The 231,728-nt window shown below is 41.2% G+C and overlaps 1 protein-coding gene across 4 annotated transcripts; it reads left to right on the plus strand.

Annotated features, from left to right (window-relative positions):
• The first annotated feature begins 26,931 nt into the window (after window positions 1–26,931).
• Window positions 26,932–203,059, plus strand: OSBPL3 (oxysterol binding protein like 3). Of its 4 annotated transcripts, XM_076006360.1 has the most exons (23): window positions 26,932–27,231; window positions 110,410–110,649; window positions 131,840–131,956; window positions 132,122–132,175; window positions 133,368–133,481; window positions 137,457–137,624; window positions 138,231–138,354; window positions 140,119–140,222; window positions 140,428–140,520; window positions 141,645–141,801; window positions 150,580–150,710; window positions 154,084–154,191; window positions 161,418–161,552; window positions 162,339–162,432; window positions 166,539–166,789; window positions 169,607–169,744; window positions 182,106–182,169; window positions 185,138–185,216; window positions 186,278–186,422; window positions 191,522–191,666; window positions 193,943–194,069; window positions 196,018–196,140; window positions 199,279–203,059. In XM_076006360.1, the coding sequence occupies exons 2-23, from the start codon at window positions 110,554–110,556 to the stop codon at window positions 199,373–199,375; spliced, it is 2,664 nt and encodes an 887-aa protein (XP_075862475.1). In that variant the 5' UTR covers window positions 26,932–27,231; window positions 110,410–110,553; the 3' UTR covers window positions 199,376–203,059. The 4 variants fall into 4 exon arrangements, with proteins under 4 accessions (XP_075862475.1, XP_075862477.1, XP_075862476.1 ...); XM_076006362.1 differs by lacking the exon at window positions 154,084–154,191; XM_076006361.1 differs by lacking the exon at window positions 140,428–140,520.
• The last annotated feature ends 28,669 nt before the right edge of the window (window positions 203,060–231,728 follow it).

Raw genomic sequence — 231,728 nt, forward strand, 5'->3', positions numbered from 1 at the left:
ATGGTTCAACCTACATTTTATACAGTTGAAATCACTGAACCTCACTTATCGTGCTGTGGTAGCGTATTACATATATGTGGCAGCTCATTTGACTTCACGTGGCTATATTGCATGGCCCTTCACTCCTCCAAATATTAAATCCATAGGTACAAAGGATATTCTGTATTGGCGTGAGGGAGAAAGAAATAAAAATATTTACCCCTGATTGTTTGTACCATGGCTGATCCTAAATTTCTTGTTCTGGAAAAATGATTTGAACACTTGTGTGGTTCACGAGAATACCTGCCTGGGACCTGGCCCCATGAGCTGAGGTGGGGTAGCAGCCACTAGCCCTTCACCTCTATAAAGGGCTCAGCTTGCGTCTTCACTGTGCCTCACACAGCCACTTGCCAGGCACATTATTTGCTGTAATGTGACAGACACAGAGCTAGGATTCCCCCACCTGTGCAGCTGCAATGGGAGTGCTTCATAAAGAGACGGCAAGCACAGGTGGGGTAGGAAGTCAACTGCTTTGCCCAGGTTGAGAGGCCTCAGGAAGACCCCTCTTCTGGGTATTTTCCCCTCTACTCATGTGCTAGAGTTCTCAACACCCACTGTTAGAAATTAACTACTTTTGTGCTAAATAATCCTGCTTCTCTTCAGATATCATTTATACGTAAATTGGTTTTGGAGGTGTAAAGTCATTAGCACCTTCCTTGAAAATAGTTTCTCAATATTGAAGAAACTGAGACAATTTGAAAGCTCTAGCTCTGGGGGGATGGAGAAGTCCTCTGAAAAGAGGGAGAGGCAGGAACAGGGAGAGACAGGTAGAAAACAAACTGGCTATTCTGTGATTTTGCCAGGCGTAGGCCTTAGGCATAGAACCATTGCTTCATATAAACCATACATATGTTTATTGCTGTTATTTCAAGATATTTTATATTTTCAGTTAACATCATAAATAGAACTTCAGAAATTTTTCTCTCCACTTGTTTTAATTCCTCCCCTACCAAGGATTTATTGGCTGCTATTACAAATCCTTTATATTTGAGAAGACTAATGTATTAGGGTTCTCCAGAAAAACAGAACCCATTGAATGTGTGTATATATTTGGAAGGAGGGATTTATTTTAAGGGTTTGGCTCATGCAATTATGAAGGCTGGAGACTCAGGAAGAGGTGATGTTGCAGTTCCTGTCTGAAGGCCATTTGCTGACAGAATTCCTTCTAGTTTAAGGGTCATTCTTTGTTCTATTAATACCAAAGCCTTCTACTGATGGGATAAGGCTCACCTACATTATAGAGGGTAATAAGTTTTATTCAAAGTCCACTGATTTATATGTTAATCTCATCCACAAAAAGACACCTTCACACATGTATCCAGAACAATGTTTGCCCAAATATATGGGCACCATGGCCCAGCCATGTTGACCCATAAAATTAACCATCACAACTAATTTCCCAAGTCCTACTCAAATTTTCAAATTTAATATAAAGCATATACAATTCAAATAAAAAAGCCCTAAGCTTGCCTGAGCTAAGGATGGTGGTAAAGGCCAAACTCACTCATTAACTAATAAAATGATACTGTTTACCATAAATTCGGAACCATTTGTATCTCTATTTGTTAGACAAACAGTTCTCAAATTTTTTGGACCCAGGACCTCTTTATACTCTAAAAAGTATTGAGGACCTCAAAGAACTTTTGCTGATGCAGGTTAAATTGTATGATATTTGCCACATTGGACAATAAAACTAATAAATTTTAAAATATTTACTAATTCATATAAAAAATCAAACTCAGTTAATGTTAATATAAACATTTTTATGTTAAATAACTATATTTCCACAAACAAAAAAAAATACCAAGAAGAGTGGCATTGTTTTATGTTTTTGGAAATTTGACTTAATGGAGAGCAACTGGATTTTCATGTCAGCTTCTGCATTCACTTTGCTGCTATCTGTTGTTTTGTTTGAAGTGGATGGGAAGGATCTGGCTTCATACAGATGTGTAGCTGGAAAAGGAGAAGTATTTTATTAGCCTTTTCAAATACTTGGATAATCTTCTTCTGTACTATATACTGCCAGATGCCCATTGTTCATCAGCCTGTAGTTCTTTTAAGTAAAATCATGTTTCATGGGGGGAAAACAAACAGACAAAACAAAAGTCTAGTTCTGCTCACAACTCAAACAACGGTGCATAGTCTGGAGAGCACGCTGGGGAACACTATGTAGTCCTGGGCTCGAAGGAGGGTACGGGGTCGTGGGGAGCACCTCTGAGGAGGCATGTGGAGGACACTCAGCCCATCCTCTTTAGTGTTGTTTGAGGATTAAAAAGGATGGGTGATTAAAAGTCTTGTCACGCTGTGGGTGATCAGTAGTGTCCCCTTTCCTTGACTTCGGACCCCAGAGTGTTCTTTGACACTTTTTGACCTTTTGGCTTCTATCAACTGCTCTGCTCAGATTCCAAGACGTGCTCACCAGGAATCTGACTTTGAACTTGGCCTCTTCATCTGGTTTGGGGGCTTCGTCCAAGCTCAGAGCACTACTGTGCTGGTCTCAAGTGTGCCCAGCTTCTGCCCCTGGGCATGTTCCTCTCTACAACAATGTCACTTTGAGTCTGATGTGCTTACACTTTCTTTGGTTCTAAAGCATTTTTTTTGGTAAAATTAGTGACCCAGCAATTGCAAAACATGTACTTTTAGAACTTTCTCTTTTGAAATAAAAAGGTAGCTCTAAATGTGAGTGTTTCCTATTTTTTAATCTTAAAATGACTAAACAAATACCTACTATATGACATCTTTGGGAATGTAAGAAGAATCCTGCATTTCAATGGAAAATATGCATTGCCTACAGCATATCTTTCTAAATTATCAGATCCTAGTGGTGTCTTTGAGCCTGTTTATCATCTTTGTAAGCTGTAATTTAACTGATAGACATATAAATTCTATCTTGTCAGGTAAAATAAAATTCCTCCTTCTGTGGAAAAACCAGTTTTGTCTTTATTTGCAGGTATTCTGTGAAATAATAAATGTTCTTTGTTTAAATTGAGTTTTCTATTATTTGTGGCCAAAAGCCTCCAAAATGACATATCCCCTGTGAATCAGGATTATTAATACTGTCCTGCCTGCCCCACAGGGTTGTTGTATGAAAATTCTTTGAAATGTGTTTGCTAAAACTTGTTCTAAATGATGACACATGGGTCCTCAGGTGACTGGATGCTTAAATATCCACCTCTGAGTCCAAAAATTAGAAAAGATTTTCATTCATACATACTCACTCTAGGCTTTAACATAGTCACAGTTTTTGTTTTTGATAATAACCTACAAAACCAGGTCTTACTTGCCTATTAACACAAACTGGAAAATGGCTGTTGGAATTAGAGGAAAATTGGGTCAAGTAGAAAGGCCTTTAGAGAATGGAATATTAATAACACAGTGATCAATACTACAGGGTTTAATTTGCTGCCCTTACGTTTCATTGCCAGCATGTCATCTGTTGATCATTTGTTTCAGTGCTGCAGATGGCTGAGTTTGGAGCTCACCACAGAACTGAGTGCTAGTTTCTAGCAAAATACCTAAGACATAATGAATGTTACTTAATTGCAATTTGGGCAAGTTCTTAGTACATAAGCAAGCGACCATTTATAAATTCTCTTTTGATGATTACAGTTACTATAGAACTTCTTTCCAACTATAGAATTCCCCTGCCCCCATCCAAATACACAGGTGGTTGGAAATTAAGAGTCTAATTTTTTTTTTCTGTTTGTCTAAGCACGTTCTGAAAATTGGGTTCCCTTTTAGGGTGATAAAAATGTTCTGGAACTACATAGTTGCTTTGTTTGCACAAAATTGTGAATGTGCCGGGCGTGGTGGCTCACGCCTGTAATCCTAGCACTTTGGGAGGCCGAGGCGGGCGGATTGCTCAAGGTCAGGAGTTCGAAACCAGCCTGAACGAGACCCTGTCTCTACCAAAAATAGAAATAAATTAATTGACCAACTAAAAATATATATACAAAAAAAATTAGCCAGGCATGGTGGTGCATGCCTGTAGTCCCAGCTACTCGGGAGGCTGAGGCAGTAGGATCGCTGAGCCCCGGAGATTGAGGTTGCTGTGAGCCAGGCTGATGCCACGGCACTCACTCTAGCCTGGGCAACAAAGTGAGACACTGTCTCAAAAAAAAAAAAAAAAAAAAAAAATTGTGAATGTACTAAACATCACTTAATTATACAGGGTTGCACATTGGTTGTACATTGTGACTGGTTAAAATGGTAACTTTACTATTATGTGTGTTTTATCACTATAAAAAATAGCTTACAAAAATGAAGGGAAAAAATATTGCAATGATTTGAATGTGTAGCCAGGTTTGAGAACATCTGTGTGAGATATGAGATATGGGGGATATTTAGCTAAGAAATACCTAATTCTAAGAGAAAAGATTTGAGGTATCCAAGCCTGACCTGTAATTCAGAGAGGAGAGAGAGATGTGGTCACGCAATGGTTTCTTCACCAGATGGTCCTCTAGCCAAGCACTTTTGGGTATGAATCCTAAAATAGGTAATCTTCGATAAAATAGCAAACACAAGCTAGAGGATGTAATTCACAATGTCAGGTGGAGCAGGCATTGACTTCCTCTTCGATTCCTACTGAAGTACAGAATGAAGATGAAAACCAGTAGACAAAACAACACAAATAAAACCTAATCAGCAGCAGAACAGAAGGATGGACTCAAGTGAAAATCACGTCAAAGGAAGACTTAGGTGAGGGTTCTCAGAGAATGATGGAAAATAAGAGAAAAAAATGAGTCATGAAGAATGAATCAAATGTTTTTAATAACTTTATTATAGGTCATCCAGAGATGTAGAAAAGGTAAAAACAATCAATGGAATGTTTTTTAAAGTCTTATAGCTGAATAAATGATAGTCTTCAGTTTTAGAAGGGCTCACTGAGAACCAAGCAGAGTTAGTAAAATAAATAAATAAAACCAGTCCTTGAAACATCCTACTAAAGGGGCTGAACTGCAAGAATAAAGAGAAAATCCTGAGCGCTTATAGTCAGGAAAAAGGGAACAGGTTACCTATATTGAATCAGAATCACCAACAATAGCTCTTTGGAGAAAATGGAGCAATTCTCTACCTATAAATCAAAGAATGAGAGAAAAATAAAGATATTTTCAGATATACAAGGACTTGAAAAGTTTATCCCCCACAGACTCTATATGAAGAATTATCCAAGGTTGAATGTACCAAGACAAAAAAAAATTCCAAGAAAGAGAAAAATATAGAATTCAAGGAAAAATGAACAAAGACACTAGTAAAACTTATATTTAAGTCCAAAGAATTTTTGATAATATAAATGAAAAGCTTAAGGCAACTGTTAAGAAATTATTCCTAAGAAAATAAGGACATTATGTTAAAAATAAAAGCTACTATCACAATCCACAGTTGTACCTGTTCAATAGAAATATAATGCAAAATACAAATGTGAGCCACATATGTAATTTTAAATTTTCTAGTAGCCACATTAAAAGAGTGAACAAACATAAAATTACTTTTAATAATATATTTTATTTAATCAAATATATTAAAATATTATCATTTAAAAATATAATCAGTATAACAATTTTTTTTTCTTTTTCTTTTTTTTTTTTGAGACAGAGTCTTGTTCTGTTTCCCAGGCTGGAAAGAGTGCTGTGGCATCAGCCTAGCTCACAATACCTCAAATTCTTGGGCTTCAGCAATCCTCCTGCCTCAGCCTTCTGAGTAGCCGGGACTCCAGGTGCTCACCATCACACCTGGCTAAATTATTTTGTTTTTATTTTTAGTTGCCTGGCTCATTTTTCTATTTTTAGTAGAGACAGGGTCTTGCTCTTGCTCACACTAGTCTTGAACTCCTGACCTCAAGCAATTCTTCCGCCTTGGCCTCCCAGAGTGCTAGGATTACAGGCCTCAACCACCATACCCGGCCTTAGTATAAGAATATTTAACATTACTAATAATATTTTTTAATACTAAGTCTTTGAAATCCAGTGTAGGCTTATACTTAGAGAACATCTGAGTGCAGGCAAGCCACATTTCAAGTGCTCTGTAGCCACATGTGTCTAGTGTTACCATATTGGACAGCACAAATCTAGAGCTGAGAGTTCAGATGACTTTAAGAAAATAAAGATATAGATGGGAAGTCTTGTCTTTTTCTCAGAGTAGTCAGCAAGATGAAACTTCTGACAAACATGTTAAAAATTAATATTAACCAATACAAATACAATGTGTAAGTTGTAAAACACTGGAGGGAAGAGTACAACCATGCAAACAAAAGGCAGAGAGTGAAGAGAAAATCAAAGAAAATAAAGAAGAAATCACAGCTGAGGCTGGGCGCTGTGGCTCTCGCCTGTAATCCTAGCACTCTGGGAGGCCGAGGTGGGCGGATTGCTCAAGGTCAGGAGTTCAAAACCAGCCTGAGCAAGAGCGAGACCCCGTCTCTACTATAAATAGAAAGAAATTAATTGGCCAACTGATATATATATTTAAAAAAAATTAGCCGGGCATGGTGGCGCATGCCTGTAGTCCCAGCTACTTGTGAGGCTGAGGCAGAAGGATCGCTCGAGCCCAGGAGTTTGAGGTTGCTGTGAGCTAGGCTGACGCCACGGCACTCACTCTAGCCTGGACAACAAAGCGAGACTCTGTCTCAAAATAAAAAAAAAAAAAGAAAGAAAGAAATCACAGCTGATAGGTAAAGAATTATAGTCCATCTAAACTTTTAAATAGTGTGCCATAGTTAAAAAGAATGGGTTATAGTGTATATTTGTGGTAGGTGGTCTCTAGTGGCCCCCAGTGAGCTCTGCTTACTGGCATTTATTCCCTTGTATGATCACTTCCTCTTGAATGTGGGCTGGACTTGCTGATTCTCTCCTAAGAAACAGAGTAGGACAAGTAATGAGATGCCATTTTCAAGATTTGGAAGGATTTGGTTTCCATTCTGGGCACATTCTCTCTTGCTCTCTCTTAAATCACTTACCTGGAGGGAGGCCAGCTGTGACGTCGTCGTGAGGCAATCCTGTGGGGAGGCACAGGTGACAAAGGACCGACACCTGCCAACAACCACATCAGTGAACTCAGGAGAAGATTCCCACCTCACTTCCAGTCAAGCATTCAGATGAGACCACAGCCTCAACCAACCGCGTGACTGCAACCACATAAGAAACTCCGTGCCTGGGTCACCTTTGTAAGTTCCATCACCTGGAACTCATCCATAGAAACTTTGAGATAAAAGTTTGTTGCTTTAAACTCCAAAGTTTTGGGGGTAAATTTTCCCACAGCTATAGATAACTAATTCAATAGCTATATATTAAGTATAAAAAAAGGAATTTCTGTTTAGTTCATGTAAGTAGGATCCCATATATAATAAAAGCACAAAAAATAAAAATGCATGGGAGGTAGGCAGAATAAGAGTTACCAATATGTGATTACTCCTGCCTTTCCCCTCTCCCCTATTCTCCCTCCACTAGAGTCTTTGCCTTCCCCACCCCTTATAGATGCTGAATCAAGAGAATATGTATAAAGAGAGGTGCCTGACGGAGGGAGGAGGTAGTGAGAGACCAAGCTGGTCTACCCAATAAAGAACTGAAGGGGAAGAAGAGAGAGGAGCAAAATAGGCACAAACTGAGGCTTGAGAAAGTGTTTTGTTATTTAGCAGCTTGAAAACTGTAGTGTGTGGTGTGAATTGGGGCACCTTTCAGGGTTTTTAAGAGATCAGTACAAAGATTGGAAATGTTTTTGAACTTTTTTTTTTTTTTTTTTTGAGACAGAGTCTCACTCTGTTGCCCGGGCTAGAGTGAGTGCCGTGGCGTCAGCCTAGATCACAGCAACCTCAAACTCCTGGGCTCAAGTGATCCTTCTGCCTCAGCCTCCCGAGTAGCTGAGACTACAGGCATGCGCCACCATGCCCGGCTAATTTTTTCTATATATATATATATATATATTTTTTAAGTTGGCCAATTAATTTCTTTGTATTTATAGTAGAGACTGGGGTCTCACTCTTGCTCAGGTTGGTCTCCAACTCCTGACCTTGAGCAATCCTCCCGCCTCAGCTTCCCAGAGTGCTAGGATTACAGGCATGAGCCACCGCGCCCGGCCTGGAAATGTTTTTGAAATGAACATTTTGTTAAGTGGACTCTAGGTCTTTGCATTTAACTTTATTTAGAGACTAGACTATGTGGAGAATAGAATTTATTAGGGTTGTATGTGTAGATAGGTAAATATTGATGTATAAAAACCTTGTAGGGAAGCAATGAAAATCTTAGTCTGTGTTCTTCTGTATCTGGAATTTCAAGAGCAAGCCTGTGTTGATGAAAATCTGAAGCAGCTATTTCACTAAGGCCTCTGTGAGATGTTGACGGCACAAGACAGAGTCGTGAGATGCGACCTAATCTGCCCCAATGGCTGGGACACAGGCACCGACCCGCGTTGGAAGCCCCAGCGGTGACATGAGACCCAGCAAGAGAGGAGAAGTGGTGGCTACCACGGTAACTGAGAGGGCCTTGCTGTGAACACACGTGAAACATCCAGAATTCAGTAGAGGAACTTTGAGGGGTGCTAAACCCCAGCAATTGTGTGTTACGGGAGAGTCAGAAAAATCCTGTTCCCTGACTGACTTGTGATCCCTTGAGATTGTGACGCCTGGGGAAATAAGGATGAGACTTTCATAAGATTACTGACAACTCTAATCATCCCCTAAACCAGTGGTCCCCAATCTTTTTGGCACCAGAGGCTGGTTTCGTGCAAAACAGTTTTTCCACGGACGGGGGAGGGGTGGGCATAGCTGCCTCAGCTCCAGCTCAGATCATTCGGTGTTGGATTCTCATGGGGAACATCCGACCTGGATCCCTCCTTGTGCAGTTTGCAGTGGGGTTCGCGGTCCCTTGAGGGTCTGATACGCAGCTGGTCTGACGCGGCGCAGGGCTCGGCAGCGACGCCCGGGGTGGGAGCGGTGTGGGCGCAGGTGGGGCTTTGCTCTGCTTGTCCTCACTCGCCTCCCGCGGTGTGGCCCGGTTCCCCACAGGCTCCGACTGGTGCGGGTCTGTGGCCAGGGACTTGGGGACCGCAGCCCCAAACGATGCTCCAAAAACTGTCAGCAAATTAGGTCAGCTCCACAGTGCAGAGAAACAAGGAGTCTCCAGTACTGCTGATGAGAGTATAAATTGGCAAAAGCAAAACGACTTAGCAGAGGGCAGCTTGTCTTTTAAAACGTCTGAAGAAAAATAGTTCTTCATGCATTCTCTCACTCCCATGTTCCCCAAACACCTTAGTCACCCTTTGCTGGCGATAGGTGTGCGACCCCCTACAACCCCTCCCCATCCCCGGGGCATTTTGTTTGCTCTGGTGTAAAAATAACTCTGCGCTTAGCCTGTCCCAAGTGCCTGGCGCTGTGCTAGAAGCCATGGGGTTCAAACAGCCTACACCGTATGTCCTGCCTATCAGTTCTTATAATCTGGTCAAGCAGAGGACACACACCCAGTGAACAGTTAGTGACAGCATTGGGCACACTGAGACTATACACTGACTGTCAAAGTACAAAACTGCAAGTACAGGAAAGCCTTCCTTTCTTTCTTCCCTACCTCTATCCATCTAGTGTTTTAACAAATGTTAATTGAGCATTTACTGTGCGCCAAGCTCTGCACTAGGTCCTGGGGATTAAAGATTAGCAAAAATCCTGGCATTCAAATATCTTGACATAAGGGAGACAGATCAAATAATCATACAAGTTGTGAACTGAAGTATAATTTTAAGGCCCAACCCCCACCGGCTGACTAAATGGACCCCCTCGTGGCCAAAGGAATATCTTCAAATTAAATTGTCTGCCAGGAGGAGGGAGGTCAGACAGGCCTCATCATGGACCCCCCTCCCTTCTTGGGGACTTCCTTTGTAACCCATTAACAGGCCTAAGGGCATGCAAGACAAACCTGTAGGTCTTCAATTTATATAAAAAATCTATGTCCAGTGGCTTATCTCTGAGAACAGCTCCTTATGTTAAAACATTCCAAGCCTTTAGACAAAGGTTCATGTCTTTAACCAAATACTCGCCAAAGATTCTTTAAATCCATCTATAACCTGTAAGCACCACCCCCCAACTTCAAGATGTCCCACCCTTTTGGGCCAATCCAATGTATGCCTCCCACGTATTGATTTATGACTTTACCTGTAACCCCTGCCTCTCTGAAATGTATAAAGACCAAACTGTAACCCAGCCACAGCGAGTCCACTTGCCCAAGGCCTCTTGGCAGTGGTTCCAGGTCATGGTCCTCAAATTTGGCTCAGAATAACTCTCTTTAAAATTATTTTACAGAGTTTGTTTTTTTTTCCTTGACAAAGTAAATATAAAATTATAATTTTGGTAAAGTTAAGAAAGAAAACAACATAGCACTATGAGACCATATAACTTGACCATGAGATTTAATTCTAGTTTGCCTCCAAATTTCCTGCTCCTCTTACCAACCACCTTTGCCTCCCACAAAGCAGCCAAAATTCCATCGTAAACATTATATTACTCATCTTGCTTTTAAAATTTCCATTTCTCTTCTGAAACTGTTAGGATAGGTCCCTGTACTTGTGTCGCAGTTGTCATTGCTGTGGTGTAGCGACATGTCAGACTTTGGATTTCTGAGAGCTCCAGTTTCAAACTTACTTTGTTACTTTCTACGTCTGTGACAGTGGCCAAGCCATTAGACCTCTCTGAGGCTCAGTTTTCTCACCTGTATATGAGAATAATGGTACACATGGAGCACATGGAACATAATACTCATTAATCTATGATTGTTCTTATTGTTTACAACTGAGAATGTTATTGCCTGAAAATATGGACTCTTAACCCCAGGGAAATAGGATACTTTGCCCAGCATTAGAGTGATATCTGACGTCTAAATTAGAATTTTGTAGCTTTAGTTCATGAAATACTTTTTGAGATAAGAAATAAGTGTTGTTTTATGAAAGAAAAGCAATAGGTATTTTATATATTTTATATGTCCATAAAAGAAAAAAGGCTTTTGTTGTTTGTGTTTGTAGAGCCATCATTTTCTGTTAAAGAAACCCATTTGAGTAAGAAGCTTCCATCTAAAGCACTTCAGTTGCATGTTTTGGCAGCTGCAAAGGGAGTGGTGTTAGGCTCTTAAACACTCTGTGTTTCTGGAAAGCTGGAGTCAGGGCTTTGTTCCTGGAAGAGTGATGTGAGATTGTCCATTTACATCCAGCAAGTCTATTATCCACTGATTGTAATGCATCGCAACCCTCTGGAGATATTTGGGCATCGGTTCTATTACAACCTTGGCTCCTGGCTACCACCAGCTTTTGACACCTCAGCTGTATCCAAAAGTGCAAGCTGTTGCCAATGGATCTGCATAGTTCTGATCAGTTCTTCGGAAGTAGGCCATGGGACCGCAAGTGACCTGTCCCTCTGAATGGTCAATGGAGCCCTGCACCCCTCAAGCTGGAAGCTCAGAAGCATGTAAAGGACAGCGTTTGGACTAGGTCCTAATCCTGTTTGGCTACTCATTAGCTGTGCAATTTGAGCTGCTCACCGACCTCTCTGAACTTCACCCTCTTTGCCTTGGTTTCCTGTGTCTGGCATATAGCAAGTGCTTTTAAAAGTGTTTTAGGTATTTCCACTGTGGCGTAGGTATTATTCTCCCCATTTGCAGTGGGAAGATTGAGTGAGATTCAGAGGGGTGAAGCTCAAGGCCATGTATTTGGTTGGCAATGCAACCAGTGTTTAAACCAGGGTTTCTCGATCTGGGCACTATTAACATTTTGGGACAGATAATTATTTGTTTGGGGCAAATCATTATTTGTCCTGTGCATTGTTTGCTGACAATGTGGAGTCTTCCTTTTTCCAATATGAACATTGTAGGATATTTAGCAGCATCCCTGGCCTCTACCCAATACATGTCCGTAGCATCTCCCTTCCCTGTTCCCCTAGTTGTAACAGCCAGAACTGTCTCTGCACATTGCCCGGTGTCTCCTGGGGACAAAAATGGTCCTTTGTTGCAGGTGAAGAAACAAAGATTGAAGCCAGGTCTTTCTGACTCCAAAGCCCAGAGCCATTCCACTACTTCATGTTACCATTCATACATTCCACATAATTCCTCTATTTTTTTTTTTTGAGTCAGAGTCTCACTCTGTTGCCTGGACTAGAGTGCCATGGCATCAGTCTAGCTCAGAGCAACCTCAAAGTCCTGGGCTCAAGTGATCCTGCTGCCTCAGCCTCCCGAGTAGCTGAGACTACAGGCATGTGCCACCATGCCCGGCTAATTTATATATATATATATATATATATATATATATATATATATATATATATTTTTTTTTTTTTTAGTTGGCCAATTAATTTCTTTCTATTTATAGTAGAGACGGGGTCTTGCTCTTGCTCAAGCTGGTTTTGAACTCCTGACCTTGAGCGATCTGCCCCCCTTGGCCTCCCAGAGTGCTAGGATTACAGGCGTGAGCCACTGGTTCCTCTATTTTAAAAAAGAAATGTCAACAAACTTCTTTTTTTCTCCATTTCAAAAAAATGACAGTCATATATTTTTACTAGAAATTTAAACTTAATTTTGAAGTCAGTAAATCGTGTCATTTAGTTACACAGTTACCTGCTTTTGACCTTTTTATCTTTTAGTGGTTCCCACTTTGTCTTCCTCTCACTCCCCCATCAGATGCCCACTAATTTTATGGTCTCCCTTCTCTGTCCTCTTTCCAAATCAGGGGCAACACTCCCTGTGCCCATATGGCCAAGTTCCCTGCCACCCCACCGTGGATGTCTCTGCATGTTTGCTGACGATAATGGAGTCTTCCGTTCTCCAATATGAACATTGTTTGCAAATGTGATTTCTTCCTCCATCTACAAAGGCAAAAATGGACTTGTTTTCTTGCTTCTTCTAAAATATGGGCAAGTGCTTAAAAATGCATGATCACCTTGATTTACATTTTTAATGATGATTAGTGACACTTATAGGGGGAAAAGGAACTGACAAGATGGGGTGTGAAAATAACATATGCTGTAGAAGAGTCAGGCTCTTTTAAAAAAATTGTAAATAATCTGCACTGACCTATATGCTAGCAAGTGGACACATGCGAGCATTTGAAATGCAGCTAGTCTCAAGTGAAATGTGCTCTAAGCAAAAATTATGCATCAGATTTCAAAGACATGGCATAAAAAAAGACTATAAAATGTTTTATTGATATATTTTAGTTGGTTACATGTTGAAATGACATTTGGATATATTGTATTAAATAAAATATGTTATTAACAATAAAAGCAAAAACCATAATGGATACATGGACTCATTACTATTTGATTGGACCCAGGCTTTACTGCCATGTCTGCAGCACTGTTTGAGCAGCCCCAGAATGGTTTCCATTGGTTTCCAAGGGTTCCAATGGCTCCAATGGTTTCACCAGCTCCCTCAGTCTAACTACACACATTTGCCAGCAGAACATTGCTTCATTTCCTGCAAAAAGCATGTGGGGTCTTCCATGAATACACAGCCAGGACCGTAAAGGGATCCTTGAATATGTACTTGCTTAGTCTGCTCTTAAGAAGAAAGGAATGAAGTTCATTATTTCAAGGGGGTTAGCACGGAATAACACTTGGAATAGAGAGAAGATGAGCGGACAGGATTCATGGCAGGGCTAAGACTGCAGTCCTTAGAAAGGCCTGCTTGCAAGGTTGGTCCTTGGCTGCCGTCTGGGAACTCAAAGATAGGGAGGGTTCCCACAGTTTCCTAATGGGTAAGAGTGGCCTGAAGTGTTTGTGCAAACAATGTGGTTTATGCTGAACACCTGCCTTCCTTCTACATGTGCTAATTGAACTCCACTTTTTTGTTTTGCTTTGTTTTTCAGATATGAACTCCATGGTCTGAACCATTCATGGCAGAAATTTTGACTTGGCCAATCATTGCTGTAAGTATGAATGGGCATGACCAGTGAAGATAATTTGGGGCCTTGTGGGAGAGGCTTTCTCACTTATGTTACAGAATGTGCTCAAGGAAGGGATATTCTTTCCTGCCTCTGGGCATGCCTGTTTCTGAACATGATATTGATAACTGCTGCATCTATAGCACAACCAGACTAAGGAGGAAACCCTCGTGGTAAACTTGGAAGAACAGGAACAACCTGGATCTTTTGCTGACATGTTAGAGCTACTGAATGAACCCATCCTGAAGTCACTGTATCTTCAGACTTCTTGCTGTGTGAGATAATATATCTTCTTCAGTAGTTTTTAATTGAATTTATCTTATTTGCAGTCAAAGTATCCTAGCAGACAATAGGAATATAATTCTACTCACCTTGTCAAATGAATTTAGAATTGTAGTTCCGAAGAAAATATATTTATCCATTTCTTCAGCAATTTATGGAATGTCTTTTATGTGCTCTGTGAAGGGAGGACACCCAAGAAGAATAAGAGCTTAGAATCCAGAAGGGAATAGAAAATAAGTCCCCAAATGAATATAGCATGAGGTGTTGTAAGTCACATGAGATGCCACAACATAATGCTGGTATTATGTAAGCTATTTTATACAAATGTTATTCTGAGCTCATGCTATTCAGGATACAATTTATTCCAAAACCCTCAGCAGAGCTATCTTTATGTCTCATTGTCCAGAATTGGAGCATATGCTGTTCACACTCAGAGCAGGCTCTGACGAAGGCACACACCCGCCAGGACAGATTGAGCTCTGGAAGCAATCTGGGCAGGGCTGGCGAAGCTGAGGTCTTTTTAGTCTGCTTCCCACCTTGAGAGGGGTGTGGATGTCAAGGATCTCCTGTGCTCAAGCTCCTTAAGGTAACAGCTGCCTGTGGTTCAAACTCACTCTAGCCTTCAGCTGTTAGACACAAATGGTCTGTCCAGGGAAGAAGGTTCAGCCTTTCAGAGCTCAGGTTCTTTCAGAGTGTAGATTTATTATGGTTTTCTATTTTCTCTTAGTTGGGAAGAGGTTGCCCAGGTACCGTCCTACTGAAGGAATAAGTGATTCAGCTGACAGGATAAATAAGCAGGTTTTCTGACTCTTATTTGTTCATTATATATATAATTATTATATATTTCCCTAAGGAATGCGGCTCTGTTACATGGGAGAATGGACAGCAACTCCAATTAGCACAAAGCTCGGAGAAAGTAAACTTTTAGGGTCATAGTCAGGTCACATCTTTTAACCCAGTTTAACTTCATTCTAGAAATTTCTCTAAGAAGGAAGTAATGGGAAGATAGATGCTTCATTGTAATGTGATTAAACTAGAGATCAATTAGATTTCTTTGAGAAAGGGAGGCTTATTAAAAGGGATATTATTCAAAAAAATTTTTTTATAAATATCTTCCTTTCCTTGAGGACCTACCTTAGCTGGTCATATTATTGCTTTCAATCCCTTTAATAACCATAAGGCAGCTATTAAGAATTTCATTTTAAAAACAAAGAAGCAAAAATTAAGAAAGGTTAAACTACTTGCCCAAGATGAAAGAACTACTAAATGGAAAAAGTTGTATTTAAACCTAGTTCTTTGTATTTAAAATTTGGTTATTACTGTTATGGTACAAGTTTAATTGATAGCATACATTTTCAGGGCTTTTTGCAGTCTTCATAATGATTATTTTAATGAATTCATAATATTCTGTTGCTAATTATGAAACAGTAATTAGGAAAACATATATAATATCAAGTAAAAAATAAGACCAGGCATGGTGGCTCACACCTGTAATCCCAGCACTTTGGGAGGCTGAGGTGGGAGGATCCCTTGAGGTCAGGAGTTTGAGACCAGCCTGGACAACATAGTGAGATTCCATCTCTACAAAAAATATTAATAGCAAAAAAGTTAGCCAAGTGTGGTGGCACATGCCTATAGTCCCAGCTAGTTGAGGGGCTGAGGTGGGAGGATCACACGAGCTTGGGAGTTTGAGATTGCAGTGAGCTATATTAGTGCCACTGCACTCAGCCTGGGTGACAGAGCAATACCCTATCTCGATAAAAAAAAGAGAAAAAAAAACCCAAACAAACAAACAAAAACACAGAATTTAAGTGTGTATTTATCCTAAAATTACATGGAAAAATACTAGAAGGAAGCATTGAAAATAAAAACAGCTTTTGTTTTTGCAGGTAGCATTATAGGCAATTTAATTCTTTATTCTTAACATTTATTTACATCTATTAACATCTATTCTTAACATCTTTATTCTTAACATCTATTATTATTATTAGTGGTAACAGTATTTTGGAGATAGGGTCTTGCTATTTAATATATTGCCCAGGCTGGAGTGCAGTGGCTACTCATAGGCACGATAATAGGAGAGATAGTACAGCCTCAAATCCCTGGGTTCAAATGATCCTCCTGCCTCAGCCTCCCCATACCTGAGACTACAGATGCATGCCACCGTGCCTGGCTGATGTTTATTATTTTTTGTTTTTGCTATTGTTTTCTTAAATACTGTTTTTGCAAGAAATACTGGTATAAAGCAAACACCGGAACGTCATTCTGTCAGAATCAGACTTTCTTCCGCATTTCATAGTCCCAGCAAGTTGTACTCATTTTAAGGAGAAAAAGAAGGACTATATAGATATTGATATGCTTTCTTGTAAGTATATATTCTTGCTCGACAAGTTTATTTTCAGTTCCAGGAATTCAGTTCATTATTTTATCAGTCTGTAAGAGCCAGAGCAAGATAGTCGCAGCTTCTTCCCTGAAGTGCTAATTTCCTCTGAGTGTGATATTCCAGTTACTGAGGATCAGCAGGGAATTGCGTGTGAGGAATGAGCATGAGGGCACAGGGCACTTTCTTTTGATGAAACCACATGGTACAAGACCTAACGACACTGTGGAGAAATGAAGAGGCTAACTAACACAAAGGTGAAAAACTCACTTCAAGAAAAGGTAAAAACAGATGCATTTGTGGAGAATTCCTAGTTTTCATTTCTGTAAACAGGGAAAGGTCTGTGGGAACCAGGCTGTGGTTGGATGGAAATAGCTAAATGAGGCCCACCTCTGAGTGGCTTTTGATACATTTGGTGCAGCTGGTGTGGGAATTCTAAAGAATAGGGAAATATACTAAAGGGTAAAAAGATCAAATAAAGGGCAGGTAACTTATGACTGGCAAAATGGTAATGTTAAGGAGGCAGCATCTTTATTAGGTCAAGTTCCTACAAGATCACTTCTATGACCTGGACACTGAGCAGTCTCTGCCTGAGCACCCACCTCCTACCCCCTGAACCCCAGCCACCATTAAAATTTATTCTTTGGGATTCCCTTTATTCATTCAACAAACCTTTGAAGGCCTACTAGCTGCTGGGTATTAAGACAGGCATTGGTAGTGTAAAAATTGTCAGAATCAAAATGGAGTCACTTGTGTTAAAAACCCTGACAGAGTCGGGGAAGGCCATGAAGGGAGGGTTCTCATGCATGAATGCCTGATAAAAAGAAACATTCCAAAAGACTATAAAAAGCATAACCTGCCACAAAGGCCATCACAACCTTACACAAAAAAAATACTGCTGTGAGGACATCTGCCCAGCAACTGCCTGTCCAACCTCAGACTGGTGCCACCCTTGTTATTGATCCTTGTAGCCAAGGATAATTGTCTCAAAACAATTATGTAATCCTTCTCACTTTTCCTTTAAAAGCCTTTGTCTTCCCTTACCTCCCTGAATACGCACATAGTTTACTGTGGCACATGTATTCCCATTGCAATGCCCAATGTGTGAATAAATAATCATTTTCTTTTAGAAAGCCTCTCTCAGTTGTTTAAGTTGACAGGCGATTAAAAACATATACTATGATCCTCACCTTGTGGAGCCTACAATCCAATTAGGAGACAGAAATTAATTAGAAAATCACAAAAATAAATATAATTAGAACTGTGATGGGTGCTACCAAGACAAACAAACAAAACAACCAAAAAAACAAAGAAACAACTCAGTTTCAACGAAAGCAGTGACAGGCTGAGTTGACCTGACTGTGGAAGTTAAGTCATCTCTTCCCTGAGGAAGATTATTCCTCCACAGGGAAGAGATGACTGAATGAGATCTAAAGGAAGAGTCAGTGTTAACCTACTGAGGAGAAAGGAACAGCACATTCCAAGCAGAGAGTGGGAAAAGCATGTGCAAATGCCCGGTGTCAGGAAAGAACCAAGCCTTGGAAGCTGGTCAGTGTGGAGAGAGGTGCAACGAGGCACGGGATGAAGCAGGTTGGACACCAGACCACGTGGACCTCGAGAACCACATAAGTAGTTTTTTCTTTACCCTAAGAGCAATGGGGAACTGTGGAAGGGGTTCATTATCAGTTTTGGGTTTGTTTGTTTCTTTTTTTTTTGAGGAGAAGGAAAGAGGAATTTATCAGTGTGCCAACAAATGAGAAGGATGGAGATGCCTGTGTAAAAATGCCGTCATCCTAATAATAAACAGAAATACAGAGCTTTTAAAGAGAGGCCATTCAGCTTCAGACAATTGCTGTTCAACTACAGTTGATGATCTGATCATCCCATTTCTGTCCTATCTCTGCTGAGGACAATCCTGTGACCTCTGCCCCAGGATCTCCACCTGGACAGTTCAGTTGACCCACCTCCTTTAGCACAAATAACAAAAGGACATTCCCCTATCCCTCCCAACCACAGGCTTAAAGGCAGGGATGCAGGTTTCAGTTCCCAAAAAGGGTGAGTGAGCTTTTAAAGAGACAGAAAACATTTTTGCTATTTTTTTCAGGCCATTCCATTTGTTACATATTCCTCCCTGTCAATTTTACCCTTCCATATCTATGGGAGGAGGGGCGACATAGTCATTGAGCTACTTCCTGCTGAACTGGGGCAATGTTTCAGATGGAAGGTTTATACGATGGATGCCATTGCAAAGCTTTGGCACTATGTTTATGGCAACAGATTACCAGGTGGAAAAAGTCATAAGCAACAGCTACAACAGTGAAGACAGACAAGGCAAAATGGACCACTGGTTTGTACACAATGTCTGATACAAGGGTAGGTTAGAAAAGAAACGTGGGACCTCTGAGCCAGAGCTATTAGTTGCACCCTGTAGGTGATCCGAGAGACCAGCTTCTGCAAAGTCAAAAATCATATACAGAAATACTTGCACCAAACAAGGTTTAGGATGACAAACCCAACAGCATGACAGATGAGGCGACAGCCCAGGGAAATCCTCACTAAGGAGTTGTCTCTCTATCCTATAGACAGAACAAATAACCAAAGAAAGGTCAGTGAAAATATTCACATTTTCATCTTTCCCTTTTCCTTAAACAGATACTTTAGATCGCCTACCAGCTGGCCCCTCCACTGGGGGTTTGGGTCCTCTTCTTCTATGGGACATCTCTTTACTCTGGTATGATGGACCCAAGTTTTCACTTCTGACAATTTCAATGAAGTTTGAGTTACTAGAGGCCATTTGTAGGGTCCTTTCCACTTCTTTGTTTCCAACCAGGGTGGGGACTGAAAGAGGCAAACTCATGCAGAGTGGTTAGCACCCAACCCACTCATGTGACATATTGCTTTACTCTGCTTTTATAATTTGTGGTTATATTACCATACTTACTGCTCAGAGCTAGGAAAGGTCTCTCATAACCTATTTCTAGGGGCTTAAGTTAAGCCTGATTCTGAGGGCTACCTTTGTCTGAAGGAGGACAAGCTTCAATACCCTCTGCCCCTTTCCTGCGTCAGTTTCAGGATGCATGTAGTTTCTATTCTAGATGTAGGGCTTTGCTTATTTCCTGGGTTACCTCTGATTCAAAAGAGTGTCTATTATCACTCTGTATGGAGGAAAAGGAGCCTATGAACAGCTCGATGGGTGACCCGTGGGATCACTGAGTCCACCATGACCAGCTTCAGAGAAATGGCATACTGCGTTCCAACTGGGGGAGTCTGCTTGCAGCTCTTAGGTGACTACAGGACTTTGTGTAGCAGATCAAGGTGCAGATGGTGGGAAGCAACACCACCATGGAGTAGTCACCTTGCAAAATGCCCAGGGCTCTGTGGGCTCTTGGGTCCTGTTGACAATGGGGCTATCGGTCCAGAGACTGAGCCAATAGTTAGAAGCCAGGGTGGCAACAAGAAGGTGAGTCCTGGTACGCAGACAGCTTGACCTTCCCTACCTAAGTCTCATCTGCCCCCATCAGCTTCCAGCCCTTTCTTTCTTGGCCCCAGATTTCTGCAGCCCGGCTGTGCTTCTGTGGTGCCTGCAGATTTTTTTTTTTTTTTAAAAGAAAATCACTTAGGCTTCAGAGTAGAGGAAGGCTTACAGGAAAGCAAGGACAGTTTCTGGTCTGTTGTAGTTTTCCAGGCAAGAAATGATGGTGGCTTGGATTACAGTGGTGGCCCTGGTGGATACAGAGATGGGAAATTAGGGAGGTTCGTGAAGGATTAGGTCCTCAGGGTTACTCTATAAAAATGGAAACATACCAGAGAATATAACATATAAAACTTTTTTTGCCAACATATTTGTTGGAGATTGGGAGGAAAAGATATTGTGGATGCTGTGGCTTGGCTCACCCAACTTTGAACTCTGCTTCCATCTAATGTGCAGAGGGTAGAACGATCAAAATTGCATTTGCTAGCCTTCCTTGCAGTTAGATTGGCAGATGTAGTTTGGCATGTACCAATCAGATGCACTTAAGCAAGAAATGAATTTGGGAATAAGGTAATAGGAGAGAGAAGCAGGATTTGAGGCATATATTTTGCTGGTGTGGCTTGTAACAGAAAGGGTACAGTTCTGGCAGTTCTGCCAAATCTTTATGATTTGACAGGCAGACTTTGGACAATAACAGGAGCAGCAGCAACTGGCAGTCTAGTTTGGCAGTGCCTGGCACATAAATGCTTAAAACATGTTGGCTGTTATTATTATACTTGGGGTTTATGGCAGATAATAATATAGGATGTCTATGTAATATAGAGATGGTAATTAAGGGATAATGATATGCTCATCCTGACTTCTTTATTTTTTTTCCAAAGGTGGTGTAAGCGTTCTTTGTTAGTTTTTTTCAACATCATGTCATGCCATTTGTTTTATCCATCATCAAAATATTTATAGTGTCAAAGCAAAATTACATCAGACAATATTAAACAAGCAAGGGAGATGATATTTAAGGCCATCGCAGTACAGGGAAGAAGACAGAACTGAATGTGAGTTCAACTCTGTTGAGATAAGAGGTGGTGGGTTTAAGAATCAGGGTAAGATGGACATGACAGGCATCTGTGTTTGCTAGTTGGTATCACAACTGGAGGCAAGGTGCTCACTGAGGTGAGGTTCCTACCCTGCCACAGGAAATGGGGGATAGAAACTCTCATCCTTGATTACAATTTGGAGAGATGGCTCCCAGGTCCTTAAGAAAGACATCCCTGGGTTGTAAAACTAGCAGAAGGCTTTTCAAAAATTATATCTCAGAGGATTAGAGAAAGGACTTAACATTGCAATTTTCTAAAGTAAATGCTCTAAAAGACAGGAGGTGGGGGAAGGGGTCTATAGTCAGGAAGAAGCCTGTCTGAAGTTTAGTCAGATGAGGAGTATGTTATGGCTCTCTCAATCCCCAGTCATGGCTGGAAATACAAACTTGGCTGTATTAAAAATAGCAACTCAAATTTCTTAGCTTTTTGCACTCATCTGCACATTTGTGGACATCAAGTTCTCCTTGAAACAACTTGAAAGTTTTTTCTTTTTAAATAGTTTTTTGTTTCCTACATGAGCATAGATTCTACAAAACCCCTTATACACACACACACACACACACTTTCTCTATCCACTCATGAATTGATGGGCACTTAGGTTGATTCCATATCTTTGCAATTGTGAATTGTGCTGTGATAAACATTAAAGTGCAGGTATCTTTTTGATAAAATGACTTCTTTTCCTTTGGGTAGATATCCAGTATTGGGATTGCTGGGTAGAATGGTAAGTCTACATTTATCTGTTTGAGGAATATCCATATTATATTCTATAGAGGTTGTACTAATTTGCAGTTCCACCAATAGTGTATAAGCATTCCTTTCTCTCTGCATCCATGCCAGCATCTATTGTTTTTTTACTTTTTAATAATGGCCATTCTGAAAGAGTAAGGTGGTATCTCATTGTGGTTTTGATTTGCATTTTCCTGATGATTAGTGATGCTGAACCATTTTCATATGTTTGTTGGGCATTTGTCTATCTTCTTTTGAAAAACTTCTGTTTATGTCTTTTGCCCACTTTTTGATGGGGTTGTTTTTTTCTTGCTGAATTGTTTGGGTTCTTTGTAGATTCTGGATATTATCAGATATACCATTTGTGAATATTTTCTCCCATTCTGTAGGCTGTCTGTTTATTCTGTTGATTATTTCTTTTGCTGTGTGGAAGCCTTTTAATTTAATCAAGTCCCATGGATTTATTTTTGTTTTTGTTGTATTTGCCTTTGGGGTCTTAGTCGTGAATTCTTTGACTATGCCAATGTCTAGGAAAACATTTTTCCTACATTTTTGTCTAGAATTTTTATGGTTTCAAGCCTTACATTTAAGTCTTTTATCCATTTTGAAATAGTTTTTGTACATGGCAAGAGATAGAGGTCCTGTTTCATTCTTCTACATGTGGCTATCCAGTTTTTCCAGCACCATTTATTGAATGAGGCTTCTTTCCTCAGTGTATATTGTTGCCTTGTTTGTTAAAGATCAGTTGGTTATAGGTAGGTCTTATTTCTGGGTTCTCTATTCTGTTCCATCACTCACCCTGACTTCTGAGGTAGTTCCGTTCTGAAGGAAATATTGTTTCATGGTTTAACGTATATGACATTATTGTCCTTAAACCCCTATTATGTTCCTTTTTATAAGTAGTCTGCGGTCCCACAGTGTAAAATGCTAAAAATAAAAAACCAAAAACCTGCTTCTGTCAAATGCTTGGGAGCAAGCTAACCTGTTGGAACTAAAAGTGAGCAATCTTCTAGAAAAGCCCAGAAATTTTAAACATCTGATGAAAAATGACTCAGAATGATTTGTGACCTTCAGTTGCACAGAGAGTATTCACTTAAAACTAAGCAGAAGCTGTATCTGAAACAGGAAAAGTAACAATGTTACAACTTCCTCTACAAGGATAACTTTACTGTAATAAAGAAGAATTTTTGATCAAAAGTTAAAAATGTCAACAAAGACACGCAGGAAGTGACACTCTGCTCCTAATTCCAAAATAAGTTCTCCCTTCTCTGAATACGTTTTTGGTACCTCTCTTAGGACATTTTCCATTTTTTAGTTTGTGTTGTAGCTATTTATGTCCATGTCTGATCTGCTCAATATAGAAAACTATAAAAGCACTGAAGGCAGAGACACCCACTGATTCATCTTTATTCACTTTAAAAGTGCTTGCTAAGAATGGTCTCTTATAAAAGGAGGCAGTTGATCTATATTTAATGAAGGAATTGGTGAATTCTTGAGCAACCCTTGCCGTGAGCTCACTAACACTTGTGAATGAATGCTTACAAGGTGTTCATAGGCAACTAAATACTTCGATTCATTTTCCAGACAAAAATGAAAGAGGAAGATGAGTCCGAATATACAGGGTGGGGAGAGTGGCAACACTGCTTTAGACAAGTGTTTTCTCCACCTCCCGTAGGTGGTGGACATGGCAAAAGATGGCTGTGTAAAAGGGTTGGAGATGCAGCTTCTGACCCTCATAGGCTGGTTACCGTCAAGATGTTGGAACTCTCAGGGCCTTATTTTCCCATCCCTCTGTAAAAGGACTTGATGAGTTGATGAACTATAGCTCCTCCTCACTTACAATCATTCCAGAAGATCGAAGCTATTAGGAATCTTAAAGGTCACATAGCCCTAGGATGGCAACTCAGCATCAAATTGCATGCTGATCCTGGTCTATCAGTAGCAGCTTCCTGAAGCACTGTGCTGAGAAGGATTCTGAGGCCCTATTTGGTCTCAGTAGAAAAGACAGCCTTGACTTATAGTAATAATGATGTCTGCCCTGAGGCAGAGAGGGGAGTGGAAACAAATAAGTCAAGATATGTCATCCATGATCTAGCCCAGTGCCTTCCCGTCACAGGAAGAAAATGAGACCAGAAGCTCATGTTTTGAGCTTACCATGTGCCAGGCACTGTGCAAATTGCTTTTACATGCAAACTTGTATTTAATCCTTAAACAACTTAAAAAAGTTAGCATTCTTATGATTCCTGTTTTATAGAGGAGGTTTAAGGAAGCAAAATTTGCCTGAGGTTCACACTCCAGAAACCCATATCCTTGAGAACTTCCTTCCCTATACTGACTCCTAATCTGCAGGCACTTACTATGTGTTACACCAACAGTTCTCAGGTAGAGGCGATTTCGCCCCCCAGAGGACTTTTGGCAAAAGACTGGAGACATTTTGGTTGTTAAAACCAAATGGTTTTGACATTTGGACAGGCTGTTCATCGCATCTAGTAAATAGAGGCCAGGAACGCTGCTAAATGCAGAGGGAAGCACCCTATCCTCTCCCACACCTCCAGCAGCAAAATATTAATAGTGTTGAGGGTGAGAACTCTGTGCTAGGCTACGTGGTAGTTGTTTGCAAACAGATGATCAAACTCTGTAGCCCAGTAGGCACAATAACAATCTCCATTTTACAGACAAGGAAAGGTGTTCTCAGAATGAGGAAGTGGTCGCAACAAGACAGGAACCCAGGTAGTCTTGATTTTAGAGGCCCCCAAAGTTCCCTGCTACTACACTCCATTAGGATCAGCTTCCTTTACTATCAAAACATGCAAACTGAAGTAGCACCTGCTTACTGTTTTGAGATTTCATAAGCCAACCGTAAAAAATTCCCACTGTGGTGGGTGTGTCTGCAAAAATAAGAAGTATTTGTTCCACAGTTCAAAGAAGAGGGTCTCTAGAAACTCTTACTATGGAACCACTGATCTTTCTCTAGTAGGCATTCAGATGATTTCTTTAAAATAAAACTGCAGGAGAAAGCTAATTTTAGAACATTAACCAGCTAGCTCTGCGTGGGTTTCAACTTTCATTTTTTTTTTCTTTTGATTTTAGGAGCTGGAGAGCCTGGAAGCTTATTTAGAAGAGGAAATGAAACTATGAAAAGACACAGTAGATTCCTCTTTTTCTTGGAGGCAAGGCTTGATCTGAATATGAATAACTCTCCCATCCTGTTCAATTAACCGCCTCAAGAACAAATAGAGAAAATATACACACTCTATTTTGATTTGGAAGAAATCGAAGAAAAAGCCAAGAGTTGGATGCTAGTTTAAACAATAACGGCCTATGCAAGTAATTTCGTTTCGGATAAGGCTTGTTCCTTAAAGAAAAACCAATGCTCACGAAGCAGTGAGGGTGAAGGTGGAGAGGGGGAAAAGAAAAAAAGAAAATAGCTTGAATGAGTGAGGGGACGGACGGGGAGGGGGAGGACAGAGCAAGCTACTCTCTGAGAGGAATTACTGAAAAATGGAAGGAGGTTTGGGAAAACAAAGTCTGAGCTGCCCAGGCAACCTGGGCTGGGCGTGGGCACGGTGCCTCCCTGAATTCCGAATGAACGGCCCGCGTGCCCGCCAGACACGTTCGTCCATCTGGTGCTCGCGGGTGTTGGGAGGTGATTTAAGAACCGCGGAGTCATTCGATTTCAAATCTTCTCCAATGAGGTTGTCCGTGTGCCGACGCCGGCCGCACGGCGGTGGGCTAGCTCTGCAGCATCTCCGGATCCTCCCGCCCTAGCCTGCCAGCCCCAAAACAGACAGCCCCAGACATTCCGCGACGGGGATGGTTCCAGAAAGCAAAGGTCTGAGCGTGATGAATGAAATGTGACTATATAGAATAGCTCCAGAAAGAGCCTAAGGATCAGTTTGGAAACTGGAAATGCGTTGAGTGCTGCAGGTGGCGGCTGGCACTGGGATTGGGGCCGAGCCTATCGAGCCACACGCATTGCCTGGCTCGGTGAGGTCGTCGGGGAGGTGAAATGCCTCACATTTGCTATTCTCCATGCCAGGACGCTGTTCGCAAGACTAGGGTGTGGCAGCCCCTTTTCCAGTCTCAGGAATGTGCGTAAAAGCCACCTCCGCCTGGAGGCCCTCGAGGAGAGCTGATATCACACACATCGCCACTTTAGGAAGCTCTGCTTAGCCCCAATCTCAGTACCAGTAGTGCATCGTCATTTCTTGTTTGTTTAGATATGTGTGTTCTCTTCTCTGTTTATTGTCGTCTCCCCACCAAAATGGTAAGCTAGGTGAGCATGCACGACCACAACTGCTCCTGGCGCACAGCAGGCGCTCACTAAATGCTCATTCCCTCCCCACCCCGCCACCTGCTGCACTCGACGCCTATGCGGGGTGCAAATTGAGCCCCGACGATCAGCTGCTTACTGAATTCCGGCTCGGATCAAAGCAGGCCGCGGAGCGAGCCGGCACGAATCGGGACGACCGCCTCCGGGCCCCGCGCCCACACCGACTCTGTCTCCGTCATCCCGAGCCTACAGTCCTCCCTCGCCAGGGATTTCCTCCGTGCCCGACCCCTTAGCCTCAGCCTGACTTCCTCAAGAGGTCAGGTTCCCTTCTCCCGTTCGACCGCAGGTGTCCGCTAGAACCTTCTCACTAAACCAGCCCCTCCCGCGCCACCCTTACTTCTTCCTTCCCCGGCCCGGAAGCGCCACTCGGCGGACATCTACTGAGCGTCCGCGGCGCGCAGGCACCGGGCAGGGCCGCCGAGGGCCCCTCCCCAGCCCGCTCGCGGCTCCCGCCGCCCTCCGGCCCCCGCGCCCGTCGGGATCCCAGGGTCCCAACTCTCCCACTGCGTCACGGAATCCGCCAGCGGCTTCCACGGGATCGCCCCACCCCCTTCTCCAGAGGCGACTCCTGATTGGTGGGAGCGTGGGTCACTCTGCCTTCGCTCCCGCCCTCCCCGCGTGGCCCCGCCCCCAGGCGGACGGAGGCCCCTCCTCCCCCAGGCTCCCGCCCCCGGCCCCGCTGCTCTGGCTAATCGCCGGGCGGCGCGCGTCGGGAAGTTCTGGGCAAAGTGCGGGGAACTGTCCGCGCGATCGCAGCGCCGGCGGGCGGACCCGGCGAGCCGACCCGGGCGCGGGGCGGCCGGTGCGCGGCGCGGGCTCCGGCCCCGCAGTCGGTCCGCGAGTGGCCGTCCCCTCTCCCGACTCCTGCGGCTGGTGCGGGAGCTGCCAGCGGCGCGCTGAGGGGGATCGGAGCAGCGGGGTTTGCCTTCTCCTCCGGTCCGTGCGCGAGCCCCGGAGCCCGGCCCCGGGGAGCCAGGCGCGTCCCTGGAGGCAGAGCGCTCAGGTAAGCGGCGGGCGCCGTCTGAATGGTGCCTGGGCGTGGCGGGGCCCGCCGGCGGCGCGGGCTCGGAGGGCTGCAGTTTTGGGGAACGCCGCCAGTCTCCGCAGGACCGAGGCTGCCTCCTGTCGCCGGGAGAAGAGCCGGCCGGTGGGGCAGCCCCAAGCCGGGGAGATCGCCCTCCGTGCTGGCTCCAGTCCCCAGGGAGGGAGGACCCAGGTGCGCCCAGCCTAGGGCTGCATCCTTCGAGGGACAGCTCGGCCAGGACTGACGGCCAGAGGGAGCCGAGCGCAGGGGCCTGGGTGCGGGCGCGGCAGGATGCGGCGCGGAGGGGCTGTCCTGGGCGGCGGGAGGCGCAGCGCCGAGGCGGGAGGCACAGGAAACCTGTCTAATTGGGCCGAGCGGGAGGCTTCACCACATCCGCGGGACGGGGCTCTCCGGGGAGACCCGGCAATGCTCCGCGGTGCAGACGCCCCGCTCGCACGCCTTCCCCCCGCGACCTGCCCAGCTCCCGGGTGCCAGGCTGGGTGCCAAGGCACTCGCCCCTTCGGGCTTCCCGGCGCCTGGGGAGTGTTGGCAGCCTCTGGAGCCGCTGATGGGCTCTGTCGTAAGTCGTCCAGATACTCTAAGCTGGGACGCGTCGCCCTCCTTCGGCAACTTCCTAGGTGCCTTCTGCACACTTGTACTCATCCTCTTTCACCTCCCAAGCCACCGGTCTTCTCCGTCAGGACTCTGTGAAGTTGTCACTTTCCATGTGTCTGGATACTGCACTGAGGCACTTGAGACCCCCCAGATGTTGCACTGACGCTCAGTTTGAGTGGTGGGATAGGGGCATTTAGAAATACTTTAAAGGAGAGCTGCAAAAGAGATACTTGCACAAACAAGTAAAAGCGCAGGCCTGGCTTCTGATCATCCGCACTGTATCCCCCCCCCCCCAGCATCACACAAGGTGAGGTCCCCCTTCTGGCCAAAGGACACCAGTCAAGCAGGCCTGGGCCGAAATGCGTCAAGCTAAATGACCATCCCCTCCGCCAACTCTGCACAGGTCTGTTTCCTGTTCCTCATGGAACTTCTCTCTCTCTCTGAAATCATCTCTTTGGGTTATTAGGTTATCTGCCTTCCCCCACTAGAATGTAAGTTCCAGGAAAGCAGAGACCTTATCTGTCTCATCAATCACTTGACCCTCAATGGTAAGAACACACAGTAGTTTTGCAGTAAACATTTATGGAATGAATAAATGAAAATTTCGCTGTAAATGTGAGCAATGGTGATTTTATAGCAATTTTTTAAAAAATAGAGATGGTATCTCACCCTGTTGCCCAGGCTGGAGTACAGTAGCTGGATCATAGCTCACTGCAGCCTCCAATTCCTGAGCTCAAGGGATCCTCCCACCTCAGCCTCCTGAGTAGCTGGGACTACAGTGCCACAATGCCTGATTATTTTATTTTTTGTAGAGACCAGTTCTTCCTATGTTGTCCAGGCTGGCCTTGAACTCCTGGCCCTAAGTGATCCTCCCACCTCGGCCTCCCAAAGTGCATAGCTCATTTTGATTTTCACTTTTATCCTTTTTTTTTTTTTTGAGACAGAGTCTCGCTTTGTTGCCTAGGCTAGAGTGAGTGCCGTGGCGTCAGCCTAGCTCACAGCAACCTCAAACTCCTGGGCTCAAGCAATCCTTCTGCCTCAGCCTCCCCAGTAGCTGAGACTACAGGCATGTACCACCATGCCCAGTTCATTTTTTCTATATATATTAGTTGGCCAGTTAATGTCTTTCTATTTATAGTAGAGACAGGGTCTCACTCTTGCTCAGGCTGGTTTCGAACTCCTGACCTTGAGCAATCCACCTGCCTCGGCCTCCCAGAGTGCTAGGATTACAGGCGTGAGCCACTGCACCCGGTCCTTTTGTTTTTTTCTACTGAAAAAATTAATAAATAGCAATAACTACCGATTGAGCACCTAAATACCAAGATGTATACTAGGAACTTTATATAGATTGCCCCGTTAAACATTCCAGTAGTAGTCTTTTTAGCTAGGTAGTTTTAACCAGATGGGAAACTGAGGCTTCAGCAGGTTAACACATTTCCCAAGACTATCCTGGCAGAACTAGGATTCCAGCCCATTTTGTTTCTATTGTGCTGGGCCTCTTCCAAGAAACTAAAATGTAGTTTCTATCATTACAGTCAATAGACATTTAGATTTATTTGTATCAAAAGCTATTGCTTAGCTAAATGATTTGTGGTTTCATTATTTTGTTTTTTATTTCTTTGAGACAGAGTTTCACTCTGTAGTCCTGGGTAGAGTGCAGTGGCATCATTACAGCTCACTGCAACCTCAAATTCCTGGGCTTAAGCGATCCTCCTGCCTCAGCCTCCCAAGTAGCTGGGACTACAGGCACCTGCCACGATGCCTGGCTAATTTTTCTGTTTTTAGTAGAGATGGGATCTCGTTCTTGCTCAGGCTGGTCTCAAGCAGTCCTCCTGCCTCAGCCTCCCAGAGTGTTAGGATTACAGGTGTGAGCCACCTCACCCAGCCTTGTTTAATTTTTGAGCTATATTTTCAGTAATAGCTAATAGTTATGTTGCGGGCCAGATAATCCCAGACTGCCGAAGGCTGTATTAGCTCATTTAATTTTCACCATCTTGATAAACAGTGTTGTGAGGCTATCTCTGTTTTTCAGGTGAAGAAACAGAAGCCTAGGTCCAGGAACTTGCTCAGAGTGGCTAGTAAATTGCTGAGCTAGATTTTTGTAATAGTCTTTTTGACTGTAAATCTTAGCTCCTGCTACTACTCCGTAATGTTTCTTGTCCCACTATTTAATTAGATGTTGATTATTATGATAGACTCCAATGATGCAAACGTTAAAACCATGTGAGCTTGGGCTATAAACTTTCTGGGCCCATTGTCAAGTATCTAGTTGTACTGTTTTTGAATTCTTGAGACACTTACTGCCATTGATTTTTGTGGTTGAGTTTATGGTTTGTGGGCCTGGTAGATTGGGAACTTTTAATATAGGGGGAAAGGAAATCTTCCTTTCACCTAAATCTAAAGGGAAATCTCATTGGTTTTACCCACTGTGGTAAGTGAACTCTGAACAGTAATACTCCATAGTTCTTGAAGAAAGTGCTGGAAAGCCAGCTAGTTCCTCTGCTCTTTTATGTAGAATGAAGAGTTAGAAAACACTACCAATTCCAAAAGCTTCTGCTTTTGTAAACCTTGTAATAAAATAACTACATTTTAACACTTTCCACTCTTGCATTGACACTGAGGTTGAGGAGAAGTTGAGGCAGAGTGGTATGGTGACCAGCTAATGGGTTAATAGCAAAATAGGGATGGGCGAGGAATTATTGATCCCTTTTTTCTTCTACTTTATTTTTGGGCGTGGTGTAATGTTTTTCCCTGTGATTCTCAGCAGTACTATATTTTCTTAATTGTTAATTCCATTTCAGGAGTACTCCAGGGAATGTTGGAGAGCCCTCAATCCAGAAATGCCCATGAAAGTGATGAGGGTGTGGGACACTAAGGAAGATGGAAACTATTGGGTTGAAAGAGCCTTCCATGCATAGTTGAGAATTGTTTATGGTTCCCTGCAAATTCCTTACCTATCTAAATCTACTTTTTCATCAGCTCTTTGGCCTTTTCTTCTGGAAACTTTCTTCTTGATTTCCCAATTACTACTGTTCAGATCCTGTTCGTGCTAACTCCTACTCTTGTCTCAAGGTCTTTCTCATTGGTCCCTTCCTATTGCCCCTGCAACATCTTAGTACAGGGTCTTAGGGACTTCTGCAGTCTGTCCTAATATCGTCTGTGGTAGATTTTCCTACTTCAGTCTCTCCTTCATGCTATGGTTAGGTAAATTGTTTAACTACTGTTGTGAACTTGTTAAAAATTCTTGAGTGGCTTATATAGCTAATAATAGTATTAACTGCTGAACTTTTATGTGCCAGGTGCTGTCGTAAGTGCTATACGTGCATTAATTGCATTTAATCCTCAAAGCAACATCAAAGCAGGCACTGTTATTATACCCCCACTTTCCAGATAAGACTAGGAAAAGTTAATTAAGTTCACAACTACTTTGCAATGCATATTTTGTGGATCTGAGACTCAAACCCCCGGTTCTTTTCTCTACTTATTTAAGCATAGATTCCTTAGCCTAAAGTCAGGATCTGGCAGACTAGCTGTTAAAAAAAAAAAAGAGAGAGATGATCAAGGACATTCGAACATGGATGAAATGCTAGGATGGATTTATTGCAAAATAATCTGGTGTCAGGAGGGAGTATAGACAAGTAAACAAGTAAAGTTGACTTTATTTGTAAAGTAAACAAGTAAACAAGGCTATCTGTGAGTAGATGATTACTGAAGGCTGGTGATGAGTTTTTGGGGTTTTTAATGGTATTTTCTGTCTGTGCTGTTCAGTAGGGCGTCATTGGCCACATGGGGCTATTGAGCACTTGCAATGTGGCTAATCCTTATTGAGGTATGCTGTAAGTGTAAAATACACACTGAGTTTCAAAGATTTAGAATGAAAAAGAATGCAGAAATATCTCAATTTTTTAAATAACCACATCTTGAAATAGCAATATTTTGGATATATTATGATAATATGTAATCAAAACTAATTTTACCTGTTTTCTTTTACTAATTAATTGGCTGCTTCACATTAAAATTATATGTATGATTTGTATAACATTTCTGCTGGACAGCACAACTCTCTCTATTTTTGTACATGTTTGGAATTTTTCATAATAAAAAGTTTAAAAATATCAAAGACATGATTTTTAAAAAAATTCTGGAGTATAGTATTTTTCATATAGGATTCTCTGATGTGACAAAATTGGGAAATACCTATTTGTTCAAAAATGCTTCTTTGCAGAAGTTTCTAGCAGGCAGGTTGTAGCCTTCCAATCTCATTCCTGGGCTTATTTTATCTGTATGAAAATTTAAAAATTATTTTATAATAAATGGAATAGAAATGTGAGGAAGTAGAGGAATTGCACCTCTAGTTATCCGATTCTTTCGTTTTGAAGTTGATGAACTATTTCCTTCATCTTGGAAAAATATAGAAAACTCAGTGATAATTTCCTTATTCTTAGTCACATTATTTATACCACTGAAATGGAATTTTCCCTGGATTTGCTTTATAATTGCCTCTCTCTGAATCCATTGTGTGTTTGGGAGCAAGAATATGATTGTTTCTAGACTCCCCAAGACCCCTTGAGTATGAGTGGAATGTGGTTCTCAAGTAATAACAATGTGCAGATACAAAGCCAAGAACACATTTCTTTTGTAAAAATTTTTTTAGAGGAAACTTTATGTTGCTGTCTAGATGTCTATGTTTACTCACTAAATGATATCTGAGCTAATAAACCTAGTTGTCTGAGAGTGTGGGCTGGACAGACAACCTGGAGGATAGTCTCGTCTGTGATTTCTGAGATTGTATGAGAGTGGACCTCAGTTAAAATAAAAAAACAAAACAGCTTGAGTGTAAAGAAAAACAGAATCAAATTGCAAAGAGCAGCCCAGCGAGGCTTCAGAAAGCAGAGGGTCAATGACTGTCAGTATAAATAAAGTTTGCTATTTTGTTTGCTCTCTACAGATAAAATACTATTTTTTTTAATGTTGCGTGGGTCACTTTGCTCAATATAACATTTCTCCACTTATGTATTAAAATGAGGTGCTAGTAAAGAATTCCCATACTTGTTTCCTGTCTTTGTATCAACTATTGTAATATTCAAAAGAAATTTAGAATTATAATTTAAGTCTTATAAAACAAATTTTCCTCCCCAAATCATTTGTGATGGGCAGTGATCTGAAATGTTTAGAAACAAAAGCTGAATGATATATATATATATATATATAATCTCATGCACATTATTAAACTTGAAGTCAATGCCTCCCTAGAATTAAAGCATGCACTAAGATTTTTGTTCACACATTTTGTGAGTATTTATTGAGTATCTGCCATGTGCCAGGCACCGGGCTGGGTACAAGGGATATGGTAGTGAATTAGATGTGGAACCACCTTTCAAGGAGCTTACAGTCTAGAAGGGGATACAGACATTGAAGAGTTGCAGAGAATTCATTAATTAGAATGGGAAGATGTGGCTCAAAGGGACTGAGTCTGGATTTTAATTGGGACCCTGGAGAGAAAAATTTTATTTTGTGTAGGTTGTGATTCAGGCTGCCGACAGACAGTCTGTAGAAAGAGAAGAAAAGAGAATGTAGCCAGGGGAATCCTCCAAGGAGGATGAAAGAGTCCTGCCCTTTTGTGTCTTTCTGCCATTGCAGGAGGCTGTGTGGAACAGAGTAGGATGAGGGTGTAACTTCTTTTCTGAGGTTTTGAATTTCTCTCTGTGATGAGACACACAGATTTGTTGATTTGCTCATGGGAGTTGAATCCAAAGTTGAGTTTTTACCAAAACCTTTATAACTGAAACAGAATGAGATCTAACAACCTGTCCTCCAGCATAGCCCTGAAAGTAGCTTAAAATAACTTGCAGGCTCCAATTGTAGCGTAGCTCAGTTGTCTAGCATCTGAGATGAAGTGAGTTAGGGGCATTTGAAAGAATATAGGGCAAGCCCACTGGGGTTTTTCCTCACAAGCTCAGAGCTGCTTCAAGCAAATTTCTGATGTATATGGAATTAACTGAGGTTTCCTTTGGACCTCGTTGGAGTCATTAAGGAATGGGGGACCATCCTGCCTTTAAAGGTGGTGATAATTAGGAAGAACAATAATGTTGACAATGGCAGCCAGTAACTGTTGAGCACTTATTTTGCCCGCTTTATTTATACTACCTCACTAGATCCTCTTATAACTGATGAGGTGGTTATTATCACCATTCCAGTTTACCAATGACAAAAAACATAGGCTGGGGAGCAGTTACCTGCTCTTTGGTTTAACAACATCCATTTACCCTTCCTAATTCCCATTTGAGAAATCACTTCTTGCCTTTGATTATAATCTACTGGGACCAGAACGAGGGGTGTGGGTGGCCCCACGAGACAGGTGGGTCAGACGCCACTTCCTGGACTCTGGGTCATGGAGCATCATGGAGATTCTGCTGCCAGGGCGAGTTCTGACCGGATCATTTCTGCCCATACAGCACTGTTGTGGTCTGGCTTTGCATCCCGTGGAGCCGTGCCAGGTCTCGCCTCTGCCTCTTCTTAGTTCCTTGAACTGTTTTTTTCCTAATACATTTTTGGTTTTATTTGTCACATTGGTTTTTGTTGCTTCCACCCAAAGAACCGTGAAATATTGGAAAGTTGGAATGACAGCCCCTAGGGACTAGGGCTTGAGGGTAGGTGTTGAGAGAGAAGACAAAGGTGATTCCATGGAGGGAAATAAATGATGTTGGTATAATCAGCCAAAAAATGAAGTTGGAACCTTATGTCACACCTTCCACCAAAGTAAATTCCACGTGGATCAAAACTTTGACATTAAAACAAGGGAAAGAAATAGCGTTCCATTTTTAATAATAGAGATGGAAAGTCCTTTCTAGATATGACACGAAATCCAGAAGCTAAAAGATGGAAAGTATTGATTCATTTGACTACATACAATTTTTGAAGTGAAAAAAATTTGAAACTATGTTAAAAGGCAATCAATGAATTTAGAAAAATAATTGCAATTCATATCACAAAGATCTACTTTCATCAATATGTAAAGAAGCCCAATAAACCAGTAAGAGAAAAGCCAGTTACTGTTCAGGCAAAGAATATGAACATACAGGTCACAAAACGTGATAAAAATGACTCTTAAACATATGAATACTTTAACCTTACTCATACAAAGAGAAAGGCAAACAAAAACGTTAGTGAGATGCTATTTCTCACTCATCAGATTGGCAAACATCATAAAATGTGATAACAGCTATTGGCAAAGATTTGAGGAAACAGGTATTCCTACATTGTGGATGGAAATTATATTGGCCCAAACTGTGGAGAGCCATTGGCAGTATCTATAAAAATTGCAAATGCATGCACTATTTGAATCAACAGTAACAATTCTAGGAATTTTATCCTATAGTTATGCAAATGTAGGAAATGATGTATGCAAAATTGTTTATTGCAGCATTGTTTGAATAAATAAAAGGTGGCAGGTAACTTAATTTTCATCAGTGGGTACTGGTTAAAAAATAATGGAGTGGTTAAAAATGAGGCAGCTCTACTTCTGATATAGAAGGATCTGAGAGATTTATTAGGTTAAACAAAGCAAGGTATACAATACATAGGTATGTGGTATACATACCATGTATATGAAGATATGTAAGGTATGCTTTCATTGAGTAAAAATATATCCATTATATAATATTTTATAGATATATATACACATACATATATTTATGCATATAAAAACTGGTAGCCTGAAGCCAGCTTCCACTAGCTTGTGAGAAACAATTGTGTGCATCACTTTGAACTTGGCCATGGTGGGATTATTTACACCATGGAAATCAGCAAACACAACAAATCAGGGAATATTTGTTTTTGTTTTTCCTGAGAGCTGGTTGAGAAACATTTGCCAATACCCATGTGTGTATGTGATTATAAAATATCTCTTGAAGGATACACTAGACATTGGTAATAGCAGATTCCCCCAGGAAGGGGTAATGGGAGGCAGGAGGATAGGCATGAGATTGAAATTGTACCGTCTGAATTTTGTCCAGGTATTACTTATTCTGAAATAAATATATAAAGCAAACCAAAACGTAACTGCAGAATTTCAGGCCTGTTGTGTTTATGTTACTTAAGGTGCCATTGACCACTGTTGGGGAGAAGAGAAAAGATGAGTAGATCTTAGGGAAAAAGAATGCTTTTGGTTTTGAATGTACCTAAGCTTGAAGTGGATGGTGACAATCAGTGTGGCGATGTCCAGCAGCAACTCAGGAGAGAGGGCAAAGCTGGTGATCCCTTCTGGGAGTCAGAGGTTTAGTCGAAATGGTGACAGTTGAGGAGGTTCCCAAGGGAGGCCCAACCTGTACAACCTTTAGGGCAGGTCTCAGGAGAGAAAGGGGGATTCGCGTGGTATCTTGGGGGATGTAAGCCAAGAGCTAGGTGGGGGAGGGTAACTAGTCACACAGGTAAGAGGACCATAAAATCGTAATAATAGTAGCTTTTTAAAATGTATATACACTATCTACTAGAAGTGAGACGTTATTCTCTGTACTTTTTGAAAGAACATCACCTGATTTGATTCTCTGGGGTGGGTACTGTTTCCATGATAACCGTTGCGTGGGGGAGGGTAGTTTCAAAGAGTAAACCAGGGGAGATTGCAGGGGAGGGAGGTTACTAGGGCAGGATCTGCAAGTGTGCTACAATTTTGAAAGGTGGAGGAGTAGGGAGAGAAGGTGGAAAGAAGATTATTCTTTGTAGCTGGAGGGCAGTCATTTCCAGGAACCTGAGGGTGGTGCATGACTAGTCCTTCCTGGGGCGGTTGGAGAGCCACACGATGTTTTGAGCAAAGGAATATCTGTTTATCAGTCCAACTGGTTGTCAAATGCAAAAATTAAATGTTGCATTAATGGCGTCCGTACTCTGTTCCTTGTGGGAAGGGGGAGGGTAGGAGACAGGAAAAATTACCATCAAAATTTGAGATAGATAATATAGATGGCCCTTAAATACAGGTGTTTGGAGTGCCTGCAGCAGATACCGTGATCGTGAAGATTAGGTCTCTTAGTTGGCTTTTTGGCTTAAGCTGCATTTTCCTGGGTGGCAGTGTATTATCTTGTCAGTAACTTATGGGATGTTTTCCATATATTTGCCCTACATTTTCCAGAAGACTGTGAATGGGGAATAACAAAGTGAAGGCGAATAAAGAAATGATTATTTGTTGGCATATATTTATGTGAATGTGATTTATTTATGAAGTGTGCCCGGGAGGTAATGACCCAGCCTTGCAAGGCACACACGTGTCCAGCCTCTGTAGAGATGCTGTGGTTGCACCAGCAGTTCTTCTACCTGTAAACCTGCATATACACAAACCCAGTGTAAAATTTCACCCTAATTCGGTTTTCAGCTCAGTCTTTCTCTAGGCTAGTGTTGTGTTAAGTTTGTTGTGTGTGTGGTTAAGGAGTGATATCAATAATAAGGTGACAAAGAGAATAAAGGCTGTGGCCCAAACATGGCTCAGAAAAAGGACTACATGGACTTCTTTGTGCAAACCTTCTAATGCATCATGTGCCTGGCTTGTAATTCCTGTTTTTCTAGTCTTTGATACCAGGGGCCAAAATTGCATTCCAGCTTGTTTGTTACTTTTGGTTCTGCATCATTTGTTCCTTCATTAAGGGCTTGGAAGCCTCTTTTGTTCTGTGGGTTACAGAGGTCTTACTTTTGTAGGTGTGTATAGATAGTGCAGAAAGGTGTTTATGTAAGATGACTGTCTTTTCTGACCCACAGATCAAGACACTTTTGTCTGGCAATTGCCAGGGACCAGAAGGACAGGATGTGGGAATTTGGGTTCCCTCGGTAAAATGTAAGGAGTGCGGTCCTGACAGGTGCTCCAGTTTTCCTTCATTGCTGAGAACATCGCAGACTAGTTGGGAAAAATAACCACGATCTAGGAAGTGAGCTACTTGGGTTTTACTGTCGTTAGTTAACTCATGCAGAGGTCTAGCAAGTCACCGACTTCCTCATGTCCCTGTGGACAGCACTGTTCCTCCTTCCCCCTGGCAGAGGGGTTGGGTGGGGCTGAGCCAAGCGTTAATGGGTGTGAAGGGGGTTCCGAGGGAGACAAGAGCCAGCTGGGGGGATGGGACCAGGTGAATGGGACACAAAGTAATGGGTTTCTTGGTGGTGGTTCTAAATTTTCATGGGACCGAAATGACTTGGATAGCCTGTGAAACACAGATTGCTGGCCCCCAACCCCAGTCTCTGGTTTAGTGGGTCCGTCCTAAGGATCCCAGATTTTGCATTTATAACAAGTTTTCAGGAGATACTGATGCTGTTGGTCCAGGGACCACTTTGCAAATGCAAGCATTGGTTCCCTACACACAAAAAAATCTGAGGTCAAGTTGGCTCTGATTCGGGGAAGAACCAGAAAATTCTGGTTATCATTAGACTCTTATAACCCCCTTATTTTGTATAGCATTTACATGTTTGTACATAATTTTAATACGCTTTGCTTCTCACAGCAAAATAAACCTGTGAGGTAGGCTGGGCAGATATTATCCTTGTTGGACAACTAAAGAAAATCAGATTGAAGATATGCTTACCCTAGGGGCAGATGGATGAGCTGAGACTTGTATCTAGATTTTCTTTTACTGTAAATTTAGTGCTCCTTCTACATTGCCTTTTTTTTCTTGGAAAATATTACATTTTATTCAAATGCTTTTTCGAAGAAACACAATTAGGGGGATGTAGAAATCTTTTGCTCATGAATTCACAGTAAGTATTTTTTGAATGCATGATGCATGGTATGTACATATTGTTGAATGAATGGTTTCCATAACTCCCTAAGTCTGTTTCTAAACTCACGCACTTTAGTGGTCCAATAGTGTCAACTGAAAATAATTTTTTAAAAGCATAATCATTGATACAATAGTTTAATAAGAAAACTCCCCAAGACATTCCTTCTAAAGCTAGCAAAAAGCTGGCAGATCACTGATAACACTCAGTGTTTATCAAAGTTTGCTTGTTTTAATCACACCCCCAGCACAAAAATAGCTTTTAAATTTAGAACAGTTTTTATAGTTAGAGGAAAGTTGTGAAGATAGTACAGAGAGTCCCCATATGTCCCAAACCCAGTTTCCCTCATTACTAACATCTGACATCAGTATGTCACATTTGTTATGATGAATGAACCACTATTGTTGCAGTATTATTAACCAAAGTCTATACTTCATTCAGATTTCCTTAGTTTTTCCCTAATGTCCTTTTGGTCAAGTATGTTGTAGAATGTCCCTCAACTGGGATTTGTCTGATATTTTTTTCTCATGATTGGACTGGGATTATGGTTTTGGGGGAAGAAGATCACAGAGGTCAAATTAGATTCTCATCACATCATATCAAGGGTATGTGTTAGCAACGTGATTTATGTTTATGTTCGTGTTGACCTTGATATTCTGGGTGAGGTAGTGTTTTTAGGTTTCTCTGCTGTAAAGTTACTCTTTTATCCCCTTTGTATACTATACTCTTTGGAAGTTACACACGGCCCACACTTAAGGATTGGGGAGTCATGCTCCACCTCGTTGAGGGTAGTGTATCCATACAAATTATTTGGTATTTTTCTGCATGGCAGATTGGTCTCCTCTCCCCATTTATTTTTATTTTTATTATTTCTTTGAGACAGAGTCTCATTCTGTCACCTTGGGTAGAGTGCTGTGGCATCATCATAGCTCACAGCAACCTCCAACTCCTGGGCTCAAGGATTCTCCTACCTCAGCCTCCCGAGTAGCTGGGACTACAGGAGCCACAACGCCAGGCTAATTTTTTTATGTTCAGTAGAGACGGGGTCTCACTCTTGCTCAGGCTGGTATCCAACTTCTTTTTTTTTTTTTTTTTTGAGACAGAGTCTCACTCTGTTGCCCAGACTTACAGTGCTGTGGCATCAGCCTAGCTCACAGCAACCTCAAACTCCTGGGCTCGAGAGATCCTTCTGCCTCAGCCTCCCGAGTAGCTGGGATTACAGGCATGCGCCACGCCACCATGCCCGGCTAATTTTTCTGTATATATATATATATATTTTAGTTGGCCAATTAATTTCTTTCTATTTTTAGTAGAGACAGGGTCTCACTCTTGCTCAGGCTGGTTTCGAACTCCTGACCTTGAGTGATCCACCTGCCTCGGCCTCCCAGAGTGCTAGGACTACAGGCGTGAGCCACCTCACCCTGCCAGCCCATTTATTTATTTAGTCAATCAGTATATTTATCAGTATGGATTCATTGATATTTATTTTATACTTTGCGTTATAATCCAATAGTACTTTATTCCTTTTTTTGTTCAAGTTGTTCCAGCTTTGGCTATTAGGAGCTCTTGCAGGTCCCTGTGCACAGGCAGTCAGATGTGAACTCAGCTGAACATGCTACTGTCTGTCCAGGGCAAATTCAGCAAAAAGGGGAAAGGGTGCCGGCCAGATTTCTTGTGGGGGCTGCCATAGTGAGTCTATGTTATCCAGTAGGAATGGGGCTTTGTAACGGTGGACAATTATAAAGCCACATAATGTGACTGCTGACCTCAGCACTTTGCAACTGTGGTTGACCACACGCCTGGCCTCTGTTTTGTGGGTAAGTGTGCAGAAGAAAGGCTTGTGGAATCCAATACATGCTTCTTTTGGGTTCTCCTTTCTGTGGGGGAGGATGAATTTAAGAAAGAAGTGGATTCAGGCAGCAAAACCTTCAAATTTCACCTTATCCTGTGAACTCTTGGGATCCACAAAAATGGAACTGAACAGACAGGTTTTCATGTTCTAAAAGTTCAAACAACTTGGTATTAGGATCAGATATAAAAGATCAGTTACACCAAGAAGCTCATTTTCCTTTCTGAGAAGAAATAATTCAGTCATCAAAAGGTTCCTAGGATACAGGGGACAATAAAGGACAAACTTATTTCATATTCATTTCTCAAAATGTTTGTTTTCAAAAGATATTAAATTTTTTTTTTTTTTTTTTTTTTTTATAATTGAGAGTAGGCACTCTGGCTCAAGAATTATTCCTGTAAAGGATTTTGAAGGAATAAGGCAGTGGTGCTATATTAGGGTATTTGTTTGCCAGTGACAGAAACCCTTCCAGCATAAGAGAATGAAAGAGTATTTATTGGCTCATGTTGCTAAAAAAAGTCCAAGAGGAGGGGTAGCTTCAGGCATGGCTGGACCTAGGAGCTCAAATCGTGTCATCAAAGCCCTGTTTCTTACCATCTCCTAGGCTGCCCTTCATATGGCTTTGTTCTCAGGCAGGCTTTCTCCATGTGAATACCTCTTAGCAGCCATATGGCTTATTTCCTACATACTAAGCAACTCTATTAGTTCTACAAATGCTTCTTGGCTCTGATTATTCCTGCCTGGGTCATACACCTAACCCGGAACCATTTACTGAGGTCAGAGTTATCAGGGCTGCCACTGGCCAGGCATGGGCCTAGTGACATAGTCTTTCATAGTGTTCCTATGCAACCACAGAAAGATTGAGGTGCTGATACCAAAAGGGTAGTTGGCTGGGCAGACAAAAATAATGGATGTCCATCCTCTGTGGTGTTGTGAGCACTTGGAGTAAATGCTTGATGAGTGAGTAAATGTCCATATGTTCCTTTATTTAGTTTCTTACCAAGCTTTTCATTTGTTTTGTGGGTTTTTGAGTTCTTGTAGAGAGACTTCCTGGTCATTCCTTGATTAACATACTATACTGACTGCCATGCCTTGTTAGGCCCTGTCTTAGTCTTTTCAGGCTGCTATAACAAAATACCATAAACTGAGTAGCTTATAGGAATTCTTTTTTTTTTTTTTTTTTAATTTTTTTTTTTTTTGAGACAGAGTCTCGCTTTCTTGCCTAGGCCAGAGTGAGTGCCATGGCGTCAGCCTAGCTCACAGCAACCTCAAACTCCTGGGCTCAAGCAATCCTCCTGCCTCAGCCTCCCGAGTAGCTGGGACTACAGGCACGAGCCACCATGCCCGGCTGATTTTTATATTATATATATTAGTTGGCCAATTAATTTCCTTCTATTTTTATGGTAGAGACGGGGTCTCGCTCAGGCTGGTTTTGAACTCCTGACCTTGAGCAATCCGCCCGCCTCGGCCTCCCAGAGTGCTAGGATTACAGGCGTGAGCCACCGCGCCCGGCCTATAGGAATTCTTATACACTGTTGGTGGGACTGAAAATTAGTACAACCTCTATGGAAAACAGGATGGGGATTCCTCAAATAACTAAAAGTAGATCTACTATTTGATCCAACAATCCCAACAGGTAGTATCTACCCAAATGAAAAGAAGTCATTTTATCATAAAGATGCCTGTACTTGAATGTTTATTGTAGCACAATTCCCAATTGCAAAGATGTGGAATCAACCCAAGTGCCCGTTAATTCATGAATGGATTAACAAAATGTGATATATGTGTAGCATGGGGTACTACTCAGCCATAAAAAGGATGAATTAATGCCTTTTGCAGCAATTTGGAAGGAACTGGAGATCATTATCCAAAGTGAATTATCTAAACAGTGGCAAAACAAACACCACATGTACTCGCTAGTAAATTGGAACTAACTGATGAGCACACATGTGCACAGAGGGAAGTAAAATGCAGTGGAAATCAAGCAGGGGTGAGCGGGAAGGAGGGAAGAGGGGAAAACCTACATAAGAGGTACAATGAATCCTGTTTGGGTGGGTGATGGGCACCCTTACAGCCATGACTCAAGCATTATAAAAACTATCCATGTAACCAAAAACATTTGTACCTCCTTAATATTTTGAAATTTAGAAAAACAAATTTTAAAAAAATGGAGTAGTTTATAAACAACAGAACTTTTTATCTCACAGTTCTTGGAAAGTCCAAGATCAAGGCACCAGCAGATTTGGTGTCTAGTGAGGGATGCTTTCTTATAGACAGCACCTTCTAGCTGTGTCCTCACTGGGTGGATGGGGCAAGGCAGCTCTCTGGGGCCTCTTTTATAAGAGCACTGATCCATTTATGAGGGCTCCTCCCTTATGACCTAATCACGGTCAAAGGGCTGCCACCTCCCATCACCTTAGGGGTTGAGATCTCAACATACAAATTTTGTGGGGACACATTCAGATCATAGCAGGTCCTCTGTAAATACTGCTTCTTGCTGTTCCTGTTGCTCATTTCAAGGCTAATTTCAGCTAGTCTTGGCTAGATTATGGTGACTCTTGTCTTCTCTGTTAAACCAGGTCAGTATGAGACAGTTTATGTTTGGTTTTGGCTGAATAGTCAGCATAGATGTCTTTAATAAATCTGCTTTGCTTTTGGGGGAAAAAAGGTAACTTTTGATGTTCCTTTTTCCCCCAAGCCTCTATAAGGGGAGAAGAATTTTTTAAAAATCATTACACAAACCAAGAATTGTTAAGTTCCAGATTTTAAAAAACTTATTTGAAAGTTTGAGTATTCAAATCCCTTTCTGGCTTTTCTTGTGTTTACCTGCTTTCTGCAAATTTCAGTGTTTATTAGCACCCCTGCCTGAAGGTGGACAAGATAAGGTCAAGGGGTGTAATTGAAACCTTGACAGTATCCCATCTTTTTTCTTATTTTTCCTTGGAGAGGCGACCTACTTGGTGAAGTTTCTGTGCTAAACCAGTTTTGTACATTGACCAGCATGACCTCTGATGGATTATTTGTGAATTTCAATTAATCATCTTCTTGGTGTCTCCTTTTACAACAGGAAGTTGAAAGTCGCCTAGACTTCAGATCTTTTTCTTTTGCCTTCCTCTTGAGTCCTGTCGGGATTGAGTTAAAAATGAATTAATGTCCAATTCAGAAGAGGGTAAGTGCCTGGGTCTGTCTGTCAATCTCGGAGTGCCTATTTGTTATTTTTATATTTCACAGCCAGATAGAAAAGATTTTTAAAAATCTGTCTCCATTAGCACAGATAATTGAATTTACTATACATTGATTTTGTGTTGCCTAGTTTCTGTTTTATTTTAAACCCTGCTTGACGAGTTCAGTGCCATCAATTTATTTTTCTTGTTTTTAATCTCCAAAGTATTTGTATCTGGGCTGTGGTCAAGATTCACAAAAACCATTTTGATTAGGTTTCTCATTCATTTATACACCACACAAGCAGGGCATGCCTTTGTATTATGGGAATATTTTTAGAAGACTAATGAGGTGGAAGGATTTGTGTTTCATTTCCCTTATTTTCCCTCTATTCAGACACCTGCATTTTGCTATTAATTACCACTCTCGTGGCACCCTCACTCTCTCTTTCTTTGTCTGTTGTGCGATGTTTTAAAATAATACTGGGAGGGAAGCTGGGTGCTGAGGCCTGTGTCTACATTGGAATAAATAGTTGTTTTTTCTTGGTAGTTTAACTGAAGGTTTATTTTAAAGTAATAGCTATTTTGGTACCATTTTAAGGAAATTCGTTTCATCTTTTTCTGCAATCTTTGCTTATCTCAGTAGCTTATCTCCTTTGGTCACCTCATTTTTTTTTTTTTTTTATCAAGAATTTGAAAACCATTTGTGACTCATGCATTGTTTCAGAAATAGAAAATTGTTTTGCCCGCAATCTGTTTTCAATAGTAGGCTCTTGGGTCAAAGTAGTGCAAGTCAAATGGGTTTTGCAAATGGCTGATAATCACCACAGCATTTAGCAAAACATTTATTCATGAAAGATATTTTAAAGGAAATGTATTTTCTTTTGGAGGTTTAACTTATTGATTTATTTTAAGAAAATTTTTATTAAAGTGAAACATACATGCAGAAAAGTATACAGGGCATGGTGGGTCCTGCCTGTAGTCCTGGTACTTTGGGAGGCTGAGGTGGGAGGATCACTTGAGGCCAGGGGTTTGAGACCAGCCTGGGCAATATGGCAAGACCCCTTCTCTACAAAAAACACAAAAATTGGCTGGGCATGCACTTGTAGTCCAAGCTACTTAGGAGACTGAGGCAGGCAGATTTCCTGAGACCAGGAGTTTGAGGCTACAGTAAGGTATGATCACACCACCGCACTCCAGCCTGGGCAGCAGAGAGAGATGCTGGCTCTAAAAAAAAAAAAAAAAAAAAAAGGAAAAAAAGAGAAGGTTAGTAGTATAGAAAGCATAAGTGTATAGTTTAATGAGTTTTTCACAAGATGAACACATCTACATAACCAGCATCCTGATCAAGAAACAGATTGTCACCAGCTCCTCAGAAGTTCTGTTAAGGCAGCACCCATGCCCTGTCCCTACCCTCAGTGGGTAATGACTTACAGTGCCAGCCATCACATCAGCTCTGCTTCTTGTGATTTATATAAATGGAATCATATAGTAGACTCTTTAGGTCTGTGTGATTCATTCATATTTTGGTGTGTAGTAGTAGTTTGTTTATTCCCATTGCTGGTAGAATTCCATTTTATGAGTATGCCAAAATTTATTTTTCCATTCTACTATTGACAAACATTTGGGTTTTTGCCATTTTGGGCTGTTACGATGAGTGCTGCTGTGAATGTTCCTTTATTTTTTTAATTATTTAAAAATATTTTTTTCATAGAGATAGGGTCTTACTATGTTGCCCTGGCTTGTCTTGAAGGCCTGGCCTCAAGCGATCCTCCCACCTGGGCCTCCCAAAGTGCTAGGATTACAGGTGTGAGCACTATGCCCCACCTACTGTGAATATTCTTGTACATGGTTTTTGGTGAACATACGTGCGCCTTTTTATTGAATATATAGCCAGATTGAGTATATACTTAGGAATAGAATTGCTGGTTCACAGCGTTGACATATGTTAAGCTTTACTTGATTCTCCTAAATTGGTTTCCGAAGTGGTAGTGCCAATTTACATTTCCTCCAGTCGTATATGAGAGTTCTAGTTGTTCTACATCCATACTTGTTCTTTTCCATCCTTTTCATTTCAGCCGTTCTGGGGAACGTTTAATAGTATCTTGTGATTTTTAAATTGCAATTCATTGATTAGAAAAGAAGTCAGTCCCCATTTCCTAGGCTTATTGGACATGAGAATATGACTTTAAAAAATCATTTGATCTTAGTTATGGTCTTCAGTCATTTAAGTCACAGCCAGGATTTCAGTGTTAAACAAATATTAAACTAAACACTTAGAGGAAAGATTTATCAGTATTTATTAAGGCATGATTATGAACTTCTAGGCCAAAGAACACGTCTCCAGATCTTCAGTTTATTTTATTGTCCCATCACTAGATTTGCAACATTGTTTTATTTATTTTTTATTTTTTAATTTTATTTTTTATTTTTTTTTATATTTCGGCATGCAACATTGTTTTGAAAGTTTAGGGACACATGTACAATTAGAAATTCACAATCTTTCTTTCTGATTCATTCTTTTTTTTTTTTTTTTGAGACAGTCTCGCTTTGTTGTCCAGGCTAGAGTGAGTGCCGTGGCATCAGCCTAGCTCACAGCAACCTCAATCTCCTGGGCTCAAGCGATCCTACTGCCTCAGCCTCCCAAGTAGCTGGGACTATAGGCATGCGCTGCCATGCCAAGCTAATTTTTTCTATATATTAGTTGGCCAATTAATTTCTTTCTATTTATAGTAGAGACGGGGTCTCGCTCTTGCTCAGCCTGGTTTCGAACTCCCGACCTCGAGCAATCCGCCCGTCTCAGCCTCCCAGAGAGCTAGGATTACAGGTGTGAGCCACCGTGCCCGGCCTTGATTCACTCTTTTATCCCATATTAACTGAGTGAATGTGCTGGACATCACAGGGGACGTTAACATGCAGAATATAGTCTCAACCTTTAAGAGGCTCATCTATGTACATAGCAGAGTGAAATGATGCTATTAGGAAGCTTTAAAAATGTACCCAGGAAGAAGGGATTAAGTCCTGTGAGAGGAATACAGGACCATTTCATAAACCTTGAAATGCCTTTGAACTTGACTGTCAAAAAATTTTGTAAGTGAAGGTGGAAGGCATGGGCATTTCCCAAAATGTGGCCCATCTGGGGAATAGCAAGCAGCTCAGAGTGGCTGGATTGCTAGGATGTGCAGAGTGATATAGAGGAAGAAAGTTAAATTGTCTTCATATTCAAAGGAGACTGTCAATCAAAAAAATACCAAAAACCTCATTGGAAAAAGCAAATTAAATCATATGGAGATATCATTTTTTACTAGCCTATTGACTGAGATTTAACAGTAATGTTTGTTAAGAGATTATACAGATAAGTGTGGAGAGTAATAGTCTCCATTTATGGCTGGTGGGAGAATAAATTGCTCCAGATATGTGTGGAGGGCAATTTGGCAATGCAGGTTTCAAAAATTGAAAATGTGCATACTTTGTGACCCAGCAATTCTCCTTTTAGAAATGTACATTACAAATATGCTTATATGTGAGCAAAAAGCTGTAACAGCAAAAGATTGGAAATAACCTAAATTTGGGAGAATGTTAAATAAATTATGGTCTACTCATTCAGTGGCTTCCCATGAAGCCAATAAAAATGGGGGAACTTCTTCTATACTGATATATGGATAGGCAACAACCTCCAAGATATATTGTAAATAAAAAAAAGAATGTGTAAGATAGTGTATTGTATGGTAGTATTTATGTAAAAATTGGGGAGGAATGCATAGATATCTGAATAAATAAGTGTACAATTGATTATATTAATTGCTTCCTGAGAGGAGAATTAGGAGGACAGGAGTGGGAGGGAAACTTTTTACGGTATACCCTTTTGCCACTTTAGAATTCTGAACCATGTGTAAATAAAATCCCCCTTTCCTAAATAAAAGGAATGGGATCACAAGGGATTGTGAATTATAATCTAGCAATTATATTTTTTAGGGTTTATAAAATTTGTTCAATGTTCTCTCCCCCTTACTCCTTACAATAACCATGTAAGGAGTGAGGAAGCCGTTTTTATTTTTGTTTTACAAATGAGAAAACTGAGATTCAGGTATTTAAGTAATTTGCTCAGAATCATTCAGTGGTTGATACTAGATTTGAGAACATCAAGTATGTTATTTAAGAAATAATTTACATTTTCTGTACTTTTGTTACTAAAAATACAGAAGGAAAAATAGAACTGGAGTATTTTTAGGCAGAATGAATATATACCAAATAATAATAGTTGAAGGTTAGTGATTTGGGAAGTGTTTATTAGCAATTTTTATCTAGATATTTATCTGTGTACTCTGTTGCCATCATGATCAAGTCTTAGCTATTCAGCCTACATTAGAGCTTGGTTCAAACTCTCTCTCTCATTAAGAAAGAGGTAGTTGGAGGCTTGATGATCTTTTGCTTAATGCAATATGCAGATTCATTTGTTTTGGGGGTTTAGAACTGCAATCCTGTGTTTTTATTGATGGGAAGGGAGACATTGGATTTGTTTCTCAAGTTTTAGATTGACGGTGGTGAATTTTTTCTTTTTTGTCGTTCTGCTGCATCTCAGCAAAGAGTGGATTAATGTGGTTTCAATAGGATTGGCCCTCTTCTTTCAGAGTATTAAATTCCTCCTAGTAGAATCAATGGGCCTGTTCAAGTATAGAGACTGGAACTTTCTAAAATGGTTTAAATAGCAGTTCTACCTACTTGATCTTATTTGACCTTATAGCACTAGGCCAGGCAGACAGAAAATGACTTAACTCCAGTTATACTGATGAGCAGACAGAACTCATGGATGTGAAGGGATGTGCCCAAGATCTAACTGCTTTAATTGATGGAACAGACTATAGATTCAGGAACTAGAAATTCAACAGAACAAAGAGAACCTATTTTAAAAAGGAATTTCAACAGATCAGAGAAACTCCATAAGAAGAAAGCAATGGTTGAAGAGGGTTAAAGGAGAAAAAAAAGATGAATTTTCCCATAGAGAAACAAAACAGTATATCTTCATTGGAAAATGGAATTTTATTATTAAAATGAAATCACAGTAACTAAAAGACAGATGGGAGAACCACAAAATGTAGAAAATGGCCAGTTTCACAAGGAAGAATACAAAGAACCCAAAAGTTTTAAGTGTAACAGTGAGACCAACTTTATAAACATAAAGCCTTCTTTGAGAAACATATGCACTGTGTGCACAAGACAAAGCTAAAGGGAGATGCCCATTTGGTAGTTAAGAGGACATGTGAAAAATGGCAGCAGATGTTATAGTGTTTTACTCTTCAGTTCTTCGTAACAACAAATATATGGAATGGGATTGTGGGAGATAAAGCCAGAGTAGAGAAAACTGATGCAGGATTGTTTTTTAAAAATTATCTGTGTTATAATCGGAGTGGCCTGATCCCATAGTGAATAAGACAGTTCTATACCCTGGCATATTGTGCAGATGTGGGAATATCTCAGAAGAACAGGAAAGGGTTGGTTAACTGGGAGCCAGTTGGTACCCTTGAGGCTGAATCAGGGAATGCCCTGGGTCAGGCTTTGCAATATTTCAATCATAGGGCTGTTTTGTTGAAGCTTTCATGACTGAGCTGGGTTCTTGGATGATGGGTGTCAGCCCTGAGTCACATCCAGATGTTGGCTGTGGGTCCCTGTCATCCTGGGAGGAGTCAGCAAGTGTTTTCCATGGAGACTGAGCCAGGTCCTGGTGGAAATGGACATTTTCGTTGGTGATCTGGAATATGAATGGAAATTATACCCTATGGTTTGAAAATGGTGCAACTAGTTGGTTAAGTTAGAGGTAGTGGGATAATAGCCAGATCTCACAGTTACAAGCACACAGTTTTCAGAGCAGGACCAAGGACTAGTTTGAGTGAAAAAGATCTGTAAGGTCACAGTGACTAAGCTGCACAGCAGTGGGTGTGCTGAAGGAGCTTAATACTTTTGTGTTTTAAAAACATTCATGTTTAATGGGTATCTGCTACTGATGTGTCAAGCCCTCTTATGGGTCCTGGGATTACAAGAATGAACAAAGTCCTTGCTCTCATGAAGTTTGCCTTATAAACAAATATATATTATAAACAAGTATGTTATATATTTATTTGTTTATAAAGCAAATATATGCTACATGATTTTACATAGAATGTCAAAGTCCTTTCTGATAAGGTAACGTTTGAGCAGAGAGAAGGCGACATTTGAGATGAAAGAGGGGATGCACAGACTACACACTGTCTGGGGAAAGTGATCTACATAGAGGAAACAAAGTATAAAGGCCCTGAGGTCACCCAATAGCCTGTCCTTCTTCACAGAGCAGCCAGGGAGGGTCACTGGAATGGACGCTCTATGAGGACAAAAACTCCCTCTGTCTAGTCCACCACTATATCCCCAGCACCAGAAAAATTCCCAGTGCCCTGTAGATATTCAGTCTGTTTCTGTTGGTGGAATAAATGAATTGCTGAATGACATGGTGGCACCCGATCTCTTTATGGGAATGGTTTGTTTTTGCCTTATTAGTGGGGAATTTAACTGATAAATTAATCTGCTGCTGGCTTTAAGCAAATTCATGAGTGATTGAATTGTAACAATTTATTAATTAAAAAAATAATGTATTGGGAGCCTCCTGCGTGCCACTGTTCAAGTGCTGGCAGTATGTATAGCAGTGAACAAAGCAAAATCCCTGCTCTCAGGAAACTTGAGATATGGCTAACTCCTTGGCAGAGCTGGCAAATGGTTGGATATTGAGAATCAAGAAGCAGCTAAGACACAGTATGGATCTTTGAGGTCATGATTTTGGAGGGCACCATCATGTTGTCCTTATCTGCCCTGTTGCCTCACCCTTTCTTCTAGTTTTCGATCTATCCCTTTAGTGCTACAAGAACCCTTGGCCACAAGGACCACTTATCAGACTCTGAGTGATACTTCTTAATGCTCTTTCAAAAAAACTCTTTCAAGGTGTCTTCCAGCCTTATAATTTCTAGGTAACATGGTTTGGTTACTATATTCCTGCTAAGAATTTCCAGGTTTGAAATTAAAGAGAGAGTGTCAATGCAGAATGACTTTTTGTTTGTATGTTTGGGATCCAAGTATTTAATTCTTTTTACTGTGCTATTGGATAGAACCTAAGTTTGTTTTCAAGAGACAGGGTAAGGAGGATTGCAGAACATGCCTGTTTACACCCACCCTTTCTCCCCTTTTTCTTTTGATTTGTGTGAGAGAATTGGCCAGGCAGTACCGAATAATAGGGGGTTGGAATAGAGAGAGTACTGTTGGTCTAAAGGCTTTCTTTGGAGTAGAAATGCTGAGGTGAAGTGGGTCTCCAGTGGATGTGTTTATGTCAATTCAAGTAGTGTAAATGATTCTTGGCATAAGAGTAGCAGTGACAGCATTCATAATTATGCAGAACTTTTAAAGCTATTTTGGTTTGATGCCTTGCCTTGGAACTAAAAGATTTTGACATCCTATGGAGAAAAGATAAATATTAACAGTCTCTTTTGGTGCAGAGAATAAATAACTTAATGTCTAAAAATATCTCAATTTGTAAAAAAAAAAAAAAAAAAAGAAAGAAATTAATCCAAAGTGTTTGACTAGACAGATTTTTCAGTGGTTAATAAATCAGCTAGATGACTCTAGGGCTCAGGTGAGTATTTTTTTTTTTTTTTTTTTTTTTTTTTGAGACAGAGTCTCACTTTGTTGCCCAGGCTAGAGTGAGTGCCGTGGCGTCAGCCTAGCTCACAGCAACCTCAAACTCCTGGGCTCGAGTGATCCTTCTGCCTCAGCCTCCCGGGTAGCTGGGACTACAGGCATGCGCCACCATGCCCGGCTAATTTTTTTATATATATATCAGTTGGCCAATTAATTTCTTTCTATTTATAGTAGAGACGGGGTCTCGCTCTTGCTCAGGCTGGTTTTGAACTCCTGACCTTGAGCAATCCGCCCGCCTCGGCCTCCCAAGAGCTAGGATTACAGGCGTGAGCCACAGCGCCCGGCCTCAGGTGAGTATTTTTGCTTGAGTGACTGTATATTTGGAAATTATTGCTACTTTCTTTTCTTAAAGAAATTATTGCTACTTTGTTTTCTTAAACTGTAGTTTTTGGAGAGAGTGGAAGAATGGAATACCACAAAAGACAAGAAAGGTCTTGGATGGAGAACAACTTCATGTGGACTATTTGGGGCTGGTACTGCCCATGTACCCAGACCCTTTCTCTGAGTAGTCTAAGGTTCATCTAGTGACTGAGGAAGTGTTCAGACCATTTATCAGTGTTGTTATGTTGACTAGCATGAAGATTATTTTCTTCATGAGCTGTTTTATTTCATAAAACATAGCTCAAGAAAGCTCAAGAGCTATCCTGGGATAGATGCCGCATCTTTCTATTCATGTTTTTGAACATTTAATGGAGTGTCAGATGGCATTGACCATTTATTAAATGTAGCTTCAGTTGTTCCTTGGTCTGAAGTGACTTAGAGTTTTATTTTCATCCATTCATTCAGCATTTACTGAGCACCAACATGCCAGGACTTGAACTATGTAGTGGGTACAGCAAATCTGCAACTTCTGCTTAAAGTGAGCTTCCTTCCTTGGCTGTGAACTAATTGATCAGTGATGCAATCTGTTTCCTAATGTACCTAATTCTTTTCCTAATAATCTATTTGGTTTTCGTCCTGAGAGTGATAATAAGTGCTCAATTAAGAAACTTATTTAAGATGAATATTGAAAATCTGGTCATAATTCAGGAGACATGCAATACTTTAATGAGAGATTTAAATCCAACTTCTGGAAATTAGAACCTGCTGGTTTAATTTTTCCTGAAAGAAATTCTGGGGAAGAGTTGCTTTGTTTGTAAAGATATGGTCTAACTCGCTGGCAGAGCTGACAAAGGTTGCTTATTGAGAATCGAGCTATAGATGGGTTGCCAGAATAATTAAAAAAAAAGCCCAGTGTTATTTTAAGTGAGGTGGGAGAGGAGAAGGGATGGTGGGGAATTGTGTGGGGAAACATTTTCAATCTGGGAACCTTTAAACAATGGTCCTCTTGTTTATAGACTCAGCTAATGGCTTGCATATTGGTAGGGCTGGGAATCCTGGAAATAACCTAACCATAATTTCCACAATGATGATGTAATGCACAGAGTTAAGAACATTGTGGGAATGTGCCTGTGAATTTGCATATGGCTGGGTGAATTGCATTGACTAGATGAAAAATGTGAGCACCTGGCCTCCTGGGGTGGCTCATATGAGGGTCTTTCCTTATTGGTAGAGCAACATCTAAAATTTCATCCAACTTCAGGTTATTCGTTAAGGATATTAAAAATAATTTTTTAGATAATGGAGGATTAGACCGTACTTTCTGAAGTTTCTGAGGTTTCACTGTGCTGCAGTGCATTGTGTTGAGTGTCAAGCGACCTAGATAAACAGGTATATATATATATGGTTAAACAGGTATATATATATATGGTTAGTGGTCATGTGACATTGAGCAGAACTTAAGCCTTGTGAGCCTCAGTTTCCCTGTCCGTTAAATAAAAGGTTGGACTACTTATGTTTTGGTTAGCTCTTTAATTTTTTTTCTTAATTCTGTTTAGATTATAGATCCTAACCCACATCACATATTAGCCTGTGGAACAAAATTTTGTGCATCATTCCTGTGTCTGGGCAGGTCAGGTGCCTCCTGACTTGTATCCTAAGACTTGACTTATATCTGAGCTCCTTCCTCCAAGCCTCGAAAGCATGGCCAGGACGAGGCCCCTCCACATTCATTCCTGTCCTTCCTTTTAGTTATTTGGTGATATAATCCAGTTAATAATATCCCTATGAAGTGTTGCTATCAACAATACTAAAGCTCTCTGCAGTCTCATTCATGTTTGAATAAAATGATCCCTTTTTATGTTCTAAAAAAATGGAAACATTTGAGATCTCACTGGAAGTGTTTATTCATTCAAGCTGAAAGGTAGACCGTGGGTGTTCTGATTTGGAAGAGCTTTTGCAGCAGGTTTATGTCTAGAGTGTTTTGTCCCTGTTTATTTGTGTTTGTTTAGACTGAAATTAATAAGAGTTTTTCTTGCAAGCCATGAGGATCATCAAGACAGGTTTCTCCCCTGGGGTGCATTTTGTCAGCCCTTACATGGAAGAAAGAAATAAAGAATATTTTTTTCTTTAATCTCAAAGCTTATATCTTTACCATTAAATTGGGGAACTTGGGAAAAGAAAAAGAACATCCTTTGTGTGTTGTGGGCGTGTGTGTGTGTGTGTGTGTGTACGTGTGTGTGTACGTGTGTGTGTGCGCGCAGAATAATAAAGCTTAAGTCATAAACACTAATAGTCTTCTGGCTTTGTAAACCAGATTTCTTTCCTGACTCTCAAAGTGTTTTTATTTTTTGTATCATCACTGATAGTCATGGACTTTATGTATCTATATATAATAACAATCAGTGATTTTTTTTGGGGGGGGGTGTTTGCCTTTACTTTTCATTTTTCCCTGTTTTTGACCAGAAGGGATATGAAGTTAAATATAAATTCTCTATGCATAATTGAGAAAGTGGTTTTAATTTACTTTTTACTTGAGCAAGGAGTTGCTTTTATTTGAAGACATTTTTGTTAAGAAACTTGAAAAAAAAAGGCCACCTAAGGATCTCTATATGTTAGGTCATTAAAAAAGGTTTTTATAAGATTTTGATTGATTTCACAATCTAATTCCATAATCCTAGGTTTCTTCATTTTTCTTTTCCCACTTTCCATCCTCTGATACTGCAATCATCAATAATTGGTGTTAGGAGAGCCTTTCTTTATTGGGGTTCGTGGGGCAGGAAGGGAGGGAGATTGTTGATTTGAATATTAAATGAGAAAATAATTGTGGGGCTTGGATATAATTTCATATTAATGCAACTTTAATCTATTAATTAAGATTTAAGGCTTAGCTTTATATAAATAAGAGACTTAAAAATTTTTTTTCAACTCAGATTCAGTCTCCTTTGTTTTTGTAGCTTGACTTTTAGCTGTTGGGCATTGATTTTAAATAGTCCTTTGCGGTAACTTGAATCCAAATTACATAACCACTTTAATTCTGCACAAACTTGTTCTGAATGATCCTATTTCTTTCCCCAAGAAGCTTTACATGTTTTATGTATTAAATTAAATTGTTTCTGCTTTTCCCCTTTTGAGGATTTTGATATATGTAACTTTTTCTATCTTGGATCTCAAGTTATAAGTTCTAGTTATAAGGACTTAAATGAATATTGATACAGCCATTTTGATTTTCTAGAAATCCTCTTTCACCACTGTGTATGTGTGTGTGTGTGTGTGTGTGTGTGTGTGTGTATTTGTGTGTACACATCAAGGTGAATGGATGTTTGTTCCTGGAGCCTTGATTGCATTACTAATGTTTTTTCTGGTAAAGAAATGCAGTGTAGCAAAGTTTTGTGTTTCCTTAGAAACTTTTGTGCTGGCACTGAATGCTGCTACAAATACTTTTTATGACCTGGCTTGAGAACCGAATCATTTTTAATAGCATTTCTGTGGGATTGCAAATCCAAAAACAGATCGCAAATTCCAAGCAGTTGATTTACGAACATACTTTGAAGCATAAAGCTTTGTTGCGATGGGGACTGTTTAAATAATCTGCTAAGGCCTGGGCTCAGTTTGTGTTCCCATGAAAGCAGACCCTGAAGCAAGGAGATGGGTACAGGTAGTTTATTTGGGAGGTGATGGATCCCAGGAAGCAGGGGTGAGGGAGCAGGGAGAGAGGCAGGGAAGGAGGAAAAGTCAATATCAGAGTGTGTCCTGAAGGTGCGTGCTGTAGGGAGTCCCTAAAGAAAGAAGTTACAACCTTTACACCCCTGCCACTGTAGCCCCCTGCTTGGGGCTGGGCCCTGGGCCATCCATGCTCCCACCCTCTGGGCTGCTCTTGCCTTCAGGCTGAGTTGGCCCAGAGCTTCAGAGAAGGCCCTGGGGACAAAAGAGATAGCTGTGCTACCCTACTCTGAACTCCTGCCTTAGAGATGGCTGAAATCAGAGCTGGGCTGAGGAATATGTCAGGAATATGCAGCGGTTATCTGCTGCAAACACCCAGAACGGATTGATTATATACAGTACAGCCAATCTATTTCATTGAATAAAGACTATATTAATTGTAAGAGCCACCGTTAATTTACATACCACTAAGAAAGAAAACTGTACCACTGAGGAATAAAAATATGCTGCCGAGCAAACTATGATGGCCATTAAAATGTGGGACACACTTAATATCAGAGATATTAAAGACGTGGGACAAAGCATGTCCTAGAATTGGCGGAACCCCGTGAAGCTATGCTGTAGGTCTGTAAGTCCTATTATGGAAAGATGTGTAGAATAACATTGTTAAGTATTCCTGTAAAGTAGAACCTGAAAATTGTAGGTTATACAACGGTATGTAAAAGGTGATTCATTAAGAGGAATAAACAGATTGATAAATTCTAGGCGGATTTACACCAAACTGCTGACATTAATAATCCCCACTGTGGTGAGATTAGTAATGATATTTTCATGGTGAGGATGTACGTGGTACAATGAAATTGACAAAGAAGAAATAAAGAAAGAAGTAGAGGCCCCGGGAAATCATGTTTTATAGAGTCTTTTTGTAAGTAATTTTTGTAAGTCATCATGAAGGTCAGATCTAAAACCTTCTGCTGGAAATTGGTCAATTAATTACTGTTTCTGTTGACTAGGGAGCAGGATTGTGGTTAAGAACAGCTGGTTTCCTACAATGAATCATATGCAACCATAACCTTTGTATACACACCTCTAAAGGGATTTTTCTTAGCTGAGTCCCCCATCTACCCTCCCAATTAAGATGCTTCTAATCCTTTTCCCACCCTTGATGACAGAGGCTTAATGAGACTTGCTGGCTTCACTATTAGCCTAGGTAGACAAATACCAAACAAAGACGTAGAATTTAGGATCCTGAGACCTTTAATAGATGATTTGGGAATTATTTACTCAAAGAAAAGATAGAGACTTCCTATGTCACAGAATGGATAATAGAATCTTACAGTTGGAAGAAGGGATCTTAAATATAATCCAGTCCAATGCACTGAGTCTGTAGTTTGCTCCACAACTTTGCTGACAGATGCCAGCCTCTGAAAGGTTTTTCAGTGACTCAGTACCATTGCATGAAACCCATTCTAGCTGTGAGCTATTGAATTGTTAGCAGGGTCTTTTTTAATAAGGTAATTCTGCTTGCTTTGACTTCTACCCATAAGCCTCGGTCTATCTACCTTCTAAGGTAGAATAAGTCTGATGTCTTCTGCACAGCAATACGTTAGATATTTGACAATAGCTACCCTGTCTTCTCCTAGGACTTTCTTTTTTAGGCTTTCATTCCCAGACTTGAAACCACTTGAGAGTTTTCTGTCTGTCTCTGTCTTCAGTAGCTAAGGGAGACTGTGATTCTCTGTAATCTGCCCTTGCTGTTAGCTCCAGCCCAAGGGATTTCTCTGTAGGTCTGTGAGATTGCCGTATGGTATTTGATAGGTTTTCTTATTTCCATTGAAAGATTTAGAAGTGAACATTGGATTTTTTTTTAATCCTTATTATTCTTCAAGTTTAGTCTGTGATACAGTCTCTTGCATCTTTGACACACAGGGAATGGATGGAGATCTTTGGGGCCAATCTAGTATATGGGTAGTATGCAAGGAATATATATATATATATAAATTGATTTAATTTATACATGTATACTATATTTGCACACATATGTATTGCTTATGTTAAGATTATAGTTTAGTTTATAGCTTATTTCTATTGTTCAAATTTCAGGAAATACTGTGCTGTCTACTTAGACATAGTGACTCCTAGATATTTTTGGCAAGATTTGATCTCCTCCCTCCCCATATATTAGTAGATAGTTGTTGGTATGGTTTTGGATAAAACAGTATGCTAAAAATGTGACTTTGAGATTCATTTCTTGTTAGTGACCGTGGAAAGGTATTTTCTATGAAATAAGAGTTATGTAACTTTCAGGGGCAGCCACTAGGGGAACAAAAACAATGGTTGGGAATGTTGCTCTGGAAGTTTCTGGTGCTTCGGGAAAGCCAGATTGCATGGGTGCTGTGGGCTGATTCCTTTGGGAGACCATTGAATTATGCCTGGAATAGCTTTACTCAGAATTTCCTAGCTTGCTTTTATTCTATTTTAATACATTTTTGGAAAGCAGGGGATATTTTGAATAGTAACTTCCTACACATTTATAGGAATTCAGTTTTGCTTTTATTTTCTAAATCCTATTTTACAGAATTATAGAAGTCTTTCTTAGAAGAGACCTTAGAATCTTTGAGTCCAACAAGACCATGACCTAACCATTATTGAGGATAGGGAACTTCCGGCTTTGTTTTTATTACTTATTTATTTATTTTGAATGAGTCCTAGAGATATATTTTAAAGATATGCAAGTAAAACAAGATTTATCCTTAAAATAAAAAATGTTTTATAGATAATTCATAATTAATACTCTTTTTTCTTTTTCTTTTTTTAATTTCATCATATTATGGGGGTACAAATATTGTTAAGGTTGCATATGTTGCCCTTGCCACTCCTCCCATCAGAGCTTCTAGCACGTCCATCCTCCAGGTAGTGCGCATTGCTCTCATTACCTGAGTATACACCCATCCCCTCCTCCCCTTCCCACCCGCCAGTTCTAAACCTTACTAGAGCTCAGCAGTCCAGCCTACTGTGGTATAGATTGTGTTCCTTGTTTTAGCAATTTATAGATATGAAAGAGGCAAGAATAATGAACAGTAACGCTCATCCTTTTTATTTTGAGCACCAACCAAACAGCAAACCTTTATTGACGCCTGCTGTGTGCTCTTATGATAGAGATGGAGTCCATTTCTCTTTCTCTCTCTTAACCGCTGCCCTCTCCCACACCCCACACCTGCTACTACAACTCATGAATGCAAAGTGTGTTGCGAAAAGTGCAGAGAGAAGAGGAGGGAGGAATCTTTGCCACCTGGAATGGTGGCAAAGGTGGACCCCGAGTCTGCCCTTAAGAAACGGGCAGGGCCCTGGTGCGGTGGCTCATGCCTATAATCCTAGCACTCTGGGAGGCCGAGGCGGGTGGATCACTCGAGGTCAGTAGTTCGAAACCAGCCTGAGCAAGAGCGAGACCCTGTCTCTACTAAAAATACAAAGAAATTAATTGGCCAACTAAAAATATATAGAAAAAATTAGCCGGGCATGGTGGTGCATGCCTGTAGTCCCAGCTACTCGGGAGGCTGAGGCAGGGGGATCACTGGAACCCAGGAGTTTGAGGTTGCTGTGAGCTAGGCTGACGCCATGGCATTCTAGCCTGGGCAACAGAGTGGGGCTCTGTCTCAAAAGAAAAAAAAGAAAAAAAAAGAAAAAAAAGAAATGGGCAGGGCTCCTATGGTTGTGTGGCCTTTTGTTGCTTAAGAGTCCAAAGTCCAAAAGTTGTTCAATAGTAACCTTCTTGTTAAGCTAATCAATTAATTAAGCTCGGCATATTTAATTAAGATATTAGTACTAAGCAAAATAACAGATAATTTCCCTCGTAATATCTCAGATCTAGAATATAGTATTTTACTCAACCACGATTCTTAACTAATTGAAACTTATCCATTTAAGTACTATGGGAGATTTGACAGATGGCCAGAAGTTCTCCCATGGATGGGTAGGGTCTGTGTACCCTCTTCTCAGATATGAGTTTGTTTGGGTCTGCTTTAACCAATAAAAGTATGGCAAAATAACACTATATGACTTCCAACACTAGGTTGTAAAAGGCCATTCAATTTCCACCTGCCTGTCTTGGGATATTAGTACTGAGGAAGCTAACTGCCAAGTAGAAATACAACTACTCTGAGATTTCCATGCTGGAGAAGCCACGTGCAGGCGCTCCAGCTGGCAATCCCAGCTGAGCTCCCAGCTGACCGCCAGCATCAACTAACTACCAGCCCTGTGGGGGGCCTTCTTGGATACCCACTTGGCATCTGATCGTGATCACATGAGAGACCCTGAATCAGAACTGCCTGGCCTAGCCTTTCTTGAATTCTTGACCCTTGAAGTTATGAGTCAAATAAAATGGCTGTTTACAGCTACGTTTTGGGGTGCTTTGTTACTTAGCCATAGTAATTGGAACAAGTACTAAGAAATGAAAATATTTAAAATCAACCATGTTATACATATCTCTAAAATGTATTCTTCACTGTGCTTTTTCTCTGAACAGAGCCTAAACATAATTTGGACCTCTTGTGAATAAGCGTCTTACATCTTATGTTGTAGTTAATGCCATGTCCTCAAACTATAAAAAGGGACTCTAGACTGCCCAGCTTATCAGAGTCTTATATATACTTTCAGTGTTTTTTTTTTTTTTTTTTTTTTTTTGAGACAGAGTCTCGCTTTATTGCCCAGGCTAGAGTGAGTGCCATGGCGTCAGCCTAGCTCACAGCAACCTCAAACTCCTGGGCTCAAGCAATCCTCCTGCCTCAGCCTCCCGAGTAGCTGAGACTACAGGCATGCACCACCATGCCCAGCTCATTTTTTTCTATATATATTAGTTGGCCAGTTAATGTCTTTCTATTTATAGTAGAGATGGGGTATCGCTCTTGCTCAGGCTGGTTTCGAACTCCTGACCTCGAGTGATCCACCCGCCTCGGCCTCCCAGAGTGCTAGGATTACAGGTGTGAGCCACCGCGCCCGGCCTACTTCCAGTTGTTTTTTATATCCCTTGCTGCCAGTAATCATTTCACCCTATCTGAGTGTGCCACCTTCAATATGTTAAACCACGTTTGGAATCATTGTGTTCAAATACAGGTACTACATTTCATGAAGGATGTTTTCAACAAATACTTGGTGAGTGCTTACTTTGTGTCTGGCCTCGTTCTAGGTGCTAGACAAGATGCTAAGCTTCAAGAAAGCAGAGATTTTCGACACAATGTGTCTCTAGTTCCTAGAATGATACCTGGTGTTCACTAAGTCTCTGCTGATTAGAACACATGCTCACAATGAAGTCTGTTTTTAGAAGAATGAATAGAATGATAAAGGAGCTGGAACTCGTGTTGTAGTGAATTAAATGGAGATGTTTAGCTTGGAAAAAAAAGGGAATTGATTGAAGGAGGGAAGGATTATCATTTGGAATAGAAATGGTTCTAGATTGGAAATAAAAAGTGTTTTTCTTTTTGGTCTCTTTATTATGAAGTAATAAAGAGTAATAAAGTCTTAGGCGGAATTTACCATCAAATTACAGTGGTAGTGGTGGTTTTGGTTTAAGAATACTGCTTGCTAAAAGACAAGAAAAAAACCTAATCATGGAATTCATCAGAAAAAGAAAATCAGATGTTGACTCCATTGGGCCAGAATTATTGCTTGGTGTTTTGTGGTTGATAAAATATATATATTTTTGACAATGACGTGATACATGTAGGGTATTCATTCATTTAAAATGTTGCCATTAAAGAGAATAAAGAGGGCCTCATGGAGGAGTTACATATCTTGCCAGATGAGAAAAGTATAAATACCATTTTGTGGTACAAACCTTTGGATAAAATTGTGCATACAGAAGAACCTTTGGCATGCCTGTCTTTTGAAAGAAAGTGGCGGGTCAGATGTATTAAGGTTTTAAATTCTTAAATGTTGCCATGGCATTTTTAACAACTGGAGTTTCTTCTTATTAACATCACCAGCTGCAGTCTCAGTAATTGATCAAGTAAGTTTAATGCAAATGACAAAGCAGACATGTTATAGCTACTTTTGTAACCAGATGTCATAGCTTAGAATACAAAGAAGCCAATAATCCCTCAATGTCAAGGTCACTTTATAATTTTTGGTTTCTCCCTAATAAAATTCTTAAAGTATCTTTGACTTTAGATTTGCAAATTCTTAATTTCTTCCTTGGTTTTCTTTGCCTATTCGTGAAAATTATTGACTTATCGTCTTCTATCCATGCTGGGAAGACTGATTAAGTAAAGGATTCTTAATTCAACTATTATTGTTTCTTCCAGTTTGTGTTTAATCTGAAACATAGGGTAAACTTCACAAATTGACTCCTCTGGTGGAGTGCAATGATGGATGTCAAGGAAGTTTCAGAATGTACCAACCAAAGGCACATTATTCTTCAACAGTCCATTCTGATTTAGTCGTGTCATAGTACAGGACATAGCACTAAAGAACATGCAAGCTTTTCTTAGAGTCACATTTCCATTTTATTAAATTCTGCTTGCCTGATTTGTTTCAAAATTGAATCTATTCCTTTGCATGACTCTAATAGTGGATAGGTTTCCTTGGAGATATGTATAGATTCAGAGTTACAGTGTTAACTTTGATCTTATCTAGTTTAATGGAATTCTTCTTTAGAAAGATATCCTCTTATTTAGGTCATTAAAACATCCCACAAAAGCAAATACAGAAGCTATGCGGATAAGATTTGAGGTGATCAATTTCTGGATGTGAATGTGGTGTCTCATTGCAGGGGTGATTTCAGAGTTGGGGCTGGGGCTGGGGGAAATGATGGCATTTTCAGGTATCAGTCCAGATAGCCTTTCCGAAAGGAGAGACCATGTGGATCAATGTACGTGGCAAATCCCTGTGCCAGCAGTTTAAGGAATTTGTATTTATTAATATGAGGTAAAAGATTCTGCTTTTTCAGTTGTAAAACTTTGAAGACTTTAGAGAAGTGTAGAGGGAGCCTGGGAGGGAATTTGTGACATCTTGTTCAGAGAAGAATTAAGCCTATTTATTTCCTCTAAACTGTGCCAAATTCAGGTGTGCCTTGTTATGCTGAAACCCGATCTGTGGGAATGCAAACTCCCATTCTTCATACATACATAATGGAACAAATCTGACATAAACACTCGATAGCTATGTTTACAGTCTCCAGGCTGTGTTCTTCAGTCATGCATTTCAAAGAATGTGTACCCAGACTGCTTTATTTACGTCTGTGTGTGTGCACATGCCCCCTTATGTCCTGCTTCATGTTTGCTCACTTCCTTTGTTTTTTAAATGTTACAGCAGTGAACCTGGTGGTTATTAAACACCACTTTAGCTTTCCCAGAGGGACAAGAAACTGGGACCCAGGAATGTCATCATGGGCATGTCCTCTGGCTCCAGAATCTTTGGAGAGGGGCCTGACTTAGAAGCTAGAAACCATGTTTGTTATTTTGTTTTGGAATGAAATGACTGAATGAACAGACTAATACGTTTTATCTTTCCTTTAAGCCTCTAAGATGGAAGCAGATAGGTACAAGCTGCCTCATGGCTTGAGCATTCTTGTCTTTGCTCCCTGTGTCATGGTTTGCTGGAAGCAGAGACTATAAAAATGAGAGGGTTGGATTCCTGAGCATGAATTTGGCAGAGAGCACTGCGCATGGCACTGCACCAGGGCAATCACTGAAGGGGCATAAATGGGTTAAATCAGAAACCCCTGGTCTGCCACAGCCAGGATGGACTTAGTGATTAAGAATTTAGTGATCTATAGCATAACTTAATGGAGGGAAACTGAGGTTCCATTTTACCCAGATGTTTCTTCTAGCCCCGTGCTGGTGTTCTCTTTGGAAAGGACAACCTTTGCAGGTAGACATTGCCACAGCATTTTGTCTTTGCAGAAAGAGCAACAGTACTGTTCAATTCCTTGCACTCCCATGTTGCACAGTTTGTAATATAGTCTTTTATGACAGTTGTGAAATTTGAATGGTGACAGGTTGTTTTGTTTTGTTGGTGAGCTCATTTGTTTGCTATTCATGATCTTTATCTAACTTAATAGGGATGTTCATACATGCAAAATATTAATGTTTGACTATGAAGTACTCCTCTAGGCCCTGCTTGAGGTGTTATAAAATACATGATATATGTACCATGTTACCCTTATTAAATTAAAAATATTCTGAATATTTTCTAGCCTCAAAGGTTTTAGAAAAGGGACTGAAAACTTGCTCTTAACAGGAAGAAAAATGGCCATGACCATAGAAACAAGGAAACTTTCGTACTTTGCATTTGCTCTAATTTAATATTTTAGGAACTCAAATACTCTATGGTTAAGTAGCCAGCAGCTGATACTAGGATGCTCCTATTTTGTTGGTGATCAGTGTGGAATGTGTGGATTATCATGGGACAGAAAAGAGGCTTGTGAAGGATCTAAATCCAGGAAAAAACAGAAGCAAAGTGTCTGGACAGACATGGCTTCAGTCACCCCTGGCTATGAGTGCACTTAATGCTGTGGTCAGCAGCAGTGGCTCTTAGCTGTCTTAAGCACTATACATTCATTATATTAGTTGTATAAAAGAATATCTATGGTGGCACTTGCCTGTAGTCCTGGCTACTTGGGAGGCTGAGGCAGGGGATCACTTGAGCCCAGGAGTTGGAGGTTGCAGTGAGGTATGATGATGCCACTGCACTCTACCCAGGGTGACAGAGTGAGACTCTGTCTCAAAAAAAAAAAAAAAAAAAAAAAAAGAATATCTATACGTAGATTGCCTATTTAGTAAATTTGGTCTAGTTCATTTCATATTGTATTGTATTCCATTGCTTTCAGGTAATCTCACTGCTTTCTTTATAAAGTTCTGAGATGAAAAAGAAATCCCTTAAGATACTGTTAAGGGAAGGCTGCTTGAATCAGTTGGACCCAATATACATTTCTGGAGCTTCCCAAAAGTGCATGGAGCAGATACACAGCAGACCTTAAGGAACAAAGCTTATTCCTTCCTGGTGTGTTACATGTTCCAAAGAGAAATGTGAGCAAGATACAGCCCTATGTCCTTAGAAGGACACTAAAGTGTGGCTATTAACACCTGTGAAGCCAGCCCAGCTTGCCTTGCATTTAGATTAAGTGGAGTAAAGTGTGAGTGTTAAAGGGGGAAGGGAAGATCAGAACTTGGGAGGGCCTTGAATGCCACCACTACATAGTTGGAGTTTGTGCATCATTGACTTACAAGTTCTGCATGTAGAATTCCATGCCATGATGTTCTACACTTCAAATAATTAAATGTATTATTTTATGCCATGTTAGATATCTCTTCCACTAGATGCTGTTATGGACAAGTGGGAGTAGGTGTTCAAAGTTATCAAAATTCAAAGGGAGAGAAACTGAAAATGGGGGAAAAATATCTGTTGTATCTATTTTTTTTTTCTTTTGGCAATTTGAGAACAGATTGCCTTTGTTTTTTGTGGTGAGAACACCATGACTGGTCAAGAGCTTGGCTTGAAAGCAAGTGCTGTGGCCCAGGGGAGTTGCTGCAGGTCTTCGCAGAGAGGAGTGATGGGTTAGAAAGGTGCTCTGGGAGGATTAGTTTGGTAACCGTGTATGGGATGGTTTGAGTGGGGAGGAGCAAGCTGGGTAGGTGCTATTGCAGTCATCTAGGCAAGAAACAGTAATTGCTGCCTGAACCTGGCAGGTAGCAGTGGGAATAGACTTTAGCAAATATCTTAGATGCATTTGATTTGTCTCCACTTCTCTCATTTTATCCCTCAAGGGCACTTGTAAATTGCTTAGAAGGAAGATTCAATTAGGAGCTGACTGGGTTTTCTAGGACTTTCTCAGGGTTCAGGGCAACATTTGTTATGCATATGCAAAAGGTTATCTGCCTAAAAAGCTTGCTAAGGCTAAGAGAATTCTTATTCTTAAAATGAAGAGATGTTCAGAAGGGTGGCGTGGGACCTGTCCGCTTTCAGTTCGTAGTGGTCTCCTGGTGGCCTTTGAGCTCCTGGCCTGCTGTGAGCCTTGCTGTGCCCATACTGGGGACTCACCCTGGCATCCTTGTTCACCGTTCCTCCTCTCCTTGGTCTCAATGACCTCCCACACCACCTCGGCAACTGCTCAGGGGCCACACCCTAGTCCTGTGACTTCTGAGATGGTTATTTTGCCCTTGTCATAGCCGTCTTTCCCATCTGCTTTCTCTCACTGAAACTGTTGTTCACATGCATTGTGAATCTATTCCCTTGATCTGCACCCTGTTTTCTCAGCTGGTCTGGGCTTTGCACCCCATTCTCCTTACTGTTCCCCTGGTGTCCCTGGACTGTGCAGTCAACCCTTTGGGTGACCTGTCCCTGGTACCAGGGAGCTCCTGGCCCCGACTACTCATTTCTCTCTCCGATGCTCATTCAACACAACTCTATTTTGTCTGTCCTGGTACTCAGTCTATAGCTCTGATCATTCGCTCCCTTCCAAATGTACGATTTTATTATTAACAGAGCCCTTTGACATTACTTGGAAATATTTTTGCAGATCTAGAGTTTATACCTTTTCTCATTTTCTTTAGCAGTTACTCCATACCTTTCTTATTCTCTTCAAGGATACAGATTTCTTCTACAGTCTCATTTTCAGCATTTGAATTTGTCTTCATTTTATCTAGAAACAAAAGTCACAAGGAAGAAATCCTCCCAACTTTATTTATAGCCCCCAGACTTATTGATTTTTTTCCTCCTCTTCTCAGTGATTGAATTGGGTCATTCCATTCTAAATCTTAACTATCTTTTAAGGCCTCCTGATGACATCCTGGCCTGTCTATAACTTTTGATACTGTTGACTATTATCAGTTAGGTTGATGTTGGCTTTAAGTAACAGAAAACCCAAATAGAAGAGGCTACATAAAAGAAGTCTGAAAGTAGGGCAGTTCCAGAGTTGTTTAATTCAGTGGCTTGACAGTGTCATCAGGCACCCAATTTCTTTAGTCTTTTATCCCTGCCAGTTATAGCATGTTAACTATTCCCCCAGCCCCCAATCTTTCCCTGAGATCCCATTGGCCAGGATTGTTTCATAGGCACTTGCCTAAGCCAATCAATAGCAAGGGGAATGGGCTTACCTGATAGGTTTAGAATTGTTGAGATTTACAGCTGGGGTGAGGGAGGAGCCCAGGCTCCCAGCAGGCAGATAGCTTCCCAGCGGCTGAACAAAACTGGAGTTCTGTTAGCCACAAAGAAGCACAGGGAGAATGACTACTGAGCAGATATTACCAGTAGCTTCCACAAGCTCCATCCTGAGAGACTTTGCTCTCTTGCATTAGGGACACAGATTTTCTTCCTTCTCTGAATGTTCTCAATTTCTTGCTTCCCTTCATTGACTTTTTCTCTTTCTTCCTCTTAAATCTTGGCTTTCCTGGTGTACTCACCTCACCATCTCTTTTTGCTCAGTGGTGTTTCCTTGGGCGATCTTAACTATTCCTATGATTTCATATGATAACTCTATGCTGAAAATTCTTAAATCTTTATTTCTACACCGACCTGTACCTCTTGAGCACCATTTCCTTTCTTCTCATTTGTTCTTGAGTTCTTCATCTTGATTGGTCCCATCATGTACTATGGCAAATAATTTTGCCTTCCATTATATACTTTTTCCTTGGGAACAGAATCTTTTTTTTTTTCTTTCTTGGGCACATTATCTCAAAAAACAAACACAATAACAACAAAACCTCATTATCCAGTTTCCCTTGCAGGAAACTCGTAGATGTGGCCACGTGCCTAAGTTCTGGCCTGAGTGTATTACTTAGGAGTATTATATGGGACTTCCAGAAAGGCTAATAAAAAGAATGCTGTTCAGCTAGAAGGTATGCCTTTTTGCCCATCAATTTTTCCTCCTTCTCGCTTTCAAATTTGAAAGATAACAAGAGTTTTGAGCCATCTTGGACCCTGTGGTGATCTTGAAAAGATGGACCCTGGGATAGAAGGATGCTGGGTCCCTATGACCATGGAGCCACCATATCAGCTTTGGAATGTCTGCCTCTGGATTTTTACATGGCAAGGGTCTTAGTCCGTTCAGGCTGGTATAATAAATACCTAAACTGGGTAATTTATGAAGAAATTTATTGCTCACGGTTCTGGAGGCTGAGAAGTCTAACATCAAAATGCTGGCAGATTCAGTGTCTTAGGAGGACTCTCTGCTTCATAGATGGTGCCTTCTATGTGTCCTCACATGGCAAAGGGCAAGATAGCACTCTGGGGACATGAGCAGAGAGCACTCGTGACCTAATCATCTCCCAAAGCCGCACCTTTTAATACCCATCACGTTGGTGATTAAGTTTTGATATGACAACTTTGGTGGGATGCAAACATTCAGACCATAGCAGCAACTAATCCCTTGTTTATTTAGGCTACCATTTGGCGGCGAGGTGTTGGGTCTCTGTTAATTGCAGCTAAATATAGTTCCTAACAGATATTTTCACTCTTGTTTCCCAAACAGAATGCTCCATAGTTTTCCTTTCTCTCCCTCATTGTCTATATCCTAATCGTGGATTATACTTTGGAAATAGCTCTTGATCTTGGAAGCATAACATAGAATCAGAACAAGAGTATACGTTCTATTCTCACAGATTTGTTCAACTTAAACAATTGACTATATACCAAGTATAGACAAGGATATGTAAAATGGAAATTCTTATTTTATTAATGGGAATATCACTTGGAACAACCGATTTAGAGAATAATTTGGCAATAAATGGTTAGGTATGAAAGGTTTCATACCTTACAGGACCATAAGCCTGCAGTTACTTACAGACATGTAAAAGTGTTATGCACATGTATTGGGAAGTATGTGTGCTCTGTTCACTGATGTATTGCTTCTTAGAGCAAAAAATTGGAAGGAACCTAAGTGTCTGTGAATAAGATAGATAAATAATTGTGATGTATACAGTCAATTAAATTCTACAGAGCAGCCAAAATGAAAGGGCTAGAACTACTTATATCCTTATGGGTAAATCTCAAGAATAATATTTAACAAAAAAGTCAAGTAGGGGATTATATGCAGTATGATACTGTTTATATAGTTAAACAATTGAAATAAAACATTTATATAGTTAAACAATTGAAATAATTGGTATCCTTCTCTATGACAGCTGCTGCTGCTGCCTCTACTTAGAGCCTCATTATTTTTCACCTGGTGTACTGTTAAGAGCTCAATAATTTATCCTCCGGTTTCATTCTCTCCATTCCAACTCACTTTTGATACTGCTGCCAACCTAGTCCTCTGCTTAAAAATGCTTGGGTTTCCTACTGCATATAGAAAAATGCAGGCAATCTTTTATCATGGTCTTCAAGATTGTTTCCAGAATCATCTCCCTTCACATCTTCCCTTAACTGTGCATACCTGTTCTTTATCAGACCCTCAGAGTCCCTCTGCCTGTAGACAGTCCCTGTGACTGGAGTGACTCTCCCCAACTGCCACTTTCTCTTTGTCACCTGAAGGAAGCCCATAGATAAGCCTTCAAGGTCCAGGACCAGGTTCTTCCTTTCTCTAGAATCCTTCCACTCTCCTACTCCTAGACAGAATTGGTGTTTTACTTCTCCATATACCCCCAGAACTTTATTCTCACTGGTGGTGTAAGAACTTAGCTCATCGTATTGTATTCCAGTTTTGACCTTGTTATGAATGGGATCTTTGTCTTGTAGATCTAGAGGTCCTGGAGCAATTTTGCATAATTTTAGCACAGAGTCTGTGGTCAGTAAAGGTTGTATTGGAAGAAAGTATGCCTTTTTGTAAATGGTGAAAGGAAAAGTTAGCCCTAAATTACAGTCTGTATTCACTATCTCAACTTCCTTTGAAAAAGTCACACGTATTCTAACACCTTGAGCTTCACAGGGAATGCCTTTTCAAGTTCATCTTTTACTGGAACCAGTAGTTAAGCTCCTTCATTATAAAGTTGATAGAGATTGTGTTTTAAGGAAATGATAGAAAAGGTTGTACTTTTCAACCAGGAGAAATCTAAGAATGAATTAAATGATGATGAAAAGATTCCTACTTTGAGAATATAAAGTACATACCTTTTTATTTTTTGGTCTTTTCCTCTGCTTATTAAAGTAATTCTCACTCATTGCAAAATAACTATCAGAAAATGTGAAGTAAAATTTGTAGAAGAAAATTAAATGTTGGTGTTTGGGGGGGAGAGGATTTTTTTCCTGGGCACATAAAGACACATTATATAAAAATAGAATCATGTTTTGTAACTTTTCTCGACCAAATGTGTCATGTCGACCAACTGAGCTTCATCATCATTCTTTTACAATTGAGGCATAATTTATAATCTAAACTATATAAACCTGAAATATACAGCATAACCACTACCCAGATCAAGATACAGAACATTTCTAATACTGCAGAAGGCTCTTTTGTAGTTCCTTTGTGGTAATGGGACAGTTCTGTATCTTGGTTGTGATGGCAATTATATAAATTTTTTTTAATAAAAATTTTATAGAACTATGCACAATACACATACATGTACACACACAATGAGTACGTGTAAAAACTGGTGAGTTTCTGAGTAAGCTCCATAGTTTACTGTAATCTGAGTAAACTCTTACTCTAGTTAATTGTATTGTGCCAATATTAATTTCCTGTTTTTGACTATGGTTATATGTAAGATGATACCATTAGTGAGTGCTAGGTGCAGGGTACACTGAAGCACTCCAAACTATTTTTGCAAATTCTTGTGAAAACTATAATGTTTTTAATGAAAAAGAATCTCCTTCATGCCTGTTTTATTTTAATGAATGTCTTTCAGGTTATTGTATAGATGTAACATAAGTTATTTCACCAATTTTCTATTCATTTAGATATTTTCCTGTCTTTTATTAGTACAAACAACATTGTATTGAGAGACTGTGTACCTATTTTTCAAAAGGCGTCTTGAAAAAGCCACTACAAGGCTCTTAGGAGTCATTTTCGGTGGCTACATGGAATTTTTAAGATCATACATTACATAAAATGAAGCAAACCTGTGCAATGGGGACATTAAGTACCCCAGAAGGAGGAAGGCATTACAGCAAAATTGTAATTTCTGGCTTTTCCATCTGCCCGTTGCCAAAAATCCAAGGGTATTGAGCCCTGAACCAAGGGGTGGAAGACGTAAATGAACCGTTGGCCTAGTTTGAACTCAGGTTATTACCTTGCTTCTCAACAGTGAAATATTTCTAGAAAAGATTCATTCAAAGGTAAGCTATATGGCAAATTCTGTTTTACAGGATAAAGCCATCTAAGTAGTTATGCTAAGTTTCCCCCGGTACTGTTCATCCTGATTTCTAATCCGATTTTGAGAAGACCAGCCTGGGTTGCAGGCCTTTTGAAACTGTGATGTACTTTTTGCTACTACTTAGTGGCTGGGGGAATGTTTTTTGGTAAAACAGACATTATATGAGGGTTGTTTCCCATTTGGGCACAGCAGGTACCTTATTCTCTAGCAGTTGAAGAAGGTGTTTTGTTTTGTTTGGTTGACAGATGCTCAATTCACTTGTATTCTATTACTGCTGATTGTGTCTTTGATCTAAGGAGCTCTTCGCATTAAAGCTTATAATTCAGACACATGAAAGGATTATAATGAAAAGGTTATTGCTTCTGAGACATTCAGCAAAGAAGATTTACACTTGTCAATAAGATTGGTGTTGAGCACGCTGTGTTTATCTGTGTAATATTTGAATAAAAATTTGTTGAGATGATTATTATTGGTGTTTTTCAGATGAGGCCTATATATTGAAGTGATGAGATTTAACTTTTTACATAAAACACTGCTCTCATATGACCTTATTTTCTATCACTTTCAAGCTTTAACTCTTGGCTCCAGCTGAGAAAATTAACTTTCAGCTTCTCATTTTAGAGCTATTACACATTTGGTCTAACTGCATTCTTCCATGGGCTCCACCACCTTTCATCCCTTCCTTTCAAACTTTGCTTTTCTCTTTTTATCCATGGAGCTAAATTATAGAGTAAAGTGATGTAATGCTAACAAATCTTAGTATTTATTGTTTTATCCGTTCTATTCATGCATATAGTATAATTCTGGTGTATATCTTGTTACAGGTATGTTTTACTGGATATTTGACTGAAATTTCAAATTTTCATAACAAAAGCACATATTTACTTTGTGAATCAATCATTGGTTTACTTTTCTTATAACTATTTTAACATTGACTTCTGATCAGAACTGGAAGCATAGGTGAATACTTGACTCAACTGGAATATAAGATAAATACATTATGGAAAAGCAAAATTTCCTTCCTTTTTACATAAGGTGAAAGTTCTACTCAACTACTAGTTTTCCTTGGGAATAGAAGTAAAACCAGAAATGTCATTCATGATCTAAGTGTTCTGCATGGTAGGGTGAATCTAGTTTGGGTTTTAGACCGGCCTGAGGCTGTGACTATATGTTTAAGTTCTCTGGATATTTTTGTCCTCCTTCTCATGTTCTGCTTCTTTTTAATTATTCATAAACTTAAGATAGTGTTATGTACATGGAATTATTCAGTAAAATTGGGGGCCAAATCGGAGTCCATTGAGAGAAAAGACATTCTAAAGAGTGTGTGTCTGCAAGGTTGCATTTTACCTCCATGGGTCTGTTTCTTTTCTTTTTTTTTTTTTTTTTAACCCTAGGACAGTGTTAAAAAATGTCAAGCTGAAATGCCTCATGTGGCTCCCTTTTTGGGAGTGTGCAGGTGGTGCTAATGATCTTTTCTCCCTTGAACACGTGTAATTGAATGTCCCTGTCCTCTTTATTCTCCATTTTAACCTTGAGCAGTGAAACCCCCTCTCAGCTGGGCCTCAGTTCTGCAGGCGTCTGCGTGCCGGGCCTGTTATTACTCTGTGAATCATTGCTGGCCTTATTAAACTATTTTGGGCAGCAGCCCTTCCATTCTCCTCCTGTGAACCGTGAAGGCTAGAGTTGCTGCAGTAGCATCAGATCCAGTGTGGAATTAGAATATGAAGGGGAGGCGGTTCACTGGTTTGTAACGTGCCATCCTACCTCACAGAGTGGTGGGTGTGTGCCCACCGGGGCCAATTTGGGCCTGGGAAATTTTCTTTTGTTTTAAAAAGTGATCTCGGAAAGGTCATTCTTGACTGCTCAGCATTTAAGAATGCTTGAATATAGAACCATTTTGTCTTTGCCCCTGTCTTAATTTTTTTTGGGCTGCTATAACAAAATAACACAAACTGGGTGACTTTATAAACAACAGAAATTTATTTCTCACAGTTCTGGAGGCCGGGAAGTCCAAGATCGAGGTGCTAGAAGATTTGGTGTCTTGTGAGGCTTGTGTCCTAGGTGGTACCTTCTTGGTGTGTCCTCACAGCGTGGAAGGGACAAGGCAGCTTTCTGGTGGCTCCTTTAGAAAGGCACAACTTCCATTCATGATAGCTTGTCTTCGTGGCCTGATCACCACCCAAGAGCCCCACCTCCCAATACTGTCAAGTTGGTGGTTAGGTTTCAACATATGAATTTTGGGGGGACATAAACATTCAGACCATAGCACTCCCCTTTTTTCTTTCATTTTCTCTAACATATTCATGATCCTGATATGTGATGGTGGTGCTCTCTTGCTCTTGCATCCTAGCCTACCTCAGATCCAGGCACCCACAGTGTGAGCCTTGACCAGGAAAGGCGCAAATGCAGTGAAGAAGGTGACCTCCAGTGAGATGGGCCTGCATTCAAATGCCAATGATGGTGGACAGATGACATAACCTTGTTAAGCCTTAATTACCAACGCTTTTTTTTTTTTTTGAGACAGAGTCTTACTCTGTTGCCCGAGCTAGAGTGTCATGGTGTCAGCCTAGCTCACAGCAACCTCAAACTCCTGGGCTCAAGCAATCCTTCTGCCTCAGCCTCCCTAGTAACTGGGACTATAGGCATGCACCACCATGCCTGGCTAATTTTTGCTATATAGTTTTCGTAGGCCAAGTAATTTCTTTCTATTTTTAGTAGACACAGGGTCTCGCTCTTGCTCAGGCTGGTTTCGAACTCCTGACCTTAAGCTATCCGCCCTCCTTAGCCTCCCAGAGTGCTAGGATTACAGGTATGAGCCACTGCACCTGGCCAATTGCCAAAGCTTTAAACTGGGAAAAATGCATCCAACCTCACAGGATGCTATAAGGATTAATTAAGACAAGACATGCAAGAGTTGGTTTATGGGAAAACTGGTCACCGGTTAGAACTAATCTGTCCGGAAAGCCTCCTGGCCTTTGTTAAGTAGACATTATAATTCATCTGGTCTCCATGTTTTGTTTTACAGATCAGTCACTGAGACCCAAAGAGGTCATGCTTGCCTAATGACACGTAGGTGCATGTGGAAGAGTGGGCACGAGAACGTGGATTTTCTAACTCCTAATGCTTTTCCATTAAGGCTCAGCTTCCTTGTATGTTGTTGGCTCAGGGCCACATCTGAGACATTCTGAGTAAGTCTCATTGGTGGAGGTATTTGTTGTTCATCAGAAAATACTTTTTCCATATGCTGTTTCATACATACTATCCTTCGTTCCTTACCCTTCCTTTTTTTTTTTTTTAAATAAAAAGGAAAGTGTATTAATTTCCTTTTGTTGATGGAACGAATTAAATTGTTGTAGGCCACTAAGTTTGTGGCTCGAAACAACACAGCTTTATTCTTTTATAGTCCTGGAGGTCAGAAGTCAGCAGAGCTTCATTTCTTTTGGAGGCTTTCATGGAGAATTCACTTCTTTGCTCTGTCCCTCATTCAGAGAGTACCTGCATTCCTTGGCTTGTGGCCTCACATCCTATCTTCTTTTCTTCCTCTGCTTCTGCCATCCCATTGCCTCCTACATCTCCTGTCTCCCTCTTATAAGGAATCTTATGATTAGACTGGACCTCCCTGGATAACCCAGTGTGACCTCACCATCTCCAGGGCTTTAACTTAATCATATCTGCAGATTCCCTTTTGCCATATAAGGTCACATTCGGTGGTTCTGGGTATTAGAACATGAATGAACCCAGGGGCTGTTAATCTGCCTACCGCAGACAGACACCTGACTGGCAACCCAGAATTCTCAAATTATCTTTTTTTTTCACCTGTAGTTCTGAATTTTTCCAAATCAAATGACATTTATATGAGTCTGCTCACTTACCTTTTTGCTAGCCACTCACTCTCCTCCCTCTGTCCCCCACAATGAATACTTCCTTTTAGAATGGACCTGTTCTAGAAATGGAAGGAACTGACACCACCCCCTCAAATGACTGTTCAGACTTCTTGGCTTACCCTGAAGTTAAGGAGGCAATGGCTGGGGAATGGATGTCTGCGAGCATCTGTCTTCCCACAGCTCACTTTCTGCCTCTGAACATGTACTTCCTGTGAGAATGTTAAATGATTTTTGGAATTTAAAAAAAAAATGACTTTCACATTCTACCATATATGTATTTTGGCATTTGGGGTTGGGGAGAGGTTTGCCTTCTTGTTTTTGGATATAGGTCAAGTTTGAATTATTGTTAACAGAAATCTCATTGGTGAATTCATTTAATCAGATGTCCATCATCAGAATCTAGTCTCCACTGAAGGTTTCAGGGAGCTGGACCTCTTGGAGCCAAGTGAAGCCATGTGATCCTTTTTCTGGAAAGACTGACCATAACTCTCATTAGATTTTCAAGAGATTAGTGACCCCAGGAAAGGTTAATGACCAACCGAATTGATGGCTTTATTTTCCATTTCCCCCTTAGGTAAAAGGTCCTTGGGAGTACACTGAATATGTATTTTTAATACGTGATCTTTTTTTAACTGCAGCTCAGCTTCCCCCGTTCATATTGAAATAGACCTCCCACTGAAACCCATGTCTTTTTTGCTGTCAGCAATAAAAGCTTTGTTCTGTTTCTGTTGGCATATTTTGAGATATCTTTACAATAAGATATGGGAAACCTTTGTTAAGTGTAATCTGAGTCTTGGATAGGCAATGTGTAATTTGTTTGTTTAGACAGGAATTGAAGATAAAAAGTGTTTCTTTTTCCCCTGTATCCCCACAAACACCAGATGTTTTATTTGCAGATTTTTTTTTTCTTTCAGTGCATATTTCTTTGGAATTGAAGAAACTAATTTCCACTTTCCTTCAGTGTACTGCATGCTTTTCTCCCTCACCTCCTATCACTGTGTACCCTTGCTTCTAGCTCCTAAAGTTTACTCATAAAGAATGTATGATGTTTTCCTTCCCTTATCATTAACTTTGCCTTCACCTTTGCCCTTACTTGCCTTACGGAAACGCAGAGCGATGGCCACTGACTTTGGGGATTTGCTTAGTTTTCTTACGGTGCTGGATATGCGATTTGGAACAACACTAAAGAAGTATGGTAGAAGCATAAGGCAAAATATCAAATGAAATCCAAAGATTTGTTAATTGAGTCACCCCATACAAGATAAAGCTTAGTCCGCAAAACATAAATGACCAAAGATGATTATTTATGCTTTTTGAATCAGAGAGGTTTGTAAAAGCAGGTACAATTTGGAATTAAGCTCAGATGACTGCAGAAGGGAAGGCATTCAGGTTCACGTGATGGTTCACAATTTGGCAAATGAGCTTTGAACGCCAGGCAAAGAGGGAGCCATATGTTTAATGGACTCTCCTTTCTTGATGGGTTCTTATTCCTTTTTTTGTGTGTGTGTGTGGTATTTTGGAGAGAATTATGGCATTAAATAGTATATATACAAATTCTCTTTGAAGACTGTGGGACATTTTGCAAAAAGAATGCTTAACTATTACGAAAGGACTGTGATGCTCTTGAGAGAATTTAAGTTTCATGTGGCCCAACTTAACTATTTTATCAATCGGGAAAAAATGAGGTGGGATCTGTGTAGCATTATGCATCATGCAAAGTTGGTGATATAATTTAAGACTCCAGATTCTGAGCCAGTGGTCTTTCTTTATGCCATATTGTCTGTGCTCCACAGAAGGAGGGAAAGGTTCTGCACTGAACAAAATGGATTTCAGACCTTGTAAACTGAACTGTAGAGTAAGGTGCACCTACACACCCACCAACATCACTAACATTTAAAAGACCGACAATACCAAGTATCGGCTAGGATGTGGCACAACTAGGGTTGTCAGGAGTGGCCGGTGCGAGTATGAAAAGACACAGCTACTTTGGAGAGGAGTTTGGCAACTTCTAAAGTTAAACACACTTACCTTGTGGCCCACCAGTCCTGCTCCTTTGCATTTACCCAACAGAAAGGCCTATTATTATAGAACTGTTAATAACAGCTATAACCATTGAAAACTGGAAATAACTTAAATGTTCAAAAATTGGTGAAGAGATCAATTGTGATATATTTATACAATGGGATACTACTCAGCAATAAAAAAGAAAGGACTACTGATACAAGCATTGAGGGGGATGAAACTCAAAAACATTGTATTGAGGGCAGGAAACCAGACACAAAAAGAGCATGTTCTGCGTGGTTCCATTAAAACCCAGTTCCAGAACAGGCAAAACTCAAAGGAGCGAAGGTCACAATTGACTGCAAAAGGACATGAAAAAGCTTTTTGGGTGAGGAAATGTTCTCTGTGTTGGTTGAGGTGGTGGTTACATAGGCAAATACATTTGTTCCAAACTTGTCAAACTGTACACTTAAAAGGGGTACATTTTATTGTGTATAAATTATACCTTCATAAACATGATTTTTTTTTAACAGAAAGAGATAGGATAGCGTTGAACAGCAAAGCACAGTTGATATTGGTATAAAGCATAAAATATTTTTAACATGCATTGAATTTTCTGTGGTCCTATTTTCTCTCTCTCAAAACTGTGGACCTTCTGTCATTGTGCTCTTGGCATTTGTCTGAGAACACAGGTATAACTGTAAGCAAGTGTACCGCTACCGTGAAAAACTGAACAATCCGCCCATACACATTTCCATGAGCAAGTCTCTTCGGTGCCTGGGGATATTTTGCCAACTTAAGTAGTAATCATGGGAATCATTTAGAGCTTCAGTTATTAATTCTTCTTTGGCTACCAAAATTTTACTAGCATAACTATATATGTAAATCAAATAATACCCCAAGAAATGCCAAGTCCTTTTCTGTTCTCTAAGAGGAAGTTTGGAGGATTTGTAGACTGAGTAGGTTGAATTTATTGCCATATTCTCTGCTAAAAAGTCTAAAAATAAAAACGTTGGCATCACAGTTGGTGTTCTGAGTCATATTTTAAGTCCTGTGAGCCTGTAGCTTAGAAAAATGCTATTCAGAAAACTCTAAACTGCACATAAAATAGATCTTCTCCTTGTCAACTCCCCTGCAAGTCCCTTTCTTCTGAATTTTCTTCCAGCAATATCTAGGACTAGAACTGAAGGCATATGAGTCCCCTTGAAATGAGTTCCAGACGTAAGATGAAAGCAGCATTGCTTCTAACTGAGTCAAAGATCCCTGAGCGCTTTCTCCTGTAGCATGCTTGAGGGTGATTAAGTTACTCTTGGCTCACTACAGAAAAACTAATTGAATAAAAATTAGTGATTGTATCCATTCAAATTTTCTTTTGCTCAGCCAAAACAAAATAATGCCAGCAGTCTTTTTCTTACAATGTCGACTACATTGCTTTCACGTGGATGTAATTATTAGTTCATGCATCAAAAATTTATTGAGTACCTATCATATGACAGGTGTTTTGCTAGACAGCAGCAGGATATGAAGATCCAAAAGAACAGTGTTCTCCAGGAACTCACAATTCAGTAATGAGACAGGCATACAAACAACTGTTTATTGTAATAGTTGCTGGTATCAGATACATGCAGAGGCAGTCTGGTGTACACCAGCCCGGGACTGTTAGGCAGGAATGGATAGAAGGCATCGTTTGGGCTACAGCCTTGGATGGTGGCCACTCTACCGATGCCCAAATAGGGGTGGACGTGGCTGCTACAGCGGCTCAGAGTCAGTCCGTGGAGAATTGCAAGTGGATTGGTGTGGCTGGAAGGTGAAAGGTGAGATGAGTAGCTTGTGTGTAGCACAGAGACTTCCTCTGATAAGTCGGTAGCCCTCAATCCTGTGCATGTAATCATCTGGAAACAATGTCCATCCCTAGATCCCAGGACCATCGAATTAGAATCTTCAGGAAGAGGACCTAAGCACGTATTTTTCTTTACAATGTCCATGGATATTCTGATTTGTAGCCAGATTACCTATCATCTGTAGGTAATTCATAGCCACTGAAGAAATTTGGGCAGGGGCATGACATGACCTGATAGGTTCAAACTGAAAACTGAAAAGCTTTCAATGAAATGGTGCCCGTCTTGTAAATACTGGAGGTGCAAATAGGTCACTATCATTTTCTTCACTGCAGAACACCTTTGGGGTAATTGTTCTAGACATAAAGAAATAATAGTATCCAATTATCATGGCATACCCGTCCCTGTTACAGGAGCCCACCTAATAGTCGTGTCTGCCTCTTCATCACACCATTGCAAACTGGGAACTGGTACAATTTCATTCTTTAGCTATTTAAGAATCCTTTTAATGAAACGGAATAAGCTTTATTTTTCTAACTCAGGTATGCCATTCTGTGTGAAAAGTGATCTGTGGAAACCCCAAAAGCTATCCTACTTAACTTTTTCCATGTCACAAATCTGGGAAAAATATGGCTATGGAGTTGTACATGTCCACACAGCCAGCTCTCTTAACTCTATAAAGGAGAAAGCCTGCTTTAAATACACCAGCACCTCTATTCTTGCTTTTCTCCTTTTATATACAACCCAGTGGTTTTGTTTGCTACAGTGATAGTGAAAAGCAGTGAAATGTTCCAATCAGAATAGGAACTGCTAAACGCATGTTTAGCCCCGAGAAGCTATAGAATGCTCTTGCACAGAGGTATGTCTTCCTTGGCAGTTAAACTTGGAAGGAAAGCCATCCTTATAGAACTCATTTTTTTTTTTTTTTTTTTGAGACAGAGTTTCACTTTGTTGCCCAGGCTAGAGTGAGTGCCGTGGCATCAGCCTAGCTCACAGCAACCTCAATCTCCTGGGCTCAAGCAATCCTACTGCGTCAGCCTCCCAAGTAGCTGGGACTAAAGGCATGCGCCACCATGCCCAGCTAATTTTTTTCTATATATATTAGTTGGCCAACTAATTTCTTTCTATTAATAGTAGAGACGGGGTCTTGCTCTTGCTCAGGCTGGTTTCGAACTCCTGACCTTGAGTAATCCGCCCGCCTTGGCCTCCCAGAGTGCTAGGATTACAGGCGTGAGCCACTGTGCCCGGCCTGTAGAACTCATTTGAGACATTTCAGTACCTCTTGCTTTAAGCAGGGCTGCCCACTGGCCACTTGAAGGAAGGAAGACAGATTTTGTTGTTAAATGAGGGCCAGGAAGGAAAGATGGGGAAACTGTATTGGGTCTTTGAATGTTTGGGCTGGAATTGGGATATTTCTTTTATTCTTGAAAAGGCATCTGGCCACGCATTTCTATAGGTAGACATCATCTCCAGCGTTCCAAAGCTCAGACGACAATAGCAAAGTCAGACGAGCATGCCGACCTCAGTCCAGAAGGCTAACCACACACCATCTACGCATGCTTCTGGGGTGGGTGTTGAAAAGGCTGAGGGGAGTTTGTTATCATAGCTATAGGTCCAGAAAGAGTCTACCAGGATAATTTGTTTCAGCCGTGGACACTTTTAATTCAATACTATGCTCACATACATGGTATGGAAAACACTGAAGTGCAGGGTCATGTCGCTTAAGTAGTCTTTAGTATTTTTTGAGTGTTAATTGTATATATAGTTCCATTGTGCTCTTACATTATAAAAAGCAGAAGACATATAAAAATAATTGTTGGGTTTATTCCAGGTGGGAACCCAAACAGTATGTATAGGACAGAATGTGGTTAATGCAAAACTTAGGCTTGTAAAACAATAGCCGCAGGACTCTGGGAAGTCCCTGGACTTTGTAGATCTAACAGACAGCTGCAGCCAGCATTCCTTCCCCCTCCCTCCCGGATAGAGAAGAAGGTTATCTTTCCCTAGCTCTCCTGATAAGGACGATGCCAGCGCAGAAGGATGGATGTGACTGGGACAAAGGGGTCGTAGGGATTGGTTGGTTGAAGAAGAATTTACTACAAAGAGCTGTCCTGCCCACCGTCCTCCGCACTAGCAGGAAGCCATTCTCCACCTGCCAGTTTGGCCCAGAAAGAAAGAACTGAACAGGGCAGGTGGGAGGGGGTCAGCTATCCCTGTTTATAAAAACCCTCACTAATAAACCCCCTTCTGTGCTGACTCTCTTTTCCGGACTCAGCCCACCTGCACCCGGGTGAATAAACCAGCCATGTTGCTCCCACAAAGCCTGGGTGTGGAAATGTGTCCTTCAGGTCACTTGCCCTTTCATTAATGAATTACTGTGCCTTCTCCATCGTCTCCTTTTTGTATATACACATAAAAAGGACATGGAAAAGAGGACACTCGTAACAGCTATATATAGTTGACTTGTATGATCCCTAAAAAAAGGGAAAGCAGACAATGTGAGCCAGGACAGATCTGATCCCTGGGCAGAACAGTGAGCAGCTGTAGGTCCAGATATCGCAGGAGAAAGGGGAACTAACTCACTGGACTTCAGACGGCCTTCTGACTGCTTGGCCTCAGGACAGCTGATTAAGTTGGAGATAATTGATATCACCAAAACATTTACAAATGGAATTGGTTGCTTCAGAAAGTAGTAAATTGCCCATCAGAGTATCAACAGCAGTTAAACTCAGCCTTGTGCTAAGTGAGTAGGCATCAAGGAAATATTTACCAAATAAATGTCGCCATGACAATACTGGGAAGAAGCTTAGTCAGATGATTGCTGTTCTTAGAGTCAGTCATTTGATGTAAGGAATCCATAACTGGGGGCTAGGCGTGGTGGCTCATGCCTGCACTCCCAGCGCTTTGGGAGGCTGAGGTGGGAGGATCACTTGAGGCCAGGAGTTTGAGACCAGCCTGGGCAACATAGCAAGACCCCATCTCTAAAAAAAAAAAAAAAATAGCCGGATGTGGTGGCATGCAGCTGTAGTCCCAGCTACTCGGGAGCCTGAGGCAAAGAGGATCACTTGAGCCTAGAAATTTGAGGTTGCAACGATGAGATATGATCGAGCCACTGCACCATACCAGCCTGGTCCACAGAGCAAGACCTTGTCTCAGGAAAAAAAAAAAAAGAAACCATACTGGGTTCTGTAGCAATAGGAAAGTCACAAGTTCAAAAGTATATAGGGAATAGACTCTCACAATTTTTTATTTTATTTTTTTTAGTAGTTAAATATATCATCTTGAATATATTCTTATTAGAAAAATGTTGAAAATACAGGAAATTAATAAGAAAGAGAGAGAGGAAAACCTCTTTCATTTGCCATCCAAATGTAGCTTCCTGTCATCTCTTTGGGTATTTCCTTGTGTTCTTTATTTTCAATAGACATTTTTACAGAGTTCTGTGTACTTTTATATTTACATTTTTCTCTTAACCATAAATATTTTTAGAGGCAGCATTATTCGATATACGAAATAAAGTATTCTGGTTTTAATTTGCTTAACTTTTCTTCCACTGTTGGGCATTGAGGTTGTATATACTTTTCCCCTATTACAAATATTGAATCAAAAGGTAAGAATATTTTATAAAATTTTCATAATGATGGCTAAATAGGTTTCTCAAATATTTGTCCTTATTTATACTGCTCTTTGGTATATGTTTCAAAATTGCCAACCTTCTTCTTATTGGGTGCTGACATTTAAAATTATTTTTTCTAAATTTCCTAAGTGAAAAGTAGCATTTGAAACTGGATCAGGTAAGAGGGTTTTATTGGAATGATGCAAGGGCGTAGCTCCCGGAGCCCCGGGCAGGCGGCGGGAAGCACAGCTGTGACTCAGGAGGCCCCCAGTGTGGCAGACAGAGCCCCCAACAGGTCTTCCCTTCTCCCCGCCAGGACCCCACCCCTCTCGGGCTCTCCAGCTCGCCTCTCTCTTTGTGTGTTTGTCACTTTGTCTGCTCTGCCCCTGTCTCATCGCACATGTGTATTGTCTGTCTCACTCGGCGTTTCTGAGTCTGTCTGTCTCCTTCTCTCTCTGCTCTGCCATCCCATTCTCATCTCTGCTTCCCCTGTACGTGGTTAAAAATAGCTGCCCCCAGGAGTCCCACTTGTCTGCTAAGTTCAGTGGCCATCAGGGCCTGCCTAGGTCCCTGTGTGTAGCTTCCGAGGAAGAGCATGTGGTTGGCACAGTTAGGTCAGTACAGTGGCTGCCCTTGGTCGGGGGTCACCCCAGTGGCCGGGGAGGCAAGTGGCACAGGCCTGGACACTGAGCCCACCCTGAGAGTGGGAGGGACTGCTCCTTGGAGCAGGTTGCTGAGAAGAGATGCGCTTCTAGATGCTGTGAGAAGACCACGTGCGGTCCCGACTCCCTGGTCCTGATGGGCAGCAAGCGTGCCCTGTGTCCTTTTGCAGGCCTAGTGAGGACTCTCTCCTGATAGACGATCTGTCACAACTGATGGAGACTGTCTTCTAGGTCTAGATTTGCAGTTTTAAATTGAGGAAGGTTTGTGTAATTGGTCCCATCCCTGGTACTGTGTGTGCTGGGGCGGGGGGCGGGGCGCTGGTTACAGTGTAGAGTATCTCTGTTGGTCATGCTTATATGTTTGATTTTTCTTTCTCTCTCTCACCCTCCATTGACCCTAAGTTAAGTTGCTTGCTTTGGATGCAGCATTAACGCCGAGGAGGTTAATTCCCAGGTTCTCCCTGAGGAGGGTGATCCATCACCCCTCCAGGGTGGAGGTGGAGGGGATAAGGAGGGACAGAGATCCTTGACCTGAAAACCTGGAGCAGGGCTGGGGATTAGGTGCAAATAGCAGGTTGACAGCGAGGCTGTGAGTCAGAAGCAGGTGGTCAGGCTGGAATGAGGTCAGCCCGAGGATCGGGGGCAAAGCTGGCAGCTCAGTGGGAGTCGGAGGAGAACCAGGAGAGGGGGCGAGGAGATGGTGGGGAAAGGCTGGGAGGTGGCCAGGTGTCATCGCACACTCCCCAGCTCTCACTTGGGGTTTATTGTCATGAGGAATCACATAATGCATTTTGTTTCTTTGTTTAACAAGAGATGCATGTTCAGGGAACTAAACTCAAAAAGCAACCAGGGTGTGCTCTGAAACCTTAATTTCTCTCCTACTCTGGTCATTCAGCGAGACAATTTCCTCTTGAGAGGGAATTAGTCCTTGGTTGAGGAAATGAGGCACAAGGAGGCAGATTTGCTCAAGGTCACCCACGGGCAAGGGCATGCCTGCCTTCCTAACACCAAAGCTTGTGCTCTCCCCAGGCCACCTCACTGCTCCCTGCTGGGACTTCTCATAGCACAGTCCAGACAGTACAGTATTTGTGGATAGTTATTTTTTAACCACTTATTTTTTATTTCTCACCTAAATTATATTATTCCTGAAGCCAGCCCAATCCTGTTAATCCCCATCACACTATATGTAAATTACTCTGCACTATTTAAAACATAAATTATATGCACGGTACTAACGATGTTACAGGTACAGAGATTCCACAAGTATTTCTGAGGTGGCTGCTCTGTGCCAGCCCCTTGGCCAGGTGCAGGACATAACAGTGGTGAAAAACAGAATTATGTGTTGGCCATAGGAGATGGTGAGATGTTGCCAAAAGCTACCGACATTACCTAGTCTACTTTGCATGGAACTTCCCTATAAAATATATATTTAAAAAACCGAGCAATTTGGCTTTCAGTATGAATGCATGTAGTACTTCAACAGAAAGTTCTTAAAACTCCCATAATCCGTTTGCTTTCCTTTTCAAATAAGCAGAAATGTACTGAAATTAGAACTTTGGGAGAGTAGGAAAAAGTCACGGGCCCTTCCAGACTTGGTGATCCCTTGTGAAGGATTTGGATGTCTTATGTGAGTAGGACGAGTAGAATGTGACTCCCAGCTTGGACAGAGCCCTGTATCTGCTCTTCCAGGAGAGATGGGAGCAGACAGGGCGCCCTCTGTCTGTTTCCTGTTGCTGCAGCCAGGATGCTGCCCCTTCGGAGCTACCTTCTGGAGTTGAACTTGGAAAGTATTTTCCCTCTAAAAGAAATATCATCAGTACTCTGCTTCGAGTGCATTGTGCAGGCCTCTCTGGGCTGGCCTGGCCACATAACCACAAGTTAACAAATTTTTATGAAAAGATGTGTTTTGAGTTGCTTCAAAGAGACAATTTACAATTAGCTTTTGGAACACAGCCTCTCAAAAGTTGGAATCATCTATGCTTGCTGTTTCTCTTACTCTTTTGACTGCAGACAGTGGAATTTAGGCTTTTCATTAGCTTGTGCTGTCCTTTTGACTCCTGATGGGTTGGTTTATGTGAATATAGGCATGCATATGTGTATCTATTTTAACCTACTTAGTGGTATTTCTGAGAATTAGAGGAAAAAAACTTTTTTTTTTTTTTTTTTTAATGTGGGCCTGAGTCACTGCTAAATGTAAGGCAAGCATATAGAGCAAAGATCAACCAGTTGTTTCAGGGTTTAAAGGTCATTTTAACGTCACATCCAGATTCAGCTTTTAGTCATTCTGTAAAGGTTTTTATTCTAATTAGACCCAGGATTGCACATAACTAGGCCCTCAGGGATCTAAGCTGGTGTTGCCTCCTAGGACAGAAGAAAAAATGCCTTGAGATCTTGGAAGACCCCAGGTTCATTTTTGGATACGATTACCATTAACCTCTCAAGTGAAGAGGAGTCTCCGTGATGTATTTGTGAGTTCTGGAGTGGCTAATGTGGTACCAGGGCTGACGAGTCTTGTCATAATTTCTAAGGGTGTTTCCACGTGTTAAGGTTGACTTTGACCTTTGGTTTTTTGCTATTTCATTCTTTCCTTTCCGTGAGTTGACTAGGTGATACAGATTCAGGAGTCTTTATGTGGACCGATCTGAAATCATAGGTTCCAACATTGATATTATTTTGCTCATTTGTTCTCAACTGACAATGTTATTTTAAAGCAGTTTTGGTGAGGTTTTTGGAAACTTTCCTATTGGAGTTATCAAGGGGTTTTAAAAAATTGAGATATAATTCACATACCACAAAATTTACTCTTCTAGAATATATTTTAGTGGTTTTTTTTTAGCATATTCACAAAATTATGCAGCCATCACCACTATCTAATTAATTTCTATTGCCTGAAAAGAAACCCCATACTTCTCCATTTCTCTCTGCCTCCAGCACCTGGCAAACACTAATCTACTTTCTGCCTCTGTACATTTGCTTATTCTGGACATTTCATATAAATGGAACCACACAACATATGGCCTTTCTAAAAATCTGTCCTCCTTCACTTAGCATAATGTTTTCAAGGTTCATCCATATTGTAGCATGACTCAGTATTTAATTCCCTTTTATGGCTGAACAATATTTCATCATATGGATATTCTCATTTTTACTGATGCACAGTTGATCAGTGTCTATCACCTGTTGATGGACATTTGGGTTTTTCTCCCTTTTGGCTATAATACATTGTGCTGCTATGAACATTTCCTGCACAAGATTTTTTTGTGGATATAGGTTTTCATATTTGAAGTTTGGGTATATATCTAGGAGTGAAATATCTGGGTCAGGTGGTAACTCAATGTTTAACATTTTGAAGACTTGCCAGACTGTTTTTCAAAGTATGCATTCCCAACAAAATGTATAGGTCCAATTTCTCCACATCCTGATAAAACTTGTTATTGTCTTTCAATTAATTAATTTTATTATTGCCGTTTTAAATGATGTGAAGTGATATCTCATTATGGTTTCGATTTGCATTTCCCTCTGGTTAATGATGTTAAGCATTTTTTCATGTGCTTTTTGGCCATTTGTGTGTCTTTGGAGGAGAAACGCCTATTGTAGTTACTTGCCCATTTTAAAAGTCGGGTTATTTGTTTTTTTATTATTGAGTTGTAAGAGTTTTTTTAATTTACTTCAGATGCTAGACCCTTATCAAACATATGATCTGCAAATATTTTCCACCATTCTATGTGTTGTCTTTTCATTTTCTTGATGTTGTCCTTTGAAGCATAAAATTTTTCCATTTTGATGAAGTCCAATTTATCTTTTCTTTCTCCCTTAGTTTCTTGTGTTTTAGGTGTCGTATCTAAGAAACTATTATCTAATCCAAGGTCAGGAAGAGTTACTTCTATGTTTTCTTCTAGCAGTTTTATAGATTTAGCTTTTATGTTTAGGTCATTGGTCCATTTTGAATTAATTTTTATATATGGTGTGAGGTGGGGGTCCAACTTCATTCTTTTGCATGTAGATACGAGGTTGTCCCAGCACTATTTGTTTAAAAGACTATTCTTGGCTCATTGAATTGTCTTCGTATTTTTGTCAAAAATGAACTGACCACAAATATGAGGATTTAATTTCTGTATTTTCAATCCTACTCTGCTTATCTGCATGTAAATATGTACAGTCTTGATTCCTATAGCTTTGTAGTAACTTTCAAAATCAGGAAGTGTGAGTCCTCCAAGTTTGAAAAGACTATTTTTTGATATGATGTTAACATCCACCCTCTACCTCCCGTGCTGTCATATATCTTTTCTCTGTCATCATGAAGTCATATTGGAAGTATTACTTTGAAGTGGTCATGAATACAGTTTTGGATCTAAACTCACTATTTTTGTGTAAAAGGTACAGATTTGGATGTAAACAGACATTCCAAAATTTGGCCAATGGCTCTTTCTTAGTTTTTTAACTATAAAATGAAGCTTTACCAAATCAAAGGATAATCCTGGGGATTAAATAATATAACTTATGTAAGAGCATCTAGCATTGTACCTGAGAAATGTTAGGTACAAAATTTATGTTCGTTGCCTTTTCTAGCCCCTTCTTGTGGATGCAAAGGCTTTCCTTGTACCTTGTAATATGATTCTAAACTTTTCCTTCAAGTCAGCCTTCTTCCATTTAGAAGCTATTTTCTCCAGAGTCATCAGATTGATTGGTATTACTGAATTTTCTAGTCTATTCTGTGACATTGTTTGTAGTGTAGTGTTTCAGATTTAGTTCACTGCTTTATTTCCAATGTCTAGAACTGTGCCTGACCAATAGTAAGTGATCAAAGAACATTTGTTAAGTGAATACGAAATGTTGATCCCGCATTCTCATTTGCTTGGGTAAATATAATGCTAATTGCTTTTACATATGTTTCTATATAAGCCCACATAACAATTGTGTGAATATTTAATTACTGAGATATTTTCCACAAGATTTTTTTCAGTGGTCTACTTAGAGTTTTAATTCTCTGGAGTGACACTTCTTTCTTCTAAATTTTCTACTTCCCATCCAGTTGCTTTTTCTTTAGGGTAATATCAGACTGAAATAGAAAAGGTTGAATCTGAGTAGGAAACTTCTGGAAGCAGGTGGAGAGGGAAATGGGGAAGTTGGGTATGGACAAAGATATGTGATGGTGAAGAACCAAGGAGGGAATTTTAGGGAGGATTGGGTGAAATAGCAAAGCATGTCCCTATCCCTAGTCTCTGAACATAGCTTATGGTCTTTGTGTGATTACGGTCGTAGTTTCTCATGACTCTCTAGATCTCTCAAGTCTAGACATGAAATTGTACACAGAGAGTATCTGGGTGTTATTACTGGCTGTTGTGAGACTGATTCATAACCAAGAAATGGTGACTGTGCTTGTTAGGTTATTATGTGCATCAAGAATAAGCCAACCTTTAAAGGTAAGAGTTCAGATTATTTCATAGACTCATAGGATAATTGAGTTTGAAAGCCAGATGTGGTGGTCAGGATGAAGGAATATTGGTAAGTGGGTAAGTGTTGCCTCAAAGAATGGATTCCCTTGTCAAATGGGTTCGGAATGTTTTCAACAAAGTTAACAGGTTTGGATTTTGTTGTTGTTATTTGTTTGAACTGCAGGATTTCTCAGAGCTGTTAGTGTGCCAACATATATTACATAATGTCTTTAAGGGGGAATGTAGGAGTAGCACTCCCCAAAGATGACTGGTTTGTGGGGCTTTATGTTTTTCCTGCATAGAGAGTTGGGGGACTGGTATTTAGCAGGGCATATTTTGAGTAATTATGATCCAAAGTTAATGCCTTTATTTTTCAGGTATGAAGTCTGATTTTTTAGTCTTTCTGAGTTGCTGTTTCTGGAAAGGGTTATGTCTGCTGGTACATAACACAGGAGTTGGCTATGTCTGTTGTCTTATTAAGAACTGTCACAAAAGCGAGGGCTTAAATTAGGAGTTACAACCAAACTCATGAAACTCTGTGCATAGGTATGTATAACTTATTAAATACCTTATCTTCCAGAATATAAATATTTGGAGTTTTTTAAATCTGTTACACATGTAGCTTGGTCTGTGTGGTGCCTAATAATCTTTAATCTAATGAACTAGAAAATGCAATTTCTGCAGCTTTTGCTCTTATGCACACCCCCTTAAGATGGAGGGCAGGAAGGAGGACTCACAAAAAACATTATTATCACTGACTTCTGTTATAGACAAGACAAAACACGGACAACTATCTTTGCTGGGGTAAGCTTGCTATCACCAGAATGCATTCTTGGAGTTCTATGGTGCAGCAAACTGTGTCCATTTATAAATGTGGTTACAGACCATTCTATATTCTTAAAAATTCTTTCTTTTACCCTCCTTTACCTGTATACTTCCTCTTCCTTACTTCTTCCAAGTCATCTAGTAGGAGTTTTTATTTAATTTTCTTTAAAGAGAGAGAGAGAAAAGGAGAAAGAGAAATGGGGAAAAAAACAGAAGGCGTCTCAGTGGTATAGCTGCCCTCACTTACGGTAAATCCAGTTTGTGTGTGTTGGTGTATGTTGCCACTGTGGTGTAACCACAGCATGGCTGGGATTGCCAGCGTGGGTGTGTCCTTTCCATTCACACCTCTAGTGAAAAGACTCAGGCATCACTGTTTTTCTTATCTACGGTCTTGGGAGGTTTCCGCACCTCCCTGGTTGATGACTGTCTGGAAGGGTGATCATTGGGCAGATTCTCTCACCTTGGAGCATGGCTTATAATGTTTCTCGAACAACTGAGACACAACCAGAGAATGGAGGACCAGAGAATAAAGAGGACTGATGGAGCCATTTGAGTCAGAATCTGAGGTTGATGAGTGAATGAGAGAAAAAATGGATCATTTGGGAAAAAGAACCATATAAACCAGAAAAGTACTTAATGTTTTATTTTTATTTCAGTGGTATGTCTGCCTAACTTTTAAAAAACCAAGCAAATGAAACAGAGGCTTAAAGGAGAAAGTAAAATATTGTCCCAAAATCTCAACCAGAAAATAACCAATGTTAACATTTATTTCAGACAGAGAGATGAATGGAAGGATGGCTAAGTAAATGATGAACAGAACCAATTGTGTAAGAATGAGTTCAAACACAATATAGTCTTAGATGTAAAATATTCAATTTGATCTTACTTAGATTTAACTAAAGGAAAAGAAATTGCCAATTTTCTTAGCAGTAATTCTTCATCATCAGAGTATTTGTTCTCTCAGATTCAGAAAAAGAGATGAAAACTGCCAAGAGGTTGGGAGTCAGGATGGGGCGGGCATCATAGGACAAGACTGTAAACAATCTAATGCTTTTTGCTCCAACCCTGCCCCACTTTCAGATGTTTGTGGCTTATTTTATTTTATTTTTTTAGGATTTATATTTTCAACACTCCATAGGTCTCATTTCTCCTGCTTGCCCCTCCACATGTTTAATCCTAATCAATGCCATGTTAACCATTGGTCTTTTTACCGCGGCTTATCATTTTTGATAATTTCATGTTTGGTGGGTTTCATGGTCAATATTTTTTATTTTACTTTTTTTAAGAAAGAGACTTTGGGTGGCATATTCCCTGAGTTTGGTAATATTTCCTATTTGGGAATTTCATGTTTAGGAATGTTTGCCTATTTATTGCCTTTATTTTTGAAAGACCAACTTTCCTATCGCCAAATTGTCTTCTAAAGAGGTTGTTCTGATTTATAGTCTACTAGCAATTTATAAAAAAGCCTGTCTTAATTGGGGAACTTTTAAGGCTGTTTGCTTGAAATGGTGGAATTATATTGGGTAGTGGCGGAAATAAATTTGAGTTGGTAAATCAGGGGTCAGGTTATGGAAAAACTTAAATGCTGATGAGTTGGCTGTTTTCTTGGTGAGTTTCTCATTTCTTTGCCACAGTAACAACTTTCCAGCAGGCCCAATGATAGCTATGGAGCAGCTTTGTGGAGCTGTTGCTGGGCTTTATAAACTGAGTGGGAACCCTTTTAAAAGGCTTCTCACCTTCCCTCACCACTCACTGTAAAAAGGCACCTGGTTGGCTGGTGACAGGTTCTTGTCACCATTTGAAGATAGTAGGAAGTGGCACACATTTTTATCTACCCCCACATTGGCATCAGATATTTCTTTGAACCCATAACATTTTTTTTTTTGTTGCAAAATATGGTCTTATGCCTCATAGGCTATTGCCTTAATACTGCACAGCCATTATAAGCCATTCCTAAATGACACATGAACTTCACATATTTTTCTGTGACATTCCAATTGGTTTTCCATTGAAGCCGTATGAGCTGGAGGGTCTGCTCATTGTTGGGCAGCTCCTCTCTGTACTGACACAGATTGAAGTAGCTGTAAGTTCAAGTTGAACTCGTTACTGAAAATTTCTGCTGACCTCATGTGGAAAACCAACAGCCTGTTTCACACTTTATTTCATTTTATTCAGACAAGAGAGGGAACGGGAAAGAAAATTGTCCGGATGTGACTTAATACCCGTAAGTTTTGGCCATCATACTTTGTGGTGACTCAGCTGTATGTCAGCCATTGACTTTTTCAGAGGAGGCAGAGGTGAGAGCACGCCTGGAAGATTTTAGGAGGCAGACATGTTCCTAGTGTTCTCATTTTGCGCTACAGGAAAAGGGGGAGAAAATAAGCGGTGTAGAATGGTACAGGAGAAAACCGCGCTCTCCAGTGTGGTAGCTGCCGGCCATTCACAATTCAGTTTCTTAGTTGCACCAGCCACATTGCAGGTGCTCAGTGGAGCAGGTGTGGCTAGAAGCTACAGTATCGAACAGCATCAAAATTTCTGTTGGCTGGCCGTGGTCGACGTGCCAGTCTGTTCTTTCCATGATCATTCAGCGTTCATTCCAGCCCTGAGAGTTGGTCTCTTGTCTCTTCTTCCTTTCAGTCATTCTCTCCAACTCACATGATGCATCCCTGCTTTCCACATTGCCTTGTTGGCATCCTTTGTGGTTTCTGGGCACAGATAGTCCTCAGGGAAGCCCGTGTGTGGCTGGGACTAGATCTTTCTGCTGTGACATTAATCAAACAACTCTCTGGCAAAGGCCCAAGCGTTCGCATGTTCTTACCAAAGGATCGAATGGTGCTTGGGATTTTGACTCTCACCTTAAATCTGTTTTTCAGGAATATTTAAATGTGCACACAGAACGTTTAATGTAGCTGCCTCTTCCCCTTGTGGATGGATGTTCTTGGCAGGGAGGACAGTCCTCGGTTCCCATCCTAGTTGTACCCCTCACTGACTGACCGGGTGACCCTAGGAAGATACTTAATTTCTCTGTGATTCAGTTGCCAGTTGAGAATGCTCCTGCAACCACAGCTAAAGCTAGTTTGAAGATAAATGCCCAGTGATAAGTGAGAAATTTTGAGGTCTGGGTTGAAAGGTATATTTACAGGGTCCTTAAAGGGTTTGTTTGTTTTTCATCTTTGTGCCATTCCTAGATTTCCGATGTCTCATTTGTGGTATATCACTATCGGACACATACCCCTTTTGATCAGCTAACTGGTCCCCATGCTGGACCATGTCTGCTTTGTGGAAGTGACTTTATAAGGGAGTCTGGGTTTGTTGGCCAAGGGGCCCTCTTCCAAGTCTGACCTACGTGACAGGAGTGGGAGGCTCTGGTAGCAGGAGCCTGCTGGCCTGAGGGTCAGGAGAAGAGGGCACTCCTGTGACTTAACTAGGAGGCTTTCTGACCCCATGCCCTCCTGCTTCCCAGCTGCCCAGCTTAAAGGGTTGCCTGGGATTCTTGGCTGGGGTTTTAGTTATCTAATGCTGTGTAATAAGCAACCCCAAAGCTTGGTAGGGTAAGACAATGACAATGACTTGGCAGGTTAATGGCAGCATTTAGCTCTCAAATCTGCAAATTAGGCAGGACTGGATGAGGAGAACTGGCTTCTGTTTCACTCAGTGTCAGATGGGCTGGGGAGAAGCCTGGGAGGCTGGAATATTTGAAGGCTCGCTCGCTTATGTGTCTGGGGGTCTCAATTCTTTCACAAATGGCCCCCTCCACATTGGCTGGCTTGAGCTTCCTCACATCATGGTGGCTAAATTGAAGGGCAAGCATCCTGAGGCAAGAGAGTATCAAGTGGAAGTTACATTGCCATTTCTAACACAGCCTCAGAAGTTGCACAGCATCACTTCTGCTATGATTACAAGCCCACTGAGATTCAAAGGATAGGACTGTAGTCCCCACCTGTAGATGAAGACATGTCAGTGTCACTTTGTTAGAAGAACACATGGGATGGGATACATATTGGTGTGGTCATCTTTGAAAGATATGTCTTCTACACCCGGTAATGATGCATAAGAATTGGCATCAGCTCACTCCGAGCCATAAATAAGCCTTGAGTTCTGCTTTGGGTCTGGAGACTGGGTGCTTCTCATTTTTAAGAGATGTGATTTTCTTTGCTGTGTGCTGAGACTGCTCTGTCTTTGAGTGTGAGGGTGGGGGAGTTGCCCTTTGCATAGCTTTGCGTAGGAGTTCTTTGATGAAAGATGCTAAGTACAAAATGGTGTATTAAAACACCCTCCATGTGTTAAACTCTAATTCAACTGATGTCTGCAATGAATGTACAATGTAGCACAATATACAGGGAAAAATCAGGGTCCTGGTTGCTGAATTTGATTAATTTGATGGACTCCAACTAGAGTTTTAACGTATCATATACATTCCACATTTTGACTTAGATTTTCTTATTTGTAATTTCTCTTACCTATTTCTGTTTTGTAATATTCTCATTAGATATAAACTCCTGAAGAATTAGTATTCATCTTTCTACAAATTTTTAAAGTTTGATAAATTGATATTTTAAAATATTTCTTTTCCTACTTTCGAGATAAAACAAGTTTTAGTAAATATCTTTTTCTAGCTGCTAGTATGAGAGGGAGGGGACACAGGTCATCACTTTGGTAAACAAATAACCTGCCACTTACCAGGTGGAGACTAAAAAATGAAAACTAAAGAAAGACAGAAGTCTTCAAATTAGTTCTGATCTACACAATCTACTGGAGATAATAAAATAGCCACTGCGTTGTTAGCATTAGACACAGAGGTACTTGGCTTATGCCTGTAATCCTAGCACTTTGGGAGGCCAAGGCGGGCAGATTGCTCAAGGTAAGGAGTTTGAAACCAGCCTGAGCAAAAGCGAGACCTCGTCTCTACTAAAAATAGAAAGAAATTAATTGGCCAACTGAAAATATATCTATAAAAAAAATTAGCCAGACATGGTGGTGCATACCTGTAGTCCCAGCTACTCAGGAGGCTGAGGCAAGAGGATTGCTTGAGCCCAGGAGTTTGAGGTTGCTGTTAGCTAGGCTGATGCCAAGGCACTCTAGCCCGGCCAACAGAGTGAGACTCTGACTCAAAAAAAAAAAAAAAAAAAAGAGAAAAAAGAAACAGAGGTACTTTTAAGATTTTCTTGCTCTTTTGGGTCTAGCCTACCAATGATCACCCCACCTTTTAAAAATCTGTTTTCTCTGTCTTTTACTTTTCTCTCTCTCTCTCTTTCAGTTTGTACTTGTTTAAAAGTGTCCCATATTCAGTATCTTGCGGCAATCTTTCCCCTAGGATTGACTAAGACTCCTATTCCTTTTTCTCTCCATCTACATTCAGTAAATTAGTGATTCTCTTATAGGCATTGTTCATTATTGCCCCTGTGATTTTAATTAGTAATTCTCTTACAGGCATTGTTCATTATTGCCCCTGTGGTTTTGGAAGGATGCCCCCAAATAATCCCGGGAATTTAGTTTTATAGAATTTGGTTTAAGCTTAGATTCTCAGTCCTAGGGTTATTTTTAGTTAGGTGGACAAACCAGCTGGAAGTGTGTACATCTGATACATTAACGGCCAGGGTATTTGGTTTCTTGTTATTTGAGAGTGTTTGGGTAGCACTTATGGCGCATTATTCATTGTTAGCTGAATGTTTACATTTCTGAAAAGATGATAAGTGGATTTTTATAAGAGATAGAGACATTTTGAAAATTCACACTCACATTTCATAATGACTCAATTGATAGTCTTTTTAGATAAGTAATGAAATGCTGTCTGTGGTTGCCAATTGTTCGAACTCTACCCTACTTCCGTGAGCGGTTGTCAGTTAGAGGAGGGTAACAACACCCACGCATAAAATTCAAACCACCAGATGTTATTTTAAGTTCTTGGGTGGTGCTATCTTTTCTTACCCTTTAAACTGCTAAATCACATCCTGCTTTGCATTTTAATTTGGTATAAATTAGATACAGCAGACATAGGTCTGGCATTAGACACTCAAATGGAATTAAATACCAAAATAAAAGAAGGCGGTTCTGTGGAGTAAATCTTTCTATCTTTGCTGGAGGCAAGGTTTTTTGGGGGCAGCGGCTCATTCCTGGCTGTGCATCAGAGTCACCTGGGAAGCTTCTCAGGCTGCTCTTGCTCCGGCCTCCCCAGGGTGTCTGTCTGGACAAATTGGTATCAAGTGGGGCCAGGCTTGGCAATTTTGCAGAAGCTCCTTGGGATGGTCCTGTCCTGCAGCTGGAGTTGAGAAGTGTTGCAGAAGGTGCCCCTCCCTGCCAGGGTCACGCTGTGCCTTCCCTGGTCCCCTGTGCCTAGTCAAGTCCTAGGCACATCTCCAAGGTGCCCCACAGGCCACCTCTTCCAAGTGTTGGCTCCCAACTCCCGCCCCATGAGCTCTTCCCTTGTGACTGCCCACAACACCTAGTAGACAGCCCACTCCAGGTTGTGTTCATTTGTGCACACCTTATCTCCTTGATCAGCTTGGTTTCTTCCTTGGCTTAAGCTTCCTCACTTAGTTTCCATCACTGAGGGGTTAGCATGGCAGTGGACACGTAGTAGGTACTTTATAGGCTATGTACTGAGTTGAGTCTTTATGGTGTGGCTATTTTCCTTTAGCCTCCTATGTTTTCACTATAGCTTCCTTTATTAGCCCACATTTATCCATAAGTGTTTCTTCCTTTTAAAACATGGAAGGACAAGTGGGAGTAGCTAATCTGCAGGAGGAGGAGGAAAACTCAACCTGTTTCTGATTTTCCCCTTGAGGAGTGGAGGGATTGTCATGTGACCTGTGGACTCATCCCTCTCCAATCAGAACATTCATTCACTTTGATCTGTAGCTTTTAAAACCAGGTGGATGAGAAATGCAACATGAAGGAGGCTGTCCTGCTGGAGAAGATGAAAACGATTTAAGGATTGGATCTCTACTGTCAGTCCTATTTGGAGATTATGGGATCATTTCAGCAAGGATAATACGCATCTAGAACTTGAAAATAGTAGTGTTCCTTGTTTTGTCAACCAACGAAAAGGATTCTTATTGTCAGGGGTTCCTGTTTCTGGCACAGGAAGCTGGCCAGGGCAGAGGTGGTTGGCAACTTTCTGTTGAGGGGCACAGAGGTGACTCAAGATTCCTAATTTTAAGGTATTCCAGTTTCTTAGGGCCTACATTATTTGCACTAAACCTCTGTTTCTGAGAGAACCCCAAATTAAGTGGCTTTAGCAATATTGAAATTTATTTCTTTCTCATGTACCTATCCTAGATATGGTTATTTCTGGACTGGCATGGTGACACTTCCATCCTCAACTAGTGGCTTTCATTTCTTGGTCAGTTATCACTATCTCCCAGCCTTTAGGAGTGGAGAAAGGACAGGGAACACATGCACATCTGTTTTTAGGATTATGACCTAGAAGAAGTACAACTTTTGTGCACATCCCATTGGTGAAACTTAGTCACAAGGCCCTTACCAGGCTAGCAAAGAAGGCTGGAATGTAGCCTCTTATTAGATGACCACGAGCCCAATTAAAACTTGAGAGTTCTATTATTAAAGAAGGAGAGAATGGATATCAGTGGACAACAAGCCAAGGCATGCACAGTACCATTTACTGGTTTGGATAAAAATACACTAAATGTCAAAAGAAACCTCAGATGCATCACAAGTGCTGTGAAGTCATGGTAGGAAACTGAAAGACTCCAGGAGATGTGTTTCTACCCTTAGGGGAAAGGTAGACTATGAGGATATGGAAAGTGTGCAAATAACTATGTGTAGCAAAGGTAGCATTGACAAGCAGGGTCTGGTTTCCCATCTTTTTTTTTTTTTTTTTTTTTTTTGAGACAGAGTCTCGCTTTGTTGCCCAGGCTAGAGTGAGTGCCGTGGCGTCAGCCTAGCTCACAGCAACCTCAAACTCCTGGGCTCCAGTGATCCTTCTGCCTCAGCCTCCCGGGTAGCTGGGACTACAGGCATGCACCACCATGCCCGGCTAATTTTTTTTTTTATATATATATCAGTTGGCCAATTAATTTCTTTCTATTTATAGTAGAGACGGGGTCTCGCTCTTGCTCAGGCTGGTTTTGAACTCCTGACCTTGAGCAATCCGCCCGCCTCGGCCTCCCAAGAGCTAGGATTACAGGCGTGAGCCACAGCGCCCGGCCTGGTTTCCCATCTTTTGAGGACAAGTATGTTTGGAATAGATTTACTAACCTGATCAAGAGAGTTGAACTGAAATTTGATGGGAAGGAAAAACCATTAAAACTTGATTGGATGGAGAAAAATAGGCATAGCAAAGATAAGAAAAGTAGCAGAGGAGGAGAACTTCAGTAATTTGTTAAAAATAAAATACCCGAGAAGCAGGTTGGTGATGATACCTGCAGCCATTTGCCATTGTGCAGCCAATGGGACTAAATAAAGTAAACTTAAAACATGAAAACTTAGAGAAAGGATCATCAGATCTGTCTCACCAAGAAGGTTAGAGTGGCTCTCGTGATTAGAATATGATTCTAGAAGGGGGTTGGTTTGCTTTAAAGAAGCAGTCCTGTGGAAGTTTAGACTCTAAGGATGAATGCCTGGGTAAGAGGGTGAGGTGGACAGTGGGGAACAAATGTTGTAGGAGTATCGATATTTTGGGTTGCCAGACAGAGACTGTGGATGATGCTTTCTTCCCAGAAACTGTAACTTTAGAATGGATACCAAATGTGCTGATCAAAAGGAGATTCAGTCAGATAATTACCCACTGGAAGTTTTATTCTGCTGACTTATGATAAACTCTTGACTTGATTTGTTGATCATTTAATTTTCAAGAAGATTGAGAAAATGCTGCAGGAATGATGTCTCTGGGTTTCTTTTTGAACTGACACAGAAGCACTGGCCAGTGATGGAAAGTGACAGGAAACAGGAGGGGAAATCCCCAAAGATGGATGCTTTGGGCATAGCCAGGTACTCTAGAAACATTTCAAACAGGTCAGAGAAAAGAAAGAAATGATGTTTCTGGTGGCCAAAGACTTCAAATTATAAGGAGATCTCGAAGGGATAGCTAAAATAATCTGAAATTATATATAATCCCAAATGATTCCAGTGATCAGGAAGGAAGAAGGATCCAAGGGAAATACATAAATGTGCTCACACAGAGAACTTTCCTGGCTCAACAATGACTGCTGTCAGTCTTTGTACATTACTTTTCCAGAGAATGTAAGAATGAGTGACATGCAGTCCACTGAGTGAGATGTGGACCCAACACCTAGCAGCTGGGATACGAAGAGTGAGTCAAGATGCAGGAGACATGGCTAATGCTTTCAGGCAGCACACAAGTGAAGCTGGGGTGCAAAAGGAAACAAACTCATTTGGAGCAGGGGGAGGCTTGGGAAAGGTTTCATGGAGAAGACGATGCTTAAAATCATCTTTGGAGGATGGAGGCAATTTCCACACATGGAAGAGATGAAGTGGGTTAGCAGGGTGTTCTGCCAAGAAGAACTAGCTAGGACAAAGGGAGAGTGCAGAATATATGGTGTGCACATGTGAATTACTAGAGATGAAGTTGGAGAATTAACAGTCAAAATATAATATATCCGAGTGATGTCTGCCAACGACTATGCTGAGTGCTTTACATGCGTCATTTCAAAAGTCAGTCCTCACAAAGCCCTGAGAAGTGAGTACTGTTGTTCATGCCTGTTTTCACATGAGGAAACAACTCTGAAGTTTAGTAACATATACAGTAAGTGATAGGTAAAGCCAGAGTCCAAAGCCAGATAAATGTAGCTGTTTAGTGAAGAGTTTCACATGCCAGGCCTTGCAATTTTTTATTTAATCCTATAAGCATTAGGGATTTGGAGCAGAGGAGAGAGGCTGGAGATGAATTGGACTGGGCAATATAAGGTGAACTGAAGTGATGAGAAAGAAAAAGTAGAGTCCAACACAAGGCCTAATAGCTATCTAAAATGGATTGGTGGCTTTAGGAATAGAAGAATATAAAACAAATTGGGGGGGATGAGGTGAGTGTCAGAGAGAACTGGAATCTACCAGTATTGGGGGATGTGGGAGAAGGAGTTGGCTTGGATTAAGAGAGGGTGGGTGTCTTTCTCGGGGTTAGGGAAGTCAGCAGCAGGCATCAGGGAATGATGCTGCACTAGGCTCGTGTTCCGGTGATGAATCCAGGGCCCGTCCACCAGCCTGGGGACAGACGGGAGGGGAAGGACCAGAATGGCAGACAGCTGCCTTGCCCAAGTCACGGGCGCAGGTAAGATGACCAAGAGCTAAAGTGAGTGGACAGAAGTGGATGAAGGACAGAACTTCAGCGAGTGCCTGCGCCACTGAGCCAGTAAGCAACAGATTAAAGTTAAGAGATACAAGCACTTCGCGTTCAGTGAAGCGCCGTTTACAGCAGCCAAGATGTGGAAACCACCTAAGTGTCTGTCGCTGGATGAGTGCATAAATAAAATGTGGTAGGGACAGAGTGGCCAGTGGCTGGCAGAGCAACATGCCCAAGTTTTACTGTGACTACTGTGACTTCCTGTGACTTTTGATTTGTGCAAAAGACACGCTGCAGTGGGAGGAAACACAAAGAGGAAGTGAAAGTCTGCTGTCTGCTCCTCCTCCTCCTGCAGGAGCGATGATCCCGCCTCCCCCTAGGCTCCTGGGTCTTCCTCGCCCTGGTCTGATGCCAGCACCCCATATAGGGGCCCACCCACGATGCCAGTGATGGGCCTTTGTCCTTCTGGGATGATGCCAGTGGGACCTGCTCCTGGAATGAGGTCACCATGGGAGGCACATGCCAATGATGCCTGGGCCCCCAGTGACGAGCCCTCCCACTCGTCAGCCCAGAATGACTCGACCAGACTGATAGGATAGAGAGAGGCCTCTTCATGTCAGTTTTATATTCTTTGTTCTACTTCACCAGGAGATCATGGTGCTGTGACTCGGGGCGTTTTCTTACCAGCATGACAAGGAAGCCTTGGTCCCCCTTCCTGTCAAAGAGGAAATGGTTTTAGAGGGGGGCAGTAGGACAGAAAAAAGATGCAGTTTTCATTTGTATTAGGAAATGTGAAAATAAAATTGCCAACTCTTTTAGTTAAAAAAAAATAAAGAAAATGTTGTATATGCAGTCAGCCCTCCATATCTGCATATTCTGCATCTGTGGAGTCAACCAACAGCAGATCAAAAATATTTAAGGGAAAAAAAACCCAATAAAAATAACAATATAGCCAGGTGCAGTGGCTCACGCCTGTAATCCTAGCACTCTGGGAGGCTGAGGCGGGTGGATTGCTCGAGGTCAGGAGTTCAAAACCAACTGGAGCAAGAGCGAGACCCTCGTCTCTACTATAAATACAAAGAAATTAATTGGCCAACTAATATATATAGAAAAAACTAGCCGGGCATGGTGGTGCATGCCTGTAGTCCCAGCTACTTGGGAGGCTGAGGCAGCAGGATTGCTTGAGCTCAGGAGTTTGAGGTTGCTGTGAGCTAGGCTGACGCCACGGCACTCACTCTAGCCTGGGCAACAAAGTGAGACTCTGTCTCAAAAAAAAAAAAAAAAAAAAAAAAAACCCAATATAACAATAAAAATAGATAAAAATACAGTGTAGCAACTATGTACATAGCATTTACAATGTGTTAGGTATTAGTAATCTAGAGATGATTTAAAGTATACAGGAGGATGTGCATAGGTTATATGCAAATATTTTACCATTTTATATCAGGGACCTGAATATACATGGAGTTTGGTATCCTCTGGGATCCTGAACCAATCATCCATGGATACTGAGGGATGACTGTGTGTACAATGGAATATTACTCATCCTTAGAAAAAGAAGGAAATCCTGCAGTAGACAATAACATGAATGAGCCTAGAAGACATTATGCTAACTGAAAGAAACCAGTTACAGAAAGACAAATATACATGGTTCCACTTATATGAGATATCAAAAGTAGTCAACTCATAGAGGCAGAGAGTAGAATGGTGGATGCCAGGGGCTAGAGGGAGGGGGAAATGGGAGATATTGACTAATGGGCACAGAGTTTCAGTTTTACAAAATGAATGAGTTCTAGAGATCTGCTGTACAACACTGTGCCCATAGTTAACAATATTGTATTGTATGCTTAAAAGTTGTTAATTTTATGATAACTATTCTGGCCACAATTTAAAATGTATGTGTGTGTGTGTGTGTGTATATATATATATATAAATAACATACATATACATACACATACACATATAACGTTAAGAGGATATAGAACAGTGCCCCGTCAGGCTCATAATCCAGGAGAAACACAAGAGTGTTGCACAAACATGCTAGAATAATGTTTATAGAACTGACATCAGGACTAAGCCAAGGTTTGCAAACAGTGGTTAAAAGCTAGAAAATGGACATATATTCACAGCCAGATGCACAAATAGAACAGCATCTAGGTATAGGAACTTTCTCTTCATAAAACATCAGGAGTCAAAAGGACTTTCTGATCCCATTTATGTTCTGTCTCTTTTCTATTAATAAAAGAGAGTGCTGACTGGAAAGAAGAGAATAACCACCAAGAAGAGGGAGTTGAAACCCAGGACAGTGAGGGGATAGGAAAGGTGCACCCAGCCCCTGTTCAATGGGTTCTGGCACCAGCTCAAAAACACACCAGGGGACTGAATTGCTTCGGTCTTCATGGGACCTCTGATCGTGAACTGTGCCAGAGGAGGGAGATTGAGATAGATATCTAAGCCTAAAAGTGGGTAGATGCTGTGAAGATAGTATTAGAAAGTAAAAGGAAATTTCTGAAAACTCTAGACCAATTATTCTCAACCCTGGCTGCACACTGTAACCAACTGAGGAGCTTTTACAAAATACTGCTGCCCAGGCCCCTCCCCTAGAGGTCATGACTTAAGTGAAATAAGCTCCTTAGGACATTCTGATAGACATTGTGTTTGCCAGGTGAAAATCATGAGTCCATACATACTGATGAGTTCTGTCGACCCACTGCAAAATTCTTTGAATGTAATGTTACTAAACAGGTAACAGCTCACATTTAAGAAAGGAGCCAGTTTCATTTCACTTAAGACAAGACATGCTTAATTACCCTAGTTTCCTTTTGTGGCTAGGTTACTGGCTCATAGAAATACCACAGACGCAGTATATCTTGTTTCGACTAGCTTATACCTGAGGATTGGGGGAGGAGCACTCGCCAGCCCAGGAACTTGTGTCAGGAGGGGCTGGGGTGGAACAGTAGGTGAGAGCCACAACACTGGGGACCTGGCAGGAAGTCTGTGTGGCAGCCCATGGGGAGGCCACAGCCTGATGAAGTCAGTCCAGCAACAAAGTCCACGATGCCGAGGGAAGCCTGTGGTTAGGGGTAGGAGGCAAGTGCGAAGAGTGGATCCCATGCACCAGACACGGGAACTCATGCGTAGCAAGCTCCTTTCCCATTTTTAAAAGAGGGTGTCAGACTTCTGAAAGGCCTAACTGAGGTATCTGTCAAGGTATCTATCCTGTGCTATCCTTGTGAACAAGGTAGGAAGTCAGGATCTGAGCCAGTAGCTTTTCTTCTGGTGAAGGATAGGATTAAATTTTCCTAATTGGAAATCATCTTTCCCTGCTTTCCCAAACCTGCCTGCAAGTGTCCTCTCGCAGGGATCCTCCCAGCTTTGAACTGTCCACCTATGAATTTCAGAAAGGCCAGTCGTAAGCAACTGCGGCCATTCAGGTCTCAGTCTTTTCCCTTCACTAACGAGCAACTTTGCCATGTCGCTTTCTGATTCTGTGAGCTAGGAGTTATCATTTGTGAGTCCATCCTTCCCTTGCTCCTCTTGTTCTAAGGCTGCGTGTGGCAGTTATTCAACAGAACTGGCCAGCTGGGGCCAGGAGCCAGAGGGGTCACCCGGAAGATAAAATGAAAGCCAAGTAGAAAACCACCAGCACCAGAATGTCTTGTGAACAGCCCAGCAGCACCTTGTCTTACGTTCTAACTTAAAAATAAAAAAAAAAAAGAAAGAAATTTATTTAAACGTTGTTTTATGCACAAAGTATGTGAAGTGGTTTCCAATAATACATGTACTACACAAGGAAATTGCTGGTGGTTGAGGGCATTGGGGCATAGTGACAATATAGGTAAATGGAGCATGCAGAAGTGCTCATCTTCCACTACTGGGGACTATCAGCAGCAAGCCATGATTTTGACCCTCTGTCCCTCCTAGTACCCCAAACTCAGGGATATGCTCTCATGTACAAGTTCTCAGTGTCTAAGAGCTAAGAAGCAGCCAGCCATTCAGGAGTGACACTCAAGAGTTCTTTAAAAGAAACCCTTGGTATTTGGTAAATGAGGAGTGTGGCCACTTTAAAGAGCAAATTGTAATACCTAGTAAAACTGAAACTAGCCCTACCTCAAGATGTAGCCATTCCGCTTATTTGAGAAGATCACCAGCACAGCCTCAGAAGGAACAGATTCAAGAGTAATCACTGCACCACCATTTTTATTAGCAAAAATCAGAAACAAAGGAGACCTTGAAGGAGGTAGATCTGGGTGCTTTGAGAAATTGGACCTGACCACACGGTTATGAGGATTTACAGTGGGCTGGCAAATCTGTGCCCAGAAATGCTAATTAATGACAAATTAATGTCAGGCGACAGAGAAGATTTCAGTGCCCTTGGTGCTGTTCTGCTTAGTAAAGCTCCAAGTGTGATTTATTTACTCGGGTGAGAACAGAATTCACAAGCCTCTGCAATCTGTGGATGCTGTGACAAAGGGAAAGTCAGCCAGTGACCACTGGTCTCCAGAAATAACTTGACATGGGTCAAAATTAAGATGAGCTCATTTAATAATGATAATAATAGAACAGTCAACTCCCGAATTCCAGTTAAAGGAAGAAGTAAAGGGATCCTGTCCAGAAAGAGGGAAGCCTGGGTTCTCAGCAGCTCCTGTGACCTGACAGTTCTAGGTAAGGACACTGAGGGCAGAGAGGGGCGTGGCTACTCCCAGAGCTAAGGCGAACTTGGCAATGTTAACAGTTGCGATGTGTTTGAGGCGAGGAGGGTGATTGTTGTCTTCTCATCTGCTCTGACCGGACCACAGCTGGAGATTGTCTTTAATCTAGACATCACTGTCAGGGAAGCATAGACAAATTGAAGTGTAATCAGATTCGGACATCTGGGATCCTAAGGGCTCTGGATCCACGTCCCGTAAGAAATGGCTGCTGAAAATGTGGTGGTTTGGTCTGGAGTAGAAAATATTTGTTGGATGGGAGGTGAGGATGGTGGCAGTTTCAGTGCAGGTTATGTGGGAAAAAAATAATGATTAATCTTGTTTTCTGTAGTTCCTGAGGGCACATCCAGGACCAGTGCATGAAATCATAGTGAGACAAATTTCAACTCTAAATATAACAGACTGCCGAGAAGAGAATTTTTTAAAAAACAAATGGAGTCCCCTGTTTCTATCAAGGGAAGTGGCCAAGCTGTGACGATCGAGCCATGTTAGAGAAGGAATTCTTGCTGTGGGTTAAAAGTTGGGCTAGAGTTCATCCGTAGGCTCCACGGTTCTGCGGCGTGACTGCTATTTTTGCACTCTTTGTTCTGTTCACTCAATGGTGGCAAATAAATGGTTCAAGCAGAAACCGACAGGCTGGCGCCTCTGTCCAGCTTTTAGTCTCGTGGAAGCCGCCACGCTTCACATCTGCATCCACGTGCGTTTCTGTTGCTGGAGTGAGCTCTGAGCAACCTGCAATGTTCCCTGAAGACATGGACTGTGAAGGCCGTGGAAGGACCAGGGGTAGAAGTGGACACTCTGTTTGAAGGGGCCAGAGTAAGCATTTGAACTTTTAGGCTTCTTGAACCCCGTCTTCCAAAAAGAGAAGAGAGAGAATATAATAATAAATAATAATAATAATAATAAATGGTTTGTGGAGGAATTGCTTGCCTTTAGAGAATGACTTCTGTGGACTCTGCACCTCGGAACTCATACCCTAGAAACCATCAGATGTTGGTGCCCTGGGATCAGGCCACTTGTCCAGATACTTAAGACAGATTGGCCAGCACTTCAGACAGAGGTCCAGGATCACCTATTAGGATCTGATGAGAACTTGCTTCCAGAAACTTCTCATCCCGAATCTCTGGTGTGGTGCTCAGAGCCAAATAACCAAAGCCCTGCTTTTGGTCATGTACCAATTTTGAAATCAAGGTGTTTCAGAGGATGCCATTTCTAAAAAGATGCATATCCAGGATTTGAATGATTTCTTTTACTGAAGACCAGAAATAGATATCCCACTTAAAATGTCTTTAGTATTCATTTAAGACATAATTTATTTATATATTTCACTTGGAAATTGCAAATTATTTGGAACTATGTGCCATCTGGCCTTTATGAAAGTTGTTTCTACTATGGAAGCAAAACCTGTTTCTCAAGCAAAACACGGCCAACGTGTCTGAGTGCCGACCCTCCCTCGGGTCTAATGGATTAATATGCCTCTGTTCCCAATCCACTAGTCAATATTAAGTTGTTTCTTGGACAGCTAGGGGTGATGAAGTGAGTGGCTTTTATCTTTCTGTATTTATGTTTTCTTCCAAAGTAAGCGCACCACTTCAATGATTTAAAAATCATCTGTTTACACGTGTGTTATGGATTTTGGGAAATGTTAGTATGTTGAAAGACACAAATGTTTTAAGATTCTGTAGAATCATTATTTGTTTGGGATTGAAAGAGTGGGAGAGGTTCTTATCTTGTGCTGTACATGCCATTTAAGGAAGCCAGGAGAGAGAGGAGGAAATGGGACTTAACATGCGTGGAGTGTCTATTCCACTCAGAAGCCAGACACTGTATCCCCATTTTCTCATTTAATCCTCACAATTCCCTGAGAGGTTGCTATTATTATTCCCTATTTTATATATTTTTTTAAAAAACCGGAAGATCAGAGAGGTTAATACATACATCAAGGTGCACAGAGCTCGTAATACAAAAGCACCAATTCCAACCTACCCCTTTTAATGCACAACTGTGGTGTGTCCATGTCTCTTACATCTTTTCCCAAATTGTGTCATCATTTCTAAGCGAAACCTCCTAAAATAAGTCCATAAAGTCAGCCTTGCTGCCAAAATGCTTGGCAGTGCCTTAGTCTTTTATTTTTTCCCATTCTTGGTAGAAATCAGAGTTCTCTTTTTCCCGAATGGAAGCCCCAAGATGGCGTATGCTTGCATGCCTTGGGCCCATTTGATTTCTAGCTGAAACACTGGCTTTTCTTCTGGGCCTGACCCATCATCAGCCTCTCACAGGAGAGGACCCACCCCGTCTCAGAGGCACAGTGGGGCGTGTTTGAATCGACATATGTGCGCCTGGCGTTGTGCGCCTGTCAGACATGGTGGCCTCCCTGATTTAGCGGAAGGGGAGAGCCCCAAGTCCTCTCCTCCTCAGCCTCACCAGCGGGGGATTTGTTGAAATGAAAGCGGGTCCCAAACCGAACTCTGCCACACACCAGTCTTAGGTGGAACGCTCAAAAGCAGCCATAAAACCCGTTCCCATGAGCCGGGGGCAGTCCCAGCTCCCTAGAACTTGCTGGAGAGATTTCCTCAGGGACGGAGCTCTGCAGGAGGGTCAGCTCTGGGGGACCCAGGAGCCTCCTCAGCGGGCTGCACATGTTCTATTTTTTGGATCCAGGTGATGATTGTACGAGTATTTATGAGTGTAGACTTCTGTATGTGCGTTTCAGACGTGGGCACTTTAGTGTATCTAACGTACACCTCAGTAAAAAATAAGGCGGAAATAAATTATTGTCCTTATATTATTCACATGGTATGAGCAGAGAAACTATTATGTATTGTTCAAACCCCCCAAGAACCCCTTGAATGAGAGGTTTTCCATGGCAGGGTCTCTGGGTGGGGTGAAAGCACCCAGGGGTCTTTCATATGCACCCAGCTCATCAGTTTCTACACCTTGGCATGAGCCGGGCCCCTGGCCCCATATCCCTCTTAAGGAATTTATCTTCGCCATTTTCCTAGGTCAGCACAGTGAGGCCCGCTAGTTGGAGTAGAAGACACCCCTCCATGGAGGCCTTCTGTCTTGGGACTTTGCCGAGGGCTTCTCTCTGGTGACACCAGCCCATCCCTGTGGAGTCCCCCGGAGTGGATGCAGTAGCTGCCTCCGTCCAAGTGACCTCCTTGGCACCTGGGGTGCCTCAGTCTTGGGCTGCTTGTTGCCTTCATCCTTTTAAGTACAGTCATCACCGCTTAATGACGGGGATATGTTTTGGGAAATGCCTTGTTAGGCAGTGTCATTGGTGTTGGAACGTCATGGAGGGCACTTACACAGACCTGGAAGGCACAGCCTACTGCACACCCAGGCTACTGTACGGCTTATTGCCCCCAGGCTGCACCACTGTACAGCATGTTACTGTACTGGGTACGGTAGGCAGCTGTAACACAATGGTATTTGTGTATCTAAACATAGAAAAAAATGCAACAAAAATAAGGTATTATAACCTTATGGGGCCAACATCATATATGCACTCTGTCATTGACCCAAATGCCATTAATGGTGCATGACTATATATTCTTTTCTTGGAATTTGATTTCTTTTGCCCTTTAAGCTGTCCTTGGTAATTTTAACTAAATTTCTGAAGAAGCTAGGCAGGAAGATTCTATGGGTTGAAATAAATATATTTCCCTGGGCAATATTCCCAGACTCTGCCCTGGGGCTGGGCATAGGAGGGGCTTTGGATCACCCACCTTTATTTCCCATCAAGGGGAAATGAGGCAGGGGTACGGGCTGCCACAGGGTAGTGCTGGCCGAGGTCTTAACCCCAAGTGCGAACTTGAGTAAGCATCAGATTTGGCCTTACTAACAAGGCTGTTGCCTCCGAAGTGAAACTCGGCAGGGCGAAGCTGTGAGGATGGCCTTCATATCAGTTGCCTCTAGGACAGGGTTATGGTGCTTCTGATTTGGCACAGTTTTAGAATTCCTGTGACTCTCATTTTATTGCCTAAGTTTCTCTCCCTTCTTCATATTTCACATACACACCTCTCATCCCAGACTCTTGTTTGTCGGAACATCGGCCTTAAAAAAAAAAACACAAAACACCAGACACAACAAAAAGAAAACCTTGCATACACAAACAGAAATCCTTTGCTGGTATTCCCAATGCACTGTGGAACCACTTGTCACAGCAGCGGCTGCCCCCCACTCCCCATCATTTGGGCCTCCCATCAGGTTGTTTTTCTTTTTTTCTTCCCTTTCTTCAACAGCAACAGCCAACACTGTTGGAAAACAAACTATTAATAAATCTTTACAGCTCTCTTGGCAGTTTTTAGCTGGATTGCATTTGCTTTTAACTTCAGGTACACTTAGTCATGTCCCCGTAAGTAGAGCTAACTTTATGAAGAGTAAGGTGGAGGTTTGCTTTTAGTCTGATTTATTGTTGGCAATACAAAATGAATAAAGAGATTTGGGGGGTTATCTGGGAGTAACATGGGAATTGAGCTCTGTGGCTCTTGGTCCCTTAATTTCATTTTCTGAGATTGCGATATTCTTGTTCATTGTTTTGATTTTAGTTTATGGCTTTAACATACTCATTTTTAAAGAACTGAGTGTTAGTGAAGGCATAGGAGATTTGAGTATTTAATAATTAACCAAAGGTTTGATATCTTATCTAACTAGCTGGCTCCTGGACAATTATGTAACACTCTTCTTTTTAAAATTAGACTGTGTGAACATTAAGAACCAAATGGATTGGATGTGATTTTTATTTATATGTTGTTAACATGCTGTGGAATGCTGTAAAATTGACTTGAACTTAGCGTGCTGAAGTCCTGGCCTTCTGAAACCCAAACCAAACACGTTAGTTACCATTAACCCAGGCCCACGTTTCTCCTCTTGTGAAAACTAGGAAGCCCATCATCAGGACAAGACCCCCGAAGAGCAGCAGGGATGGCAGGTGGCTGCCCAGCTGACTGCTTGTAGGGGGTGTCCCTGCTTCTGCCCTGGTCGATCCCCTCCCCCACCATCCTGGAGATTGGAGTGTGCTGCAGAAAGGAACAGGGCCTTCCCTCTTCAAGGCTGTCTTGATATTCTCCCTTCTGATTCTTAAGGTTGTAGAAATGGGGCAATAGCTGTTATCACCAGACCTGGCCACTAGGGGGGTGCTAATTCCCAGTGCTGTGATTAAAGGGCTGGCAAATAACCCTGATTCAGCCTCTTACCAGCTGTGTGACTGGCCAAGTTCCCTGACTTCTCAGAGGCTCAGTTTTCTTCTCCATAAAATAGAGATACTAATCGGAGGCTGATAAAATGAGACAATGCTTGTGGGAATTCTTAATATAGTACTTGGAAGTAAGTAGTATGTACTCAATAAATCATAATTTTAATTATTAATATGCTAATTAGATGATATGGAAAAGCCTGCTTCCTCCTCTCATGGTTTTTTTTGTCACATCATGTTACAGGTTTTTGGAAGATGTTTCCAGAAGCCTTTGGGAGAAAAATATTCTCTACCCTACTCCCCAAAAAGCAGAAAGGGATTTTTAAAAAAATTATAATAAAATACACATAACATAAAATTCACCTTTTTAACCATTTTCAAGTGTGCAATTCAGTGACATTTAGTACACACACAATGTTATGCAAACATCACTATCTAATTCCAGAACATTTTCATCACCTCAAAAAGAAACGTTGCAGTCCCTACCTCCACCCCCAGCAACCACTAGTTATTGGCCTTCTGCCAACCCTGGATTTTTCATATAGAAACATATTATATGTTTCTATAAACATATAATATGTTTCTATATGTTCTGTATGAACATATGTTTCTATATGAACATATGAACATATAATATGTTTCTAAACATATAATATGTGGTCTTTTGTGCCTGGGTTCTTTCACTTAGCAGGATGTTTTCAAGGTTCATTCACGTTGTAGCATTTATCAGTACTTCATTCCTTTTAATATGTGAATAACATTCCGTTACATGGATACAGCAGATCTAGTTTATCCATTCATCAGTTGATAGACATCTGGGTTGTTTCCAACGTTGGCTATTGTGACTAACACTGCTGTGAATATTGGTCTACAAGTTTTTGTTTGAACACCTGTTATCAATTCTTTTGGCTCTATACCTAGGAGTGAAATTGATGGGTCCTATGGTAGTTGCATGTCTAGTTTTTTGAGAAATTGCCAAACTGTTTCTACCATGGCAGCATTATTTTACATTCCTACCAGCAATGTCTGAGGGCTCCAACTTCTTTCTCCACACCCTTTCCAACACAAGCTCTTTTCCTTTTAAAATTATTATTATCGTTATCATAGTAGATATGAAGTGGGATCTTATTGTGGTTTGGGATTTTTTATAGTGCTGATTTTGTATGTGTCTGGACTCAAATTTCCATATGAATGCTCTTAAGCCTGTGATATTGCAAAGTTACATGAAAAACCACCTGTACAAAATTTCCAATAAGGGAAAGGTGTAAAGTGTCTTTTCCTTCTTAGCCTCTGCTAAGCGTCATAGCTCATAGTTTAAGCCACTTGCAGACAATCCATAGTTAATTAGAGATGATGTCTGATGCCTCCGACCTTCTCTCTTAATTCCTCTTTTTTTTTGTTTTTTTGTTTTAGGGATTTCCTTTGGGTCACCCAAGATGCTTTTTAAACATACTAGATAAGAGCTGAGCTACCTGCCCGCGTGGGACTTCCGTACTCTGGGCTCCACTGTCTTCTGATGGCATCTTGACCACATCGAGGCCAAGTGACTAGCTGTTCATGATGAGTGATGAGAAGAACCTTGGCGTGTCCCAAAAATTGGTCTCACCTTCAAGGAGCACAAGTAGCTGCTCCTCCAAGCAGGGAAGTCGGCAGGTAAAGTTTAACTCACACACATTTTAAGATGCAAATTTAAATCACCAAGTTTGCCAGTTAAAATGTGCACATTTACTTGGGAAATCCTACGTCTCAGTTTAAGAGCATTTGCTTTCAGTCATATGTATCTTAATTATATGAGGAGAGTAAATTCTAGATCATTTCAGTTATGCAGCTTGAGTGCCTACCAGGTGGGAAGAACTGCATTTGGCTCTTTGTATTATTTTATTTAATCTTTGCAACTGCTCTCCAGCGTAGGTATTAATATCTCCATTTTCTCCATGAGGAAGCTGACTCAGACAGACCAGGTCACTTGCCCAAGGGCACACAGCTAGTAAGTAAGAGAGCAAAAAAATCAAAGATCAGTCTGTTTGGTTTCAGAGCCACCTTTTCCATTATACCCTGCTAACCAAACCAAACCAAAACAAAACAAAAAAACCTCCCAAACAATTGCTTTTCCAGTAATTTAATATGATATCCACCCCTACTTCCTTCCCTTCACCAACCCTTTTATGACAGCTTGTACCCACAGACTACCCTGTTAGTAACTTTGTTTCTTTTGTTTTTTTTTTTTTTTTTTTTTTTGAGACAGAGTCTCGCTTTGTTGCCTAGGCTAGAGTGAGTGCCATGGCGTCAGCCTAGCTCACAGCAACCTCAATCTCCTGGCTCAAGCAATCCTTCTGCCTCAGCCTCCCAAGTAGCTGGGACTACAGGCATGCGCCACCATGCCCGGCTAATTTATATATATATATATATATATATATATATATATATATATATATATATATTAGTTGGCCAATTAATTTCTTTCTATTTATAGTAGAGACGGGGTCTCGCTCTTGCTCAGGCTGGTTTCGAACTCCTGACCTTGAGCAATCCGCCCGCCTCGGCCTCCCAGAGAGCTAGGATTACAGGCATGAGCCACCACGCCCGGCTCTTATTTTTTAATTTTAATTTTTTTTTTTTGAGACAGAGTCTCATTATGTTGCCCAAGTTAGAGTGCCATGGCGTCAGCCTGGCTCACAGCAACCTCAAACTCCTGGGCTCAAGCCTCACGAGTATCTGGGACTACAGGCATGTGCCACCATGCCCAGCTAATTTTTTATATATATTTTTAGTTATCCAGCTAATTTCTTTCTATTTTTTTAGAAGAGATGGGGTCTCTCTCTTGCTCAGGCTGGTCTCAAACTCCTGAGTCAAACGAGCCAGTCACCTCGGCCCTCCAGTGTGCTAGGATTACAGACGTAAGCCACCATGCCCGGCCATGATAGTAACTTCCAATATTACCTACTTTATTTCTCTAATGGTTAAGGGAACCTAATCAACAGAAAAGTGGTCAAAAGAATTAAGTAGGAGGAGGAAAGAAGTGACACAAAGGACTTAAAAATGAACTCCTAAGCAACCGTCAGTTAATTATATGTTGTTTCTTGGTTTCCTTTCTAATAAATCTCCGTTGGAAGAATTTACTGGCTTTAGATTGATGGCAGTAAATGCATATGCATCTTTATAATTCTTCCCCCTTCAGTTAGAGAGAGAGTGGGCTGTCAAAAAGCTGAATTTACAACCGAAGTGGTCATGGAGCCATTTCAGGACCTGCTGGCTCTGTTGGCATTCCCCGATGAGGAGTGCTGGCCCGGGAATCCACCCAGAGTTCCTTGGTTCCAGATTTGGAAGCAACACTTAAGCAACCTCCCACCTCAGGCACGTCCACACATTTATGACACATCATCACGGGGTCTCTCCATTTGAAAGTTGCCTGGGATGGGGAGCTTGCATGCTAGGCAAATTAGATTTTGCCACAGGCCTGGCATTTGGGAAGCCCTCCAAGATCTCCCTGGAGGGGTTAAGAAGAATTTTGTGAGCACTGCCATCACTTCCTTCTGTGATTTAAAAAAAAAAAAGGTGACTCATGACTCCCTGGAGTTCCATTTTCAGGAGGGTACCTATGCTTTTCCTCTTTTCCTTGGAGGTAGTTTTCTTCCTAAACCAAAATTCTAGTTGCGATTAGAGCAGAATGTGCGATGTTCCCCACCCACACCGTCCCCTTTTGCACCTGTAGCATCTATTGCTATTCGATGGAGGGAGAGAACATGACTCACTTAAGTATAATAGAACATGATGATGACACCATAGGAATTGGAGTATTTCAGTGAAATTCTCAGGTGAAATACTGCAGGAACTTTTTCAGATGTGTTATTTGAAATTGATCAGGTTTTCACAAAGCTTTTTTTGAGGTTGCATCCTACAGGGTAAGAGGAACGTGCTTGATGCTTCAACTTTTTTCTGACCTGGAATGCTTGATCAGTCATCAAATGGTCATCTTTTATATTTAAGATCGCCCACTTTAATACATATATAGTGTTTCTTTATAAATGTAAACACTTATTAATAGTCCCTCTTTGGAGAATTGAATAAGTTTATTGCAGCATTAGCCTGAAATGAGTTGTAAAGCCCATGTTTAATTTTTAAGGACCATTTTCTTAGGCCATCTGCTTTCCCATCCTTCTGTTCAAAAAGGTATTCTCTCCCAGGGTAGGCTTAGCATGTCCATCCATGTAGTCCACCTTAGCAGCTCATGTCCATTCGCCTTTGCAAACAGGCCCAAGATTGTGTTTCAGTCATTAAAGGTGCTGTACAGGTACAGGAGCCTTGGAAGCTGTCATGTCCCAGATCTGGTGGTCTCTCGGTTGCTAAATATAGAGATGACACTGTGTTTCCAGTCACATCACTGGAAAGTACAAGTTAAACACTTAAAACCCCAAGATTTATATAGTAAGAAATTTAATTTGAGGAATACTAAAATATAACTGAAGATAATCTGTGCAAATACCTACTTGTTTCCAAAACTCCACTTTAAAATCATTTTCAAGTGGCTCTGTTCTTTTCCTTTCATCTGGAGGGGGTACATCTGATATTGACTTTATTGGCCTTCTTTCTTAGTGCTAGCTTTTCTCATGTGCTTTGGAATCATGGCTTAGAACCTCACCTTGAGTTTGTTTCCCACATGCTCTTTCTCTGCACTCTCTGCACTCACCCTGACCCATGTAGGGGTTTGCTGTTGCCTACTTCCTACCTCCGAGAAGCCAGAGCCAAGTCTTCTATTTGCAGGTAGGGGCTTCTGTTCCATGATGTCGGAATATCCAAATCCCACCACCAGCCCAGCAGGCAGCACGGCCCAGCTCCTGGCTGTGAGGCTGTGTCTGCTTCCTCTCTTCCTCCCTGGGCAAGTAGATTTTTCAAGCCCCCTTTCATTGTGGGTTGGAAGCTTCCCCCTCTACATTCTCTGATTTCCAACAGTGAGCCTGGCTCAGGTCCTAGCCTTTTCCTGGGGACATTTTTAGCCCCATGAGATCACAGAAATAGACTAATGGACACCTCTGTCTATGGTATACTTTACATTTCTATTTGGTTTCTGATCCATGGAGATTTTTAATCTTTTTTCCCCTGCCATATTCCTTTTCCCCCCAGCTTTATTGAGGTATGAATGACAAATAAATATTGTATATATTCATGGTATACAACATGATATGTACACATTGTGAAATGATGACCACAATCAAGTTAATTAGTATATCTATCACCTCACGTAGTTACCTTTCTGTGTGTGTGTGGTAAGAACATTTAGCATCTACTGTTGTGGCAAATTTCAAGTATACAATACAGTATTGTTAACTATAGTCACCATGCTGTGCATTGGATCTCCAGTACTGATTGGTCCTGAGTAACTGAAAGTTTGTACCCTTTAGACTAACATTTTCCATTCCCCCTCCACCCCACCCCCCTCATAACCACCATTCTACTCTCTACTTCTATGAGTTTGGCTTTTTTAGATTCCACGTATAAGTAAGATCATTCGATATTTGTCTTTCTGTGTCCTGCTTATTTCACTTAGCATAATGCCCTCCAGGTCGATCTACGTTGTTGCAAACGACAGGTCTTTCCTTTTTAAGACTGAATAACATTCCATGGTGTATGTATACATACACATACACACACCACATTTTCTTTGGAGATATTTAATCTTGTTTTTTATCACACAGGCACAAAAGAGCCCTACATGTTTATACTTTTGTATTTTTTTGCTGTGTTTGGAGTAGGGGTGGTGATAGGGAAGGGGCATTAAATGCATAAACTTAAAACGCCATCTTGGCTTAAGTCATTTTCACTTACATTCTCACCCAGTGCCTCCAGGTGATGTTGAGAGTCTCTGTACTCCAGCCCCAGTGGTTTACTTTCAGTTCCTGGAACTGAATTTGCCCTTGTCCTTGTTTCTTGAACTGAACTTGGATTTGAACTTAGCATTCCTGTCCCAGACCTACCCATATGAAATCTCAAGGAGCTATGGGTTTGTGTGTAGATACTCCCCTATCTATGTATCTATGCTAAAAGAACTTGCTTCTTTGAAGGAGAAAATGATTGAGATCTGGTTGTTAATTATGGTCTGTGTTGTCACTTTTACATCTGACCTAAGACAAAATGTACAACTTAGGGCCGTGAGAACCCTAGGAGAGGGTTCTGTCATATTTTAACTTAAATACTGGAGCTTTTGAGATTTTAAAAACAGCGTGCTGTACTTTGCCCGTATAGAAACAACCTGAAAATAAAATTTTATCAAGATAGTTTTGGGAGAAAGATATGCATAGTAATTAGAACTTGAACTCTCCAATCTTGGTTCCACCCATTAATTGGTTTTGTGACCTTAAACTCTCTCAACCTTGTTTTTTTCATAATAAAATTAGAATAATAATAGTTCTTATAGGATTGTTGTAAGGATTAAAAGTAAAGCACTTAATGCAGGGTCAGATTAATGGTAGGTGCTGAGTAAATATAAACATTCATTTTTACTTTATTTATTTATTTATTTATTTATTTATTTATTTATTTATTTTTATTTATTTATTGAGGCAGAGTCTCACTATATTGCCCTGGATAGAGTGCCATAGTGTCAGCCTAGCTCATAACAACCTCATACTCCTGGGCTCAGGTGAACCTCCTGCCTCAGCCTCCTGAGTAGCTGGGACTACAGGTGTGTGTCACCATGCCCGGCTATTTTTTTTTATTTTTGGTAGAGATGGGGTCTCACTTTTGCTCAGGCTGGTCTTGAACTCCTGAGCTCAAATGATCCTCCCGCCTCGGCCTCCCAGAGTGCTAGGATTACAGGTGTGAGCCACCGTGCCCAGCCTAAACATTAATTTTTACTATTGTAGTTAATATTAACTTGAACTTCATTCTTATTTGTGAAAGGCCTGAAAGTTCATAGTTAAATAATTCTACCTTTTGCTTTCCCCACAAACTTTTATAGGCATCATGCATGTACCTTCCCATACCTCAAAATTGTACAAAAGCCAACAAAAACATATGCTGTATATATGAATATGTACTTTTAAAATAAAAAGTGACTTACTTTACACATTATCATGATGCTTTTGTGAAGAATATAATAGGATGTTTAGTAATTGGGCTACATTTGATGTCTTTAACATCTGGTATAACCTGGACCTAAAAGAGGCAAAAGAGGTTGGTGAATTCTTACCCTGTTCTATTCTACGGGGCCTTGTCCTTGCATGGGCAATAAATGATTTTCACCTGTCACTCCCATTCCAGCATCTGTCTATTGGTAGCCGCTGTCAGAGCACTGTGTTAAGAACTCTGCAATCAAGTCTGGGTTGGGGGAAAGAGTACCATGATTTTAGGTGTGACTTATGGGCATAAGACAGTGAGAGCAGCAGTGTGGGCATCACATTTGTCACCCCTTAATGGGGAAAGCTGAAATCAAGAGCTCTTTGCTGCAATCTTTATACTTTTGTTATTGGACAAACTTCAGGCAAGTGAAGTTCTCCATCCATTAAATGGAGAGAAGACTTCCCTCCGGCTTTCTTCCCTGAAATGTGGTGAGAGAAAATTGAGTGTTTTCACTGGCTAAAAGAGATTGAAACTCTCTGGATAAAAGTCCTCTGTAAATTGAAGAAACTGGTACAATTACAGATGCTGCCTCTACTTTGGCTAGTTCCAGAGCCAGAACTGAGATGGTCTTATTTCAAGAACCCTGACACTCTTAGGCAGGTGCGGTGGCTCACGCCTGTAATCCTAGGAAGGCGAAGGTAGGGGGGACCATCACTTGAGCTCAGGAGTTCGAGACCAGCCTGGGCAAGAGCGAGACCCCGTCTCTACTAGAAATAGAAAAAATTAGCCAGGCATGGTGGTGTGCATCTGTAGTCCCTGCTACTTGGGAGGCTGAGGCAGGAGGATCACTTGAGCCCAGGAGTTGGAGGTTGCTGTGTGCTATGACGATGCCACTGCACTCTAACCCAGGTGACCGAGTGAGACTCTGTCTTAAAACAAAAACAAAAAACCCTGATACTCTGCAGAAGAAATGGGTCTCTTTGAAGTAGCCCACTTTTCAGATATGGTTCCTTCACCATATAGGAATCTATTTTTCTGGTAGGACATTCCCGTCTGAAGGGATCCAGCTTATACAAAAAATAGGTTGTTGGTTCCTTCTGACTGTCTTAATCATGCCCTATTATTTGTGGGGTTCTCAGTTGATCTTGTCTTCAGTGTTCTTTCCCATCCTAGGCTTTGGCTCAGCTATTCCTTTAGCTAGACGATCCAAGTGAAACCATACTGCCCTTTTGAATTTTGTCATTTCCTTGGCAAGAATCTTCTATTGCTGTAAAACTTTTAAAAGAATTTTTATAAAAATAGTATATGCTCATTATAGGTCATTTACAAGGAATACGTGAGTTGTAATACTTTAATTAAGTTACTTTTAAATGGCCAGTGATAGGTCAAATAAAACGAAGCCTGAGAATGACTGTGGGTTGTGGAGGTCACTGGTGTCAAGTGGTTTCCTTGCAGTGCTGTGGGGGGAAGGCTGGTTAGAGTCAGTTCACAAGAGCCTGGGAACAGAGGAATGGAACACCCCAATTCCTCCAGGCCCCTGGACAGAGTTTGACAGAGCCCTGTACAAATGATCTGCTTTGGGACCTTGAGCTTGGGGCTAAGCACATGCTTAACACTGCAGTCCTCTCTCCCTGTGTGGTCAACTGTTTTGATCAATTCATTGATTAAAGAGTATATGGTTCTTTGAGTACTGGGCCCTGTCAATGTATCTTTTTACCTCTCACAGCACCCAGCCCCTGGCTTTGCATGTGGAAGATACAAATTATTTTTCAAATTATTGGACTGAATTTCTTGAACACCAGCAGCAAATATCCTTTCGTTGGGGTAGGTTAGAATGCATGGCCAGGTACACAGGGGAGCACGTAGGGGCAAAAAGCCCACGGATTCTTAAGCTCCCGCACTCCAGGGACATATGTGAGGACCTGTTAAAAAAGAAGAAGAAGAAGACCTCTCCATTGAGTTTATTCTGGCAAATGATGAAATCCACAAATGTTCTTCTATGCCTGTGGTCTGCGAAGGAACTACCTATTGAAAATGTGGAAGGAAAGTAAGGACCATTGAAACTGACCTGTGTTCACATCGGCTCTGCTTTTTGCCTGCTGGGTGACCTTTATTTAACACCTCTGATTCTCAGCTTTTTAGCTGGGAGATTCTGACAATTGTGCTTACTTTTGAGAAATAAATAAAATAGTAAACATGAAGCTCCAGGGCTGGGCTCGCATGCGGAGCCATTGAGTAAGTGCAGATGCAATGAATGAATGAATAAGCGTGCAGTTGCTAGGTAGAAAGATTACTATTCACAGAGCTCTGCAGATATATTAAGTGGGTTGAAGGATATCTAAGTGGGAGGGAGAATTGCTTTTTAAAAACCTGTAAAATATGAGTAATTGCAATTTCCTCGTGTTTTTCCCACTGCCCCCTTAGATTTTCTTCCTAGAACTTTCAAAGTAACACATTTCAGAGGCCAGATTGAGCTAGATAAAGATGAATGAATATATTTTGTCTTTATTGAAAGAGTCCTATACCCCTGAGTTTTATTGCTTTAACCAATATCTATTAAGAACCTATTATTTAAAGGCCCTGAGCAGGGAGATGTGAAGCTATGATAGCCAGACAGTCCATCATGAATAAGAAATCAGCTCAGATTGGTTGTAAAGAGAGCATGGCCTCCATTGTTTTCTTTATGTGTTGTTAGCATTTGGCAGGAAAGTCAGAAACCAGAAAGGGAATCCTGCCAAACTAATGACAAGTGCTTCACTCACAATTGCAGGGGATTTGAAACTGAAAGACCTATTGCTAGGTGAGTCCCCATATAATTATGCAGTTCACTCTTGTCACCCTGCTGTCTCTGGGCTAATCTAAGGTGGCTTGAGCTCTGTCAGGGTCATCTGAGAGTTTTTCTATGCAGGCTATTAGATTATGCTGCCTTCCAGAGAGCCCAGCCTGGGCTTAGCGCCAGAACCCATAAGATAGGTGAGTTTAATGGGGGTGAGTATGCCAAGGAGAAAAAAGTGAATTAAAGCTATAATGTTCAGGTGTTTGTAATTTCAGCTGCCTGGGTATTGAAAATGCTTAGTCCCATTTATTTCTTTTAATTCATCACGTCTTTAGAGATACTGAGATTTACCAGCTGCCTTTTGTAAGTAGGGGCTGGATAAACAGCCCTGGAAAGACCAGTCCAGGAGGAGGAGGGGCCTTGGGAACACCACGATTGTGTCACATTGTCCTCTGATGGTCATAAAAGATGAAGGCAGCAAGCGTGAAGTCTGGAGCTAGATTGCCCTTGAATCTTGGTCTGTTTATAAGGTATCTGACCTTGTGCAAGGTATACACCCCTCTGTGCCTTGGTTTCTTATGCGTTGCAAATTGCTTAGTTGGAAGAGAGCCTGCAGGTAGGAAGTGCTATGTAAGTGTTTGACAAGTAAACATTCACCTTCCCTGAGCAGGGGAGTTCCAGGAGCCCTCAAGCGGGTACTACAGCCACGTTCCTGCTCCATCCTTCCAGCTGCGCAGCAAGCGGCACCCACCGTGCAGGGGCAGGCCGGCCGCATGGCTTCTGTCTAGGCTGCTCTGAGAGGAAGGGTCGGTAAGGGACACTGGAGGTTAAAACTATCCGATAGCATCTTTGCAGCTCATAATAGTCATTTACTCCATGCTTTAGAGTCTCAAAATAACCCAGTGTGGTCTGTGTTGTTTTCTCCACTGCAAAAAGAAAATATGGCCCAGAGATATGCATTGACTTTTCAGAGTCACAGTGGCTAGTAAGTGGTAGGGGACCAGGCTCACCAGCTATTTAGAGAGCACTGGGTTTCTTTAGATGCTAGGAGACTTCTTCAGAAGTTAATTCAGGTTCCATGTGCCTTACACACCAATGGTGGTCATCTAAACCAGCCTCCATCAGCCAACACCTCTGTGATTGCAGGACCAAGAATAACATGGGCCAGCGAGGCAGCCTTCCTGACCCCTGTTTGCCCGGAGCTGTTTTTTTCTGGTGGGCCCAACAGAGAAAAATCATTAACTATATATTTCTCAGAGTTTAGTTTTCCAGATTCTCATTTTCTGGCCTTTTCCTTTTCCTTACTGCTGTTGCCCTTTTAGCCATACCTATGGTTGTGACATTATACCCTGAAGGCAGGAGGGGCAAAGAAATCAGACTCAGTTCTCAATATGTTTCCTTATAAGTAAGCCTTATAAAGCAAGAAACAAACATTTGATATCAGAAGAGGTCACTGTCACAGTGACCTTTATTAAAAGAATTTGTTCTGTAATATTTGGATTTAGCCAAAAGGCCAAACTCAAGCATCCAGGCCTATAATCCTAGCACTCTGGAGTCCGAGGCGGGCGGATCGCTCAAGGTCAGGAGTTCAAAACTCAAGGATCCAGAAGGCCCCATGTAGCCCCAAGGCCTCAGATTCCCTCCTGCACAGGGGGCTTCTTTGTTCTTCTCCATGTCCACAAATGGCAGGCTGTCAGCTACCCTCCTCACTCTGAAGAGCAGGAGAAACTGAACTCTTAATTCTGGAAGTTGCTGAACTGTCCATACTGTTTGGCAATTCCAGAGCAAGCCCAGCAAATATATTTGAGTGGGTTTTAGAACTATTACTTTGATTAAAAACTATGTGGGATGCCTTAAGAAAATAAATGGATTTATTTATGGTTGGCAGTGAGCACCATGCCAAATACAGGAAGGCAGAAACCTGGCCCCGATATTAAGGACTATGCTTCCAGCTATGCAGATACTAGATGCAACGGACTCAACAGTTCTTTCCTGGAAAGAGGACAGTCCACTAAAGTCATTCAGTGATGTTAAAATCCTAAAGGCCAGAAGTGACATGTAAGAAGTAGGATGGAAAAGCCAGAAGACTTCTCTAGAATAATCTGGAATCCTTCTAAGCCTCTACCTTGGCCCTACCATCGAGTACAGCTGTGTTTCTCTCTGCACCTGTACACAGCTGCACTCAATAAAATCACCCCCCCCCAGTCTGTTCCTACTCTACATCAGTCACCTTCTTGGCACGTCCCTGTCCTAGTGGTCCCTTTTGCCCTGCGTGGTGGGCACATCCTAATCCCAGAACCTGCGAATGTTACCTCGTTTGGAAAAGGGGCCTTTACTCGATGCAACCAATTTAAGGATGTTGTGATGAGGAGAGCATCTGGGGTTAGAGCCCTAAATTCCTTGACAAGTGTCCTTATAAGAACCACACAGGGGAGAAGACAGACACAGAGGAGAAGGTGATGTGATGATAGAGGCAGAGGTTGGAGCGAGGGGGCTACAAGCCAAGGAATGCTGTGGAGTGGCGGCAGCCATGAGAAATGGGAAGAGGCAAGGACCAAATTCTCCCTTGGAGCCTCTGGATCAAGCGTGGCCCTGCCAACACCTTGATTTTGGACTTCTAGCTCCACAGCTATTGAGAACAAATTTCTGTTGTTTTGAGCCACCACATTTGTGCTAATTCATCAGGGTAGCCTCAGAAAACTAATATGCTCTGCTTCTTGCTGTGTGTCAACTTTTCTGGGAGTCCCAGCTCACGTCCTTAGTGGTAGCTCAGGTGGATCTAGGCCTTGGAGATTGCGCCTGCCCGAGCTCCTGCAGTGGATTGGTTTGAGTCTCCCCTTTGGCATTTATGAATTTTGAACCGTGTGCTATGTCTTTATTTTTAATGTATATTAACTCCTTCAGGGAGTGACATCTTGATTTTACATCTTTGCATCTCTAGTTCCTGGTGATGAGCTTTACAGCTTTGAGTAGGGGCCAAGGAGAAGCTGGGCTACAGACTGGCTATAACATACCTAGCACTAAAGTTGTTCCTTCTTTGATTTGTAAGGTTATCTGGGATCTTAACCTGTCACTAGGTTCTCAGTATGAGAAACAGTTATTCTTGTGTAGTATTGTGAAAAATATTTACTGCTGATTTGGATCAAGGATAAGGATGAGTTTACTGTGCTATATTTCTGCCACCTACTCCTGTGATTCTAATCATATATGCATTAATTACTTGAATGTGTCTCTGATTGCAGATTTCACTTAGCTTTGAAAAACTATTCTGAGCATACTGTAAGAGAAACCCTGTTACCAGCTGGCAGCACCCAGCAATGGGGAATGGGGTGGTGTTTTTTGTTTTTTTTGTTTTTTTTCCTTTCTTTGAACACGATGTCACTCTGTACCCTGGGCTAGAGTGCTGTGATGTCTTCATAGCTCATTGCAATCTCAAACTCCTGGGCTCAAGTGATCTTCCTGCCTGAGCCTCCCAAGTAGCTGAGACTACAGGTGTGTGCTATCACACCCAGCTAATTTTTCTATTTTTTATAGAGATAGTGTCTCGCTATGTTGCCCAGGCTGGTCTCAAAACTCCTGGCCTCACGTCGGCCTCCCAGAGTGCTGTGATTACAGGCATGAGCCAGTGCACCCAGCCTGTTTAAAACAGAGCTGGAAAATATGAAGTGAAGAATAAAATTATCCCCACCTTCTCACCTCTGGTCCCGAGCCATTCACACGGGAGTCTGGGTTGGAGACTTCCCACTTCCCGTCTGCCGCTGTGGAAACAAGCACTTCCTAGGAAAGTGGTCACAGACGGGGCACCGAGTTGGCGTCAACAGGCCTGAGTCCTGGTCCTCAGAAGTCCCTCATTCATTTCTGTGGCCCCGAGCACACAAGATGTGTCCTTACTCACATCTCTAAAAATGACAGAGTTGGGTAGATGACTTCCTCGTTGTCTTTCAAACGGAGGTTTAAAACAAATAATCCTTGACTCTGTAGGGAAAAGCCAATCATTACAGTATGCCCTGAAAGAAAAAATAAAAGCCCAGAAGAGACCCCTGAGTCCTTCGGGTGGATGGGGCTGTCCTGTCTCCACTGCCAGTACCCATGCGCGTGGACAGCAGGGAGATGCCGTCAGAGGCAGGCTTGTTCTGCTGGGGGAGAGAGCAGTGCTGGGGTGAGGGGTGGGATTGGTAGGGGAGTAGCTGGCCCTGGGTGGACGCAGCTGAGTGCCCGTTTACTTCTAGACGATCCTGTCCAGAGCAATGTTCAGCTGTGAGGTTCTGCTGGGATCTCCAAACTCAGTCCACAAATGGGTTCCACCTCTTAATAGTTTACGATCGTGGTCAAACTACTTGGGAGGTTCACTTTTCTCATCTGTAAAATGAGGGTAATAATCCTTTCATTATAGAATCACTGCAAGGCACACAGTATTTTAAAAATAGTAGTTGTTATTTTTATTACTATAACCATTACCATAATAGCAACCATAAAACATTACTACCACCCTGGTGGGCTGCATGGCTGGAGCAGAATGACTTTTATGGGTTGCATGTCTTTATGGGTTGGAAAGAAAAGTGCATAGAGAAGATGCTGTCTATAGCCTTGATACAATTAGGGGAATATTTAACAAATATTAAAAACAAGTTCCAAAGTAATTGTAGCCATAGATGTTGATTGAGTGATCGACAGGGTAGGTGTAGTTATTATATGTGTGTTGAAATGTTTTTATGCTTTCTCTCTGTACTGTTTTAGTTATACATCCATCCGTGGTCAGTACAGTGGGAAAGTATTTTTCTCTTATTTGGAAACTCAGGATGGGAATGACCTTAGGTGGAGCCACCGACAGAGCTGAGAGCTCTTGTGTTTTGTGTCCCCGTTGTCAGTATCAGCTGCTGGCAAGGACTCCTCTCCCTCCCTCCAGTGCTTTCTCAAGGCATCACTGCCAAGACGGGGGGGACTATTCTCCCATTGTCTAATTCTAAGTAATTAAGGCACTGGAGTTTTTGGTGTGTGGCTAGCCAAGTCATAGCACTTGAAACGCTTTGGGAGCCTGAATCATCTGGTCGGTGAGCTACATCCCAGTGTGAGGGGAGAGGAAGGACAGAGACGGGACGGCTGGCAGCTGGGGACTGCCACTCCCATGTAGCCTTCAGAATCCGAGTGGGCGCTTCCATTGCTCAGTCTCCTTTTTTCTTTGATCTTCTCACTTATTGCCCAGAGTCAGGGATTGTACCTGAGGTTACTAAGCAGAAGCTAATGCTGCTGTTTAATAGGACATGAGTTTGTGATGGAAGATTTAGAAAGGACCTCATAGCCTCACTTATTCTGACCTCCCTCCTAGTCTTGGAAGGCCCTCTGGGGTATCTCTGCCAGGTGGCCAATGGAAACGAGGGAATTTGCTCTTTCATAGAGCAGCCATGTCGTTTTTGTCATTTTTCACAGCACTGACTATTAGATAATCAGACAATCCATCTTTTATGGGGAGCTGGGATTTCAGGTCCTTGTAGCTCCCACCCCTGGGTCCTGGTTTTGCAAAGTCTGTCAAGTCAAACCCCAGTCCTTCAAGGCAGCCTGGTCTCCTGGACCTGGCTGCTCTGTGTGAGCTGGTGGTGCAGCAGCAGTGGCCTCATCTTTGCTGGCGGAGAGTCTCAGGCCTCTCCTGCCCTACTGAACTGAAATCTGCATTTTGACAAATATTTAGGTGATTGACATGCACATCACAGTTTGAGAAGCACTGAATGAGATCTCATACACAACTCATTTTTTCTTTTTTTTTAAATTACTGTTGAGGCCTGCTGGTGCTCCAAAACTCTTAGTTGCGAAAGAAACATTTAACAAGAAACAACAACTCCACCTCTCAGTGATTGAAATATAAGTACAGAATTGGTCTGACATCAGTTAAAGCTGCCATTCTATTAATTGGAAACCTATTGACATGCACAATCATAAAAGGTAATAAATGATCTTTAGCCTTTCTTCACAGGCTCTCGGAGATCACATGGCTTTAAAATCATTAAAGACTGATTAAATTATACTCTACGTGATTTAGGGCCTGGTATTGCCTTGTGATTTTTAAAAACTTGATAAACAGACGAAATAAGTAATCAGAACAACCCACTTTCCACTCATGCCAGATAGAGGCAGCCACAAAATTTCCTTCCCCCACGTTTCTCAGCTGCAGGAAGAATGAAAGTTTAAATCGCTTTCTATTTCTGACATCACTGCAAGGGCAGTGACTGAGGATCCAGCATTTGAAAGGTGCCTGGGAGATGCGCACCGTGGAAACAGCTGTGCTGGGGGGAAGTGCTTTGCAATCGTGCACTCAGCAATATGGAAATGAACTTGGCCCACTCATGTGCATGAGTAAAATGCTAGCTCCCTTTCCAACCACAAAGCAGCTTTCTATCTTTGGCACATTTTAGACATTCAGTAAAACAGTCTGAATTTAACGCCAGATGACAGTGCCAGACTATCTTCAGTTAAACGCAAGCAAAATCCTTAAGAAGCCACTTCCCCCAGCCCCTGCCATGTTTCTCTCTCCATCTGATATTCATGGTGACCTTTAAGCCTGACAACCCGAGGGATGGGACATGAGCCCAGCTGAGTGGGGCTAAGTTAGCGGGGCCCTGATCTCCCCAGGGGCCCAAATCTGCCCCGTACTGTATTTCTCAGGATATTCAGCTACTCCCGAGTCACTGGGTACATGGAAGACAGCAAGAGCCACTCCCTGAGACCTGGTCCTTTGAGCCGAGAGAAACCAGCCTCTCTCTTTTTCTCTGTCCCAGGTACCAATTCACTCTAATCCAGCTACGTTATTAAAGTCCCACACCCTGAGTGCCTTCAGGAGGACGCTTTTTATACCCACTTGCTCGGAAGAGTCAATAAGTAAATATACATTCAGGGCCCCTATTTCCCAGGTAACGGGTAAGGTGCAGTCTCTATCCTCACTGAACCCACATTCTGGCTCTTGAGGCAGACAAGGCCAGGGAGGCTTGTGTTAGTGCTGACTGTCGCCAGGGAGGGACAGAATTTCTGCCTGGAGCAGGAGGTTCGGGGCTAAATTAGAATTCACCAGGCTGTGAGGTAGATGGGGCAGGCATTGCAGATATGAAAAAGCAAGTATGCAAAGACTTGGCAATGTTAAAGTGCGCAGGCTGATTTCCCGTCCGTGTTTGGTGGGACTATGGGATAGGAAAGATGGCAGCTCTGTGCAGAGTCACAGACCTTACCTGCCTCCATCGACACGGCACTGCTTCTTCACTCCTGGTTGTTTCAGGGTCTGGGCCACTTCCTGCGTCTGCCCACCACTGTCTCCCTGCCCATGGGATTTACTCCTTGTTCATTATCAGAATTTGCATATTTAATCTCCAGTAAAAATGCAATATGCTATCGTATGCAGCAGAATGATTAAAAATGTAAGTTCTGCACTTGGGTGGCTTTATCATTTGGTAGCTTTATAACGTCAGGTAAGTTATCTGCATTTAAAAATAAGGATACTAATAAATTAAATCTTGAAAGGTTGTGCAAAGATTAAGCATGAGAATGCAAGTGTGGTATTTCGCACACTATTCGGCATAAAGAAGATGCTTAGCTGGGCACGGTGGCTCACGTCTGTAATCCTAGCACTCCGGGAGGCTGAGCATTGCTTGAGCTCAGGAGTTTGAGACCAGCCTGAGCAACAGCGAGACCCCGTCTCTACTAAGAATAGAAAAATTAGCCAGGCGTCATGATGTGAGCCTGTAGTCCCAGATACAGGCTGGGAATGAGGCAGGAGGATCCATTGAGCCCAGGAGTTTGAGGATGCAATGAGCTACAATGATGCTACTGCACTTTACATGGGGCAGTGGAGCAAGACTCTGTCTTAAAAAAAAAGAGAGAGAGATGCTTAATAATGTTAGCAATTATAATTGCTTTGTTAATTCTTTCAGCATTTATTAATATCTATGGTGGGGCCGGGCACGGTGGCTCACGCCTGTAATCCTAACTCTCTGGGAGGCCAAGGCGGGAGGATTGCTTGAGGTCAGGAGTTCAAAACCAGCCTGAGCAAGAGCGAAACCCCGTCTCTACTATAAATAGAAAGAAATTAATTGGCCAACTAATATATATAGAAAAAATTAGCCGGGCATGGTGGCACATGCCTGTAGTCCCAGTTACTCGGGAGGCTGAGGCAGTAGGATTGCTTGAGCCCAGGAGATTGAGGTTGCTGTGAGCTAGGCTGACGCCATGGCACTCACTCTAGCCTGGGCAAGAAAGTGAGACTGTCTTAAAAAAAAAAAATCTATGGTGCACTATTTTAAGGAGTAAACAAGAATTTTGTCTTGTTCAGCTAGAAAGTGCTCTCCAATCATTGTACATTACTATTGTTTATATTGTTGTAGTTATGTATTGTTTCAATTGACCCTACTTGATAGTATGTCCTGAGGTGCTATTCTTTCGTGTTCTAAATGGCACACCATGCAGAATTGTGGATACAGCTTAATACCTCCTTGTAAGCCAACCCCCTTGTGCCATTTACTTAGTTGGACACTTGAACAATTATAAAACCAGGAGAATTCTTTTAGTACCAACTATATACTTAGTACTTCGCTGGGGTTCTGAGCAAGCAGAAAAGATAATCCCTATGATGGTTTGGGAAGAAAAGACCAAAGCACTAGAGATAAAAATGAAAAAAAAAAATCACAAGTTAATCAAATGCTCAATTATGTGCTAATGGACCATTATACTACTGTAATTTACAGGAATATGTGACTGATGTGGTTCAGATAATTTAGGAGTTTTGTGGAAGAAGGTAGAAATGGAACTAAAATCCTGAAGAGTTTTCATGGGTGGAAAAAATAAAAGAAGATTCTGGGAGGCTGGAACAATATAAGTAAATCACTGAAGTGGAAATAAAAACGAACATTTTGTCATCTGCATTTTTATATTACATGAGGTATAGGACCTGTGGCCCTGTCAACAGTCACTGCCTGTGGTAGAAGTGGGGAATCAGTGGGTGGGAGCCTGGGTTAGGGTGACGGCTGGGGAACAGAGAAGAAGAACTTACACATTTTGAAGATGAGACCAGCAGGACTTACTTATAAGAAAATATTAAAGTACTTCCAGTTTTCAAAGACATTCACCTACAGTGCATCCTGGCCTGGTATCCTTTCTCACAACAGTGCAGAGAATTTGTGCCTGGATCATCTGCGGTCCCTACCCCATCATCCCCTTAACCAGTGTCCCCTTATTAAGAACAAATATTTTAATCACTTCTTTACTGTCCTCAAATGAAATTCACTATTAATTTAATATATTTAACACATAATTTTGAAACCGTCAATGTCATGCTTTACTGTAATATATAGGAAAATCCAAAGCATATGGTTAATATTAAAACATATATTTCAATATGTAAAAGCCCAGACATGACTACACTGGAAGACATAACGGAGTGGTCAGATAGAGCTATACGTGGAGGCAACAGCTGTGAATGCAGGCAGTACAGGTATGTTGTGTTAATAACACGAATGGCGTCGTGACCTTCAGCGACACTGTTCTCTAAAAGGGTGGGCGACACTTGGTAAAGTTCCAGAAAGAGCTGAGTCTCCCCTCAGTCATTCAGTACTTGCATCCCCAAGAATTCAGAGTGTAAAAAGCTATGCAAAAACACTTCAGTATACGTGCAAGATAGAGTTCAGTACACTCAAGTGATTTTAAGCACATTTTTAACCTGCAAACATGTCTAATAGCACTTTGGAAAGTCTTTCAGGATGTGGGACAGCTTTTTCATTGTGACTGAGGCCTTGCGGGACAGCTGGCATTCCTGGCTCTCAGCCATTAGATGCCAGAGACATCCCTCTATCATTGGGGCACCCAAAAGTGCCCCCAAGATTCCATGTGCCTCCAAGGGAGCAGTGCCAGCGCCACTGAGAACCACCAGGCTGGATGTCGGCTCTCAGGTTTCAGCCTCATGACTCAAGGGCAGTGACAGAGAGGGAGGCTGGGAGGGAGAAGATTCGGATGAGTCCAGAAAAAGAGTTGGCTGTGCTGCTTTCCTCCTCGGCCAAGGGCAGCCTTCACCTTCTTAAATACTTCAAATCTGGCTTTTGCAACCTGGAAACAGTTTTCAAGTTCTGAGCCCAGGTGGAAGATAAAATGAGGAAAACATGATATTTTGTAAGAAAAAAATCGCAAACCTTTTTTAGCTTAAAGCCCACTCTAAGTCCCTGCCTTTCGTGTTGGCCTATTGGTAGGAATGTATTGTGTGTCCAAGAGTTCAGCACAAATCCAGTTCAAACATGAATGCTTGAAACAGTTTTGAGATTTAATTCTTGTTTTCCTTTATACTACAGGTATGATCTCATCTATTTTTTTTTTTTTTAGTTTGTAAAGTATGTAATAACCTCTAATCTCTCTTGGCATTTGCATGGTACACAATTGAATGCACTGAGCAGATGTGCGTGATTGTTTAGTATTAGTGCTCAGCAGGTCGCTTCTGCCTGGGAGTCTAAAAACAAATGAAAAGGGCTTGATCCACTTTGAATGCTTTCCAGAGGATTTTGAGCCTTGGATTTTTATTTAACAATGACAACAACAACACACACACACACACCCCTCTTTCATATGAGCCTGTTGTATCAAATTTGTAAAATGTCATTTGGACAAAAGATACTGGGCATACTTCAAATGCATGCTGATTTATGGTACTCCATGGATATAAATCTGTTTGCAGCCTTATTCCAGGATGAGGTTTATTCATTTGTCAGTCGGATGCTGTCACAGGACAGCAGGTGAGGCTTTGTGAGAAAGTCAGAACTAAACTGGACCCGTCATACTCTCAAGTAGCCTGTTGTCCAGTAGGGATGAGAAAACCTCATGGACATTATCAGAAGGAAGTGGTGAACCTTTGGAAAATAAGGTGGCAAACTGATGGAATCTCTAGGGATGAAATAGTACTTTCCTCTGGAGGAGGTGGAATTTTTAACTCGAGGACCTTAAAGATTCATTAACGTTTAGACAGGTAAAAACACATTAAATTTTGAGGAATGGCTTTCTGGGCTAGAATCAATTTGAGCAGGATTTTTTTTTTGTTAATAAGTGATGGGAAGTGTGGTGTGCATTCTCTATTTATTGTCTGATTGTAATTATGTGACTTTGAATAATAAGTCATAATAGCTATAAAGAAGTCTCATTCAACATTACTACCTTTCTGAAAAAAGAAGTCTTCGAATTTAAAAGCTGAATCTTTCTTCTCACCTTTGCACTGAAGAAATCCCTTTCACACCTCCAGGTCTTAGGATGCCTCTGTGACATTTCAAAACTCTGGAGTATACCTTTAATTCCGTTCACAGTAAGTGCCATCAGAAAGAAGGCAGGTCTGTCAGGATCATTATATAAAGAGTTCAGTTGCTAAAGTAGGAAAGGTTCTTGTTACCAGGTGGGTCCCATGTATTGAACTTAAGAATAACACAGAAATCGAGCCAGAGCCACCCAGGACGCCCTGCGGTTTCCATGCCCTCCCTGTTAGACTGCCTGTGTCCCAGGACTTGAATCTAACTGCCTTCTGCTTCCTGGCACCTGTTCAGCCTTACCATCTCTCACTCATTACTTTTGGCGTTTGGTTGTACCACCTGCTGGTAGGCGGGAGATTTGACTCATAGCAAGTTAGTCAAAGTGAAATTTTGGCCAAAATGTCATGCTTGTCAAAACTTAAGTACTCTGTTTCCTTCTTTTTATGCTCTGTCACCCTGGGTAAAGTGCAGTGGCATCATTGTAGCTCACAGCAACCTCAAACTGCTGGGCTCAAGGGATCCTTCTGCCTCAGCCTCCTGAGTAGCTGGGACTACAGGTGCCAGGACACCTGGCTAATTGTTCTGTTTTCAGTAGAGATGGGGTCTCGTTCTTGCTCAGGCTGTTCTCAAACTCCGGAGCTCAAGTGATCCTCTGGCTCCAGCCTACCAGAGTGCTAGGATTACAGGCGTGAGCCACCGCACCTGGCCAACTTAATTGCTCTGTATTGGAAATGTTTTACATATGATCTGTATGGTCGTTAACTCAATGTATATGTGTATAAATAAACTCGTTGAGTTGTACTCTTACAATTTGTGCATGTCATGTACATTGCATCCCAATAAAAATGTAAAAATAGTAACAACAATGAATACCAACTCTCCCAGTCACTATTCCCAATTTCGGTTTATCTTGGGGAATGTAGCAATGATTTATGCATTTTTAAGTATTTTAAAATAAATTTTCAGAATTTTTAGTATTTTCCTTTTTTATTTCTTTTAAAATTCTTTTTCAATTAGTTGAAATCACCTAAATAGCTAACAAGGGACAATTAATTGTACCAACTATATAATAACTGACCAAAAATGAAAAGTTTTTGAAACAAAAGAGGATAAAACCAAATTTCTAGGAAAAGAGGATGATACTTGTTATAAAACCATCCTTTTAGTGCTTCAAGGTTTCTGACACTTGAATACCTAGAATTTGTGGATGTTATTTTTCAACTGAATTATTATTTCAACCAGGTTGTCATGTTTACTAACTTGCATCTAGTCTCATCTTTTCAGCCAATTCTTAACCTCCCCCAACACACACATGCATGCACACACAAACACACACACAGCTTCCATTCTGATGTCTATAGCTTTTGGTTAAATTTCAGACCATAGCTTAGCAGTGAGTGAACAGAAGTGCATGATGATGTCAAAGTGAACAAAAATAGAATTTATGGAGCTTGTGGTAAAATCTTTACCTTTAGCACTGGTTGTCAAGTTTCAAACACCAAAAGAGAGAAAAATATTCTCTTCTAAAAGACAGCTTTTAAAAAAGAAAAAAGAAAATTGATGCCACTGAATTATAGCTTTTAAATCTATAAAGTCAAGGAATTATATAGAAATTAAATTTGAATTTCTTCTCCCCAACAAACCCAGCCAACTCACCATCTTGGATGGATTTAGTGATAGGATGAAGTGCTTCTTAACATTATTGTGTTTTTTTTCCAAAGGTAAACATTTAACATGAACTCTTTTGTTGGAACAGGACAGCTGGGAAGTGGTGGAAGGACTGAGGGGGGAGATGAATTATACCCAGGAGCCACCAGTCCAGAAAGGATTTTTGCTGAAAAAGAGGAAATGGCCCTTAAAAGGCTGGCACAAGGTAAGACGTTTGCCTTGGCCTTGCCTTTACTTGCACCCATACTAACTTTACTAAGTACCTGGTTCCTAGGCACTTATATTTAGTTTGAAGTTGAAATTTGAGACCCAAGGATGTTTAAATGGAATCTTCTAATGACTAGTACTTTCTTTACTTTCTTCCCCACAGAGATTCTTCTATCTGGACAAAGGAATCTTGAAATATGCCAAGAGCCAAACCGATGTAAGTCTTCTTGTGGGTACAATGTGCTTCTTTAAGAATTTGGGGGCGGGCGCTGTGGCTCACGCCTGTAATCCTAGCTCTTGGGAGGCCGAGGCGGGCGGATTGCTCAAGGTCAGGAGTTCAAAACCAGCCTGAGCAAGAGCGAGACCCCGTCTCTACTATAAATAGAAAGAAATTAATTGGCCAACTGATATATATATAAAAAATTAGCCGGGCACGGTGGCGCATGCCTGTAGTCCCAGCTACTCGGGAGGCTGAGGCAGCAGGATCACTCGAGCCCAGGAGTCTGAGGTTGCTGTGAGCTAGGCTGACGCCACGGCACTCACTCTAGCCTGGGCAACAAAGCGAGACTCTGTCTCAAAAAAAAAAAAAAAAAAAAAGAATTTGGAAGGGGTAATTGTTGTCAGTTCAGAGATGAGGTTGTGACCGTGGATGACTACACCTCTCCGACCTAGAAACCATGGAGGGTCGTAGTCTCTCCAGGGGGGACAGAGGTGCCTGCTCTTGCTCTGGGATCTGGGTAGGCTCAGTTGCCCACCTGGGAAAGGTGCGGGGGCTCCTCCAGCACCCAGTGAGTACCTGAAGGTCTGTTCTGGTCTTGGAGTTGTGCCCAAGGAGTTCCCTGGGTGGGAGAGGACATCCTCACAGCTGGGGAACAGGAACAAAACACAGGGCGAGTGTCACTCCCACTCTGACAGTGACTGCGGGTCATTGAAGGCCCTGGGGAGAAGGAGAAGGTTCTCTTCTAGTTAACACTGGGCAGTTGGCCTGTGAGGGCCCTGCCCTGTGTGGGGCTCCTTCTCCCCTCCTTCGCTCCTCGCCTAGCTTCCCTCAGCCTCTTTCCCGTACTCCTCCTTTTAAATCACTTCTAAATGAAACTAATTCAGTGGGAGGCAGTGCAGTCAACAGGTAAATTCACTGCCATGGGAGTCAACCATGGGATCTGCTGTCCTGCTCCCCACCGTGTAACTGCTTGCTACTTACCTCCTGGTACCTCCGTGTCCTCATCTGTGAAACAGGGAGAAGGCTTCCTGCCCCAGAGATGAAAGAAGCTGGTGCATGCACAGCACTTAAGTCAGTGCAGGTTCCCGCTAAGTGCTTGATAACGTGAGGGTGGAGGAGGGGGGTGTCGAGGATAGGGTGTTCCTTTTAACAGCGTGGTTCTCGAGTGCCCTTATTCCTGCCTCTGCAGATAGAGAGAGAGAAGCTGCATGGCTGCATTGACGTTGGGCTCTCAGTGATGTCTGTAAAGAAGTCATCGAAATGCATAGACCTTGACACCGAGGAGCACATCTACCATCTGAAGGTGAGGCTGCTTCCCGCTGTGCAGTTTGTTGGTGCTGGGAAGGGTTTGCCGGTTGTCACACTACTGGTGATGCCTTTTGGGTCTTTAGCCAGCGTGTAGAAGGTCTTCATTACCAAATGTCTCTGTTTCTAACAGACAGCATTGATATTCAGATGGGACAGGTCTTTGCTGTGCAGGACTGTCTCTCACACTGCTTGAAGGTTTAGCATCCTTGTCACCTCATGTGCTAATTACCACCGCTCTCCCCAGCAGTTGGGACAACAGTCAATAACAAAAACATCTTCCTGTTTCCAAACCAGCCCCTAAACCAGGCAGCAACATCTTTTTTTTTTTCTTATTTTGGCATATTATGGGGGTACAGATTTTAAGGTTTCGATAAATGCCCATTCCCCGCCTCCCCCCACAAGTCTGAGTCTCCAGCATGAACATCCCCCAGATGGTGCACATCTCACTCATTATGTATGTATATACCCGCCCCCTTCCCCCTCCCACCTGCCCAATACCCTATTACTGTAGTACCTATGTGTCCACTTAGATGCTGCTCAGTTAATACCAATTTGCTGGTGAGTATATGTGGTGCTTGTTTTTCCATTCTTGGGAAACATCACTTAGTAGTATGGGTTCCAGCTCTAACCAGGAAAATATAAGATGTGCTATATCACCATTGTTTCTTTTTTTCTTTTTCTTTAACTTCAGACTAATGATTGGCACAGAAAAGGCAGTAACATCTTTAGTGAAGAACCATTGACCATAGGTTAAGTTATGTTCCCTGAAATACAATATAACATTTAATCAGTGGAGCCCTGTCTTATAACGTAGGCTAATTTTATAGAGATTCCATTAAAATTTCCATATTACAGTGAAATGTCAGGAATTTTTTCCCTAAGGTGTGGGTCTCCATCTAGTACCTCTCAAAGCTGTTTTTACCCTTTCTGCTCTCTCTCCCATAGGTGGTAGAGATAGTTAAAAGCATGAAGCATGAGATCTAGATCTGGTTCAGATCTTGACATGGCTGCTTACTAGTTGTTGGACTTTGGCAAATTACCTAATCTCTAAAAGTCTCAGTTTTCTCACCTAAAACAAAATGAAAATTATTATACTACTCATCTTGTAGCGATACATGTAGGAAACTTGGCATAATGCCTGGCCCACATTAAGTTCAAGAAGTTTAGTTATTGTATATGATTAGTAAGTGGTACCTGAATGTTAGAAATTATTAAGAAAATGCTAAGATTCTCTTCTTTTTTTTTTTTGAGACAGAGTCTCACTTTGTTGCCCGGGCTAGAGTGCCGTGGTGTCAACCTAGTTCACAGCAACCTCAAACTCCTGGGTTCAAGCAATCCTCCTGCCTCAGCCTCCCGAGTAGCTGGGACTACAGGCATATGCCACCATGCCTGGCTAATTTTTTCTATATATTTTTAGCTGTCCAAGTAATCTCTTTCTATTTTTAGTAGAGACGGGGTCTCGCTCTTGCTCAGGCTGGTCTCGAACTCCTGAGCTCAAACGATCCTCCCGCTTCGGCTGCCCAGAGTGCTAGGATTACAGGCGTGCGCCACCGTGCCCGGCCTAAGAGTCTCTTCTTACTCGGGCAATTTACTTGCCATATTGGGAACAGGAGCTGAAGATTAGGAAAATGGAAGTGTGAGATCGTGAGCTCCATGTCCTAATGTGTCCCTGTCCCTGTCCATAGCATGTGTGTGGATATCGAACAACACAGGCCTAACACGCACAGGTAGCTGGTTGAATAGCCAAGACAGCCGAGTCCCTACTATTTCCTAGCTTAACTGTACCTCTGGGTGCAGTTGATTGTACAAAGCAGGGCTTTTCAACCTCGGCACTGTTGGCATTATGGGCTGGGCAACTCAGTTGTGGGGGGCTGTTGTGTGCGTGGCGGGATGGTGAGCAGTGTCCCTGGCCTCTGTCTTCTCCCTAGGTGCAGTAGCATCCTCCCCCAGTTGTGACAACTAAAATGTCGCCGGTGGACCCTGGGGGGATAAAGTCACCCCTGGTTTAAATGACTGGTTTTAAGTAAAGGAGGGAAGAACCCATAATCTTAATAGAAAAATTTGAGAAAAAAAATACTACTCCCCTACCCCCACAACTCCTATTTCCATGTCAGTCTCCATTAGAATGGTTTAGGTTATATCTCCATATACTTCCAGTGACTCTTAGTTCTTACATTCTGACATGGTCAGGAAATAGTAAAGTTCTTGTTCATCCACTATTGTATTAACAGAATTATTCATTCCTGTATAAGTAATTATAATTCCTGTATAAGTAATGAGTAAGTAATTATTCATTCCTGATTTTTAAAGAGTTAGAATACGTTAAAATACATTGAATGCTAATATCATGATAAATGCAGTTTAATATTTTTCTGTGTGATTTGCTTTAAGTTCTGATTGGTTTCTTGTTCATGCTTTTGAAATCAGCTGTGACTGTTAGTGTAGGTAAGTGTAGTTGTCTGAGGGCTCTAGTTATTAGCCTCAGAGTCAGGCAGTTTTTTTAAGGTGAGCCATTGGGCCCCATTCTCTTTATAGATGAGAGATCTGGGCAGCAGAGAGGTTAAGTGACTGTCCACCTATGGCCCTAGAACTACTTGAGGGGCCAGAACAGAGCCCTGGTCACTTATTTCATAAAGTGCTTTTATTCTTCTGCCTCGTTTAACTAATTAAAAAAATGAGTCAAGATGAGTGCTTGGGCACTGACTTTTAAGGGGCTCTGAGAATAGATCAGTGCAGAAGATGACACAAGATTCCTGTAAAATTCCTCTTAGCCACATCTGGGAAATGAAATACATTTCCAGAAAGTAATTTGAGGTGGACAAATAGATGTTGAGTCTGTCTGTACTGCTTTTTCCTGTAAATTACACATTACATAGCACCTGTAGGGGTTTTCCGTCTTGTAGGTACCCCTGCTAATCAACACAAGGGTGGCCTAAGAGTTCCTCAATGAATGATGGTGGTGACATTTATTTGCATATCCTAGCTCTCAGCTGTGGCTTTAGTAAAGCTTTTCATAGGATTGACCTGGATCTTTCATCTTAGAAGTCAATCCACCGTGCATCCTTTTGAGTTATTTTAAATTGCAGCTTCCTAAGTCTTTGTGTCCTAATATATAGGTATCTATCATTTTTCACTTTGAAAATATTAATACCCTCTCATACATGTGCAAAATTATTGACTCTTAAGAAATATCTGTGGTATGTGTTTGTTACATACTTTTTGGTTATTTTCTAAACATTCGAAATATTTTCTAATAAAAATTACTAGTTACAAACATTATTCTTCCAGGAAATTAGAAATTGATAGTCATTCATCTATGGAAGGAATGGCTAAATGTGAGTGATAACAATAAAAGTTGAAAAAATAATATTGCTGTATAATGCTTTATCCGATTTTTTCCCCATTTCTGAGAGAAGAAATGTTCTTTTAAATAACCTGCACATTCATTAACATATACTCCTCTGCCTTGTATTCTTTGTCAAAGGAGATGAACAAGGTTAAATATTTTAGGAAGAATTTACTAATTCATTCTAGTTCAGAGAAGATTGATCTGAAATGTCTGAATAATACAAGGGTTTAAAAAGAAAAATGGTGGTAATATTTTCAGTAGGGATAAGAGAAGCTGGGATTAAAGAACTTGGAAATGCTTTAGGGACAGATAAATATAACTTGCAGTTCATCTGTTGTTTAATATAACTGGCACTGTTTTGCTTTCTTAAAAATAGCATAACAATCGGACTCTTTCATAGAAAGCCTAAATATATGCTTTACGAAGATCGTTTTTACTCTCCATTTCCTCCTCAAACTTGTTCCTGCAGACCACGCGCATGTAAACCAAGTCAGCATGAGGCTATTTCTATATGTGCCAACTTAAAAAAGAGGATGTCAGGAGTGACCTCAGTTTGATGAATAATGGCTCCTTCCAGTGAGTGACTCTCTTGTTTCCTTCTCTCAACTTAACACGTTTCAGGTGAAGTCAGAAGAAGTCTTTGATGAGTGGGTATCGAAACTCCGTCACCACAGAATGTACCGTCAGAATGAAATCGCCATGTTTCCACGTGAAGTCAACCACTTTTTCTCAGGGTCCAGTGTCACAGATTCTACATCTGCGGTGTTTGACGCCATTTCAAGTAGGAAGGTATTAATAAGTGTTTTGCCGATAATGAACGTGAAAGAAGGGGGGGGCTTAGTGTGAGGGGGGCGTCCCATCTTGGGAGCTGCGCCTGAGGCAGGAAAGGTTTGTGGGGAGGTACGGGGTCAGCTTGGGCTGATTTTTAATGAGTCTGTTTGCCCCGTGAGTCGGAACCAGAGCCATCTATTAATAGATGAGCATCTATTCATCAGGGGACAGTTATTGAAGAATAGCACATAAGGAGGAACTTAATATCCCTGAATGCACTAGCTTTCTCTTAACCAGTTTGACTGTGGCTTCCTCATCAGGTTGTAAAATACAGTAGGTGTGCGTATGGCGGGATTGCAAAATATTTTCAGACATTTATGTTATTATTTTGGTATTATTGTTATTTGACAAAAGAAAATAAGGATTTCTATCCAACAGCTCATAGTATAATATGGCCAAGCTGGGATGACAGCCAGGGGCCTTAGTGCTTTGCTAGAAGCTTCCTCCTCGTCACAAGCAGATGGTGTCCCTTAGTGACTAGCCTACTCTGTTAACCTTGACCCTAAAGTGTCCCCGCTGGGCTCTGTTTTCATTTACAATGTGCTTTTGTTGTCTGTGGAACAGCGCAGCAGTATATCAAAACAGAATTCATTTCAAACTGGAAGCAATTTATCATTTTCTTGTGGTGGTGAGACACGAGTGCCATTGTGGTTACAGTCTTCAGAGGACATGGAAAAATGCTCAAAAGGTACAGTGACTTAAAACCTCTGCTCCTTTCTGTCATGGCTCCTAAATGACGCTGGTTTGGTGTCACATCTCAGATGCATTCGTGTCCTTCCCCTTCCCCTATCCATATTTCCACCCATATTTTGTATATTAAGGTCGCACTCATTGTCCACAAAGACACTGTCCTTGAAGAGCTTTACGTCTTCACCTGGCTGTGTTTGCAGACAGGTTTCCTTTTCTGTTCCTTGAGTACTGATGCCCGATTTCCACCTGGGCCTGTAAATCACAGTCAGGGGTGGCGTCTGCTCAGCTCTCTAATTTTTTAAGTGCCCCAAATGACTCTGATGCATGTCCAAGGTTGAAAATCAGTGTCCTTGAGGTTAGGGGGTAGCCAGATGGAGAGCCCTACGAGTACGTCTTGCCCACCCTGGCTGCACGTGAGAACCATCCAGAGGGCTTGTGTGATGCAGGAATACCCAACCTCAGGCCTCTCTCCGAAGCAATCTCTTTAAACTGGGCTGGAGTGGGGCGGTGGAGTCATTCATTTTGCAAAGTTCCCCCGGTGATTTTGATAAGGAGCCAGGGTTGAGCACTCCTGCCATAGTAAGGAAGCTTAGCATTTTCAAGCTTAATCAGCTGAGACTCACCTGAGGAACTAAAACCTGAAAATATCCCAGGTGGGATTGGGAATAATCTGATTTAATTGTCTTGGGATGTTATTTGGGCATATGTAATTTAAAAAATTTCTCCAGTTGATTTAAAAGTGTAGCCACAATTGAGAACCACTAGAGAAAGATGCCAGGTGGTCACCTTGCAAATTGCATCTTCTCTTATTGAATACAGATATTATTAACCCTGGGGCCATGTAGGCTTTGCCCTTCTAATAAATATCACTCGTGAGCTTTACTGAGTGACATCTTGTCAAAGTGGTCCCTGAAGTGTGTGTCTGGACTAGCAGCATCTGCCTGGCAAATTATTAGAAATGCAAAGTCTCAGGCTTAACCCAGGGGAACTGAATCAGAAACTAGGGGTGGAGCCCAATGAGCTGCAATTTAACAAGGTCTCCATGTGATGCCAATGATAAAGTTTGAGAGCCACCATCCTAAGTCATTTGGGCCTTTATTCCTCAGTAGAAACATCTGTCGGCATCCAGGGAACGGCAGATTGTGGACTATCTTTTGGGTTAGTGACTAGGATCTGGTCCGGGAGTCCTCTTATGTCCTCTTAGTTCCATCTGCAGAGGCTCGTCGTGGTCCTGATGCAGGCCTGTGATAAACTTATCCTTAGAGACCAGCACAACCTTCATTTCAATTTTATCCATTTCATGTGTATTGGGGTCCTTACAGGTAGAGCGTGGCAGCCTATTCTATTGTTGCAGGATTAGAAATGTTGATGATGCTGATTTATTTAGTTCTTACTATGTGCCAGGAACTCCTCTACTAAGCACTGTGCAAATACCAACTCAGTCAACTCTCACAGCGATCCTGTAAGCTAGGTGTGTCATTACCCCTATCTTTCAGATAAGGAAACTGAGGCACAGAGTAGTTCTGTAATCTTCCCAAGAGTCACAGTTCATGAAGTGGATTCAAACTGCAGCAGCCTGGTTTTCAAGATCCATGCCCCAAATTACTACAGTCTGTAGCCTTTCCTGTAAAAAAGGAAGTAAAATTTCCTACCCTTACAGATAAAAAATCAAATAGAGATAAATGAGAAAAGTAGCTGGCACCAGCATAGTTGACCCCACTTGCCAGTGGAGTATTGTGAGCACCCTCTTTTTTCCCCCCAGACCTGGCACACTGCCACACCTATCTGGTGGAAATGAGCCAGCTCCTGCAAAGCATGGACGTCCTGCATCGGACATACTCGGCACCAGCTATCAACGCCATCCAGGTTAGCCAGACCCCAATTCTGTCTGCGTTCTGGCCGCCTTCTCCTTTCCTTTCTCCCCCCAGCCTTTGACTAACAGTGGAATGTTGTCTGGTCAGTTGCTTCAGCCAAACCCAAGGGGATGGAGGTGGCCACTTTGCTATGCATTTATCCCTATTGGTTTGGTGGACCTTACTGTCTGTGCTCTCTTTCCTGTTTTGAAACAAAGGGTGGAGCTTTTGAAAGTCCCAAAAAGGAAAAAAGATCACACAGGAGGTGGCGGTCCAGAGCTATTGGCAAAGATGCTAAAGGAACGCTGCAGGTAACCGTGGCTTCCCCCAACACACTGGTTTCTTCATCGGTCCTGCTCTGCACGCTGTGTGCTGGGGCTACTTTGACTCAACAAGGAGAATAGATAAGTAAATATTCTGTAGTTGTTCTCTCCCATGCCCTCTGCAGAGAGAGGAATTCAGTCACTTAGATTCTCTGGATACTAGGATAAGCACGTAATAGGTAGTTGGGCAGGGGAGAGAATGTTTTTTCTAATGGGAAATGGCATGAGGTTACAGGGACTGCTGCCACTTCTATGACTTTTGGTTTCCCCTTCTCTAATGTTTAGCCCACCTGTCCTCTTCCCTGCTGGGGTGTGTGCCTTGTATGTGACTGCTGTTGCCATGTGCTCTGACCTGCCTCCTCTGCTGATGCTCAATGGATTTGTCCTCCCTCTGAGGCCTCAAGCTTGATTTTTCTGGACACAGGATATTGTGCAGATTCTCTTTTGCCTCTTATCTCCAAACTCCCAAGCCCCCTGTCGGAGGTTCACTGTGTCATGCTAGGAGCTGTCTTTCTTAATGCACAGCTAAGCCACAGGCCAAGATTAACAGCTTGGCTGTTGCATATTAAATTGCAACTTTGTTAGGATCAAAATAAATCCCAAGCTTTTGAATAAAAGATATGATATACTCCTATACATCTTAGTTCAAAACACTTTATGGGTTACATTTAAATACTATTAAAGTAGAGAATGTTCCATGTATAAACAAAGTTCCTTTGTTTTGTAGAAGCCCCAGGTGCAAAAGAAAAAAGCAAAGCATTTTATACCTATCCACTGTTAACAACCTAGATACTGGATGGTTATTGCCAGGAGAAAGGAATTGAGTATAAATGAGAAACCTGGCAGCTTTCATTGTCATTTTCAACCTATAGCTTTGATGCTTCTATCACTTTCAAAAGAAGATGTGATTTCTCACCCATTTTTAGTTCACAAGATGCAAGTTGCTGTGAAGTTTTCCTGAGTTTTCGTTTATTTTTCTTATAAGTTATCACTCGGTAGAAAGACTTGCCTATAAAATCTTTTTCTCTTAATATGTTCCAACCTTGGAACCAAGTAAATATTCTAAGCGATCTACATCTGAAAAGAAATATCTCCCTTTGATGTCACTTTAGGTCCCTAAACCTTTTCCTGGCCCAGTAAGACTCCACTCCTCCAATCCTAATTTGTCAACACTAGATTTTGGAGAAGAGAAAAATTATTCTGATGGCTCTGAAACCTCATCAGAGTTTTCTAAAATGCAAGAAGATCTGTGTCATATTGCCCATAAAGGTAAATGAGTTTTCTTTTTTCCTAATGTGTTTGATGAAAACGTGAAATGCATGTCTGAACGTGGGATGTCCTTGGAGAAGATATCCTTAATTGGTTCATTTTCTACTCTATTAAGATTTGGGGGAACCTAATTTTTATTTTATTTTATTTCTCTGGTAGTGGGGAGTGTCTTGGCAAGAAGTTTCTTTTTAACCTCTTGAGAGAGACTGTAAGAATGTTACATATATTTCAAAAGCTGAGCTAATCATATGATGCTATTGGGAGTGTAAATTGTACTTTTGTGGAGGTCAGTATGACATTATGTTCCAACTGTTTTTTTTTAAATCCGCCCATCCACCAATTCCACTTTGAAGAATTCATTTGGAATTAATTAACTTAAAACGTATCCAAATAAAGATATCCGCTATAGCATTGTTCATCACATTAAATATTAGAAATAGGAGTTCAGCATTATTACCCATCAGGTAAATGTAAATTAAAGCCATGATGAGTTATCACTACACACCTGTGATAACAGCTGAACTATAGTATCAAATGCAGGTGAGGATGCATAGAAACTTAATCTCATACATTGTTGGTGACCATGTAAAATGGTACAGCCACTCTGGAAGATAGTTTGTTATATGGTAAATATTAATATATGTTTAGTTTTATATAACTCAATACTTGTATTCCTGAGCCTTTATACCAGGGACATGAAAATTTTATGTCCACACAAAAATATACACACAGATGTTCAGAGCAAGTTTATTTGTATTAGCCAAAGACTGGAAACAAACCCAAATGTTTTTCAACAGATGAATGGTTAAACAAAATGTGGTATATCCATATAATGGAATACTACTCAGCAATAAAAAGGAACAAACTATTGTTACACACCCCAACTTGGATGGATCTCAAGGACATTGTGCTGAATGAAAATAGCCAGTCTCAAAAGGCTACATAGTGTATGGTTCTACTTATAGAACACTTTTGAAATGATATAATTAGAGATGGAGAAGAGATTAGTGCTTGCTGGAGGTTAGGAACAGGGAAGAAGGAAAGGGGAGCAGTGTGGGTGTGATTATAAAGGAGCAGCACAAGGGATCTTTGTGGTCACAGAAAGTTCTGTATCCTGGTTGTGGTGCTGGTTACAGGAATCTGCACATGCGATAAAATTGCATTGACTTTTACCCACACCCGTATAGTGCATGTAGAAATCTGAATAAGGTCTGTAGATTACACTAATGTCAATTTCCTGGTTTTTATATTGTACCTGTTATGTACATGTGACCACTGAGAGACACTGGATGTAGGGCACATGGGACTTCTCTATACTGTTTTTGCAACTTCCTGTAAGCCTAGAACAATTTCAAAGTAAAAAGTTTTAAAAAATTAGAAATGACCCTAAAAGCTCAATAATAGGGAATTAGATTTTTTTTTAATCTAATATAATTAGAATACTCGGCCATAATAATAATAGCTACCTTAGATTGAGCACATTAACTATCATGTCAGGTATTTGCTAAGTACTTTACATGCATTGTTTCATTTAATTATTGTGGAGTAGGTATTGTTGTGATCTCTGTTGTAGATATGAGAAACCTAAGGCTTAGTGATGCTAAAGAACCTCAGAGGGTCACATGGCTACAAAATAGCCATCCTGAGACTTAAACCCTAACCTGCTTGGCCCCAGACTCCAAATTCCTTACCTGGTGTTTCACTACCCTGACAAATGAGATGGCCAGGGTTATTATTTATAGACATAGGAAGATGTCCACAACATATCATTGAATAAAAATAGAAGGTTTCAAAAGAATGTATAGGTGTGATCCCATTTTTTTTTTTGGAAAAAGGAAATACAGTTTGTGCATATATAGGTGTACAAAAAAGTCTGTAAGGATATACACTAATGTTTCGGTGATGGAAGCTGCAGTTATAAGTACGTATTATCTTTTTGCTTATCTTTTTTTTTTCAATTTTCATATACTGATTATTTTTCTTAAAAGACAAAATAGATTTAAAAATGTCCAGGGGGAGGACAGTGCTTGAAGTGGGAGGACAGAACATGTTCCCTCTTGTGCCTCCCAGCCCCATATTTTTCTGTCTTCACATTACAGATTCATTCCTTTGGCTCTCTCTTCCCTTACCCTACAAATATAAAACATAAAGTTCATTATGAGGAAACCATTTCATCCTTTTAACAGATTGCTACCTCAAACTCTTGTCTTAGCTACCGTTAGAATTCTGTGAGTGTTTTGCACTGCTGTCGAACAATCCATCTGTAAAATGGGAAGAGATACCTGGCCCACCCTTTAAACGCTCTTCAGACACTCCCCTGGGCATTCTCTAGTATTAAAAAAATCCGCTTTAATTAGGGCATTTTAGGTTTTGTGGGTAGAGATGTCTATAAAACACCATTATTTTTAATAACATGAACCGTCTTATTAACAAACGAGACGATAATGTCTCCCTGCAAAAAGGAAATGTCCTGAATTTTCCCTACATCGAAGAGGCTCCTCCTCAGCAGGACAGAGGTCGCCATACTCAGGGGGCCCATCGATCAGTCCTCCTGCAGAGGCTGCCACCTCCTTGAAAACCTATAATGGGCCCCAACCAGGTGTTTCTTCTTTCGGGCTTTGTAAAAACCTGCCGGCTGCAGAGCCGCCCGGTACCTGGACTGGGCTAGAAAGGGCCGGGTGTGCTTATTCAACTACAGCCTGAGCCTCGTGGGCTGGCTGACAGCGAATTCCACAAGCAGGCAGCCTAACGAGCTGTGTTTCATTCCTGTGGTTTTAAAGTACCTTGCAGAGACGGAAAGACCTTCCTTTTCCTCGTTCAGGGAGTAGTCTCTTTTACCCAGGCTGTGTAATTCAGGGGCCTCTCGGAGTAAAGGCAGCGCTCGGGTTTGCCCTAAGCCTGTGACCGCGCATGCTTTCTCGCTTCCGTACATCCAGACTTGAAGCACCTTGACCTTTCTTCCTGTGTCCGCCTGGTTTTGTTCCTGGCAATGTCTGTCGTACCTTCTCGACTGTGTCACTATTCTATTGACTATAATTCTGAAGCAGCTGAACTAAAGGCAAGAATTCCACTGATGTAACATAATCCGTGTGACCTTCCACTTGTTAAATGCATCTGAATTCTCCCGGTTTTGTAGATCAAATGGTAGGCCAAGTATATACCCATCCTAGTTTTTAAAAGTTCTTGTTATATATTACAGACTGTGAATTTGATTTTTTTATAGCATGACATTGAACTGGTTCTCACTGGCTCATGTTTCTGGCTTGGTGTGTATGTTGACACACATGTAAGCAAACAGACTATGAAATATATTAAAATCTGAAAGCCTTAAGTAAGTTTTTGTTGCATATATTAGCTTTTATATTTCTCAAAATGTATGTTATGGAACACTTCACCTATAAAATGTTTTTAAAAACAAAACAAAAATTTCATGATTGAAAATGTTTGAAAACACTGCTGACTATGATACCCCTTCAATTTACACAAGAAACATTAAATAGTGAAGGCACTGAGAAGTCCTGCAGCAAAGAAATTTGATAGCTTTAACTCAGTGATTTTTAATATTATTTGAAAAGCTCATCTTTCCCTAATCCCCAACACCTGTCAACATCCTGGAACTAAATAAAGTTCCTGACAAACATACTTTAGGAAACAATGTAAATAATAAGTCTTTTTTTAGAGCTAACCATGTATATCAGCTGAGTAGGCCACCTCTGTTACTGACTGGCTGTGGGACTTGGACTTCACGGATTAACCTCTCTGGTCCTCAGTTGCCTCCTCTGTTAAATGTCCTAAATTAGTTGTCCTGACTTTTTGGCTCTCAAATTTTGTAATTATCTTCTATGATTAATTGTTTTGCCCTGAATAGAAAGAATCTATATCATTATAAGAAGGTTTCATGAGAGAGTGTTCTGTTAGCAGCAGAAACAGATATGACCAAACCTGGTGAACAGATTTAGGGGTGAGGAAGCCAGGAATAAGGTGGGGCCAGGTGCTCCCAGTGGAGGTGGATATTCATGTTCTGCCTCAGAGGGAAACGAATGCGGTTTAGGGGATGCTTTTCCTACAAGTGAGGGAAATCCTTACTTACAAATATAAAAGCCAAAAGAACAACAAAATTACACTATATTAACTCCTTCTTTGGTTCCTGGGTTCTTTCCCTACATCAAATGGTAACTGTTGAGTTGGTCATTTTCTGAACCATTTTGTGTTTATGGAAACATTGAATAAAAAGCCAAGTATGTTAGAATGATACCTCTTTCATAGATTAAAAGCTAAAAGATATATATGACCTAAAGATAAGCCAGATTATCTATTATTCCTAAATTAGAATTCAGAAGTGTGTCAAGCAATTAAATTATCAGTAAATAAGTAGGACCATTTAATAAAAATTACCTAATATGTCTAAATGAATTTGGATGAAATAAGTGTAAGAAAATATTTTAAAACCACAGATCTCCTGTGAGGTTTGAAACTTAAAGGAAGAAGATTATAGAAGATTAAATTATCCCAGATGTATTAGGGATTTTAACATTTTAAAGAAAGTTTATCTAAAATGTGGGTTCCATTAAGAAGAAGGAAAGGGAGTGTTCCCCTGTGCATTGGATACTCTATGATTGCATGTTTTCTCATTCTTCAAAGCACTCCTGAGATGTGGTCATTATCCACACATAGAGATGTGGAAACAGGATTTGTCCAAAATCTGAATAGCAGCTGAGTGGCAGAGGGAGGATTTAAGTTCAGGCTTGCCTTGTGACAGAGTTTCTTTCCCCTGTACCACACAGCTTCCATAGGGGCAGTGCCCATGGCATTCATAACTACATTCCTCAAAATCTTACTCTGTCCTGATGCTGAAAACCACTAAAGAAGGAGCATATTAAGAAGTAGAGCTTGGACACGTTGAGTACTGTTATCCTTCAGTATAAATGTTCAGTATCCAAACATCCCATCTACAATAGTCTCATTGCCCTAACTAAAAGAACAATGTGGAAGTCTATAGAATTGAAAGGTAGTGACCACCAAGAGTCAACTGTATGATGCTTATTATGTTCCATTCTGTGGATACAACTTAAGGTTTCTTATAGTTACAAGTCCAGCCTGTGTCCACTCTCCTAGTCCAGCTGGGGGATCTGAGAAATGGCTACTGACATCTGAGAAAGAGATGAGTAAACAGAGATGCCATAGTTGCCTTCCCATATTTGAATGCCCCACAAAAGAGGAAGTGCTCCTGTTTTACAAGGAGGGGACACCAAGACAAATGTTATCTCAGAACAGGGAGAACTTTCTAAGTCCCAGGGCACAATGTACCGCTTTAGGAGATAGTGAACGCTCAGACAAGCATGGGCTGAAAGAGCACTTGGCAAGGAAGCTACAGATGGGGAGGAGTTGGTTGTGTCGCGGGGTGAGTAGCTTTGGTGACCTTTGAGGTTCTCTGTAGTTCAGGGCATCTAAGACTTTCTATGTGTCTTTTTTTTTTTTTTTTTTTTTTTAATCATCAGGCATCCAGAGATGTGAAAACTCATTTGGATCTTCTATTTTTTTTTAAGCTTTTATTTGTCTCAAATAAACTTAGAATCATCTTAGAAATAAGTAAGAAAACAGTCTTGTCACAGAGCATCTTCCTGACTTTTGCAGTCTGTGTCTTTAACAATTTTTTTTATATTAATGTGTCTGCCATAAGCAGCCTCTTAATAGCCACTGTGTGTGCTGGATCATTAGGTGGCTGCGAGTGACTGTTTTAATGTTCTCTGAGTGGGCCTTAATAGTCATTTAAGAAATTTATGGCATAGGGATCTGGTCTTCCAAACCCCTTTGTCAGAGGATTTAGGAAGCATTTCACACCTTACAATGAAATATAATGACTATGTGTTTCCTTTTGCTTATAATTATTCCCACCGCTATATATTTTGAATATACAAATAGTGTATAGTCTGCCAATTTTTTAAAATTTAGATAAGAATCTTCTAGTTTGTTGGAAAGCCTTGTCCACCTGCAGGTCATCTGGAAGCCAGAGGAATTGATTTGGGAATGTGGCAGCCAGCTGAGTGCCACGTTTATTTTATTTTGAGCAATAAATATGACATGAAGAGGTAGTTCCCCAGGGACCCACAGAGATGGCCTTGGACACCCTGTGTGTGGGTGGGCGGGGGGAGTGCCTATCTATTAATAGATAGTGAGTAACTGCGTGGCTTGGTGCTCTCCTCTTGGGCCTGCTCATCTACGGCTCAGTAGATTCTGGCCAATCCCTCTACCTCTATGTGCAATTTACAAGCATTGTCCTGGCAAGAGACTAAAGCATCCTCCTGGAACTGCTACCCATATTTCAAAAGACTGCAGCCATCATCACTTTCATCCTCATGTGTCTCTTTTGATCATCATCACTATTATTGCAGTAATATTTCTTATTTATTACAAACCATGCATTGGGTTAAGTGCTTTACCTGCATTATCTTACTCAATCCTCATAACAATCTTATAAAGCAAATGCTGTCATTATCTCCATTCACAAATGAGGAGACTGGGGCTCAGGCACATGATATACTTGTGCAAGGTCCTGGAGCAAGCAAGAATCCAGGGCTGATGGTGGAGCCCAAACTGTTGGTCACTCTTGTGCTGCCCATTATTTAGATCAGTTGCATTTTGAAATCAGGGAGCTAAGTATGTTCCATAGGCATTGTTAGAAAATCAGTGCCCATTGACCCCTGTCTTTTGTTGGCAGAAACAGCACCATTGTGTGTGTGTGTGTGTGTGTGTGTGTGTGTGTGTGTGTGTGTGTAGAGATTGCTGATTGTTCTATGACTTTGTGAAGATGCTCTGAGTCCATCACTAAATCCCACAACCTCAGACAAGATCAGCAATGACAAGTTCAGTTCTCCTTGCTGTTAAATGAAGGAAGTAAGTCAATAATGCCTATTTAGTTTCCATGTTACTAAATAGGCCACTCTTGAATAACAGTACCTCTAAAAATGCAACCCTGTGGAATTTAATAATGTGCCAGGTCATTTGAGAAGACATATATCTCAGTCTCTTCCTTCTTCCTGCCCTTCTCAAACAAAATACAATAAAGGAGATTGGAAAGATAATATTCAAATGCGATATCCATGATCCATAATGTAGATGACAGTTTCCTCATCCCTAGGAGGTAACTTGTACATTATGTGCTCAAAACCTGATGAGTTTTTTGCTATATACATTAATGGTTTTTAAAACTTCAGTTGAGGAATTGGAGGCCCAGTGGTGCTTGGCTCTCCTTGTATCTGAATGCTCACTAAAGTGAACAGAGAAGCCAAATGCCAGGACTGGGAGGTGGGGGGCTTCCGGGTCTTGCAGCTGGAAGGACTGTTAAGAAAGAGGGGAGGCTACACCTTATTCTGAAATAATTTCAAACGTATAGAAAAGTGGCAAGAATAATACAAAGAACTCCCATATGCCCTTTACTCAGATACACCATTTTTAATATTTTGCCACATTTATTTTGTCTCCATTTACACACACACACACACACACACACTCACACTTTCATTTTTCTGAAACATTTGAGAGTAGAATTCATACATCATGTCGTTCTTTATGGCTTTATACTTTAGTATGCAGAAATAGGGATATTATGTTACATAACTACAGTATAGTTATCATATTCAGGAAATGTAGCATTAAAACTATTAATATTTTTATCTATTCTGCCTTCCATATTCAAATGTCAATTATCCCAATAATGTCCTTTTACGCCATTTTTCCCCTTGAATACAGGATCTGGTTTATGATAATCATTGCATTTCATTGTCATGCCTCTTTAGCATGATAGTTTTTCAGCCTTTCTTTCTCTTTTATAAAATTGATACTTTTGAGGACTACAGACCAATATAAAAAGAATAGATACTCCTCATTTTGGGGTTGTCTGATGTTTCCTCATGATCAAACTCAGATTGCTGATCCCTGGTTTGCATATAACAAAGAAGATGTGTCTTTTTCTAGGTATCATACACAGAGGCCCACAGTCCACCTGCCTCTCACTTGTAATGAATTTCGATCACCTGGTTAAGGTGCTGGCTAGTTTTTCTGCATTGTTACCATTTTCTCTCTGATAACCAATAAGCTTTGTTCGTAATCATTTCCAGTCTTTGGGGATACAAACAAAACTGAAAGCTGATCATTGAAAACCCAGAGGCACAGTCCAAGTGTCAGATATCTTGATGATAAGTCATAAAATCATGAGATGTTATAGTGGATAAATTATTCAAATCACATTCAAATTATATATGTTTAAATTTGAATATATATTCAAATTATAAATTATTCAAATTTTATTCTAACCTTTCATCAGATCTGCTTATTTGAAACACCAGACCTTAGAATTGGCAAATGTGTGTGTATGTGTGTTCATTTTAATAGACTTTATTTTTTTGAGCAGTTTTAGGTCTACAGCAAAATTGAGAGAAAGTACAGAGACTTCCCATAAACTGCCTGTCCCCATGTAGGCACAGCGTGTCACACTACCGGCAATGACACTGGGGTGGTGCATCTGTTACGATCTATGTACCTACACTGACATATCATCATCACCCAGAGTCCTCAGTTTACCTTAGGGATCACTGTTGGTCTTGTACTTTGCCAGTGTGTTTTATTTTAACAGTCAAGGCCTTGTGTACATTTGCTGCACTCAACATATTTGGGGCTATTACTTTGCTAAATTTGTTTATAACAAATTAATTTTTCTGTATTTCGTTTTTAATTATGCCTCTTCCTTTATTCCTTTTTGTAATGATTATATCTCTGTAGTTTACTTCACTTTAAGGTCAGCTTTTAATATCATGTCAACGGAGAGAGAGAAACTGAGGCAGCTGATGGAGCAGGATACCTCCTCCTCCCCTTCTGCTCAGGTCCTTGGTCTGAAGCATGCCCTGTCATCCGTAAGTTACATGTCTGTGTCACAGAAATGCCTGAAAATGTGTCTAGGCTCATCAATTTTTTTGTATTTTTTTACTTCCATGGTTGTGTTGAAAATTCATCATTGTCATGGTCTGTGTTGAAAATTCAGGAGAAAACCAAACAAATTATTCAAATTATATTCTAACCTTTCATCAGATCTGCGTATTTGAAATACCAAAACTTGGCCTACCCCAAATCTTAGTAGCTGATATTTTACTTAAATGTTAGATTCTTTAAGTTTGGTTTCCTCCGATTTATCTTAATTTTTCTGTGTCTCTCCAACTTGTATGTTTGTGTGTGTGTGTGTCTTGCAGACACTTGTTTGTTAATGCTTACAGAATCTGACAGTTTGGAGGAGGTTTTATGGCCCCAAGACACCACTAGCTTAGACTGATTTTTCCAAATGACAAGTAGCAGAGCAAAATTTCCAATTCACACTCTTATCTTCTCTATTGCAAAGCACAGATCCTATTTACTGCTCTTTCAAAGACATGTGAGTTATTTTATTTGGTTAGATGGTACAAAACGTTTAGCTCCCTGCCCAGCCCCATGGCACAAAGAGATGAGTCATACAGGAGTGTCTGTCAGACAGTCCCTGTGCCTTCATAATAACAGAAAAATCACTGTCGCGCCCTCAGATGTTTTTCAGTATACCATCCTGTCACTCATTCCTCTTTTTCGTCCCAGTTTTCAGTTTATTCCTCAGAATAGCTGGGCTCAGTTGAAGTGCTGTGCCCTAACCCGATTTGAGTAGCTGACATTGTCTGGTTTTCTACTCTGTGTCTGTCAAGAGGCTAGAAAACTTTTGAAATAGCATACTAATTTGCTCTTATTTTTTACTTTGAAATTTCTACTTTAGACAGAGAAAGAGTGTGTGCACATAGGAAATGCCCACCTGAAGCAATACTGAATTTTCTATTTCGGATCAGGTAGGGGAGGTGGCGAATTTTAGGATCTTGTTACCAGACGCCAGTGCGGTCATTGAAAGAACTAGGACATGTCTGTTCATATTTTTTATTCATCATGTTGCTGAGAAAAGCAATGTTCTGGGTGTAATGTTAATGATAAAAATCTTTTACCAGTAGCACATATAGTTGTTGTAGAATCTTTAAGGAATATTCACTTGTGGACCATTCCAAGAATGCTGTCTTTGAAAGAAATTAAAAATAATGTTGGCTTATCCCATGTGTAAAGAAGAGTCTGAGGGCCGGGCGCGGTGGCTCACGCCTGTAATCCTAGCTCTCTGGGAGGCCGAGGCGGGCGGATTGCTCAAGGTCAGGAGTTCAAAACCAGCCTGAGCAAGAGCGAGACCCCGTCTCTACTATAAATAGAAAGAAACTAATGGGCCAACTGATATATATATAAAAAAAATTAGCCGGGCATGGTGGCGCATGCCTGTAGTCCCAGCTACTCGGGAGGCTGAGACAGAAGGATCACTCGAGCCCAGGAGTTTGAGGTTGCTGTGAGCTAGGCTGACGCCACGGCACTCACACTAGCCTGGGCAACAAAGTGAGGCTCTGTCTCAAAAAAAAAAAAAAAAAAAGAAGAGTCTGATGTCATCTTAAGGTCAGAGATAGAAACACCTGCTTTTGGATTGTAGTAGATACTGGTCACACGCTGGGTGTTTCTTTGGTGTGAGAGAAGAAAAGTGGTTCTTTCTTTCTTTTTTTTTTAAGTGTTTTAGTGGTACAAAGCATTTCTAGGTTGGCTTTTAGTGCATTTAGAAGGCATCTCTGATGGGCTTCTAAAAGTCCGTCTCCGCGTGGCCTTGCTCTCCCTGCCCTCCCCCTGCTGGCGGTCTGCTCTCCTCTTGTTAATCTGCCTGTACGGCCACTGTGACCCATTTGCTGTGCTATCCCAGGCCAAGGTCGTTCTCACCTTCACTGAGGAATTTATACTTTCACCCATGTTTGTGATTTTGGAAACTTCAGATAAAACAGAATGGTCTTTCTTTCTTTGGCTTGGTTGGATTCATGATTTTTAAAGGTACAATTTTGAGAATCCTATCAAAACTATCAGAATGGATATGTCGGTGCTGTCCGTGAAGCCTTAGTATGTTTCTTTCTTCTGCCTGTGGCTTGCAAAGGAAAGAGAAGCTACTATGTTAACACATTTTCAGGCTTTACTAAGATTCTAGCCACAGTCCCAGCAACATATTGGCCAGAATAAAGTGAGTGCTCCAGAGAGATTGTTATGTGTGGTTGAGTGATCTTAGTTCTAGTGCAGTGTTTCTTAAATAGTCCTTGAGGATTTTCAAATAACCCATACATGCTGTGGCTACTGAAAAATAAAGCCAGAATCCCTATGAGACATCCACGTCCTTCTATGCTCTCAGCAGGTCGGCCCTGCAGGCCCTGATGGATGGGGACGGCTCAGAGCTTCTTGGAAGAGAGGCAGGAAGACAGACTAGACAGGCTGGATCTGTGTGAAAGCACCAGGGAGCTGACTGTGGGAGTGTCTGGGGAGAATTTGTCCAGAGAATTTGTCCCCTTCCACAGTCAGACCATTGGAGGGCAGGGGGTCTGAAATGTGCAGGAATATTAGTGTGAAGGAAACATTTTCCTTTACCTGTGAGCCAGTTAGTTCCCTCTTAACTGAGAGGGTGAGATAGGGAATGGGACCTGCCCCAGGGAATAGAAAAGAGGTCTGGGTGGTCTCATGTTTGCTCACCTCTCACATTAACCCACTCCCAGGGCCCTGGGCCTTAAGCCCTTATGCAGGTAAGTGAGGTTTGTTTATTATTTTGTTTTAAAACAAACTGCCTTAGTCCTGAAGAATGAATAAAACAATCAATACCTGTTTTTGAAAAGAGTAAAATTAATCTTTGACCAAGTCCTACTTCTCAGCACACTTGCTAAGATCTAATTCAATGGGTGTGATAACTAAATAACATTGAAAGATGCTCAGATATAAGGGGCGGGAGCAGCATCTTTTTCAAGGGTGAGAGAAGCCGGGACTCTCTCTTCCTGGACAGGAGAAGGGAGTTGGCCAAAGACAGGACAGCCAGCTGGGAAGAAGGAGATGCCTCGGAAACCCTAGTCTAAAACCCTAGTCACTGACGGAGTCTGTGACTTCTCTCTCTGTTGCCCTCACTAACCCTCATCCCCTGTCTGCAAATGAGACTAGAGAAGGGGCACCGGTTCCAGAGTTTCCTAAATTTGCTGTCCCCCAGGCATCTCAGAACCAGTGTCCTGTTGGAGAGCCTTCGGGAAAAGGTCCACAAAGTACCCTCTTAGGGCTCCATCACTGAGAGGTTTGTCAGGCCCTCAGAGATCTTTCCTGCTGGGCCCACTGCTGTGCTTTTCTGAGACACCCATTGATTAACGGAGCCCCACTATTTTTAACATGTTCCAGGCGCTAGCACAAAACACAGATCTTAAAGAACGCTTGCGCAGAATCCATGCCGAGTCTCTGCTCCTCGACACCCCCGCTGCCGCCAAGTCGGGGGACGATCTGGCAGAGGTGGGTAGGTTTCTTGTCTGGTAACATCTCCTTGACTGTCGCCCCCTTCCCGTGACACCCTCTGTCCAGTTGCACGGCCTTCCTGCTTCACCCTCATGAGTGGTGTGTACCTCTCCGCATGCTGGCCACAGCGGCTGCGGGGGCTGGGGTCGCAGAAGCTTCCTTGAGAGTGTGCTGCTGACTGTACTTTTAAACTGCCTTTCCCCCCAGAACTCTTCTTCCTTTTGCATTTCTTCACCCCATTTCCCTCCTAAGTATCACCCATTTCCCTAGCTGTTACTGGAGTGGGAGCTATAGAGAGACAGACATTGTCTCCTGTTAATTCCTAAAATAACCCTATATTTCTCTGACCTGCAGTATCCCTGTTCCTTGCCTGCTTCCGTTGCTCCCTCTGTAAGAACCACTCTACTCTTTTCAGCTGTTCCCTCCCCCCCCACTGTGTTTTTTTAATTTTATTTTATAGAACACAGCTGTATACTTTGAGGGGGGGGAAAAGATAATTGCATTACAGTTGAAATATCTTGGTCCATAAAAAGGTCTTTTCTGAAGACGTGGAATGTTTATTCAAAGTAGTCTTTGAATGTGTTTAAAATGACAAATTCCAGAAACATACAAGTGGGTTTAGTCAAAATATTAGCAGGAAAGAGTAGTGAAAGTAAAAACGTTTTTAGTTATTTTTTTTTATATGTATAGGCTTGCCTCAGATGTGCTAAATTTTTTATTAGCAAATTTATAGGATTGAGTGCATTTGCAATAAAAATAAGGAAGGTAACAGACACAAGAGTATGTGTTTATATACATTTTTAAAAGAAGTTTGTAACATTTAATCATAATCCTTCTTCGTTCTTTTTGCTGTTCTCAAAGAAAACAAACCCTCACACAGCCCCTTCACTCGTTGGTGAGCTGTTGTGTGGGGTGACGAGAGGGGCTGAGGCTGAAGTCAGTCAGCACATAGACTGCGAGGCCCCTTTGAAGTGCAGACTGCCACAAATGGACAGGACAGGACCATCTCATCCGATGACAGTCGCCCTCTCTCCGAGGAGGCTCGCAAGCCTCTTAGTACTTCCACGCCACCTGATAGTGGTTGAGTGTGAAATTTCTCTTACAGATGCACTAGCCCAAGAGATTGCTTTCCAGTTATTTTAGCCCAGACCTAAACTGTCACTTGCAGGGTTGAGTGCCTAAACATTACTCCTGGTGGCCTTCATTTTAGGCCTGGATTGGGTCCTCTTTCGAATCTGCGTGTTTGCTAAAAGCAGAGCCCAGTCATGGTCCTGACCTTCCATCATGGAGGGTTGTTTGCTGCAAAGCACCATGGCATTCTTCAGAGTTTTGTGCATGTGTCCAGTTGGTACTTACTTTCTAAGTAGTAGTATTACATAAATTACATTTATCTATTTAACAAGTTAAATAGGTAAGCTTCATTTATGCTTTTATGACATTATGCTCAGCATGTATACTTGGGACTGTTTGTGTTTTGGAAAGGAAACCAAAACTACAAGTCTTTTAAAATGCATATATTTAAACTACATATATAAAAATGCCTATTTTTTAAACTGATCTCAGAAGTGACATACCTGAAAGCATAAATGCTATAAGCTGTCCTTGAGGGGTGGCAGTAATGTCCCTCAGATTTACACCTTCTAAGACCTCCTTCTTGAGTCTCCAATCAATGGTACATTTGTCTCATTTATTTCCTCTCTGAGAGATTTTGTTTCCCATAGTTTCTCCTTCCTTTCACTGAGTGACTCAGGCTAACTTTCCTAACAAGGGAAAAGCTATTGTTGCATTCAGGAAATAAGTAGGAGAGTACGTGGAATTGGCCTCCCAGACTGAAAACTTGACTCCAGTTTTTTGTTTTTTTTTTAGGTGGCTCCCAGGCACCCCAAAACTCTTTTGGGGCATGACAGTCCCCGACAGTGGGGTCAGCCCATGGTGCTCTGTTTTTAGGACCACTCACTTTCTTCACTTACTCTGTTAGCTTTTCTTTAGCCGCGCAAATCACTCATCTTTGGTGTTGGACCTGGTTACTTGCATTCAACAATCCCCCCTTTGCTATCAGAAAGTGCTCCTGCTGTATATTCCTGAATATGAAGATTTAATATGATCAGGTTATTAGTTCTTAGATTATTTTATGTTATGTTAGATTCCACATAAAAAGCCAAGTGACTTTTGGAGGTCATCCATGGACTCCATCTAAAGTCCATTTTAAGAGACTAAGAAAGGCAGGAACTTTAAAAGAAAAATCTGAAAGAAAAAAAGGGAACTTCTTTTAAGTTCCTACCTCCTTACTATGTCCCATATGCATTCGAAAGCATTGTCTCTCGGAGTCCCAACCATTGCTCCATGAGGTAGGTGGTGGGTGCTTCATTTTAGAGACAAGGAAACTAAAGCTCAGAGAGGTTAAATAACTTCCTTCAGACACACAGCTTGTAAGAGACAGCAGAGATTTAACATCTAATGAGGCCAAAGTATTTGTTTTCTCAGTAGCATCACACTGCTATATAATGAGGATAGATATATCAAGCCAGAAATAAGTATATGGGCAAAAAAAGGCATCAAAAAAGCTTCTGCACAGCCAAAGAAATAGTCATGAAAGTAAACAGACAACCTACAGAATGGGAGAAAATTTTTGCATCCTATGCATCCGATAAGGGACTGATAACTAGAATATACTTAGAATTCACGAAAATCAGGAAGAAAAAATCAAATAACCCCATTAAAAAGTGGGCAAAGGACTTGAACAGAAACTTTTCTAAAGAAGACAGAAGAATGGCCAACAAACATATGAAAAAATGCTCAACATCTCTAATCATCAGGGAAATGCAAATCAAAACCACAATGAGATATTACTTAACCCCAGTGAGAATGGCCTTTATCAAAAAATCTCCAAGCAATAAATGCTGGCGTGGTTGCGGAGAGAGAGGAACACTCCTACACTGCTAGTGGGACTGCAAACTAGTTCAACCTCTGTGGAAAGCAATATGGAGATATCTTAAAGCGATACAAGTGAATCTACCATTTGATCCAGCAATCCCATTGCTGGGCATCTACCCAAAAGATCCAATGACACTCTACAAAAAAGACACCTGCACTCGAATGTTTATAGCAGCACAATTCATAATTGCAAGGCTGTGGAAACAGCCCAAGTGTCCATCAATCCAAGAATGGATTAATAAAATGTGGTATATGTATACCATGGAGTACTATTCGGTTCTAAGAAACAATGGTGATATAGCACATCTTATATTTTCCTGGTTAGAGCTGGAACCCATACTACTAAGTGAAGTATCCCAAGAATGGAAAAACAAGCACCACATATACTCACCAACAAATTGGTATTAACTGAACAGCACCTAAGTGGTCACATAGGTACTACAGTAATAGGGTATTGGGCAGGTGGGAGGGGGGCGGGTATATACATACATAATGAGTGAGATGTGCACCATCTGGGGGATGGTCATGCTGGAGACTCAGACTTGTGGGGGGAGGGGGGGAAATGGGCATTTATTGAAACCTTAAAATCTGTACCCCCATAATATGCCGAAATAAAAAACCTATATAACACACACAAAAAAAAAAACCAATGGGAAAGAGATGGTTTATTCAATAAATTAGGTTGGTGCAGTTCAAAGCAATTTAGAAATAAGTTTTAATCTTTCCATTTCATGCTAAAGTAAATCACCAGTGAATTCGAGTTAAATATAAAAATTCAAACTGAAAAATATTGATTTAAATACTTATCAAACTGCTAGAGTATGGGGGGCAATAGAAAAAATTACAAAAGGAATGTTGACTAAATTTGACTATGTTTTTTAGGAAAAAAATAGGTTATATAAGGAAATTAGAAGGCGAATAATAAACTGGAAAAAATATTTTCAGTGAAAATGACAGACTTAGATAATGCTAAATCATTGATAATGTTTTTTTATATGTAAACAATAAACAAATACTATCAAGCAACTTAAGACCTCAGTAAGGAAATAGAAAAAGGATGTAACTCACCAAAAAGAAAAAAAAAACCCAAATACAGATTGTTGTGAGGTTTTTTGGTTTGTTTTTTACTTTTCGTTTGGCAATACAAATTCACAGGAAAGTGCAAAGACATGCAGAGGAAGGACCCCAGCACCCTCCAGCCTCTCTTGATATTAACATCTCTACAGCTTGTTTTTTAAAAAGGAAAAAGTTCTCAGCCTAATGAAAATTAAAATTAGATTAGCACAAACATTTTTATAAAATGTATTTATGGTATTCAGTGTCCTTGATATAGAGATGCAGAGAAAATAGGGGTTATTACTTGTTGATGTGATTAAGAAATATATATTTTGCCTTAAATGTTTTTAATAATTCTACTTCTGAACATTCTAAGAAATAATGAGATACAGTGAAGACATATTTACAAACATACTCACACCATCTTTGCAGATTTGGAAATATCCTTAAACTTTTGTTTCCAAAAGTTCATTGTCTTAAAGAATTGTAATGGTCTGGGAGAATATTCACAATATAGTGTTAGGTGAATATAGCAGATGATATATAGACTAGGGACAGTTCGATCCCAATTTTTCAAATTAAAAAAAAATCTATACAAAAATATTTTAATGCAAAAAAATATACCAACAGGTTAATAGGAACTACATCTAGGTGATGGGACTTGAAGCGATATTTATTTTATTTACATTTTTCAGTGTTTTCTTATTTTGAATACATATTACTTTTGTCCTCAGAACACATTTTAATTTTGAAAAAATCTATTTTGATATTGTTTGGGAGAAGCTTATAAAATCACATATCTATATAAATACTATTATTACAATTATTTCAAAACAAAGCCAAACTTACATGTATAAAAAGGATTGGAGAGAAATGTGTCAAAATGCTTATTAAAATGGTTGTTTTAGTGTGATTAGATTATGAGCCTTCTCTTTCCTCCCTTGCCTCTGCTTATTTCACTTTTTGCAATGTAAACAATAAACAACCACTCATGCATTACAAACATGAGGGGAAATTACAGAATTGAACTGAAACTAGGTTAATATTTTAACAAATGAGTTCCTGAGTTGTTCAAGACACTGTGCTGGGAAGTATTATTTTCTGTGTTTGTCAGCCGGGAAATCCTTCTGGCCCATAGGTCTAGGAGAAAGCTAGAGAGAGAGCAGCAGTGACTCGTAATAAATTAATGAGTAGGACAAGTAAATAAATCATGAGCATCTTATGTGGCAGGAGCACACCGAAGACACAGGACGGTTCCATTGTTTAAGTGAGCATTAAAGGGGCTATTCTCTGCGGTGTCTTCCAAATCAATAGCTGTGTGTCTGGCTCCTTTGAGAAAAGAAGCCTTTTCTTTGAACATAACAGTTGTGACACTTTCTAAAGTGTCTCTTGGTTAGGGTGGAGACAGATTCTAAAGTGATCTCTTGGTTAGGGTAGAGAAGAAGCTTGCTTTTCAGAAGGCTGCATGAGTACTAACATTGGTAGGCTCCTTAATACCTTGGGCAGATGACTGATTTAGGAAAGGGATGTATATTTCAGTGTGTTCCTGAGGTAAACACTTCATAAAGGGACCGCTTGCCCTTGATTAATTATGAAAATCTGTGGTTCTCTTGTCACAGTTTCCCTTGCTTGGCTATTACATGTTTATGAGACTGGAAATCCTCACTCCTCTTTCTAAGCCTCCGTATAAACAACACAACAGAATGTCATTATTTTTTTATCTGGCATGGGCCCTCCATTCTCCACTCCACTGGGTCTCGACTTAACTTCTGGGAAGGATCTAAGTGCTTTGGGGGCGGGGCGTAGTGGCGCACTCCTATAATCCTAGCACTCTGGGAGGCTGAGGCGGGAGGATTGCTCAAGGTCAGGAGTTCAAAACCAGCCTGAGCAAGAGTGAGACCCTGTCTCTACTAAAAATAGAAAGAAATTAATTGGCCAACTATATATATATATGTATATACATATATATATATAAATTAGCCGGGCATGGTGGTACATGCCTGTAGTCCCAGCTACTCAGGAGGCTAAGGCAGGAGGATCACTTGAGGCCAGGAGTTTGAGGTTGCTGTGAGCTAGGCTGATGCCACGGCACTCTAGCCCAGGCAACAGAGTAAGACTCTGTCTCAAACAACAACAACAAAAATAAATGTTTTGGGAGTGTATTTTCTATTCTGCTTGCAAGTAAAAATTCGATCAACTCAATAAATTGACCCAATGATTTGTAGAGTCCTGAGCTGGCCATGGAGGGAGACGACAATGAGTGAGATAAGGTTTTCTGGCCAGAATGAGTGGTGTGGAGAATGCACACAACACCCACCAGACCTACACTGTGCAGTAGAGAAAGTGCAGCAGAAACAGACAGGAAGGTGAGATTGATTCCGATGAGGGGGCTGTGTATGGAGAGGGCTTCACAGAGGTGATACCTGAAGAAAAAGAAAAGATTCAGGACAAGATGATTCGACTCGTTTGAGATTGTTCCCCTGACTTCCCCAACTGCTCCCATTTTTCACTGGGCTGGTACAGGAGTCGCTTCTCTATTATGTATCTGATAAGTGAGTCCCAGAATAATTTGGGGGAGAAAAGTTAAGGCAGATTATATTTCACTAAGAAATTTTAGGATTTCCTTCCCTTGAAGAGTCATTGTGGGTGGAGCGAGACAAAGAGAATTTATGGCATTCATCCATAAATAATGAATGATCTGCCACCAGGCGCACTTCCGGACCAAAACGCACTGTTCGTTTGTAAAGAGATGGCTTAACAGCAGCGTATTGGCCTCTGAGAGAGCACAGGGGGCAGAAGAAAGCTATGTTGCTCTGATCCAGGCATGCAAGGACATGCCTTCGGTGCAATTCAGAACAAATTTTAGCATGAAAAGAAACATCCAGCAGTTAGACAATAAGAGGATAGATATGATTCAGAGAGCACTGGAATTTTTCCTCATTTAAACGAAACAGAGTGACCTGGACAGTTATTTTTTGTTTTGCAATTTGTTGCATGTGTGTGAACGGTAATAGTGCCTGTAAGTGAGGTGCCCGTGTGGGGAGAACTTCATGTTTCTTTTTGTTGTGCATGAGGATTATTTCTCCTCAGTGTTGGAGCTGGCCTCTCCTTTGAGTTGCTTCTTTGCATGAGCCTGTGACCTCATGTATTATGCAACTAACTCATTTGTATATGTTGCTTATCTTGAGACTGTTCCTAAGTATATGCATTTTTTGTTTTTGTTCCTCAAACAGGAAAACTCCAGAGATGAAAACCGAGCTCTGGTTCATCAGCTTTCCAACGAGAGTAGGCTCTCCATCACTGACTCCTTGTCAGAGTTTTTTGATGCTCAGGAAGTTCTGTTATCTCCAAGCTCTTCAGAAAATGAGGTTTGAGCACTGTTTTCAGTTAGTTGCCTCAGAAATCCCTTTTGTTGCCTTGTCTGTTAACTTGTTCAGTAAATGTCTATATTTAGAAACACTAAACTCAACTGTTCCCATCTTTATATTCTGACAGTTCTCTCATAAGTCACACCCAAAAAGTACAAAATGATACAATATGTTAAAAGAAAAAAGTTGTACAAGTAGAGGGTGTTGAATATTTTCTTGTTTCTGTTACTTGATTTGTTTCACTTCCTTTCAAGTACAGGTTAATAATTTTGACTTTTACTTATTTAATGATGTAATGTTTCTAGTACAGAGAAAAATATTAGCATTCTATGTATTTTGTCATGGAATTTGACCTATATTAATTCATAATATATAATAATTTGTTTTAATTTAATACATAAAAATTATACTTTCCTAAATAGGCAGGTATCATAGCTATCATTGCTGTATGTGTGTGCTAACATTTTTACCCCTTAATATAGAAGTAGCAATCTTGTTTATGTATTATTTCCCATAGAAGAGTCTTTTTTCGCAAATAGTTCAAAGACCAATTGTTCCTCCTTCTACTCAAACACTAACAAATTCTAAAAATGCAGTCTGAATTAATAAGAATTTTTATAATAACAAAAATCTTGAGTTTTACTTGAAAATAGCATCTAAAAGTATATCTATAGATTTGTAATGTGGGTATCAAAATGTTTGATCATTGGAAATAAGGATTTTTTAATGAAAATCTGCCTCTTGTTTCCTCTTACGCTGATGTATATTATTTCTTCTTTCCCATAGATTTCTGATGATGATTCCTACGTCAGTGACATAAGCGATAATCTTTCTTTAGACAACCTCAGTAACGATTTAGATAATGAGAGACAGACCTTGGGTAAGATTTACATTATTCGACCTCTGAAAAGTTTGGATTTTCACAGAATACTATTGAGCATATATAGTTGATCCTTGAACAACATGAGAGTTAAGGCACCAACACCTCTTGCTACCAAAAATTCACTTGTAAATTTTGACTCCCCAAAGACTTAACTACTAATAGCCTACTGTTGACTGGAAGCCTTACCAATAACATAAACAGTTGATTAGCATGTATTTTGTATAGGTATCATATACTGTATTCATATAATAAAGTAAGCTAGAGAAAAAATGTTATTAAGAAAATCATAAGGAAGAGAAAATCTACTTAGTATTCATTAAACAGAAGTGGATCATCATAAAGGTCATCCTCATTGTCTTCGTGTTGAGTAGGTTGAGGAGGAGGAGGAGGGGTAGGTAGGTCTTGCTCTCTTGGGGGTGGCAGAGTGGAAGAACATCTGAGTATAAGTGGACCCACGTGGTTCAAACCCGTGTTGTTCAAGGGTCACCTATATAGAATACCTGCTGCAAGCAGAGATCTATAGCTAGTGCTACATAAGGAAATTAAGACACGATCCCTACCCACAGGGTTTTATAATCCAGGTGAGGAGACAGCACCCACATGTGAAGGATGTATTCATTCAAATCAATTTGTTCATGCAAATTTTTATTTTATAAAGTGAAGATGTACCAATTATCATGTAAATATTAAAAAAATAAGGCAACAGATATCCCTTTTGGTGTCTCTGCAGATATATTAGAATATAGATTCTTGCCTTAGATATCTCAGGATTTTTATAATTTAGGAATTTGATAGGGCTTATATAATAAAAGGTCTTGTCTAAGAGGTAATTTAGCTTCAGATTCTTCAAGATGAGACATTTTAAAGTAACAAACTGCTACCTCCTAGAAGCAGGGACCTCTCAAGATATCCTAAGATGTCCCTTTATTAGTGGTTGATCCCGAGAGGGAAAATGATGGGCAGGAAAGGTATTTCATAATGCTAGTTTGAACTGTGGGGTACCTGGAGTATCTGGCTAGCCCCCAAACAGCTCTAGTTTAGAACTTCAGTGAGCAGTAAAGCCTGTCTAGGAAGGTGCTCTTAAAAGGAATCTGCCCAAGTGGACAGTTCACTGCATGGGTCTTTGTAGCATCAAATAGTCCTAGTCTTGGTACTCATTATTCCTTGGAGTCTCTGGGTTTGTCTGCACCATGCGTTGGATACTTAAAGCATCTACATGGTGGACATGTACCATGTCTGGTTCCTTTTTGATATTTCAGTGTTCCCCAGCTCAGTATGTGTGAACTGGTATGAAGAATTGTTTTTGAATGCTAAGGAGCCACCATTTGGGGGACTACACTATAGGGAAAAAAGCAGGTAATTTTACCATGCTCTGAAATAACATCCTTTCAGCATCAAACCTGCTGGGCATAAGATGGTCATCACACTGTGTATTTTGTTTGAAATGTTTTTGGGAAGATGAACCCCTTGGTGGAAAAGTCTAAGAACCAATGCGTTCGGTGGAGAAGGCCACAAGTACAGGAGCAAGTTCATGTGCTACTTGTTTTTCTAGAAAAACGAGGAGGCAGATGGAAAGAAAAATGAAGGAAGTAATGCTTACTTGGCAAACAGTGTACATGCTAAACTGGCGCTCCCACCGTAGATGAGGAAGAATGACAGATGCTTAAGTCTTCCATCTTTGAGGCAGTAGAGAGGGAGTCAAGGGGATCTCTGAGTGAGTAGAGAGTTCAGAGGTCAAAGTTGAAAAGAGAGGATGTGATCCAGAACCTAAGACCATGACTGTGGTGAGTTGACAGCAGCCAGGGAAGGCTTATAGGAGGTTAGGGCTGGTTCTCTCTGTCTTATTCTGCAGCTATTTTGCTGGCTAACTGAGGTGGCCTTAGCTTGAACAGCACTGGCAAACCCCAGCCTTCTTCTTTGTCAGTATTTGAACACTAGAAATGGGTCTTCTCCAGTTCTTCACAGAAATTTTCTGAGGGGATCATATTTCTAAACATCAATACTAGACTGAAAAGATGGGATGTAGAAATTATCTTTAGGTCCCATAGCTTTGTTTTGCCTACAGTAGGAAATGGGAATGGATCAAGGTCTTGATACACTGTTATTCTAGAATTTCTCTGAGCTTATCATAAATGTGAGTTATTTAGAATGTTTCCTATTAATTTTGTCCCCAAAATATTACTGGGTACATATTAGGATCTGTTACCTTGCTTGGTGCTATGAGGAAGTTAAGTGGTTAGAATATGGATTCAAGGCCGGGCGCGGTGGCTCACGCCTGTAATCCTAGCACTCTGGGAGGCCGAGGTGGGCAGATTGCTCGAGGTCAGGAGTTTGAAACCAGCCTAAGCAAGAGAGAGACCCCATCTCTACTATAAATAGAAAAAAATTAATGGGTCAACTAATATATATATAGAAAAAAATTAGCTGGACATGGTGGCACATGCCTGTAGTCCCAGCTATTGGGGAGGCTGAGGCAGAAGGGTTGCTTGAGCCCAGGAGTTCTAGGTTGCTGTGAGCTAAGCTGACACCACAGCATTCACTCTAGCCTGGGCAACAAAGAGAGACTCTGTCTCAAAAAAAAAAAAATTCCATGGACCAAATTTAAAGGTAAATGCCAAATGAGGATTAAATTATAAAACAAATATGAAAAGAAAAGATTATGGTTTTAATACCTAAATAGGAAAGCAGACAATTCAGCAAAGAAAAAAGATTCCAAAGAAGAAAGCACCCCAAGCCATACTAGAAATTTTTAAATTTTTTAAACTTAAAATAAGGAGATAACACTGCCCACCTAACAATATGACAGAAATGTAAAATGAACAATGAGAAGCCTGGAAATGCCTCAGAGGATGGACACTCACATCTGTTACCCTAAATGGGAAAATCGGTACAGCCTTTTTGAAGAGCAGTCAAATCATATGAATTGAAAGTCTAAAAACATTCATAGTTGTTGACATAGTAATCCTACTTCTTTGTATCCTAAGAAAATAATCAGAGATACAGGCAAATATCTAACTATATGAATACTCACTACTGGTTTTTTGTTTGTTGGCTTTGTTTTTTGCATCATAACAAAACACTGAAACAAATCTAAAAGTCCAACAGTGGATGAATGATTCAATAAATTATGGCATACGTACAACATGGAATATTTGTAGTCATTAAAAATGATGTTTTGGCCGGGCATGGTGGCTCACGCCTGTAATCCTAGCACTCTGGGAGGCCAAGGCGGGAGGATTGCTCGAGGGCAGGAGTTGGAGACCAGCCTGAGCAAGAGCGAGACCCTGGCTCTACTAAAAATAGAAAGAAATTAGTTGGACAACTAAAAATATATACAAAAAATTAGCTGGGCATGGTGGCCCATGCCTGTAGTCTCAGCTACTCAGGAGGCTGAGGCAGAAGACTTGCTTAAGCCCAAGAGTTTGAGGTTTCTGTGAGCTAGGCTGATGCCACAGTACTCTAACCTGGGCAACATAGTGAGACTGTCTCAAAAAAAAAACAAAAAAAAAAAAAAACGATGTTTTAGGAGAATATTAAATAACATGGAAAAATACTCATAACTGACTAAGTAAAACATGAAAAATATATACAGTATCAACTATACAGATGGAGAAAATACTAAATGAAGATATTCTAAAATATAAGTGGCTACAATTTGGGGGCAGTGGAATAAGGAATGACTGTTATTTCCTATATAAATTTTCCTGTAATGAACACGAACGATTGTTTTTATCAGATTTTGAAGGGATTTTTCTTAAAGCTTAGTTTGTAAGTTTTTATACACAATAATCTCATAGGCATAGAAATCTAATTTCTAGTTTTGTTCTAAGCACATATGGGCTACCAGGAACTAGCTTTTGAGTAGGAACTTAAAGGCCCCTCTGTGACTAAAGTCCATGGGTTTTAGTGCTTGTAATTTTCGGTATTTAACTGCTCAGAATTCTCTTGCTTATGTTCTGACTTCCAGTCCTCTGCTGGATAACTGAGTTTAACAGTAAAATCGAGTATTTGCTAGGTAAGGTTTTATTCGAGGATTTTTAAAAAAAACCAATAGTTTAAAATAAAAAGCTTTGTGGAGACAACCGGGTCTCTTCTTCACGCAGGGCCTGTTCTCGAAAGCGGTGGGGAGGCGAGGTCCAAGAGGAGAACCTGCTTGCCGGCACCCTGCCCCAACACCAGCAACATCAGCCTATGGAACATCCTGAGGAACAACATAGGGAAGGACCTGTCCAAGGTGGCCATGCCCGTGGAGTTGAACGAGCCCCTGAACACGCTGCAGAGGCTCTGCGAGGAGCTGGAGTACAGTGAGCTTCTGGACAAGGCCGCGCAGATTCCAAACCCCCTGGAGAGGATGGTGAGGAATCAGCCTCCCAATGTCCCTGTCCAACCTCTGTCCCTGAGCCACAGGCCATTCACGTGGGCCCGTCAGAGACCACACAGGCAGAGCTGAGAGGCGGCTCTCCTCCCCTCTGGTTTCATTTCGATTGCTTCTTCCCCGAGTTCCCTTCTCAGCGATGTCTGGGTCTCCTCTGCCGGTCACCGTGTGGGGATTTGCCATGGGGCCGGGGGCTTCTGTGGCAGCCTTCTCCTGAGGTAGCTCTGCTCTGTGGCTTTGTGCTTTCTCTCTTTCTCCAAAAGCCTTCCATCCGGTTGTTCTGACACGCGTGGCTGGAAAACATGTCTTGAGGGCTGTCTGCGTGTTTATTTTTACTACCCCCGGGTGGACAGAATTTAATTTCTCGAGCTGTTTTTCTCCTGCAGGGTAAATTTCCCTTGAGAATGTTTCTGTTTATTTCTGGAATTGTCCCATCAGCTCCTAGGTTTTTGGAAAATATAGTTCACAGAGGAGGTTTCTACATCAGAGTGTTAAAAAAAAAAAAAACAGAAAACTCATCCTGGAAAAATTCACTTTCTGTCCTTTACTCAGCATCACCTCCAGTCACAGGTTGTTGGTTTTCTAAGGTGCTGCCAAGTGTCCCTCATCCTTCCAATGTCTTTGGGAATGGGGAGGGCAGAAAGTCCCCAGGGGTTAAGACTGGGGGCAAATCAGCCCTATTTATTACTGTGGCTGACTTTGTTCTTGGAAACTTGGGTGTCTGTACCTCTTTTTGCCCCTTCATATGTTACCTGATGAGCAGTAAGGTCATCATATGGGATGCTGGGACATCACTGTCCCTAGATGGGTCTCTCCTGGACACTCGCTGATTGGCTCAATTGGAACTGGAGCACCCCTCACAGGTCTAGCCATGCCCACACCGTCCCATGGATAGAGGATGCCATTCCTTTCTAAATTCTAAGCAGTCTGCAGTCTTTACCCTCATTAAAACATCATCACTTGCATTCTCCATACTCAGAAAAAAGAAGAAGAAAAGAAAATGAAACAATTTAAAAAAAAAGAAACATCATTACTTCAGTGATTTGCAGATTAAGATGGAATCTGAGCTACCGGCTGAGAGAGACATCCCATAGTCATTCTACCCAGCCTCCAGGGCCTCCCTCATCAAAGAGACTGTCTTTCTTCATACTGATGATAATCAGGGTAGGAGAGAAAAACAAGCTGTATTTTTTTAAAAAAATCTTCTTTGTTACTTTTCCCCGGAGAATTTTTGCTGGAAGCAAAAAAGAGAGGCAAGTAGCTTCCAAGGCAAGTGTTAAAAGCCAACGTTTGTGGACAGCTCTTTCAAGAAAACGACTAACTTTGAGGATGAAAGTATTCTTAAAGGCGGTTCATTCTCATGGCAATTTAGAGACCCCTTAGTATGTTCCGCTGGTTGCTCGGTATAATTGGCCTTCCATGGAAGTTTGAGCAGGGGCCTCACATCCCTAGCACAACCACTGGGCGAGAACCGCACCCCATGGATTTGTCCACTGTGCTGCAGGTCCTGATTGATCTCCCTCGTGTCGCCAGCCCAACGGGAGAGGGCTTCCTTCTCCTGCCCCTCACTTCCTTCTCCCCCTAGCGTCGTGACTGACACCGGCTTCTCTTCTTAGTTTTGCTATATTTTAAGTTGTGAAGGCGATTCAGGGTTGAGTCAGCGTTCCACACACGGTGTGTCACAAACATACGTGGAACCAGAGAGGAGCAGAAACCCAGGTTTCAAGAATAGGCAGTCACAGGTGGGGCTGGCTTGAGTGTGGTGAACGGATTCTTGTGGGCCACCCGGCTGCTCTAGAGCCTCCTAAGGCGTGAGGTGGCAAGGTGGGGCCTGTGTCGGGCAACACCAAAAATTTGGCAAGAGGCTAATAAGGGAAGTTACGTGACCGGTGAACATTCGTGGAAGGCACTCGGCTCTTCTTCAGTACAAGAAACTTCATGAAATGGGCTGGAAGAGGAAATGTTGAGATTGTTACTGCCCAACATTAGAAGGAAACTTTGCTATTGCTGTGAAGGTTTAACGTTTTGGCAAAAAACAAAACAAAACAAGAAAACAAAGAAAAACAAGGAAAAAAAACCCAAACTAAACGGTAATATGTTTCATTGGTGCCCTGAGCAGGGAACTGATAAAATGCTGATAGCCTTACAGTGAAGGCTGTGAAGAGATTTTGTTAATTTTATGTTCACACAAAATTTTCCTTCCTTTTTAATATTTTTTTCCCAGAAAAGAAGAATTTTAAAGTTGTGGTATCCTGTGTCTTGTTTCCTAAGCTTAGAAAATGACTCTCACAGATTTTCTTTGTTCACAATAAAGAGTTTAGGTTTCTGTAATTTCAAATTGTGAGTAGCTAAACTTATGATGATCATCCCTGAATTTGGGGGGAAATTTTGCTTTTTTAAAAACATTCTTTCTGTCTCCTCTAAAGCCTTAGCACCATATCAGGATTCTCAGCTAATGTGAAGCGTAAACATACTGGCATCAGCTTAGCAGTTCAAAAGGCAGCATAGTCCATTTTATCAATGCCATCGTCTTGATAGCATCCTGAGGCTTTTAGGCATCAAAATAAATGGACAGTTTAAAAATGTTTGGTTAATTTGTCTCTGGGCCAAAACAAACATTATTTATATCTACAATCTTAAATCTGTTGGTTTGATTATTTTTAAACCAAAGACAAATCATTGGCTTTCTGAAATAAAGCCACAGAGAGAGAAATTGAGGATTTATTTTATTTGTTTGTGAAAAATACATTTCTTGGTGACCCAGAAATGACAAAGTTCTTTCCTTCTTGTCCTTAGGTGTACGTGGCAGCTTTTGCCATATCGGCGTATGCATCTAGCTACTTCCGAGCCGGGAGCAAACCGTTTAATCCGGTTCTTGGAGAAACGTATGAATGTATTCGTGAGGACAAGGGCTTCCGGTTTTTTTCGGAACAGGTAGATATACACTATTTTCATTTGTTGGGAGGAAGTTGCTGATGCCTTCCATTGAATGTGCTTCAGAAGTATTTATTTTCCATCTTTTGTTGGTTTCAAAGCAACTGAGATAACGACAGCGCTTTAAACATACAGGGAGGCATGGATTTCCCTTTGACTGAAACCTAGCCGCCACTCACTGGCATAAAGGTACTCGTAATTCTTAGCACTTGCTTGGCTGTATGCATAACCAGTGAGTGTCCTTTCTCTTTAAAATTATCAGTGAAAGGAATTTTCAAGGCATGAAGCATTTGCCCAAACGGCAATTTTAGAGGCTTAAAGTGTGCTCCCCGAGTGGATGACATCATCATTCCGGAGCGTGAATGTCCCCATCAGAATGGGTAGCACCAAATAAATGTGCTAGTTTTGATTTTGATGTAAGAGGAATCATTCGTTCATGTATTTATTCATTCAAATCAGTGAGTTGTGTATAGCACCTATACCGTGTACCTGGCGCTGTTCCAGATGCTAAGATTCTACAGTGGGGTGGCGCTGAGGGGCCAGACAGGAGTCCCTGTCCTCATCTGATGCATGGGCAGTCCTCCTACTTATGCAGCCTAAGTCCCATGAGATTTTTCTTGTGTAAGAATTAGCATAGGATGATGTTCAGGAGTCAGACAGCCTAAGTTCCAATCTTAGCTCTACCTCTTACTAGCTTTATAACCAGGGCAAGTTACTTAACTTCTCTGTGCTTTGGTTTCCTCTTTAAGGGGGAGAGATGACAGTTGTACCTTAGATGGATTTGTGATGATTAAATAAGAAACTGTCTACAAAGCACTTGGACCAGTATCTGAGGCACGAAGATAAATGTCGTATGGGTGTTTGCTGTCGTTATTGACGCGTGACAGCATAGTGGGATGTTGGGAACATCCAAAATATCTGTCAAAAAGAAATTGTTTAGCTAAAACAGAGTGTGTGTGTACTGAAATGAAAAATAACCCTCCTCCCCGCTTGTTAAGGCAGCAATTGAGTACCTTCACTTTCTCTATATCCCTAAATGCCAGCCTAGGGACACTAAACATCATTGCTTCCATATGTTTCTCTCCTCCCAATTCTTAGGGCACTGAGGAGAAAAGGGGGTGGATTGCTAAAATATTCTTTCCCTTCCTGTTATCTGGCTGCCCTCTTTATCAGTGGATTTGGATTATGGGGTTAGGAAGGGAAGGATGGATGGTGTGGTTGAGACATTTATGAAGATGGTGCTCATCTTGACTGCAAATGACTAGCAGTGTTTTCGGGAACTCAAAGGAAAACGAATATCCAATAATAACCGAAAGCATATTGTTAGTAGCTTGCCAGTTAGAAGCCGAAACAAGAAATTAGCCACTGACTGATATTGGGGATGGAAGGAGTTAAATCAGCAATTAAAAGGGATAAGATGATGTGTCTGATTCAAATTAAACTGGGTTATTTAAATACCGAACCTAAAATAGAATGAGAATAAATGAAAATATAATTTGGTTACCATGGTGTTATATGTACTCTGGTGAAAAAAAATAAAGTCCAAAAATAGCCCCAAACTACAGCAGACGATCAGGAGAGGATGAACAGCTATAAGAAAAGAGTAGTAACGTGAGCTTGAGTCAAGCTGAGCCTCAGTCCCCATGAGCTCTGATGGGGCAGAGCCAAATTCGGGATCTGTTGTGTAACTCCCATAGTGGCACAGGAGAGAAATCAGGGTTCCTGGGCAGATGTGCACAAAGAGGGAAAGAGGGTTACGTGACTTAGTTTTAGTTCCATGTAATGGATCCCAAGGAAATGAGCAAGAAAGAGATGTGGTTATTATTAGCAGCATAGGATGCGCAGGGTGAGGATTTGTAGACCTACCTGCTTCAAATCCTACCTCCACATTTCACTCTGTGCGTGGCCTCGTATAAGCCGCTTCACTTTTGGAGCCTCAGTTGTTTGTTCATCTGTAAAAGGGGTATGATGACACTTGGCTCATAGGCTGTTGTAGGCTTAAATGAAATAATACACTGATGTAAATGTTCAGCAAATGCCTATTGCTCTTATATCTAGAGGGAACTTTTAAAATGCCTTTTAATATCGCAGTGTTAAGAATAGTAAGAGGAGTGCTAAAAAGGCAGAGATGGGCTTCAGGAATGACTTGATCAAAGAAAACTAGAAAGGCATGTATCTGTTTTAATATATGTTTTAGTATATTAAAATAACATGTGCTATGTCTACTCTACTAGTACAAGCGGTTTGAAGGGGACATGATGTCACTGGTGAGTCTCTAACAGAAAAGTGGCCACCAGGCAGCCGGGGGTTGTCACGGCTGGCTTCACCATGGTAACACCATCAGTCCTTACCATGATGGAGCTGTCTCATCCAACTGCAGTTTAGCCTGATGGCCTCATGTAGTTGGTTATTTCAATATACCCAAGAAGGGATGAGTCTCAGGGATAGATTCACACTAACTAAGCTTACAAGAGACTGATGTATAAACTAGAATGCTACCATATGAATTTACTGTGAAAAATCAGCCTGCTATGGGGACCAGAAAGCTTTGGTCAGCATGACCAGGTATGATTTTCTCATAGGCAAGATGACTTGGGAAGCCAAATTATAATCATAGGTGACTATACAATGTGAAGAAGCCTGCACCCTCCCTTAGGCATAGGAAGGGTTTGGGGCCAGGGCCTTCCTTTTCCTGACCAGCAGGAGATACATCAACTCAGCTCCCACCACCCCCTTCTCCCCGTCTTGTTTATGCCGATCAGCTGAATCATTGTACATGCATGCCTTGTAATTTACTGCTTTTAAAGAGAATGCCAGAGCATTTATTCTGTTTCATGCTGGTACCTGCCAGTAGGGTTCTTTCTGCTTCTGGCCCAGGGGACAGTCTACCTTTACAGAGACAGCATGACTCTACCCTCATCTGTTATGTGTAGGTGATAGACTTAAGCTTTCAGGATTTGTGCGCCTCTCTACGATGAGTACAAGTTTCTGAAGATGATAATAAGCTGGGCAGGGCCACCAAATTAATATTTTTGGCCGGAATTTTATTCTAAGGGCATTGATGAAAATTATATCTCTAAGCTAAAGGACCTAGAAAGAAACAACTTGGCTTTTCTACTGTACTTTCTAGGCAGCAGAGTCTGTGATTAGAAAGGTGGTGACTCTCTCTTTCCTCCCAGCCCTGGATCTTGTTTGTGGTTTTGGTGGGTGTGTGGATGGATGTTCAAGGTGACAAGTGTCCAGAGAAGTAGAAATAATTGCCGCTCAGAGTCCGACTACATGGCAGCTTGCCTCTCTGTTCTGGTTCTCATCCAAAAGACCCCAAAACACGGTAGCAAAAGGACTCATGCGGTCAGAAGCCAGAGAAAGCATTTCTTGTTCAAATTTTCCTTAGAACAATTAAGTATTAGGTTTGTAGAGTGCTTTATGTTTTCAAGCTTGTACACAATCTTACCTGACCACCAGAATAGCCCCGTGAGGTGGGTAAGGCCAGGATCAGTTATAGGCAAGGAAACCAAGGCCTAGAACAGGGGTCCTCAAACTTTTTAAATGGGGGGCCAGTTCATTGTCCTTCAGACTGTTGGAAGTCCAGACTATAGTTTAAAGAAAACTATGAACAAATTTCTATGCACACTGCACATATCTTATTTTGAAGTAAAAAAAACAAACGGGCAAAAACACCCACGTGTGGCCCGCAGGCTGCAGTTTGAGGACGCCTGGCCTAGAGGATTAGAGTTTTCCAGTGCCCCTCAGCTAATGCTAGAACCCAGACCCTCTGCTTCCTCAGTGTCCTTTTTCCCTCACCCTTTTTGGGGGCTTTTGTGTAGATTTAATAACTGTGCTCAGAGCTACTGGAGTTGGTGGTGGTAGATATAAAAATAGCCTTTTGTATACTGTTCAGTCAGTGAGATTATACATGGCATTCTCTAAACCAGGGTTGGGTAACCTGCAGCCTTAAGGCCACATGTGGCCTTCTAGGTCCTTAAGTGCAGCCTTTTGACTGAATCCAAATTTTACAGAACAAATCTTTTGATTTTTATTAATACATTTTTGTACATCTTTTACATTTTTATTTTACTTTTAAAATGAACATATTTAAAATACCGAAAGAATAAAATAAGTTTCAACAAAATAATCCTCCTGGATTGACCAGCACAATTAGAACATTAGTAAACCACCAAGGCTAACTTGGCGGCTACTACGCTCACAATTTAGTTCTAACTTTCCCCACCTCTGTGGTGCCACTACCACATGAGGCTGGTTGTTGAGATTAATGAGGATCGGGAATTACAATATTATCTTGTTTCTGCTAAAGATAAGATGATTTGCTTGTTTTGCGATACTGCAATATCAACATTAAAGAGATTCAGTGCTCAGCAGCATTAGAACATTCATGAGGACCACAAACATTTTAAATTAGAGAGGCAAGAAAGGTTGTATTGCAGACATTAAAAGATGAAAAGCAGAAGCAATGAAAATCCTTTCAAGCAGCAATAAGAACTGGAAATAATGCCACTGAAGTGACTTATAAAGTAGCTTATATACTCGAGGAAAAAAGGAAGCCATTCAGTGATATAGAAATTGTGAAAGGATGCATTGTTGAAGTTGTAGGATGCTTAGACCCTGATAACATTTCTAAGTATAAAGTGCCTCTTTCAAGGAGAACCATAGCTGATCAGCAGCATGAATTAGCCTTCAACTTAACAGAACAACTTCGTGCAATCCTTCAAAAGGGAAATATATATTCTTTAATTGCTTTGGATCAATCAACCAAGACTACTGACTTGGCACAGGTTTTATATTAATACTTCATTTGAGTCATAACAGAAGATTGTGTTTGCTACAAGGAGTTACTCGCTTTGGGCCCTCTTGCAAACAGAACATGGAGAATAGGTATCTTCAGCAACTTTCAAGATAAATGTCATGAAGTTGGAATGAATTTGGTAAATTTAGTGAGTGTTTGTACAGATGGTACACATACATTTATAGGGCTTATTGCACAGAGGAAAGAAGTATTAACAGATCCAGATGCTCTCATTTCTTTTCATTGTATCTTGCATCAGTACAATCTCTGTCCTCACACTGTCAGGTTTAGTCTCATTCTGTGTTCTTGGGTCTTGGTGTGCTCGTGGCTGAAGAATGACCAGACACACCAAAGTGAGGCAAGCGTAAGGTGAAATTACTGAGGAGCAAGATAGGATTATAGAGCAAGAGCAAGATACAGGTTTAGGAGATACATATACCACAGATGATGACCAGACCCCTTGTAGCAGCAGAAAAAGAGAGTTTGGTTATGGTCTGGGTCTTGTTTTATGGCGTCCGGATAGGGACCTCCCTTGGTTCAAATGTTACCATGGAACCACTTTGATTGGACAGTTGGGAGTCACATGACCTGAGTTTCACCAAGCATGTGAGTTCTAGGTCACTTTCCAGACTCTATCGTACCTATGCTCCTTGGCGCATGGGCTAGAGAGTCCTCTGTATTCTTTTGCAGTTGGCACACTAAGTTCTGATTGGCAGATCGTAGGGTGTTCTGTCCTACCCCACATATAGCAGTTGCTCGGGACATGATTGAGTTGGGGCAGGACCAAGATGGGAGTCTGAGGCCCACCCTTGTCCTTCTTCCCAGGTGGGGCAATTGCACTAAGGCAAGACACCCACTTTTGTCCCTGGGAGACCCAGAATCCCTTTAAAATTAACAAATAGCTTTCATTTTTTAAATTATTAAATACATAGTAGTTAGATATTTATAAAATAATGTACTTTAAAAAAGAATATCTAATTGAAGTTTCTTGAATGCGGCCTTATTTGATTGCACCTAATTAATGTGGCCTTCCCACATGAGAAGTTTCCCCAGCCCTGGTCTAGACCTTTCATCCTCCAGACTCACAAAGGCCTTTGTTGTTAACTCCCATTGCTGGCTGGGGTGTGGCTTTGTGAATGGGAAACATTCAGGAGTAAATTACAAACATTCCTGTCCCATGTTCTCACCTGCTGGCTGCTCCATCTTCTGGGGCTTTCTTTTGTGCCAAGAAATATGCTTCAGCCCTGGTTTTCTACACGAGCCCAAGAAACAGGGAATTCAGCAAGAAAAGACTTTCTTTCCTTATGGGTCAGGGACGGAGGATCCTGCAGGCAGGTTATTCCTTCATCCTGCTGCCGCCTGCCAGAGCTGACACCTGCCAGAGCTGACACACATGCAGGTGTGAGCTTTATCAAGGGAATGCATGGGTCAGAAAACTCATTTCAGTTAGCTATGCTTCATTTTTTGTACCTTTGGGAAAGGGTTAGTGTCTCAAGGATATGCAATTAAGCTGTAGCCTAAAAGTAGCTTTTCCTAATTACATGAAACTTCAGTTGTCCAGATCATTGCTCAAGTCACTTTAACCATTTACCCACCCAGCTATAGACTGTTGAGAGTTTGTGTCAGACAAGCTGAATGCAGTTATTGAAAATTACTAAAATGTAAGAGACTCAAATGAAGTCTCTTTTCCTTTGGTCCATAGGCTCGGCTCTTCTCCCTTTCTGTTATTAATTTGGAGGACCCTGAATGTACGTTCTTGGACAGACATGGATCTGCACTCATCCCTTCTCTCCGTGCACACTCTTGTCACCTCTCTCAGTAGTCCTTTTTTTTTTTTTTTTTTTTTTTTTTTGAGACAGAGTCTCACTTTGTTGCCCAGGCTAGAGTGAGTGCCGTGGCGTCAGCCTAGCTCACAGCAACCTCAAACTCCTGGGCTCAAGCGATCCTTCTGCCTCAGCCTCCCGAGTAGCTGGGACTACAGGCATGCGCCACCATGCCCGGCTAATTTTTTGTATATATATTTTTAGTTGGTCAATTAATTTATTTCTATTTTTGGTAGAGACGGGGTCTCGCTCAGGCTGGTTTCGAACTCCTGACCTTGAGCGATCCGCCCGCCTCGGCCTCCCAAAGTGCTAGGATTACAGGCGTGAGCCACCGCGCCCGACCTTCTCAGTAGTCCTTTTATTTACTAATAGGCAGAGTTATTTACTACTGATTAAAGCGGTATCTTTATAGAAATAAGGCCAAAGTCTAAATAAAAAAAAAAAAAAGAAAACGGTATCTTATTTAAAGACACTATCAGAGGGGAAATTCAAACTGTTCAAATAAAGCTAGCAATAAGTCAAATATAAGACAACTAAACCATTGTTTTGTGGTTTACTACCTTTCTAGATCAAGTCATCACTTACTGTGCTTTTGTTTTTTGCAAGAAGCCATGAATGTGTTCCTGAGATAAGTGATTCACTCTGAACATAGTGGAAGAGAAAATAATAGGCAATTGCCTTCTCCCCCAAATCAGGCCAATATCTTTGGCATCATCCTTTGTAGCTCATTCTCTTGCTATCCACTTCCTGTCCATCAGCAAATCCTGGGATCTCCTTCCAGAAACCTTCCTTCCAAAGCCAGCCATTTTTACTATTTCCACGACAGTGCTGGCCACCTAGCCCAAGCCACCTCAATCAATGACTGGCATCATTGCAGTGGACTCATTAACTGGTCTCTTGCTTCCGTAGCCAGTTAGTTCCTCATCCAGCAGCTACAGTGATTGTTTTAAACAGAAGCAACATCTGCTCTACACCCTCCAACAACTTCCCAAGTCACTCGGAATACAATCCAATGTCCTGGACGTGTCCCACAAAGCCCTCCAAGACCCTGCCCCCACGTACCACGCCTCTCCCACCTCCACGCCCCTCCTTCAGCCTCAGCCACACTGACCACCTTGCTTCTCCTTATTCTTATCAAGCATTTTCCAGCCCTTGGCATTTGCTGTGTCCTCTGCCTGGGATGTGCTTCTCCCAGATGTCTGTGTGGTTAACTCCATATTTCTCTGAGCCGCAGAGGTTTCCATTTTTCAAGAGTCCCCCCCCCATCTGAACAGCAGTCCTACACACTGCCCACCCCCAGCCACACGCCTTGCTTTATTTTCCTTAACACGTATATACTGTTGACAAATTATGTGCTTATTTGTGTGTTGTCTATCTCACTTCCTTACTAAAGTATAAACTCCATCAGGGGAAGGGGTTTTGTTTCTTTTGTTTATCATTGTATCTCCAGGGACTAGGACAGTGCCTGACACATCAGAGGCGATCAGTAAGTGCTTGATGAATGACCTGGGAGGAATGGCCCCTTGGTCCCCTCCCTGGTTGACTTTTTCACCTGGCATCGCTCTCTCTCTCCCATAAGCTGCCCTGTGCTGCTCTAGGGCGTCAGGAACCAGGGGACTAGATAGTTATGTCTCTGGGCAGTAGCTGGGTAGAAATGGTGTATTTAATAAGGGATGTTTTCCTAAATCTAAAAAGGAAAAGCTTACAAAATATACAAATACTGACATATATCCTTTCCCCATCCACTTATCCCTTAACCTCTTATATAGAGTGCGTTCAAAGCATAAACCAAAAATGATCAGATCAGGGTAAAGAAAGACCTCAGCTGTACAAATAAATTATAAATTTCATGAATTTTTTTTTTATTTCAAAGTATTAAGGGGGTACAAATTGTTTCGGTTACATGGATAGCTTTTGTAGTGCTTGAGTCATGGCTGTAAGTGTGCCCACCACCCGAGTAGTGTTGATTGTATCTGTTAGTAGGTTTTTGCCCCTCCGCTCCTCCCAAATTACATGAATTCTTAAATGCCAGGGGAACTGTGTTGCGGCTTGTAGAAAGATACATATTTTATCATGTAAATATTTGCATAATAAAAATCATACAGGCTTATTTTTTGAATACTTGGACATCCTTACCCATCAGGAATTGCTCCTCTTTGACTAGAGAGGAAGTGATGGAGAAGGACACTAACAAACCAGTCTAAACTGGATTTATCTAGTAGGCTAGGTGCGTGCAGACTACAGCACATCCACTGTCCTTTCTTGCCCAAGGTGTAAGGAGAATAGAGATTCAACCAAACCCTACACTAACAAAGACAGGTTAGATTGTGTTCGTTATTCTCCACTCTAGTAGATTTTAGAAAGATTTGCCATCCACAAAGATAAATGGTTAACCATGAATTAGCCCTTTCTGTGGGAATTCAAGTTAATCAAAGCCTCAGTGTAATCTTTTCAAATTGGCCGGCATCCTCTGCCACCTTTGATGCCAAGATTGGAAGAAGACACTCAGAGCAGATGTTAGAATCAGAGCATGTTGAAGCCCAGTGGGATTCTCAGACTCCATTTTACAAAGAAACAAACGAGACTCAGGTTGGAAAGGTCAGATTCAAAAGAAGATTCCTTCTCTAAATATCCATGAAAAGGGACCTTAATGATGTGTCATGGCTTTGGGGAGGGACAAGACCCCAGCTCTGAGAGCAGGCATAGGAAACATTCAGAAAAGAACCGGATCTGGAATCAGAGGAGCTTGGGGTGTAGAGCTGCCTGTGTCACTCGTTAACGGTGTAGCATTGGGCAAGTTCTTTGCTGGACAGGACCCCTGTTTCCAAATTTATAAAATAAGGCTAATTAAAGACACAAGGTTACCAGAAGAATGTAATGGAAATGCACTCATAAAAAAAAATTAAAATGTAGTAAATTAAAATGTACCTAGTCCACATCAGTGTATGACCCTGGACACTTTGCATGTCATCTTTTTCCAGTTGGCCAAGTCAGTGGTATTAGGTTTATTTCCCAGATGAGTTAACAGGGACAGAGAGGGTTAAGAAACTTGCTCAAGGTCACACAGCCAGCAGGTGGCACTGCAGTCAGGACCCAGCTCTGAAGGACAGCAAAAAGCTCTCTCTTCCCTGACACTAGCGCAGCATGCGGCAGATGCTCTAGAAACGCTTCATGAATAAATACCCGTTGTGAGGAAATAAAGAAAAATAAGGCATCCATGTAAATTTCCCCAGAAAGCTCTGTAGACTTCTTAAGGCAGTGTGGACCAAATACAACGCCATTCTCAAAGGCTGGTGTAAACCATAAAGACATAAGCAAAATCATGGATGTTTGAATGTTGTGATTTATTCATTCAGAAGACATCTGTTGAACCCAACGAGAGGTACTATGCTGAACATTAATTCATTAATCTAACAGAATAGTTTTAAAAAAAAATCAAAGTTGGGTTTTTATGGGAGTGTGTATACAATACAGCTTCTCTTATAATTCATGTGGACAGTATATTTTATACCTGTTTTATGGAATTTAAAATTATTACAGAAGAAGTATATAGTTTTTTTATATATTATATTTTGCTTTGATGTTGACACCTATAAAGATGCCAAATTCTTAGTCAAGGCTATAATGCTCTCCTCACCCTTTACTACATTGTTTCTGTGAGATGAATATAATTTACTTTATTATAATCCACTTTAAAATAGGTCTGCATTACAGAGGAGGGGAACATTCCATAGCTTCTCTCCCACTCCACAGTGGGGTGTGGGGCTTGTTTTGCCTAATTTAGTTTTTTGTGGGTTTTTTGTGTTTTTTTTTTGAGACTGAGTCTTGCTATGTTGCCCAGGCTGGCCTCAAACTCCTGGCCTCAAGCAATCCTCCCACTTCAGCCTCCCAAGTAGCTGGGATTACAGGCACACACCACCACCGTGCCCTGATTTAGTTTTATGTGATCCTGTGGTTTCAAAGTTATCTCCATTGTTTTCATCAAGAGCCAATTAGCGAGGGAAAGAAGGAGGAAGATGCAACATTTTTAAATTAAAAATGATGACAAAAAGAAAGCGGCGAGTTACATTATAGGAGTTAGGTTTCTTAAGTCAGTGCTTGAAATGAAAATTGCCCTTAAATCCCAGAGGCACAGTGAGGGGCTCACATTCCTAGGAGGCACATGGGCACTAGGACAAACTGAAGCACAGCACATTGCAGCTCCTACTTCACATTGCAGCTTGCAGTCATGTCCACTGGGTATCTGGAAGATACCCACACTGGTTAAATTTTTGTCTCTACTTTTCTTTGGCCCAGGCTGGTATGGTTGGAATCTCATCTGTTAGATGTGGGTATGGCATGCATGACTTTGGACCATCCCATCCCAGCAGTCTCCTTCGAGAGGCGTGGCACACGGGAGTGGTTCTAATCCATGTTCCTCAGCTTGGTTGAGGGGCTGGAACAAGGCGAGTAGCTATGGATCTATCACCCGCTGCCCTCCCCTCCTCCCTAACACTCACACACCTTTCATTGCAAGCCGGGCTCAGCATTCTGAGTTCTTGATAAGATGTATTTGTAAACAGAGGGCAGCTGCCTAAAACTTTTCTTTTCTTTTCCTCCTCTCCCTCTCCCTCTCCCTCTTCCTGAAAATCATTGAGGTTAACCCACCCTGTTGAGTTTACCACTACTTCTCTATCAGTGTGGTTTGGGAAATGTTACTTCATCTTTCTGGTTGCAGTCTCCTTGTTTATATAATATGAAGGCCTTGTGCTGGGTACTCTAAATGGAAGACACCTATGCTAAGAACCAGCTAAATCAGAGAAATTTCTGGAAACACCACTGGCAGCATTACTGTGGCTTCACTGGTGCTGAATTGTAATCACAGCACATACGCCTCTCACTGCTCCACGAGTGTTTCTGAGATAATCAGGAAGGAGACCTGAGGGGGCCGTTTTCTCTCTAGCTTCGTCATTACTGAACAAAACAACTAATGACCCTTTGCCAAAAAGGCAGTCTCTGTTACAGAGAAGTCTCTTTTCTGGAATGTACTTACATATTTACTCAAGATATTTTATATCTTGACAAAAAAATAAATAAAAATTTTTTCCCTACCAGTTGACTCACGTCTTCTCAACAATTGTGCGTTTAGCTCTTTTTTTAAATAGGAACATTATGGTTGTTAGAAAAGTTATCTTGCATCAATCTTCTTATAGGTGATTCGGAAAGAGGCTGGACATTGTGATGCAGAGTTTTCAAGAGTTAAAACCTTCTGAGCCAAAGGAAGAGTCTTTTGTGTTGCTTAGAAGTGGCATGTTAAAATACTTGCTAGTTGACATCTTAGGAAAGCATTTGCAGGGACTTGCAGAGCTAGGAAGAGAGACGTTTGACATTGGCAGGTCGGATCATATGGTTTATGTATGGGCGGTTCTCGAAAGTCTTTGTTATTATTTTCATGGCCTTCAAAATGGGTCTCGGTCTCAGTCCTCATCACTGGGTCTCGGTCCTGGCGGCTGTCCCACGGATGCCCCTGGAGGTTTTTTTCCTCACCCTTCTTGATAAACGCGACATGTCCGAGCTGGCTGTATCAGGAGCGCCCTCTTGAGGACAGACTTGTAGAAGGAAACTGAAGAAGTCTGTCTTCAGCGAGCACAGTGTATCGTGTCACATCTCAGGGCAGGGGAGAAGAGAACGAATGGATTTCATGACACACAAACGTTCATTCATGTTTTATCTTTTTGGCGTTTGTTTCCATCAGGTCAGCCACCACCCACCTATCTCTGCGTGTCATGCTGAGTCTGGAAATTTTGTTTTCTGGCAAGGTAATGTACTCATATACTTGACCTCCATCATTTTGTATAGTTTGATGGATTTATTTCATCCAAGAATTGCTGTAAATGCTTGCTAATATCAAAAGTTGTCCTTGGACTTGGGCCTGGTGAGAAGGCTCTGCACCACTTGCTCTCACCTCTGGTCTCTGGACAATAATTGGTATTTATCACATTTTAATTGATATCAAGTATTTAATTTTAATTGGATATTAATTGATATTAAGTATTCAGGAAATTGTTTAGTTTTTGCCTTTTAAAAAAAAATTCCCAATCTTTATCTGAGCCACCACCATTTATTCCGGTGACTTTATCTTATTTAATAACCACTTGAAATGTCTCCCCTATTTCAAGAGAGAGGAAATATTTATAGTTGTTTATCAGAGTGTGGACAGCAGAGGGGTTTTTTTGCTTTTGAAATGTTTAATTTTATTTATGAAATTACATTTTGTACATTGTTGACTTTTAAGTGGTTCTTAAAGTTTTGTTCAGTTTATATTTTGAATTGGAAGGTAGATGGGTAAGTTTTTCTTAAGAATAAATAAGGCTGCATATATTTCCTACATGCATTAATTAATTTTGTTAACATCTTTATTTATTCAATGAAGAACTATAGAAAAAAATAGGAGCGTCCTGGGTTTTCAAACAGTGAGCTCATATCAATTTTTAAAACATTTTTCTCTGCCAACAGTGATATCATACATTGCCTTTACACACACACACCCCTGTAAAATTTTAAAAGTACAAAAAGAGTATACTGTAATACCTTCCCCCACTCCCCCTCCCAGCCACTCAGTTCCTTTCTCAATCAATGTTACCAGTTTAAAGTTACAAGTACCATAGATTTCTTTCTTCATCTCTGCCATTAACGTTTAAAATCGAAGCTTGATTTGAAACTTCACTACCTTTCACCAAAACCCTCTGGAAGTAATTCTCATAAGGTCCCTAACTTCCTATTTGCTAAATCCCATCGACACTATAAGCACCTCTTTTTTGTTTTTTTAAAGTTATGTATTTTTAATGGCAGAGGTCTTCTCAAAATAGTTCCTGTGTGTTCCCTACATTTCACAGTTCTCTTCTTAGCTCCATCCTCTTCAGCCTTTTCCTGGGCAATCCCACCTATTCCCATAAGCCCATGACTCGCAAATCTTGCTTTTTAACCAAGCTGATATTTCTCTGCCTTTTAATTATGGTTCTTAAACCATTTACCTTTATTGTGACTATTGATGTAGTTGGGTTTAAATCTGCCCTCTTGTTTGTCTTCTGTTTGTCACATCTGTTCTTTGTTCCCCTTTTCCTCTTTTTCTGCCTTCTTTTGGATTGAGTACTTTTTATAATTCCATTTATCTCCTATGTTGGCTTATTAGCTATACCTCTTTCTTTTGTTTCTTGTTACTTTAGAATTTATGTTATATATCTTTAATGTATTACAATCTATCATCAAGTAGTATTATGCTACTTCATGTATAGTTTAAGAAACTTATAAAAGTATACTTCCATTTCCCCTCTCCCAATCTTTGTGCTATTTTTGACATACATTTTACTTATGTATGTTATAAGCCCTGTGATACGTTTTTATTATTTTGCTTTAAACAGCTAGTTATCTTTTTTATTTTGATAACATTTTTATGGAGATATAATTTATATACCATACAATTCATCCATGTAAAGTATACAATTCATTGTTTTTTTTATTATATTCACAGAGTTATACGATCATTAGCACAGTTAATTTTAGAATATTTTCATCACTCCAAAAAGAAACCACTTTAGGAAATACCCAGTTCCCCATTTCCCTCAATATCCCTCAGTTTTAGGCAATTACTAATTTACTTTATGCCTCTATACATTTGCCTATTTGGGGCATTTCTTATAAACAGGATCATGCAATATGTGCCCTATGTGCTCCCTGGTCCCAGCCCCACCTCTCTCACCTGGACCACAGCCATGACCCCTCCTGGCCTCCCTGCTTCCACAGGTCTGTGTGTCCTCAGTGCAGCAGCCAGACAAAACCCACGCTACTGTTTTTTATTCCCTGTCTCCTCTGTTGGTATCACCATTCGTGCAAGTTAGAAAAATCTGACATTATGCATAAATTCTCCCATTTTTTTTCAATCTGTGTCTAATTTGTCATCTGGTTCTATTTCTGCTTTTTTAACATCTTAGGAATCACTCACCTCCACTCCATCCTGTGTCTTAGTTCACTTCATCCCTGTTGATCTCCTAGGCAACAGCAATAGCCTCTTAACTGTTCACCTTGCTTCTAATCTCCCCTACCCCTGTTCCATTCTCCTCATTCTTTCCAGTTGTTTTTGCAAGGCCTAGATCTAATCACATCACTTCCCTGTTTGTTTTTTACCCAGTGCACACGAACCAGACTGCTTAGCCAGGCTTATAAGGTCCACTGTTATTTGTTCTCAATCTGACTTTCTACTCTTTCCTCTAGACAACTTCAGACCTACAGCACAGAGCCACACTATGTTCTCTTACACCTCTGTCCCGTTATAGAAGCTATTTCTTTTACCTTAAATTGCTTTTTCTCTTCCCTGGTACACTCCTACACATTCTTCAAAGCCCTGTTTAAATGACCCCTTCTGACAAGCCTTTTCTGATGCCCTCTCTAAGCACGTTCATTCCTTCTCTCTGGTTCTGTTTCACCTTACAAACCACTCAGTCAAAGCTGGCACCTCTCTGTGTAGTTACTACTTGTTTTCACTTCTGTCTGCCTTTCATGCTGTTAACATGAGGGAGGGACTTTATCTTATAATTCTAATTTCCCTGATTCTATTCCAGGTACCCAGTTGGTACTTACATTTCATGAAAAGTTATCCTATACAATAATTGATCGGCTTATGAAGCGGTTGTACTATGTAGTGATTCATCATTTATATAGGCTAAGAACTGTTTGTTTGATCTACCTACCTCTCCTGCTAAACATGTAATATTTGCTATTTCATTTCAGATGTGAGATGGAAAAACAAATTTTGGGGCAAATCCATGGAAATTGTTCCAATTGGCACAACACACGTGACCCTGCCAGCGTAAGTTCTCCTGTAGTTAGGAACTTTATAGAATTTGGGGCCAGGATTTCGCTTTGGGACAGGACGCTCACCATCCTCCCATGGCACTGGGTGTATGTTTCTTTCTTTAAATCTTTTTGACAGTAGGTTTAAATGTTCCTCATTTTGGCAATCTCAGATATTTTCCCCTCAAATGGAAATGCCTCCTGGAGATCAAAGTTCCCGGAATAGAAGCTTTTAAAAAAACTCATTTCCATTTCCTAACAAGACTAAGAATGGTAGTTTTTCTTTAACATTGTTGTCCTGCCTTGCTATTCAGATTTTGATCGTATAGGGAGGATTGGTGCTATTTATACAGCAAAGTGGTTATGAGCAGGGACTGTGGAAGCAGATTGCAGAGGTTCACGTGCTTGCTCTGCCACTTGCTGTGGTAATTGTGAAGCCCTGGGCGAGTTGCTTCACCTTTTTGATCACTAGCTCCCTCATCTGCAAAATGGGGATAATAAACCATCTCCTTCATAGGGCCATTGTGAAGATCAAACAGATAATATACGTAAAGCACTTAAAACAGTACTTGGCACATAGCATGTGCAAATACAAATATCTGGTCTTATTACCATTTCTTCATAAGTATTATTTAACTCCATAAGTAATATCTGAATAATTTCTCATGATAAAAGATGCAGGTAATATGTGCACCAAATTGTATAAACCCCCACACCTCCCTCATTCCCACCTACCTTTCCTAGTTCAGCAACTTTAGACGAGTCGCCTCTGGCTCTGAACTGTCTCCTCTGCAAGAGGGAGTAGATTGCTCCAGGAGGCTACCAGCTCCTCGTGAAGCCTCTGGCAGCTTCCAGAGCACTAGTGTGACTGCTGTCATCCTCTGTGGCATGCACACTGCCTTGGAGAGTGGAAGTTTGTAGAGCACCCAGCATGGTGTAGACAGTCAGCGTTGGTTCCGTGAGTGAAGCAATGCGTGATTCCTTATGTGACTTATTTTATAAAATAAGAGTGTGTGTTTGCATTTGCTGCTGGCTCTTCTGGGAATTGGTACCTTTACTTTTTCCTTCTTTATTTAGTTTTGGAGATCATTTTGAGTGGAACAAAGTGACCTCTTGCATCCATAACATCCTAAGCGGACAGAGGTGGATTGAACACTACGGAGAGATCGTCATCAAGAACCTGAATGACGATTCCTGCCACTGCAAAGTGAATTTTATAAAGGTAATTCTGGGGGCTCTCTGTCTCTGAAGAGCTGTGGCAGAGCCAGGGCCTCAGAGCACAGGGCGTTTCGGGGGTTTTTCACCTTCATCTTTGTGCCAGCAGACAAGCAGGCTGGGCTCCCTGGTCCCAGCCCATTCCACTCCTGTCACCTGGACCAGGGCCATGGCTCCTCCTGGCCTCCCTCCACCCTTACTCCCATGCGGTCCATCCTCAGTGTCGCAGGCAGTGGAACCCTTTTAAAACATAAGTCACTGTAAGTCATTATGCTACAACATGGATGCACCTTGGACACATTATGCTAAGTGAAATAAGCCAGACCTGAAGGGACACATATTATATGATTCCACGTATACGAAGTCTCTAGAAGACTCACATTCATAGAGGCAGAAAGTAGAACGGTGGTTGCCAAGGGAGGGAGGAGTGGGGAGTTATTGTTTAATGGGTAGAGTTTCAATTTGGGAAGTTGTAAAAATTCTGGAAATACCCCATAATACTTTGAAATAAAAAAAGAAAAAGGAAAAAAAAAAAGAGAACAGGCATTCATAGAGGAAAAAAAAAAACTCTGGAGACAGTGGTGATGGTTGCACAACATTTTGAATGTATGTAACACCACTGGGTTGCACACTTAGAAATGGTTAAAATGGTCAATTTTATGTTACACATGGTTTGCCACATTTTTTTTAAAAAGTCATGCCATATCATTCCTTTGAGCAAAATTCTCCAACAACTTCCACTTTTTTCAGAGTGAAAGCTGTATCATTGCACCACCTGCACTCCCCACCCCCACCCTTTGTGCTTGCACTTGCACGCTCACGCGCACACACGCGTGCCACTCTCGTTCCCTCCAACCTCAGCTGCAACCACCCTCTCCTCCCCTTCCTTCCCTACCTCCTCTGACCTGACCACACTGGCTTCTTTCTCCTTCTTCACTTACCCTGCTTGGACTACTCTCCCCAGATCCTTCCATCTTCAGCCCCATCCCACCATTCACTCCCTAGTGTATCCTGTTTGCTTCAGAGTGTTTACTGCTGTCCAAAATCAGCTGGCTCATTATTGCCATACTTGTTTTTTTCTGCTCTCCATGCCCTTTTCACCATCCCTGACTCCAAAAGAGCAAAAACCTGGTCTGTCTTGCTCAATACTATACCCTGGATGCCCAGAATGGTGCCTGGCATACAGCAAAGGCTCGTAAACATTCATGGAATAAATGGAAAGATTGGCCAGAGGCAAAAAGTATGCAGAAGTCTCTTTATTGCTCTAACCACCTTAATTGGAGGCCTTCCCCACCTTCTCTCGCTCCTAGATTCCTTCTTGCCCATAAAAATCTCAGGTACTTTTTAAGGTGGCTTTAAAACATTACCCTCCTCAAGGAATATTTGCATTTAACAAAGATCAAAATCATAAGCCGAGAGATTAGGTTTTAATTGTGGAATTTCATGCAATACTTCTCTGCACCACCTGCAATCCACAGGGCACGCTTATAAAGAGGTGGAGTGGTGTCTTTATTACATCTTGTAAGTCAATGATTGTAAACAGACGTAAAGCTGGTAATGACCTTATATATGGGGCAAAAGAAAAATGATCCTACTTTGAAAACTTCGTCCAAGCTCTCTGCAAAAAGAAACGAAATGCAGCCTAGGGCAGGGATATATTGCCAGTGACCCAGGTGGGAGCCACCTAGCTCTCGACGTTTACCCCAAGGAATGTTGGTGAGCTCCTGTGTTCTGGTTCTCATCCGCTGAGAAGCAGAAAGTGGATTTTTGTGGTTATGAGACACAAAATGATGGGCCTCTGGTGTTGACAGAGAACCTGAAAGCAGGTGCCACCGTTACCTATAGAATATGATGGTGTTCCTCTGTGGCTTCCGTCAGATTGACAGCATTGGATTTTTGGCAAATATCTCTAAAAAAAACTGACTCCTGCTTCAAAATAAACTTAAGAGCCTGTATTGTGTCTCCCCCCCCACCCTGCCACTTCTCTCCATTCTTAAACAGCTAGAGAACTCAACTTTAAACTTCTAATTCAGCCCATTTTTACCATAACCTTGGAAGGGGGAAGTTGAACCATCAGCATATGACCTGAAAATGCCATTCAACTTAATTTGTTTCCAAATATGGATTCTGTTTTGGCTGAATTTAGTACTAAGATTTTTGATTTATGGAGAAATGCCTTCTGTTCTTTCATAGAGATTTTTAGGGCAGTCAGGTAATTGGGAGGTTTGGGGGGAAAAATCAACTCCAGGGAGTTGTAGCTCCCTCTGCTGGTGTGAGTGTGGTACTGTATAACACCCACAAGGCTGAGCTGGGCTGAGCAGAGTGCAAAGCTGTCTCATAGACCGTGACCAATACACAGAACATGGGATGCACAAAGTTCCTATGGGCAATCCTAAGTTGGGGGAAAAAATGATAAAAGAAATTGAAAATGCAAACCACCTCTTTGATTGGTTTGCCAAGGACCATCTAGTTCCTTTAGAGAAAAGAAAATTATGAGTTAAATTTCTTTTAAGTTGCAGTAGTCAGGGCCACGGTGCTGTAAGAGACACAGTGGCAGCCATGGGCCGGCTGTTTCAGGTCAACCACACTACTTGGCTGACGTCTAAGAGTAGAACTGAGCTTTTCCTTTCTATATTATATGTAGCAAAAGTAGAAAAAAAATGTATCTTACACAAATGTTGGGTTAACTATTAATTTTTTTAAATAACTAAAGATATAATTTAAAATTAAAAAGCCAAAACCCAGGCACAAAAACAGGCACACAGACCAATGGAACATAAATAGAGAGCCCAGAAATAAATCCACACATTTACACTTAATTATTTTTGACAAAGATGCCCAGAACACATAATGGGGGCATTCTCTTCAATAAATGGTGTTCTCCAGTAGAAGAGGAAGATTAAATAAAAAAAAAATAAAATAAATGGTGTTGGGAAAACTGGATAGCCATATGTAGAAGAATGAAATTAGAATCTTACCTCACACCACATAAAAAATCAACTCACGGCCGGGCGCTGTGGCTCACGCCTGTAATCCTAGCTCTTGGGAGGCCGAGGCGGGCGGATTGCTCAAGGTCAGGAGTTCGAAACCAGCCTGAGCAAGAGTGAGACCCCGTCTCTACTATAAATAGAAAGAAATTAATTGGCCAACTGATATATATATAAAAAAATTAGCCGGGCATGGTGGCGCATGCCTGTAGTCCCAGCTACCCGGGAGGCTGAGGCAGAAGGATCACTCGAGCCCAGGAGTTTGAGGTTGCTGTGAGCTAGGCTGACGCCACGGTACTCACTCTAGCCTGGGCAACAAAGCGAGACTCTGTCTCAAAAAAAAAAAAAAAAAAAAAAAATCAACTCAAAATGGATTAAAAACTTAAACATGAGACTGGAAACTATAGAACTACTAAATGAAAACATAGGGAGAAAAGCTTCATGACATTGATTGAGGCAGTAATTTTGTTTTAATATAACACCAAAAGCACAGGCAAGGAGAGCAAAAATAGACAAATGGGATCATATCAAACTAAAAGGCTTCTGTAAGAGAAGGAAACAATCAATACAGTAAAGATACAACCTACAGAATGGGATAAAATATTTGCAAACTGTACTTCTGGTAAGAGGTTAATATACAAAATATACAAGGAACCTAACTCAATAGTAAAAAAACAAGCTGATCTAAAAAATGAGCAAAGGACCTGGATAGACATTTTGCCATAGAAGACATACAATTGGCCAACAGATATATGAAAAAAAATACTCAACATCACTCATCACCAGGGAAATGTAAATTAAAAACAGTGAAGGCCGGGCGCGGTGGCTCACGCCTGTAATCCTAGCTCTCTGGGAGGCCGAGGCGGGCGGATTGCTCAAGGTCAGGAGTTCAAAACCAGCCTGAGCAAGAGCGAGACCCCGTCTCTACTATAAATAGAAAGAAACTAATTGGCCAACTGATATATATATAAAAAATTAGCCAGGCATGGTGGCGCATGCCTGTAGTCCCAGCTACTCGGGAGGCTGAGACAGAAGGATCGCTTGAGCCCAGGAGTTTGAGGTTGCTGTGAGCTAGTCTGACGCCACGGCACTCACACTAGCCTGGGCAACAAAGCGAGACTCTGTCTCAAAAAAAAACAAAACAAAACAAAAAAAAACACAGTGAGATATCATCTCACATCTGTTAGAATGCTCATTATCAAAAAAATGAAAGCTAAGTTTTGGCGACACCATTGGTGGAAATGTAAATTAGTGCAGCCATTATGGAAAACAGTAGAGGTTGCTCAAAAAATTAAAAACAGAATTACTGTATGATCCAGCAGTTCCACTACTGGGTATATATCCACAGGAAATGAACGCAGCATTTTGAAGTGATATCTGCACTGCCATGTTTACTGCAGCACTGTTCACAATCAGCAAGATACGGAAGCAACCTAAGTGTCCATCAATGGATAAATGGGTAAAGAAATGTGGTATATATACACAATGGAATACTATTCCGCCTTTAAGAAGGAAATCCTGTCGTTTGTGACAACATGGATGAACCCAGAGGACATTATGCAAAGTGAAATAAGCCAGGCACAGAAAGACAAATACCACATGATCTCACTCGTATGAAGAATTAAAAAAAGTCGAACTCATGGAAACAGAGAGTAGAATGATGGTTAACATGGGTTTGTAGGAGAGTGAGGGGGAAGATTGGGGAGATGCTGGCAAAGGTTACAAAATTTCAATTGGATAGGAAGAATAAGTCAGGAGATCTATTATACAACATGACTATAGTTAATGACAATGTATTGTATACTTGAAAATTGCTGAGAGTAGTTTTTAAGTGTTCTCATCAAAAATAAATGATAAGCATATGAGTTAATACATACGTGAATTAGATTGATTTAGCCATCATATATACACGATAATGCATATATATTTTAAAACATGTTATATACAATTTTTTTTTTGTCAATTAAATAGAAACAGAACCCAGAACTGGTGAATTATATGAGGTATAGAACCACTCTTACAGTTCTTTCTCTTGCTTTTTTTTTTTTTCTTTTTTTCTTGATATCTGTAATAAGCTGGTGCCAAACTACTAAGCACACAGTTGTCATTTGAATCGTAGGCAAAATACTGGAGCACCAACGCCCATGAGATCGAAGGCACGGTGTTTGACAGGAGTGGAAAGCCCGTGCATCGGCTGTTCGGGAAATGGCACGAAAGCATCTACTGTGGCGGCTCCTCCTCGTCCCTTTGTGTCTGGAGAGCAAGTGAGTGACCGGGTTGGTGGACGCCAAGCAGGGGCAGGCGGGTGGGCAGGGCAAGCAGAGCCACAGTGGGCAGGGGGCAGTGTCCACTGGTGGCCTCCAGCCTCTCCTGCTTTGAACTAGGTTAGAGGTGTTGGTCCTTCTTTCATTCCTGTAATCCTACCTCCAACTCCTCGTCGTGGTTACAGCAACGCCTCTGCTGGGCAGCTGGGTCCTGAACAAAGCCATGGCTGATCCTCGGGCGTTCTCTGAGAGAGTCTTTCAGTCCACACACGGGATGATGCTGGGTGTTATGCAAGAATATCAGTGAAATGCAAGAAGTCATTCCAGAGTGAGGACAAAAGAGGAAAGGGTTACCAGAAAAACAATGGCTCGGAAGTGCTGCAGGAGTTAGCAATCCCCAAGGTTGACCCAACACCATTCTGATCTCCCCTCTCATCCAGAAGGACACTGAGCCCTTGAGGTAGCTAATGGGGAGAAGGACTAGGGAGTCCCAACTTTCATCCAAATGTCCCCACAACATTTTGGCATCTTATTCCATCTTCTAGTCTGAAAAATATGTTGTTTCCAAGTCACAGTCATATTGTAAAACCATTGTTCTGAGCTATATCTCTTAGGACACTTTAAGCTGATAAACCCTTTACCAAAAAAAAAAGAAAAAAGAAAAACATTCTACTAGTGCCTTAAACCATTAGGATATGTGCTGTTACTTAGCAAAAAGTGGGTGGCTCCAGGGTTGTTACCTGTGTCAAGGACACTGATCAGTGAGGACACATTCTGCCACTCCCAGTGGGCTGTGACGTTTCCTCTCATGGATGTAAAATGGTTGTCACGATTCAATATCATATCTCTGCGTGACAGCACACCAAGCATGGAAGAAGGGGAGGACAAAAGACCTTTCTTCTCTTGCAACTCTCTTGTCTTAGGAATGCAATATATCCTAAGATCCCCCAGCAAATGTGTCTTTACATCACATCAGCCTAAAGTGGATCCAGACCCATCTGTAAACCAGTCATGGGCAACAGAGTGGGCAGGAGTGATTTCGCTGGGTTTAGATTCATCCCTGGCAAGGGTACAACGCCAACTTAATAGCCTGAGTGTTCCGTTAGCAAGTAAGAAAGGGCAACGATGGTAGAGTAGGCGGCCAACAGTGGCTCTGTCAATGGGTGGCAGCCACATCTTCCACTGTATCAGGGGTTGCCACAAAGCTAGAATGAATTGGCACCAATGGAGGCCTTCCTAGCTTCAGCGGCACCCGTGAGATCTTGCAAATGGGACAGTCTCTCTCCTTTGCTTAAAGCATGCACCACAGATGAGAACTGCCATTCTCTCTCAGTGTTGAAGTAGTACCTTGCCAAAGCAACACAGTTGAAGTTTGCATGTTGTTATTTCTTGACTTTATGTCTCTCTGTTGGCCATGAGCATCCTGGCCCATCTTTAAGAAAATCCACTATCTTCACTCTCTGGTGGCTGGGGACATGGGGTAGTTTTTTTAATTCACAGCAGGAAGCTTTTCTATCATTTTCATGCTTAAGATAATACAGGGAATTAGACTAGTTACAAGGAGGATTTCTGAAGCTTCCAAAAATGGATCTGCGGAAAAGTATTTATTTTGTTATGTGAGAACAGTGAGAGGTTTTGAGTGGATTTTATCAGGCTGCATTTGATTTACCCAATATGTAAGTTTGGGTATGTTGAGCTTGATTTTTAGCTGGAATTCAAGATAGGGCAATGTACCTAATGTTTTAAAGTTAAAGATGTAAAATTTGGGGGAGCAAGGGTTGGTAAAAGAAGGGCAGGGGAATGGAAGGAAAGAATAACATTTATTGAGCACTTGCTACAGGTTCAGCACCATTCTAGGTGCTAGACAGAGTCGCAGGAGAATCTGATGTTGCTGAAATAAAAAATGGATTCTCTAGAGTGAGAGTCTTCTTAGTCAGGAAAAATGGTCCCAGAGTTCTTTTTAGCATGTTTATTTTAATATCAAAGTTAATTTCATAGCTTAAACAGTACCTAAGCTTCACAGCATTGTATAAATTTGCTAATCTGAATGCAGGAAGGAGGCCGTACCCCTGTAGATAGAAGAAAACTGATAGAGAAGAAAATTTAGAGAGAAATATTCAGTATCTGTTCATTAGTCAGAATGTTTTAATAGAAATGGAGCGATTTAAAGCTAAGGGAGAAAAATTGTAGCCAGTCTGAGATGAAAAAGGTAAAGGAATTAAAATGTAACCTAAATGAAATGCAATTTAAGGATGAATGATTTATTTTTCTTTTAGATCCCATGCCGAAAGGCTATGAACAATATTATGGCTTCACACAGTTTGCGCTAGAATTAAATGAAATAGATCCGTTGTCAAAGTCTTTATTGCCACCTACTGACACTCGATTTAGGCCAGACCAAAGGTAAGGATTTTTTAAAGATTTTTCTCTCCAGAGATGTAAAACTCTTTACAAAAAGTCTTATTAACAACCCCCAGGCCGCAGAAGCACCTGACAGAGGTAGAAAATGTCACCGCGAGTAGAGTGGTGTAGGGGGGCTTTCAGCAATTTTGTCATGCAGAAAATGGAGTCCAGCTTAGATCTATGTGGGACATGGCCTGTATTTTCAGTGAAGTCCTGTTTCTAGTGAAATGCCAAAATAAAAGGTATTGATTTTGAAGAGTTTTGCTGCATGCAAGCATAAAAAACTCATTGAGCATTTGAAAGAGAGAAAAGCATCCAGTAACCTTAGGCCCCTCGAGTTTAAATTATTTTGGTGCACTGAGATCTAACTACTAATTCTAAGTTGCTGCTAACAAGCTGTGTGACATGTGATAAGTCCTCATCTTTCTCAGCCTCAGTTTCCTACTCTGCAAAATGGAAATAATTATTTCGCCCCTGAGGCCTTTCTAAGTAAGGCTCAAAATCCAGGAGGCCCCCCCCCCTAAAAGAAAAAGATTATTACATTTGGCTTTATTAAAAACAAACATTTCATGAGCTAAGTATTAGTTAAAACAAAAGAAAAGAAAAACAAAATAAAAACCCTTCTTTATGGCAAAATAAATAAAAATATATAAGGTCAAAAGATAAATGACAAACTGAGCAGTCTACATCTGCAACTCCTCATGAATTGCTTCTAGAAATCAAGTAATAGATCAGTGCATTAGAAAAAAATGGACATAGGACAATAAACAGTTCACAAAATAGGAAATGCAGATGTCCCTTAAGCATGTAAAAAGATGCTCAGCCTCATTCATAATGAGAAAAATGCAAATTTTAAAAACCGTGTTGACACCCCATTTCTTAACCTATCAGATTGGCAAAAATTCTGAAGTTTGTTACATTCTGAGGCTGTAGGAGAAAAGGGCTCTCTCATAACATTGTTGGTGGGAATGTAAATTGCTGTAATCCCCATAAAGGGCAATTTGGTAGTATATAAATTACAAACTCACCCTTTAACCCAGCAATCCCACTTCTAGAAATTTCTTCTACTGATTTCTCCTATTTACCCATGCGCAAAATAATGGATATACAAGGTTATTCGTTGAAGGATATATTATTACTATAAAAAATTGGGGACAATCCAAATGTCTATCAATAGGCAATTATTTAAATATATTAAAGTATATGCACACAACTGAATATTATGCAGCTATTAAAAAATGAAGATGTCCACATACTACCATGGAAAGAAAAGATCTCCAAAATATATTGTTCTTTTTTTTTTTTTTGAGACTGAGTCTCGCTTTGTTGTCCAGGCTAGAGTGCCGTGGCGTCAGCCTAGCTCACAGCAACCCCAAACTCCTGGGCTCAAGCGATCCTCCTGCCTCAGCCTCCCGAGCAGCTGGGACTACAGGCATGCACCACCATGCCCAGCTAATTTTTTCTATATATACTAGTTGGCCAATTAATTTCTTTCTATTTATAATAGAGACAGGGTCTCGCTCTTGCTCAGGCTGGTTTCAAACTCCTGACCTGGAGCAATCCGGCCGCCTTGGCCTCCCAGAGTGCTAGGATTACAGGCATGAGCCACCGCACCCAGCCCCCAAAATATATTGTTAAGTAAAAAGTAAAGCAAAACAAAAGATTATGGTATAAATAGTATGTATAGCTCACTACCATTTGTATTTCTTAAAGGGAGGGAGCGGTAAGAATATATATTAATATTTGCTTATATATGCAGAAAGAATCTCTAGAAGGACACGCAAGATACTATCTTCCCTGACCACTGCAAAACATTGTTCAAAGGGTTGGGGGAGGGGTCTTAGGCAGAGGAGAGGATTTTAAATATCCACTTGCAAGTTTAGTGGGAACAATTGTTATGTTTTCTTGGAGTTGATCTCCCTATATTTTTTTTCCCTCAATGCCTCAGGTTTCTAGAAGAAGGAAACATAGAAGAAGCTGAAATACAAAAGCAGAGGATCGAACAGCTACAGAGAGAAAGGCGGCGGGTCTTAGAAGATAATAACGTGGAGCACCAGCCTCGGTTTTTCAGGTTGGTGCCTGGGGGGGTCGTTGGCTGATGGATGATGCTGGCATGTCACACTTCTGGTCTGCAGAAAATGAGCAGGACTGTCCTCTCCCCAGATGGGAGCGGTCTCCATGCCCTTCCTGCTGCAGGGTGGTGAAAGCCCTCCTCTGTGCCAGGGCCTGCGTTCCCCGGCCCCTGCCTCCGGGCTGTCGCTCTTGCTGTCCTGAGGCCGGAGCAGGGCCACTGTTTTCCCTGCCGTGTTCGCCCTGTGAGCCTGCAGAGGAGGCTCTCAGTGAGGGAGGCTGTCAGAGCTGCCTGGATGCCAGGCCAGCTTATTAAATTCATAGCTAAGGTTGGCCACCCCCAGAGATATATTTTACACGAAGATAGAGATAATTAATGATCACCCTGCTGCTTTTACCAATAGGGAAATTCCAAGTAGTCTAATTCTTGGATTTATAGAAGTTCCAATGCACTTGGGCTTGGATTTTGGAACATTTACTGTTATTTTTAAGATAACTTGCTAAGAGGGTCTTGTTAAAAATAGACTTAAATTTTTAAAGGGGCATGAAAGATCCTCAGCCCTTCATTCACCTCCTCACTTCCCTCTTTCATTGTAAACTGAGAAGAAGCAAAGGCCCAGGGAGTGCAGGTGATTGTTGAAGGACCCAGTGGAATGTCCCAGACTGGGGCCTGCTCTTCTGACTGCTATGCCAGTCTCTCTACGGGTTTAGGTTTTTTGTTTGTTCTTGTTTAAAAAAAAAAAAATCAATGTTAAAAGAGGCATATGTAGAAAAGCAGCAAGCTCCTAACTTCTCCCACCCCAGTCCTGTTTCCATGGCAACCAGGGTTTTGTTGTTGTTTTGGGGTGTTTTTTAGTTTGCATTTTTGTTTTTAATGAACACCAGAAGTACTTTTAGAAGGACTTAGCTACTAATCTATCAGTAGCAGCAATAAAATATGTATTCTAAAACATCAAAATAGCAACAAATAATGTTTTATCTCTAAAATATAATGCTCTTTTTTCTAAAGTTGATGTAGATTCTACCAGATCCTTTCTGAATATGTCCATGAATTCAGGATATTAGTGATTGAGGATAACTGGCCAGAATTATATCCCGAAATATTCAAAACTTTGTTTAAACACTTTAAAAATAGGATAGACATGTTAAATTCATTTTTGAAAAGGACAAGGGATAGAAAAATAGATTAACACACATCAATTGATTTACTGATCAGTCAATAGCCGTACACATATACCCTTCAGTAGGTCAATTCTTTTTTTTTAATAGATCATCTAGTTTCATTTTTTTTAAAAAAGGAAAACCTACATTTATAAAGATGTTCACTGCAGTACCTTTTAGGATCATTAAAAATTGTGGGTAACCAAACTGTCTCAAGGACAGGTTAAGGAGATTCATCAACTCGATCCAACCTGAAAGCATTAAAAATGATGTCATCAAGTCTCTGGGGCTCTATGGGAAACAAATTAACATTTAAGTGCAAAATGTAGAATGTTACATGTGCTGTTATCCCAGTCACAAAGGAATTAGGTCCAAGTGGGAAAGGGTTGAAGGCCACGACAGCCGAGGTGGCCGTTCCTCTTTTTCTTTTTGATTGTCTATAGTGTTATCATAGCATTGTATGGGGGAAATTTTAAACATTGGAGAAAAAGTGAGAGTTGTTCAGCCGTAGCAGTATCTGTTTGCAACTGTTGAAGTTAGAAACCTGGCAAAGAGATTTCAGAGAGGAATATGGGCACTTGGATGTTGTCATTAACCCCTGCCAAGGACCAACAAAAACATCTCTGGGAAGTCTAAGTGGAAGCCATAGCCCAGGCAGAATTGATCCTCTTTCTTTCAAAATAGTGAGCTATCTGATACACAGGTTGGCTCATTTCAAACACATCCCTTTATTGGAATAGGGAAACAATTGTGATAAAAATCTGCTTTCCTGAGAGTTGGGAAAACAGGCACCATCCACTTTTGCCTCCAAAAACACTGCAGTATCAGTCAAAATTACAAATGTACATATTCTTTGACTCAGCCGTGCTAATTACAGGAATTTTTAATGTAACTGTACTGACACACATAGACAATAGCACATGCTTGTTTATAATAGCCAGAGTTTGAAAATAACCTAAGTGCCCATCTGTAGGGTACCTGTTAGATAAATTACGGTTCATTCATACAATGGGATGTCATACAACTGTTAAAAAGGGAAATAAAGAATCCCTTATTGCTAGAGTCACCAAACTTTTCCTGTAAGGAGCAAATGATAAATATTGTGGGGTTTGCAGGCCATAAGGTCTCAGTAGCAATTACTCAACCCAGCTGTTCGGTGTGAAAGCAACCATGAACAATATTTAAATAAATGGGCATGGCTGTGTTCCAATAAAACAGCATTTCAAAGGTAGGCAGAAGGCTGGATTTGACCCTTGGGCTGTAGCTTGTGGACTCCTGCCTTACTGTGCTAATGGGAAATGATCTCCAATATATACTGTTATCTCAAAAAGTCGATACGTCTATCGTCTATCGCTGTGTCTAGTACAACATTGTGTCAGAATGGGAGAGGGTAGCGTGTGTGTCATGTACACACGGGGATGGAATTTTTCTGAAAAGATGAAGCTGATACCATCACTGCCTCTGAGAAGAAGCAGAGGGCTAGGAGACGGGTAAGAAGAAAACTTTTAGCTATGTACCCTTTTGTGCCTTTGAATTTTGATCTATGTCATATATTATCAATTCAAAAAATAGTAAATCAAGAGTATTCTCTTTAGACTGTTACAACTGCCAATTCCCTTTTTTAAAATGTTAACTTATCAGCTCCTAAGAACAACCTGGTTGATGTGTGGCTTTTATGTCTTTGGTTCCGGTGACTGTCATCCTAGCCATGTTTTATAAATGACAGACTCCCCTCCCCCCTTCCCCGCCCTTCTCTCAGAAGCACCACTGTTCTCAGCCTCTAAGATTGAGAAGTTAAAGTCAGAAGTATCAAAACAGTTTCCAGGCTTCCAGTTCTTCGTTCCAATCAATACTGGACTCTCAGGGATGTTGTATGCATGTGGGAATGATGGTGGGGAAGGAGGGAGGAGAGGAGGGAAAGAGAGAGAATGTGATACTATTTTTAAGAATCTGCAAGAAATTGTCTCATCTTTCACAGGAAATCCAACGATGACTCTTGGGTGAGCAACGGCACCTATTTAGAACTTAGAAAGGACCTTGGCTTTTCCAAACTGGACCATCCTGTCTTGTGGTGAAAAAGTAAAGAAGAAGAAAGAAATGTTGGTGTACTTCTCCCGTGCTTGCTTCCTGGAGCAGCACAAACCTGTGTCTATATATTTAAAAGATATTATCTAGAATGATCACTTGTGCTTAGCTTAGCGTTGTATTTAAGTACATATTTTCTTCAGTGGGTTTCTTTACGATTTCAAATGTTATCCTGATTGTTTATATGAATGTAGAACACCTTGATATTTCTTTTTATATATGAACTATTTAATAAAAATGAAAGATTGAATGTTAATGTGTGGGTTAAAAAAAAAAAAGAAGCTTTAACACTAATTTTCCAAAGGTTAGGGAAAATTCAAATTAAATTTATGCCTTATAAATTATGTTGGAGGAAAAAAGTCAACCTCTCCCAGGTGCATTAAGAAATAAGAATACCCAGGGTTACTCGCCCACGCGTAAGCTACCAGAGTTTAATTTGGTAGCTGAAATATCTTTTTGCCTCAGACAGCTCTTGAGTTGCTCATTCAGAACAATTCTGCTGGTGCTGGAGTCTGAAGAATATTTTCATTTGCATTTTAGTGATTAGGGGGAGGGTATAAGATTAGTGGGATACGTTTTTATGTATGATGGATCCGGCACCTTCTTGAAGAAGAGGCATTTGAGCTAATTCTTTCCTGTAGTTTCTATTGCCTTATATACAAAATCATACCCTGTGGCTCAGAGAATTTGTCATTAATTAGAGAATTCCCCATTAATGAAATATCGTAATGGCATCCCAGAGAGGTAGTGGGAAATTTCTCCTTAGGGAGAGCTGAATCCTTGACAAATTAAGAAGTTATTTCCTGCTTCCCATTCCACCCCTAGCTTTTTGACCCCTCCTGTTTGACCGTCTCTGTTGAGTATGGAACGTCCCAGTTTAGCGTAAAACATACAGTTCATTCCACACAGCAATTTGACTTTCTAAAACTTTAGCAAAATAACCGATTGTTTTGAATAACTCAACATGTTTTTCTTAAATGCTGTTTTAGTATTTTCTACCTCCAAATAAGCACTGTATTTTAGATCTTGTATAAAAAGTTCGACCATCTGCCTTATAGACAAACGTAGAAAATTGATGTTCTTCCTTTGTGTTGTGTTCTGATAAAGCTTTAAATGTCTTAGCCCTTTCCTACAATTTCTTGTTACTCATGTCGCTCTTTTGTGAGTTTTGGAGCAGTCTTGAATAATATATATTATAACTTCTAAAAGAGGAAACTTTGTCTTTTTAAATGTCTTATTTCAAATTAATATAATTTGTGCAGTAGTTGAATTGTGTTATCAGAGCAATTCCAGCTTCTGCCCAGATTACGTTAAAACCAAAGCCTAATTGTTAAGCCTTTTATTCTAATGTCCATAACAATTTTATGGAAGCTCATGTTTTAATGATATGGTAAAAAGATTTCTCCTGAAAACATTTTTTGATATTTAAAGAAATCCAGAGCATATAGAATGTAACAAATGCAGAGTAAATTAAAGGGAAAAGAATGCACAATTTTTCAGCATCACACCAAATAGCTAGTTGGACAGTATTGCATTTTCAAAATGGAGAGTTACTTAAAGTGGATCTGTAGCCTCTTGGAATCTGCAAGTGACTGGCATTTTAAAACAACTCATTAAATATGGGATTCATTTATTCCATTTTATGGAGATGCCAAGATGAACACAATGTGAATGTCATTTCCATTTCTAAGCAGTTGAATGGCACAAATTCTTTGGTATGTGCTTTGTTCTTTTCTTTTTAAGCATTTATCCGAATTCTGTTCACAGACATGAGGAAGCAGGCTGTAGATTTAAGGGTACTCAAGGGGAAAACAAATCTAGTTTTCACAATGTGAGGGTAAATGTAAAATTTTAGTAATACTGGCTGTAAAATTGGCCTGTTCCACAGGCTGGCCCAAAAAGGAAAAAAAAAAACAGCAACAAAAACCTATAGCCTATTCGGATATAGCATTGTCATGCAGTATTTGGAAATTCCTTAATTGTCCCAATGTGGTTATTTCAATTGGTCTTATGCTTTAATTTGGAATCAAAAGAAAAACTGGACCAAATATCACCTCCATTGTCATCTCATTTGAGATGGGGTTGGAGATGAATTAAAATATGATACAGAACTATATGCAAATTTGGAAGTCTGCTAGTCAGTACTGGCATAGACAAAGGACTTTTCTGAACTTTAAACAGCTTGGTGATGCATCCTGTTATCATAAGCTTAAAACTATCTTGAGGAGGAAATGGCTTCTTTTTTCCTTCTGTCCGTTTTCTCAAAAGCATCTTTCCACCAAATTGTTACCTCTGCGACACTTTATGTTTTTGAGATGGAGAAAACAGGAACACGGCATTCTTTGGGAAGAATTGAAGTAGAATTTAATTTTCTAGACTTTAAATCTCCCTATTCAATAATGCCAATCACTGTACTATTTGAGATACATAGTTTGACTTCTATCTTACTTCCTAATATTCTATCCTAAATTTCTGGTGAATTACACAGAAATTCTTAGAAAAAAGGACTTTGTGCAGGCAACCACCCTGCGCTTCAGATGTTCCTGTTGCCACTATTGACTCCCCCAAACTGCAGGAAGTGCATTCAGGAAGGAGCCAAGAGTGTCCAGTGTAGCAGGCAAGCTGATCAGTGCCCTTGCCAGGCCCCAAAGCACCCCAGGGCTGTGATTTCCCTGAGTCAAAGGTAATAATAAAAGCCTCTCCGTGTAATTCCCCTCCCCAGGCCAGGCTGGTTCTGGTCCTGACTAAAGAGATGAGGGTTCACTTGCAGGCGACAAGCACCAGGATGCCCGAGCATCGCCACGGTCTTCCTGTGCTTCCAGTGGAACTCTGGGGGGAAAATACACAAACTGACTTTATTTGTTAATGTTTACTTCATTGGAGCTGCTATTTTCTCCAATTCTACTTTCGATTACATCCAATACATTATTTGCTTAGGCTTCAAGCACTGTCCTTCCTCTGTATTTTCCGGATTTATGATGAGGGATCTTGTTCTACTGCTAAAGATGTCTAGCCTAAAAGAAAAATAATAAAGTTTTTATTTGGCTGTTGAACCTTGAGGTAGGTGCCTACGACATTACACTACGAGTTACGTTATGCCTCCGGCGATCATAGACTCTCCTCCTCAGACCTTTTCGTTACGAGCAGAAGCAACGAGAAATTGTTCGTATGATCTTAGGAATAGTAGTTCCAATGTATTGGCATAGTTTATTTGAATGTCTTTAATTTTGATATCAACATCAGCATAAATCTATTTTTGCTACCAGATGATAGCTATTTTCATGTGCTCAATTTTCCTCTGCCTTGTATTAATCTGTGACTCAGTGTTAGTCGTTCTTTTTCTGTGTTGGAAGTCTGCGTCACATAAATATCTGCAAATCATGACAGTCTCAAATGCAAACCATTTTCAGAGACTTTGGTCTTGGGGAATGCAGTGATCACAAGTGACTATTTTATTTGCGATTTTATCTTCCTCTGTTACCTCAGAGGATACTGTTGTTGTTTTTTTTAAATGGATATTTACGAATCTTTCACTTAACTGTTTGCAAAATTATTTTCTGTTTAAATCCTACCCTTCCCTCTATACCCAATGTCTCCCCAAAAAGCTCCTATTAATGTGTTTATCCCCCTCATGTAGCTAGTTGAAAGTGAATAAACAACATGGAAAAAGGCCACCATTGTCTTTGTTTTTCCAGATTGACGGGTATATGTGGCTGCCGAAAGGGGACAGAACTACCCTGGAATACTCTGGAACACAGAGAATCTTGGAAAGTGTAGACTTGCCACAACTTCACCCCCGAAATCTCTGAGGCATGCCGCAAATGCAGATCCCCCAGCCCAGGCGTCCTCAAACTACGGCACGCGGGCCACATGTGGGTGTTTTTGCCCGTTTATTTTTTTACTTCAAAATATGATATGTGCAGTGCGCATAGGAATTTATTCATAGTTTTTTTAAACTATAGTCCGGCCCTCCAACAGTCTGAGGGACAGTGAACTGGCCTCAAGCTGTTTAAAAAGTTTGAGGACTCCTGCCCCAGCCCTTAGAATGGGGGCCTGAGGCAGCAGGAGCCCCAGACAGGAGCCCTTCTGTCTAGCCCAGCGTGCTAAGGAAATGTCATTATTTTCTGTGTGTCCTAACATGAAAAGGCAAGTGCTTTTTCTATTCACATCAGTTTATTGGCCCTTACGAATGACCAGCTCCTCTCCCACACATAGGTTGAGTCCTTTGCAATGCCAGGAACACCCTTAGCATTCTCTAAAGTTCCATTTGATTCTGTTGATGTATTTATGGTGTTATACAATGCACTAGATTGCAGAGTTACTTACATAAAGTCATCTCTGCATCCCTAAACGAACTTAAAGAGACATCCAGAAACAATTCATGAACCTTGATTGGATCCTGGCTTAAAAGAAAAGAATAGCTGTAGAAGACATTTTGAGGACAATTAGTGAAATTTGTATATAAACATAATAACAAGATTAGTGCCAATTTTCCAGCATTATTCAAAATAATGTGTTACAGACACTAAAGGAAATCTTAAAAGGCAGCCTCAGACTATTTTAACATGTTGGTCATTATTTTAACATATTGGTATTAAAGCATCTTAAGGAGTCAGCTTTGAAAAGGCAATACAATTTGGAGGTCCAAGTTCCAAGCCATTAGTCTAGAAATTTAGTCCTTTATTTTCTAGTCATACTAATGAAATATCAACATTAACATGGTTAATGTCTGCCAGCGATTAGTAAATCAGGATATCACTGCCCCCTACTAGTTGACATAGTAAAGGATTTCTTATTATGGACTATTATTTGGGGCTTCTGCAGGAAATAGAATCCCATGCAGATGGTTCGAGAGACTTAAATGAAACCAGGACTTGCAGGGTTATGAGCAGGCTACAGCCTGCAAATGATTACCAGCAGGGGGAGGTCATTACTACCCCGCAGTAGCTGGAGTATCTGAGGAGGGGACAGCCATCAGGAGCTGTAGTTGGAGAGAGACATGCAGTCCTTGCCAGAACAATCCAGAGTAAGGAAGAACTATCCCAACCTTTGTCTCCTCCAGCTGCCACTGTCCTAGCAGTGAGCCTTCATAGCCGAACCCAAATAGGCACAGAGGCCGGGGCAGGGGAAGAGCCAGTGCAAACAGAAAAACAAGCACGTGGGCCTCTTATTCACAGAATAGATCAAGTCTGAGCATTCAGAGGAATTTTCAGTAAGTAAATAGGTAGAAGAGCCTTCGAGAGGACAGAATTTGGTAAATGACTTTGACTTGCATGTATTTTACCAAGGATGAATTATGATGAACTGCTTTTTAGAAACTCTTCGGTTCTCCTTGATATTATTATTGTTATAATGGTTTGAAGGAGCTCTGAGCAGGGTCTCCTATTTATTAACTGCCATAATTTGGTCAGATAACGGACTGGGAAGATACGTCAACATAAGCAGTGATGCTCAGATTTGGCTGATGTCCTGGCGATACCCCAGGTAGTTCAAACCCACACAGTGCCACACAGTTTGTTGGTCAACATTTGATCACCACGGAGCTGGGACACCACCTTCTAATTTCATGATTGTTCTAGGATTTCGAAAATAGTATGTTGGTAAAAGTATACGTTTCTTTTCATGAAATTTTGTATGTTGCTTTTGTGCTGTCTTTGAAATTTAAAGGTAAGGACCATAATCTCCTCCTTCCCTTGTAATATCTTATGGATATTCTAAAAAGGGCTTGAGACTGGGAGCACCCAGCAGCTGCTGTGACACAGTCTTTGAAAACATTGAGCCGGGAGTGGACCTAGGCACTGGGAATACACAGTCCTCCACCTGCAGAAGCTTCCAGCCTGGTAGGAAGCTGGTGGGTGAGTCAACAACCGCAGTGTGGTGAGATGGCTTCATAATAGAGGACTCCCAAGCAGTGATGTGAGAAGGGGATGTGGGCTCGACCAAGCTGGTGACTGGAAGGAGAAGAGATGGACTCACAGCCAGGATGACTCAAGGTTCCTCTCCTTGGTAATGAAGCCACAACACTGCTGCCCAAACTTGGTCACAATGAAATTTCTGACATGTCACAACAGCTGGTGTTTCTTCAGCCCAGAGGCATCGGACGAAGGGTGGGGAGTGGAGGGAGTCAGCACTCAGGTGGCCAAGGGGGCCAGAGGACACCAAGGGAACCGTGTCCGAGGACCTCAACTCTTCCCTCAGCCGCAGGTCACATAAGCCAACACCGCCAAGGTTTCTACCATATCCAAACAGTCTTAGGCAGAAGCAGTGAGACCCAAACCCCAGGAATCTAAGAGAGATCTCTGCAAAAGTGACTGAGCACTACTGGAACAGACCATCTAGATGATCAGATTAAACTACACGGTGTTTTCTAAACCTTCTTGTATTGTGGTGAAATATACACACATGTTACCATTTTAACCATTTTTAAGCATACGGTTCAGTGGCATTAAATGCATTCACATTGTTGTGCAAACATCACCACTATCCTCCATCTCCAGAACTTTTCATTAGCCCAAACTGAAACTCTTATATACCCATTTAGACTAAATTTTAAATAGAGTTGGACCATTAGTTAGGTTTTATTTTTGCTAACCAATGCAAGAAGGGCTTGTGAGAACAGATCAGTTATTGGCAAGATAACAGAATGATATTTTTCTCACTTCTGAGTGGTAGTGTGAGTTGCAGTTTTGCAAACCCCTCTCCAGAAGTCCCACAACAGCCTCTTTTAGGCAGTCCCCATGGATCAGAAGTGTTCGCTGAAGACCAGAAGTTTAGCAACTTGACCAAACTCTACAGCCCACTGAGAGCAGTGTGGGGATACAAGTGTGTGTCCGCCTTGTTTCCAAATCCAGCTCCTTGTGCTATAGAATGAGATGTAAAGAATGTGATCCTAACACCCCTTTCCCTTCCAAGTTTAAGTACTTGTTCTTTAATCTTAGTTTCTCAGGTTTCCCAGGATCTTGGAGGTGGACACAGGCAACTCAATGCATAGAAAAAGCCCTGAGAGGGGATTTAGGGAACTTAATTCTAGTTAGTGGTGAGACCTAGGGCAGGTTACTTCCCATCGCAAATCTCATCTGCCCCCAACAGCAAATGGGCAGATTGTCCTTAAAGCCCTCTCTATACTGCCACTTCATGATCTCAAGGATACGTAGAAATGTTCTTTTGTCAATCAACAAACATGGGTTGTTGTTCACGAACCCAGACACAGTCCTTGCTGTCATGGAGTTTACTTACACATTGCAGAATCTTCCCTAAATTAAAGACTAATTTCTTTTTAATCTTAAGAGTGGAAATTGGCCATCTGGAAGAATGACATTGCATATGTACAGGGAGGGACCGAGAGCCACAATCAAAAGACAGCAGTGAGGCTGAAGAATTGCTGGAGATAGAGTACTAGAAAGACAGGAAGTGGTAGTCCAAGACTGGGGTATGTGAAATGTTTAAAACAAGCGGACTATGGGCTAAATAGATCTTGAAAAACCTTTATGTTAAAAGAAAAGGATGTGACCATTATGTAAGTGATATTTCTTCAGTATTTCCTGTCCCAGGAACTGTGCTAAAAGGTACTTTACTAAGTAAATAGTGAAACTACACCTCAAGGTACAGTACTCTACTCCAGGGATCTGCAAAAATATTTTTCAAAGCCAGATAGTATATATGATAGGCTCTGCAGACCACATGGTCTCTGTTACACTCAAGTCTGCTGCTGTAGCCTCAAAGCAGCCAGAGACAGTAAGCGCATGGATGGGTGTGGCTGTGTTTACAAACAACAGGCAGCACGCAGGATTGACCCACAGACTACAGTTTACTGACACCTATTCTACCCCAAGGTTTGGTCTATAGGTGCCCGTGGACAAGCGTGGGGAGTCTTCTCTCTCAAGCCATCATCTAAGAAAGTCAAGGTCCCCAGAAAGAAATGCCTAAAATTTATCCCAGGTAAGGAAAGGTCAACTACTCTTCAGATCTTAGGAAGTTAGCAATGAGAGGCTGGGAAAGTCCAGAACCTTGGCCAGTCTCACCCAGAATTATTGCTTCCGTCCTTCACAGAGAACACGTACAAATGCCTTCTGCGGCCTCTCCCTGCCTGACCTCACATCCTTATTCCACTGCCTCTGGAAGTCCCCGCTTGGAACCCCTGGGGCATCTCACACTCCACACATCCAAGAATGAAATCATCTTCCCCATTTCCAATCCATTTCTTTCTTCTCTGTCCCAGTAAATGTCACCACCGCCCATGGGCTCACACACGGAACCTGGGAGTGATTTTGGCGTCCTCCCTCTCCCTCACCCCGCCTACCTGTGAAGCTCTTCCCCCTGGCCCCAGAGCCCCTGACTCAGGCCACACGCTTGGAATGCAGCCCCTCCTGCAGTCCCCGCTCCTTCCCCTCCATACGCTGTGCTGCCACCAGAGTGATTTTTCTAAAATCAGGTTATATCATTAATCTGCTCATAATCCTCCTCTGCTCAGACACCTCGGCGTGGTATGTGTGACACAGCAGTCACGAGCTCGGTGTGGGAGTCAGAAAGATCACCCTGGAGTCCGAGCTCTGCTGGGCTGAGCCTGGGTCTCCGCAGCTCGGAACCGGAGTAAACCTGCAGGCTGGTTGTGAGGCTCGCTGACCGCTGTCACTGTGGAGCTCTCGCTCTGTGCTAGGTGCTGACCCCATTCTACACGGGAGGAAACTGAGACCCAGCTCAGGTAACTTGCTCACAGCTACCATCTTGCACTTGATAAAGCCAGGATGGGGACGCTCTGAGCCTCTAACTTCTCAGAGCATGATCTGAGAACCTCCAAGACCCATGAAAGAGGTCCGCAAGGTCTAAACTCCTTACATAAAAATATTAACCACTTCGGTACGGGCGCCGACTATAGTGGACAGCCACAGATGGACGCGCACGGCGACTTTAGCCGACAGCCGTGATATGAAGGCGCACAGCCGAGCGTCCACTTTAGTCGACCGCCAAAAGCTTTCACTGTTGCAGCTTTTATTTCTGCAGTTGCAGTGTGTATGTTCAGCGAATAATTCAGTTACTACGAAAATTGTGAACATTTAAAAATAACGTAATGAAAACATATATGTATATGTTACCTATTCTGATTTACATGACAAGTAAAGCTGCCTGGAAAGTAAAACAAGCTTTCAGTGCTTTAAAGTTTTCCTCATCGCACAAGAGCAAAACGGATTCTTCGTCAATGCACAGCACAAGCCATTGTGCGGACTATGAGTGCCGGCCGTGGGCAAGGTTTCGCAGCCGGTGAGCACTGTACCGAAGTGGTTAAGACACTATCTAACTTTTTATTTTTTCACCAGTGTACAGTGGAGTTTTCCAGGAGCTACATGGCCTGTGAAATTGCAGCAGGAACAGGTTAATGCAGAAGTAACTGAAAGGGTAGGGACCTCACGAGGAGCTCATGGCACAGGTTGGAGAAAGATTTCTCATACCAGCAGTGAAATAGTAAGTAGCAAAACGTTTATTTAATTTTCTGAGAAAGAAATAAAGAGAGAAAGAGAGAGAAAAGGGATGGAGTGGCCACAGCAAGAGGGAAGGTGGAAGGTGCCAGGCAGCTCAGGGAAAGTTGCTTGGAGTTTTAAAGGGTGAAAATGGCTTTTTTTCTCCCCTCTGCTTCAGCAGACTGATAACAGAAGCAGCAGTGAAGTTGTTGCAGGTGCTCTTTATTTTCTCCTTTGTCTGTGAGGCCAGGTTATCTGAGTCCTTGAAATTTGTTTCTGACAGGAGGTGAGGCGAGGGTAGAAGTGGGGTTGGGGAGTTCATACCCCTACTGTCTACTTAGGGCTCTTCAATAACAAGTTAGGCCACAGGTTTTTTTTTACTAAACAAAGGGTAATTGTGAGTTTTTCCTTCAAAGGGGCAATTATATGCTGTGAGTTTATTTCTCTTACTTGCTATTTGACAGTTTATTTTCCTCTGTTAGATTATTAGTAAGATGACGTTTCAGTAAGTATGAGAATCCCATTGTCTTCTTTGAAACTGCACTTTAAAGAAGTTTGCAAAAATGTAAAGTGATTGCCTGGACTCCAACTCTGCTGTGCTGAGCCCGGGGCTCCCCAGTTCTAAACTGGAGCAAACCTCCAGGCTGGTTGTGGTTTCCTCTATTTGTTTTGTTTTGGAGACTATAGCTATATTTCCTTAAAAGTATGTTTTTATGTTAACATATACTAGGTTTAGTATTGATATTTTCAATGAATTAATAGTTTAAAATTTCTGAGTTTGAATTTCTAATATGATAAATATCAATAGATATAACCCTCCAAAAATTAAATTAAAAGAAATTAGCTGGGCATGATGGCACATGCCTATAGTTCCAGCTACATAGGAGGCTGAGGCAGGAGGATGGCTTGAGCCCAGGAGTTCAAGGTTGCAGTGAGCTATGATCACACCACTGCACTCTAGCCTGGAAGACAGAGTGAGACCTTATCTCTAAAAAAAAAAATAATGATAAAATTAATAGCTATAACCCACACAAACAGAAGCTCTTTGGGGTTCTTAATGTTTTATAAGAGCATAAAGGTATCTTGAAACCAAATAGTTTGAGAAACACAGACCTAAACTGTACATAATATATGTAATATAAAGCCCTAAGCCGTACATAATATATGTAAAATACTTATCATGTTGTCTACTTGAGAATGAAGTAGATTTAATTGTTTAATAAGGTGTTATATAATGAATATGAATTCATTGACGATGATTGCTCTAAGCCTTACATCTCCTCACTCCCCCACATGCACGCCTCTCTCCTGTTCCACTGAACTGCTGCAGTCTCAGCGCCCCATGCCCTATTCCTGCTTGGGAAGTATCTCCTCCCACATCTGCCCAACACACACCTCCTCCCCCTTAAGACTCAGCTCAAGCACTCACACTTTCTAGATTTTCTGGGGGTAGGGATACTCCTCTACTGCCCTTCCAGTGGTCATGCTGACTCGGGCAGGAAGTCCTGGAGCAGCCACACTCCTAGGCCTCCAAAGACGGGAATACATTCATGGAACTCCAAGATTATTTAGGAACCTGCCCACTCCTACCAATAAGATTATCTTTTGCTTCTCAAGGGAAGGTGGATCCTCCTGCTCCTCTGTCTCTGCATTTACCACTCTGCAATTACCAACCACTTTCTTACCGGAATATCTCTTCTCTACCTCATGGCCTCTGCTTGCTCAGAGTGTCTGCTGCCTAATTTCCCTCTGGATATCTTTCAGCTTCTGCAACTGACTAACTTAACGCATCCGCATTTCAATTCTTTTAGGAAAGGGTCACAGCCTAGCGGGTAATGCTGCGGCATCAGGCCATCTCATTAGCGGCTGACAACAGTGTAAATTGACTGCACTGGAGTCATAGGATCAGCCCTGGTCCCTTGGCTGTGGAGGGTCACATGGTACCAATGTGACAATTTATGCAAAATGAACTGTTAGGCAGATAGCTAGGATCTCTGGCTCTTTTAGGGACAATGGTGCCCTGCTTTGATGTCTCCTGGAGCAATTGCTCCACCTGGGAAGGAGGATCCAGGCAGGCACTCCGATTTTTGGTGTTGCCCCACCCTTAATCGTATCCAGAGCAACTGCTACACCTGGGGAAGGAGGGCATGCTTGATCAACCTGGGAATTCCCAAGCCTAGGAATAATAGGATTTGGAAAGTGACCCAGAATAACCTAAGGCTAATTATTATGTCATTAGCTTAAATTTACATTGTGGTTCATCCTCCCCAGGTAAGGCTTTTAGAGGAGCTTGCATAGCAGGTGGAATTTTGAGAATACCTGTTAATCATTTGGTAACAACCCACACCTCCCAAAAGCCCTTCCCCAGAATAGCCCAATAAAAGGAAACAACTGAGGAACTTCCAGAAAGAGAGTCAGTCAGTTGGGTTAGTGAGTCAGTCTGTCTCTCTCCACTTGCAGAGACAGATCTGTTTCGTTTTATAATAAAAAGCTACTCTTGTGAAGCTTCCTGCTTGTGGTCACTCCATTGCACCAGTCCTGCTTATGATTTTTTTTCCAAGCAAGGAGCCAAAGAACTAGGATAGTGGTCCACCCAAGAGGCTGGACCTGACACTTGGGCTAAGAGGCACCAAGAACCAAGAGCAGACTGCAGCCGTGACAGAACCACTGAGAAGGGAGCTGCGAGGTATGGCATGGTGAAGTGTCATGTGTTCAGCACTATGGCAACTTGCTAGATGTCCCTGTATATTGATTTTCTTTTAAATCCAAAATAATAGAAGTTTCAACTGGGCATATGGTTATCCAGCTCCTGACAGCATCTCCCAGGTTCTTGCTAGGTATGGTCAGGTGACTGGATTCTGACTAGAATGTCATGAGCAGAAGCTGGCTGTGCAGCTTCTGTACTGTACTTTTAAAGAGAAAGGAATGTGCTCTCCTGTCCTCCTCTCCCTTTCCTGCTGGCTGGCCCATGGGCCCAGTGATGGAAGCTGGAGCAGCTACCACACATCCCCGGGTGGAGACTGCATGTCGGCAAACCAACCAGGTAGATGGACCCTGAGACCCAACACCTGGGGCAACCAATTTGTCCCAGCTTGCCCAGGACTTTCCTGGGTCTAGCATTGGATGTCCTGCAAACTGGGAACCTCCTCAGTCTTGGACAGACTGGGACAGCTGGTCACCTTACACCATTAATCTGCTGTACCAGCTCTGGCCACCTACTTGCGCTCTTGTTAGAGAGACAGCAACCATGCTGAAACTAGACTACCCATGTCTAGTTTCCAACCTCTTATTATTAAGGCTCCTTGGGGAGGCTGAGTCCTGATTTTCTGCTAGCTGTAACCTCAGTCCTCAGCTTGGATGTCTCCTTCCCTTTGTGAATGAGAAGGGACTTTTTGAAACCTATTGATCTAATTTCCCTATACACACACGATCACACACTCATTCTCTCCCTCCCCTCCTCTTCTCCCCCCCACTCTCTTTCTCCCTCTCTCTCTTTCCCTTTTTTATGCCCAGCTTTTTAGAGGGAGCCTTCTCTGGGAACAGATGGGAAGCTAGAGTGGGTTCAAGAGCACAATAGATGTGTTTTCTTTTTTACATCACACAATACATGTTCTTTGCAGAAAAACTGGAAAATTAAGTATGATTTAATAAACTTTGTTTTTGGTGTTTTTTTGTTTTTTTAAACAGAGTCTCGCTTTGTTGTCCAGGATAAAGTGAGTGCCGCGGCATCAGCCTAGCTCACAGCAACTTCAAACTCCTGGGCTCAAGCAATCCTGCTGCCTCAGCCTCCTGAGTAGCTGGGACTACAGGTATGCGCCACCATGCCTGGCTAATTTTTTCTATATATATTAGTTGGCCAATTAATGTCTTTCTATTTATAGTAGAGACGGGGTTTCCCTCTTGCTCAGGCTGGTTTCGAACTCCTGACCTCGAGCAATCCACCCGCCTCGGCCTCCCAGAGTGCTAGGATTACAGGCGTGAGCCACCACACCCGGCCTAGTGGGGTTTTTTTGTTTTGTTTTGTTTTGTTTTGAGACAAAGTCTTGCTATGTTGCCCAGGCTGCCCTTGAACTCCTGTGCTCAAGAGATCTTCCCACCTCACCAGGGAGGTGGTGCATGCTACCACATCTAGCCCTCATAAACTTTTTTTTTAAGGCAAAATAAATTGGAACAATACAACTTATTAGGCTTAATCTCCCTTTGTCACATCAAGAGACACCACTCTTACATCAAAGCCTGGAAGGACACTTGAGCTGAGCTGATGATCTGGGGTGGGGCAGGGGGTGCTGTTTAGAAGCACAGGAGTATGGCTGTCTGTCTAGGTGTGGCCTTGCTGCTCCATGAAGTCACCTGCAAGAATGGCCCCAACAAGAGTAGTGACCCTTAGTATGTCCGGAGTTTTGCAGAAGAGCTCTGGTTTCAAATATCCTACCCTTTTTTTCCTAAGAACCATCCAAAACACCACAAATTTCCAATGGTTTGATTCCTAAACTTTACTTTTCTACATGTTTCTTACTTTCCAAAGCAGCCCTAAAAGCCTTGGTCAAACCATGGTTGTAGTTTTTGATTCAGATAACATGCAGAGCCAGGTTTGTTTTTTTTTGTTGTTTTTTTTTTTTTTTTTTTTTTTTTTTTGAGACAGAGTCTCACTTTGTTGCCCAGGCTAGAGTGAGTGCCGTGGCGTCAGCCTAGCTCACAGCAACCTCAAACTCCTGGGCTCAAGCGATCCTACTGCCTCAGCCTCCCGAGTAGCTGGGACTACAGGCATATGCCACCATGCCCAGCTAATTTTTTTGTATATATATTTGTAGTTGGTCAATTAATTTATTTCTATTTTTAGTAGAGATGGGATCTCGCTCAGGCTGGTTTCGAACTCCTGACCTCGAGCAATCGGCCCGCCTCGGCCTCCCAGAATGCTAGGATTACAGGTGTGAGCCACCATGCCTAGCCGAGAGCCAGGTTTTGATCAATCCACAGGCACGCTAGAGGACCACCTATTGAATCATTTCAGGGTGTCCACATTTTTTTGATTAATTAAAATATTCCCATTTTACATTTGTCCTGAATGGTTTAATCTGTCTAAGAAACACAATGTGTTGTTATCCATAAAAACTTCTTTGGAATTCATGTTTTTCGTGGTGGACATTTTTATTCATTTTCTTAATCATAAAAATCATTACTTTAGAAACATAAAAAATTTAAATAATTATAAAATTAGTATAAGAATAATACAATGAATATAATCATTTTATTCATTAATTTTAGAAATGGAAACATTTATAATAATTATAACTAAAAGGTGAGAATAAACTGGAAATTTCCTGAGTTGCACCATCACAAGAAAACTATTTTGGCACATAACTTTTTTACTTAGTGCTATTTCTGTGACTATGGGTACACATACATATAAATGAATTTCCAGTCTTTTAAGAAATAAAAGGACATAATTTGCATTAGATTGGTCCAGAAATTAAATCACCCTTGGAGCAGGAGGTGGGACTGGTGACCTAAGAAAGAAGAGAGACAAAATGCCCTTCGGGCTTCCAAATCGCCAGGCTCATTTGCTTAATAGAACTTAGATCTGCTGCAGAAGGTTTTAATTAAAGTGATCCATTCAGGTTTTAATTTTAATAGAATTTTTAAATGACAAAAAGCAAATCCTGGTGAGATATTGAAGACTTCATTATAAAATGAAACCTAGGATTTGCTTCCAAATAAAATGGTGGCGAGGGGGTGGATACAGATGAAATAAGTTTGCCGTTATGTTGATAGTTATTGAAGCAGGATGACAGATAGGGGAGTTTATTATATTAGTCTATCTTCTTTGGGTATAGGTTTGACATTTTTCATAATAAAAAGCTAAAACAAGCAACAATTAAATCCAGGAACTGTTTTATGGGTTCTTATAATCTGACTCAGGCCCCTCCATCTTCCTGTCTCTAAGACTTCTCTTTTCTCAGAAGTGCCACCACCATGTTCACTATGGCCAGCACCCAGAAGCTCTTCCTATCACAGCCGTTCTTAGCAAAGACCCTGAGGCTGGCTGGACAGGTGGGTGGCAGGGAGGGAGGGCAGCAACCCTTTGCAAGATTGAAGTGTCATGGAGTTCTAGTCACTTCACAAATTTGTGATGATTTTGCATCATAAACAGTAGGAATTTCAGGCAAATTATTTAATCTTTCTGAGCCTCAGTCTCCAAAATAATAGAGGTAATCACCCTAATCAAATAGATGTAATCACTCTAATTTCATAGGATAGAAATTAATAAAATAACATACATCAAAAAATTATCTAGCACTGTGCTGGACACATAGCAGATAGTCAATCTTCAACACTTTGCCTTCTCCTGAGTTGCTAAGAAACTTGAAAGAAGGTCTTTGCTTTCCAAGATTTATGATAGTTCAGAAGGTAGTATGTCCACATAATATTTTATAACATGATGAGAAAAAATGAACATAAAACCTAGTATTGGAATTCCTTTTAGGAAAGGAACTGTTTTTGTTGGGGAAACTAATTGATAAAATACCGTGGGTGAAATATGACACCCCAAAAGCATGGATCCATGGAAGACAAACCACAGAGATGGCAACCTCCCAGGGCCACCTATTGTGCAATGTTTAGTTGTATGTTTCGCTTTCCTGTAAACTCTCTATTTCCCCAGCATTCAGTAGCATCTTCCCCACACATGCCTCTTGTGGGTGGTATTTGTGTAAATCAAAGGCAGGAGCTGGATTTCATAACTGGATCAGCTCCAAGAGAGGAAGGAAGGATGAGTTTGCAAATCCAGGATCCAAAAGCCAGAAATGGGCACCAAATCAAAGTTCTGGGAGATACATGAAATCTTTTGGTTCTGGGTTGGGGGTTAAGGTAAAAGATAGATTATTAAAAAAAAAAAAAAAAAAAAAAAAAAAAAAAAAAAACTCCAAGCAAGTGACTACGATACTATTTGTATTAAGAGGGAAATGAGTGATACTGACAGAAAACTTCTTGGGGAGAGATCACTTCTTTGGAGTTGGAGAGGAGATGGAGGGTGAGCAGGGCTGGGATAGAAGAGTCTCTGAGACAGAATTTTCTCCTCCTAAAGACAGCAGGATAACTTCTTTATAACTTGGACCTCACATACTTTCAAAAAATGTATTTGTGTGTCTAAGAGACTCACCTCTATGTAAGCCTAGGGAAATTAAAGATAAAAAGAGATCAGAAACTAAGAAGAGAAAGCAAGAGTGTGTTGTTCTGGGAAAAGGAAATATGTGGTCATGGCATCTGAGCCTTTTAGTAACCCCAGGAAGTAGGAGTCATAGAACTTTTCACAGTTGGCAAAAGGACTTATCTGAACTTAGAGGAGGAGCACTAGATTCTAGGAAGAGTTCTTCCAGGTATGTCTTCACATGTGTATGTTTAATCTTCCTCACCCGGCACAACCTAAGGGGCCATTGCTATTTTAGAAGACATAAACTGGCTCTTACAAAGATGGGGAAAGGGGAGCTATACTGACAAATTACAATATGACTATGGCTGTTAATTAGCCTTTTAAAAATTCTTTAGATCTACATAATTACCTGAAGCAGAGAGTCTTCACAAAACATACAAAAGTAAGAACAGATTACAAATCAGCAAATGGAAGAACATTACGAATTGCCATCAAATATCAATACAATGAAAATGAATTAGTCATAAACCATATTAAAATGAAGGTGATGGATATGTAGATTTATGATTCACACTGAAATATAAAGGAATAATAATAGCGCTTTATCTTAAGCTATCAAACTTAATTTTTTTCAGTGTGCTGCAGGTACTAGCTATACAATTTGAGTTGCCTAAATCATAAAACAAAATTATAGTTGAAATGATTTAAACAGCAATGTAAGACTAAACACTGAATTCATTTATACACAAAGGCTTTTAAGTGTGGAACAGAATTGAGTTTATAAAGAAAGTAAGATGGAAAAAGAAAGGTTTTATTATCACTGGTGAGTTTCTAGGAGACTAAAGACAGACTTTTCAGGGATGAAGGTGGGGAAAGGGCAAGATTATTCTATCCTTGAGTTCTGGCTTACACACACCCTTGGGCCCGGGACCTCCAAGACCATGAGCAGCCTAGGGTGTAAGAGCTCCATAACAATGCGATTCCCATTACCTGCAACCAGCACCTTCTATGGTCTGCCTCACCCCAGCCCCAGAGGTCCTTGAATGCTATTGGATGTTTCATTGATTGGAATAATCCAAATTTCTAGCAATTAGATTCTTCATCTTTTAAGCTCAAGTCTCATCGCATAGCCACTTTTATAAATAAAAGATGTGTTAGCAAATAGAAGGAGAGGTGACCAGTCAGGAAAAAAATACCTTTCTAAGTTCTAGCAACTTGGATTTCTGAAAAATTACTGAACTCTATAGAAACCCATTCCTATAATCCCAACGGCCCTTGCAAAGACATAAAACCAAGTTAGTCATGGAAACCACTGGAATCTGATGAGAAATATGTCCATGAAATCAACATCTATCATTTATTCATTAGGCACCAAATAGATGCCAGGCACTGTGCCAGTGACTGAACCCAGAATTATCTCTAATCCACAGCCACAGCTGACTGTTTATTCATTCATTTATGCATTCAACAAATATTTGTAGAGGAACAACTGTGTTAGACATTGCACGAGGTATTGGGTATATCGCAGTGAGCAAGCTCCCTTTGTGGAGCCTACATAAAACGGGCAGTAAACAAATGCACAAACAATTAAGCAAAGTACTATGAAGAAAGATGCAAGAATAACTAAAGGAGACCTTATTAAATCTGCAGGCCAGGGAATGCTGCATAGAGAAAGTGAAGTTGACACTGAGACATGAAGATCAGCCACATGAGGAGCTGGGGACAGGGTGGTGACAACCGCTGCAACTCCTGAGGGAAGGATGAGCACCTGCAGTGAGACAGTGTCCTCACGGAGCGGAGGGAGAGGTGGGCAGCGGCCAGATGATGCATGGAGCTGGGATCCTATACTTAGGAGCAATTGGAGAATTGCCATCCCAGGCCTGTTCTACCCCTTGAGCAGCCCCCATAACTAAGGGGCTGTTGCAAGACCAGGGGACCACATCAGGTAAAGCCTTGCAAATGGGACAAGGAGAGTCAGGCCACAACCTCCATTCACAACTTCATGACTGGGATGCTCTCAGGGCCTCTCATTGGATCTGGAACAGGATTGACTGGGACAGGTCTCAGTGATGCTTCCTGGGAGTCCTTTGTCCCTTCCTCTGATCTTTCCTTTCTTTAGAAATGTCCATGCAGCCAGGCAGGCCCAGGAGCAGTTTTGCAGCCATCTGGGACCTTTGCACATCAAGTGAGTGTGGAGCTGCAAGTAAAGCTCTCCCAGGACAGTCTTCACACTCATTTCCAGGCCCTCTGGGAGTGCCTTCCTGTAACCTGCAAACACTGTCTAGGGGTACAATCTGGAGAAGTGGATGGAGGCCCTCAAAGTCAGCTACCTTGCCCAAGATCACAGAGCTGGTAAGTGGCAAGAACAAGACACAAGCCTAGTTATCCTCCTCCTATTGCACCAAGGGCCTATCACAGACTCCAAACAAACAAAAGCATCATTAAGGTGTCCACTGTGAATTCAAGAACTCTTAACAGTTTGACTAAAAAGTCTCCTTCCCAAGGAGGCTTTCCTTGGCCACTCTATCAAAATTCCAAACCTCCCCCAGGTAACTCTTTAGCCTCATCTTTATTTTTTTCTCCTTAGCATTTACCTTTCTCCAACATGCCTTATATTTTCTTTTTTTGAGACTTTATCTTTGGTTCACTGCAGTTTGGATATGATATGACAAGGTGCAGGTTTTTTGACATCTATCCTGCTTGTTGTTCTAAGATTCCTGGATCTGTGGCTTGGTGTCTGACACTAATATGAGGAAATTATCAGTCATTATTCTTCTAAATATTTCTTCTGGTCCTTTCTCTTCTTCTTCTTGTATTCCTATTACGGTATTCCTATACTGTTACACCTTTTGTAGATGTGTCACAGTTTTTGGATATTCTGTTATTGTTTTTTTTCAGTCTTTTTTCTCTTTGCTTTTTGTTTTGGAAGTTTCTGTTGACATATACTCAGTCTCAGAGGACTCTCTCCTCTTTGCTCAGCTATGTCCAGTCTACTAATGAGCCCATCAAAGGCATTCTTTAATTCTGTTACAATGTTTTTAACTCTAGCATTTCTTTTTAGTTCTATCTTAGAATTTTCATCTCTCTGCTCTCATTACTGTCAGATTCTCTCTGGAGTGTTTTCTGGCACCAGCCAATTCTCTGATTCTCCAATTCTCTGAAACCAACTGGTTGTCCAACAATTCAGTTCAATTCTGACACCAATTCAGCACAGACCCTGCAGAGTAAGGACTCAATCCCACAAGACTGTCCCTGCTTCAGATGCCAGTTACAAGTATCAGGTCCCCCAGTAACCCACACTTCTGTCTGACTTGGCTACATGTGTGGAGGTTCTTACAACTTTCTCCTCAGGTTCATTAATTCTCTAGAATGACTGGCAGAATTCAGGAAGGTGCTTTACTTACTGTACCCATTTATTATAAAGGATACACCTCAGGAACAGCCAAATGGAAGAGATACAGAGGGACAAATGTGAGGGGAGGGATGTAAAGCTCCTATGCCCCTTCTGGACACCCCCAGCATCTCAATGTACTCACCACCCTGGAAGCTCTGTGAACTTCATTGTTCTAGAGTTTTCATGGAGGCTCCGTTATGTAGGCATGATCGATAAAATCATCAGCTATTGGTCATTGAACTCAATCGCCAGCCCCTTTTCCTTTCCTGGGGGTTGGGAGTGGGGCTCAAATTTCCAACCCCCTAATCACATGGTTTGGTCTTTGGAAGTCCCTATTCTGAAGGCATCCTGCCAAGAGCCATTTCACTAGCACAACAAAAACTATCTTATCACTCAGGAGTTCCAAGGGTTTTAGGAGTTCTGTGCCAGGAGCCGGGGACATAGACCAGATTTTTTTTTTTATTATTATACCACAATTATCCGCCTGTTCTTGCATGCTGTCTACATGTTCTATAGTAATCATAGTATTAAATTCCTGGTCTGATAATCCTACATATCCTGCCATATCTGTGTCTGGTGCTGATGCTTGCTCTGTCTTTTCAAACTGTGTTTTTTCTGTCTTAGCATGCCTTATAATTTTTTGTTGAAAGCTGAACATGATGCCCTGGGTAACAGGAACTGTGGGAAACAGGTCTTTAATGACATGGTGGTGAGGTGTGGGGGAGGGGAGGTGTTCTATATTATCATTAATCAGTGTTCAGTGAGTCTGTGCTCTGTAAAAGCCACAAGTCCATCCGAGTCCCTTCCACCCCATATGCAGGGCAGAATGGCCAGAGGGGACTGAGCTGGGCTCTGACGAAAGTCCAGTGGTTTAGCCTTTGGTAAAATAGTTTTAATAAGAAGAACTGAATGTTCAGGTACATTTCAAAGTAACTACTTTCCCCTCTTCCTGCTGCAAGCATGAGCGGATTTTTTTCTAAGTTTCACCGTGAGAACCTAGTTAGCATTCCCGGAGGTAAAACTCACACAAGTGGCAAGAGTTTCTAACTCTCAGACTTGCCCACTCCAGACCCCCAGCCATTTGCCAGTCATGGAGGAGCTGTTGATTTTTGAGTTTGTTCAGCTTTTTACTTATTAGGACACAGTGACGATTTCCAAGCTCCTTTCAGACTATTTCAGAAACCAGCAATATATGTTCTTTATTTGTCCTGCTTGTTGTCATTCATCCATTAGAATGGGAACTCTAAGAGAGCATCATTTAAGTCTGTTTTTGTCTGTTGTTCACGGTGGTCTCCCCAGGGCCTGGCACGTGCTTTGGGGCTGAATGAATAGGTTGAGTGATTTTCTCTCCTTATCTTCATTCATTCATTTAACTAATATAAAGTAATATGATACAACCGAACACAATACAATTTAATGTAAGTGCTGTGTATGCTTGAGCTGCTGATGGAAGCCATTGGATAAACAAATCAATTTGGAGAACCAGGCCGGGCGCTGTGGCTCACGCCTGTAATCCTAGCTCTTGGGAGGCCGAGGCGGGCGGATTGCTCAAGGTCAGGAGTTCAAAACCAGCCTGAGCAAGAGCGAGACCCCGTCTCTACTATAAATAGAAAGAAATTAATTGGCCAACTGATATATATATAAAAAAATTAGCCGGGCATGGTGGCACATGCCTGTAGTCCCAGCTACCCGGGAGGCTGAGGCAGAAGGATCACTCGAGCCCAGGAGTTTGAGGTTGCTGTGAGCTAGGCTGACGCCACGGCACTCACTCTAGCCTGGGCAACAAAGTGAGACTCTGTCTCAAAAAAAAAAAAAAAAAAAAAAAAAAAAAAAAAAATTTGGAGAACCAGATGCTTTAAGGCAGTACTCCCAATCTTTGTCACAGCGCGGCACACACATAAAATAGAAGTATTCATACCATAATCAGCCAGAGGCTCACGTCTCAAGGGCTGAAGACCTCAATTTCTAGTCCTACTTGTCACCTGGGTGACAAGAGTGTGGGAAACTCTGCTTTAAGGGTAATGTTTAACTTACTAAAGAGATCGATTCATTTAGCTAGGCCTATTGGAATGGTTCCCTGGGACTAAAGAGATGGAAGGCCAAGAAGTGGAAAAAATGGTACAGAGAAAAAGATCTAAATGTCACTCACTTTCCATCATCATGTAGAGCCCGCCCCAATCTGGTCTTAGCCAATCGGCTTCTCCCTTCCCCAAGCCTTTAGCAGTGGAGCCCCGGCTCCCCTTACGCAGTTCCCTCTCCCTGTCCACGATTAGATTAGCCATCTCGGTTCTCTGTCTATTAGGTTCCAAGGACAGCTCAGCAGGTGAGTTCCAGCCCTCCTAACCGATACTCCTCCTCTGCTTGGTCTACAGCACTGCATTTGAGTTTCTGACTTAGAATTTTAAAGTTTGAGTCACCTCAGAGATTGGATTCAACCTTTAATTTTCAGATGCAACACAGGGCAGGGTAGGGGGGAGGTGGTCAGACTGTGCTGACCACGAAACCAGCTGGGGGCAGCCTTGGGACGTGGGTGTCGTTATCCTCTGCTCTTTCCGTTACCCAGTTTAATTCCTTTTGCTAATGGTGGAGCTTGATAATTTATTAATGGACAAGAACCGATTCACTGGAGAGTCTATATGATCTGTAGCAACAACCAGATGGTCCTTAATAAAACATTAATAAAGCAAAAGCAGATGGCATTTAATAAAGTATTATATAAACATGCCTGAGAGCTATCAAAAGCATTTTTTCTGGTCTCTCTAATAATGGAGAGTTATCAGACAAGATATAAAAGGGATAATTGGCCTCTCTAAATTGTGATCTAAGAAAATGTTTAAGGTTCTTGCAGGTATTTTGGATAATAAAAAATTCTAAATTTAATTCTCCTACAGATTTCTTAGTCCTACAATAACTGTGGCTGGTAATTGTTTTATAAGAAATTATACATAGCTGTTTTATAAGAAATTACACAAGCTTTAGTAGAAACATAAAAAGGTGCTACAACTTCCTCTTCCCTTGAAAATCCAGCCAAAGCTATGCTACCCAATTCTTCCCACTTTTCTAGAAAAAGAGTTTTCTAGAACTTATAAAAATAATATATTTTATTATAATATCAGAGCAATAGAAATCACTAGACTGGACTGTGGGGTTTTTTTTTTTTAGGAGTGTCTAACCCAGAGAACTTTTAGAAAAAGAAGAAAAAAAAACCTGTTTTGAGTGGATGAATATTTACCTGGAGGTAAAAATTTGTGCTTTTGTTATTAGAAATCACAAGGGGGTTTCAGCCTAGGTCCGATTAGTTGCTGCTGAGACAGGCATTTATTGAGACGATGAGGATTGACAAAAAAGAAAAGAAATTTTAATATTAAAGATGTCTTGTTGGGAGAAAGGGAGAAGCAGCCTCCAATCTGTCTCCCCAAATAAGGGAGAGTCTGCTTTTTAAAGAGGGGAAATTAACAAGGGTCCACCTGCATGGGGCAGGTTACCATCAGATGGTCAGTCTTGGTGTCAGCAAGCCTTTGGAATCCAGAAGCCTTTGGAATCTCAACTCCTGTGTCTTGTAGAAATTCCTTAATTTGACTCAAAAAGTTCAAGTAGTTAGTTGAGGGAGAGGATTATAAAAAAACATACAGGGGTCATTGAAATTTGTTCATAGAGCTGGTTACACTTTCAGGTTTATGTTTCATTTGGGTTTTTTTTTTTTTTTTTTTTTTTGGTTTGGTTTTAGAGATGGGCAGGGTCTTGCTATATTACCCAGGCTTGTCTCAAACTCCTGGCCCCAAGTGATTCTCCCACCTCACCTTCCTGAGTAGCTGGAACTACAGGTGGGAACCACTACACCAGCTTTGGGTTTACGTTTAAATGTTTGACTTCCTCCTGAAATTCACCCATAAGGCAGTAGTCAAAAGTTAGGGCATGGACTCAGACCTGAGTTCAAATCCTGGTATGAATTGCGCCAGATTTGTGGGCTGCCTCTCTAGGATTCAGTGTTTTTCCATCTATGAAATAGGGATAGGCCAGACACGTGGCTCATGCCTGTAATCCCACACTTGGGAGGCCAAGATGAAAGGATTGCTTGAGCCCGAGAGTTAATGACCAGCCTGGGCAACATAATGAGACCCCCTCTCTACTCACAAAAAAAATTTTTTTTAAAGTTAGCTGGGCATGGTGGTTTGGGTCTATATTCCTAGCTACTCTGGAAGCTGAGGTAGAAGGATTGCTTTAGACCAGGAGTTTGAGGTTTCAGTGAGCTATGATGCTGCTACTGCACTCTAGCCTGGGAGACAGAGTGAGATGATGTCTGTAAAAAAAGAAACACACACACACAAAAGTAGGTTTCACTCTGTTTACACAGGTTCACTATGTATGAAGAAATCCTTAGGTTGAACTTAAAATATGTAAGGAGTCAACTTTAGGCTAAACTAATGTAACAGTGCCTGTTATTCTAACTAAGCTAAAGGTAGCCAAGTTGTAGAATTAATTTTTTATTAAACAATTTCCTTTTTGTAACCCTTCCCTGTATTTTCAATTTCCTGATCAAATCCCTGCACTCTGGAAGGGATAGTGTGTATCAACAGTTATCCCTTTTGTTGCAATGTGACTTCCCTAGGTGTTATTTACCTCTCAACTTTATTTCTAATTCTGGAATGTAAGGCTAATCATTTCTGGAGGGCATGCCTGGCATTACTCTTGTGGTGGGGACAGGCTTTTTTTGGTGAGGAGGGCGAGATGAGAAATGGAACCTCAGGAGCTTTCAAATATGCTTCCTTAGCTCAGCTGGGTCCTTCTCTACAAGGTCCTGATCAAAGGCTGGTCTTTCTAGGCCATGTTTTCCCCAAAACTCCCCCTCCCAGGAAAGAATTGCTGGATTCCTTTTAAGCATTCTCAGCAGGTCACCCCTCTAGTGGTTGTGAGCTTAGGAGCAGGAACCTGGATTTATTCAGGTACACAGTAGGCACTCAGCATTGTTTGTAAAATGCAATGCAATTCCAGGGAATCCGATACTAATAATCATAGTTACCATTTATCAAGTATCTACCGTGTTCCCCCAAAATAAGACAGAGTCTTATATTTATTTTTCCTCAAGAAGACACCCTAGGGCTTATTTTCAAGGGGATGTGTTATTTTTTTTTAAGTACTGTACAACAATCTACATTGATTCCAGTATAGTTAAGTCATCTTCTTCTGGAACATCATCATAGCTCTCCAAACCCCGAATTCCATCCTGAATTTCTTGCGACTCTATTTCCTTTAGAACCATTGGCCCCAGTCTCTCATGTCGAGCACTAGAGCTCTCATGGGGCAGATGAGAAGGGCTGCTCGTCTTCTTTACCGCTCCGTGAGGAAATGCATGGGTTGTGCAGACACGCTGCGTAGCCACGCCCATCACTAGGCCTTATTTTCGGGGTAGGGCTTCTATTGTGCAAATGCTTAGAAATCCTGCTAGGGCTTATTTTATGGGTAGGTCTTATTTTCAGGGAAACACGGTATTAATAGAGACTACTACTGCCTGACACCTAATCACAGTAACCCTGTGAGTTAGGCATTATTATCTTCACTCAACAGATAAGGATACCGAGGCTTAGTGGTAACAGGAAGTGCGAGGCAGACATGGAACTCAAACTCAGCACTTGCGCCAAACTCCAGAATCATGAAACAGCCAAGTCCTAATGCCCACACTAACACTGGGCTTTGCTTGGGTTTTGGTGGTGCTGAGGTTTTTATTGTTTTTCAGTACGAGAAAGTTAGCAAAAGGAGATAGATAGATTTACTTGCAGAAAGCAAGTCTGCTTAAATTCTGAAGTCCCTGTGTGCCCATTTCCTTCAGGCTGTCAAGACTCCTCAGAGAAACAGGGCCTCACGCTGAGCTGACATGTACAGTTCTTTGGGGAGGAAAAAAAAAAAAGAAGCTTGACTATTTCAAAATATCGCATAAGACAAAAAAAATTCCACCTCTACCAACAGTGTGGAACAAAATATGACCTTTCACGGTGTCAAAGGTGCCGCAGGTGACAGGAGAGCCACTTCCAGAGCTGTTTTCTTTTCCGTCATTCAGACTAACAAATTTATTGCACTGGTGCTTTTAGCAATCAGTCAACATTGAGTCTGATGCCAGGATCATTTTTCCTTGCCAAATTGCTTTTTCCATTGCAATTAGCCTTTTTAAGGACCTTACCAAGCAACAACTGTGTATAAATTCCCATACTCCCCCTCCAATTAAAACCCAGCAAAGAGGTTTTATCAGTAATAAATTGTTATAGATGAAAACACCAGCCTCACCAACTCTATCAACAGTTTCTCCATGTATTCTTATTCTTTGAACCAAGTATAGGATTAAGAAAGGCTCAATTTTTTTAATACAATGTTATAAAACCCTATTTTATTTAAGCTAAATCACTTCAGCTGTCTGGGTTGCCCTAATTAGAATTCTTTATAAAAGCTCTGAGCTTGGCCAATACCTATTTGCCCTCTAAAAGCATTTTGTAGCTGAGTCTGCTACTGCTCTCAAAACCCGGTTCCTCTCTTCCCTGCTCACAAAGACTACATTTTGTAGCCTCCCTTGCAGCTAGGAGAGACTGTGTGACTGGTTTCTGGCCAAAGGAAAATACAGTAGTCCCCCCTTATCCAGGTGTGCTTCCTGAGGTTTCACTTATCCTTGGTCAAGCTCAGTCCAAAAATATTAAATGGAAATTTCCAGAATTAAACAATTCATGAGTTTTATTTTTATTTATTATTTTTAGTTTCCTTTAATTTCAGAATTTTATGGGGGAACAAAGATTTTGGTTACATGAATTACTTTTGTACAGTTTGAGTCAAAGTTATAAATATGTTCATCATTCAAATAGGCATTGTACCTGTTAGGTATGAATTTACCCATTCCCCCTTTCTCCCTCCCACCTGCTTGATTTCTGTTGAATTTTACTACCATATATCCACATGAGTGTTGATCATTTAGTTCTAATTTAATAGTGAATACATGTGCTGTTTTTTTTTTTCCATTCTTGTGATACTTCACTTAAAAAAATGGTCTCCAGTTCCATCGAGGTTGTTACAAAAGGTTCACCATTTTTTTTTAATGGCTGAGTAGTACTCCATGGTATACATATACCACATTTTATTAATCCACCCATGTATTGATGGACACTTGGATTGTTTCCACATCTTTGCAATTGTGAATTGTGCTGCTATAAATATTTGAGTGCAAGTGTCTTTTTAAGAAAAAGTCTTTTTTTCCTTTAGGTAAATATTCAGTAGTGGGATTGCTGGACCAAATGCTAGTTCTGCTTTTAGTTCTTTGAGGTATCTCCATACTACTTTCCATAGAGGTTGAACTAGTTTGCACCACCAATAGTGTATAAATGTTCCTATGTCTTTGCATCCACACCAGCATCTGTTGTTTTGGGAATTTTTGATAAAAGCCATTCTCACTGGAGTTAGGTGATATCTCATTGTGGTTTTGATTTGTATTTACCTGATGATTAGAGATGTTGAGTTTTTTTCATATTTGTTGGCCATTAGTCTATCTTCTTTTGAAAAGCTGCTGTTCATAAATTTTGCTCATTTTTTGATGGGGTTGTTTGATGTTTTCTTCCTGATCTTCTTTGAGTTCTTTGTAGATTCTGGTTATAAGCTCTTTATCAGAGGAATAGCATGCAAATATTTTCTCCCATACTGTAGCTTGTTTATTCACTCTATTGATTGTTTCCTAGGCTGTGCAGAAGCTTTTTAATTTGATCAGGTCCCATTTATTAATTTTTGTTATTGCTTTGATTGCCTTTGGGATCTTCTTCATAAATTCTTTGCCTAGGCTGATATCTATAAGAGTTTTTCCAACCTCCTCTTCTAGAATTCTTATAGTTTCATGCCGTAAGTCTGTTATCCATCCTGAATTAATTTTTGTGAGTGGTGAGAGGTGTGGATCCTGTTTCAGTCTTCTACATGTGGCTATCCAATTTTTCCAGCACCATTTATTGAATAGGGATTATTTCCCCCATTGTATGTTTTTGTCTGGTTTGGGAAAGATCATATGGCAATAAGAGAGTGGTTTTATATTTGGGTTCTCTGTTTTGATCCATTGGTCTGTGTCTGTGTTTGTGCCAACAACATGGTGTTTTGGTTATGATAGTCTTATCGTATAGCTTGAAGTCTGCTAAAATGATGCCTCCTGATTTGTTCTTTTTGTTTACTGTTGATATTTCTGTGAATTGGACATCTGGTGGATGACTACTGGTCTTCATTATAAATATCCTTAGTGCTGACAATGATATTTTACATGAACAATGAACACAAAACATAGGTGTTTTTACTAACTTTGTTTATGTAATATCATTCTCTTTCATTAAAACAAGTGTGGTAGATTGAAGGCATCTGGAAATCCTTTACTGTTTCTCCCCATGAGAATACAGTATAATTTGTCTTTGAATCTGGGCATGCTTCAACAGTAGAATGTTTTGGAAGTTACATTCTGGGTCTTTAAAGCCTAAGTCCTAAGACTTGTGGCTCTTGCCTTATTTCTTTTTTTTTTTTTTTATTTCGGCATATTATGGGGGTACAGATTTTAAGGTTTCAATAAATGCCCATTTCCCCCCCTCCCCCCAAAAGTCTGAGTCTCCATCATGACCATCCCCTAGATGGTGCACATCTCACTCATTATGTATGTATATACCCACCCCCCTCCCCCCTCCCACCTGCCCAATACCCTATTACTGTAGTACCTATGTGTCCACTTAGGTGCTACTCAGTTTTGCCTTATTCTTGGAACACTTGCCTCTGGAGCTCTGAGCCTCCTTATAAGAAATCTGACTTCTGAAAACCCATCGTGATGAAGAGTTATCTGGTTGATAACTCCTAGGTTGAGCCCTACCTTCAAGTTATCCCTGCCAAGGTCCAAGACATGAGATGCTATGGTCTGAATACTTGTGTTCCCCTAAATTCATATGTTCAGACTTAATCACCAATGTGATGGCATTAGGAGGTGGGGGCCTTTGAGAGGTGATTAGGTTATGAGGGTGGAACCCTCATGAATCAGATTAGTGTCCTTACAGTCATTGGGAAACTTGTTTGTTCCTTCCTTCCACCATGTGAGGACAGTTGAGAAGCTACCATCTCCGCAAACCAGGAGACAGGCTCTCACCAGACACTGAATCTACTGATGCCTTGATCTTGGACTTCCAGCCTTCAACTGTGAGAAATAAATGGCTATTGGTTATAAGGCATCCAGTCTATGGTATTCTGTTATAGTAGCCCAAATGGATAAAGATGTGGGTGAAGCCATCCTAGACCCTCCAGTCCAGGCCATTCACCTTCAACAATTAATTTCCACCGAGTGATCCCAGTCAATGCCACATGGATCAGAAAAATCATTCGGCTGAGCCTTGTCCAACATCCCAGTCTACAAAGCTGTGAGATGTAATAAAGTGGTTATTATTTCAAGCTACTAAACTTTGGGAGTAGTTTGTTATGCAGCATTTGATAATTGGGACAGAAAATTACTTCATATTTCTTTATTTGTCCAATAATATGTGCATTGAGACTTTTGATTTGGACGATTTTGGTTGATCATTTGCTGGCCACCAAGTAAATTTCAATTCTTCTGTCTGTATCTGTGCCTTGCAATTGAACAGGTAATGGTCGGTACACTGAAAGAAACAGACAATTTTGGACCATAATTAACCCTCCATAAAGTTTTTTATTTTAAAGCGATAATTGGTAATATGTATTGGCAATACAGTCTCCAGTTTTAAAAGCACTTTGGGAATTTAGAGAGGTAAATTAAATCAGTTTTAAAATATATATCAATGTATGCCAAATTTTGTTTTAATTTATGTAAGTAGCTATATGTTCCTCTGGGAAGCAGTCAATATGGTAAAAGACAAAATTATGCATACATGAAAAATTTTAGGCTTAATTTAAAGGCAACTTTGAAAAGTAATTAATAGAGAAAAGGAAACTAACTTTTATTGAGTGCTACTATTAGCTGAGTACTTTACATAATCTTATGACAACACTATAAGTAATTTTTAAATGGGAAGTTATACAATTTGCCTAAGATCACTCAGCTGGTAAGTGGTAGGCTGGATTCAACCCAAATCTGGCCGATTCATCTGAAAGATTCCAGGTCTCCAAAAGTGTCTCCCAAAGAACTAGAAAGTAATAACGGTTGCCATGCAGAGCTGGTTTAGTAATGTGTTCATTTATAAAATATAACCCATTAATGAGTTTTATCAATTTTTGCTGCCCTTTACATATTGTTTCCTCAGTAAGAATCTGGGGATAGAGTAGGAATCACACATCACACATAGACATGTTTCAGAAGTTCTGTAACTTGAAACATAGTTCATATTAATATAATAAATCTTTTTTAAAAGCAAATACTTGCCATCATTATGACTACCTCAATTTATCGCCTGTGAAATTGTTTCTACATAGCTCCATTGTTTTTCTAAAGGGAAAGATAGCTATAATGGAGTGAGAAGATTGGAGTTTGATGTTTTCTTTTTTATTCACTTTTTTTCCTTGTTGGGCTAAAAGTTCCCATCTTATATTGGGCCATCTTCAAATACTCTAATTAATAATAATAATAATAAGCACAACTATAAAAAATAGTTATGGCTGTACCAGCATTTTCTTTATCCCCTTAACATTGGACAGGGGGAGGAGCTGGGTGGGTGGGGGAGATCTGCTTAAACACAAGCTGTCCCTCTCTTTCAACACACAAGCCATTCAAACACTGTTTGGGGTAGGATGACCCCCTGCTGTGCTTCCTGTTTTCTGTTCTGGAGAATCTGTACCCCCTTCATGAGTTAAAACTCAGATGGAGCCTAATGACTGGGGTTAAAATAGTGGCTCTGTCTTTTCCCAGCTGAGCGAGCACCCCAGTTCGCCCCTCAGTGCCCTCAATTGTAACTTGAACTCCCAACTGGTTGTGAGGATTAAATCAATCGTGGCATGTAATGTACTCAGAGCCATGCTTGGTGGCAGTAGACAGTGCTACATAAATATTAGCAGCTGATTTTATTACTATCATCCTCAGGAATTTAATTAAAAGGCACTCAGCAGAACAAAAAAGAGTGAAAGAATTTGAAGCCACTAACTGTTGCACCAAAAAGCTCACACACTCTTAATTACAAGGGATAACCGATCTAGATAGAGAACTGGGGGCTTTTGGCGTGGGGACTTCATGAGCAGGAGGCAATCATCTCTGGTAACAAGCCGGAGTCGTCACCATATGATTTGATGAAGTCAGAGAACCAATGGCATAGATGAAGTCTCTTGACAGGGCTGGGACAGTGATTCTTTCTTTCTGCCAACACCTAATCACACTGGTAAGTCAGGAGACCGACCAAAGGGCACCACCACTCTGGACCATTTCTATCCTCTCATTCAGCCAACAATCATTAATGGTGCACCTACTTTGTGCCAGCCACTGCCAAGATGCATAAGACCCCCCACTCTAGTTGGAGAAACAAACTAGAGGGTTCGTTCCTTAATTCAACAATTGTTAATAGTTACTGAATATCTACCACGTATCAAGTACTAAGCTAGGTGCTGGGTATAGTGAGCAAAACAAAAGTTGCCGCCCTCATGGAGCATTTTAGGGAAGAGAAGGATAACATACGAACTAAGTATCCTGCACGTAGTCTATCAGATGGTGATAAGTGCAAAGGAGAAAACAAAGCAGGGAAGAACCAGGGAGCATTCCGGAGAGTGGGTGGGCATGTTTACTTTGGGTGGTCAGGGAAGACGTTACAATGAGGTGGTAACTGCAATCTAGAGATGCGTGCAAAGCCTATGGAGGCCCAAGGGAAAGCCCTGCCAGGCCTCTCTACCCGCCCTCTCCACCCCACTTGAAGGCAGCCAGGAAACTGCACACTCTCTGGGTGTAAGTTTTCATAGTGTAGAAATTTCATTTTCTCTTGTTCATTGCTCTCAGCCCAGTAGACAGCATTGCACAGAGATGATCTACAAATACTAACTGGAAGATTCTAATATTCAAGTCCAACAATCAGCAAGCAATTTTTGAGCTCCAGCTATGCTCAGATTCCCTCCTCCGCTACTTAGAGCATCTATGAAAGACGCGTGGTTCTGCCCTCAAGGGGCTTAGAGTGCGGTTTACATGGATTATTAACTAGTGTCAGGGCTAACTGTGGGCACAGTCACGCCACAATTCTGGATACTCCCAGGCACAGGCATTTGAGGCTCCCACAGGCCAGAGAGGCCTGAGACTTTCCTGGTTGAACCGCGAAGCCACAGCGCCAGTCCAGGCCCCACCGTTGGTGGCGGGGCGCACCCCTCAGACCCCGGGTGCGTGCCGGACAGCAGGAGGGGAGGCCGGTGTGGAGGGC

This window comes from Microcebus murinus, chromosome 9 (genome assembly GCF_040939455.1).
Source record: "Microcebus murinus isolate Inina chromosome 9, M.murinus_Inina_mat1.0, whole genome shotgun sequence".
In the NCBI taxonomy this organism is placed as follows: domain Eukaryota; kingdom Metazoa; phylum Chordata; class Mammalia; order Primates; family Cheirogaleidae; genus Microcebus; species Microcebus murinus.

What these genes read in the sequence shown, in the direction of transcription:
- OSBPL3 (XM_076006360.1), top strand. Translation starts at nt 110,554, where the DNA reads ATGATGAGTGATGAGAAGAACCTTGGCGTGTCCCAAAAATTGGTCTCA. An exon ending in ATGCTAAAGGAACGCTGCAG is followed by an intron (nt 140,521 to 141,644) that starts GTAACCGTGGCT and finishes ATGTCACTTTAG; the next exon opens with GTCCCTAAACCTTTTCCTGG. An exon ending in CGATTTAGGCCAGACCAAAG is followed by an intron (nt 194,070 to 196,017) that starts GTAAGGATTTTT and finishes TCAATGCCTCAG; the next exon opens with GTTTCTAGAAGAAGGAAACA.